The sequence below is a fragment of the Phocoena sinus genome, chromosome 6, assembly GCF_008692025.1.
Source record: "Phocoena sinus isolate mPhoSin1 chromosome 6, mPhoSin1.pri, whole genome shotgun sequence".
Lineage (NCBI taxonomy): Eukaryota > Metazoa > Chordata > Mammalia > Artiodactyla > Phocoenidae > Phocoena > Phocoena sinus.
In genome coordinates, this window is record NC_045768.1 from 37,090,113 (window position 1) to 37,334,857 (window position 244,745).

At 44.1% G+C, this 244,745-nt stretch overlaps 10 protein-coding genes and 2 long non-coding RNA genes across 42 annotated transcripts; 7 read left to right on the top strand and 5 right to left on the bottom strand.

Annotated features, from left to right (window-relative positions):
- The first annotated feature begins 1,765 nt into the window (after window positions 1-1,765).
- TPM2 (tropomyosin 2) lies at window positions 1,766-9,485 on the top strand. 13 transcript variants are annotated; one of them, XR_004350433.1, is made up of 10 exons: window positions 1,766-2,114; window positions 2,564-2,689; window positions 5,739-5,872; window positions 5,971-6,088; window positions 6,186-6,256; window positions 6,396-6,471; window positions 6,972-7,034; window positions 7,193-7,262; window positions 8,232-8,988; window positions 9,341-9,485. XR_004350433.1 is itself a non-coding variant. In XM_032635553.1 (9 exons), exons 1-9 carry the CDS (start codon window positions 2,001-2,003, stop codon window positions 9,421-9,423), a joined length of 855 nt encoding a protein of 284 aa, XP_032491444.1. In that variant the 5' UTR covers window positions 1,766-2,000; the 3' UTR covers window positions 9,424-9,484. The 13 variants fall into 13 exon arrangements, 8 of the variants coding, with proteins under 8 accessions (XP_032491444.1, XP_032491445.1, XP_032491447.1 ...); XR_004350434.1 differs by having other exon boundaries at window positions 8,232-8,894; window positions 9,341-9,483; XR_004350435.1 differs by lacking the exon at window positions 6,396-6,471 and adding an exon at window positions 6,716-6,791 and having other exon boundaries at window positions 1,875-2,114; window positions 9,341-9,483.
- A 942-nt stretch (window positions 9,486-10,427) lies between these two features.
- CA9 (carbonic anhydrase 9) lies at window positions 10,428-25,216 on the bottom strand. 5 transcript variants are annotated; one of them, XM_032635234.1, is made up of 11 exons: window positions 25,153-25,216; window positions 15,698-15,968; window positions 14,827-14,856; window positions 14,406-14,576; window positions 13,956-14,272; window positions 12,827-12,893; window positions 11,813-11,970; window positions 11,461-11,605; window positions 11,304-11,330; window positions 10,775-10,856; window positions 10,428-10,643 (listed from the first exon to the last, which is right to left on the bottom strand). In XM_032635234.1, exons 2-11 carry the CDS (start codon window positions 15,954-15,956, stop codon window positions 10,577-10,579), a joined length of 1,323 nt encoding a protein of 440 aa, XP_032491125.1. In that variant the 5' UTR covers window positions 15,957-15,968; window positions 25,153-25,216; the 3' UTR covers window positions 10,428-10,576. The 5 variants fall into 5 exon arrangements, 4 of the variants coding, with proteins under 4 accessions (XP_032491125.1, XP_032491123.1, XP_032491122.1 ...); XM_032635232.1 differs by lacking the exon at window positions 25,153-25,216 and having other exon boundaries at window positions 13,956-14,048; window positions 14,130-14,272; window positions 15,698-18,125; XM_032635231.1 differs by lacking the exon at window positions 25,153-25,216 and having other exon boundaries at window positions 15,698-18,125.
- Window positions 22,790-28,347, top strand: ARHGEF39 (Rho guanine nucleotide exchange factor 39). 9 transcript variants are annotated; one of them, XM_032635239.1, is made up of 9 exons: window positions 22,790-25,015; window positions 25,227-25,321; window positions 25,589-25,709; window positions 25,971-26,089; window positions 26,687-26,757; window positions 27,009-27,140; window positions 27,299-27,528; window positions 27,782-27,870; window positions 28,055-28,347. In XM_032635239.1, exons 1-9 carry the CDS (start codon window positions 24,878-24,880, stop codon window positions 28,068-28,070), a joined length of 1,011 nt encoding a protein of 336 aa, XP_032491130.1. In that variant the 5' UTR covers window positions 22,790-24,877; the 3' UTR covers window positions 28,071-28,347. The 9 variants fall into 9 exon arrangements, 8 of the variants coding, with proteins under 8 accessions (XP_032491130.1, XP_032491133.1, XP_032491132.1 ...); XM_032635242.1 differs by having other exon boundaries at window positions 28,058-28,347; XM_032635241.1 differs by having other exon boundaries at window positions 27,009-27,137.
- A 125-nt stretch (window positions 28,348-28,472) lies between these two features.
- CCDC107 (coiled-coil domain containing 107) lies at window positions 28,473-31,570 on the bottom strand. Of its 2 annotated transcripts, none has more exons than XM_032635245.1 (6): window positions 31,377-31,570; window positions 31,128-31,288; window positions 29,339-29,399; window positions 29,158-29,248; window positions 28,949-29,061; window positions 28,473-28,865 (listed from the first exon to the last, which is right to left on the bottom strand). In XM_032635245.1, the coding sequence occupies exons 1-6, from the start codon at window positions 31,480-31,482 to the stop codon at window positions 28,618-28,620; spliced, it is 780 nt and encodes a 259-aa protein (XP_032491136.1). In that variant the 5' UTR covers window positions 31,483-31,570; the 3' UTR covers window positions 28,473-28,617. The 2 variants fall into 2 exon arrangements, with proteins under 2 accessions (XP_032491136.1, XP_032491135.1); XM_032635244.1 differs by having other exon boundaries at window positions 29,339-29,402; window positions 31,377-31,569.
- Window positions 31,571-35,863: 4,293 nt separating this feature from the next.
- Window positions 35,864-37,480, top strand: SIT1 (signaling threshold regulating transmembrane adaptor 1). Its single transcript, XM_032635423.1, has 5 exons — window positions 35,864-36,027; window positions 36,154-36,289; window positions 36,376-36,434; window positions 36,522-36,583; window positions 36,675-37,480. Exons 1-5 carry the CDS (start codon window positions 35,955-35,957, stop codon window positions 36,906-36,908), a joined length of 564 nt encoding a protein of 187 aa, XP_032491314.1. The 5' UTR covers window positions 35,864-35,954; the 3' UTR covers window positions 36,909-37,480.
- A 16,082-nt stretch (window positions 37,481-53,562) lies between these two features.
- Window positions 53,563-60,871, top strand: CD72 (CD72 molecule). 2 transcript variants are annotated; one of them, XM_032635962.1, is made up of 9 exons: window positions 53,563-53,866; window positions 53,976-54,083; window positions 54,670-54,741; window positions 55,348-55,437; window positions 55,776-56,111; window positions 58,628-58,776; window positions 59,431-59,543; window positions 60,239-60,388; window positions 60,775-60,871. In XM_032635962.1, the coding sequence occupies exons 1-8, from the start codon at window positions 53,785-53,787 to the stop codon at window positions 60,381-60,383; spliced, it is 1,095 nt and encodes a 364-aa protein (XP_032491853.1). In that variant the 5' UTR covers window positions 53,563-53,784; the 3' UTR covers window positions 60,384-60,388; window positions 60,775-60,871. The 2 variants fall into 2 exon arrangements, with proteins under 2 accessions (XP_032491853.1, XP_032491852.1); XM_032635961.1 differs by having other exon boundaries at window positions 53,574-53,866; window positions 60,651-60,791.
- Window positions 60,399-65,615, bottom strand: TESK1 (testis associated actin remodelling kinase 1). Of its 2 annotated transcripts, XM_032635959.1 has the most exons (10): window positions 65,037-65,615; window positions 64,791-64,912; window positions 64,612-64,660; window positions 63,931-64,077; window positions 63,512-63,594; window positions 63,255-63,345; window positions 62,925-63,008; window positions 62,684-62,773; window positions 62,436-62,550; window positions 60,933-62,097 (listed from the first exon to the last, which is right to left on the bottom strand). In XM_032635959.1, exons 1-10 carry the CDS (start codon window positions 65,253-65,255, stop codon window positions 61,211-61,213), a joined length of 1,887 nt encoding a protein of 628 aa, XP_032491850.1. In that variant the 5' UTR covers window positions 65,256-65,615; the 3' UTR covers window positions 60,933-61,210. The 2 variants fall into 2 exon arrangements, with proteins under 2 accessions (XP_032491851.1, XP_032491850.1); XM_032635960.1 differs by lacking the exons at window positions 63,512-63,594; window positions 64,612-64,660; window positions 64,791-64,912; window positions 65,037-65,615 and having other exon boundaries at window positions 60,399-62,097; window positions 63,931-64,070.
- A 13,273-nt stretch (window positions 65,616-78,888) lies between these two features.
- Window positions 78,889-84,849, top strand: FAM166B (family with sequence similarity 166 member B). The gene is given in 7 exon segments (XM_032634513.1): window positions 78,889-82,976; window positions 83,381-83,604; window positions 83,693-83,786; window positions 83,788-83,908; window positions 84,115-84,169; window positions 84,246-84,443; window positions 84,747-84,849. Coding segments are annotated over 7 exon segments (1,170 nt in total). The 5' UTR covers window positions 78,889-82,587; the 3' UTR covers window positions 84,836-84,849.
- A 93-nt stretch (window positions 84,850-84,942) lies between these two features.
- RUSC2 (RUN and SH3 domain containing 2) lies at window positions 84,943-144,703 on the bottom strand. 4 transcript variants are annotated; one of them, XM_032634508.1, is made up of 13 exons: window positions 106,471-106,946; window positions 99,607-99,739; window positions 95,734-97,830; window positions 90,487-91,116; window positions 90,086-90,271; window positions 89,775-89,915; window positions 88,526-88,602; window positions 88,140-88,314; window positions 87,944-88,049; window positions 87,223-87,269; window positions 85,960-86,770; window positions 85,729-85,866; window positions 84,943-85,644 (listed from the first exon to the last, which is right to left on the bottom strand). In XM_032634508.1, exons 3-13 carry the CDS (start codon window positions 97,760-97,762, stop codon window positions 85,443-85,445), a joined length of 4,542 nt encoding a protein of 1,513 aa, XP_032490399.1. In that variant the 5' UTR covers window positions 97,763-97,830; window positions 99,607-99,739; window positions 106,471-106,946; the 3' UTR covers window positions 84,943-85,442. The 4 variants fall into 4 exon arrangements, with proteins under 4 accessions (XP_032490399.1, XP_032490398.1, XP_032490400.1 ...); XM_032634507.1 differs by lacking the exons at window positions 99,607-99,739; window positions 106,471-106,946 and adding an exon at window positions 144,436-144,703; XM_032634509.1 differs by lacking the exon at window positions 99,607-99,739.
- Window positions 144,704-147,444: 2,741 nt separating this feature from the next.
- On the top strand, window positions 147,445-164,065 carry LOC116755290. Its single transcript, XR_004350313.1, has 3 exons — window positions 147,445-147,517; window positions 163,072-163,166; window positions 164,025-164,065. It is a non-coding gene; the product is annotated as an uncharacterized LOC116755290 (long non-coding RNA).
- On the bottom strand, window positions 149,849-221,600 carry LOC116755287 (phospholipid-transporting ATPase FetA-like). Its single transcript, XM_032634512.1, has 27 exons — window positions 221,298-221,600; window positions 208,571-208,629; window positions 204,473-204,586; window positions 203,539-203,637; window positions 201,862-201,923; window positions 198,983-199,055; window positions 198,547-198,617; window positions 197,470-197,552; window positions 196,578-196,736; window positions 194,924-195,012; window positions 182,960-183,156; window positions 180,630-180,838; window positions 178,721-178,764; window positions 171,443-171,608; window positions 169,438-169,626; window positions 168,607-168,722; window positions 163,044-163,208; window positions 160,801-160,912; window positions 159,413-159,518; window positions 158,915-159,062; window positions 158,193-158,376; window positions 156,506-156,729; window positions 155,110-155,193; window positions 153,534-153,779; window positions 153,224-153,362; window positions 152,270-152,400; window positions 149,849-152,173 (listed from the first exon to the last, which is right to left on the bottom strand). The coding sequence occupies exons 1-27, from the start codon at window positions 221,338-221,340 to the stop codon at window positions 151,982-151,984; spliced, it is 3,504 nt and encodes a 1,167-aa protein (XP_032490403.1). The 5' UTR covers window positions 221,341-221,600; the 3' UTR covers window positions 149,849-151,981.
- LOC116755289 lies at window positions 220,259-230,451 on the top strand. Its single transcript, XR_004350312.1, has 3 exons — window positions 220,259-220,370; window positions 227,106-227,108; window positions 230,404-230,451. It is a non-coding gene; the product is annotated as an uncharacterized LOC116755289 (long non-coding RNA).
- Window positions 230,452-244,745: the final 14,294 nt, after the last annotated feature.

Sequence of the window (244,745 nt, forward strand, 5' to 3'; positions counted from 1 at the left end):
CTATATACCATATTAAGAGATGTGGATTTTTCCCATCAAAAGAGGGAGGGTGAAGGGAGGGGTTTGGGAGGATTTTAGGGTCCTATTTGCACCAACTTTAAAAAAAGACTTCTGTGTAACAATGTGGAGGAGAGCTGGGGAACCAGGAGTAAGACCACAACAGACACAGGCAGGAGGTAATATAAGGAGCTGCCCAAGGCAACCCCAGAGACTTCAGAGGAGGAACCTCATTTGTAGGAAGTAGAACCTACAGGATTAAGTGGATGTGGGAAGTGAGGGACGGGAGCTCTTGATTACCAGCCAGGGGTCTGGCACTGGCTACAGGGTGGATGGAAGCGACTCTCAAGAGTTTGGGGAAACAAGGAGACGGAGTGAACACCGCGAGATCAGTTTTGTTCCATGTGTAGCAGCAGTCGCCTAAGCAGATCTAAATACATTTCAGAGCCCCCTCCCTCCCCGCCCCCATCTCACCCGGGGCCCGGGACCCATGGTTCCCACGGTTCCCGACCCGCCAGCAAAAGCCAGGCCTCCCGCCCCTCTGCCCCTGGGGAGCAAGGCTTCCTCCGCCTGGTCTCCCCGTTCCCCCCTTCCAAGGCAGCTCTCCGCTTCCTCTCCCCCCACCCCACCCCGAGAAAAACGAAAACAGCCTGGCGCCCGTGCCTCTGATTTCCCGACCCTAGGCCCCAGCTCCCGGAGCTCTTTCTGGTGGCCTCGGCCCGAGGGGACACCGCACCCCCAGCTCCTGACGCCCAGCAGCTCAGTAACTCTTACCCTCGCCCCTGCCTTCTTCGCCCCAGCCCGGCTCCGCCTCCCCACGGGAAACATCCCAAAAAAGGGCAGAAAAGAAATTTCAGCGTAAAGCTGGCTCACAAGGGAAGAGAGGAGAGTCCGCCGGGAGAAGGGGAGGAGAAGGGAGGGCGCACGGGGAGGTTAGGCGAGAGCGGGGGTGGGTGGGGGTGAGTGGAGGAGTGGTGGGGCCGGTGGAGCCCGGAGCAGGGCAAGGAAGGGACGCAGAGGGACGCGTCCCGGGAGGGGATGGAGACGGGGGAGGGGAGCGCGCCGCGTCCTGCCCGGCAGAAGCCGCGTGGAAAATATGCGGGGCACGTGGGGGTGGGGCAGGCGGGGCACGGAGCTGGGTTCCGAGGCCCGGCGACCATGGAGGAGGGGCCCTGGCTCCAGAGGCAGGGGCTGGAAGGGGCTGGAAGGGGGCAGAGAGGTCAGGCCCGCCCTCGGGGACAGCCAGCCGGGCCTCGCCCCGCACTGCGACTGGGGCTCTGGGCTCCCCTCCTGACTCAGTTTCCCCAAGTCCCTGGAGAGACGCTCCGCTATCACTGCCACGTCGGTAACGCAAACCCAGAGTCTGGGACTCAGGGTAAACTGAGGCACTCGAAAGGCGGAGGAGCCCCGCCTTCCAAGAGACATTTAATCCGAGGGGATTTACAGGAAACTTCTAAATTAAGTGCAGCGGCTGCTGCAGCTGATGGGGGGGACACTCCGGTCCTTGCGCCCGGGCAGCTGCCGTGAGCTCAAACCCCGAAATAGCCCCAGGGCCCCCAGCCGCAGCTGCCACTGGGCCGGGCTGTCACTCAGAAGAAGCGCGGAGCCCCCAGCCCCAGGGTCCCCTCCCCTCTGCAACGCTATGGCGTTTTCTTTCGACAGACTCTCCATCTACTTTCCCTTCAGACGGCCGTGGGGGGGGGGGGTTTGGGGGGGAAGGGAGGGGGGAGAGGCGGAGCCCCGAGGGGGTGGGCGCAGGGGGTGGCCGCGCCCCCCGACCCTGCAGCGCTTCTGCCCCTACAAGGTTTGGGCTGCGGTGGGGGAGGGTCCTGGCCCCCGGCTCCGCCCGGTCCCTCCCCGCCTTTTAGGCGCCCGCGCGGCTGGGACATCCCAGTCCCGGTTGGTCCTCCTTGCCTGCCACCCGTGCAACCACTTCGCGCAGCCAGCCCAGTCAGCCAGGTCCACCCCACAGCCCGCCGGCCGGCCGGTCTCCCACCGCAACCATGGACGCCATCAAGAAGAAGATGCAGATGCTAAAGCTGGACAAGGAGAATGCCATCGACCGCGCTGAGCAGGCTGAGGCCGACAAGAAGCAAGCTGAGGACCGCTGCAAGCAGGTGGGGGCCCCAGGCCCGGTGCATCCCCTGCCACCACCCCACAATGCAGGTGGGGTAGGCCCTGCCCGGTGCCCCCCAGCCTCTGGCCTGCTGTCCAAGGCTCTCTACTGTCCAGTGTGAGGGCCAGTGTGAGGGCTGCTGGGCCTTCACGGTGCCCCCCAGGGCCCTAGCCAGAGCCACGCTTCATCTCACCCATCATAGCCTGGGGAGCCCCGGTGCCCCCCTTTCCACTCCTGCCCTTGCAGAGCCATGATGGCCCTTGCTCCTTGGGGTCGGAAGCTCTCTCTCCCCTCCCGCCAGGTCCCTACAACACCCCTGGCTGCACTGTCCCTCCTCTGCTATCCCTCTTCCTCCCTGACAGCCTCTACATATCTCTTAGTACCCCCTCGCACGCACCACTGCCTCCTGCCTGGGCCTGGGCCTGGCTGACTGAGGCTTTTCTCTCCCAGCTGGAGGAGGAGCAGCAGGCCCTCCAGAAGAAGCTGAAAGGGACGGAGGACGAGGTGGAAAAGTATTCCGAATCAGTGAAGGATGCCCAGGAGAAACTGGAGCAGGCTGAGAAGAAAGCCACCGATGTGAGTGTGGACCTGGGGGATGGTGGGAGAGTTAGTGCACTGGGAGGGGTCCCAGACATGGGGATGGAGGGGACCTTCAGCACCAGGACAGAAACCGTTTCCTCGCAGGAACCCAGGCTAGGGCAAAAGGTGGCACAAATAATCCAAGACAGTGGGTAAATCAAAACCACTTCCCACTTCCCCCAGAGGACACAGTGTTGTAATTTCGTTTGGTTCCAGCTCTTAGTGTGTACAGTGACCAAGCAATGAGTCACCGCGGGGGTGGGTGGTACAAGAATTTACCATCCATCTCAACTAATCCCCCAGCCGAACATGGAAAGGAGCCTGCAGCTACCTTTTCGGGGTGTGGGGCAGGGGGAGGGGAGAGGAGTTCAAAGAGGGGCCCTGACTTGAGCTACACCCCCGGGGGGGCCATTAGAAATTCCCTGGCCTTGACTTCTGGCTCCAGCGGCCCTGCTGTGCACTGGGGCGCCAGCTCAGGTTCTGTCGGTCCCTCACTTACCCTCATTAAGCTCTTGGCCTTGAGACCATGCCAGGCCACAGGGCAGAGGGACAGAGCCACAAACGCCACGGCAGCCAACTTGGCAAGTTCTGCTCACTCGGAGATTCCTCTGCCCACCGCCCGCTAACCAGACTTCTCCACCTTCTGCCATTCCCACCCCCCCCCCCCACGAGGTAGGAGAACGGCCATCAGACTTTGGACATGGTACTTTCTCTGCCTCATGCTCCCCGTTTGCCTTCCACCCAGGCTTAAGTTTAAGATGAGCCTGCGGTTGGGTGGATGGGGGGATTCGCATACGCACGGTCTGAACATCCAAGATCAGAGATGACATTACTGTTCATACTGACCATTATCCTTGTTCCCCATCCCCCCCTAGCCCCAAGGTTGGTTTCTCTGACCTCCAGCCTTCGGTTTTGGTTCTTCACCAGCCCTGGCACTTGGGAGGGAACTGACCTGCAGCTGCTAGTGAAGACGACCCTGGGCATCTGACACTCTATAAATAACTGAGGCCCAGTGCAGCTGGAGTAAGGACTGGAAACCCAAGGAGCTAGGTGGGGGCTGGAGGGAGGAGGGGAAGACAGGGACAGAGCTGGGGAAGCAGGGCAGCAGCACCAGTAGAAGATAGGAAACGGTGCCCAAACTTATTGTGTGACCTTGAACACAGCACTTAACTTACACGGTGCCTCAGTTTCTCCTTTCTCTCTTGCTTCTTATTTGTGCAGAGGGGACAGCACTGCCTGTCCTGCAGTTAGAGGGCAGCATCCGTAACTGGGAAGAACTTGAGAAGCAGAAAATGGCAAAAGTCATTCCTGTGATGCGGGCCCCAGGACTTCCCAGATTCGCCAGTCATTTCTCACCCCACTACCATGAAGAGTTTCCCTTTTGCAGAGTCTCATCTCTCTCTAGAATAGACCTCCAGTGTCCCCCAGAGTCATTCTTACCAACCCCAGTGCTGTCCCAGAATCCTTCCACACTGAGTCATATGGCCCTGTGCCCAGGATGGGCTCTTGTCACTCTAGGTGGCCTTCAGCACCTGGAGGATAAGCTGCAACTACTTTCTATATATGGTGTTGTTTCCCCTGCCCTACACTATCACTCAGGACCTGCTTTCTACTCCCTCTACCCCCAGTGCTGCCACCCATCTCTTCCCTGTCACTCTCTTCTTCTCCTACACTGGTCCTTTCTCCTTTCCAATCCTAAATCCCGCGGTTTCTGTGTTTTGTCCTTGAGGGAGAGACAAGGGATAACCTAACGTTTATGGGGTGTGGACTCTGCAGGCACATATTCAAGTGCTTTCTGCATATTATTTTACTATTTCCCAAGATTGCTTATCATCAGAATCCCTTGGAAGCTTTTTAAAAAAAAAAAAAAAAGGGGCTTCCCTGGTGGCACAGTGGTTGAGAGTCCGCCTGCTGATGCAGGGGACACAGGTTCGTGCCCCAGTCCCGGAAGATCTCACATGCCATGGAGCGGCTGGGCCCGTGAGCCATGGCCGCTGAGCCTGCGTGTCCGGAGCCTGTGCTCCGCAATGGGAGAGGCCACGGCAGTGAGAGGCCCACGTACCGCAAAAAAAAAAAAGATGGAAAGATTTCCAAGCCCCTGCCCTGGAGATCTCAGTTCAGTGGCTCCAGCATGGAGCTAGAGAACCTGGTATTTTTTATACACCTCCCAGATGATCCTGTTATTAATCCAGTATTAGAAGCACTGCATTATCTCAGAACAGCCTACAAAGTAGGAACTGCTATTGTCAACTCCAATTTAAAAAGGAGGAAACTGAGGCTTAGACTAAATAAGTTACCCAAGGTCACACAAGTAGCTCAAAGACAACAGTGTCACTCAGAGCTGACGCTCTTAACACCAAGTTGCACTACTTCTCTCATTTTCCTTTATTGGGGCCCTTCTTGCTCTGTCCTCTCTTTCTCAAGGTATCGTCTGTTTCTGTGCACGTTCTCCAAAACCACCATGATTTTGCCTCTGTACTGCAGGATCAGTGGCTGATCTGCCACTCACACTGCCCTCGCACCGACCTCACTTGCCTCGGGCATTGGCAGGGAGTACCCTTGGTACGGCCTAGGGTGTCCTAAATAGGCCTGGCTTGCTTCCGGAGCCTCCCGCTAGGGGTCTGCCTGGCAGCGAGTGACATCACGTAGCTTGATTCTGTGATTGGCGGTTTTTAGCAGCACTGCAGTCTGGTTGGCCTGATTCTTCCCCACCCCTTGCCTGAGCCAGGCTCTGCTGAGGAGTCGTCAGGGGCTGCCTCAGACCTGGTCCCAGCAGTTGGAGGGCTCTCAGGAGGGATGGAGGGATCTGTGTGCAGATAACCATTGGAGATTATGCACCGTGCTAGAAGAGGCCCTGTAGCAGGGGAGTGGAGCTTGTACAGGAGGGCATGTTTTGGGCTGGAGCACAGAGTCTGCACAGAAGATGGTTGGTTTGGGGGAAAAAAAAATAGGTTGAAATTCTGGAGGTCAGGAAACCTAGGTTCGTTCTGACAAGAATCTTAACCATCCTCTGAAGCCTCTCTGACCTCTGACCTCTGACTCACAGGCCGAGGCAGATGTGGCCTCCCTGAACCGCCGCATTCAGCTGGTAGAGGAGGAGTTGGACCGGGCGCAGGAGCGCCTGGCTACAGCCCTGCAAAAGCTGGAGGAGGCTGAGAAGGCAGCTGATGAGAGTGAGAGGTGGGCAGGGGCGTCCTCAGAGGGTGGGCCGGGGAGGGGGCTGGGAGCCTGTCTCTGCTGGTCCTAACCCGACCCCTACCCCTCTCCCTGACTCTCAGAGGAATGAAGGTCATCGAAAACCGAGCTATGAAGGATGAGGAAAAGATGGAGCTGCAGGAGATGCAGCTGAAGGAGGCCAAGCACATCGCTGAGGATTCAGACCGCAAATATGAGGAGGTGAGAGCCCTGCCCCACTTTCTTCTCACTCCCAAGTCCCAGACACCCCCAGTCATTCACCATGGATCTCCTCCTCCTCTCTTCCCCATCCCCACAGGTGGCCAGGAAGCTAGTGATCCTGGAAGGAGAGCTGGAGCGCTCAGAAGAGAGAGCTGAGGTGGCTGAGAGGTGAGGACACCACAGGGCGGCAAGTGAAACTCGGCTTGAGCCCATGGCTCTGGGGTACTCTGCACAGTGGGGAGGCAGTTTCCCAGGCGTGGGACCACAGGGACAGGTCCTGCCTCTGACCCCTACCTGCTGCCCCCAGCCGAGCCAGGCAGCTGGAGGAGGAACTGCGAACCATGGACCAGGCCCTCAAGTCCCTGACGGCCTCAGAGGAGGAGGTAGTCACCTCTCTGGACCTTTCTGGGCAATGGCACCTTCTCTAGGCTCACCTTCCCCTCCATCTCAGGCTGCTCTCTCTCACCTGCTGGGGGCCGGGAAGGGCCTGGGGCTCCTAAACTCTGCCTGCTGTCACTCTCACAACTTTGCTCTTCTCTTCTCTCCTCCACCCCTCCCCCACTGTGCCATCTCCACTGTCTCCCCCACTGTGCCCTCACACCCCACCCTGCCACACACCCCCTGCAGTAAATGTGGGGACCTAGAGGAGGAGCTGAAAATTGTTACCAACAACTTGAAATCCCTGGAAGCCCAAGCGGACAAGGTAGAGGGGGGTAGAGGGGCAGTGAGGATGGGGTCCTTCAGGGGAGGGAGGCGATGGGCCCAGGCAGGGCAGGGCCGGATGTTTGATGGAGACAAAATCAGGAGTAGCCTGTGGGGCTCCGTGGAGAAATGAAGGACTTGTGGAGGCGATGAACTGATGGCATGTGTCTGTCCCTAAAAGTATTCCACCAAAGAAGATAAATATGAAGAGGAGATCAAACTGCTGGAGGAGAAGCTAAAGGAGGTGAGAATCCTTCCAGTCCAAATCCCCCTCAAGCCCCCCAGTACCCGCCAGAGACCTCCTGTGGCAGGGAATTTGGGGACAGGGACGGAAGAGAAAGTTGATAGCGTCTGGGAGGGCCTAAGCTCCTGTCATTTTCCCCATCTTGCCTTTATGCCCAGGCTGAGACCCGAGCAGAGTTTGCCGAAAGGTCGGTGGCAAAGTTGGAGAAAACCATTGATGACCTGGAAGGTAAAAGGGATATTCCTCTGTACCCCTGAACCTTTTAAAATAGGTCCATATTCCCCATGACTTATCTTCCCATCCCATGATACCTGCCAGTGGTAAATTAGGGTTGGACCACCTAGGACTCCACAGACTCTGGCGGTCTGTGCCTCCCATCCAAGCAGATGTAGCCCCGTCAACTCCAGTGCTTCTCGAACTTGAGCGAGCATGAAAATCCCCTCAGAGTTTTTAAAACACAGATTCCTGGGTGCTGCTCTGAAGCGACTGCTGACTTTGGGCTGAATCTGTGTCTAACGAGCTCCCGGGTAATGCAGATGCTGCTGGTCCTCACATCACACTCTGAGTAGCACTGATCTAGACAATTCTGTGTCCAAGTGCAGCACCTTCTTCATTAAATAGAGAGGTATTTGGTTTAATATCTAGGTTTTCATGATAACATTAATGGAAAATACTTTTTGAAGCTAGATTTGGTGAAAACAAGTATCCAGGGATTTGCTAGTCTGTAGCTACTTCTCACTGTTACCGACAACGTTGTGCCTAAAGCTGTCTTTCCTTTTTACTTCACTTTCACAACTCGCTCTTCTCTTGCTTCCAGCCTTCTCAGGCAAGCCTCAGTTTTCTCTCCAACTTTAGGACTTTAGAACTTTCTGGCTTGAGCGCCCTCCCCTTGAAGCAAGCACTCCTGCTTATGCAAAGCACTGTGTCCCCAGGCCCCTGGGGGAGGCAGGAGCTCCTGGGGGGAAGCACCAGTTTGGGGTACAGAGAAGAGCAAAAGACATAGGGGTACAGAGAGGGGAGGAGGGGGCCCTGACAGCTGTCCAGCCTGTTCTCTGGCCTGTCTCTCTCACTCCATCTTCGTCCACCTCTCTCTGATTCTTGTTCTCTCTTTCCATTACCCTCTCTCCTTCCATTCCTCTTTCCCTCCATTCCCTCTCCCCACACTCCCACCTGGCCCCCCTCCCCTGGGCCCCCCAGACGAAGTCTATGCACAGAAGATGAAGTACAAGGCCATCAGCGAGGAGCTGGACAACGCACTCAACGACATCACCTCCCTCTGAGCCTCTCACCAGTGTGGCCCACGGCCCCTTCTCTCTTCTCCTTTCCATTCTCTGTATGGGGAGGGGGGCAAGCAGGAGGAGCGGAAATTGCCAACATTGCACAGCCAGGCTGGACGCAGCCTAGGAGAGCCCCCGTCACAGCTGCTGCCCACCCTGGCATTTGCTTCATCCTTCTATATCCATCCACTCCTCCCTCTACCCGCCAGCCTCTCCCACTCTCTGCTGCTTAATAAACTCAACTTGGTCTCCACGCTGTTTTCCTGCCCTCCAGAGAGCACTTCCATCACCCCCACAGAGCACTGCTTCACTGCTGAGACCCTGGCTCCTACGGGCACCCCTGATCTTGTGACCCCCCCTCCTCTACTGATCTCACCCACAAAACACTGTGGCCCACACCGGAACCCCCTCTGCATGACTCTTACTGCTGCATGTGGGCACGTATGACCACGTCAGTCAACCACGGGCCCTCTGGTGCCTCTGAGACACACGCCCTTCTACAGACCCAGGCATGTCACTGCCCTTGGAGCATTCAAGCTGTGATTCCAGGATCTAAAAGAATGACTGGAAGGGAAGTGGAATGGTGAGGTGCAGGGGAGGGGCGAGAAGGTTGTGAATGGTCTGGGATGAAGTTTGGAGAGACACTGGATGGCAGCACCATGGGGCTTTCCCTGCAGGTCTGTTTTCTGCCTCAAGTCTGTCTGTCTGTCTGTCTGACATTCCCTTTCCTGGCTCAGTCTTTGTCTTTCCTCCTGCTTCCAACTCTCTTCAACCTTTTAAAGAAGGAGGGTAAATTAGTTTATGACTCAGGCCTTCCCATCCCACCTCCACGGCCCCAAAGCCTTGAGTGAGGCATCCCTGTCTGCCTTGTTCAGTCCATCCATTTGTCCCACCCACAGGGTCCTCAGATCCCTGAATGTTTGGGTCTTCCTGTGCCTCCAACCCACTCCGTGTCTATTTGTCACATCCCCTGTCCATGACTCCCCATGTTTCTCCCCCACAAACCTCACGGGTTGCTTCCCCTCACAGAGACCTTGGCCAGTGCCAAGGAGGAGAACGTGGAGATCCACCAGACCCTCGACCAGACCCTGCTGGAGCTCAACAACCTGTGAGGGCTGGCCCTGCCCCCAGCCAGGCTGTAGTTGCCACCAAATAAAACTGATGTTACCAGTATCATGGGGCCCTTTAAGCCTTTCTTGGGTGTTGGGGATGGTGGTGGTGGTTTTCCAAAATGGAGAAGGTAGAAAGGATGCCCCAGGGGAAGAGTGGAGTTGGAAGGACCCCTGCGTGAGCCAGAGGGGTGGGGCACTGGGCTCACTGAGGAGGGGTTGTGAACAGGCTGTGTGAAGCAGAGAAGCCTGGCAGGGCTGGGGGAACATCTGGCCCTTACTCCCCACAGAGCAAAGGAGCTGCTATCAGCAGCACTGCCCCATTCCAGCAAGCAGCTGGGCCGGACAGCACAACTGGAAGGCAAAACTGTAAAGCTACATAGCTTTTACTTGAGCAGGGTGAAAACCCAAAAGCCTCAGTGTGATTTTAAGCCTAGAGACCAAGCCTGCCCACACACACACACACACAGTCATTCCAACAATACCGGTCGTTTCTCCCTGCTTCCTGATAACATCTACATGAGGCAGAATCATGTCCCCCCACCAAAGATGTCCATACCCTAATCCTGTGAAATATTACCTTACATGGGAAGGGGACTTTAGTTAAGCTAATGATTTTGAGATGGGGAGGTTATCCTAGGTTAACTGGGTAGGCCCAACATAATCACAAGGGTCCTTATAAGAGGGTGGCAAGAAGGTTAAAAGCAGTTGTAGGAGATGTGACAATGGAAGCTAGAGATTGGAGTGATGCAAGGAAGGGGCCACAAGCCAAGGAATGCTTGGCTTCTAGAAGCTGAAAAAGGCAAGAAAATGTCCTCTCCTCAGGAGTGTCTAGAAGGAACCAGCCCTGCCAACACCTTGACTTTAGCCCAGAAGATTCATTTTGAACATCTGACCTCTAGAACTCTTAAGAGGATAAATTTCCGTTACCACTGTTTGTGGTAATTTGTTACAGCAGCAATAGGAAATGAACACACCATCCTGTTGATTTGGGGAACAAGTATACGCCTTCCACAGATTTTATTAGAAATATTTATTTTAAAAAAATATCTTTGGAGGCTTAAAAGGAAGTAGTGTAATGGGCAGGACAAAGTCTCCAGCTCCCCCTCAGATTCCTCTGGCCAGCTTCTCTGCACATTCTCCAAGTTGCAGGCCTCTAGGCAACAGTCTCCGTGACCTCTGCCGGGTGGTACCTGACACTTCCTTTGGTCCCACTTGGGTGTCTACACAACAGGGAACCCTAATCAGAAATCTCACCAAGGATGAGCTCATTTGCATGCAATTTGCATGAAGCTGTTCTGGACTCCACTTGGGGAGCAGGGGCTGGGCCTAAGGGAGAGGGTTAGTAAAATACCTTTGCTGCCTTCTCATTTGCACAAGGAAGGCGATGCTGGTAACAGCAAAGAGAAGGCCAAAAACCAGGGCCAGGATGTCTCCTGGAGGGAGGAGGAGAGAGACTGCCTAAGGGAGTGAAGAGGAGTCTGTAGGGTTCCCTCAGAGCCTCTTCCACCTGAACCCCACCCCTGCCCCAAGTTCTCCAGCTGCCCCCAGCGTCTCCGAATCCAGCAGAGGCCAGCAAAGGGATGGGGGTGGATAAACAAGAAGGGGTAAGATAAGCACTTTTTTCCTCTCTAAAAACAAAACGAAAGAGGTTGTTTGGGAAGGAGGATGCAAGGAGATTTCTGGAGCTTCATTCTGACCAACTCTTGCACTGGGGACAACAGGGGAACCCCCCTGCCTTGATCTGACGCTATCCTATTGGGGTTGGTGTGTGCTCTGCAGAAATAGAGAGGCAGCAGTGGTGGTCCTGACTAGCCCCTGAGGCTGATCGGTGCCAAGGGATGCCCCCAGCCTCAGGAACCAGAGGAGGGGCACAGACTCACCAGCAGCGAGACAGGAATTCAGGTGGACTGAGGAGAAAAAGGAGACGTTAGAGCCAGGGGTTGTGATCACCAGTGACAGACAAATGAGGACACATGGGGAGGATGAGGGACCTGTGGCTGGGGGTAGGGGGCATGGCATCAGTAGACAAAGCTGCACCTGGCCCAACGGTCCCAGGGCTGCTATCCACTCCAGCAGGGAAGGAGGCCTCAATTATTCGCCCATTCAAAGGCTGTGTAGCTCGGAAGTTCAGCTGTAGCCGAGTGTCATCAGGTCCCCACAGGGAGTCAGAGAGGGCGTGGAGCTAGGGAGGTCAGCAGACAGTGGGGGTGGGCTCATGACACAGAAGCAAAAGGGTCACAGGCTTACAGCCAGCACCTCAGGGACCCACTGTCCACGTCCCCCTCATCCCCAACACGGCCACTTCATCTCTTTATGCCTCCTCTTTCTCACCTCCACCTACAACCCTTTCCCCCTCATCCCCTATGTCACCACCACACCCCAGCCCCACCTGCTTAGCACTCAGCTTTACTGTCTGGTTGAACACAATCCAGATGACTCCCTGGGCACAGGGGGGTGTGGTGAGAGACCCCTCATATCGGAAGTAGCGGCTGAGGTCAGAGGGCAGCAGTGCAGATACATCCAGTCCTGGGACCCAAGTCTCAGAGTCTGTGGAGAGGACCTGTGCTGGAGTCCCACATAGATTGACCCCCCCCCCCGCCATACACACAACAAAGCTTTGGGGTACAGGAATACATTTTTATCTCCCAGAAGCCAAGCTGACTCAACTCCCTGAAACCACTTCTTCACTGAGTGTGTCCCTTCCCATAACTCAGCACAACAAGACATGACTCAGGAGGAAGTAAAAGGCTTTGGGGCGCACAGAGTGAGAGAATTGCTCCCCTGGCCCTCCCTCTGAGTCTTCACTCTTAGTTTGCACACTGTGATAACACACTGGAATGCAGATTTAAGCCCAGAGTAAATCAAAAGAGAAAATGAGTTGAATAACTTGTAAATAAATACCTATAACTTTAAAAACAGACACAAAACTCAAAAAAACACAGTTCTCTCTAGTTTAGCAAAACTTAAGGTCCAGTTGGGCAAGTGAGGTTTAAAATGACCTAGAGTGACTGAGAAGGAAAGAAAGATTTCCAACAAAAGCATTTACAAATTTAAAATATTTGATGCTTATGAAGGAGTAATAGACATCTCTCAGAAAAATTTTAGACTCAACCAGACTCAACCCCTGAAAGTTCCAAACACTATTTTTTTGGTCTTGTTTGGTTTTTGTCTTATCTTAGTTTCTGTTTGGTTTTTAAAAATAAAGCCTGTAGCCAGCAGTTTGCCTTTGCCTGTTTGCCTGTGTTCGGCTTCATAGTTATTATCAAGTTCACAGTAGGCCAGTTCACATTTCAACCCCTCTGTGTGGGAGGGAGCCCTTCTCCATCCTCAGACCTGAGGCTCCCCAAGCGCGGTTCTTTACGAACAAGGGTATCAAGGATAGTGGCCAAACCAACAAACTGACCTTCCTCGGCGATTTCTCCCAAATGTGACAGCAACTGCTCGTAGGCGCTGTTTTCTTCGGGGCCTTCCTAGGAGATGATAATGCAAGATAGATTCATACATGTATTTAGGGTCATGGCTGGAGGCCTGAAGGTGAGGTGGGTTCCCATAGTCCTCCCCCAGTTCCCAGCTCTGAGAACGCTGGGGAAACACAATATCTCATGTATTATTACTCAAGGTCGATATACTCCTACTTTGCAAACTGATGTAACTAGGCAGACTAGTTTTCAATGGCAAATTGGAGGAAGAGGAGGATGGTGGGTCACTTTACTAGGATACAAGGTTCTCAATGATGGGCTCTACTTACTTTTCCAATCTCACTCATCATTAACTCCACACACATTCTATGTCTCCACCACAGGAAACCCCAATAACCTTTGTATTCATGTTAGCTCTGCATTCACCTTAATAATTCATGTGTTTGAGTTTTGGAGCCAGGGCATGCTATTTCCAAGGTGCTTCTCTGAACTTTGCGCTGTGAGGCTGGCGTTCATGAGTCAGGGAGGGAGTGAGCCTAACAGGTGTTTCACCATCCACAGGTGTCTCACAATCCCTCCAACCTACTAGCCTCCTCTAATCATTGTGTATGTACTCCTGATCAGTATAGGTCCAAAGAGGTCACTAAATACTTCTCTAGACAATATTGCATTTTGCAAAGGGGAAATTATGGGTTATAAGAGTATTAGAGAAATGACTCTTCCTTATGTCCATTCTACTACATCTGCCATTCCCCGAATGGGCCATATTCTGAGTCTTTACATGTACCGTTCGCTCTGCATGGAATATCTCCTTTTCTTTCCCACTAGTGAAGGCTTCAAGTTTCACCTCCTCTGTGAGGCCTTCCCTGACTACCTTGTTGACTCTGCGTCCTGTGTATATGTCTATCCTGTCAGCCTCCCTCACTGGCTGTGGGGAGACAAGGATCCACAGTTTCGGAATCTTTTGTTGGAGCCCAGCTCACAGTGGGTGTTAATGAAAGAACTAATGAGTAAATGAAGATGATAGCCAGGTGCGGGGTGGGGTCTCTGGGGCAAGATACTCTGAGCCCGAGGGCTGGGGAAGCAGGGGTGGGGGGTGTCCAGGGCTGGTACCTGCAGAAAGGCAGCCAGCACGGCCAAGCCCCCCGGGCGCCCCAAGGCCTCGTCAGCTTTGGCAAATGCAGTGCTGAGGTGAACCACGTGGATCTGGAGAGGACACGGTAGGAGTGGGCGAGATCCCCTACCCCGCGCCCCACTTCGACCCTCCGCGGACAGCTGCGCGCTCACCTCGGCAGGGAAACGGTGACCGCCAACAGTGTGCTCCGAGCCCGGGCGACCCGCAGCCCCCCAGTGCAGATGCAACTGCAGGGCCCGGTACTCCTGCCCGGGACCTAGGGCCATCTCCAGCCCGGGAGGCAGACTCAGCTGCACTGCGCGGTGAGAGGCAGGTGAGCCGGGCCCGCCCCTCTCTCCGCAGAGCGCTAGCCTAACTCCCAGGGACAGTCCCTCATCCCCAGCTAGCGTCCGCCCCTTCCCCGAGGCTCCGCCCCGAGACCGCCTCACCGGTGTGGCCATTGTTGCGCAGGCGCAGTTCTGGTTGTGGCGGGAGCTCAAAGCCAAGGAGTTCCAGGGGTCGCAGGGCTGGGCAAAACGCGGTGAGCTCTGGACGGATATCTACCGGGGACTGAAAACGGCCAGCGCAGGCGGGGGACACCTGGGGCCATGGCGGAGCGCCTGGAGTGGGAGAGTATGTACAGGAAGTTTGATGACAAGATCAGGAACTTTTAGGGAAGCTGAGTAGAAAAAGTGATGGGGTCGAGTCAGGAGGCATCCAGACAGATAGAAATAAGGGATGTGGAGGGAGAGAGGCAGCGGGTGGTGTCAGGGACTGGCAGACGTGGATGCGGGGGAAGAGGGCGGGGGGTGCAGGCACTAGCAGAGCTGGGTGCCCACATTGGGTCTGTACAGGGGGTGGGTGTCTCACCTCCATAACGCCAATGACTGTGGTCATCCCCTGCATAAATGAGAAGAATGAAGCTGATCTTTGAGCCCAGTCCCTCCCCAGCGGCCAAAAGGAGGTGGGTCTCCTTCACTAGCAGAGGTTCGCAAATTCAGATGTCTTACAGAAGCATAGCAGGTAACAGAAATGCCTGAAGCATGCCAGGTGTAAAGCACTATAGATGGCAGCCAAGTAAAACGCCACAGCTTGACGGGCCACACAAAGATCCTGCTGGCCCCGGAGATACCAGTTTGCGACCACTGTCTCAGGGTCTCTAAAATGGGTGGAGGCCTCAGTTCCCAGGCCTAAATCTGTAGACCTTTTTCTCTCTTATTCATCCCTCCTCCCCACTCATCCTGTTCCCTTTCTGGTCTCCAGCTCATTTTCCAAAGTTCCTGGCTTGAGAGTCAAGATACCAGGTTCTCCTACCTGCTGTTTCCTTAGTCCTAGGTCTCAGTTTCCTCATCTGTAGGCTGAAGATGAAGTAATTTCTACAAGCCCTTCCTGCTCTTCCTCTGGTACACCCCCGTCCTTCCTCTTCTCTCCCCTCATACTCTTACTTCTCTCCACCTTTGTTTTCTCTCCACATTCCTATCTTTCTCCTCTCCAGGATCCCCCTTTCTTCTTTCCCATCTCTTCCTGCTTACCTCTCTCCATCTGTGCCCCTTTTTGTCTCCCCATCTAGCTCTGAAAGGGGGTAAAGGGCTAGTGGCATGGGAGCCCCTGGGGTTGGGAAAAACTACATCAGAGTACAGGCTCCTCTCCTTCCCTGAATAATCCCTACCTGGGTTGGGGTTTAATGAGGGGAAGCATCAACCTCCTGGAGCCTAGATTCGCAGAGCTGATGACCACTTACCTTTTTTGTCTCTGTGGGCATTATTCTGGGGGCCTTGAGTATCCCTGGGAGTCTCAAGAGTAGGTAGATCCTCTATCTTCAGAGAATCCTCCTCTCCTGCTTCAGTCTTCATTCCAGGTGGATCCAGCTTTCCAGGTGGGTCCTCTTCTCCAGGTGGGTCCTCCTCTCCAGGTATATCCTCTTCACTGGGCAGGTCCTCCTCACGCAGTGGATCGTCTTCCCCAGATGAATCTCCTCCTGTGGTGGGAGCCCCCTGCATCCAGAGCAGGCTCTGGGGATGGGCAGGCACCAGGAGGAGCAGTAACAACAGCAACTGCACAGCGGGGCCTGGGGCAGGGGCCGGGATCCACAGAGGGAGCCAGGGGCTGGGACACAGGGGAGCCATGCGGCTGACTGTGGGATGTCCTGGGACACGGTGTGTAAGGTCTGTACGTGCATCAGAAACAGGAGCTGGATGGGGGAGGAGCAAGCCTGGAGGGGAGCAGACTGGCTCACAGAAGGTCCTTTTGTAGAGATGGAGCCAAAGCCCTGCAGGTCTGTCTGGCCCTGTGCCCCCTCCCTGATAGCAAAGTTGGGCATGGGGTGGAGTGAGCGGCAGGTATGTGCGCAGGCAGAAGGTTATCAGGGTCATGGGCTCAGCTTGGAACCCAAGGCACCACCTGGCACTATACAGGTTCTCCCTGGCACCGCCTGGCTGCTCGCCAGCCAACCTCAGCTAACCCTGGCCTGCTTCCCAGTCCCAGGCAGCTGGGGACCCCACATCCTCTGGCTGAGAGGGGAAGCAGCCCATATATACATCCCTGGCCCAGCCAGGGAGCAGGTGAAGGGGTAGGGCAAGCTGCGGGGGGAGTCTGGGGGTGGGAGGGTGGTTGGATGGGTAGGTGGGAGGCGAATTTGAGTATGAATGGAAAACTGTATATATTTATTAGAGAGTCTGACAGGTTTAAACTAAATGTATTATTCATCATATTACACCTTTGCTCAAAAACCTCCATTGGCTTTCCACACTCTACCAAAGTATCTTCTATCTGCCCATCTTCTCCCTCTAGTTGACTTCCAAGTCCCCTCAAAATACTACCAAAGAGACTTTTCCATCTTTTCTCCTACTACTCTCCCTCATACCCTAGCCAAATTAAACTATTCATTTTTTACCCAAACCTTTGACCGCCTTTGTTCATTTAGTTCTCACTGCTGGGAATGCCTTTCACTCTTCTATTTATTTAGCATCTACCATATGTCAGGCATTGGGCTAATAGACTAGATGTATGGAAATGAATAAGACGCAGTCCCTGTCCCAAGGAGCTTGCTGTCTTGTGAGTGAGGGCAAAAATTATCATAATATTTGGGGAAGACAGATGAATTCTGCCTCAGAAAGTAATACAGAAGTAGGCAAAATTTGATCCGGGCTTAAAGAAGTAGCAGTTCAATTGGTTTAAAAAAGAATGGGGGAGGGGCTTCCCTGGTGGCACAGTGGTTGAGAGTCCGCCTGCCGATGCAGGGGACACGGGTTCGTGCCCCGATCCGGCTGGGCCCGTGAGCCATGGCCGCTGAGCCTGCGCGTCCGGAGCCTGTGCCACGACAGTGAGAGGCCCGCGTACCACCAAAAAAAAAAAAAAAAAAAATGGGGAAAATGGCATTCTGGGCAAAAGGGAGGCACCAAATACTTTGAGCAGAAGAATGACAGAATCCAAATCTCATTCTAGGTTATGTTGAAGGGTAGTGTGGAGTACGAATTGGAGGGGGAAAGTGGGTGCAAGAAGATGAATAGTGAGAGGACCCCAACAATGGGCTGGGATTCCCAGTCTGCCTATTCACTTAACATTTGGTAACCTTCCTCTAGTCCTCCAGGCACTGTTCTAGACCCTAGGGATGCAGCATTGAACTGGAGAACAGCCTCTGCTGTTCTACAGCTCACATTCTAATAAGGCCCCTATGGCTTCAACAAACCAGAAGAGAGTAAGGCCATCTCAGGAGATCCATATCTGGGGCTAACATTCAGTAGGTACACACACCAGTATGGTTGTATAGGTAATTAAATATATTGAAATATTTATAATCTGGTTTGTAACTAGTCCCTAACTCCAGGGTGCTCCTGCTACCCCACTCCTCCCTAGGGACTGTCCTGACCTTATGAACTCACTAAAGAAGTAATGCTTGACACAGCAGGGGCTCCAGGACCCCACTTGAATGCCCCAACCAGTTTCCACTCTGGTAGGTCAGTAGTTGTGCACAAATGCACCCACTAACATGTTAAACAGCTTTACTATCTCCTCTGTCTAAATCCCTTCTATTATTCAAGACTCAGTTCATACAACCACTATGGAAAACAGTATGGAGGTTCCTTAGAAAACTAAAAGTAGAACTACTATATGATCCAGCAATCCCACTCCTGGGCATATATCTGGAGAAAAACATAATTTGAAAAGACACATGCACCCCAATGTTCATTGCAGCACTATTTACAATAGCCAAGACATGGAAGCAACCTAAATGTCCATCGACAGAGGAATGGCTAAAGAAGATGTGGTCCATATATACAGTGGAATGTTACTCAGCCATTAAAAAAGAATGAAATAATGCCATTTGCAGCAACATGGATAGACCTAGAGATTATCATAGTAAGTGAAGTAAGTCAGACAGAGAAAGACAAATATCATATGATATCACTTATATGTGGAATCTAAAAAAACATGATACAAATGAACTTATTTACAAAACAGAAACAGACTCACAGACTAGAAAACAAATTTATGGTTACAAAGGGGAAGGTGGAGGGGAGGGGTAAATTAGGAGTTTGGGATTAACCTATATACACTACTATATATAAAATAGATAACCAACAAGGACCTACTATATAGCACAGGAAACTCTACTCAATATTCTGTAATACCCTATATGGGAAAAGAATCTGAAAAAGAATGGATATATGTATATGTATAACTGAGTCACTTTGCTGTACACCTGAAACTAACACAACACTGTAACTCAACTATACTCCAATATAAAATAAAAATTAAATAATAAAAAAAAAGACTCAGCTCAAAGGCCATCTCTTCTAGGAGGTCTTGCTTGACCAACTTTACACCACAGGAAGAGATTTCTGGTGCCTCTGAACCACCACAGTTCTTTGCCCTCACTAACAACCTTGTCTAGCATCCAATTCATATTAAGGTGATTTATGACATTATATCTGCTCTGATAGCCTCGAGGGCCATAAGGGCAGGGTCCAGTATTTGACCGATTGAGTCTGTCTTTTGTTCAGTATTACTTTACTATTGATCATTTTTCTCTGCAGATCACCGAGACAGGGCTTGAGAAAAACCAAACTAAATGCCTTCCCTGCCCTCAGGGAGCCCATTGTCAATGGCCTGTGTGTGTCAAACCGCAATTATTCCAGGAGCAGGACATCACATTTCTACAGCATCCCAAACTGTCTGCCTTGTCAGAGTGACTGTCATACTGTATGCCAAAACTTGTATGGCTGAACAAGCAGTCTTCTTAGGAGGTAGTCAGCCTAACGATCTAGGTTGCCATTTCTGGAGCTAAATTAAGAGCCATCCATGGCAATCTGATCCAGTGTGAACTCCTGATGGTCAGCTCATTGTCTTGGTCAGCTGTGTTGTCAGAACCTTGGTTGGACCCAGACACGTGGAAAGTACCTGGTAATATCTAAATTGGATGGGCCCGGACAAGACAGAATGTGGTAACAACTAATCTAGTTGAGGTGGAGGAGGTCATGGGAAGCATGGAGGACAGAAACACCATGCTAACTGAAGTCTGGAGTCTGTATGTCTAGAATTTTCTCCAATACCAATCTTAGTTTTATTTCATTTTCCCTCTTTCCAAATGTTTTGAATGTTTCCACCTTTTTCCTTTTTAGATCTCCGTCAGGGTCTCCTTGTACAATTCTCCTTGGCACTTCTATGTGTCCACGTGTCTCCCCTCCATCTCTGCTGCTTTTTCTCAGTATTTCAGAGTCCAGATTGCATCTAGGTACAGCTCTCTCTGTGTTACAGCTCCCTAATTTCCCAAGTGCCATTCTCCATGGTGCTGTCTCTTCCTTGAGCTCTCTGTCTCTGTGTGTGACTATGTCTCTGGTCTGGGTGGGGAATGTGGACTCTGACCCAAGATTGTGCTTTTGCAACTGGGAGTCTGCCAAACCCTAAAACAGGTTTGAGCTCCCAGAGTCTTGTTTCCTGAGTCTCCCCAGGGACAGAGTGCACTCAGGACTGATTGACTAAGGACACCCCCCTCCCCCCACCCCGGCCTGACACACGACCTCTCTGTGGTTGTTTAAGGCCAAGTTTTTGGTCATTAGGGTCTGTGTCTTAAGACATCGAGGGCCATGTCTCTGCTTATCCCAGGGCTGCAGAGGAGGGAGCTATTTGCTGGTGAAGTAGGAGGAAAAAGAGCCCCCTATTCCCCAGATACGGATTGGAAGCAAAGACAAATCACAGCCCTTCTGGGGCGCTGGGGACTTGTCTGTAGGCTATAGTCTGTACAGGAACTACAGGGACTTACCTGTAGTTCTGGCCCAGCTCACCATCAGTATTATTTTCCTAGGGCTGCTGTAACAAATTAACACAAACTGGGTGGCATAAAACAACACAGATTTATTCTTTCACAGTTCTGGAGGCTAGAAGTCTGAAATTAAGGTGTTGGCAGGGCCCTGTTCCTTCTGAAGGCTCTAAGGCCTCTTCTAGCTTCTGGTGGCTCCAGGCATTCCTTGGCTTGTGGCTGCATAACTTCAGTCTCTGCTTCTGACTTCACATGGCCTTCTTCTCTTGTCCTTATGTCTTCTACTGGATGTCTCTTATAGGAACACTTAGCATTGGATTTAGGGCCCACCAGGATAATCCAGGATGATCTTAAGATTCTTAATTTAACTACATCTGCAAAGACCCTTTTTCCAAATAAGGTTACATTCACAGGTTCTAGGGGTCAGGACATGGACACATCTTTATGGGGGCCACCATTTAGCCCACTACACCATCAGCCATTTTGGAACTGAAGTGGGTGCACGGGATGAGAAGGAATGAGCTTGTGCTGGGGACCCTCATGTCTTCTGCCCATATCCCTCTTCATGTCCTTTGTAGGCAGTTTAATTTACTCCCATGGCTTCTATACTAGATGACAGCCAAGTATCTCCAGGTTGGACTACCCCATGTCAGATCTATAACCACCTGCCAAATGGATATCCCCACTTGGATGTCCCACAAGTATCTCAAATTCAACAGGCATCTAGCCAAATTCATTTGTCCCCAAAACCTCTTCTTCCATACTCCACCAAGTGGTCTAAGCCAGGAACCTGGTGCCATCTTTCATCTTTTCCTTCACGTCTGAAGGAAAGTCAAGTCATCAAGCACTATGGATTCTACCTTCTAAACTTTTCATCCTCATTTTTCATCCTAGTCCACACTTCCATCACCTCTTACCTGGGTAACTGCACCAGCCTCCTAATGGGTCTTGCTGAGTCCAGCTAGCCAGGGTGATCTCTCTAAAATGCACATATAATCTCACTCCCTATTTAAGACCTTTGAATGTTTCCCATTGCCCTCAGGATAAAGTCCATAGTACTACTTGACATGGCCTTCAGAGGGCAACTTAGGTGGGTCCAGTCAGAGTGAAGCTCTCTGTCTCAAGTATTTGATAACTGAGGGAATTCACTTTCACTTTGTCCAGACATGGATGAGGAAACACACAGCCTCTGGAACTGTGGGCAGCCACCTTGTAACCCCAATGGAAGCCAGCCTTAAGATGATAAAACCATGGAAGGCAAAGTAGAATGGTAGAAAGCAGTCCCTGGTGATTTGACTGAGCTGCTGGATTAAGCTAACCCAAGTCCCCCCCCCCCGCCGCCACCGCCCCGTGTCTGGACTTTTCAGTTGCATGAGCCGATAAATTATCTTATTGTTTAGCTACTTTGATTTATGATTACTTGTGACACAGTCTTACTGATATAAATTCCCTCTATGGTTTGGCCTGTGTCTACCTCTCCAGTCTCCTTTCTCATCACACTTTCCTTTGCAATCTGTGCTCTAGTCTTATTAAACTTATAGCAGTTCCTTGAATGCATTGCATGCGTGTGCATGTGTGTTTTATCTCCGAGCCTTTGTCCATGCTATTTGTCTCTCTGTCCACCGCACCCACATTGCCGGCCCTGCCTAGCCAGGCTTTGTTTTGTTTATCCTCCTGGCATCCTTCAGTTCACATGTCACTTCCTCCAAGAAGCCTCCCTGACTCCTAGGCTAGGGCCAGTCCCTTCACTCCTGCATGCATAGAAGCCTATATTTCCTTTGTTACGTGTATCTCACTTTATGGTGACTCCTTACCATGTGTGTCATGCTGGATTAAAAGCATTCATAAGGGCAGGGGTCACATTTCTCTTGTCCCCCATTTCATCTCCATGCCTAGCATAAGACCTGGTGCGTGAGAGGCATTTAATTTTTGTAGAATGACTGGTAATTATTATTCAAAGCATCCCTAGGGCTTCTTCAGTGAGTTGAAAGCAGAGGTTGAGGGTAATTAAAGGACAGAGGAAAAAAAAAATTTTTTTTTGGCCAAGCTACGTGGATTGCGGGATCTTAGTTCCCTGACCAGGGATTGAACCTGGGCCCCCAGCAGTGAAAGCGCCGAGTCCTAACCACTGGACTGCCAGGGAATTCCACCCCCCCCCAATTATTTTTATTTTTAAAATTTATTTATTTGCGGTACGCGGGCCTCTTACTGTTGTGGCCTCTCCCGTTGCGGAGCACAGGCTCCGGACGCGCAGGCTCAGCGGCCATGGCTCACGGGCCTAGCCGCTCTGCGGCATGTGGGATCTTCCCGGACTGGGGCACGAACCCGTGTCCCCTGAATCAGCAGGCGGACTCTCAACCACTGCGCCACCAGGGAAGCCCTAAATTTATTTTTTTTAATAAATTAATTAATTTATGGCTGCGTTGGGTCTTTGCTGCTGCGCGCAGGCTTTCTCTAATTGTATTGAGTGGGGGGCTACTCTTCACTGCGATACGAGGGCTTCTTATTGCGGTGGCTTCTCTTATTGTGGAGCACGGGCTCTAGGCGCGTGGGCTTCAGTAGTTGTGGCTCAGGGGCTCTACAGCACAGGCTCAGTAGTTGTGGCACATGGGCTTAGTTGCTCCACAGCATGTGGGATCTTCCCAGACCAGGGCTCGAACCCGTGTCCCCTGCATTGGCAGGCGGATTCTTAACCGTCTTCCCTGGCCCCTCTTTCCTTTGGCTTTAGGGGGGAGCTGCGGGCAGAATATGGTGTGCCTGACTTGCTCTGTGGGACACTTGGTCCCCAGGGAATCAGTTGTCTCCAAGTGTCCTCACTGTGTCTTGCTCAGCTTTGCCGTCTTCTTCCTCAAAAGTTGAGTGATTTCCCAACCTGAGCTCACAGCAGGCTCTATTCCCCTGTCCTCTTCCATCCACCTAAAGCACATTCGCACACTGGCAGGATACCCAAACACACCCATCACTGACTGCGCCCTCGGAGTGTGCTCTGTTCCCATTACCTGGGCTCATGGTGATACCAATTGTCATGAGATTATCTGCGCCCTTCCACCCTTGAGCTCTTAGTGTGGACTGTCCCACATTCACCTGAGACAGTGTAGCCAGTCCTCCACCTATGTGGCTTCACCAGTTCCCCTGTGACCCGTCCAAGGTACAGTCTGACCCAAACTCTCTCTTGCCTCCATCGAGCCCTTCAAGTTTTTCCCTGATCTAAGTCCAGCATTTCTCCTTCCTCAGCATACTTAGAATGTCAGAGAGCTAGAGGCGACCTCAGAATCCTGACAATACCCTGGTTCTTGGCTTCGGGCCCAGATTCTTAGGAGTCCTCAGTGGTAGGAATAGGGTCTAAAGTTTCTAACATTTTGCTTTTTAATAGCTTTTTTCTTTCTAATTACAAAGTAATGCAAGCATGCTCAAGCAGAAAACTTGGAAAAAGCAGAAAAGTATAAGGGAATTTTAAAAGTCACCCTATTTATCCCATTCACCCCCTCAGTGGGCCAGTGCCTGGAACAGATTTGGTGTGTAATAAATATTTGTTGAATGAATTATCTTTGATCCCATCACCCAGAGATAAAAGCCACAATCACCTTTTGATTGTTTATCCTTCCAGTCATAGATATGTTATACTTCCTAAATAAGATCATATTGTACACAGTTTTACGGCCTGCTTTTTTTCTCTCAGCAATATACTATGTGTTTTCCCATATTGATAGCTTTTTTACATCATTAATGCTTTCATATTATTCTTCAAATGGCTCTACCATAATTTTCCCAGCCAATTCTCTACCATTGGGCATTTAAGTGATTTCCAGTTTTCTGTTGTTACAACATCTTGCCACCCATCCTAGTACATATGTTTTTGTCCACATATCTATTTTTTAGGATGCATTCCTAGAAGTGGAATTGCTGGGTTAGAAGAGTAGGCACATTTTAAGATATCTCATGCATACTGACAAAATGGCACTGCTAATTTACCCTCCAAGGCTATTGCCAGTTTTCAAAAAGACCTAACTAAGTAAAGAAAACCGGGTACATTTTATCCCTGGACTAGATAACACAGACTCATCAACTCTAAGCTTTTGGCCAGAATTACAGCAATTCCGACCCACCATGTTAGTTATTGACACTTGCTGACCGGAAGCTAACTGGCTATCAGGTTTTGGATCAGTATGGAAAGAGAAAGCAAGTTAGTGACTTAAAGCCTATCAACTTTTCCGGGGGCCAAAATATTCAAAACCTGGTGACCCGTGAGGATTCCTAGTAATAAAAGCATTGGGGACAACTGGACCCCAGTGTCTGGCATGGGCCCAGGACAGAATCTTAATTCTACAGGTGGGGCACTGCGACCCTGCCCGTGTCTAAACCCCCAACTCTCCTGACTCAAAGTCCATGCTGCTGCCCCAACTTAGCGCTGCTCAAAGGAGGGCCACCCACTTGCCCCAACCTGCCCTGCCCCGAAAGGTGCCGCACACCGGCAGCGCCGCCCTGGCGGTGACCTGATGCGGTTCAGCTGGCAGCTGCGCATGCTCCGTCCTGCGCGCAGCCTCTAGGCGCCAGAGGGCGCGCTCCCCTCCAAGGCCACGCCCCCACTGCCCCGCCCTCTGAGCCGTTGGGATTTGAATCTCCCGCGGGCTGCGGCTGGAAGTGCCGACCCTTCAGTCCGGCATGGGGAGCCCGGGCCCCAGCGTACGGTGCCCGGTGCAAGAGCAGCGTGCCCGTTGGGAGCGGAAACGCGCCTGCACTGCCCGGGAGCTGCTGGAGACCGAGCGGCGCTACCAGGAACAGCTGGGGCTGGTGGCCACGGTGCGGGGCCCGCACACCCTCCCGTAGGGGCGGGGACCCCAGGGTGTGAGAGGGCCCCTACGAGGTCGGTGACCCTGACTGGGGTACCGTGGGTCCTGACCTGGACGCCTGCACGTAGGGACCTCAGGCCGACTTACACAGTTTCTAGCGGCGCCTTGGCACTGGCTTCATGTTTCTGCGGACTGCATACCGGTATTCTCTCCTTCCGCAGTACTTCGTGGGGATTCTGAGAGCCAAGGGCACCCTGCGACCACCAGAGCGCCAGGCCCTGTTTGGGCCCTGGGAGCTCATTTACGGCGCCAGCCAGTGAGTAGAAGGGGCGTGGGAAGAGAGAAGGAGGGAGAGCTCTGGCCTCTGGCAGTGCACGGAGCTCAGAGTCGGAGCGACCCCGGTTCCCATTCGGAGTCTGCCAGTTACCTCACTTGTGGTCTTGGCCCAGTGCCTTAATCTGCCCCAATTCTCCACCCGTAAAATGGGGTAATAGCACTACCTCCGGGGCAGGGGTAGGAGAATTAAAAGAGGTGGTGCTTGAGTAATTCTTGGGCTGCTCTTTTATTGTCCTGACCTACGCAGAGAGCTGCTTCCCTACCTCGAAGGAGGGCGCTGGGGACAGGGGCTGGAGGGCTTCTGCCCCCACCTGGAGCTCTACACCCAATTTGCTGCCAACGCTGAGAGGTCCCGGACCACCCTGCAGGTAACCTGAAGATGACCTCAAGTCCTCCTTCCCCTCTTCCTCCATACATTGCCTCTTCATCTGCAGACCCAAACTTCATTTATACTGTTCCTGCATTTATAGAGCCCTGTGGGTGTCCAGCTCTGTACTAAGTTCCCTGTAGGGAGACGGGGTTCTCTCAGGAGCACACAGCTTCCTGAGGGCTGGGGATGTGTACCCCGAAGAATACAATAGTAGGAGAGGCTTCTCTCCTTGCTGCCAACTCTTTCCCTGTCACTCTAGGAGCAATTAAAGAAGAACAAACGTTTCCGGAGGTTTGTGCGACTTCAGGAAGGTCGCCCTGAGTTTGCGGGCCTTCAGCTCCAGGACCTGCTCCCTCTGCCTCTGCAGAGGCTCCAGCAGTGAGTGAACTCACCCTGACTCAGCCAACTTCTCTTAGAATTCTGAGTCTGTATGATTGCTGCTCTCAGCTTTGTGGGATTCCATGGGATTTGTCCCACTGTGTCTCTCCTGGGACAAATTGCTCCCAAAAACTTTGCAAGAGTAAATGTGAACCCACTGGAGTACCTGGGCTGTGCAGCCTCAGGCCCTTAGCTGGGATCGTGGAACTTACACTGAAGTGAGGGGCCTGTAATAAGGCTAGCAACAGGGTTTCTGGAGATGAAAGGCTCGCCTAGCTTAGAATTTGTCCCTGCGGATGAGTCAAGAACTTAGTTGTCTGTAGCATCCTCCTTAAGTTGATTAACTTTCACCTTGGGATCTGGCCTCCTGAACCTTGGTCATTCTGCCCCTCTGACTCTTCAGTGTGGAATGGAAGAGGGCCATGTGGTGTGAGCCCAGCTTCTGAGTCTCAGATGAAAGAGGGGGATAAAATAGCCACAAGCAGGTCTTTCCTGGCTTTGCAACTGAAGTTTGTACAGGGGGTGATCTGTGTGTCAGGCAGAGGAAATTTTGCCCAGCTCTACTTCCCCTCATAACTTCCAACTGTCTAATTCCAGGTATGAGAATCTTGCCATTGCTTTGGCTGAAAACACGGGTCCCAACAGCCCTGACCATGAACAGCTCACAAGTATGTTCTTGCTCCTCCACAGCAGTCCTTGGAGACTGCTCCTCTTGTATCCATTTCTGGTTCTGACCTCCAACAATGTCTGATATGCCCCTATCTTCCAATGACTTGTATACAATGTTCCTATTGCCCTACATACTCTTCAAGAAGTTAGACTCTGACCCTGGTCCTCTCTGGAATAGCCTGTCTTTCACCACCACCATTCACCCAAAGTCAAAGTTGTGTTGGGAGTGGGGCATGGAATATTATTCCAGGGGCTGCCCGGCGGATAAGTGATACTGCCCAGAGAGTCCACACCATCAGTCAGAAACAGAAGAATGACCAGCACCTCCAGCGTGTCCAGGCTCTGCTCAGTGGACGGCAGGCAAAGGGGCTTATCTCAGGTAGTCTGTGTGCTTCCCCTCAATCCTCAAGCTGCCCTTTTCCTACCCCCATCCTCTCTTTTGCCAGCACATACCCCCCATTTCCTCAGCCTCCCTTTCCTTCTATTCCTTGCATCACGGTCCTGAAGCTGCACCAGAATAACAGCTCTCCCATCCCCCAGGTCGCTGGTTCCTACGCCAGGGTTGGCTGCTGGTGGTGCCTCCCCGAGGGGAGCCTCGGCCCCGAATGTTCTTTCTCTTCTCTGATGCACTCCTCATGGCCAAGCCTCGACCTCCATTGCATCTGCTGCAGAGTGGCACCTTTGCTTGCCAGGCCCTCTACCCCATGGCTGAGTGTCAACTCCACAGGGTCTTTGGCCACTCAGGAGGCCCCTGTGGTGGACTGCTCAGCGTAAGTAACAGGCGAGAGCCCTAGGTGAGGTAGGAGAGGCCCAAAATATACCTCAAGTGCCTGTGCACCATTCATCTCCTAGGCCTGGACCCCCCTCACAGGAACTGAGCCACCTACATTGAGAGCATAGTAGGGCTTGGGGTTCATACCTGGTTCTCACTTCAGCCCTAAATTACCTCAATGGAAACAGCAGGGCCTTTAGCTTAAGGCTGGACATTTCTGAGCCATGTGCTAAGAGGTGGTCTCTCCCTAGCTGTCCTTTCCCCACGAGAAGCTACTGCTTATGTCCACAGACCAGGAGGAGCTGTCGCACTGGTACCGCAGTCTGACTTTGGCCAGCAGGTAAGTTATTTTCCTTCAGAAGAGCGCTGTGGTGAGGCCCACGAGCTGGAGGCAGCAGTTTGGGGCCTCTCTCACATGTGGAACTCACTCGCACCCCTCACCCCACTCCTCCATCCAACACCCTTGGTGGTTTTGTCAGAATAAGAGTGCTCGTGCCAGTGCCTGAACTATCTTCTCTCCACAGCAGCCAGAAGAACTAGAGGAATCTTACAAATTCGAGTCCAGGATACCTCAGAGTCGGGAGTACAAAGGAATCTTCTTCAGTACTAACAAAACACAGACTCTTCACGGTTTGAGAAGGGTCATTCTGTGTTTGCGTGAGACCAAGACACGCCATGTCATTTGACCAGCTCTTGAGAATCCGGACACCAAACCTGACCCAACTGAACCTCAGCTGAACCAGCTATTTTTATGTTGTATGTAGTTTCTATAATTTATTTTCCCACAGGATTTTAGTAAAGTTTTTTCTTTTTTGGAGAAGGCTTTTTATCTCAGCTATGCAATATGAGAAAAGGGGTTTCTGTGCCCTGAAGGCTGGCATGACGGTGGCCTCAGGAATACAAAGAGAAGGACTGGAGCTCCCTCTGTCTTCTCAGCTCCTGCACTGGAAGACAGCCTCTTTATGTCCTAATAAGGGAAGCTTTTCAAGAAGGCCCAGTTGTTTTTAGGCACCTAGTATGGGTGTGTGTGTGTGTGTGTGTGTGTGTGTGACCAGCTGGAATGGAAAAAGCACACAGGATCATCCAGTCACAAGAACAGACTCTGTTTTACTAAACTGTCAGCTGTTGTCCCTCCTTCCCGGTGGGGGCTGTGACTGGGGCCCTTTGCTGCAGCCTTCCGGCATCTTCTCCTTAGTCCCTGCTCCATTTCCCTGGGAGTAGCTAGGTTCCTCGTCCCTGTGCTCCAGTTTAGGGGCTCCTCCCAGGCCTGACTGTCACCAGCCTCTTCCTCGTCCTCCTCTATAGATAAGTCCTCAGGAAAGGGTGTGCTGGCCTCTGTGAAGAGGAAGATCAGGCATGTTCCAGTCTGAGAGGCTTTGTCTCTACCTCCACCAGACTCTCACCTCCCAACCCTGTACCTGGTTCTGGAACCTCCACACCCTTGTTTGGTTTGCTCTCTCGTAGCAGCTGGTGGATGGCCTGTAGCTTCATGTGCAAAAGCTCCTGCTGGGCTCCAGCCAGGGTAGTCACACTGCAGATATGTCCACTCAGAGGCTGCCCAATCTCTGTGCCCACCTCTCCCACCTACCACAAGTTCCCCTGGCCACAGGGTCATTGCTCTGCTTACCGCTCAAAAAGGGGCTCCAGCTGGGCCATCAGACTGTTCAGGTGTTGTTCTGTCTGGGCCAGCTGTTGTGTCAGCTGGGCCAGCTGTTGCTCTGGGGGTAAGGGAGAAAAGGAGAGCAATGGTTACCAACCTTCTGCTGTCCCTTAATCCCCCCCCAAGTACAGATTTCTGCAAAACCCACCTGACTGCAGTGAATCCTTCTTGCCTGCCTCCTCTTGGAGAAAAGTAGCCTCATCTTTCCCCTGCTGTGGAAAAAGGCAAGGGCAATGAGGTTCTCAATAACCTCAGTCTTGGGGCTTCCCTGTGTGGTGCAGTGGTTAGGAATCCGCCTGCCAGTGCAGGGGACACGGGTTCGAGCCCTGGTCCGGGAAGGTCCCACATGCCACGGAGCAACTGGGCCTGTGCGCCACAACTACTGAGCCTGCGCTCTAGAGCCCGTGAGCCACAACTACTGAGCCCACGTGCCACAACTACTGAAACTTGCACACCTAGAGCCTGTGCTCTTCAACAAGAGAAGCCACTGCAGTGAGAAGCCCGCACACCTCAGCAAAGAGCAGCCCCCGCTTGTTGCAACCAGAGAAAGCCCACGTACAGTAACGAAGACCCAATGCAGCCAAAATAAAATAAATAAATTTACAAAAATTAAGTAAATAAATAACCTCAGTCTCCAAAGCCAGAAGGAGGAGGAGGACAATTTCAGGTAGACAAAACTAGTGGGTTTTTACCTCAGAGAATCACAATCACAACTCGTCCAGCTCCTCACCCAGGACAGGAAGCAACATGTCAGTATGCCCCGCACGTGGTTGTTTAGTCTACTGAAACACTTCCAGGAAGGAGCAGCTGTCATCAGTTTGATAAAGTTCTGGTTGTTAGTTTATACACAAAGCCAGAAACTGTCCTGTGTGCATCTTCTTTTCATGGTACTGATCAGAGCCTTCCAAAATCATATCTTTTCAACGTGATAGCCCCTCAGGAATTTGAAGAAATTGGTCATACGCCCTGTCTTCTCTGGTTTCATAGTGCCAATCTTTTGCAGTCAGTGCTCATTTGACACGGTTTTCTCTGGTTGCTTTACTCTGGTTTGTTTTAAGAGCAAGTACTGCTCTTAAAACAGTGCCCTCAAGATAGTAAAATTCTCCAGGAGTGTTCTGATCTGAAGATAAAGCACAATACCTCCTTCCTAGCATTGATTTGGGAAGTGGGTTATCACATCACACAACTGAACTCTGTCAAATAATAAACTGTGGCCAAATTACGTTTCTTTCGTACTATACTTGGGTCCAAGAAGAGAATTTATTATCTATCCTTGTCAAATTTCATCATTATATTCAGTCCCTCATTCTAGCCTGTCAAGTCTATTCTGGATCACGATTAGCCATCCCTTCTAGTTTTCATATCATCTCCAAATTGGCTCAGCCCTCTATATTCCAATGCAAGTAAGTGATAGGGCCAGGGCTAAAGGGAGAGAGCCCTGGGAGGTACTACTTTCCATTTCAACAGTTTCAATCCACCACAATATACTGTCAGTTCACATTGCAGGGCCTCCTTCCCAAGAACTTGAGACTGCTTGTTACCTCGAACTCTAAAAGCACTTTGGCTACAGTAATCAACTGCTCGTGCCAAGGTTGGAATCTCACCGGGAACTGCACTTACTGTAGTATGGACATTTGCTGGGTTCAAATCCCAGCTCCACCAGTTACTAGCTCTGGGTGGTCTTGAGCAAGTGACTAAACCTCTTCACTGGATTGTTGGGAGGATTAAATGTGATGATCATTATTTATTTACAATTTACCAAGGGCCCTTCATATCCACTACCACGCTGGATGCTCAAAATAACCCCATAATTTTAGAAAGCCAGGGAACTCTTGTCATTTTACAGACTGAAGGGAAAATGTGTCTTCTTCTTGGTACCATAGCGTCCCCCTGGGAGATTCAGGCTCGGGGCATCCCCACCCCTGGTCGTCCCGCACCTGTAAACACTTGTATAGCACAAAAGCCACGGCGGCTGCGGTGTACAGCGCCCCCAAGGGCAGCGCCCCGGCCCAGGCCCGCTCGCGCTGGTTCTTGGGCGGTGGCGGCGGCGGCCGCCGCCGGGTTTCCGTGGCCCCAGGGCCGACCTGGGCGGCGTCCCCTGAAGAGGAGGGCAGAAGCGGTCAGTACAGCTGGGGTTTGGGGCCTGTGGGCAGTCCCAGCCTCCCTCCAGCTGCCCTCGCTGGTACCTGGGTGTGCCCGGCGGTCGGGGCTGGTGCGGTCTCCGAGCACCTCGGGCAGCGCTGACACAAGTAGCAGCCCCAGCGAACCCGCGAGCGACACCACGCTCGCCATTGCAGGCAGACACCGCGAGAACCGAGGCGGCGCCGGCGTAGGTCGGACGCACCCGAGCGCTCCCGAGCCCGTTCAGCTCCGGGCTTCCCAGGAAGGTCACGCCCACCTAGTGTGTGGGCGGGGCCAGGCCTATTTGCATAGCACTGTGGGTCCAGCTTAGTTCATTTAAGAAATTAGCTCATTTCTTACCTCTATATAGGTGTTCTGTTAGCCAGGATGTCTCCAGAAGCGTACAGTCTTAGAAGATTATAACTGGAAGTGGTTTTTATTTGCCACGCCACCAATTTCCTCACCCTAACCGTAAAATAAATTTCCCCGTGGAGCTATAAAAGGTTACAGCGCGCCACTTACGACGTAGCTCGTGCTGAAGGCCTGTTTCCTAGGCTACGAACTGGGGACTAGTTCCTTACTTGCGCCTAGGGGAAAGTCCCCGGACTTCTGGCAGAGAGTGCCGCGTGCGCATGTACGTTAGACCTTCCCTGCTTCTCACGGTTAAGTCCGCCAAGAAGCGATCCCGCAGCTGGTGGGGGAGCCGAGCGGCGTGTTGCTGGGGGTGTCATCCGTCTACTTCTATAGTTACGCAGGCAGTGCACCATCGTGCGCACCAACCACACGGGGCTCATTCTCAGTACGGCGGCTACTTTTGTACCCTTATAGAAAGTAGCAAGTTACCCCTGAGCTACTCCTTATTCCTCCCCTTAACTACTTGTTCCTCCTGTGGCCTAATACATCACTGTATCATTTTTATGCAATTCCCATTTCGTGCAACGGCTTCCTCTTCCCCACCCTTTCCATCTGGCAAGTGCCTGTAATATCCACCATTTATCGTGTAGCATGGTAACACGATAAAATTTGATCTCTGCCTGGGCTAGAATCCTGCCTCTCCTATTTGACTAGCCGACCACCCAGAGGCAGCCTGGGCTGCAGAGCAGAGTAGTCCAAACCTCGACTCTAAGCCAGTTGACATAATCAATGTAAATAAGTGGTTCAGGCCAGGTGTAATAGGATAAATGGGCCCCAGCTGATTGTTGCCTTTAGGGAATTTGGGTCCACTATTGCCAGGTCTTCTGATTTTTTTCCAATAGATCAACAAATCGGGATTTCAAAATTTGGAAATCTCCAGTTTTTAAATGTTGACGAGGAATCAGTGGCAGACTAAGCATATTTGACACCTGAGAGATTTTTAAAGTCTCCTCTTCTATATAACAAAATTATTTTCAGTAATAATCAGGAAATGAAACAATAGGGTCCAGAAAAGAAACTAATAAGGGCCAGAAATTCAAACAGTGAATTATTTCTTTTATTGAACTCTGTAGATACAATCTTGACAATATAAAAAAATAGTTAAAATTAAATATACATTACAGAACAAGAAAGGGTAATGGGTTAATATTTCTTAGTTACATTATTGTTATTTTTTGAGAAAGGGGCAAAAAACTTATACTTACATTTAACCTATCTGAGTAATGGATAACTCTAATTTCTTTTTTAAAGTTAACTTCTGCAAATTCGTCAAAAGTAATTTTTGCATATTCCTATTTAATAGAGAATATAGCTAGATTTGTCAATCTCCACGCATAGTTGATTAAAGAATGCTTTTTACTAATTTTCATATCAAAAAAGTTTCTTTCACATGAAGCAACAGACATACAAATAGGAAAAGAAAGTCTTAAACATAAAGATGTTTGGCAAAGATTCATTAAAATTCCATTTGTCAGTAAATTCCAGAAATTTTCAATACAAATAAAAACTAAGTGGTCACCTAGAATGACAGAATTAAAGTAACTCAACGTCATTTTATTTGACTTTTTAATCACTGTGCTACCATTGTTCATTGTAAATCTACTGGTTAAATGCAGGACTGTGTAATATCATAGGAGACAGAAATTGTGCCCAAACCAAAGAATAACTCCAAATGGTTAAGAACTAATTCTGGCTATAAACACATGTAAGATGAACCTGTTTGTGTCAGGAGCCAGTTGTATAACTGGGCGTTCTACAGATTAACTTCCATGTAGATTATAATAGTTTTTTTTTTTTTTTCTGGCCGCGCCACACCGCAGGCAGGATCTTAATTCCCCTGACCAGGGATGGAACCCTCATCCCCTGCAGTGGAAGCATGGAGTCTTAACCACTGGACTGCCAGGGAAGTCGTGAATTAGAAAACTTCTAAAGGATAAGTAATATAAATGTGCTAATTTGAAGCTTATATAGTAGTATTAAAACTCATCAGTAACTACAACAATTTAGAATGTAGATCTACAAAATATTTTTGAGAAAGGAATATGTTATCACTGACATTTTTTAGAATTGCTGAAACTTGGTGATAATAAAAAAGGACACTGATTTTTAGTCAGTTTTGTTTTTAAATTCTCTACAGACAATACCCTCTTACTGCCTGGAGGGGCAGGATCTCTCCTGCCAACCCCATCCTTGGCACATTACTGCAATGATTTTAAATTTTTAAAAAACATTGTATGGGCCAGACAAAACAGATCTCTGACCTCTGGGTCTAAGGTTTATATTTGGAACTTAAATCCCTCTTCCCACATCAACAGCCTCCCATGTGGTTGGGCTGTTTCTGGGCAGGGCAGGTACTCTGCTGCTCCCTGAAGCAAACAAGTGCAAACACAGGGCTGTTTCCCAGGACAGATCTGGGGCAGAGGTTGCTCTAATTCAGCTAACTTTTTTTTTTTTTTAAAGCCATCTTTAAATTTATTTTCCAAATATAAATCTCAATTAATGTTCATACACTGTCATTTAGCTTCAGGCTTTTTTAACCTAGAAAAAAATTCTCTTTTAAAAAGTACATCTATTGAGGTATAACTGACAAACAATAAAGTACAAACAAAGGTGCACAATTTCATGATTGCTGACATATGTATAATGCATGAAAGCACAAGCATCACCAAGGCAATGAAAACATCCATCAGCCCCCACTCATCTTCAATCTAGAACACTGCTCCTGTCCCTCCCCATCTCTGTCTTTCATGATATTGACTTTCAGGAAAGCTTAAGGTCACTTGTCTGGTGGAGTGTCCCCCATTCTAGATTTGCCTAATTGTTTCTTCATAATTTGATTCCCATTGAACATTTTTGTCCAGGACATCACATGGGCAATGTAGAGTTCCTCCCACTGCATCCCATTAGGGATACAGAACATCACTTTGGGCACTTGGTTCAAGAGGCGTCTGCGAATGTCACGATAAAGGTCCCTTTCCCTGTCATCATCACAAGTGGTCTGTCTCTGGTATCCTGTTCCTTAACAAAGGCTTTGACCACCCGTGAGGATTCTTGCTGGCTCAGTGATGGCATTGTGGGTAGCAGATGGTGGTTCTCTAATTCTGCACAACTACACTTCACAGCTGGCATCTTCTCTAAAGAAGACCTTTCCTTCCCCGCCTCCCGCTCCTGTGTTTTTAAAGGCACCCTTGGGTTCATGAATTCTTTTCCTCCATCCAATGTGTGTAACCCAATATCTTCCTTTTTGAGGTCCTTTTTGAGTGTGCTGCAATGTGCCAGTAGAGCCCTTCACCCTGCCTCTGCATCCTTCTGGGTCCTAATTAGTTTTCAAGTACATCACTGCTGTCAGATATGAGCTTTCATTCTACTTCTTTCCTGAGAGTGGACCCAGAGCCAAGCATTTCTCCATGACACCCTGACTGCCTTTATTGGTGAAGGACATTGAAAAATCAAGATCTGGGGAAGTAAACCCTTTTCAGTGTTTGATGTAAAACATTTGAGGGTGTACATGTTAAGAACTATGAAGGATCTGAATCAGCTAACTTTTGAGCTTGACAGCTCCTAGGGACAGTTTGGATGAAGTGGACCAGGGGGAGGGAATCAAGCTTCCTCTAGCCCCCAAACTATTATACCAATAATAATAACAACGACAAAGGTCATCTTAACACATGCCCCTCGGGTCAGCCTTAGGGTGTAGTGGGACTGTAAGTACCAGGGGGCCCCCTCATCACATTTCACTTCAAAACATGCTCACTGAGGAATACGTTCTCTGTTCTCTGTCATGGGACTCAGAGTTGGAGAGAAAAGGCATACACCCTGTGGCAGAAAGGAATCTCTGTCCTAAGGCCTGGCTTCCTTGTCTTGTCGCTCCCACCTCATGCCACTTCTGCCCGCCTTGGGGTCTTCATGAGCTCACCTGCCCAGTGGCTCAGTAAACTCAGGCCTGCCTCTTCTCTGGCCGAAGTTGCTACAGGGTACAGGGGAGAGATGGGGGTGGGGGCGGAAGCCCAGGATCTGCTGGGTAGTGCAGGTGCAGGCACAGGGTGGTGTCTTTGTTCTTTCACTCATCCCTCCCCGCCCCCTTCCTCCCCGGAAACCAGTAACTTTGCCACCACCCGTATTGGAGGTGCTGAGCTGTGGGGGCCAGGCCCAGGGAGGGGTGGGAGTAAAGGGGGCTGCCGCAGCTGTGTTGGGCCATAAATCAGGCTGACCCCTTGGCTCAGGGCAGGATGCCTGCAAATCTGGCTTCTGTAACAGCAGGTCTGAGCAGAAGTGACAACTACACGGATCTGCTAGTGCCTGGTGAGATGGGCGGGGCAGGGGCAGGGGGAGGGGTCACGTGGCTCCATGTCCCACCTGCTGGGACCTGGAGGGTTAGGCTGGGCAGTAACACACACCCCCCCCACCCCCATCCTCTCACATCTACAGGAATCCCCTCCGTGACCAAGGCCTGGGGACTATGGGCCCTCTTAGGGGCTGTGACGCTGTTGCTTCTCATCTCACTGGCTGTGCACTTATTCCAATGGACTAGTGGCTGGAGCAGGAACCATCCGGGACAGGGACGGTGAGTGGGGGGCAATAGAGATGGGTTGATCGAGAGTTCCCCCTTACCAACAAGCACCCTCTCATCCCCTAAACTCTGTGTTGCAGGCCTCGAGAGTCTGCGGAAGAGGTCCCTCTGTACGGGAACCTGCATTATCTACAGACAGGTAGGAAGCTTTCAGAGGGTAGTAGCACAGTGGCCAGGGTGCAGGGGGAGGAACAAGAAGTGACCAGATTCCTGTTCCCTGTCCTAGGACGACTGTCTCAAGAACCGGGGCCAGACCAACAGAATCCAACACCTGGAGGCCCTGCCAGGGTGAGTCAGTTGTGGCTGAAGAAGAGGGGAGGAAAGGTAGTGGGGGATTTTTCAAGGGTCCAGTGAACTTCTAACAGCCTTGCATCTCCAGGCTGCAGAGGAGGTGATGTGCTATACCAGCCTGCAGCTGCGGCCTCCTCAGGGCCGGATCCCCAGCCCTGGAAGCCCCATCAAGTACTCGGAGGTAGTGCTGGACTCTGAGCCAAAGCCCCAGGCCTCGAGCCCCGAGCCGGAGCTCTACGCCTCAGTGTGTGCCCAGACCCGCAGAGCCCGTGCTTCCTTTCCAGACCAGGCCTACGCCAACAGCCAGCCTGCACCCAGCTGAGACAGAGGGCCTGGCACAGTGGGGCATACAACTCCCCTGCCTCCTCTGTTGCCAGGGTTACCCTGTCTGGGGCATGACTGTTTCCCAACCACCCCCTAAAGACAGGCAGCCATTGCTCAGTCACAGGAGTTATGCTCCCCGAACTTCCTATCTGAGCTGTGAGGGAGACATCAGAGGAATGGCAGGCCCCCCGTTTCTTGAGGGTGGAGGAAGCAAAGGCAGTGGCCCCCTCTCCACCGGTTTTTTCCCTCTATCTATTCCTCTCAACCCCCAAACTCCCAGGTTCTCACTCCTCCTTCCAGGGCTTAACCAGATCCTCCCCACTCTGGCTGCCTCTTAGTCTATCCCTGACACCACAGTGTCTCCTCAGACACAAGAAGTGGGGGGGGGGGGGGGAGGGGGTAAGAGTCTGAGAGGACACAGATGGGCATCCTCCTCAGGAGGGGTCCTGGGGCTCAGTGACCTGAGAAACCCAAGCCTGGTCTCTGACTTGAGAACCCTGGCAGAATACCAGTCTCCATCCTGCCATCTCTGTTATGTGCACAAGTTTCTAAATAAAACTTCTGAAAAAGTGTTTAGATTTCACCTAGAAAGCCACACACCTGCAACAGGCCCCACATGGTGGGGCGGTGACCTCTGCTCTCTGCACAGAACACTTCTGGGAGCGTCTACCTGGGAAAGAGGGGCCAAGAAGGGCCGCAGCATCAGTGATGCAGGGGTGGGTGCTACGGGTGGAGGCCGGAGCCCAGCTGCTGCGGGAACGTCCCCAGGATTTGCACACAGAGCCTCCCCACTCCCATCACCTGCGGTCTGCAAGTTTCCCACCCTCTGACCTACTTTCCCCAGGGCCATCACCCACAGCCTGAGGTCTGGGCCATTTCCCCCTCCAGCCTCTGTAGCTCTCTTGACAGACCCTACTGAGGTTTGAGCAGAAAAAAAGGGGAAGCTGAGGCTTTTACTTCCAAACTTCTCTCCTTCCTACTTAGAGTCCCAGAGAAAATCACAGAGAAGGGAACCTTGAGCCTGAGACCAGCCTGGTGGTCCCAATGAGAAGGGTGACACGCCTCTCCACGCACACACAATAACCCAAATGCCCCAGGGTTCCTGGACCTCTGAGGACCCCCAACCTGGGCCTCCCCAGAAGAGGCCCCGGTCGCGGTTAACGGCAGGCAGCTGGGACCGTGTGGGAGGGAAGATGGCTTTGGGGGCGGGCACCGGATGCAGGGAACCGCGGGCAGCGGTATGTGGGGTTCTGAGGGCTGCTGCGCTAAAGACGGCTCAACGTGTCCGCGGCCTGGGAGACGTGACGCCCTGACCTTGGAAGAAGCAAGGGTTGGGGTCCCGCCAACCTCCTGGGACGAGCCGGGAGCCGCAGCCGAGGTCTTAAACGCCGCCAAGCTAGGAAGCTGACCTCCGCTCCGCGATCTCCCTCTCCCCGCGGGGTTCCGCGGCGCCCGAACCAAGGCCTGAGCGCCCCCGCCTGGTGCGACGCGGCCTCGCCACCACCTCTGCGCAGACGTAATGCTGCCCTGCCCACAGCATGCTGGGAGTTGTAGTCCAGACCGTGCGGGGCTGACCCCGAATGTCTCTCGGGACTTCTCGAAGCACTGGCCGTGTAGCTCTCAGAGCTGCCGCCTCCCCCGTTCGCGGAACCTACCGGACTCACTCTGTCTGAAGCTGGGTGCTATTTGAACTTTGTTCTCCTTCCAGTTCCCGAACGGTTTTTCTTACCGTCTTATCTCGCCTATCACCGAGGCTCGTGCCCTAGCCTAGGCCCCCAGGACTGAACGCCAGGACTGTGGCAACTTACTAATTGATCCCTGAGTCTAGGAAATAAGTCGGGGTAGCCAGATCCGCCTCAGACACCCTTGCCACATCTCGCTAGCTGATCAACTCGCCTCACGAAATACCTGGTAGTTCTCGCCCCTTCCACAGCTCCAGGTGCTTTCCCTAGCAGCCTACCTTCCCTCACTGGTGTCTGTTTCCAGCCAGAAGGAGAGCCCTGTCCTCGGCAAATTCCCAGGGGCGAATCCTTAGGGGAAGCCACCAGGGCCCGCGGGGGTGGGGGTGTGGCCCCGCGTTCCCCCTCTTCCTGAGATTCCGGCTGGGAGAACAGGGTTACGCTCAAGGCTCCAGAAGCAAAGAGGCAGGGTCTTTGGGTCGTCAAAGGCTTAATGATAGGAAGTTCTTAAGGAATTACTTATAGGTGGGGGAGGGCCTCGAAGGCCCTTCAGGCAAGGCCCCTCCAACGTTGACCTTGCTCTGCACTGTCAAGATAACTCTAAACTTACAAGCTGGTTTTGTCTACAAAGGAGGGAAACAAAGCTGGGACACGGAGAGAGACCAAATCTTAATGACTTCATCTGAAACCTTGAATCCAGCCATGCCCAGAGCTAGACCCGCCTACTGAAGTTTTTTGGTTATGTAAGCTAATACAGTCCCTTCTTTGCTTAAGTCAGACTAAGTTAGATTTTCTAACTCTTCCAACTACGAGTTCTGACTAATTCTGTGGGGAAAGACCAGCTGACCAAGGCCAGCTGAAGATGCTAAACCTCATTGCTCAACTCCTCCACCAGCCACCCTCCTCTGATTTAATACTTGAATGTGCTATCATGCCATTTGACCCTAAGAGATTTCTGCATACTCTGTGAGTTAACCTAGCCTCTTGCCAAGCTTTTACATTTCTATAGCATTGTATAGCTGGAAGGAGGCTGACAGATCTGACCCAAACTTATACCCACTGCAGGAACCACACTGTGAGCTTCTTCTTAAACACTCCCAGAGATTCGGAGCTCACTACCTTACCAAATGCTGCTTTCCTATCTTTCTTATTGAGACTTTTTTTTTTGGCGGGGGGAGCAAAATCTGCTTGCATGTTACTTTTCACCAATTCTGCCTCCTAAGCTACAGGCATACAATCAGTCTTCTTCCTCCTGTACATGACAGCCCTGAAGGAATTGGAAGCCAGCCTTGCTGGATGGCCTAAGCCTTTTTTCCCCCCTTCTTCCCAGGAAGAGCTTTCTAAAGTTCCTTTTACAGTTCTTTTATAGACCATATTTGCAGCCTACTCATCCTTCCCATTGTTTCACTTGACCAGAATCTCTCTTAAAGTGTGGTGCTAAGAAGGGAATATAATACTGGCAGCAACAGTGGGGAGCCATCTCTTTATTGGGCACTAAATCTACAGGGACTTTGCTGATAATCAATACACTCATTTAGCCTAGCTTAAGTAAAGGGGTATTTATTGTAAGGAAACCTGGGGTAATTAAGAGACTGGATGGAATGGGAATCCCAGAACAGTGGCTGTGATCTGACTGGGCCTGTGTAGACTGTTATTGGATCTCAGATCTTGGCATCACTGGGGACCTTGGGACAGGAGGATGTGGGTCTTCACACTCCTGCTCCTCCAGTCCTGTGACTCAGATTCTCCATCTCTGCCTCTTTTATTTATTTCCCAATTTCTTCCCACTTTGCTAATTTGCATCAGCGTCCCTTAATGTATATTCTCTACTTCATGCTTCTGTTTCCTCACAACAGCTTTGTATTTCCTCCTCTGTCTCATAACCTCAGTTAAATGTTTAATTATAGGAATAGTGTGAGCACATGATAAAAAAATCAAATAAATCTGAAGGGTATACAATAGTGGTTCTCAACCAGAAGTGACTGTACCCTCCAAGGTTTATTTGGCAATATCCGGAGACATTTTTGGCTGTCACAGTTGGAGAGGGAGTGCTATTGGTCTATAGTGGGTAGAGGCCAGGGATGCCGCTAAACACACAGATCAGCCAATCTCAACAAAGAATTTCTGGCCACAAAAGTTAAAAGTGCCAAAGTTGAGAAATCCTAGAAGAGGGGGAAAAAGCAAAGTAAAAGGTTGTAGTTCCCAGAGGCACCTACTATTAATGGCTTCTGTTTTTAAGTCTTTTGGTGAATATCACTATATCTGTCAATAATACCTAGACTACCCAGAGCAAGGGGATTCTGGGCATGTGGCCACCCTATAGAAGCTTCCACACACCCCCAAAAGCTCCCAGCTATAGGTGATGAACTTTTTTAAAAAAACTTATTTATTTATTTTTGGCTGCGTTGGGTCTTCATTGCTGCACGCGGGCTTTCTCTAGTTGAGGAAGTGAGGACCACTCTTCGTTGCGGTGCGTGGACTTTTCCTTGCAGTGGCTTCTCTTGTTGGGGAGCACGGGCTCTAGAGCACAGGCTCAGTAGTTGTGGCGCTCGGGCATAGTTGCCCCACGGCATGTGGGATCTTCCCTGACCAGGGCTTGAACCCGTGTCCCCTGCATTAGCAGGCGGATTCTTAACCACTACACCACCAGGGAAATCCCTAGGTGATGAGCTTTACATGGGCTCTGCTGAACTCCTGGCTGAGAGAATTCCCTGCAGACAAGTTTCTGGAGAACAGTCTCAGAGCCAAGAGCAAAGACCTTCAGGAAGGCAGCAAGTAACAGAAACAGCCTGCTTCTCAAGAACAATGAATGGCTTTACTGAGTTTCCCTGACTCTCCAAAAAATTCATGGTGGATTGACTTTCTCAGCCCTTGAGGCTGGGAGAATGCAAACAAACCAGAGGGCAGAGAGACCTGCTGGAGGAAACAGATGAACCTCTGACTGAAAAAACGAGAGCCTGGAGGAGATATGTGTGAAGCTCAAACACAAAGGATTTTCCTGAACGTGAAAATGTGATATCAGAACTAAAAATGTCCATAGATAAATCAAAGGAGAGGATAGTCACTGATAAAACTCAAAAACAGGTCTAGAAAATCAAATAGATGAAATATCTCAAAGCATGGAACAAAAATATGCAGATGCAAATCATGTGGTGAAAGATGGAAATTGGAACAGACCCAGGAGACTTAACTGCAAATTCTATGAGTTCCTGGAGAAAAAGGAACAGGAGAGGAGTGGTCATAGTTAAATAATAGATGAAATTTCCCTGAGCTGAAGAAAGACTCAAGTTACAGACTGGATTGGTAGGAAAACACACACACTTATGAAGGCAGTCGAAAGGCACAAACTTCCAGTTATACGATAAATACTAGGGATGTCATGTAGAGCATGATAACTATAACTAACACTGCTGCACGTTATATATGAAAGTTGTGAAGAGAGTAATCCTGAGTTCCTATTACAGGAAAAACATGTTTTTCTATTTCTTTAATTTTATATCCATATGAGATGATGAATGTTCACTAAACTTATTGTAATAATCATTTCATGATGTATGTAAATCAAATCTTGATGCTGTACACCTTAAACTTATGAGTGCTGTATGTCAATTATATCTCAATAAAGCTAGAAGAAAAAACCCACACACTTAGCCACATACAGGTTAAAATTCCTAAGCTCTAAGGATATGAGAAATCTTACACATATCCAGGGAGAATGAAAGTTCTTTCTTCTTATCTGCTACCGTGGAAGTTAAAAGACAGCAGAACTGAATTTGAGTTAATGAGAGAAAAGGCCTGCAACCCAGAACGAGCCAAGAAAGAAAGAAAGATCTTTGAAGATTTGCAATAATCACTCAGTAGCTCATCTGAGAAATACTTTTAAGAGAAGACTCTAATGAAACAACAAATGAATCAGAACAGAGACTTCAAGATAGGGGAAGATGAAGAGAAGAGGAAAGAAAGCAGTGGGGAGCAACGAACCATGATCTATGTATTTATATCTATATCTCTATGTATTTATAACGTGTAATAAAAATGCTAAATAAGGATGCTTGGAACAGATGGAACACACCGTGAGGGAAATTCTAATAATGACTAAATTATCTCAATAAAACTCTGGAATCAGGTAGTGGAGATAAGGGGAAGGTAAGTGTTCTAGCACTTAAGCGGCAAGGGGTTGGGAGGATGAAAGAGAGAGGGAGGGGTAGTGAAAATCAACTAAAGACCATATCTTATTCGGGTGTAGAGGAAGTAGAAGATAAATCGAGTAGGATGGAAATAGCTGTTCTGGGTTCACACACTAGGAGAGTCATGTGTGCCTATATAGAGAGCAGGGCAAAGGATAGTAACTATTAGTAGAATGATGAACTCCAAATAACAAGGGGGGAAATGGGACGAACGGCCATTCATTCAATCCAGCAAAGGCAAAGAAAAGAAGAATTCACAACAATGTTAAATTTAAAAACAAGTAAGATGGAAATAAATCAAATACATCACTCATTACAGTAAACACAATCCGGCAAAGGTAAAGAAAAGAAGAGTTCACAACAATGTTAAGAAATTTAAAAACAAGTAAGATGGAAATAACAAATCAAATACATCACTCATTACAGTAAACATGAGTGGACTGAATTCTTCCATTAAAAGTCTGTCAGACTCGGTTATAAATCAAATTCTGGTCCATATTATTTAAAAGAAACACACTTAAAGTGATGAAGAAACTTTCAAAATAAAGATGTGGGAAAGGGATACTAGGCAGATAAACAGAAAACAGTGGTAATGCTGATATCCAACAAACGGAATTTAAGTTTCAGGCTGAAACTGGTGTGAGGACTGCTTAGAAAGCAGTAGGAGAGAACTTTTGGGGTGCTGGGAATCTTCTGTATCTTGACTGTGGTGGTGGTTACATGACCAAATACATTTAGCAAAACTCATAGGATTGTAATTTAAAATTGATAAAATTTAATGTATGTAAAAAAACTTAATATATATATAAATTGCAATACAGTAAAGCTGGTTTTAAAAAATGACAAAATTACTGTGTTCGCAAAATTTAAATGCTGAATGAAAAAATAGTGTAATACCAGAAACCATCTCAATTACCCTGTATCATATAATATATTATATCCCTGAAATACCATAAAGATAGCAAGCTTTTAAAAAGAGAGGTAAAATAAAGGGGATAGTTATTTCAAAAAATTAGAAAAATAGCAAGGAAAGAAACCAAAAGTAATCAGGAAATAACAAAAGCTGACATGAATGAATGGAAACAAACAAAAATACTAAGAAGCACAAATTTTTAAAAAGTTCTTTAAAAGTGCTAATAAAATAGAAAAACTTCTTGCAAGCCCAAGCGAGGAGAAAAAAAGAGAGAGTAAAAATAGAAAACATTAGTTATGAGAAAAAAAACATTATTACAGTTAGAAGAGAGAATTAAAGAATTATTAAAAAGTGCAACTTAAAATTACTCAGCAAACAGTTTGAAAATTTAGAGGAAATGGATACATTTCGGGAAAAATATAAATTACCAAAATTGACCCAAAAGAAAGAGGAAAGGTTGAATGGTTCAACTGATCTTAGAAAAAACTAGAATAGAAAGGTAATTAGGGATCTATTTTTGGAAAAGACTGCGTTCAGTTGGTGCCACAGCTGAGCTTTATCTAACATTCAATAAGGGTAATTTCCATGCCATTTAAACTTGTCATAGAAAAAGAAGAAAAGCTCCCATATTTAATACATAGAGCCAGCATAACTTAATACTGTTCCTAATAAAAACTCTAAGTAAAAAAGGATACTGCTTAAATATATCAGACTTTTTACTAAATAGCAAGTACTGTTCTTAATAGTGAAACACTAAAATCACTTTATTAAAATAAAAATGTAGACAGAAATGTAGCCTGTTATTACCCTCATTGTTTAACATATCTTGAAAGTTTTATCAAATGCAGTAAGACAAAAGAATGAATTGTTATGATTATCTGAGAAATTATAAAGCTTTTTTTTTGCTGATATGATTATATTATCAAAAAATTCCAGACTAGTAAAAAAAAAAACTAGTAAAAAGGCAATACAGTTTGGAAAGTTGACTGGATACAAGATAAATATAATGAAAACAAATTGCTTTTTTCCTATTCTAGCAATAAGCATCTTTTCAAATTGAAAATGGGGAAATATTCAATTCAGTTATAAAATTATAAAATTCTTGGATAATAACAATTATAGTCACCATAATGCCATGCACTCTTCTAAGCAATCCTCACAACACCCTCTTGAGATCAATTACTATTATCATTCTTATTTTACAGAAAAGAACACTGAGAAACAGAGAGATTAATTGATTTACCCCAGATCACTGGCTGGTAACATGTTAAGTGTTCAGATTTGAATCCTGGCAGCTGGCACTGAGACTACCCTTGTAACCACTATGGTATAATATGTAAAGTTTTTAAAAATTGAGATATAATTGACATATAACATCATATTAGTTTCAGGTGTACAATATGACTCGATATTTGTATATATTGAGAAATGATTACCACAGTACCTCTAGTTAACATCCATCACTGCACATAGTTACATTTTTTTTTTCTTGTGATGAGAACCTTTAAGATCTACTCTGTTAATAAGAACCTCTGTATAACACAGGGACCTCTACTCAATACTATGTAATGACCTATATGGGACTAGAATCTAAAAAAGAGTGTATATATGTATATGCATAACTGATTCACTTTGCTGTACAGCAGAAACTATTGTAAATCAACTGTACTCCAATAAAAATTAATTTTAAAAAACTACTCTCTTAGTAACTTGTTTTTTAATAAATTTATTTATTTATTTTTGGCTGCATTGGGTCTTCGTTGCACGGGCTTTCGCTAGTTGTGGTGAGAGGGGGCTACTCTTCGTTGCAGTGCACGGGCTTCTCATTGTGGTGGCTTTTCTTGTTGCGGAGCATGGGCTCTAGGCGCGTGGGCTTCAGTAGTTGTGGCATGAGGGCTCAGTAGTTGTGGCGCACAGGCTTAGTTGCTCCGTGGCATGTGGGATCTTACCCGACCAGGGCTTGAACCCCTGTCCTTTGCATTGGCAGGCGGATTATTAAGCACTGTGCCATCAGGGAAGTCTGTAACTTTTAAATATACAATACAATATTATTAACTGTAGTCACCATGCTGTACATTACATTCCCAGGACATTTTTTTTTTATGACTGGAAGTTTTATAGTATGTAAATTTAGTCAAGAATTGACTTCATATGTACTCATATGAAGAAAGTTATACAATATAATTAAAAGATACAAAGCAAAAGTAGGACAAACAAGAGAGCTTCCCAGGTGGCGCAGTGGTTGAGAGTCCGCCTGCCGATGCAGGGGACACGGGTTCGTGCCCCAGTCCGGGAAGATCCCACATGCCGCGGAGCGGCTGTGCCCGTGAGCCATGGCCGCTGAGCCTGCGCGTCCGGAGCCTGTGCTCCGCAACGGGAGAGGCCACAACAGTGAGAGGCCCACGTACAGCAAAAAAAAAAAAAAAAAAAAAAAAAATGACTTCATATGTACTCATGTGAAGAAAGTTATACAATATAATTAAAAGATACAAAGCAAAAGTGGGACAAACAGAAAATGCAACCATCTCTTTGGCGGTGAAAGTGCTGAATCCTAACCACCAGATCACTGGGGAACTCCCTCAACCCTCCCTCTTCCCTTCCCTTGGAAGGGAACATAAAATATCAGAAAAAAATGTCAATTCTTCCAAAATTAAAGTATACCATTAAGATAGTTCCAATTTGTATCTCAAAGAAGAGTCAAGGACAAATATTTTAAAAGAAAAAGAGAAATTTGCCTTACCAAACATCAGAACGTGCTCTAAGACCACTTAAATCAATAAGTAAAAGGGAATCAATAGGTAAACAGGAATCCCAAACTAGGTGTTTGTGTATAAGGGAACATGGCAATTCAATTCATTGGAGAAAGGATGATATAATAAGAAATGGTCCTGGAACAGGAGGCCGTCCTTACTGAGAGTGGAAGCTGGGCTGGGACTGTGTACCAGCTGGGCTTTTGTTCCAGAGCAGTGGCACCTGGTGGGGGAGGGCACAGCTTCTCTTGTAGAACACTCACAGCATCACAGCTGGAGGTAGTAAGAGACTGACTGGGCTTCCAAGCTGTCTTCATGGGTCTGGCTTATCCCTGCCCTCCCACTTTCCATTCGCCTTGCCTCCCCAGCTGCCTGCCCTGCAGACTCCAAACTCCAGCATCAGAAGCAAAGATAATGACCTTTCAGAGACCGTTTAACTAGTTCTTATAAGTGCATTAATTGGGTAAGGGCAATTTCCTGTAACAAATCTCTGAATTGAAAAAAAATTATGTGCGTGTATGTATATGTGTACACATACCCTAATGGTCTACTTCTCTGCCCCATTTTTTATTGAGATATAATAACATTGTGTAAGTGTAAGGTGTACAATGTGTTGATGTGATACATTTATATGCTGCATTATGCTTACCACCATGGTTAGCTAACACCTCTATCATGTCACATAATTGTCATTTCTTTTATGTGGTGAGAACAGTTTGAGTCTTGACTGGCATACTAGATGAAGGACATATAAGTATTCATTGTATTATTCTTCCAAGTTTCCTCTAGGCTTCGAATTTTCAAAATAAAATTCTGGGGGGAGAAAAAGAATACAAAGGATCTAACATCAATAGAAGAGCAAATCCAACTGGTTAACAAACATGAAAGTATGTTCAAATTCACTAGGAGTCAGGGACATGCAATTTAAAGTAATAAGGAGGTACCACTTTACATCCATGGTGGAAAACTGGGGCTCAAAGCCATTGGGAAACGCTGAGAGCCAGTGTAGACCATGTGCCCTCAGTTAGCCCCCCAGGGTGAGGTTGCTAGGGGGTACACCAGTTCCCACCAGTCATCGGTTGAGCTGCTCTGGTGCGAGGTACTGATTTCCAGCACTTTCTCACTGCCTGCCAAAGAAAAGCTGCAAAGATGCTGGCAGTTGGAAGCCAGGCTGAAGCACACCAAGTGGAAAGACCAGGGGGACAGGGATGGCTGAGGCTCTGCGTGCTTCTGCCTGCATCACTCAGATCCACTCATGCCCCTCCTTAGGTCACGCTGTCACTGCTTCTCCAAGGTCACAATTTCTTAAAAGTGGAGGAGGAAAGAGAGGAAGAAAACCTTACACTAAGAGGGTTAGTGGGATAAGCTACACTACTGTAGCTGGTGCTAAGGCTGCAGCAGAGATTCTTCCTTCTCTCCATCCATTCTAGACTCCCCCTCGCTCTCAAGCAGCACTTGATGCTGGTCTAGATGGCTTGTCTGGTCGGTAACCCAGACCTTCATTTCCAAGGGGTCGGAGCTCCGACAACTGTGTCCTTTTCAGGCTGGGGTGGTCACCCTTGCCCATTTGTGGATAACGTATCACTGGGCACGAAGCACCAAGGGGTGCCCACAACTCTCCTGCGTGCAGGCCCGCTCCCCCTGCTCGCGATAGGTAGCAGCAACCCCATCTCCCTGTGATGGTCAGGCTGGCTTACCTGCCGGGATAATCCCCCTGCCCCAAGTGTGTGAGAGGGTTGGAGCCAGGCACAACTGCTAAGCGTGGGAGGCTCTGGGCACCACATGGACTCTCTCTCTGCATCCTTTCGCTTCTGCTCCCACTGCTACCTAAGTGCTCATCTCCATGTTCTCCCACTGAAATTCCTGAGAACGAAAATTTGATAAGCTCACATCCTCTCTGATTTCCAGGCCAGGCCACCCCAGAGGCCACTGGCTGGTCTCTGAACAGGCCAGCCTTGAGTTTGCTGTCCACTTGGTTATCTCAGTCAGCTGAGGTCAGAGGGGTTGGAGGTCACATAACACAATTCTGGGGGTCTAGGGCTACCTCATCAGCAGGGGTTTGGCCCCCCTTAGAAGGGGCTGTAGGTGTGGCTGGCACAGTGTTTGGCATATTTGGTAAAGAAGCTGTAGTCCTATGGGACAGCCTTGTGTCACCAATCCTCCTAGTCATACGGTTAATTCATAATGAACTTATAGCCCACTGAGTGTAGTTTCCTAATTTGTAAAATAAGTGGGTCAAACTAAGATCCTTCTAGCTCCAGAACAACTGACAACTGTCTCTCCCCTCAGACATGTATACATAAACTATTTTTAAGCCAGGACTGCCTCCAACCTATGCTTATGTAATTTATTTTTTGAGCCCCAAGTTTCATTTTTCAACAGATTCTAGCTGTTTTATTTATCTTTATTATATTTCAGTCTGTGGTTGGAGCCATCATTTTGCTCTGCTGCAATGTTTGAATCATGAGTTTGCCTTTTGGTGTATTTGCTTTTCTTTCTTTCTTTTTTTTTTTTTTTTTGTGGTACGCGGGCCTCTCACTGCTGTGGCTTCTCCCGTTGCAGAGCACAGGCTCCGGACGCGCAGGCTCAGCGGCCATGGCTCACGGGCCCAGCCGCTCCGCGGCATGTGGGATCCTCCCGGACCGGGGCATGAACCCGTGTCCCCTGCATCGGCAGGCGGACTCTCAACCACTGCGCCACCAGGGAAGCCCTATTTGCTTTTCTTTAGAGCTCTGTGCCATCAGCATATATGAATGTGCTTTCTGTGTCACCATTCAAGACAGGGCCAAGCAGAGGCCTAGGGCACTCACTGGAGACCTATTGGCACTCTGCCTTCAGTGATCAAAGAGCTGCACGAATCCCCTTGATAGTGCTGTCAGATGGCCCACAGTCCTCCCTCCTGACTCTGAAGCTATTTCAACAGACTTTTAGCGATGCTTTTGCTAAAATTAACACCTACTATATCTCCAGCCATGAACCCCTTGAGTGATGTCAGATATCATCTAGAAAATTCCATATTTTACAGATAGGAAATTGTGACTTGCCCTAAGTCACACACTGTGGCAGGGCTGGCTTCTTTATCTATGCCATGTTCTTTCCATTACATCATGCTTCCTCCACAGTTCAGGAAACTTATCTCTTGCTGCCATCACAAATTACCACAAATTTAGCGGCTTACAAAATACAAGTTTCTTATCTTACAGTTCTGTTGGTAAGAGGTCTGACACATATTTCACTGGATTAAAGTCAAGATGTCAGCAGGGCTGGTTCCTTTCTGGGGGCTCTAGCTGAGGATGTGTTCCTTCGCCTCTCCCAGCTTCTAGAGGCTGCCTGAGTTCATCAGGTCGTGGTTCCCTCCCTCTAGCTCCAGAGCCAGCATCTGCAGGTGGAGTTCTTCTCATGTCATATCTCTCTGCCCCTCCTTCCATGGTTGAATCTCTTTCTTCCCATGGCCCTGAAAGCTTCATCCTTCCAAAGACTTGTGATTAGATTGGTCTCCCGGGATAAAACAGGATGATTTCCCCATCTAAAGGTCCTTAACTTAATCACGTTAACAATTTTATCAGGTAAAGTAACCTATCCTGTCCACCGGTTCTGAGGATTAGATTGTGAACATTTGGGGGAGGCCATTTTTCTGCCTGTCGCATGCTATCTGTAGATTAGGACCTCCTGGAGTCAGTCAGTGGGTTAAGGTAATGATGATGGACAGAACCTGACTTTCAGAGTCTCAGGAGACTTCCTTGACTTCCTGATGTTGGCTGGACTTCACGAAAGTTTATACAGATGAGCCCCTTTTTTTAAAAAAAAAAAAAAAAATTTACTTCGCTGCACCAGGTATTAGTTGCGGCATGAGGGATCTAGTTCCGTGAGCAGGGATCGAACCCGGGTCTCCTGCATCAGGAGTGCAGAGTCTTAGCCACTGGATCACCACGGAAGTCCCTAGATGAGCCCCTTTCCATACAGCACATTCTTTCCCGAAGCCCTCATAGCTGGGCTCCCTCCTCTTGTTTACTGTAGAACCACTCCCTGAAATAATCATGGAGGGGTCAGGAGAGGGCAAGAAATGGGCTTTGGTGTTTGTCCTCTAGGATCTCAGATGAAATTATGATTCTGGAAAAGCTGAAATGTACAGCACCGGCCCCTCAGCTCTGAGAAGCCCCCAGGCATTCCTGACATTTGGGTAGGTGAGGTGCAGCTCAGAGTTACAGCTGTCCTTTCTGATGTCCAGCCTCGAAAGGAAATGTACATGTCAATATTGCAAAGACCCCATGTGGCACACATGGGGAAGGAGACGTACTCTGCTCTCATATCTTCTTCACAAAAGAAGGTCACACGATGGTCTAGGACTGAGGGAATGCAGAGTGTCATAAGGAGATGTGTATCCATCACCAAAAGAGCTAAAGAGGACAGAAACACAGACCGGCTGGCCTAAGACATCCAAGGCATTGTGGGCGTGCAGTTTAGCTCATCCAGTACCATTTGGGCACCCTCCCTCCTAAAGCCTCCCCAAGGGTCGAGTTAGGCAGCATGCCCATTGATTCCTTTTTTGAGCACATACTCATTTGAAGATTGGTTTTGGCATTTTACCTGGCATCCAGGCCCTGTTGCACATGGGTTCTGAAAACTGGGACATTATCTCCAGTTTACAGAATTCCTGCAAGTGTTCCTGCAATTGATTTACACACACGCTGTCCCTACACCCCATGCCCTGTGCACCACAGGTACCAGTACCCTGACCACGCCCCCTCACTCCCGCCACCAGCTGCTCTATGCACTCCCACTCACTCTCACAGGACCCTGAGGCCCCCAGGGAGTCACCAGCACACACCACTCTCACTGTCTGGGAGAGGGGGCTGGGGTGTTGGAAACTTTAATCAAGCAGGGACGGTTAACAGCTGCAGGGACACCCTAGAAAAGAGTGAGCCTTCAAAAGGATATACTTATGGACTCTGTCCCCATGACCTTTTAAGACTTATGAAAATGACCTGTCATTTCCCGTCATGGAAAAAAACCACAGCCATCACATGCACCCTTCAGGCCACAGAATCCTCCATGCTTAACCCTCCAGGCAGGCTTGGGCAGAGATGCTCGCTTCTCACAGATGCCCCAACAGACTGCAGAGACCTGGGGATGCGGGTGCATGCTTGCACACTCACACCCATGTGGATGTCTGCCTCTCCCCCCGACACGTTTCTCAGGTGACAAATGTGTTCTTCTGTGTCAGTGGGCACTTTTTCTGGGCAGGCTGGGTGACACTGTTGGGCAGAGCTCTCATCAGACCCATAGGCCTATCACCCCTCCACACACCACTAACCGTACACTACGAGCTGCTAGCATGGGGGGAGGACCTCTTTCTCCTTCCTTTTTCCTCCCTGCAGCTGCGGGTTGGGGGAAGGGTTCTGAGGGGGAGGATGTCACCGACTCAGGGTGGGTTTTTCCCACCTCCATACCTTGTCTTGCCCCAGCCTCTTCTCACCCGCAGTGAGCCCTTGGGGGATCACATTCTGATAAAAAGAACTTTAGGGAGCACTCTGCACCTCTGCTCAGCACGCACACCCTCCCCCCGTTTCCTCTCCTCCATCAGCCAGGCCTCTCAGTCCCTGGTCTTCCTCCACAAATGCCCCCTTTTTCACTGGGGCTGGGAGTAAAGGGACAGTTAGTTTCTGCTGTATAACAAAGTGAATCAGCTATACCTATACATATGTCCCCATATCTCCTCCCTCTTGCGCCTCCCTCCCACCCTCCCTATCCCACCCCTCTAGGTGGTCACAAAGCACCAAACTGATCTCCCTGTGCTATGCGGCTGCTTCCCACTAGCTGTCTATTTTATGTTTGGTAGTGTATATATGTCCATGCCACTCTCTCACTTTGTCCCAGCTTACCATTCCTCCTCCCCGTGTCCTCAAGTCCATTCTCTACGTCTGCGTCTTTATTCCTGTCCTGCCCCTAGGTTCTTCAGAACCATTTTTTTTTTTAGATTCCATATATATGTGTTAGCATATGGTATTGGTTTTTCCCTTTCTGACTTACTTCACTCTGCATGACAGACTCTAGGTCCACCTGAGGGACTTGTTAACGAAAGAATTTTACTAGGAAAGTACAAGAGAAGCCAAAACCGAACCAAGAAGAAAGCAAAACCTTGGCTGGTCCAGAGTCTGCCCGCTCAGAACCCAGCCCTGCTCTTTGCCTCCCCTCTGAGAAGCTGCAGTCCATCTTCATCCCCATGCAAGTCCTTTGCTCATCTGCTCCCTGACCCCCAACAAGGTGCATGAATAGTCAGTGCTGAAGGTTTTTCCAGAGGCACACAAACTGTGGTGTCCCTCACCCTCACCCTCAGCCCGGGCTTTCCCAGAGCTTCTGCCTCTTGGACTCAGCTTGCTGGGTTTGGCTCAGATACTGGAACACAGGGGTCACGTCAGTCTGCCAGAAGGCAGGATGGGACAAGGAAGAGGCTGACTGGCCACAGGTGTGATCATTAGGGCAACAAAGGTGGAGGAGGCCAGGGAAAGGCTGTGAAGCAAGAGTCTGGGGGCGTTTACACAGGACAGTCAGTTTGGTCCCAGATGCTCTGCATCCTCCAAAGTGTTGCCTCATTCCCAGGAAAGGCTTTGGACTGAGAACTTCTCTGTGTGAGGGATTCTCAGCAGCTCTGTAGCACTACAGTAGAAGGGGAGCCGGGCCCACCCTGAAAGCCCCCAAACTGATGGAGAGAAAAGTCCCACCAAGTCAGGGACCCCCCTTCTGGGAACTCATATCTACTGGGAACCTCAGGATGAGGAGGAGGTAGGGCTCCACACTAGGACCCCTCAATCTGATGGGGAGGATGAAGCCCCACCCTGGAGCAACGATTAGGGAGATCCTCTTTGGTCAGTTGAGCACAAAAGAGCTCCGACTGCACACAGAAAGCCCGTGGACTGGGCAGCCAGGAAAGAAGCGTGGAGCAAATCAGGGTAGTTGATGAGGGTGGGCGTTCGGAGCCCAGCACTGTCAAGGTGGGTCTGGGATGCATGAAGGAGGAGCACAGGCAAGACACAGGGACAGGCCTGAGTATTGGTTCTGTGACACCCCCCAACCCTGAACCCCATGCTCTGGACCTCAGGTTCCCCTCCCCTGCCCCTCTGGCCGGGGCTCAGGGATGCCGTCTGCATCACTGAACCCATCTGTCTGAGACTGGGTCACATCTTCCTCTTTTGTGACTGGAAGTTACAGGGCAAAGCGCTAAGCTGTGCAGTCACGGAGGAAACACAGAGCCTAAGAGTGTGAAGGGACAGAGGGGAGAGTGGCAAGAAAGCCTGGAGCCGGTGGAAGAGGAGGGAGGCGAGTGGGAGCAGAGGTGCTCAGGACCATGGCTGAGGCCATCACCTATGCAGACCTGCGATTTGTGAAGGCTCCCCTGAAGAAGAGCATCTCCAGCCGCCTAGGACAAGGTAAGGGTGGATAAGGTGTCTCCTTGATTCTGCATCTCCATCCTCCTTGAAGACCCCACTCCCACCCCAGAGACCCCAATCCTGACGCCACCTTTTCTCTCCTCTCCAGACCCAGAGGCTGATGAAGACGGAGAACTCACCTATGAGAATGTTCAAGTGCCCCCAGGCCCGGGAGGACCCTCAAGCTTGGCTTCCGCTGGATTAGGGGACAAAGCAGGTCTGGAGAGCGCAGGGGATGTGTGTTTATGGGGAACTGTGTCTTGCGCTGGGGAGTCCACAGCTTTCTTGGGAGGACAATACCCTTGGAGAAAGGCTGGGGATTCTCAGGAAGAGAATGAGCACCAATTATGGGAGCTAAGGAAGAATAAAGCTCCCAGGGGGTAAGGTGGAGATCCCGGTGGGGAGCTAGGGCTCCACGGAGGGATCAGGGCAGCCCTGTTGGGGAGCTGAGCGCGCGTGGGAAATGGGGAGTCCCGGGAGAGAGAAGAGAGGGGAGGGGGGAGAGCATTCCCGGGGAGAGGGTTTTGGCAGACAGATGGGGGCCCCCAGAGTAAAAGATAAAGGGAGACCCAGGAGGGCGATAGAGGGTCCCCAGGGAAAGGATAAGGTAAGACCCAGGAGGGACACGAGAGTCCCAGGGGAGATACGGAACTCCGGAGAGCGCTAAGGGTGTCCCAGAGCAGTGGCAGAAGGCACCTTAGGACAGACTGGGGTCTCGGCGCGGTGGAGGGGGTGAGTAGGCTGGGGAGAAAGGGTATTTCCTGGCTTTCCCACCTTCAAACTGGAGTCGATCCCTTCCGCAGGGGTCCAGTCGGAGCAGCCAACTGCCGCCTGGAGCCGCGTGACGTCACCAGCTGCCGGGCGGATTCTCGCCTGTAAGTACCCGGTCCTCCCCGACCCGCGCGCGCCACCCGCTGCCCTGCTCGTCTCGGGCCAGCGAGTGGGGGCGGGGCGCGGCCTCGGGCTGGGCAGCCCTCCCCCACTAGGCCCCCCGGGGTGGTCGCGGAGTCAGGTGCTGGCACCGGTCCCCGCGGGAGGTGGTGCTGGGCCACGCGGTGTGCAGGTCTGGCCCACGGATTGAACCTGGGGCGCAGCCCTCCGGTCAGCCCGGGCAGCCCCGTGACACCCTCCCCTGCCGCTTTCACCCTCATCCTTAGAGAGATCTTTCCGACGCATCGACCCAGACCCCTTCCCCCTTACTATGGTCCCCATTCACGTACCCGCTTCTCCGGTCTCCGTCTGAGATTTAGTTCCCCGTCCTACCAGGTAGTGCCCCTCAGTCGTTACCGGTAACAATCCCCAGCCCTTATTCGGGAACACCTTACCTCCTCCACCTGCGGAAACTCTGCCAGACAGAAACCACCACGCGTGCTCCAAGTCCTCTGCGGGATGCTCTTTCCCGTGAATCTCCTCCACCCACACCCCCTCAGTCTATCAACTTTCGTGGGGCTCACTGCCCCCCAACCCACTGTCTCCCTAAGGCCAAGCATCCTACATGCAGTACCTCCTCCTGGGCCTGCTCCTCACCTGCCTGCTGTTAGGGGTGGCTGCCATCTGCCTGGGAGTGCACTGTGAGTATGGCTGCCCCCCATTTCCCATTTCCCCCAGACAACGTTCTCCCCCACTCTCCCCAACAGCTGCCCTGCCCCAGCAGGGCCCGGAATCACTACCACCACATCCTCAGCTTTCGTCTGGCTTCCAGCCGGGTCTGTTTCAGTGTGCCGTGACTTCCTAAATTGTCCTCACCTAATCCAGTACCTCCTTAAGCTTCAGGCAGTCAGATCTTATATTCCATTCCAGCCTGTTATGCAGAAAGTTGCAAGAAGCAGCAAAAGGACTGATACTGAAGCCTCAGGGCACCAGAGCATGGCTGAAGATGTCCTCCAAATCTCTCTTTATGGCCAAACAGATTTCCAGGTGTCTCAGCAGCTCCAGCAGATGAACAGGGTTCTGGAAGCCACTAACAGCACCCTGAGGCAGCAGCTGCGCCAAAAGATAACCAAGCTGGGGCAGAGGGAAGAGGATTTGCAGGGGTCCAGGATGGAGCTGGCCCAGAGTCAGGAAAGACTACAGGTGGAACAGAAGGTTGGCCAGGCTACCAAAGAGCAGTTGCAGGCCTGCCAGTCAGATGGGGAGAAGACAAAAGAGGCCTTGAGAAATAAGGAGACACAAAGGATGAACTTGGAGCAGAGGCTGAGCAGCGTGCAGGACACACTAAAGCCCTTCTTCACATGCCCCTCACCAGGTATCTGCTCTGGGAAAGGGGAGATGGTAGGACCTGCCATGAAGGATGGATTGAAGTGAGGGGTCTATCTATCTACTAAGCCTGAACTGAGTTGTTCAGGAAAGGGGTAATGAGCCAGAGTGCTGGCTGACATGACCTGTGCAGCCTGGGCCAACAGGGCAAAGGATCTAGCTGCATACTGGTTTTAGGGAGGGCTCACCCAGCTCTAAGGCTGACCCTGTAGGGGAGAAGAGGGTGGTAGCCAGCAGTGCAAATGACACTGTCCAGAGCAGCAAACTCAGGGCTCACCTGGCTTGACGTCAGTGTCAAGGATCTGGGAACCCCCTGAATTTGGATGTGAAATTGATTGTTCGCATGTTTTTCTAAAAAGGGGACCTGTAGCTTTAATTAATTCTCTCTACATCTGAGATTCCCCAAAAGATTAAGAATTACTGATGGATGAGGTACAGTCTGGGGCTGGGGCAAGGCAGCTGAAGCTCTCGTAATGAGGTGGGCAGGGATGTTGTAGGACAGGGAATTAGGGTGGAATGCTCATCCCTTTTGAAAGGAGGAGTCCAGCCCGTGTGTGGGGATGAGGGAGGGGGACACATAGAAGGTCTGCCAAAGTTGGCTGAGGTTGAGGCAGGGTCCCCAGCCCAAGGGGACTGGAATGTCCATGGACTGGTTGTCTAGAGGTTAGGCTCTGTCTAGCTCAGGGGCATCTGGCTACTCCCCCAAGGCTTAAAACAGAGAGGTTATGTACAGACACCCCCAGCCCTCATTTCTTTAACCTTCTCATTCTCTACAAGCCTCAGTTCCATGACAGTGCTGCCCCCTCCTTCCCCACAGCTGAACCCTAGACCTCAGCATCCCAAACTGCTCTTCCGCTGAAAGGATGGCTTTGGGTCTTCGCTCTGACCACAACTGGCCCTCTATAGGCTTTCCACACACTTCTTCTTCAACCTCACGGAGGCCTCCAACCTGCTGGCTCCCCTGTTTCCTCCCTTCCCATCAGCCATCACCTGTCTTCACTTCTCTCTCTACCCATCTTGGATTTGGGGGCCCGCCACCCCACTCACTCCTTGACTCCATTGTCCTGGATGAATGCACATGCCTGCACCCAGGGGTGACAAGCTGTGCAGTCATTCTGCTTGGTGCCACAAATCTCTAGTCTCAACTTCAGCTGGGGCCCCAGCACTGCCTGCCTTGGCAAATCTGCAGTGGTCGGCTGGCTCTCTGTACCCTACTACCCTCTGTCTCACTCTCAGCAGATGCCCTCCTCTGTCAGAGAGGAACACCCTCTATTTTTGATCAACAAGTCTATATATCCATTTGCATTTTTCCCCATCTTCATGTCTTGCAAGGATAACTGCAACAGCTTACTGAATGTTTTTCCTAAACATCCCCCCTCCAAATCCACTTTTCATGTTGCAGCCAGAGTAATTCTTTAAAAACAAAAATCTGACCATGTCTTCCCAGTTAAGATCATGTCATTTCACTTAATTAATTACATCAAAAGTTATGGAATACATACTATATGTCTAGCACTGTACCCAGGCACTTGGGATGCAACCAGAGTACAAAATGCTTCAGTGTAAAACCCTACATTGACTTTCTCTTGCTCATAATATAAAAATTAAAAAATCCTCAACCTGGCCTCCAAGGCCCCTGCCTACCTTTCAGCATGCTGCTTGTCCCCTCGCCCTCGTCCATTTGGCCACACTGACTTCTTTTTATTGCTTTAAGTTGCTGTTAGACAGTAACCTAAGGTGGTAGCTGGGTGGGGATGAGAAAACGTAGACAGAAGAGAGGGAGCTGGAGGAGAAGGAATGGCTTTTGAGTGATGGAGGTAGGACAGATGGGACGAAGCAACGGAGGGAGGTGGGTTGGGATCAGGAGCATAGACTGGGGTGCGGGATGTTAAAGAAAGAGGAGGTTTATTTCTGACAGATAGTCAGGAAAAGAGGAACAGAGAAGAGACAAATTTTGAGGTGGAGAGGAGGAAAATGGAGAGAATTCACACGTCAAGTGTCTGAATTTCAGCAAAGCAGGCAGCAAGGTTGTCTACTTGTGGAAGAGTGGAGGGGAAGATGGTGGCTAGCCGCTTGAGGAGTGTGGGAAAGTTTGAATATGCAGTGAGAAATGCTTTAGGGAGCCAATGAGATGGATGGGAGGCCTATTGAACACTTGTTTTTCGGGGGCCCAGGTGAAGTTAGCCAAAATGGGGGAGTAAACGGCAATTGTTCAGAAATTGGGGATAGTACCACCAGTCCTTTTCAAATAAGCCTCCTATATTTTAAGGAGTAAAGTTGTTGAATGTTAAAGGATTTTACTAAGTATGCACAGATATGGCATTTCCAGGGGAGGCAAGAAAGAAAGATTGCAAAGATTAAGGACCAGAAGTCAGTGAAGGCACTGAGGTTCGACCCCAGGGAACATTGTTAGCAACCAGATTGCTGAGTATTTGCTTTCATCCCAAGTGTTGAGATCTCCCTCTTGGGTCTGGGCAGTGCTGTCACACTCTTTCTGCTTTTTAGATTCCTGCTGTCCCTTGGGATGGATACCGAATGAGAGGAGTTGCTTTTACATCTCAATTACTAAGAGAACTTGGGAGGACAGCCAAAGCCATTGTAAATCTCTGTCCTCTGAACTGGCCAAAATCAGCGAGCCTTCTTATTTATATGGAGTAAGAAAACCCCTATTCAAAGACGGTATGGGTATTGTTGGGTAAAGGGACACGTCATCAATCAGGGATGGCAGTGCACACAGGGCGTGCGTCCCTTTTCCATGCAGCGTCTCAGCACAGTGCTCCAGATGGCCCTATTAACTGATTAGTGTTGGCGTGAGAGTTGAAACTTAACGAGCCATCTTTACGTTAACCTGTTTCTCATCTCAGCTTTCTGGTCAGCTCTGGGCTGCTGAACAGGTTCTTTGACTCTCATGGCCTCTCAGGCAGACAGGTTCCATACCTGGTGGGCTGGATTGTAGGGGTTGGTTCCTTGTGACCAGAACAGCCCACAGAATGACTCTTCTTCGAAGGCTGGCAGAAATTCTTACCCAGCGTGTGTGTGTGCGTGCGCGTGCGCGCATGCACGCATGTGAACTGAAGGGTCAGCCTGCATCTGCAGGGTGGTACTTGAAGGATGCGGGGATGGTCACCGATGAGCCGATGTCACGCACCAAGGTCGGGCACGGTCCTCTTGCCAAGGCTCATAGCCTCTCTAGTGTTCATTTTCTTCCATCAGCCAGGTGCCCTCCTCCCGACACCCCCTCCCTCCTCCTATTCCAATATTTCCCATCACTCCTCACACACCTCTGGTCTCTCCGAATCTCCCTTCAGACTTATTATGCCAGAAGCTTACGTAAGGTGTTGGAACAAGGTGGTTCAGCTGAATCATACTGGATTGACTTCAGAAATTTCTGGCGGGGGAGTGATGGTACAAGATACAATTGGTAAGTTTGTTAGGACTTTTGGGCAACAAAAATCCTCTATAATCCCTTCATAAAGGCACAGTAATGAGATCTCCCTCCAGGTCCTACTCTCAAAACTTTTTCACAAATCAATGTTATAATTGCCCATTTGTCCACTTCTTCTATTTGATTAATAACAGGCAGGCTTGCTTTCTATTCTATCCCCAGTACCTAGCCATCCCCGGCACGTGATTAAAAAAAAAAAAATTACCAGTTTGGGACCTATGTCATCTTTCTCTCAGGGAGATAACTTGAAGATTTAGCTAGGGCTTCACAGCTGATAAAGAACCCCGGCCTTCTAACTTCTCAGCCCAGACAAGGCTACCCAAACTGAGGTTGTACTTTTTTAGTCAAGGCCACTTGGTATACCAGAGTTGCCCCAGGGAAGTGAGAAAGGAAGCAATGGGGTAACTTTGAGAATCAACCCCAGGGACCCTGAAACAGGGTAGTTACCTAACTGGAGTTTCCATCTTTAGGACCTTGGGTGACTTTTTTCCCTCCCTGGTCCTCTAGCCTCTTCGGGTTGGGGTCCAGACACCTGTACCTGAACCATCCCACACACGGCTTTAGGTAGGCAGGGTGTTAGGACTTGGGTTAGGTTTGTGCAGGGCAAGAGAAGGGAGGATGGGATAGGAGGGGGCCAGAACTTATCCCAGTGCTACATCACCACCCTTTAGGTTTTATAGTCAAAGGCAAAGATGTACCAAGGTAGATGGCGAGAGGCAGCCAATTCTGAAGGCAGAGGACTGTGATTCTTCTCTTCCCTCCATCTGTGAGCTGGAAGCTTTCAGGTATCCAGATGCGGACCCCTCTTTCCACTGAGCTGGGTAAGTGTCGGGGATGGGACTGAGGCGTGGGAGTCTGGGGGCAGAGGGTCTCAGGGCAGGGGCCCAGAGGCCAGGGGGAAAACTTGTTCCTGTAAGTGACAGCCATGTCCACAGCCTCCAGGCTGTGCTTATGTAAGAGGGTGCTGGGCAGGGGAGGCTGGCTATGTGGCTGTCCAGGGAGCTGGGGAGGAGATGGGGTGAGCTGGATGAGGGTTCTTAGGGACAGTCAACTGTGGAGCTCCCTGATGCTTTAATCCTCCAGATACTCACGCCAACAAGAGCCTAAGCTGTAGCCTGCAGGTCCTAAGATCCACCACCCTCCAGCGTGTCCTCACTCTGCCTGGACAGTGCCTGGCCAAGGGCTGATCCATGCCCAACATTTCTAGGCAAGCCTGCTGCCAATAGAGATCCTGTCCCAGAAGCTGGACTGTTCCCAGGGAAAGTGTGAAGCAGCTTCTAGAAGAGATTTTGGCCTCCCCCAAAACCTCCCATAGTGGAATGGGTGGGGAGGGCGCACGGGCTGAGCGGATAGGGGCAGCCCGGAGCCAGCCAGGCAGTTTTATTGAAATATTTTTAAATAATTTGCACGTGTTAGTCTCGTGTGTCGGCAACGCTTTGTCTGGTTCAGTGATCCCCACGGGAGAGCAAGCTCAGGGGATGCAAAGGAAACGTTCTGTTCCTCACGTCCATGCCGGGGTTCCCCTCTACAGGGAGAAGAGCTGCTCAGCCCATCCGGGGCTGGCACAGTCCAGCATGTGCGCTCTGTCCTCACAGGGCATCCTGAAGGCCAAGGGTGGAGGCCGGAGACCACAGGCCCCACTGCTAAGAGCGTGCCCCAGGCAGCTGCAGGCTGGTTGTGGGTGGCTTGGCATGGTGCCCCCGGTGGCAGAGGAGACTGCCCGCCTCGCAGTTCAGGTTGCGGTAGCGGGCCACAGCTGGTGTGGGGCGGGGGCACATGGACAGGAAGCCAAAGCTGAAGGGGCTGAGGCAGCAGCCAGGGCAGGGCAGCCCCTCCTCGGACTCCCGGGGGGCTGACGGGGGCGGCGAGGGTTCTGTCCGCTCCAGGGCTGCTGCACGGGGCAGGCTATGCTGGGCCCGGTTCCAGGGCTCCCCAGCCCAGCCTTGTGGGGAGTTCACCACCACGGCTGGGGGGTTGTTGTTAAGGGGGGCTCCTGATCTAGGGGACCAGGGCTGGGAGGCTGAGGAACAAGTGCTGATGAAATTGTCTGTGGCCACGGCCAGGGGCAGCTGGGGAGCTGGTCCCGGGGCTTCTGGCTCAGGGCTACTGCCCTCACACTCCATCTTCTCTTCAGCCGAGGGGCCCACAGCAGGAGGGCCAGGACCTGGCAGTGCTGTTTCCATACGTCGGGGAAGTTCAGGGGATGATGGTAGTGAGCGGCAGCGGCGGGCAGATGTCCCAGGCTGGGCCAAGGTCTCTGGAGTGGTCACCAAGGGCAGCTGGGTGGAGGGCACTGGTGATGGTGGTACAAGGGGTAAGGGGGCAACTGGCTTGCTGGGTGTGTCCAGGAGCTTGATCTTGCCACCTCTGAGGTCTTCCCGTAGTGAAAAGGGGTTGACTCGAGTCAGATTGTCCCCCCAGTTGGGGAGCGATTCTGGCGATGGGGGCAGGAAGAGGTCTGACCGGCTTCGGGAGAGCCGAGGGTCTGGCCTGGGAAGTGTGGCAGAGGGGCCCCCTCTTGGAACAGACCCTGTAGACAGAGAAGTCTGTGGTCACTGTTCTCAGCATTGATCATAGTTCCCTGAGGGTCTCATTATTCACCAGGAGGCTGGTGGGACTAGAGCTGAGAAAAGGGCATCCCACAGGGTGCTTTGGAAAGGGGGAGATGTCCCCTCCAGCCCCCTTTACCTCTTCTTTCCTTGTTCCCCTCCCTCAGGCTCTAGAATTAGAAAACTATCTTCTCTGAGATGGCCTCTCACCCCACTCCCGCCCCCAGGCTCCTCAACTAATAAAAACACTTGGTCTCCCCGGATGATTCTGAGTTCTAAGGAAGAGAGAGGCAAAAGGACCCCAGTTGTGCTCACTTACCCTGACTGTGTGCCAGGGGAGCCCTGAGGAGGGGGGCTGGCTCAGGCAGCTGCTCCAGGATCCATTCCAGGTGCTGGGTGATTTCAGTGAAGGGAGCACGAGTGCTAGGTTCCATCTGATGGGGAGAGACGGGCAGCTTCACTCAGTGCTCCAGAAGAGGGTCCCTGAGTTTCCTCCTGTCATCTGGGCCGGCTGGCCTTGTCAGATGGTGGGTGGGGGTGGGGGCAGGGAGGGAGTGAGGCTCTTACACTGCAGCAGTGGATGGCCAGGAGCAGGAAGGGCAGTGGGCAGTCATCCCCTACCAGGGTTCGGAAAGCAGGCACATCCAGGCCGAAGTCCTGTGGGGACAGAGAGGAGGAGCCTCCAAGTCAGCCTTCCTCAAGTTCTCCTCCTGTCCCCCAGTCAGGACCTCAACCTCCAGGGAACCCTCCCTGGTTATGATGTGCCTAGTCTGGAGTTCCTCCTTTTAAACCTGGACGCATCATTCACCTCAGTACGGGGTAGGTAGTCAGGGTCCGCAGGTACTCGTGCGATGAGCTCACAGAGGACAATCCCAAAGGCAAAGACGTCGGCCTAGGGGTAGGAGCGAGTGTCAGGGGGAGGCATTGACAGTTTCATGTAAGAATTTTGTCAGAATACGTCAGAATTTGGGGGAGTCTTGACAGTTTTCATGTGTTGGAAGGGGTGTGAGGGGTAAAGGGGATCTTGGGGGTCTTCTGAATATCTGGTAGGGTTGCTGAGGAACTTGGGATGGAGCCTTATAAGAGTATCTCAAGGGTCTCTGGAAGGCCTTGGGGATCTGAAGGGTTGATATCTTACCTTCTCATCATACAGCTCACCCCGCAACACCTCTGGAGCCATCCAGTATGGGGAACCCACCACAGCCAACGGCTCTTTCCTTGCCCCTTCCCTGCAGGGGCAGGGGCAGAGTGGTCAGGAACATCCTACTCAGACACCCTCCCCAAACAAAAGGGGATGAGGTCAGCCCCCTCGCTACCCCAAGGGAAATGTCCCTGTGGGCTTCACTTAGATAAGGGGCATCTGGGAGATTTAGGGGGATGGGGCATTCACCTCACCTATACACAGGAATCTTTTCAGCCAGCCCAAAGTCGCCCACAACAGCTGTGAAGCCTCGGTCTTCCCGCCGGATCAGACAGTTCTGACATATACATATAGCATCCCCACATACCCATTACCTTCTGTTCTCTGATCTCCCAAAATGCACCCCAAGGACCTGTCACTCCAGAATAACCCCAACCCTCGCTGATATCCCAGTTTTCCAACGCACACCAATCTTGCAACACCATCCGTCACTCCAAACACAGCATGGTACCCAGTCCCTCAGAGCACTCCCCTCACCCCAGTCCCCCATTCTCCAGTGTCTTGCTGCCCCAACATCCTAATGCTGTCTATTATCCGCATTCCAATACCCACAGGCTAGTTACAATCTAATCTCAAATCCCCTTTCATGCCTCCACCCACCTGGCCAGCCTACCTTGGATGTGAGGTCTCGGTGGAATACACCTTTGGCATGCAGGTACCGCAGGCCACGGGCGATGTCCAAAGCCAGGCGGAGCCTGACAGGCCAGGATAGGGGTTCGGGGGAGCTGAGCAGCTGTTCCAGGGTCCCCCCATTCATATACTGGGACATAGGGGTAGGAGAAGGGGAATGGATATCAAAGTTTCAGTCTGTCCTCTAGGTCTCCCACTTATAAGCCTGGGGACACTCAGGAGGATCACAAAAGTCAAGAGGGTGAGTCTGTGCCCTAGGGTCCCCCATTCATATCCTAAGGCTAGCATGTCCCACACAGGTGCACCTATTTAAATTTAAATTATTAAGTTTAAATAAAATTAAACATTCCGTTCCTGTCACACTAGCCACATTTCCAGTGCTCCTTAGCCACATGTGGCTAGTGGCTATGGTTTTGGACAGCACAGCTACAGAACATTTTTATCACTGCAGAAAGATCTGTTGGACAGCACCCTTCTAAAGGATAAAAAGGACTGGCACCAGCTGAGGCCTTTTATATGTGGTTTGCCTGAAGGGAAGTTCAGGGAAGCCTCCCCCGGGTCCTGTTGCCTCTCATTACTCCTCTGTAGATGCACCAGGCCGCTGACTCTCTCTCCCCTTGGTGGTGGTTGTGGTGGAGTCCCCCCCTTCCTGGCCCATCCTCACCTCTGTAAGAGCGTGCAGCTGCCCTTGGTGCACACAGACCCCCATGAACCTGGAAGAGGATGGGAAAGATAGCAGTGTAGGCTGTAAGCGCCCCGGTCGCTCCACAGTTCCCACTTTTCCCGCGGGATCTTTCCCCTATCCCCCAGCAAGCTTCCCAGCAAGCGGCTGGGGCCGCTCACCTTAGAATGTTGGGGTGCCGGAGCCGGTTCATCAGCTGCACCTCCCGCAGCGTGTTTCCCCGGTTACTGGGGAGCCTGTTCATTTTCAGCACCATGACTTGCCCTGACTGTCGGTGCCGAACCTGGGGGCAGCAGGGGATGGCGAGTCCCGCGCAGGTCGGGCGGGTCGCCAGGGTCCGGGCCCCCTAGTTTCAGCCTGGCGTCGAAGTCTCGGTCCCGCCCCTCTGCCCTCTCTGCTGGTCTTACCTTGTAGACCTCAGAGAAGAAGCCGGCCCCGATCTTCTCGGCGCAGTGGAAATCGTCCACGCGCGCCAGGCTGGACACGGCGCTGCGGAGAGCCCGGTAGGAGGAGGGGCGGCCCCGGCCCGGGCCTCCGCCCGCGCCCCCGGGCCCCGGAGGACCCTCCCCCGGCGCCTCTCCGGGCCCGGGCCCTGGGCCCCGTAGTGGGGGCCGTTCCCCGGCCATGGCCGGGCCCCCAGCCCGGGGCCTGCCTCACATGGCAGGGTCCCCGGGGCCCGGGCAGGCCGCGCTCGCCATGGGAGCGGGCCCAGCCCGATCAGGGGCGCAGGGGCTCCCGCTCCCTCTCCCGCTCCCGCCCAGGAGAATGGAAGATACGCCGAAAACCCTGGGCCCGCCCCCGCCGCGCCGGCTTGCTGGGCCCGGGTGGACGCCGCTCCGCTCCGCTCCTTGCAGGGCCTGGGACAGGGCCTGGGCCTGGGCCGGGCGGTGGCGGTGGCGCTCCCGGGTGCCGGCGGGCAGGCGGGCGGGCTCCCCACAGGCGGAGGCGGGCGGGCGGGCGAGCGGGCGGGCGGGCGTCGGCTGCTCAGCTTCGCCGCTGGGGCTCAGGCTCCGCGGCCTGCCGGGGCGGGGCTGAGCCGGGCCTCTGCTTAACTCCTTCGAGCCCGGCCTCCGGGCAGCGGCCACGCCCCCTCAGGTGCGCACCCCGCTACCCGAAGCCGGGACGCCCTAGGCGAGTGGGTCTGCGACGTCGGGGTCAAATAAGTTCAGGCCTGAGCTGAATAACTGAAGGGAATTCAGGGCTGATTATGCGTACGCGCAGCTCAAATGTCTTTTAGCTGCCCTGGGAATCCTTTCTCCCCTCCCTCCCTCAGGTCACTGTCGGTTGAGGGTCTGGCTCCGGAAGCCGCCAGATTCCTGGGCTCCAAGGACCGGCAGGGCAGAAAAGTAGACCACTCTGGCCCAGCTACAGTCGGAGGTAGCCCAGCAACCTACCCGCCTTCTCAGCCTCTGCCCTGGCCCAGCCTGTCCATTTCCCAGTTCTCGACCTTTACACCTTAAACCTCTGGACTCCCTGACACCTTCTACCTTCTCGGGCGGTTGTGATGCCCCGGAGCTGTAGTGAGCCCTTGGTCAGCCCATTCCGGGTGTGGCCCCGACTCCTTCTCACTCCATCCCGCCTCCCTTGAAAAAAGTTCAGATTCCAGAGCCTCTGTCAAGCGACCACCCAGCCTGTACCTTACTCTTACTATTTCGTCCAAATGCCCCCTCTCTCAAAAGAGAAGCCTCCACCTGTAGGGAAGCCCCTCTTTGCGCAAGATCCCACCCCTTGGCAAAACCCCGCCCCTCAAGGAGCCGTTCCCCTCGGAGACCCCTCTCTTTTTCAGTGAGACCTCTCCTCAGTATGGCACTGCCACCATCAGTGTGTACCAGAATCCCTCAGGGCGACACCACTCCTTTGTGTGTTCCTCCTACCCAGTGAGACCCCACCTCTCAGAGTGACTCCACCAGTAACTGTGACCCCTCCTCTCGACGTGAGCCCGCCCCTCAGTGGGACCCCTCTAGGCAGGTACCGCCCGCATCACGTAGGAATCGGGTCTGCCCCCTCAGGCGGGAGGAGGACCTGCAACCAGCCTCTAAAGCGGTGCGGGCTCCTGAGTGCGCACGCAACGTTTCAGGACCCTGTGCGCTCGCCGTACCCAACGCTTTGGGTTCTCCGCTGGCTCCTCCCCCCCGGTCATCGGTGGAATAGCCAATCATCGTCGGGGATGGGTGACGTCACTCGATCCCGGCGACTGGGCTGGGTCTAGCGGTGGTGGGCGTCGGTGAGCCGCTTGCCACCTAGCGGCGGCGTGGAGGGAGGCAGGTGGGCCTCGGGAGTCAAACGGGCTGCCACAGAGCTTGAGGGAGCGAGGCTGAGTTCTTTTCAAGTATTCTAAAGTACGATATTTCTATTTCTGTGGTAAGCTAAAAGGAAAATTAATTGCACAGTCCGCGTCTGTGTGGGTGACCGCCTTCTGACAGAGTCCTGTCCCATGTTTGTAGAGAGTTAGAGTCTCAGCAAAACAAGCTCATTCGTCACATTAAGTGTTAGCATCTACAACTATGTAATTTGTAAGTTTGTTTTCTATAGTCGTATAAGATCTGTAAACACTAGGAATTTATGCCTCCTTTTGCTTAAGTAATAGAATAATTTAATCGACTCGTGTCTGACCCTTTACCCAAGTTTGAGAATATCTATAGCTGGTAATAGTAATTCTAAGCAGAGGAGCCAGGTTCCTGTTTTAGACAGATTATTGTGGTTGTATGGAGGCAGGGAGACTAATTAGGAAAGAGGTGCTGACAATGCTTCTGGTGAGGAGAGGATGAGGACTGAACTAGGATAGGGATAATGGGGAAGGGGAGGAGGAAACAATCACCTAGAATGGGAAGACTTGATTAAGCAGTATCCAAAGTCAGTCAGTCCTGTAGAGAGAAAGAGCATCAGCCAGGATAATTTTAAAGTTTCTAGCTTAGATGACTGAGTATCAACTGAGATAAAGAATCCAGGAGGAGGAAAGATTGGGGGTGGGGGAGGTAGGTGATTGCCATGAACTAAGGGGTGATGTGATGATAAAGGAAACTGAAGGTGGTTGCCATTATCCAAGTAGGGAAGGAGAGATAGGCTGACAATGGACTTCTAGGGAACACCAACAGTATTAAAGTGTGGGTGGATGAAGTCCATGAAGGAGACACAAGAAACATGCTGAAATATAGGAGGAGAATTTTTTTTTTGAGAGTGTGTAAAATTCTTTATTTAGAACAATAAAGCATAAGTGTTTATAATGTAATTTCAAATTCAAACCTGTGTATGAAAGGGTCAGGATTTTACCTGTTTTAAGAAGTACACATACGGTACACACATACACATCACATTTTACAACCTTTTTTATTTAACTAAAGTCATAATAAAACTGTTTAGAATAGAGTTGACATATATTTACATTACAATATGCAAACTCCAGTCTATGACTGAACTAGCAATATATCTGTGCATCCATCTGAATGTCTGAATACTTTTCAAGTCCACTGATTTAAAAAATAGTGGCGGGACTTCCCCGGTGGTCCAGTGGTAAAGAATGCGCCTTGCAATGCAGGGGACGCAGGTTCCATCCCTGGTCAGGGAACTAAGATCCCACATCTACAAGTACTGAGCCCATGTGCCCTGGAGCCCGTGTGCCACAACTAGAGAGAGAAAAACCTGCACGCCACAAGTAGAGAGAAGCCCATGCATCTCAGCGAAGAGCCCGCACTGCAATGAAAGATCCCGCACGCCTCAATGAAGACCCTGCGTGCCTCAACGAAGACCTGACACAGCCAAAACAAAAAACAAAACAAAAAAACACTGGTGGCAAGTGGAATCTAAGGAATGGAGAGTTTAGGAAAAGTGGAATAATGAACAGTATTAAATAGTGCAGAGGGGCGTGCTAAGATGAGTTTTAAATGTTCCTTGAGTAAGGCTACTTGAAGATCCTTTTGTTTTTTCAAATTTTTTATGATGGAAAATGTCAAACGCGAAAAAAAGAAGAACACATAGAACAATGAACCCTTATTTACCTTGGGTAAGACCATTTTGTTGGAGACCCATTGTTCAAAATCACCCATGCCTCAGTTATACTGTTGCCATAAGTGACCAGGCCGAGGTGAAAGTATCTGCTTTTATGTACCTTCTATGCCAGTGATCCTCCAATAATCAATTCGTGGGCAATCTTGTTTCATCTATACTCCTGCTCTTTCCCCCCACCCAGTTATTTGGTGCATATTTCTGACATTATATCATTTCATCAATAAATATTTCAGTGTGTTACCTCTAAAAGATAAGGTTTCTTCTTTAAAACAAAATCACAGTACCATGTCACACCTAAAAAAATAATCCCTTAATATCATCCAGTATCTAGTTGTTCATATTTCCCCTGTTGAATTATACTTGTTAGTTTTAAAAAATTGTTAAGTTGAATCAAAATCTAAATAAGGTCCATGCTTTGAAGCTGATATGTTTGTTACATCTTTAACTCCATCCACTATCTTTTTTGCCTTTTTTTTTTTTTTTAAAGAAACCAGGGCATTTGTCCTGTAGAGTTTCTCTGAGTCTGAATTTTGCTGAGCTTCTAGTGTGATTTAGCATTTCTTCAGTCCCCTGTATTTCCAGTAAATTGGTAGTTAGGGACAATTAGGTTTATATTTGATTATTTTGGCAAAACTAATTTGTAGGTGGTTTAACACTTTTATCATGAGGTATACAGTGGTGGTCTTTTTGTGATGTTAGTAACTGATGATGATCATTGTCTAGACCAGAGTTTGTCAAATGTGGCACTATTGACATTTTGGACTGGATAAATTCTTTATAGTAGGGGGCTGTCCTGTGCATTGTAGGGATGTTTAGCAGCATCTCTGGCCTCTAGCCACTGGATGTCAGTAGCAACTCTCGCATTTGCGATGACCAAAAATGTCTCTAGACATTGTCCGTTGTCCCCCTGGGGGCAAAATTGTCCCTGATTGAGAACCACTGGTCTAGGTTCATTAATATAGGAATTCAAAAATAACATTCTCATTCTGTCCTTCCTTCTTTATTAGGTAGAATACCTCTACAAAGAGAAACTTATCCATGTTAAACATTTGTTACTCAGAGATATATTTTATGTGGGAAAGGCAAGAAAAATGCTTAATTGTTTCCCTTTTATATTACCAGCTTCTCAAGTAGTGAGTTGGTTCTGTAGCATCCTCCAACAGTGACCAATGAGGTTTGCTTTTTTTTTTTTTTTTTTTTTGCGGTACGCGGGCCTCTCACTGTTGTGGCCTCTCCCGCTGCAGAGCACAGCCTCCGAACGCGCAGGCTCAGTGGCCATGGCTCATGAGCCCAGCCGCTCCACGGCATGTGGGATCTTCCCGGACCAGGGCACGAACCCGTGTCCCCTGCATCGGCAGGCAGACTCTCAACCACTGCGCCACCAGGGAAGCCCGAGGTTTGCTTTTTTTAGTACCATCATGAACTCATAATTTAACACATATATGATGTGCCTCAATCATTGGCAATTAAAAAATTCATTTTTGATTCTTAAATTGTCCTTTTTTGGCCACTGGACACTTATTCAAGTTGGCTCCTGAGTCCTTTTGACATGACCTTTAAGAAACCCTCCCTTAAGGTTTCTTGGATTTGATATAATAAAATGTTCCAGGCTCATTTTGTGCATTCCTAGACCGGAGCTGGTATCAGCTATTTTTTCCAATGATTCATGGTCCTTTCAGTTGGAAATGGTATTTAGAGACCACAATATGGGTACTAGGGATATAAAGTTATTTAACCTTAGGAAGAGCAGTTAAATGAATATATTGATAACGTATTCTTTTCAAAACAGTCCCCTTCACCATATCTTTTTTTTTTTTAATTTATTTATGTTATTTATTTATTTATTTTTGGCTGCATTGGGTCTTCATTGCTGCGCATGGGCTTTCTCTAGCTGCGGTGAGCGGGGGCTACTTTTTGTTGCAGTGCGCAGGCTTCTCATTGTGGTGGCTTCTCTTGTTGCGGAGCACGGGCTCTAGGCACACGGGCTTCAGTAGTTGTGGCATGTGGGCTCAGTAGTTGTGGCACATGGGCTTAGTTGCTCCGCGGCATGTGGGATCTTCCCAGACTCGAACCCTTGTCCCCTGCATTGGCAGGAGGATTCTCAACCACTGCGCCACCAGGGAAGTCCTAACTTCAAGGCTTTAAATTCTATTTATACCCTAATGACTCCCATTTTTCTCCACCTCAACCTCTCTTCTGAACTCTAGACTCCTGTATTCAATTGCTTATTCATGGATATCTAGTTGGCTTTTCAAATTCAATGGTACAAAACAGAGCTCTTGAATCCTCCCCCTCTTCCCCAGCTTTTCTCTAAGGTTTCCCCATCTCAATAAATGCAGCCTATTAGGTACCCAGGCAAGACAATTTAGAGTTATCCTTGATTCCTCTCATTCTCTCTATCCTATGTCCAGCCCATCAGTAATTTGTGTATGTTCTACGTTTGAAATCTATCCGTAACCTGACCACTTCTGACATTTCCACTGCCTCTAACCCAATCTAAGCCACCACTGTCTCTTGCCTGGGTTGTTGCAATAGCCTCCTTTATAGTCTCTCTGCTATGCCTTTGTCTCCTTGCAGCCTATTCTCTACACAGTAGCCCGAATACCCTTTTAAAGGGTAAGTTGAATCATTTTGTCATTCTGCTCAAAACCTGTCACCTCACTGAGAATCAAATCCAAAATCATTCCTATAGTTTTCTAATATTTATACCTTTGCTTTCTATTCCTTTGCTTAAGACCGTCAATACAATGTTGAGTGAAGTAGTGGTAGTAGACACTCGTGCTTGTTCCTGATCTTTAAAAGAATGCTTTTAATGTTTCACTATTCAGTTTTATGTTAACTGTAGGGATTTTTTTGTAGCTACCAATACCAATTAGCTATTATCACAGAAGTGCCATGTAACTAGCCATGTCAAAACTCAGTGGCATACGCTTGCAGCTGCATGGATGGACCTAGAGATTATCATACTAAGTGAAGTAAGTCAGAAAGAGAAAGACATATGATATCACTTATATGTGGAATCTAAAAAATGACACAAATGAACTTATCTACGAAACAGAAACAGACTCACAGATATAGAGAACAGACTTGTGGTTGCCAAGGGGAGTCGGGGGAAGGAAGGATTGGGAGTTTGGGGTTAGCAGATGCAAACTATTATATATAGAATGGATAAACAAAAAGGTCCTACTGTATAGCACAGGGAACTATATTCAATATCTTGTGATAAGCCATAATGGAAAGGAGTATGAAAAAGAATATATATATATATATGTATAACTAAGTCACTTTGCTATAGAGCAGAAATTAACACAACATTGTAAATCAACTACAGTAAAATTAAAAAAAAAACTCAGTGGCATAAAACAGTTATTTATTCTCAGAAATCTGTGGTTTGGCCGGGGTCAGCATTCTGAACTAGGATTGGCCACATGGTTTAGCTGTGCTCCATCTGTCTCTCACTCCTCCTGGGACCAGCAGGATAGCCTAGGCATGTTCTTGCCGTGGTGATGGAAGAAGAGCAAGACAGGAGCAGTTTTGCAACTGCTCTTCATGTCTTTGGGTCACATCATGTCTATCAACATTCCAATGGCCAAAGCAAGCCATATGGCCAAGCCCAAAGTATACCATCTATAGAGGTGGTGGTAGGAAGGGGAAAAAGATTTCTAAGCAATGGTACATTATATTCACTGTCTAATGTTAAACCAACTTTGCATTTATAGAATAAACCCAACTTGATCTATCCTTCCTTCCCCCTTCCATCCTTCCTCCCTCTCTCCTAACATCCCTCCCTCCCTGCCTTCCTTTCTTTCTCTCTTTTTTTTTACATTATTAGATTTGGGTTGCTTTTCTTTGCATTTTGCAATTTTATTTAAAAAATTTTTATATAAATTTATTTACTTATTTTTTGGCTGCGTTGGGTCTTTGTTGCTGCACGTGGGCTTTCTCTAGTTGCGGCGAGCAGGGGCTACTCTTTGTTGTGGTGCGCAGGCTTCTCATTGTGGTGGCTTCTCTTGTTGCAGAACACAGGCTCTAGGTGTGAGGGCTGCAGTAGTTATGGCACGCGGGCTCTAGAGCACAGGCTCAGTAGTTGTGGCACACGGGCTTAGTTACTTCGCGGCTTGTGGGATCTCCCTACACCAGGGCTCAAACCCATGTCCCCTGCATTGGCAGGCAGATTCTTAACCGCTGCGCCACCAGGCAAGGCCCTATAATTTTATTTTTTAAGCAGCTTTATATTGAGATATAATTCACCCATTTAAAGTTTATAATTCAGTGGTTTTCATTATATTCAGAGTTGTGCAAATATCACCACAATCAATTCTAGAATATTTTCATCACCAAGGAGAAACCTCATGTCCATTAGCAGTCAATCTCTGTATCCACACCCACCACCACCCAAAACTCCCTTACCTCCAGCCCTAGGTGCCATGAATTCACTTTCTGATTTTATAGATTTGCCTCTTCTGGACATTTCATGTATGGAGTCATACAATATATGGTCTCTTTTATCTTGCTTTTACTTAGTGTAATGTTTTCAAGGTTCATGCATGTTATAGCATGTAGCAGTACTTCATTCTTTTTTCATTTCTGAATAATATTCCACTGTATGAATATACCATGTTTATTTATCTACTCATCAGTTGATGGTCATTTGGGTTGTTTCTACTTTTTGGCTATTATTAATGACGCTCCTATGAACAATCATGTACACGTTTTTTGTGTGGACCTATGTTTTCATTGTCTCATGTCTTTTTTGTTTTGTTTTGTTCCTCTGTTCCTTCTTTACTGCCTTCTTTTGGTTTAAATAAATATATTTTTTAGCATACCATTCTAGTTTTCCTGTTTTTTAAACATATATTTTAATTACATTCTTAGTAGTTGCTCTAGGGATTACAATTTAGTCAAATTATTGAAAGACAAACGCACAATGACCTATACCATATATAGTTGATTTGCTTTAGATAATCTTCTGAAGAACACCTATTCTGCCATAATGCTGGAAGCGCAAGTCCTCCAATGTGTCATCTAACCAGTAATGCTGGCTAATATGAAAGCTATTAATATTTGAATGTATTTTTCATTTAATAAGCCATCTGATAATACTCTTATTAGTTCTTGCTGTTTTTCGGTTACTTCTCTGGGTTTTGTAGTTAAGCAAGTAAACTTTTTCTTCCTTTCCAACATTTATGTCTTATTACAATGAGACTTTGGTATCTGAGGGGGGAAGGGGGAGGGGGTTGGGGGGTTAGGGGGTTGGTTCCAGGACCTGCCAGAGATATCAAAATTCGAGGATGCTTAAGTCCCATAGTCCACCCTCCATATCCGCAGTTCTGCATCATTAATTCAACCAACCACTTATCTGTAGTACTGTAATATTTATTGAAATAAAAAAGGTCCATGTGTAAGTGGACCTGTGCAGTTCAAACTTACATTGTTCAAGGGTAACTGTACTTATTTTTGTTTCATGCGCTGTATAGACCATATGTAGAACAATGTTGAATAATAAAGGTGATAGTGCAGTCTTGTCTTGGTTCTGACGTTTTTAAGATTGCCTAAAGTGAAGGATTATCAACTCTACACGCTAGCATCCATCTTATGCCCAGGGCAAACATAGCTAATCCTTAGCACTTTTTCCTGCTAAGCCATGACCCTATTTCAGAAACCTCACAGTAACATTCCCATAAGTGACTACAGTTAATTGGGTTTAGTACAACGCATAAGACCCGTTTGCCAATCCTGGCTCTGGCTTCTCTCTTTGATGTAGTTTGATATTGGTTGTTCATTTCAAGTATTCTTTATCATGTTTATATTCCTGGTTTACTAAAAATCCTTTAAAAAATAACAAATGGATATTTAATTTTATGAAAGATTTTTTCAGCATCTGTCAGGGTGATCAAATGGCTTTTATTTCCTTTGGTTTATTCATGTTAATTACATTAATAGAAACAGAGTTTCTATTTTAATCACTGTTGCAGTCCTGAAATACATCCTACTAGTTTTAATGAATGTTATTCCTTTACAATATTGCTAGATTTGTTTAGCTTATATTATGCGCCAGACACCTGTGCTTGATGCTGGGGCTACAACTGTGAACAAGATAGACAAGGTATCTGCCCTTATTGAGCTGTCAACTCAGGGGTGACAAAGAGCAGGACATTTGCCAGCATTCCCCTCATTCTGAACCTCTGGCAGAAATCACTAAAGATATGCTGTCTTGCAGAGCCTTGGGAGGTCTCAGAAAGTGGGCTGTGATCATTTAGTGGTAACTATTACTGGAGTCAAGGAAAGAAGACCATGATGGCAAGCATCTTGCTACGTGCTATTCCTGGCTTGATGTTTCATTTAGATTTTTCATCTGTTGTAAGACTTGTATGAGGTTTGTTAGGTCTTGAATTAAATTCATACTAATTTTGTAAATTAAGTGTAGTGTGGGTCTTCTGGTAGGTGGCAACTATTTGACTGCTTTTTCAATTTCTTCTATGGTTGTTATTTTATTTTCAGATATTCTGTATCACTTGGGTTGATTTTGATTTATATTTTCCTACACAATTTTAATCTCAGTGAGATTTTCTGGTTTAGTTATATAGAGTTTCAGCTAGTATTCTTTTTTTTTTTTTTGCAGTACGCGGGCCTCTCACTGTTGTGGCCTCTCCCGTTGCGGAGCACAGGCTCCGGACGCGCAGTCTCAGCGGCCATGGCTCACGGGCCCAGCCGCTCCGCGGCATGTGGGATCTTCCCGGACCGGGGCACGAACCCGTGTCCCCTGCATCAGCAGGCGGACTCTCAACTACTGCGGCACCAGGGAAGCCCCAGCTAGTATTCTTTTATAATTAAACAAATTCCTGTGTGTCTGTGGTTTTAGCCACTTCCTCAAGGCATTAGGGGGTTTGTGTAGTGTTTTTTCTTTTGGCTATCTGTGCCAGTAGTTTGCTTATTTTGTTGTCTTTTTTAAAAAATCAGTTCTTGGGCTTCCCTGGTGGCGCAGTGGTTGAGAGTCTGCCTGACAATGCAGGGGACACGAGTTCATGCCCGGGTCCGGGAAGATCCCACATGCCGCAGAGCTGCTGGGTCCGTGAACCATGGCTGCTGAGCCTGCGCATCCTGCGTGTCCGGAGCCTGTGCTCCGCAACGGGAGAGGCCACAACGGTGAGAGGCCCGCGTACCGCAAAACAAAACAAAACAAAAAACAGTTTTTATAGTAATAATTTCAATGGTTCTCCTATTTTCTGATGTATTGGTTTCTACTGTCAGCTTCATAAATTTTTCCTGTTTTCCTTAGCTTATGAGCTTCCTCTTCTTCTAGCTTCTTGAGTTGACTGCTTAGTTATTAGCTAGTTCAGTTAGTTGGTTTTAGACCTGTTTACCAGGCTAGTTTGTGTGCAGCCTGTTCTACTGAAGCCATCATGGTCAGCACCACATGACCTTCTGCCCTCTCTGGCACAGCTAGTTGTTAAGTGTAGCCTATTCATCTGCTGTGAGGCCAGGCTTGAGAGAGATGAGCGTGGTATAAATATTAGTGCTCATCCTGCTTCTCCTTCCTTCCTGGGCACATGGAAGCTTCTCTGAGCTGCAAAATAATGGTAAATTGGTGAATCCATGTAAAGGTCATATTTTTATTGCAATTTATCTATAGGTTGATATTTTTTTCAAATAAAAAAGTTTAAAAAAAGTATACCAGGGCACTAATTTCCAGAATAACCTGGATAGGGCCTGGAATAAATATTTTATAAAATCACTGTAGGTAATTCTGAAGCACATCCCTGCTTAAGAATCAGTTGTAGAGATGTTGGGGAAGAGGAGTTTGTTTCCTGATGGGCCACATGCACACCGGAGTTATGATGTGGCAGACACATCCATTTGGGAAGGGGAGAGAATGGGGAGGGGGCAGAAGAGAGGAGACGTGAGGAGAGGGAGAGGGAAAGAAGGGAGAGAAGGAGGGAGGGAGGGAGAAGAAGAGAGAGAATGAGAGCATAAGAAAGAGAGAGAGGGCTTCCCTGGTGAAGCAGTGGTTGAGAGTCCGCCTGCCGATGTAGGGGACACGGGTTCGTGCCCCGGTCCGGGAAGATCCCACATGCCGCGGAGCTGCTAGGTCCGTGAGCCATGGCCGCTGAGCCTGCGCGTCCAGAGCCTGTGCTCCGCAACGGGAGAGGCCACAACAGTGAGAGGCCCGCGTACGGCAAAAAAAAAAAAAAAAAAAAAAAAAAAAGAGAGAGAGATTGAGCAGATGTGCAGAGGAAAGCACATGGCCTCAAGGAGAAAAGAGTGAAAATAACTGCCTTAGCTCCTGTTAGCTTTCAAGTTCTCAATTTCAGTTTCCATGAGGCCTGGCTATAAAGCAGGCTATACAGTCCTTTCCTTGGACACTGATGAAATCTAATTCATCCTTAAGATAACCTCTCTTCCTCTGTACTTGCTATACTTGGGCCAGCAGAAGTAGACATTTGTTTCTTGTAACAAAAATAGCTCCTACTGGAACACTTGTTTAATGATAATTTTGACAGTTTATTAGGTACCAATAACTATTCTGTGTTACATATACCATTTAAATTAATCCTTACAGTATTACCATTCTCATTTCATAGATGAGGGAAAAAGAGATTCAGAGAGGTTTACTAATTTACCTAAGATTGTACAGTTAGTTAAGTGATGGATCTAGGATTAAGTCTATGTCCTTAGTCGTGATGCCAGTATACACTTGAGACTAAAATTTGCCCAACATTTAGACAATTTTTAAAAGCCCTCTTGGGGCAAAGAAAAGAAGAGTGATTATACACCATTTTTTAGAAATAAATGAGAATTCAATCAAAGTTGAATTTAGAGGCAATTGGGGTTTTTTGTTTGCTTGGTTAACCTAATTTTTGTTTTTTATTTACAGGTTTGTTGTGTTTGTGTGAGAAAATGTGGTTTATTTGTGCTTGTTGGGATTTTTGAGATTTTTCTTTGTGGCCTATTGTAAAGTCAGTTGTTTTTGTTTAAATCTACATTGTGGTGTTTATACTGATTTTCTCTGTAGCTCTCACTCCTCTTTAAAATTGTAAAATCACTGAGGTCAAGAATTATATCTTATTCATCTATTCATCTCTGTAGTGACCAGAAGGTAATTACCTAGCTGAGATGGTTAATGAAAGTTAGTGGAGGGACTTGGCTGGTGGCGCAGTGGTTAAGAATCTGCCTGGCAATGCAGGGGACACGGGTTTGAGCCCTGGTCTGAGAAGATCCCAAATGCTGTGAGCAACTAAGCCCGTGCACCACAACTACTGAGCCTGTGCTCTAGAGTCCGTGAGCCTAGAGCCCCTGCTCCGCAACAAGAGAAGCCACTGCAATGAGAAGCCCGCGCACAGCAACGAAGAATAGCCCCCGCTCGCCGCAACTAGAGAAAGCCCGCAGCACAGCAATGAAGACCCAATGAAGCCAAAAATAAATAAGTAATAAATTTATTTAAAAAACCCCAAAAAACTGGTGCTGTGGATTTGAAGAATGTTATACGTGTAAAAACGCCAGAAAGAGATTCTGCCATTTCCTTTGCTTTGATCCATCCTCTATGCTCAGAGCAGTGATATCCAGATAGTGGCCTGTTTTCAGGAAAATTTATAAGTTGAATAAGGCTCATTTGGAGCTGCATCCTAGGAGGCACATGCACATTTTTTTTTTTTTTTTTTTTTTGCGGTACGCGGGCCTCTCACTGTTGTGGCCTCTCCCGTTGCGGAGCACAGGCTCTGGACGCGCAGGCTCAGCGGCCATGGCTCACGGGCCTAGCCGCTCAGCGGCATGTGGGATCTTCCCGGACCAGGGCACGAACCCGTGTCCCCTGCATCGGCAGGTGGACTCTCAACCACCGAGCCACCAGGGAAGCCCTACACATGCACATTTTAAAGTATGAAACTTTAAAAATCTAGTTGCGTTTAGAAATGACTCTAATTAGCAGATGCAAACTGGTATATATAGAATGGATAAACAAGGTCCTACTGTCTAGCACAGGGAACTATATTTAATATCCTGTGATAAACCATGATGGAAAAGAATATGAAAAATAATGTATAATATAACTGAGTCACTTTGCTGTACAGCAGTAATTAACACATTATAAATCAACTATACTTCAATAAAAAAATGACTAAAAGCACATCAAAGATTCTGCTATTTAAAAAATCATATATGTATATATTTTATAATACATAAATATGAATATAAAATGTAAGATAAATAGGTATACATAAAAATGTAAAATAATATGTATATATGTTTAAAGCCCATATAATATTTGCATTGGCAAATAGAGAAGGGAGTAGGAACTAGAAGGAATCTTAATAACAATCCAGTGCATCTCTTTCATTTTACAGATGTGGAAACTGAGGCTCAAAGACTAAGCAATTTGCCCAAGCCTGCTCTGTTAGGCAGGACTAGACTATGGCCAGTTTTTAAAGTTCCCTGTGTGTAGCTAATAAATCATCCTTGTTCAGATTCTGTTCTTCTTTAATATTTTGATTTCTTGAGCACTAAAACCAGAAAGTATATTCAAGTCTTATCAATACCACTGTTTCTGATCATTTCTATTTGGATTCTCCCCAACCCCACCCCATTCCACCTCTTTGGATGTCAACTGCACAGATTTGGGTTTTCATAATCCTTGGTTTATGATACACTTTAATCATTGGCCCATGGTTTAATTCATTCATTCATTCTAATGTGTAATAATAAGCATTTATGAAATCACCATCCCAAACGAAAACTGGGACCTTGACAATAACGTACATCTACACGTATGGTCTCCTCCCCCTCCACTGTCTCACTTCCAGGCGAGGTAAGCAACTGAACTCATGTTCATCATTACCTTGCTTTCCTGTTTATGTAGTTTTATTGCATCTATATATTTTAATTTTAAAGGGTGTTATGTTGTATGTAATCTTTTGGAGTTCATTCTTTTCACTTTTTGTTTCAATTTTGGTTGTCTCTTGATCTGAGGAATTTTTCCCAAAGGTCTCATGATTTTCTTTTAATTCATCCTCATAGAGGGGATTTATGCTTGCCCAGTACTGACATACAATCAAGTGATTGATCTGGGATCTATGTGAAAATTTTTTGGCTGATAAGTATTCTGATTTTTAAAAATTGAGATATAGTTAACACATACCATTATATTAGTTTCAGGTGTACGACATGATTCGATATTTGTATTTATTTACATGAAATTTTACAGCAATTCCCGGTCAGATCAAAGGCAGAGCACAAGAGAGTTGTAGACTGCCATTTGGGAGACCCAGCAGGCTGTGTGGAGTGAGCAGGGCACTGTCGTGACTTTCCTAACTGGACCTTCATCTTGTAGATGGGTGTAATCCCAGCGAAACATTTCTCTGCTGCCACATCCAACACTGGCCGCTGGGTGTGGCAGCTGTCGTCAGGAACAAGTTGTGGGTAGGTTACCATGACTATCCCTCGGAAGGAGGCACCAAGGCAATGAGCATTCCTACAGGCCCCTCAGCTAGCTCTTCCACTCCTTTCCCAGGTTAGAATGTCCTTCCAATCTTCAGGGATTTAGAAATACTCTTTACACAGATGGAAACAATAATAGTAACAAGCCATTTCACCAAGAACAGTGAGCTGTTTCTTCACAAACCATGAATCTAAGACTAATTATAATTTGTTTCCTAACTTATATTAACTCTTACCCAGATTCTAGCTGCCATGGTCTTTTCTGCAGAATTTGTTCCAGTCCCTGCATCCTAATCTACATCCCAATTTGAAATTCTAACCTTTCCATTTCTCAACTTCACAGACTCTTTCCCCTGAACTCCCAGTCTTACTACTTTTTTCTTTTCTCCCATCCTACCAAATTCTAACTAAACACAATGAATTGCTATTTACTTATTAGCAAGTTAGACACTGGGCCAGCTGCTCTTTTTGCATCATCTCATCTACGATATCCTGCTCAATGAGGTAGTAACATTAGTTTACCCATTTTATAGATGAGAAAACTGAGGGCTGATGAGATGAATTTGGCCAGGGTCTGTATCTCTAGTGATTAGGATTAGAACTAGTGTTTTTTTTGTTTTTTTTTTTAGAACTAGTGTTTTTGTTTTGTTTTGTTTTACTCTTATATTATGACGCCTTTGGCTCTAAGTAAAAGAAAACTTAAAGTGGCCTTAACAATAATGAAATTATTTCATAAGAAGGTTGGTTAAGTCAGAGGCTCAACATTACTATCAAGGACCCAGGCCTTTCTATTCTGCCATCCACCCTGGATGGATTCAGGCTTTGGCCCCAGGTTAGCTTAGCTTTCCACAGGTTTCATGATGCCTGCCAAGGTTCCAGCATCACATCCACAGAATTTCTAGAGGCAGGAAAAGACATCATTCCTTCTTGTCCATCTCTCTTTCTCTAATTTGTTGTGCATCTTTTTAAGAGCAAAGAAACTCTTCCCAGGACACTCCTTCACCCCAGCAGACTTGCCCTCATACTGTCCAGGTTGCCACAAGCCCATGCCTAACCAGTCACTGGCAAGGGGAATGGGACTACTATGATGGGCTTAGACTAATCCAGACTCATTCCTGTGGCTGGCTCCAGCTTCCCTGAAGTTCCTGACTGCTTGGCAGAACGAAATTAAAGTTCTGTTAGGAAGAAGGGAGACGGGGGTAGGGAATAGGTATGAAGTGTGCAACCAACAGTGTCTGTTACAGAATCCAGAAGTGCAGGTTGTTAGCCTTGACATATTCCTGCTCTTCTGGGCTCTCCCCTCAGCTCCCACCCTCACTCTAGCATATTTCCTGGGAGCCAAGTCCTCTCTAACTCTAGCTCTAAGTGACACATACCAAGTGTCCACATACCAAGTGTCCTTGGCAGAACACTGAGGAACATGAAATGTATTCTTTGGGGCCCTCTTGTGCAATTCCCAAGAAGTCAGTGACACATGCTTGGTTAGCCCAGGCACTGGCACAGTCAGGCGTGGGGAGGAGAGCAGAGGCTCTGCGTCCTGGAAAGGTGGACCAGCCTGGCCCTGAACCAGCCGCAAAGTTCTAATCATGCTCCCCTCCCCCCATTCTTTTTCCTGGTCTGTACTGCTCTTAGGATCTGAATTGTTTTCTTAACAAATTCTAACTTGCCCCCTCATTAAACCTCAACATGACCTTCATATCTCCTTCCCTTGAACTCCCACAGTGAGAAAACCTGTAACCCCTGAATTTACTAACCATTCATTGATCTCCCATTTGTGTTAGACACTTAGAGACAATACTAAACAATAGGAAAGGAAATTAAGTTTTAGCAGCTGCGTGCCAGGTGCTGGGGTAAGTTCTTTCACACACACTATCTGACTTTATTTTTAACACCAGCTTGGTAGGTTAGGCTATTTTAACCTTCATGTTAAGAGTTTAGGGATTTCAGGTTCAGAAGAAGCCACCTGCTCAGAGAACGTAAGGTCGGCTCAAGGTCACAAGCTGTTAGGAGCCCATGGCTGCCTGACTTCACGCCTGTGCCCTTTCCCCTACCCCACCATTCTGGCTTCAAGGTGTTTGTTACAAAGCACATCTGCATACATTAATCTGAGCCTCACAACAGTAGCAGGGTGAATAGTAGCACCTGCATTTTATAAATGAGGATAGTAGGGTTCAGAGGTACTAACTGACTTGCCCATAGGCACGTGGAGCACAGCCACGCTGTCTCCTACTCCTCTGCACTTTCTGCCACTGTAGAGCGTGCCTGGCAGAGCAGGGCATATTTGTTGAATGGATGATGATCCGGATTATGGTAGTAATTCTTGTCCTTACGTTACTGAAAATAAACAATGTCACCGCCTAGAGGTCTTTAGGTTCCTTTTCTCCCTATCACCTCCCCGCTGGGCTTTCCTAGGAATTCCATCACCTTCAACCAAGACTCACAGAGAGTAGAATCCACATCTCCTCAGGCAGGTGCTCAGAGAGGGGCTTAAGAAGGAAGGGCCCTCTTTCGAGACAGAGCTCAATGGGCCTGTCAGTTTTTGCTCCCCAACCTGCCACTTCAGGGCTTCCTTTGGTTCTGCAGTGGCGAGGCTGTACGCGGCCTTCTCCCTGCCCCCAGGTGGCAGGGCTGCCCTTGATCCGGAGTGGACGGACCAGTGAGCCTCTACTCCCCTGCGGCCCGGGCCCTGACAGCCATCACACTAGTGCCCCAACCCCTCTCTCCTCCCCGAGCCCCACCTCCTGCCTCTGGCTCGGCCTCCCAGCCCTTGACACAGTCAGCACACACAGCCCAGGAGCTCAGCTCAGAGAAACGGCTCAGAGAAACGAAGGGAACTTTGCCTGGGTTCCCACGGCTATGGCTAGCACCTTCATACCAGGGCTGAACCCTCAGAACCCTCATTATATCCCAGGGTAAGACTTCTACCCAGAGCACACGTGTTTGCTTCTGGGAAACAGGGGTGTAAAAGGCTGTAAAAGGTGGCAGAGTTGTGCCACCTCGGCCTTGGGGGCCAGGTGGACATTCTGGTATGGGAGGCTTATGGCCGGGATGTCTATGATGTTGGATGGAAAAGGAAAAGCAAGAGAACAGTAGTAGCCGGGCCTGCTATGAAGCTTTGTGTTGTGCTCTCCATGGTAACAGGGTAGCAGCAGAGGGGAAGGGTTGAAAACCCAGACAGAGAACTAAGAAACGCCTGCTCCAAATATATACACAGCTGAGTCCAGAAGAGATCAGGGCTTCAGAGGTCTCTGCTTCTGCCTCTGGGGATGGTGAGGCCGGGGATTCTGGAGGTGAGTGGGTGAGACTTGTGCTACAGGTACACTGGACACTGCCCACTACTTCGGTTCAGCATGGGCCAGACCTATGGGCAGATGACTGGGCAGCTACTTCGCGGCTCTCCTGGCCTAGCCCGGCCCCCTTCCCACCGCACACTTCTGCCTCCCATCCGGCCTCCAAGATCTCCCGAGGGTCCCAGGAAAAGCCTGCCTGTCAGGCGTGGACACGAAAGGCTCAGCTCCAGCATGATCCCTGGGTACACAGGTATGTACACAGGTATGAACAGGTACCCCCCATCCCAGAACATGGGTCCCACACACTAACAAATCGTCCTTGCCCCCTGCCTACCTAGGTTTTGTACCCCAGGCACAGTTCATCTTTGCCAAGAACAGCAGCCAGGTCTGGGCTGAGGCTCTGAATGATTTCACTCAGTGGTATGGGCGACAGGAGTCAGGAGCTGCCAAAGGAGGCCACGGGAGAGAAAGACGTGGAGAGAGACCAAGAGCCAAAGCTGGAGGCAGAGCTAGAGACGGAAAAGGAGCCAGAGCTGGGGCAGGAGGCGGAAGAAGTGAGACCGAGAAGGCTGATGGGGAGTACGAGGCGGGAGTGGGGAGCCTTACCTCTGTGTGGCCAGGTCTGGGGTGGCCATGTGTAGCATGGCTGTGGGACAGGGGATGTGGGCTAGACCGCCAGCCTCACCTCCCTGGGAGCTTGTGTTACAGCTCAGGGGCTGAACTTGATAGCCCTGTTTTTCTTCTATCAACTTCTCCTCAGAAGGCTTCCCCTTATTCCATGGATGACAGAGATCCTCGCAAGTTCTTCATGTCAGGTGAGAGGAAGTGGGTAATGACCAAAGGCCTGGGGAGGTGCCCAGGAGGTACTGACTTAGTATCCCCCTCCCCTAGGCTTCACTGGTTATGTGCCCCGTGCTCGCTTCCTCTTCGGTTCCAGCTTTCCTGTGCTCAGCAACCAGGCACTGCAGGAATTTGGACAGATGAAGTCAGGGGGCAGATCCCAGAAGGATCCTAAACATCTCCCCTCACTTTCCAGGACCTACCCTCAGAACCTGGGCCTTGTACCTAAATATGGGGGCTATGTGCCAGGTGAGGACAGCCCCCAGAGGGAGGTTTTGGGGACTGGAATATTTGTGTGTGTGTGTGTGTGTGTGTGTGTGTGAGAGAGAGAGAGAGAGAGAGATAGGTGGAGGTGGTTTAGGGCTTGGAACTAGTAGATATGGGGGGACCTTGGGTCAGCTTTATCACTGGGCAGAAAAGGAAACTGATGTAGCTCCTAGGGAGTAGTTAGGGCCAGATTTTGAAGGATAACTTGGAGGTTCTAGGCAACTGGCTGAGAAATAACTCTTCTATGCCTCTGGCTACAAATGACAGAACCTTTTGGCCACACAGGGTATAAGTTCCAGTTTGGCCGCACATATGGGCATCTCACCCATGATGCTCTGGGCCTCAGCACCATCCAGAAGCAGCTCCTGGCGTAGGTACCTAGACTTCAAGTTCTCTCTTTCCTTTTCATCCTATCCCAGCCATCCTTTTGCAAAGAAGAAAGATGGTCTGGAGGGTGGGAGAAGGCACAAAGAGAGAATGGTTTGGAGGCCGAGCACCTTTTTTATTAATAGGTGTAATAAATAAATAAATAAATACATAAACAGAGCCTGGGCTCCTCCTCCCTCCTCTGACCACCAGGCACTGGCCACAGCCTACTTACAGCTGGGGGCTCAGGGAACTGGCCCCAATACTGTCACCCATCCTTCTCACCAGCTGGCCTAGGGACCCCCACAAAACGGGCCTTCTGGTCACCTCCCTCCACAGGGACATGCCTGTCTGTACCCATGGGAGGGCTGGCCAAGATGGGCGGGGGAAATTCTGGCAGCCCAGTGCTGCGTCCCTTCCCTCCTTTCCTGGGGGGAGATCTGGACAAGGTCACTGGGACAGTTAAGGGGGAGTAATTGATACTGAGCACGGGGGTATGCGGCCCCCAGCTCTCGGTCTACTCTCTGTAACCAGGCCAGAGGGCTTGGGAAGGGCTCTCAGGCTATGAGTCTAGGGGTTGTGAGGGTCCCTGAGGCCACCAGCATGCACAGGGCCTCAGTTTTGGCTGCTTCCAGGGGTTGGACTTGGAGTTGGGGTCAAAGTCACATAGGCCAGAGGCACCAGGCCAGTGTCAGGGCCACGGCTGCAGTGCAGCCAGTCTCCTCCGGCTGGCCCCAGCACCCGCAGGATGTCTCCCTTGTGGAAGCTCAGCTGTCCAGGGCCTGTGGCCAGATGGTGGCACAGTGCCTTCACCTCGCTGGGGAAACAACAAATGGAGGTCAGAGAAACCCCACCCAGAGCCAAACCCAGCCCCCAAATCCCTCTGTCTCCCAGGGCTCACCATGGAGTGCTGGAAGGCAGGGCTGGAGACTGTGGCTCCTGCAGGCTCTCCTTGGGCTCTGGCTCCCGGCGGGCACCCACTGTTTGCGCCACTAGCTGGAACATGGACTTGTCCAGGCTGAGCCAGTCCGAGGGTAGCCTAGGGGATAGCGGCCGGGCTCTGGCTCTGTCTGTGCCCTGGCTTAGAGCAGGCACCCCCGCCCATCTGTCTACACCAGGGGCTGTCTCTTACCTGTTTGTGGGGCGGGCCTCCCGCTGAGCCTTTCGGGACCCGAAGAGGTGTCCCCACTTGATGACCCCGGGTGAAGGCTCTAAGGCTCCTTCCTCATTTTCTGCTGGGGGGGCAGTGGGCCCCTCCCTCTCCCGGCTGCGCCTCAGCTCAGCCAGTACAGAATCAGGGGGGCTCCCCATCCAGAAGGGCCAGCCCCTCTCCCGGCCAAGGGTCTCCTCAGGGGCAGGGCAGGCCTCAGCTCCCTCCACGACTCCCTCTCGGGGGGGTGGCCCCCCACCTCCTGTCCCTTTCTTTTTCTCACTGCTGCTGCCACTGCTGCTATTGCTGCCACCCCGGGGGAACCTAGAGCCCTCAGTGGAGCCATCGATGTAGACCTGGGAGCTCTGCATGAGCTGGTACCACCAGCCAGCCTGCCCACTTCGGGCCCACCTGCCACGCCCTGAGCTCTCAGCTGCCTCTGTCTCCTTCTCTTCTTCCTCATCTTCTCCACCTTCTGGGGCACCCACACCCTTCACCCGCTCCCCACGGGCTGCCCCGTCCATGTCTCCAGGGCCCTCCTGGCCCCGGGAGCGGGCCAGCTGCAGTGTCGAGTGGGCAGACAGCAGCAAGTCCTGGGACACCCGCAGCAGCTCCTTGTGCTGCCGCTGCCGCTGGCCACTCTGCAACAGCCGGTGCTGGAACAGCAGGTCGAGGCTGAAGGGCAGGAGGGCCAGGGGCTGGAGCAGCAGCAGCAGTTCCTCCAAGAGGCCAGGGCACACCGTATGCGCCGCGTTCAGGAAACCCCACGGCTGGTAGTGGGTCTGGATGATATCTAGGGGAGAAAGAGAGAGGGACTGAGCCACACAGAGAAGCAGAGCCCGGCCTGGGGTGGGCCTGTGAAAGGCAACGTGGGTGGAGTCACTGTGTACTGCTGCACAGGCTGTGTGCCCTGCCACTTAGATGCCCTGCAGTGTAAACGATGCCTTCTGAGGTTGTGCAGTGCAGAAGCTCCACAGTCTTAAGTGGCAGCCGTGAGTTCAGAGAAGAGAGGTTCCTGCCACCCTGACTCCCAGATTGCCTGAGTATCCCGCTGACTCCAAGGCTCTAACACAAGCAGAGGCTGGGAGAGGACTTGGGTAGAAGGCCAAGCCTTGAGGATGAAAGCTTGTGTGGTTCTCCTCCCCACTTCTAGCATCTGAAAAGACAGCTGTGCCTCCCTCTTTTGATCCTCCGAGGTCTGGCCTCTGTTGAGTTTGCAAGACAGAGCAGGGTTCTGAGCATTACCTTCATGGTTATAGAGGTGATTAAACCAGAACTCCAGGGACCGGATGCTGTAGGGAGATAGGTGAAGAGAGTTGAGTCTTGTGTGGATATAGCCAGATGATAAGATACAAAGAAGACAGATATGGGGGGGGGGGTCACGCACAGGGCAGAGGTATAGGTGAACATCTCCCTGCTATGGCAGTGATGCTACCTGGTTAATAGGGAGGGGGTGAACATGTGATTCACAAGCCAATCACTTCCTCTTAGAATGGAGTTGGCTTGCCCGTGACCCAGGAAGTCAGGGCAGCTGCTGAGTGAGAGGACAGGATAGCTCAGGACCAAAGGGGATGACCTCGGCCCATACTTGAGAAAAGAAGGATACTGTGATGTGGGTGCCAAGGTGAACTGGGTCAAGCAGGATTTGGAAGCAGTGCTGGAATGGACAGGATCAGGGTTACAATATCCAAAGAAACTGAGAACCAGGTTAATTTCCAAATGAGCCAGATTATGGATTTGTAAAAGCAGAAGACCATGTTGGTGATCAGTGCCAGAGACTGATGGGTCAGGTGGGAGACCAGTGACCTACTGAGAGAGACTAGCTAGGTGGGGAGAAAGTGAGCCTGGGCCCTGGCCAAAGATCCTGCAGATCCACCCTTTCTGACCCAGTCTAGGGAGCTGGTTCTTCGGAGGTGCCAGAGCCCAGGGGAGGGGACCGGTGGTTTGTAGATTTCCACACACTCACTTGAGCAGGCCGAGGATGAAGGCGTTGAAGCGCATGGTATGACTGGTGAGCTCTGGGAATTGGCTGACTTTGTTGTACAGGCCGTGCAAAACCTTGGTGGATGGGCCTGGGAGGAAGCCAGAGTTGGAGGTCACGTGCCCAATCCTGGAACCCTAAAATTCAGCCTGGGGTCCCTATCTTGCCAGCCAGCACTTACCTAGCTGTGTGGAAGCCTCAACCACACTCCACGGGGTGTTTTTCCGTTGCCCGATGATGACATCCAGCACAAAGGCCTTGAGCCCGTCCTCCAACACCGCCCGGACCGCAGGGCACAAGTACTTCAGAACCAGGTGGCCTACATTGGGGCTCACAGAACTATTCCCCAGCTTTGCCTGTGGATGCAGTAGGGAAGTACAGGGAATCATCTGGAGCCTGACCTTGGTCCTCTCTGACTCTCTTAGTCCTTACGGTGCTTCTCTTGCGATCCCCATCTCTAAGTACCCAACTCTGAGTTCTAGAGGCAAGAGAGCAAGGGCAGGTGGTAGCAGAGAATAGGTGAGGGTCAGCAGGGTAGAGCTCAGCTCTCCACAGTTTCTTGCTTACCTTTACCCCAGGATCCCGGCTTGTGCCAAAATGGGCCACAATGAGGTCTACAGCCGTGTTAATAGCTTTCACCAGCCCTGCAAGTGAGAATTTGATGTGATGGGTCCCTAATCAAGTCCCTGGGCAACTCAGCTGGCACTGAGCCCTCAGTGGGAAGAGGGAAGGGCTTCCACACACACACACACACACACACACACACACACACACACACACACACACTCACTCACTCTCTCTGTCCCTGCACATACAGCAGGCCCTGGCCTCTTCCTGTTTTTGCCCAGTTCTCAAGCCCCTCCTGTTTTCACCTCCCTGCCCAGACCCACCTCAATGATTCCATTGTCAAGACACTCAACATCCTCACTTCCTTGCCCTCTTGAGACCTAGATCACTCTAACCATCTGTCCTCTCCACTCTGAGAAACCAGGCTATCGGCTGTTGTTGGAGAAAGTCCAGTGCTACTCACACCAGTGCCTGGGAGAGGCACTTCTTTGATGTGTGCCTTGTAGCACTCTTTGCTATGCTCTCAAGTTGCCTTGCCAAATCTTGACCCCTCTCTCAAGCCCTTGGCTCTACTTCACACAGAGAACAGAGGCCACTGGTGATGAATTCAACTTCCCTGTCCATCCAAAAGACAGAACTACATTACAACTATCTTCCTTCCCACCTGCCCTCTCTTAATCCCTTTCCAACTTGGAGGAAGGTGGCTATTCCCCTTCTTGCCTAAGGTTCCTCCCTCTCCCTAAACTCTGAGTCCCCCACTCTGCCTCTGCGAGGGACTTTAGCTTCATCTTTCTCCCTTTCACAGGCTGCTTCTCTAAGGCCCGCAGTTATGCTCAATCCTCTCCCCATCATCTCACTTAAACAGGTCTGCTAGATAGACTGGTTCCTTGTCAGTCCTTACCTTATTAGATGTTACCATCATGTTTACCCAAACCGCTAGAGCTTGTAGCACTTGAGCTCCCCGAGTATAGCACATGAGAGTCTCCCTCACTATACTTAGCTCCCTGAGGGAGGAAACTAAAACCTGATTCTTAAGCATCTGATAAAGGATCCTTGCTCACTTGCAAATACTCACGATCCACAGTACAAAGACTTCTGCCTCTTGCCCCAGTACCTGTGCTCTCTAATTCCCTCCCAGCACTTGGAGTTCTAAAACAGGGAAATATTCCGAAGGGCTAGATAGTAGGGCAACAGGCACAAATAGGTAGTGATAGCAGATTTCCCATCCGGAGCTAGGAGTAATATTCACCTTTTTTCTGAAGAAGGTCAATGGAAACGGCCTCTGAGTTGCCATCTGGGGACAGACAGAACTCAGCTGGAGGCTTCTCAGTCAAGGAAAAGGGGTCTTGGAAGTCAGGGCAGGTCAGTGGTAACGGCTTCACTACTTGACCTGAAAAGAAGAGAAAAAATCAATCCCAAGCAATTCTCTTTCTGAGTTGCACCTCAGTTCAGTGCCTCATACCCTCTGAGCCATGTGATTTTTGGGACTGACCCCTTCTCTAGCCCCTCCCAGCTATGGCAGAGCCTGCCCTGGGTTTACTGGGGATCTGGCCCACACACCATTCAGCCGGCAGTTCAGATGGCCAGCAGCACTGAGGGAGCCAGGGAACTCAAAGATGGGGTTCCTTCGGGCCAGTCGACCATCCTGTGGCCTTCGGTCTAGGCTCCCTGACAAACCAGGTGGCCCTAGAGGGTTCTTCCTCCTGTATTCCCTCCACTTGAGTGCTTGAGGGGATAGATGGTTGGCTGAAAGCAGAACAGATTAGCAAAAGAGACAGGAAATAGTTAGAAGACAGCATTTCATACCCACCCAGTGGGCCCATATAAAACATGAGGGTTGGGAATGTTAGCCACAGATGCAAACACTGTAACCTCTGACCCCAAGCTGGAGTATAAGAAACCATTCAGTGGGGAGGTAGCTTGCTTGGGGTGGGGTGGGGGGCAGGCACTGAACCTCATACCATTATTGGGCCTGGAAGCCATGCTGCCTTCACCACCTCCCCGGGCCAGGCTCTCTGCCCGGCTGAGGCTAGATCTCCAGGAGCCCAGAGGAGGCAAGCTTCCTGTTCCATGGAGTCGGTACTCAGCCAAGGTCAGTATCTTCTGATGCTCCTTTTGTGGCTGCTGGGAGGTGGCAGGCCGGACGGCAGGAGGACAGGAGCGGCCCCATGGAGGTGGGCTTTCTGTGGCTGTGGTCTGCTCTGGGGGAGGGGAGCACGAAGTGGAGGCAGAAGAGTCAGTGCTGGGCCCAAAGGGGCCGGCACTCCGGATGGGGGAGTAGCTGCCCAGGGGTGACGGCCGTGAGGTTTGTGGCTCAGGCCCAGCTTTCCTGGCACCTCCGCTGCTGGCTGCCTGAGACTCCCCTGAAGGAGCGTGCGCTGGGACCTGAGCAGTGGGGGCAGCCAGGGGGGCACGCTGCGGTGCACGGGTGCAGCCCGAGAGGCTGTAGAGCTGGGAGAGGCTGTGGAGCGCCCGGGACTTGGCCAGCTGCTTGGGGAAGTGGTGCTGGAACACGAAGGGCTGGATGGGCAGCGTGGTTGGCCTCTGCTCCTTGCTGTAGCGAAGGACTGGTCGGCTCTCAGCACCACCCCCTGCGGCAACAGGGATGGAGAAGGAATCAGATGAACACTGAACTCACGTGAGGGGAAGACAAGAAGCAGGAGATGACGCTCCCTGGGGAAAGGGGATGAGAGGGGTAGGACCTGGGCTGAAGGAATTGAATGGGGTAGGGGTAATTCAAGTTTGTGGAATGTGCTCCTCCCGTCTTTTGTAAAACTTTTCCTAGTGTTTTTATGACATTGACCTGTCTTGTACCTCTTGACTGTTCAGCCCTTCTTCATTTTCTTGACTTCAAAGATGGGCATATCTTAAGGCTCAATTCTTATATTTCACTCTACACTTTCTTCCCTGCCTTGTTCACGTTCAGACAGTCGTACAGGCAACTCCTGAACCCATGGCTTTAGCCCCAACCTTCTTCTTGATCTCTAGATCATTCTGCTTTAGGGTTCTGCTTTCATTTAAAATTTGCCATTTTAAAACACCTCATTCATTCTCCTGATGATTTCCATTTCTGCCAATGGCAGAACCATCATTTTCTCTGTTTCTAAGGCCTAAAGACTTGGAGTTAGTAATATATTTTCAGGGTCAAGATGTTAATTTACTTCAAGCTTTCGCCCATCATCCCCTGTCTCCACTAGAGCCGACACATTTCATTTTTGAGCAAATCTAACCACAATAAAATATTTCTTTACTTGCAGCTAGAATCAGCCCCCCTGTCACCCTATCCACCCTACTCCCACTCTTTCATGATCCTGGTATTGGAGCCCCAGAGTCCACATCTGCTCCCTCTACATAGAGGTGTGTTCCCCAGGAGTGGTCCTCTCCTGTTCTTTCAGCCAATCTTCTAGTCAGTGTCCCTCAAAACATGGGTCTCACTCCAAAACACGGGACTCACTCACACAACAGGACACTGCACAGAGGGAAAGTCTTTGTGTATGGGCTGTGCAGCTAATGAAACACTGCACACACTGTAAACATGTAAAAGAACACAAGGTGGCGCTATAAGCATCCATACCACCTGAAACCCTGGGTGTGGTTCATTGGCACCCCTGGCTCCACAGTTCTGAGCAAGGAATTAGTATCCATACTTGAAAGATCTGGGTATTGGAAATTTAGAGATTAAGTCATTCGCCCAAGGTCACACAACTAGAAAGCTGCAGAGCTAGAATTCTGCCTAAGTCAGAGTTTGACTTCGGGGCTAATGTTCTCTTTACCACATTGCACTACACCTGAAATGATATCAGGCTGGATTTTCCTATTCCTCATCTTTCCCCATTTATTTACTTCAGCGAGTCTTAAGGGGATGGTGAACACACCCTGTAAGGGAGATGTTTCAGAACCACTCTCAGTGGACATTTTCAGACTATACCCTCCTGCTATTCCCAGTCAGTGATCAGAGAACAACCCTTGTCATTCTCCCTGGCTCACTATGCTCCAGCAATACCTTCTTCTGTCCTTCAACATGCCAAGTTCATTAACATCTCGGGGCCTTTTGTTCTCGCTGAAATTGTCTCATCATTCAGGCATCAGCTCAAGCATCACTTCATTAAGCCCTTCTCTGACCACCCCACTCCCTCTGGCAAGTCATGCTCTCATCACCCTGTTTTATTTTCTTTTTAGCCATTTTTCACTATCAGAAATTATCTTATTTGTTTATTGTCCATTACTCCTTATAAGGGCTCCAGAAAAGCAGGGATTTTTAAATTGTTTACTGCTGTATCCCCAGTGCCTAGAACAGACCCTGGTGCATGGTGGGTACTGAATAAAGATTCGTTAAATGAATGAAGCCTCACTGTCACCCTCGGTTCACTATAGGCTCACTGCATCCAAATCTTCTCACATATACCAGCTTTAGGAAGTATTTTATTTCCTGTGGCGCTACTGCCCACAGAACAAAGTCTAATCTTCTCAGTCAGGTAGGTGTCCACACCTGCCACAAATTAGGTGCTCTCCCCTCAAACGTCCACACCTGCCATGCTCATTGACACCACTCTTCCCCCCCCATTCCCATCTTTAAGCACACTGCTTTTCCTACTGGGAATGTCTTCATCCTCTCCACTTACTTAAATACCAAATTTCAAGACTGAGCTGACGCTGGCTATCAGAGTAGGCCCTCCCAATCCCAGCTTTACTGTACATGCTATGTAGAGTATGTCTGAATTAGACTATCTACTCCTACTCTTTTAAAAATCCTCCCTGCTAAGTTCTCAGGCAGTAAGATCAGGGAAGGGGGAGGGGTGTCTACTGTGGGGAGTGGGTATCAGTTCTACCCTCAGGGAATACAGGGAATAAGTTTTCTCATTTTCTATGTGACAGCCCTTGAGAAAATTGGAGATAGAGACCACATTCACCCAAGTCTGTTCTTCTGTGGGCGACACAGCCCCAGCCCCTCCGTTCCCTCTTAAAATGGAGTGTCCAGAACTTCCAGGAGGGCTCTAAGTGGTTCAAAAGGGTGAGGGGGACTATCAACTCCTCCCTTCTCGAGTCTCTAAATGAATCCAACCATTTTAACTTTTTGGAAGCCCTTCCAAACTGCTGACTCATTCCTGAGTTTGCAATCAATTAAATATCCCAAATCAACTCAAGTACAGCTTACATTATCAAAGTTCATATTGGTCCCTGAAAGAACAAAACGTTCTTTCCCGACTTGGTAAAACCCTTTTGAATCTTGATTCTGCTGCTCAGAATCTCAAAGAGATCTCACTTCTTTTGTCATCATTTTTTGATATAAAAAAAAAGTCGTACAGAATCAAGAAAAAAGCCCTGTGGTAAGTCACTGGAGACTTATGGAACAAAACAGCATCTCAATATGAAAATTCTTACCCGATAGCAAAAACACTTTTAAGGCCTCTCCTCCCATCTCTGACCAGGGCTGCTCTTGCCTTCAGACTGCAAGCCCTGTGCCTAGATATCACCCACCAGACACTGCAATCTCAGAAGAGCGTGGGTTCCAAAGCACTCTGACCAATCCCTGCTGTTTCTGACCCCCCTCTTCCCTAGAGACCCTCCTGCATCCCTTCCCCAAGGGCACCTCCTCTGTGTATGTTTAGGAGTGTGAAGTCTTCTGATAGACTGTGATCTCCCTAACAGCAGAGATAACACCATTTATGATTTTTTTTAACCCTTTTCCTTTGAGAAGCCAACAGACCAACCTAAGGCTACAGACAGCCAATTCCCCTTTATCGACCTTTCCCCTTGCTTTATCTCCCCTTTCCTTCCAAACCTTCTGAGATCTGGCTTCTACGCTGGCCACTCCCAAATGCTGCTCTTGGGATTCTTCAGCCTTAATCCTAGTGATTTCTTTTCAGAGCTCATTTGTTGAACTAACTCTTTTTGAAACGTTCTCCTCCTTTGGCTCCTGTGACTTCACCCTCTCCTGGTTTTCCCTCTATTTTCTTGGCTAATTTTTCTCAGCCTCCTTTGAGGGTTGCTCTGCTCAACCTTAAATCACTGTATCCCCAGGGCTCCGTCCATCATTCCCTTTATAACTCTACACATTCTCCCTGGATGTTCTCATCCACTCATAGCTTCAACCACTATTTTTATTCCAATGACTCTCTGATCACAGGGGTCTCCTGACCTCCAGGGAGACATCCTTTCTAATCTACCTTCCACCCAAACAATCAGAAATCTTTCTAAAATGCAAATCAAAACATGCCACTATGCTGTAACAAACCAAAAAATGCCACTTCCCTGATTAAAATCCTTTAATGGTTCCATCCACATTCCACTATGGCTATATTAAATTATCTGCAGTTTCTGGAAAGCATCAAGATATTCTGTGCCTTTGTGATTTTGTATAGACTACTGTATGAGCCTAGAATGTTCTTTTTATGAGTCTCCACAAAGCCTATTCCTAATCATTTTTCTAGACTGTGCTTAAATGTAAACCGTATTAGCACTCCTCTGACACTTTGGTCTGTTTAGCTATCCCTCTCATAGACTAGTACCACACACCGCCATCTCTACATTTTAATTTTGTACCACACACTGCCATCTCTACATTTTAATTTTGTTTCCTTTTCTGTTTCCACCCTTCATCAGAATTCCTTAAGGACAGAGATTGTTCCTCTCATCTATCACCAGCACCCACTTAACACAGAGCTTTTAAAAAATAATTACTTAAGTGTAATAAAGTAAATAGGGAGAGAGCTGGCCTGGGAGGCTTAAAGGTTAAGTGTCAGGTCTCAGGTTCTTTGAAGAGTGGCTACAATCACTGATCAAAGAATGAACTTACTGATACCCAGGGTGGTTTGCCCGTTGGACATTTCCCTTAAACACTGCAAATTCCTTAATGTCCAAAATGGAACTCATGCCTTATTCCTTTTCCAGTAAATCTACTTCTGTGTTTACAGTCCCTAACCATGTATCAACATATTTCCAGTCATCCGGGCTTAGAATCACAATCTTTTGAGTACTTCCTTTCCCGATACATCAATCTTAAGTTGTGCTAATTTTATCTCCTTGGTGTATTTTTTATTCTCCATCCTCCTTCCCCCTATTACAACCATAGGACATGCTCTGGACTGGAAAGATGATTGATCTAGGCTGAGGAACCTCTAATGGTATGCGTGGGGTGGTGGGCAGGGCCCTACTACTGAGGAGGCCATGCACACACCCTGGTATACTCCAGCCTTTAGGTTCCTTACCGTCAGCTCTAGCTCTTGCATCCCTCTGGGTATGGCTGCTGGCTGGGCTCCCTGGGAGAGCAGGCCCTGGATCCATCAGCTGGGCCAGGGGGCCTTGCCCAGCAGCTCTGAGGCCAGCAGGTGGCATCTCACTGGACTGGAGGCCCTGACAGACCTGGGTGGACCAGGGCTCTGGGCCAACTAGGTCCAGGCCTGGCCCCAAGGGCATGGGTGGTAGGCTATGGCTACAGTAAGTGCCCTCATCTAGTGGGCCCACCCTATCTCGCTGGGCTTCCTGAATGGGTGAGAACTCCTGGGAGGAGTCCCCAGCGCTCACTCGCAGTGGGGGGGAGCCAGAGCCTGCAGCTTTCTTCCGGCCCTTGGCGAGTTCAGCAAAGGAGGTGACACGCCGAGGTGGGGAACTAGGCTCAGTCAGGGCTGCAGGGCCCTCACTTAGGCGTACTGGACAACTCAACATGCGTTCCAGTGAGCCCAGGCGGATAGGAGGGCTGCGCTCTAGGCCGCGGTCGTAGCTTCGAGAGCGCTGACGTCCAGTGCTAAGGTTGGGGGGTGAAGTATTAGTGTACACCTGCCCCTCGATCACAGTGGGGCCCACGGGCGCAGGTGCTTCCACTTCGGAGCCCACTGCTTCTTGTTCCTCTGGCTGGACTTCTGGCTTCTGGAACAGGTAATACTCAGAGGGCTGGCTAGGGCCAGGGTCTGGGCCAGGGCCTGGCGCAGGACTTATCTTGGTGTGTTCCTCTGAGCAGCTGGTGATGGAAGAGCCAGCTGGGCTTGGGGATGATTGGGAGGACAGGTCACAGGTGACAAGTTTATAGTAATTCTGTGTGGCCACAACAAGACGGGCCTGGCTCTGGAAGCAGGCTGTGAGGTCAGCCACAGCTGGGCAGGGCTCACAGTGCGAGCGGTAGGAGTTGCAGTTGGCATCAAGCTCAGGAGACGAGGCATGAGGACAACCATAGCCACCTTCCCTCCCTCCACTGTCAGGGTGGTGGGACTCACAAGACATCTTAGACTCTGCTGGGGAGGGCTGCAGGTCCAGGTAGAAGGCGCTGGGGTCTGAGTGGCTGCAGAAGGAAGAGTCGCTGCAAGATTGCGGGGCAGAGTTGAGATTGGCGTGGGAGTTGCCGTGCATCTTGTTGTAGAGGGTGCTGAAGGTGACCAGCACTCCGTCTGAGCTGTTGCAGGAGGAGTCGCTCACACAGCCCATGGACTGGTCAGCCGCCTCGGACTGACTGGATGTGCTACTGCAGCGGCAGTGCTGGGGGCCTGAGACTGAGCATCTGGGGTTCCTTGGGGATTCATCTGAACTGAGCTTCCACTCCTGGTCAAAGGAAAAGCCAGAGGTATCACTGGCTCCACCCCCACTGCCACTCCCACCAGGGCCCCCGTACTCATCCAGCTCCATGGTCTCTGCTTCCGGCTCTGGCCGGCAGCTGTGGCTACTGCTGCACTGCTGGGCATCCAAGGTGGTCACTGGCTCCTGTTCCTGCCCCTCCACCACTCCAGCCCGACTATGTGTTGCCTCCCATGGCCTGCCCACTCTGGGGCCAGGTGGTGGCAGCTGGAAAGAGGAGGGATGGAAGGTGGGCTGGCCAGCCCCGTGCAGGTGGAAGGACTGCTGGGTGGCACTATCACCAATGCTGTCATCATACAGGTCACCAAGTCCTGGCTCAGCAATACCCTCTTGCAGCAAAAAGGGATTGTGTCGTTTAGGGGCCCCGGGGCCTCTTCCATCCCGACCTCTGTTCTTGGTGCTGTCTGCAGATCGCGCAGATCCCCCGGGAGCAGAATGCAGACTGTTGTATAGCAGGGAGTCGGCTTGTCCCAAGTCTTGATCAGGCTGGGTGATGCCCAGCTCAGGTGGGCAGAAGGGATTGGGTCTTGTGCTCCCGCTACCTGCACTTGCCCCTCCGCAGCATTGCCTGTCTGGGACTTGACAGTGTACCAGGGGGATGTGGTGGACGATGAGGGTCTCTCCAGTCAGCTTTGGGGGACTATCCATTCTGGAAAGTTCGAACAAGGGCATCAACAGCACCAGACACTGCCCCCGGAGCCCAGTGGGGCAGAACACATTTCATCAGGAGAGCTTGGTACCTGGAGAGAGAGGGAAAGAAAGGGAACCTAATGTCACCTTCCCGAAGTCAGGGACATGCCCTTACCCATATCATTTTCAGATGGAGAAGAGCCCAAGAGGAAAAAAGATTCAGAGTCAAGATGCAGCTGGATAATACAGCTCGTCAGGGCACATTTTCTGCATTGCACTGGTCCAGCTCTTGAGTTCCCCTTCATTTTAAGTTCGTCATGCATCCACTTGCAACAAAATGCCACATCTGAAGGTCTGGGGAATCTCAGGGACAGCATTTTCTCCTTCTCTTTCTTAGCAGTAAATAACGACTAGTCCTGAGTACAAAAAATGTATGAATAATGACATAACTAAGAAAAAACCGTCTAAGATGCCTGAAAGGGTACTAGGCACTGAGGAGATACAGAGATGTCTTAGACACAGCTACAGCACGTTTACAGATGAGGGGGGAAATCACAAATAACGTATCACGTATGCATAGCAATAAGCTATAATTTTGCAAGAAAAATAAATTTTAATGTATTATATCATTTGACGCCTATGTCATCTTGGACACCTTTTCTCTTCCTCTGAGCCCCAGAATACCTCTGTCCCTCTCTGACGGCTGTGGGCTAAAGATCCTCACTCTCTCCACTACTGTACTGGAGCTTCTTGAATAGAGAACGAGTTAGGCATCAGACTACTAGTATGGCTGATGCCAGCCTCTTCCTTCTCAAGGTGGGTAGAGGTCTGTTTTTATCTTTTTTGTATCATTCTAGCACAACATCAGATAAGGCTTGGCAAACATGAGGCATAATATATCCTTTTTTAAAAAAATTAATTAATTTATTTTTGGCTGCATTGGGTCTTCGCTGCTGCACACGAGCTTTCTCTAGTTGTGGAGAGCGGGGGCTACTCTTCCTTGCAGTGCGCGGGCTTCTCATTGCGGTGGCTTCTCTTGTTGAGGAGCAGGGGCTCTAGGCGCACAGGCTTCAGTAGTTGTGGCACGCAGGCTCAGTAGTTGTAGCTCGCGGGTTCTAGAGTGCAGGGTGAGTAGTTGCGGCACATGGGCTTAGTTGCTCCGCAGCATGTGGGATCTTCCCGGACCAGGGCTTGAACCCACATTCCCTGCATTGGCAGGCGGATTCTCAACCACTGCGCCACCAGGGAAGTCCCCAGGCAAAAAAATATTCTTAATATTTATCTAGCTCAGGGTACAGATCTGAAGTGCTCAGATTCTGCCCAGTTTTAGCCAAAACTTTAACTATGAGGGTCCCCTAAAAAGTCTTCTCTTCCCAGTTTTACTTCTGATAGGTTAAGGTCAAGTTCTCTACACAGAGCCCATTCTAAGCTTCTCTGGTCTCTTGGCTGGACCATGGCAGAATGGCCTCCTCAAGTTCTAGTCTGCTGTGCTACCAAGTTCAGGTCCCAAAAGACTTCACTTGCTCAGACTTCTCCTACCTAATTTCTCCTAATTCATTCATTTCTCTTCTTTTCCTTATCATTCCTGTCATTTTCCTTACCTACCATGAGTCTAAACCCCTCACTGCCTATAAGTTCTGCATCATTTAGTTGAACCCATATACCACCAATTTTTAAAAGTGTAACTCATTTAGATCACAGGATCAGAGCTCTTCACGTGGAGTACAGTAAAGGGCCAGGCAAGTCACACATGCTTAAGGACATGAACAGGCAACACACAAAAGAAAAAATTCAAGTGTCTAATAAATACATGTGCAAGGGACACTATTAAATATATTCTTTTGTGTTAAGTTAAATTACATTAAAATTAAAAAGCAAGTATTTACCTTCTTTCTTCCTCCTTTCCTTTCTGAGAGGAAGGCTCCTCTGTTGGACTTCCCAAGCCTTTGTGTGTTGATTGAGGTAAGGAGTAGATATGCAGAAAGGCAGAAATCAGAGAGGCTAAACTGAGCCACAAGGCTAAGAGTTACAGAAGAAAACACGGGAGTAAATGCATTATCTTAGATTAAGATTAAGATGGGATGCTTTCGTAGATAAGATACCAAAAACACAAGTGATAACAGAGAAAACCTTTGTGCCTCAAGGGAGACCATCAAGAAAGTGAAAAGACAACTCACAGAATGAGAGAAAATATTTGCAAATTGTGTATCTGATAAGAGTCTTCTGATTAGAATATACAAGGAACTCTTACAACTCAACAATAAAAAGTACATAACCCAATTAAAAACTGGGCAAAGAACTTGAATAGACATTTCTCCAAAGAAGACATACAAATGATTAATAAGCACATGAAAAGATATTCAACATCATTAGTCATTAGAGAAATAAAAACCACAATGAGATACCACTTCATTCCCACTAAGATAAAAGGCAATAACAAATGCTGGTGGATGGATGTGGAGAAAGTGCAACCCTCAAACAGTGCTGGAGCCATTGTAAAATGGTGCAGTCACTTTGGAAAAACAGTCTCGCAGTTCCTCAAAATGTTAAACATAGAGTTACCATATGACTTAGAAATTCGACTCCTAGGTATATACCCAAGAGAAATGAAGACATATGTTCACACAAAAGCTTGTATACAAATACAGCAGCATTATTCACAGTAGCCAGAAAAGTGGGAACAATTCAAATGTTCATCAACTGATGAACAGATAAACATAATATGGTATACATAATGGAATATTATTTAGCGATAAAAGGAATGAAGTACTGACACATGCTACATACAGCATGACGGAATCTCGAAAAGGTAAGTGAAAGAAGCCAGTCATAAAAGGCTTCTTTGTATGATGTTATATGATTCCATTTACATGAAATGTCCAGAATAGGCAAATACACAGAAACAAAAAGTAGAATAGTGGTTGCCAGGGACTGAGGGACTGGAAGATGGGGAGTGACTACTAATGGGGATGGAGGTTCTTTTCGGGGGTGATGAAAATGTTCTGAAATCAGACAGCGGTGATGGTTACACAAGTCTGTGAATAAAATAAAAACTCCAGAGTTTTATGGAATGTGAATTATGTCTCAGTTTTATAAAAGAGTGGATTTTATGGTATGTGAATTATACCTTAACAAAGCTGTTAAGATATAATTTTTAAGTAGGAAAAAAGATTAAGGTTTATGGGAAGAGGGAAGGGAACCAATGTTTAGCAGTGGAGGGGAGTGGGTATTTGCAGAGACAAGATGAGAAAAAGAAAAGAGAGGAGCAGCTGCCTTAAAGTATGGGATTTTGTAGAGAGGGATAAAGATAATTTTTAGGAAGTTTTGCTATGAGGTACGTGAGATAATTTCCCCTTCACTCCTTCCCATCTCTTCTCTTCCTTTGCCAAGAAAACTTTGAACTCAAATATATATGCCACAAGGATAACAGAAAGTTGGGAACACACTAAAATTCCAACAATAATCAGTTTTAAAATTACAGAACAGGGACTTCCCTGGTGGCACAGTGGTTAAGAATCCGCCTGCCAATGCAGGGGACATGGTTCGAGCCCTGGTCCGGGAAGATCCCACATGCCGCGGAGCAACTAAGCCCATGTGCCATAACTACTGAGCTTGTGCTCTAAAGCCCACAAGCCACAACCGCTGGGCCTGGGTGCCACAACTACTGAAGCCTGTGCACCTAGAGCCTGTGCTCTGCAACAAGAGAAGCCACTGCAATGAGAAGCCCTGAGAAGCCCACACACCGCAACGAAGAGTAGCCCCTGCTCACCACAACTAGAGAAAGCCCACGAGCAGCAATGAAGACCCAACGCAGCCAAAAAAAACCACCAAAAACGTACAGAACAGAGTATCATTAAAACAATGTTGGTTAATTTGATTATTATTGACTTGAGAAACTATTCACAAACTATTAAGTGAAAATAGCAGATTACAAACAGAATTTACAGTATGACACCATTGTTGTAAATAAATATCTCTCTATATCTGTCAGTCCATTTAGGCTGCTATAACAAAATACCTCAGACTGGGTGGCTTTATAAACAGCAGAAATGTATTTCTTACAGTTCTGGAGGCTGGGAAGTCCGAGATTAGGATGAAGGTTCCAGCATGGCTGAGTTCTGGTGAAAGCCCACTTTCTGGTTCATAGTTAGCACCTTCTACCTGTGTCTTCACATAGTGTAACGGACAAGGGATCTTTCTGTTTTATAAAAGCGCTAATCTCATTCAGGAGGGCTCTGCTCTCAAGACCTAATCACTTCCCAAAGGCCCTACCTCTTACTACCATTACCTTTGGGACTTAGAATTCAACACATGGATGGCAGGGAGGGGACACACAGACATTCAAACCATAGCAATATACATGGAAGAAAACTTGAAAGCATAAACAGTACCAAAATCCAAGGGTGCTCAGGTCCCTTATATAAAATGTCATAGTATTTGCATATAACCTACACACATCCTCCCGTTTACTTTAAATCATCTTCAGATTACTTGTAATACCTGATACAATGTAAATGCTATGTAAATAGTTGTCAGAGCATGGCAAATTCAAGTTTAGCTTTTTGGAACTTTCTGGAACTTTTTTTCCTGAATATTTTTAATCCTTGGTTGGTTGAATCTATGCATACACAACCCGCAGATATGGAGGGCTGACTTTACAACAAAATGTTAACAGTGATTATTGCTGTTGAGTGATTTTCGATTAATTTTATTCTTTTTGTTTCATCTAACTTTCTAATAAATATCTGTTATGTACATATATATATATATTTATTATTTATTTATTTATTTATTTTTGGCTGTGTTGGGTCTTTGTTGCTGTGTGCGGGCTTTCTCTAGTTGCGATGAGTGGGGGCTACTCTTCGTTGCGGTGCGTGGCTTCTCATTGCGGTGGCTTCTCTTGTTGCGGAGCACAGGCTCTAGGTGCATGGGCTCCAGTAGCTGTGGCTCATGGGCTCTAGAGCACAGACTCAGTAGTTGTAGCACACGGGCTTAGGTGCTCCACGGCATGTGGGATCTTCCCGGACCAGGGCTCAAACCCGTGTCCTCTGCATTGGCAGGCGGATTCCTAACCCCTGCGCCACCAGGGAAGCCCCTATGTACATAATTTAAACAGTTTTTTTTCTTTAAGTGCTACAGATACTGTGGGTTTGGGGCTTGGGAAGGGGGCTTCCCCTTACGTATAGTACTATGCTTCCCCAGGGTCCAGGCCACAATCTGAGGCCTGGACTAAATGGAACATAAAGAACTTTCTTGCACACATGGAAGTAATTTTAGGAGTACCTATGGGCTACAGCCATCACTTGATCTTCAATGAATACCCCTCCACCCCCTTTTATAGCACGATTTTCAAAAGGCATTCACAAGTAATACGCGCATAAGAGTTTCTGATTTTGACCCACAAAACCACTGACTGGGTCATATACACATTCAAATGGAGAAACGGAGCAACACATAGAGTCTGGAAAGCTGACTTTCTGAATCAGGGATAAAGCACAAATGAATGTGGAGGGTGATGGAGTACCTTTGGCTGGAGGGCGCTGAAGGTTTATTATGTTACGTTTACGTATCTGTCCCCAGACTAGAGTGCAGTTCCTTGAGGAACAGGGTAGGGACTGTATCTAGGGATAGAGTCAACCCTGTGTCCCTAGAACCCAGGCATTGTGCTTGGAACATGGTAGGCACAGTAGGTTAGTTATCGACTCCTGTTCTACCCATTTTAAAACCTGACTTGTCTTTTTATTGTTGAGTTGTAGGAGTTTTAAAATTTATTCTGGATACAAGCCCTTTGTCAGATGTATGTCTTGAGAATATTTTCTCAAGTGGCCTTTTCTCAAATGTGGCTTGCCCATTTGTTTTCTTAATGGTGTTTTTTAATTAATAGAAGTTTTTAATTTTATGAAGTCCCATTTATCTGTTTTTTTTTTCTTTATGGTTAAATCTTTCTGTATGCTAAGAAAGCTTTGCCTGTCCCAAGATCATAAAGAAATTTTCCTCTTTTATTCCCTAAATGCTGTATAGCTTTAGCTTTTATATTTAGGTTGTGTTGAATCCTATTTTAAGTGTAAAGCTCTTTCACTGGTTGATTCCATTTTACTTTATATTTTTGTATCTCAGAGAAAGTCTTATTCCTTCCTGATCTGCCAGTAGTTTCTCCACAGACAACTCCAGTTCAGCCAACTAAGGTAAAGTTCTACAGACACCTCATTAGACTTTGTACTCATGCCTTTTGCCCCGACACATTCACATATTTTACAAAGCACTTCTTTATGTATGTCATCTCATTGATCCTCACAACAATGCACCAGAATAGGCAGAGCCACCTCTTTGTTTAAAAAAATAAGGAAATCAACACCTAGAAAAAACAAATGACTTGCCCAAGATCTCTCAATGGATAAATGACAGAATTAAGTCAAGAGTCAGGAATCCTAATGTTTGACCTTTTTTCTTGATCAGTTAGTAATGTAATGAGAGTATACGGTACACGTGACTTGATTTCAAACACCACAGAACACATTTACTGAGAGCATATCTATTAGACTTCTCCCCCGGGAGAGGCATGTTCTATAACAAGACAAGTTTAATATTGTGGCCCATGAGCGCTAATAAAGGTGAAGAGTAAACAGTGAGATGGAAGAGCTCATTCCAGATGCTTTTTGTACCCTGATTAAATGGAGAGACATGGGAGATGACGATGGGGAAGGAATAGAGAACCCAGAATAGGAAGAAAGTGGAAGAAAGTGCTCAGCTCTGCCTACCAGGTGGACAAAGAAGTGGTGGGCTTAGTCAGCATAAAGTTACGAGGTCTAGATCTCTAGAATCAGGGAAAGCTCTCCACGAGAGCCCTCTTCCTGGCCCTCATCACAAATGGGTGTCTCCTGGCCTATTATAATAATACTATTTGGGCTTCCCTGGTGGCGCAGTGGTTGAGAGTCCGCCTGCCGATGCGGGGGACGCGGGTTCGTGCCCCGGTCCGGGAGGATCCCACATGCCGCGGAGCGGCTGGGCCCGTGGGCCATGGCCGCTGGGCCTGCGCGTCCGGAGCCTGTGCTCTGCAACGGGAGAGGCCACAACAGTGAGAGGCCCGCGTACCGCAAAAAAAAAAAAAAAAAAAAAAAAAAAAATAATACTATTTATTAGTGATCATTTACTGAGAACTTACATGTAAGGTGTTTTACATATATCATCTCTAATTTCACTATAATCACTTAAAGTAGACATAATCATCCCCATTTTACAGATGAGAAAACTGAAGCTTAGCAAGTGTGAGAAGTTAGCCCATAATTATACAGCTGAGATGGACGCAAACCCAGGTCTGCCCAATTCTTAATTCTTTCCACTACAACTGCCTCTCAGAGAAAAGATCAGGGCCACACCCTCTTCCTAAAGCCCCTACATTTACTCTGCTACCAAAGCAGATGCTTCCTACCTTTCCTGGATAGGCTCACACTCTAGTTTCCATTTACACAGTTTATACTTACCCACTTTACTATTCTCTGAACCCACAGTCCCTTTCATATTACTGCCCCATGCTCTAATAAACACTCTTCAATCCCACCTCCTGCCCCACTTCCCAGCTCACATCTCCCTGCCCCATTCACAGTCCTCAACGCCCCTTTCCCCTGCTCTGCAGGTCACATTCCTAGGTGCTTCCTGGGAACTAACACCTCCCACAACTTCCCAATGTATTATCCGACCACATTTTGCACAACATGGAACTACTGACTCCTATTAGCATATGTTTTTGAATCCTCCACCAAGGTGATCAATGGAGATGGGAATTTAAAGAACTCTTCCTATCTGCTCAGCAACAGGGTAACTCTGGGCAGGAAGATGTTCTAAACTTCAGAAGAAAGGTTTCCCTTGTCTTTGGTCTTCAGCATCTTTCTGCCAGTCATAGAATCCCTTCCCTCTTTTTTTAGCCTCCTGAAGGAGGATGGGGAAGATGGTGATACTTGGCTGTTACTCTCTAGCAATCTGACCTTGACCTGAGGTCTGATGGGGAGCCTCAGTAGCACTGATAACCCTTTTCCTGTCTGGGTTCTCTCTTGGACAGGATTGGAGGGAAGAGAGCAGGAGGGTGGATTTGGGAGTATCAACTTATGCTCAGGTCTCTTCCTGTTAGGAATCTAAGCCTGTATAAGAAGACCAATTATAATAGGTCAGGTGCCCTAGGCACTACTTATCCCCACCAACCAATAATGTGGAGCCTCTTGGTCAACATTCTTTCTTATTCCATCCTTATCTGTAGCCTCTTGGCTCCCACAGCTCCAGAAGATATGGTATGTGTGTCTAGTGCATGTACATATGTGCATGGAGGTAAAGGATGGACTCAATGCTTCCCAGTACCTCCTGTGTGGATCCCTGCATGTCTCCATCATAAACTTACAGTAGCTGTAGGGGTATCTCCTCCCTATTAAGCCTTTGTTTCTAGATCCGACCCCCTCTACGCTGACCCGCACTATAACAGCCTCATTAGAGATGCTCAGAAAGGAGGAAGGGGGTTTTCTGCTTCTTGACAAAATAGCATTAGCCCAAGCCTGTTTTTCCCCATCTCTGCACCACAGCCCAAATGTATGCATGGATGAGCTTGTCTAATGTTTGTGCTCATGCTCGGTCTCTCTCTCTCTCTCTCTCCTCTCCCTCTTTCGGGAAGACAAAGCCAACCCTCAAAACCAGGGCCCAAATGTGCTGATCAGTTATTCTAGCATCTCTGCCCTGCCCCTCCCCCCAGCTCCGCTGAGCCATACCTCTGTAAGGAGCCTTAGCTGTATCTGGAGGCTTCTGTTCCTTTTGCACTCCGACCAAGCTCTATCTTGACAGTTCAAGCTGAGGCACTGTTCCACAGGACCACACAGGGGGAACTGGGCTGATTTCCTGAGATCTGATTTCTGCTAATACAATGGCATCGTTGCTAATGCAGGGAGGCTGCGCAATCCCAGCCCCAGTATCCTTGCCGCTGCTGCTGCCTCTGGTGCTGCGGTGACGTTGCTGCTAAGGGAAGGGGGAAGGGAAAGGAATAGGCATGCCCACAGTACAGCCGCTCAGCCTTCCTCCCTGCCAGTCCCTGTGGGCCCTTTAGCCTGGGGAAGGGGGAAGGTAGAGAAAGGAGTCAGCCACAGAGGGCAGTCAGTGCTGGAAGATGAGAACTCTCAAAGCGGCAAAGAAAAATAGCGAGAGAGCTGGGCCTCGCTCCTCTCTCATCCCTAGGAGTCTCAGGGAAAAGGTCTGGGAGGAGGCTTAGAGCTTCCTTCCTTCCTTAGGCCCCTCCTTTTAGATCTCAGCCAGAAACCTCTCCCTCCTCTTTTCACCCACTCTGAATGACTCCTTGTTTTCCAGCTTTTTCCCTTCACTAGGATTCTAGACTAGCCTCAGGGTGGAGCAGCCAGCCTGGGAGGGGGTTCCTGAAGCCCTGCAGGGAGGCTGTGGGGACCAGTCATCATTCCACCAGCAGTAACACCAAGTTCCTAGACTTGGCAATAGGCTTTCTAGGGAGTGCCTCTTCAGAGAAACGGGGTCTGTCTCAGAAATAAAGAGAGACTGGGCCATAGAGGCTTCTATATACAGGGTGGTAGTGAGCCTTAGGATCAAATTGGCTACAGGCCCCCTTCCTACCACAGGGTCCACTTCAGTTCCCTGGATCTTCAGCGGGTCTGCTGGTGGGGCTGTAGCAGAAGCAGAACCTTCCGCCCTCTCACCTACATCAGTTTTTGGTCAGTACTGAGTGGGGTCCAGCTGGGCCTGTGGGAAGGCAGAGTCCCTTTAGCCAGGCCAGGGGGCAGAAAGCCTACTTTCCTAGGGAAAGGAAGGCTAAGGAAAAGGAGTGGTCTTCCCCAGCCCAGAGAAAATTCTCAGTTCTGTCTGAAGAACTACAGAGCCCTCCACCCCTTCCCCTGCTCCACCCCCGTCAGGTTCTGGGCCAGTTCTGTGGGAATCAGTAGACAGTGGAGAAGCCAGAGGCAGAGCCAGCTGTACAGTATGTAGCAGCACGTCTCTGTCCAGTTCATGCCACTGCCGCCTGCTGCCATCCTTGAACACAGAGATGGTGGTGTCAAGATGGTCTTGGCCCTCAAGCACTAGCCCTGAATAGAGCTCCTTCCAGTACTGACTACCATCTGGACGCTACAGGCAAGCCCTTGGATTTCAGGTCCCTAAAAAGAAGGCTTAGGTCTACTGGCCAGGACCACATCAGCTACCACTCAGGATCCAGAAGATACGTCGTTTCTTTCCCCTTATTGTTGCTTCTATTCCCTATGAGACTCAAATGCTCAGTGACAGCATCCTAAGATGAACTGAGTTGTAGAAGAACAAAAGTTGCTGAAGACCCAAAAACCTATCTCCAACCTTGAAATAAATGTTTGAGGGGCCATGCCTTCTTGATTCTACAAAGCAGGAAACAATGAGGAAGGGAAGGAGAGAGGAAGGCAGCTGTTCATAAAACTAGCCATGAACGATCCCCTCAAGGACAGTGAAAGGTGTCACTGTACTTCCCTCTCCCCTAGCTGGGCTGTAGGCTGGGGCAAAGTCAATCTCCATGACCAGTGCTTAGAATTCCAGTAAGAGCTCTGGGCCCAGGGTCTTTGTCCCTGAAATTTCTGTGAGACTAAGCCATGCATTGTACTAGAGAGCTACTACTTAGGAAGTGTTTCCAGCTGCCTACAGAAGGTGGCAGCTATCATACTTTCAGTGCTTAACTTACTTCACTATATCACAGACCACATCATCACCTACTGTCCACCAACTGTGGCCAAAGATCTATAGGGCTTTGATGAGAAGATCAAATTTTTTTCTGGCTAGAAACAAAATATAAAAACCATCACAGTATAAACCACAATTGCCTCCTAACTAGTCTTCTCACCTGCAGTTTACCTTCTATCTAGTACTGCCAGATTCATCTTCCTGAAGCCCCATCTTTATTCAACATGTCACTCCTGCCCCTTTTAATGGTTTCCCATTACCCAGAGAATCAAGTTCAAACCCATTTTGGCTTTCAAGGTCCTCCATCTTGGCTGTCTACTCCCTCTCTACCCAACCTTACTTCCCATCCCCGGTCATGTAGTCCTTCAAACCTGTTTCATAAGCTCTTTCCACTCTTTGTTCAGATTCTCCTGCCTGTTACACTTGGCTAAACCTATGAGGAATTATCTAAAACCTGCAAGGCCCAGATCAACTCCTCCATCAAGTCTTCACTGATCACCTTGGAGCCAGAAATGATCTCTGTCTTCTGAACTGTGGCTGGAGGTTGTTGATTTTACAGACAAGAAAAAAATCCCACAAAAGCCAGGGGATCAATACGGGATTGCCAATATCTTATATCGCCAAGTAAGATCATTAAACAACAACAACAAAAAACACCCTACATCAACTATCACCATCATTTCATTAAAAAAGCACACTGTCATTATTTTTCTTATTTCATTGTATACTGACGGAAGCTTCATCAGAAACTAACATCAGTTCATGAGAGGTGTTTTTCTAAAATTTATTTTATTTATTTATTTTTGGCTGTGTTGGGTCTTCGTTTCTGTGCGAGGGCTTTCTCTAGTTGCGGTGAGCAGGGGCCACTCTTCATCACGATGCGCGGGCCTCTCACTGTCGCGGCCTCTCTTGTTGCAGAGCACAAGCTCCAGACATGCAGGCTCAGTAGTTGTGGCTCACGGGCCTAGTTGCTCCGCGGCATGTGGGATCTTCCCAGACCAGGGCTCGAACACGTGTCCCCTGCATTGGCAGGCAGATTCTCAACCACTGTGCCACCAGGGAAGCCCCATGAGAGGTTCTGATTAAGTATATCATTTGTCACTTGACATGGTTATGTTCTTTTTTGCATATCTGCCTTAATGGCTCTTCTAGACTGCAAAGTCCAAGTTATAGTCATCTCTGTATCCCCAGTACCCAGAGCTTAAGACAGTATCATTTTTATTTTGTGCTTCCTATAATACTAGCACAGTGTTTGGCTTATAGAAGGTGGTTAGTCGAAGTCTTGTTGAATAAGAGCAATAAAAAAGAGTGAGAGAGTAAATGAAAGTAAGTGGTGGGCAGATCTGACTCAAAAGGCTGACAGAGAAGCCCCCTGCTGTTCATGAGAAAAAAAAAAAAAAGGTCTGTTAAAAGAAAGCTTAGCAAAAAAAGGAATAATCCTTCATAACCTTGAGTTAGGTAATGCATTCTTAGACAAGATACCACAAATACAAGTGACAAAAGAAAAAAATAGGTAAGTTGGGGCTTCCCTGGTGGCACAGTGGTTAAGAATCCGCCTGCCAATGCAGGGGACATGGGTTCAATCCCAGGTCCAGGAAGATCCCACATGCCGTGGAGCAACTAAGCCCGTGTGCCACAACTACTGAGCCTGTGCTCTACAGCCCACGAGCCACAACTACTGAGCCCACGTGCCACAACTACTGAAGCCTACGCACCTAGAGCCTGTGCTCCACAGCAAGAGAAGCCACCACAATGAGAAGCCCGTGCACCGCAACAAAGAGTAGCCCCCGCTCGCTGCAACCAGAGAAAGCCCACACGCAGCAATGAAGACCCAACGCAGCCAAAAATAAAAACTAAAGTAAAAATAAAATAATAAAATAAATAAATTTATTAAAAAAATAGGTAAGTTGGATTTCATAAAACTTTTGTGCTTTAAAGAACACAATCAAGACAGTGAGAAGACAACCCACAGAATGGGAGAAAACATTTGCAAATCATATATCTGATAAGGAACTTCTATCCAGAACACATAAAGGACTTTTACAGCTCAGCAATAAAAAGACACATAACCCAATTTAAAAATGGGCAAAGGACCTGAATAGACATTTCTCTAAAGAAGACATACAAATGGTCAATAAGCACATGAAAAGATGCTCAACATCATTAGTTATTAGGGAAGTGCAAATCAAAACTTAAATGAGATACTACTCCCTACTAGAATGGCTAAATAAAAAAGAGAGACAATAACAAGTGTTGATGACAATGTGGAGAAATTAGAACCCTCATATATTGCTGGGAGGATTGTAAGATGGTTCAGGCACTTTAGAAAATAGTCTGGTAGTTCCTCAAAATGTAAAACACAGAGTTACCGTATGACCTAGAAATTCTACTCCTAGATATCTACCCCAAAGAAATGAAAACATATCTTACACAAAAGCTTGCATATGAATGTTCATAGCAGCATTATTTATAATAGCCAAAAAGTGGGAATAACTCAATATCCATTAACAGACGAATGGATAGATAAAATGTGGTATATTCATAAAACGGAATATTATTTGGTAATAAAAAGAAACACGCTACAATATGGATGAACCTTGAAAACATTATGCTAAGTGAAAGATGCTGAACACAAAAGGCCACATATTGTTTGACTGTATTTATATGAAATGCCCAGACTAGGCAAATCTATGGAGACAAAAAGTAGATTAGTGGGACTTCCCTGGTGGTGCAGTGGTTAAGAATCTGCCTGCCAATGCAGGGGACATGGGTTCGAACCCTGGTCCGGGAAGATCCCACATGCCGCAGAGCAACTAAGCCTGTGCGCCACAACTGCTGAGCCTGCGCTCTAGAACCCGCAAGCCACAACTACTGAGCCCATGTGACACAAGTACTGAAGCCCACGTGCCTAGAGCCTGTGCTCCGCAACAAGAGAAGCCACCGCAATGACAAGCCCGTGCACCACAACGAAGAGCAGCCCCTGCACGCCGCAACTAGAGAAAGCCCAGGCACAGCAATGAAGACCCAACGCAGCCAAAATAAATAAATAAATTAATTAATTAATTAAAAAAAAAAGTAGGTTAGTGGCTGCCAGGGACTTGGGGGAAGGGAAAATGGGGAGGGATTGTTACTGGGTTTGGGATTTCTCTTAGGGATGATGCAAATGTTCTAAAATTAGATTACGGTGATGGTTGCACAGCTCTGTTAATATACTAGTAACAATTGAATAGTATACTTAAAAAAAATTTTTATTGGATTATAGTTGCTTTACAATGTTGTATTAGTTTCTACTGTACAGCAAAGTGAATCAGCTATACATATACATATATCCCCTCTTTTTTGAATAGTATACTTTAAATGATGAAACAGATGTCAATTATATCTCAATAAAGCTGTTAAAAGAAAAAAAGAAGCTGCAGCAGTGAATGGTGTTGCTCAGCTCCACAGAGGCAGGAGTCTTTAAAGGCTCTGTGACTGGGTGGGCATGGGGTGGCAGAAACTCAGGTGTACTAGAAAGCAGAGGGTATCACTGCCATGTCAACGTAAGGACCTTAGACAATTCCCCCTTCCTTCTGTTTTTTTCAATACCAAAATTCTTAGAACAATGAACTATGTTAATTCTACTTTCTCCTTAACTATTTCTTAAACATCGGAAGTCTGACTTCTTTTAATTAATACGTGAACTGTCTGAAACAGTTCTAATTTTTAAGCCCATAATATTTAAACTGCCTGACACTTAGCCATCCCCTCCTACTGAAACCCTCTTTTGCCTTTGGCTTCCATAACAACAACCCTCCTAGTTCTACTTCTTAGATCATTCTTTCTTAGTTGTTTAATACAATACCTGACCTATATTTAAAGGTAGATTTACAGCAGGGCTCAGACCTGAAGTCTTTTTCAACCTGAGAAGTGTTTAGCCCTTCCCATTATACTGTTGATTTCCAAATCTTACATTCTTCCTGCGTTTCCAGAATCAAATCTCCAATACCGTATTAGGTACTTCTTATTATTACCTCAAATTCAACACGTTTAAAACCAAATTGAGGGACTTCCCTGGTAGTCCGGTGGTTGAGAATCTATCTTGCAATACAGAGGATGCCAGTTCGATCCCTGGTCGGGGAACTAAGATGCCACATGCCGCAGGGCAACTGAGCCCACGTGCCACAACTACTGAGCCCACACGCTCTGGAGCGCGGGTGCCACAACTGGAGAGCCCATGTGCTGCAACTACTGAGCTCGCGTGCTCTGGAGCCCGCACACCATGACTAGAGAGAAGCCTGTGCACCGCAGTGAGGAGCCCGTGCGCTGCAATGGAAGATCCCACATGCGGCAACTAAGACCCGTTGCAGCCAATAAATAAACAAACAAACAAATAAATATTAAGGAGACGGTCCTTAAAAATAAAAAATAAAGCCAAATTGATTTTTCTATTTCAAATCAGCTTTATTTGGACTACCAGTAACACAAAATTGAAAATACAAGAATCATCTGGAATCTCTCCTCACATTCAGACAATCACCAAGTCATGCTGAGTCTAACTTCCAATGTTTTAGGCATTGATCTAATAATTTGCTGTGCTCTTACCACATTCCAACTACTATGCTAAGCACTTACATTATCTCATTTAATCCATATAACCACTCTCTAAGCTAAGTATTAGTATCTGTGTTTCATGGATGAGAAATCTGAGGCTCAGAGCTATTAAATAACCTTCCTAAGGTAACTCAGTCAGTAATGTCTGATCTGGGATTCAGACACAGAACTGTCTGATTCCAAAGTCAGTGTTCTTAACTACTTGTTACATTGCCTTTCAAGTTCCCATCCCTACTCCTATCATCCTAGTTCAGACCTGCAGCAGCTCTCCTCTGAATTATTATATAGTCTTCTAACTAGCTTTCTTGCTTTCATTTTGGCTCTTTCCTCCCAGCTATCCTATATACTGACACAAGACTAATCTCCCCAAGTATACTGCCTTCAATACATCACCTTACTACTAAAAAGCCTTCAGTGGCTCCCAACTGCCTACAGGATCATCCAAATTCCTCAATGTGGTATTCAAAGTTCCTTCCTACTTATCCAACCATGTTCCATCACATGCCAAATTTATTCTGAATTTTGAGTTTTGGCTCACTCCACTGGGAAGATATCTGGAATGCTCTCTCTCCCTATTTCTCTTGCCTTTTTTTAAAAAAAAGGATCTAGCTCAAATTCTACCATTTCTGGAAGCTTTTCTTTATCATGAAAGTCTTTTTTTCTGAACTTTTTCAATACCAATTATCTGTACAACTCATTTGGTACCAAGTCCTGGCCATTTTATTTTGTTATTTATCTCTTGATGACAGCAGACTTTTGGAAGGTGGGACTGTGTCTTATATCTTGATAAGTAATTCTGAGCCCAGAGCCTTGGCACTTAGTAGGTCACCACCAATGTTTGGTAAAGCTACTGAATGGCAAGCCCAGTGGGCTAGCTGGACTCAAGTCTGCTTTCAGAAGGTTAGCTTAGTCTGAGAATAGCATATTTGATAAGAGGTGAGGAAGGAAGGAAGGAAGGTGAAAACCAAAAAGCTGAGCCTTAGTAAATAAATCTTCAAGGCCAAGATCTTAAACTCTTAACTCCTCATTTCTCTCTATTTCGTACTGAGAATGGAAAGTTGACTGAACAGCCATGTCTTCAGTCAGTACTTCCCCACCATTTATTCCCACAGTCATGATCCTAGAGCAAAGGTTGCAAAGTGACAGCCTGATGGTCACATCTTGTGTGTCGACAGATTTTATGTGGTTTGCACAGTAAAAATGCCACCATAAAATTTTTTTTTTTTTTAGATTTTCAGTTTGTGTTGCTTGAAAAATCAGAAGAACTGACCATACCAGTCCCTCATTCCTAGATGGTAACAATCAGCTAGAGATATGGCTGCCCTTATTTATAAGATGGGCATGTGCCCTTCAGTTTCACATGTTCCCACCATTCCCTTTGGTCTTTTGTACTAGTCAGCTTCATTGCTTCACTATACTCATTTGCTTTATTTGCCTGGATCCTACAAAGCATTTGAGTTTACAACCCCTCCCCAGCTATGCTTTTCCTTTATATCCTCAACCCCCGATTTACCTCACATTACCACAGTGATGTTCAATGCAGTATTATTTACAACAGCAAAAACCTGAAAACATTCTAAATATCTAATAGAAAAATGCCTAATTAAATGGTGGTCTAGCCATGCAATGGAATATAATGAAACCATAGGAATTACGTTTATAATGAATGTTTACTGGTATAGAAAAAGGCTTAAAAGCTAATAAAAAAAAGTAGGATATCAAATTGTACAGAGAGACTTCTGCTTCCTGCATTACAGTGAACAAGATATCAAGGGAGCCCCTTCTACTACAAAAAACGATATCCTGTATAACATATACTTTTTAAAGCATTTCAGGGCTTATAGTAAATAGGAAAAATCTCCAAGGCTACTTGCTCCACCCCCCAAATCATGAGCTGTGGAATAAGCAAGGGGTCAAACAACAGTTTCTTGAGGGCTAATTCCCAAAGCATTCCTATTACGGTCAGAATGACAAGCCCTGGACCACTAGCAAGGTGAGGGAGCCAAACCCAAGACCCCCATAGTAGGCTGAGACCCTTGAAGCAAGCTCAAGTGATCCAGGGTTGGTGGTTCCTCCCAACTTTTGGAGGAAACTATCTCCAACTTTAAGTTGACAGCATTCTCAAAATTAAAGAGTAAGTAAAAATTAGTTTGTATCAAAGATCACAAATATACATGGAAACAAGAAACCATGAACGAATAACAGAAAACAACAAATAATAGATTTAAACTGCAAGAATTTCAAATATTAAGAATGCCATGGGCTTCCCTGGTGGCGCAGTGGTTGAGAGTCCGCCTGTTGATACAGGGGACACGGGTTCGTGCCCCAGTCCGGGAAGATCCCACATGCTGCGGAGTGGCTGGGCCCGTGAGCCATGGCCGCTGAGCCTGCACGTCCGGAGCCTGTGCTCTGCAACAGGAGAGGCCACGGCAGTGAGAGGCCCGCGTACCGCAAAAAAAAAAAAAAAGAATGCCAGATACAGAACGTGAATCCGCTATGTGTGAAATGTTTTAAATAAAGGATAAAATCTCAAAGATACGCAATTAGCAAGAGACTTATTAGAGAGATCCAGGGTGGTGAAAATATATCTGAATATAACCATTGGCTACTGAGCATTCTTAGGCCTGGATTAGGCTATTCTATAGGGAATCACTAGGCGAAAAAAAGGATGTGGAGGCTAAGGGGAGATATTATACCTCATGCTACGGATCTGAACAGTGTCTACTCAAAACAGTGTGTCAAAGTGCTCTATAAATGTTTTATAGAAATGTAATGCATTGTTATTACTCTTTAAAAATGCCAGCATCCACTGAAGATTTTTACCTGAATTAGTTACTTACTGTGATGGTTGAAAAATGATGATTTTCTCTCTACTATTCCTCCTACATTTATTAGCTGGCATTCCAATATGAGAAAGATTTCCCTTTTCCTTCCTATTTATTTTTTTGGTATTGGTATAGATTCTCAGCTTTTTTTTTTTAAATTCAATGGGTCATAATCTATTGCTGGTATTATTGATTTTGTTGGTCATTATCTCAGATTTGGCACTACTTGGCATTTTTCTTTTTCATTGTGAAGATCTTCATTATTGTGTACAAATTTTTAAAAATTATTTATTTTGGAATAATTTTTGGAAAAGTTGCAAAGATAGTTAAGAGTGTTCCCGTATGTCCTTCAACCAGTACCCCTAATGTTACCATCTTACATAATCATGGTGCATTTGTTAAAACAAGGAAATCATCATTGAATATATTACTATTACCTAAACTTGCAGACTATATGGATTTTGCCAGTTTTCCCACTAATGTCCTTTTTCTATTATTTGGCTTTTTTAAAACTAAACATATATATCACTTTTATAAAACATAAATTGATTAAAAACAAAATAAAGCCACCCACCCCCCCCTTCAAAAGATATGTAGATGTATACTGGAGGCTACAGATAAACAGCCTGGACGGTGTTTTAAGGCAGCTTAGCGAAGAAAAAGATTTGTACTTTCCATAATCAAGACACTGAGTAGTTTTGGAAACTATCACGCAGGTAATTTTTAGCGAAAGCAAGTAATATTGAAAAGTAGATAAGGCTATGTTATCTTAGTATATTTCTGTCCCTAGTGTTTCCCAATAATCACTCTGCTTACCTTTTACCTCAGGACACACTTCTTTGGAAGTACTTTTGCTTGTGTTGACCTAGTCAGGTATCCTCTACACCAGCAATAACCTATGTTAAGTATTAAGTAACTCCTTTAGGCCATGTTTTGACCTCAGACTGCATGACTGATTGCAGTAGGAAAGGTCAGAAGTGCCCAAATCATAACAAATAAACTATGATTTACTATATACTCTCTTTTCTGGTGTAGAAGCATCCCAAGGCCATTAATTAATATCATCTCAGGAGTCAATCAATCAAACAAGCAATCAAGCCACAAGTATTCACTGCACACACTTCTACTGTGTATAAAGCACTGTGCTGGATGTTTAGGGGTAAGAAAGCTCAACTTGCGAGGCTCATAATTTTGTTAAAATCATTGCCAACATGTCTCTGGGGAGGGCTAGGGCAGCAAGAAAGATGTTTTAGGATGTAAGACAAGGGTTAGAGCAGCGGTTTCAAACTTTTTAGCCCCAACACATAAAACAGAGCTATTCTGGTTGAAGCAGGGAAGGCCTAAGGCCCCATACACTCCAACTCCCTCTCTCCACTGCAGGGCCCCCAAAGGCACTTCCAGGGGACCCTAGGGCTCAGAGGAAGAAATTCTGAAAACCTCTGGGGAAAGACAAAGGCAAGACTGAACATGGTTGGTTGGGGTCGAGGAAATGGGGAGTGAAACAAATTATTAACGGAGAGAAATCATCTTTCTTTTTTCATGGCTCTCAAATCAAATATGTTTGGAAAATGATGTCAATTAACTGCACTAACAGCAGACTTACTTACTTCTGAGTACAGAAAGTAACTTTCTATGTGAATTCAGAAAAATCAGTTTGAATAATTACCCTTCATGCCTGCTAAGGTTCTATGTCTTTATAGGCCATGAGATTTGATGGAGACTCTGAATTACCTATAAAACAAATACTTCTGAAACGTGTGAGAAGTGCTGAAAGAATTTGGAGATTTAAGAATTGGTGCTAATAATGATTCCGGTGGTGTCTGGGCTGAGTTGCAAGGAGAGAATAAACAGGCTGTTAGATGCCTGAGAGCACCTGGCTATGGCATCAGGAGTCTGATTCACAAATGGAATAGCAGCCAATGCCCAGGAGCGCATCTATCTTTCCTCCAGATTGTGTGTAGCTGCTCCTAGCTGAGGAGGCCACTGTTCCGAACTGGTATTATGTTATTTTGGACTCCAAGTGAGGCCAGCCAGCATGCTAGGAGTGTGTTAGAAGAGGCCTAGCCTGCTTCCTTATCAGGCCTCCCTAATGCAGAGTCTTCTTTCAAAGCACAGAGCTTGCTTTGCTTTTGGGTTCTCAAATACGTTACAGAGGGACTTCCCTGGTGGCATAGTGGTTAAGAATCCACCTGCCAATGCAGGGGACACGGGTTCGAGCACTGGTCTGGGAAGATCCCACATGCCGCGGAGCAACTAAGCCCGCACGCCACAACTACTGAGCCTGCGCTCTAGAGCCCGTGAGCCACAACTACTGAGCCCACGTGCCACAACTACTGAGCCCCATGAGCCTAGAACCCGTGCTCCACAACAAGAGAAGTCATGGCAATGAGAAGCCCGCGCACCGCAATGAAGAGTAGTCCCCACTCGCCGCAACTAGAGAAAGCCCGCGCACAGCAGCGAGGACCCAATGCGGCAAAAAATTAAAAACAAAAAAAAAATATGTTACAGAAAGGTTCAGCTAAAAGTCCACTCCCAAAAGTCAAACACACTCTAGAAGAGGTTTGGTTCTGAAGTAGAATGGGCTCTTTCCTAGGACCACCTGGTGTGGATTTATCGTCTTTTCCCCAAGTCTATCACCTCCCTTATGAACTGGAAATATGCAGGCACCTTTAATGTAACCAAAATCACAGACAGAACATCTAGGGGTAGAACCCCAAACAAGCTCCAAGCCTTTTACCTCTCAGGCTCAGCTGAGAGGAGACTGCAGCACTAGGAATTATACCCAGGAAAAGAATAAGCTAGAAGCCATTGACCTCACTGAGCTGTAAAGGGTTGCTTTCCTTTATTCCATAAAAATAAAATAATAATAAACTCAGCTTTGTTCCAGGTTCTCCTTCTGCTCAAAAGGGATTACACCTAGATAAATATTCTCTTCCACCAATCCAGCCAGCAAGTGTATGCCTTCCTCCATTAGATCAATCATTTGATTTCCTCCTTAATTCAACTCATAGCACCTGTTTGTGGAGGCAAAAGGCTAAATCAGATGACTTCTTAAGGTCCCTTTCAGCTCTAATTACAAACTAAGCCAAATTAAAACCTTGGGCCCAAGGGAAGGTTCCTATGAAGGGTGCTAATAAATGTCCTCCCTCTCACCCTCCTCCCTTTCAACATAAATACACAGATACACACACACACACACACACACACACACATCCCTATACTTCCAAGTGCCTTGCTTCTAACTGCTACAATTAGAAGTCTCTAAAGATTGAGAATTTGCTGTAAATCCTACCTCTTTTGAGGATGTAGGTTAGGGATAGAGAGGAGGACTATAGGGAATTAGGCAAGATTTAGTTCCTACCTTGAGACACTGATTTCTTCAGATGGAGGGGATGGAGGATGCAGCAGTGGATAGAGGTAAAGCCTCCTAATGCTGCGTATAGGTGAGCAGCAAGGAGCAGGAAACCACGAAGACCAGAGACAGTGTACCACGGGTGGGTCCAACGTGGGCTGCTCTACTTGGAGGATAGCTCTCAAGTGTATATTTGCAAAAGCAAGTTAGCTGGGACAAAAAAGGCCCCTATGCTTCTTGACTGTTCAGCATGGTCAACCCTTTGCTCTTCCTTTGGCTGTTCCTTTTGGCTTCTAGGCTCTAGGAAGCAAAGCCAGAGTGTTTTCTGCTTCCCCTCCCCCAAGGCAGTGGACTGAGTCCTGCAGGCTGGTAAGCTGTTATCCAATCAGACTGTCAAAGGCTGTAAATAAAAGGCCACATATGCACAGTGAAATAGTCTATGAGAAGAATCTAGATTGAATTACCACAAGCCAGTTGTGGAGACAGGGTGGGGGAGGTAGGAGAAAGGATAGAGACACATAACTGCCCTTCAAGGAAATACTTTCATTCAAGCACACTCCTCCCTCAGCATGACTGCTAGAAGCCATCAAAGCCTTGCTCCCCAAGGAACTAGGTTCTAGTCTGACCCTATTCTCAGCAGAGGGGTCATAGTCCCAGAGACCCCTCAGTCAAGTCAAAAGCCTTTTCCCGGATGTGACTTACATTCCAATAGACTTCAGGTAACAGTCTCTGAGTCCAGCTCACGGTGCTTGGTAAGAGCACCGGGACTGCCTCACTAGCGGTCAGCGGCAAAGACCATTTCTTTGTACCAGATACTGTATCTGCTTTGGTTATAAGACTAAAGTAAGAGTAAACTGATATTAAACAAAAAATTTTTAAAGCAGGTGTCTGGAGTCTTGTCTGGGTCTGGAATATTCAGGAGCCTAGGTTCTGTAATGATTCAGGGTATGGATTTTGGTGTTGACAGGTTTGGATTCAAATCTGACATGCTACTTGCCAGCTGTGGACTTCGGGAAGTTATTCAACTTCACTAAACTTTAGCTTCCTCATTTGTAAAACTGTCATGATATTTTCCCTCAAAGGCTTGAGGGAGAATGAAATAAGATATTATATGTAAGTGCCTGACACAAGGTAAGTGCTCAGTTATGGTCACTATTATTATTATATCTTTGTCAATGACCAATGGAGTCCTTACCTCTCTCCTTTCCCAATTTCCCAGAAAACCTAAAGGCTCCAGGTCCAGGGAACTGGCAGGCAAAACCTCTTCAAAAGAGCCGAAGGAACTGGAAAGAGTCATGTTCCTTTTTTCCCCTCCCCTGCACTAGGACTGAATCAGTAATCCGGTGCCCATTACACTCTGGCCTGGCAGGCTGGCCCTAGGAGCCTAAGGCTTTCCCAAACCAAAGACACTAATCCATCTCTAGTACTACCTGTTGTGGGGCATGCTCCCAGACTGCTGGTGCTTCTCCAGGGGCCCCAGATCAGATTCCAGTAGACGGAGGAAAGAAACAGTCTGATCCCAAGCTGGCAGGATAGGTCTGTCCAGGCTGTTGTCTGCCCATCACAGCTGCCTGTGAGGCCTATAGGTTAATAATAGCAACTCTGATGCGAGTGGATTAAGACAGCACTGTAGGAGGTGTTTATTTTTGCAATCTGCCGTCAGTATCAAGTTCTACTGGTTACTGCCCAAATCTAGGGCAGCTTCCTGCTACAGGAGTGGCCTCAGGCTTCTCCAGGATGCTAAGCTGGATTCTGGAGGAAACAAGCCTTGTTGAAACAGTTTAGTATCAACAGGGACAGGGAAGGGTAAAAAGGAACAAACAGAGCTGTCATATGTCCAGCTGTCTGGTCCCAAATCTTCAGAACCAGGTGGACCTCAATTGAGAGCTGTTGTTCACGGCATTTTCCTGAGTCAGGTAGGCCCTGGACAAGAGACTTAATACATTGTTTTGGAAGGGCGGGCCCACACACACACACACACACACACACACACACACACACACACACACACAAGGGTGGGCACACACATACATACACACACATACACACACACAAGGGTGGGCACACACATACATACACACACACACACACACGCACATCGGTTGCACTGAAATGACTTGGATAAAATCAAGGAAAGACTGTTACTTAACTAACCAGAAGCTCAGCCTTGTCAGTCACAAGTTCCAGATTAGTGCTGTGAGTGCTGACCTTGTGAGAAAAAGAAAAAAGCTCACCTGGGAGGGTTTTATAGGATATTTGAAAGAAAGGATGGTTAGGCTGGTCCTTATTTTATTTGCACAGAATTTTTAGCAGGTATATCAAATCCCTTGAAAATTTATTTGGCCAGAGCTTCTTTCCTAGAAATGACACAATAGGATTGAAATACCAAGAAACCAGCTTTCATCTGGCGAGGAGTCAGTGCCCAGAAAAATCTTTCCTGAAAGCCTCTTTCTCCCCCAAGGGGTCCCAGGGACCTTACACTTTGACCACAGTATCTGGAACTCCGTGGGTATCCCACTCGCATCCCTGAAAGGCAGTTCCTAACACAGTTTCATCTTGTCCCATCAGGCAGACAGGGATGCGAGGAGGCTGGCAGCTGGATAGCTGATGTAAATAGATGGGGACTGGCCTACTGAGAGGTCATGTGCACAGCAGGCCGCTGTGGAATGACAAAAATGTACCACATACCAGGTAGGAATGCTGAAGTGCAAAGAAAGCAGCCAAGCAGCCAAGCACACAATAACAGTGACTCCACCATCTTCCTGCCTAAGGCTGACTCATAACCGTCATCAGAGACACAACATAGCAACATCTCGTGAAGCAGGAAGGTAGGCTGGTGAACCATTCGTTCAGTACTTTTTCTTCTGTCATTCAAGGCTTATCTACCTGGTCATCATAACAATAACGCAGCCTCAGAAACAATCAGATATGATGACTAGAGATATAGGGTTTGATCTTAGCTTCATTTGGAAGCTACTCATGCCTAGGATAGTGGCAGGATGCCCAAGGATAGGAACACTGCTTTCATTCTTGGCTTTTTCTCTGACTTGCTGGGTCATCTTGGGGCAGGGTACCTGTCCTCTCAAAGTTCTAGGTCTACCATTTGGAAAAGGGGCTAATTGTATCTACCTTCTGGTGTTATGGCCAGAAAAAAATATTCGAACAATTAGAATAATAAATAGCAAAAATGCAGCTAGAGATGATCCTACTAAGTGAAGTCAGAAAGAGAGACAAATATCATATGATATCACTTATATGTGGAATCTAAAATATGACACAAGTGAACCTATCTATGAAACAGAAACAGAATTACGGATGTAGAGAACAGACTGGTGGTTGCCAAGGGTGAGAGGATTGGGGGAGGGGTGGAGTGGGAGGTTGGGGTTAGCAGATGTGAGCTATTATATGTGGAATGGATAAACTACAAGGTTCTACTTTGTAGCACAGGGAACTATATTCAATATCCTATGATAAGCCATAATGGAAAAGAATATTTAAAAAATATATATCATAAATATATTAAAAATATATCATAAATATATAGAACTGAATATATATATAAAAAACTGAATCACTTTGCTATATAGCAGAAATTGACACATTGTAAATGAACTATACTTCAATAAAAAATAAGTAGCAAAAAATTTAAATGCTATAAATTCTTTGGATAAAGTATTTTAGAAATATAACTGTCATTCATGCATATAGGTAGAGAGCCCGGGCCTTATGTATTTTCCTTCTTCTAGGTCACGGTGGCCATGTTGGGAAGTGAACCTGGTCTGTGCTTGGAGGTACAGTTCCTTTCTTTCAGGCCTATAATCCCCACCACTGGTTTGAGGAATGGTTGAAACAGTTAGGAATCTGTTTATCTAGATACAAGGTATTAACTTCCACTAATGTGTAATAGAGAAAGTAGAAAAATGCAAGCAAAAAGAAATGCCTCTACTCACCCACTTGCTCCATCTACAAACCTAATTCTCCCTTACACCTGGGCCCAGGACACTGATCTGAGACTTGTATCCCTTTGATACAGCACTGAACAGTAGTATTTCAAACTAGATTTAGCCGAAAGCCCTGATAAAGCAGCATTAATGAAAGGATGTATTCCACTGCTCAGTTAGAACAAAGGCAACACTGTATTCTAAACCCAGCACAAGGCTTCACTCTTTCTGGCCCGGCAATCAGTTAGTTTGCCAGGTCTCCAGAGCTTTTGGAGAGGAGAAATAGAAATCTATTCTTCATTGATGCTGATACCTCTTTTTCTGCAAGTGCCTACCCTAGGGTTCAGAACAGACTCTGCAACATCCTGCAGCTTCTGGTGAGCTTTCAGTAAACCCTCCTTTCAGCAAACTCTGTCTGTAAAGGGCCAGAGAGTAAATACTTAGGCTTTGTGGGCAATAAAGTTCTGCTACATATTCCAACCTCCGCCCCCCACCCCTGCCTTTTTTAAACAATTCTTTAAAAATGTAAAAACCATTCTCAGCTTGTGTGAATGTAAAAACCATATAAAGTTACTCTGGCATGGGCCATAATTTGCTGACGTCTGCTCTAGACCTTAAAGCCCTCTCTATTCAAAGTATATTTCTCAAAATTCTGACTCTGCTGAGCCTGCCTAGGGATCCTCTTTCCTCTTCCCACAGGGCTGATGCATATATTTCAGAGGCAGCTCCCCCCTAAGAACCCACTGAGGAATGTGAAGGAAGAATTCTGAGGTTATTTGTATTGAAGCTGACAGACTGGCTAATTCCCTTCATATAAAGTGCTTCAGAAACATCTGCGGAATTTAGCTTATTGCATTATCATTCTGGAGTGCAGACTGAGCCATAAACAGTCTTTATCCTTCTATTTTTGCTTAATAATACTATCCCATGCCTCTACCAGGCCTTTTTTTCTTTCTTTCTTTTTTTTTTTTTTTCCCTTTTCTCCTGCTCCCAGGTTCCAAACCCACACTTGAATTGACTTAGGTCTCAAGTCTTTCTCTCTTCCCTATCTTGCCCACTTCTATATGTGGTATAGTTGTGGAGAGCGAGCAAACTATCAACAGTTAGATGAGTTTGGACATAGTAAGTATGGATGAAAGGCCTGAGGGTAGGGGTGAGCTTATTTTGAGCAAAGACTTAAGGCTGTAAATCTAGGCTCTATCACAAATAGTTAAAGGCTTTGTAAACAGTGATCAAACTACTATAGAAGCAGCCTAAGAACAATGTGCAAAGGGTCAGTAATCACTGGAGTTATACCTCACCACACACCACAGGCTAGAAGGAAGCGAATGACTTATAGATAAAGACTAATACTTATAATAATATTAGTCCGCTGTGCTAGATGTTTGCCTAATACTTTATTTCAGGGAAGAAGCAAAAGCTACAGGCATGTCTAAGGCAAATCATAATTCACTGAGAAAGCTATTTGTTATTTTGAAAGATTCAAGTTACATGCAAAGTTCTAAAATGCCACATATTAGCTTGAGAAAATTATGGAAATAAAAACAATATAAGAATATTCTTGAAAGTTATGCCCGCCCATTTCATGAATAATTTAGTAAAATAACTGCTCATATCTAAAAAGGGGAGATTTTCTTGTATTTTTAAAAATCATAAATTAGGAAGCCCATAAGTTCACACGTGGATATAAACCTGACGGTTACCTGTATAAGAGAGTTGAGAGTAAAAGAATTACATAAAGCACACAGGACTATAAAGCAAGGAAGTGTATTATAATTGTTTATATACATTTTCTCTTTCCTCCTTGGTTGCACATTAAGGATAGAGACTGTTTTATTCATCTCTGTAGTCATTTAACCTAGCCTAGAGCCTGGCACATGGCTTAAAATGTTCACTGAATTGAACTAAGGAGGAACTGAATCTTCACCAAAGTAAATTGGGAAAATTTCCTTTTCTAGAGAAGAATTTGGTTCATTACAGCTGTGGACATATTTACACACACTTAGTTCTAGTCCTCCCTCTTGGGGTATGGGGTGCTAAGAAGATAAAGGGGGTACAGTGGTTGGCTTCTGGAATGTGCAGGGCAAATATCCCCAGGTACAGCTCCTCTCCCTTCACCTCAACACTGAACTCCCTTTACTGCTAGTGCGAGCTGCAGCATGAGAACCAGAACAGCATGCTCCAGCCAGAATGACAGACATCCTCTATCCCTCTTTCGTTATCTCTCCCTGCTGAACCTCATCAGTCTTCAACTCCAGCCTGTTGGCTGCTTCCAATGGGGCTGCTGAGCATCTAGGAAAGAATGCAGGATGTGTCTCAAAAAATCCAGCACTAGCTGAGGAACAGTTTGTTTTTTCCTAAAAAAGGGCAGTCTGTAAAGTTACATAAGACTTGGCTCTCCTGGCTAGGAGCTTTTCCAATTCCAGCTGGAGAGATTCCTCAAGCTGTTTAGAGTTCAGGAAAAGGGTTTGGAATTCCCTGATTGGCTAACGTATATTGGAGCCATCTCTGGGTAGCAATGGGGAGGTTCCAGCAGAGTACACAGTAACTCTGTGTTCTCACTGCCCCTCAGTTGTGGCCCCACTGAGTTCTCCTGAGAACAGGAAATAGCATGATCCATTTACAGTTAATATCTCAGAACAAAGACAAGCCCCACTGCCAAAACCAGAGCCCCAGTGGCATCAAGCCTCTGGGGCCCCACCCAAAGGAGGCAGGACCTAGGGAATCTAATAGCCCAACCTAGAAGCACAACAAGGGTCTGGGAGGGCTTCCTTCCCTGCTTTGGGCAGATGTATAGAAGAATTTGTTTGTGGCCCTGAGAACCTCAGATGCCAGTCTTGCCCAAGGACTAGATGAATCAGTCAATAAACATTAACTGAGCACCTATGAAGTGCAAGGCACTGCACTATGTGAACAAAGCAGACCTGGGGCTGGCCTTCATGGAGCTTATAGTTCACCTGGGGAGACTAACAAATAATTAAATAACTATGACCATACAAACTATAAAGTAGGCTTCGGAATGTGCTATATTCAAAGGAAAGACAGCTAATCCAAAAAGCCATCTCTGTCCAGGGACGTCAGTTAGCATACTTATTAAATCAGGGACAAATTTATACTGAATTGACAACCCAAATTACTTGTGTTTTGGTTGAAAATTCTGACCCTTGAAGGAGTCACTAGAATCTCAATAACTTGCTCTCAGTTGAGCCCCATTTTTATTCCTATTCATTCTGCAGGAGTTCAGTCCCTATTTACATCACACACTTTTGTTTAAGGCATAGGAGCTCACTTCAACTAACAAATTACTGTCCATTTACAATGAAGAAATTGAACACTGATTTGCTCTTTCCAGCTTCAGGCCATGCACTTTTATTTCTTTCTGGCCAACAAAGGGAGCTAGGGACTTCCCTGATGGTCCAGTGGTTAAGACTTCAAGGTTCCAGTGCAGGGGATGTGGGTTTGATCCCTGTTCTGGGAACCAAAGTCCTGCATGCTGTGAGGTGTGGTCAAAAAAAAAAAAAGGGAGCTAAGAAAAAGATGGTATATTAACTCTGCTCTTATGGACTAATTCTGTAGCACTGGGCAAGTTATTTGAGTCCCCTCAGCTTGGGTTTCTTCACCTGTACAATGGGGATAATATAGTATCTCCTCTCACAGGGTGCTGGTGGAAGTTAAAAGATATAGAGACATCTAGAACAGTGATTGGTATTTAGTGAGTGCTCAGTAAACGGCAACTATAATGAACATGAATCAGGAATCTCTTCTTTCTTTGAACCTAAATCCCTCCTATTGCCTTTTTGAGGGTGCACTACTGTTGAACTTACCAACTCACACCAGGGAATCTTGTCACGGTCATACCCAGAGCTTTTCTTTTCAACAGGCCCACAACCTCAAATTTTTTAACCCTCATGGCTCTGTTCTTTGTCCTCCTGAAAGTTGTAAAGTGGCTCTGTCCAGAAAACATCCTGAGGGTGGGACTTCATGGGTGGTGCACTGGTTAAGAATCCACCTGCCAATGCAGGGGACACAGGTTCGAGCCCTGGTCCGGGAAGATCCCACATGTCGCGGAACAATGAAGCCTGTGTGCCACAACTACTGAGCCTGCGCTCTAGAGCCCACGAGCCACAACTACTGAGCCTGTGTGCCACAACTACTGAAGCCCATGCGCCTAGAGCCCCTGCTCTGCAAGAAGAGAAGCCACCACAATAAGCCCGCGCACCGCAACGAAAAGTAGCCCCCGCTCGCCGCAACTAGAGAAAGCCCGCACCCAGCAACGAAGACCCAACACAGCCAAAAATAAATAAATAAATAAATTTATTACCAAAAAAAAAAAAAAAAAAATCCCGAGGGAATACATAGAAAGGTTAGAGTACATATGCAAATTATCTGTGAATCAAGAATTTCCCACCCAGTGAATACAGCGAATTCAGTTACATGACTACCTGAATTGCTCACCTGTCAGCAGAAGACAGTGAAAGCGAGTCCTCTACATAAACTCATGGGCTGACAAGATTCTCCTTAAAGGGTCTAATTATTTCCAGACATGTATCCCAGGAGACCCTATCCAAGTCCCATAGCTTCTGCTGTAGAAAAGCCTCTCAAGTCTATCCTCTCTTCTAATTCCTACAATCAGTGCTCTAATTCTAGGCCCTCCTTCAACACCTCTTTTGAGGATTATTAATTCAGTCTTTGGGCAGATTCCTACAGGCCAGGAAGTGGTAAACAAAATAGATACTATCCCTGCCCTCATGAAGTTTACAATCTAGTGGAGGAAGGCGGACAAACAATCACATAAATAAAAATATAATTACAAAGTGTGATAAATGCCATGAAAATAAAGTACAGAGTATTAAGAGGATCTGATTAAGACTGACTAAGGGCTTGATTAAGAGATCAGGGAAGGCCTCTCTGGGAAACTGATGTTCAAGTTCAGCCTTGAAAGGTGAGTTGAAGGGAATTTAAACAGGTGAAAAGTTGGGGACAACATTACAAGCAGAGGAAATGACATGTGTGAAAGGGCCTGAGACAGGAAAGTGGTTGGTGTCTTAGAAAAACTGAAAGAAAACGAGCGTCTTTGAAAGTGTCCATTTTATTTGGCAACGGGGAGTTCACTGGTGATCTTGACATAAACAATTTCAGGTGCGTGGTTAGTGGAAATGAAGCTAGACAGCAGAGGGTGCAAAAGTGAATGGAAAATTGAGCAGACAGTCTGGGTGGTCAAAAAAGGTTGGCTGTTAAATGAGACAGTCAATACCCAGAGGGTGATGTGGTGTCAGGGGATTTTTAAATTAATATTGATTTTATCAAATTAATATATGCACATGGTTACAAAGATAAATTGTAGTATAAAGTTTATGATGGAAAATAGCAGTCCCCAGCTCCACCCCTTTCTACCTCTGTGTCCTTCTCCAGAGACCACTACTTTCAAATCTTTTAGCTGTCTCATCCGGCATTTATGTTCATGTTTATAAATCATATGTGTATTTAATTATTTCTTGATTTTAAACATTCTCTTGACTTCCTACATCCACCACCTTCCTCACAATTTCTTTTTTTTTTTTAATTTTAATATTTATTTATTTGGCTGCACCAGGTCTTAGTTGCAGCATGCAGGATCTTTTTGTTGCAGCACGTGGGATCTAGTTCCCTGACCAGAGATCGAACCTGGGCCCCCAGCATTGGGAACACAGAGTCTTAACCACTGGACCACCAGGGAAGTCCCCACAATTTCTGATTTAATTAATATCCAGTGTTTGCTATGACTTGGTAGTCTGTGGACCCTTATTATTACTGTATAATTTATAATTTAATTTTACTATTTGACTCTCTTTTATTTTTCTATATATTTGTCCCTAAATCTTCACAAATTCTCTAGTGGAATGGTAAAAATTGCTCTCAATCTAAATCTAACTTTCCATATGGTCAAACACAGTTCCTTTTTGTTTCCCCCCAGAACATAATCCTTCTGGAACTTTCTTTTCTGATACATTCTGAATTGACTCTCCTCTCTGGCTTACAACACCACTTCATGCTGGACTTGTCTCTCTCATCAGCTAGGAATTGCCTTTGCCTCTCTTCTGTTAGTTGCCCTGTGTTCTAGATCCCATGATTTCTTCTTTCTTGTTGGGAAGTCCCTGTATGTAAACTTTTAAAAAAAAGGACAGATTAAAAATTTCTCTATATCCCTAATTTTCTAGATTTTTATGATGAGGTACCCTGGGGTAGGCTATTTTTATTTGTTGTGCTGGGCACTCAGTGGGCCCTTTCAATTTGGAGACTTGTGTCTGGGAAATACACTTGGTACTCTTTCTTTTATTTTTTTATAACTTTGCCTCCACTGATGTTGAAGGTTTAGAAAGGAGGAATTAAATGATGAAGCAACATCCCTGAGAAGCAGTAGTGGCTCAAGAATTTCTATATAGGGCTTCCCTGGTGGCGCAGTGGTTAAGAATTCGCCTGCCAATGTAGGGGACACAGGTTCGAGCCCTGGTCCGTGAAGATCCCACATGCCGCGGAGGAACTAAGCCCGTGCGCCACAACTACTGAGCCTGTGCTCTAAGAGCCCATGAGTCACAACTACTGAGCCCATGCGCCGCATCTACTGAAGCCCGCGTGCTCTGGAACCCGTGCTCCACAACAAGAGAAGCCACCGCAATGAGAAGCCTGCGCACCGCAACGAAGACCCAACGCAGCCAAAAATAAATTAATTGATTAATTAATTAATTTAAAAAGTTTACATACAAATAGAAATCAGAATGGCATTCGGCTTAACAATGATGGAATCTAATTAGTAAGCAGATTTCAGATTTCTGAGAGAAATTGATTTCTAGCCTAAGGTTTCATGCACAGCCAAATTATCAACTGTGAGAGTTCAAATATATATACTTTGAGACATTCATTTCAAAAATGTTCCTACCATGTATCCTGCTGAATATGCTTCAGCATATTCATACGGAATATGCTTCAGCAAAATGAGCCAAAAATAATAAATAAAAAAAATAAATTAAAAAAAAAAAAGGATTTCTATATAGGTTGAACTTAGGATCAGCAAACAAATCAAAAGAGGTGCGTGGAAGTGGGGTGGCATCAGGGAATTGTCTTGAAGTTCCATTTGTATAGCAATCAGTGTTTTTACTCAGAGTATAGGTTTGTTTGGGGTAGTTTACAAAGTATATCATTTAGGTTTAATACTCTCTGCTGTATAAAAACATCTCAAAACAGCTAAACAATAGACGGTATGCAATCCAGTTCACCAGGGAGAGATTAGCTTTTGTTAAGAGGTGAGGTACTCCTCCATGCAACTAGTGAAGAGAGGATGGCTATAGACAGATTTGCAGATTGGTGGTAGGAAGTAAGAAAGTTCATGTTTGATGGCTTCCTTTTTCTTTGAGGTATATGAGTCAAGGTCATCATAGAGTATATGGAAGGAAGATGGGAGGGTCAGAGGTTGAGGAGGATAGTGAAGGTATAAAATATTTGTTATAAAGAGTAGAGGAATAACCTTGTAACAGAAATATAGTAAGACCGCTGGCCAGCATAAGTTTGGTGATGATGAAAGTGATACTAAATCTACTGGACTGTACAATTTTCTCTAGCTGTTTAAGTACAGACAAAGAAAAGGTAAGGGGTTATTATTCAGAGTTAGGTTCATTACTAGGTGAGTACATTTTTAAAAGAATGATTGTAATATCAATGAAGTTTTAAAGATGTTAAAGGACTACCAGTGAGGATATTTCAACAACTGAATAGAATACACTAAGCCATAAACCATAAAGCCTAAGCAGCAACATGGATAAATGCTTATGAAACAAGGTTAATTAAAAGAAAGCAGAATACAAAATAATTTTAATGCTAACAGTTATATTCCTGCAAAATTATATATGCATGTAAACAGAAAGGATAGGCAGATAGGATTACAGGTGAATTAAATTTCTTTTATTTTGTTATTGTTTTTTTTTTAATTGTTTTTGTATATTTATCTTAATTTTAAAAACTCTTACTTATGTTCATGTTCAGCTCAGTTCATAGATCTTTTTTTGGAAAGAGCTTTATCTAGTCTACCAGTCATAACTGACCATTCTGTCTTCTTTAAAAGTTGCTCTATAGGGCTAAAACCAAACTCATCATAGGGCCAGTCTATAATTTCTGTGACTGTCACTAAATTCATGGATCCTTGGTGATAGAGAAAAAAACCTCAGAAATGTAGCTGATTTGCTGAACTAGGCTTAAAGTCAGTTCAGCTGTCATAATTTATTCATTTATTCTACAAATATTTATTGAACTTATACTATTTGTCTGGCATTGTGCTGGGCACCAGTGAGACAGGCTGGGACCTGGGACCCTTTGCTGCAGTGCTGCAGTGCTTGTACCTGGACACACCTCTCCTTCAGCAACAAAATACAAAGACACTGTCTGGGACTAAAAATAATTGCATGCCTGCAGTTAGGGTAAATTCTGGACCCAAAAGATACAAAGAGACCAAAAAACCCAACTGCCACTTTTGAAGAGCCTGGAGCAAAAGCAGGGTCCTGCGGATGCCCCCTGCCCACACCACCACCTAAGGGGTGGGCAAAACACCTAAGCCACCCCTCTGGCCGGAGCTCTGGACACACCCCTACCCTCACCCCATGTAAGAAACAAGCTTGCCCCCCCTCAGGGAGCCAACAAGCAAGGGAACCTGTTGTTTGTTCTCACTGCCCACTGCTGCAGCAGGGGCCCCAATAAAGCCTTGCCTGAATTTCTTGTCTGGACTCTGATCAACTTCTACTGATTAAGGAGGCCAAGAACCCTGGCTGGTAACACCAGGAATACAGAGCAGAAAATAGAGTCTTTCACAAGTTGGGGAAAAAAAGGACAGGAAAATCTTTGGCCCAAGACTGACAATCACAAAGGGCTTCAAATTAGCCTTTTATCCTTATTTACACATGAAGTTATAAATGTAGTCATTAAAAAAAAAAAAAACCAACTCTTTTGACATATAATTCACATACTATAAAATTCACTTTTTTAAAGTGTTCAAGTCAGTGGTTTTTAGTGTATTCACAGAGTTGGGCAACCATCACCACAGTCTAATTTCAGAATATTTTATCACTCCTAAAAGAAACCCTATATCCATTGATCTTGCATCCTACAATCTTCAACTCATTTATTAGTTATAATAGTTTTTTTTGTGACTACCTTAGCATTTTCTATATACAAGATCATGTTATCTGCAAATAGTTCTACTTCCTTTTCAATCTGAATATCTTTTATTTCTTTTTCTTGTCTATTTGCTCTGGCTAGAACTTCTAGTACAATGGTGAACAGAAGTGTTGAGAATGACCAACTTTCTCTTATTCTTGATATTAGAGGGAAAGCTTTCAGTTGTTTTTCACCATTAAGTATAATGTTAGCTACGGGGATTTTTATAGATGCCCTTTACCAGGCTGAGGAAGTTCTACTTCTAGTTTGTTGAGTGTTTTTATGATGGACTTGTCAAATTTTTTTTCTGCATCTACTGAGATGATCGTGTGGCTTGTCCTAAATACAGTCATTTTCATATTACAAAATGAATTTGTTAAGGTAAATATTTTAAATATACCAAAATTATTAGAATTCTGCTTTGGATTTCAATCATTTTTAATACATGAAGAACTTAAAAAATGGAAGAGATAAAGCTCTCTCTCTGGATCTTTCAGAGACCCTGGATTCAAAGACTATTCCTGCCCTCACAGAGTTTACAGCTATGTAAATAAAGCGTTATCCGCTGTAATGGAGCCCCAGACAAGGCCAATGATAGCACAGTGGAAATTATACCCAAATTTGCAGGGGGTCATCAGGAAAGGTTTCGGAAAGGAGTCATATGAGCAGATTCTTAAAGGAGGAGTAGAAATATGCATGCAGGTCAGGGGAAGGATTTCAATCAGAGAGAACCATATGTATAGAGTTCTTTATATTATTCAGCCATAAGAAAGAAAGAAATCTTACCATTGTGACAATAATGGATGGACCTTGAGGGCATTACGCTAAGTTAAATAAGTCAGAAAGAGAAAGACAAATACTGTATGATATCACTTATATGTAGAATCTTAAAAGGCCAAATTCATAGAAACAAAGAGTAGAATGGTTGCCAGGCGCTGGGGTGTGCGGGAAATGTTGGTCAAAGGGTAAACATTTCCAATTATAAAATGAATAAATTCTGGGGATCTAATGTATAGCATGGTGATTATAGTTAACAATACTGTATTATATATTTGAAAGTTGCTAAGAGAGTAGATCTTAAATGTTCTCACCACAAAAAAGAAATGGTAATTACGTAAAGCGATGGAGATTTAACTACCCTATTGTAGTAATCATTTTCCAATATATGAGTGTATCAAATCAACACACTGTACATCTTAAACTTACACAATATTATATGTCAATTGTATCTCAATAAAATTGGAAGAAAAATAAAGAGAGAGACAGTTTGTCACAGAAATCTGTACCCAATAGCCTCAGACTCAGGACATAGATTCCCAGAGTATTTATTGAAAGAAGGTGTACCGAAGTCACAACAGAAAACTAAAGATTTGACCATCTAGACACTGTAAAATTCTAGATGTCAAGTCATAAACAAAATTAAAAGACAAATATTTGACACAAATATAACAAAATGCCAATATCCTTATATGTAAAGAATTTATGTGAATTGATTGCTAAAACCTAAGATCTTTTTTAAAAATTGAGGTAAGAACATACAGCATGAGATCTATTCTCTTAACAAATTTTTAAGTATATAGTGCATTATTGCTAACTATAAGCATAATGTACAGCAGATCTCCTGAACTTATGCATCTTGCGTAATTCAAACTTTTACAGGTTGAACAGCATCTCCCCATTTCCCTCTCCTCCAGCTCCTGGCCACCACCATTCTACTTCCTGCATCTCTGATTCTGACTATTTTAGATTCCTCATGTAAGTGGGATCATGCAGTATTCGTTCTTTTGTGACTGCCTTATTTACTTGAAATAATAGGAAAACGGGCAAGATATGAGCAAACAATAAGATTTAAAATACTATCTTTTGTTTACCAATTTTCAAACAAAATAATAGTTAAGGGAAGGAAAGTAAAATAGGCATTTTCACACTTTGCCAATATAAGCATATTTTGATACAACCTTCATATTGAGGTTGGGGATAAAAAAAAAAAAAAATATATATATATATATATATATATATATATATATATATCTCCAGTCTTAAAAACGTTCAAATCCTCTAACTCTACCTCTAGAATTCCATACTAAGGAAACTATCAGAGATTTTTTTCATAAAGTTATTAATCTGAACATTTTTTAGAAAAGAGAAAGCTATTTTTAAAACCTTCAAATGTCTAACATTTGGATTAAGTAAATTATGGCACATTCAAACAATGGATTTGTTACCTAACTATTCAAAATTTGACTTCCAAAAGCTGTTCAATGATGTGTCTTCATTTTATACTTGTCTGTATTTTTCTAGATTCTCAACAGTGAGACTATATTTCACCTATAATTAAAGAAAGAGACAAACCACTTTCTCAGAAAATATTTTTAAACAAAATAGACACGATTTATTTGTTTCAAAGGAAAAATATCATAGTATCCTTCATTTCATCTTTCCCCATAAAAAGACAGTTAAGTTTAAACATTTTCTAGGTTAAAATCTGAGCGGCTAATACCATTTCCTTAGGACTATTCTCCACAATCTCTTAATCTTGAATGAGTGATAGATTTATAAACCTAATCTCTAAAGGAAGAAAACCCAGTGTGGAAATGATATGCTTCAAATCACACTCTTAGTGGCACTATTTGGCCTTTGATTCTTGGGTCTTGTGCACTAGGGCTTTTTATTTTTCTTTTCTTTTCTTTCAAAACAAAAACAAAAAAAAAACAAAAAACCAACAAACAAAAACCTTTATGTTGATTAAATCTGAGAACCATTGATGAAGAGGCTGAGATTATAGTTTGGGTCTAAGAGTAGTTCTACTCAAAGTGTGGTCTATGGACCAGTAGAATCAGCTTCTCCTGGGAATTTATTAGACTGGAATATGCTTGGGCCCAGTGCCAGACTTACTGAATCAGAATTTCAGGGGTGAGCCAGGTGATTTTTCTGCAGCCTCAGGTTTAAGAAACACTTGTCTAGAGGAAATTAAGCAAAGAAGCTAACAGTATGCAAAGAGAAAGAGGTGCACAGCCCACCTACTGTTCAATGTATATTTTTTAAAGCATATACATTATTATATAATATTCTAAAAACAAACCTTTTTTTTCTTGTTATGAACTAGAAAGTATGGCTAGAAAAAATTTTCTTGGCTTTGGACTAAAAAAGGTTGACAGGGCTTAGGATTAAAGGGCAAAAGGAATCTGTAATTAATTCCTGGTTCCATGCAGCTCACTAAATTAAGGCTAAGGGTTTCACATAGGAATTTGGGAACTGTATGTATGCAGTAAATATTTTGGTTATATTTCTCTCAAGCCATGATTGCTTACTGGTGGGTGGTCATTTGAAGATGATGGGATCTCAAACCCAACCATTTCTTTCAACCTCTTTCCACTTTGGAGTCATGACTCAGTAGGCAAAATTCAGTAGTCATGCTTCCCTGGTGGTCCAGTGGGTAAGACTCCACTCTCCCAATGCAGGGGGTCTGCATTTGATCCCTGGTCGGGGAACTAGATCCCACGTGCATGCCACAACTAAGAGTTCACATGCCGCAACTAAGAAGTCCGCATGCCGCAACTAAGAAGTCCGCATGCCGCAACTAATAAGTCCACATACTGCAACTAAGAAGTCCACATGATGCAACTAAGAAGTCTTCATGCTGCAACTAAGAAGTCCACATACTGCAACTAATAAGTCCGCATGCTGCAACTAAGAGTCCACATGAGACCTGGTGCAGCCAAAATAAATTAATTTTTAAAAATTAATTAATTTAAAAAAAAGAGAAAATTCAGTAGTCATGTATCATCTTTGGTGACTGGTTTAAAGTGTGCTTTATGGAGCCCCCTCATTGACAATGAAAGGTAAGCGAAGGGGATGGAGAGGAAAGGAGGGAGAGACAGATGAAAAGGTTAGACTCTACTTCTTCGAACCCCTTGCCTTTAACCAAAACAGCTCAGCTTTTACCTTTTTGTGTCCACTTTCCTGTGGAATATACTTGAACAAAGAGCTCCCCTCAAAAAAAAAAAAGAGCTCCCCTCTAAAAAACATTTTGAAATTTTCTATTCTCTACTACATATTCTCACAATCCAGTAAAAAGCCATAACTGTCTTTTCCCCCCATGAGATCAATGCTCCTTGTTAACTATCTATCACCACAACCTGGCTGTCAAAAAGGACTCACAAATGCATAATAGGCAGGTGGTCCTGCTTCCAGGCCTCCCTTCTCCAACCACTATCATTAGGGATGAATAAACTAATAATGTTGCAAGTTGCTGTGTTGGATGTGAGGCAAAGCATATTATATAAATCAGCCTATAAACTGAAATAGACAGTACCCTACCTAAGAAGTTAACTATAGCTATAAGTATAAAGTAAAGAGAATAATATTTTCAAGAAGTAGAATAGCTCTGTAACACCAAGTAAGAGAAGTCCTTCAAAGTAGTCACCTTGGGAGACAATTCACTCCAGTAATGCTCCTATTTAAAACATTTCCAGAACCCATCTTTTGGAACTGCAAAAACCACCTAGCCAACTCACAAAACTGTGAGACATAATCAGTCATTGTTTTAAGCCACTAAGCTTTGGGGTATTTGTTATACAGTAATATATAAGCAAGACAGAAATCTTTAAATCACTATGATTTGGAGGATATTTAAAAGGAAATGATTAGGGACTTCCCTGGTGGCGCCGTGGTTGAGAATCCGCCTGCCAATACAGGGGACACGGGTTCAATCCTTGGTCCGGGAAGATCCCACATGCCGCAGAACAACGAAGCCCATGTGCCTTAACTACTGAGCCTGAGCTCTAGAGCCCGCAAGCTGCAACTACTGAGCCCGCGTGTTGCAACCACTGAAGCCCGCGCACCTAGAGCCCGTGCTCCGCAACAAGAGAAACCACCGCAATGAGAAGCCTGTGTACCGCAATGAAGAGCAGCCCCCGCTTACCGCAACTAGAGAAAGCCTGTGTGCAGCAACGAAGACCCAACACAACCAAAATAAAAAAAAAATAAAAAAAAGATACTATCAAAAATAAAAAAATAAAAGGAAATGATTAGCCTTACAGAAAAACTCTAGCTATCTACAACGTACAGGGAATAGGCTGGTCTGATAACAAAGTTTGGCTGTATCTTTAAATAAACAGAATACAACATCCTTCAGATAATAAGAAAATAACATTTTGTAAGAGAAACAACTCTTGAATGAATGGGATCAGCACTAGGTCCCCAACTCTCCCATCTTGAGTTTTTGCTTTTTTCCTTGGGGTCTTCTAAATTCTATCTATACTGACTTTAGGAATATGCTTATCTCCTTTTTTTTCCTTTACCTGAACATGGATAAAAAATAATTTTCCATTTTTCCCTAAGTACACTAAATATAAGGCTGCATTTTCTTTCTTAGAATAATTATACAAAAAAAGAAAGGAAGCACAAAAGTATAAAAACAGGTAAATGAGTTAAATATAGATTTTAGGATTCTAAGATAAACTTAAGTATAAACTTTGGATCCTAAAATAACTAAATCTAGCCAGAAGTTGGCTGGCCCTTTTTTTCCCTCTCCACCCAGTTATCAATTTGTTGTCCTTGACCACAGGACCACACAAGAAGCCAAAACCACAGAAGACATTTCAGAGCTGTCTCATTTCTTAAAGAAGATAAAAGACTAACTTATTAAACCAAGAATTCCAGAGAACAGAATTTTTCTTCTTTAAGTATCAAAATTAATTTTTTTTAAATTTTAGGTATTTTGATAAAACTCTTTTAAAATATACACTTTCACTTACACACTTTTTTTTTTTTTTTTGCGGTACGCGCGCCTCTCACTGCAGCGGCCTCTCCTGTTGCGGAGCACAGGATCCGGAGGCGCAGGCTCCGGACGTGCAGGCTCAGTGGCCATGGCTCACAGACCCAGCCTCTCCGCAGCATGTGGGATCCTCCCGGACCGGGGCACGAACCCACGTCCCCTACATCGGCAGGCAGACTCCCAACCACTGTGCCACCAGGGAAGCCCCCACACTTTTGTTTTAATCACAGTGTATAGGCCATAACTTAACTTTTTCTTGATGACTCACTGTTAACACTAATATACTATGCTAAAATATAGTTTTGTTCTCAGCATCTATTATGGACTTACATCCTTAAGCATCAAACCAAACCAATCATCAAATTCCTAAGACTGTGTGTTAAGAGTAAATATGGTTCACTTTTGCCACTTCTATTCAACATAGTATTGGAAGTCCTAGCCAGAGCAATTAGGCAAGAAAAAGAAATAAAAGGCATCTGCACTACTGTTGGCAGATGACATGATCTTATATGTAGAAAACCCTAAAGATCTACCCCCCCAACTGTTAGAATTAATAAATGAATACAGCAAAGTTTCAGGACACGAAGTCAACATATAAAACATATAAAATCAGTTGTGTCTCTAGACAATAATAATGAACAATCTGAAAAGGAAATTAAGAAAATAATTCCATTTACAACACATCAAAAAGAATAAAATATGTGGGAATAAACGTAACCACTGAAAACTATAAAATGTTACTGGAAGAAATTAAAGAAGATACAAATAAATGGAAAGATATCCTGTGTTCATGGATGGTAAGACTTAATATTGTTAAGATGTCAATACTTGCAATATTCGACAACATGGTTGGATATCATGCTAAGTGAAATAGGCTAATCACAGAATGACAAATACTGCCTGATTCCACTTGTCTGAGGAATATAAAATAGTTTAGTTCATGAATCAAAGAGTGGAATGATGGTTGACTGGGGAGAGGGAAATGAGGAGTTGTTGTTCAATGGGTATAAAGTTCAGTCAAGCAAGATGAATAAGCTCTAAAGATCTGCTGTAAAACAATGCACCTACAGTCAATAATATATTGTAAACTTAAAAATTTGTTAAGAGGGTAGCTCTTTCCACAACAACACAAAGGATGTCAACTGCCCAAAGCAATCCACAGATTTAATGCAATCCCTTTCAAAATCCTAATGATATTTTTTGCAGAAATAGAAAAATCTATCCTAAAATTTGTATGAAATTGCAAAGGATCCTGAATAGTCAAAAAAAAATCTTGAAAAAGCAGAACACAGTTGTAGGACTCAAGCTTCCTTACTACACAGCTTACAGTCATCAAAAGAGTATGGCACTGCCTCATGCTGGTCAGAATGGCCATCATTAAAAAGCCTACAAATAACAAATGCTGGAGAGGGTGTGGAGAAAAGGGAACCCTCCTACACTGTTAATGGGAATGCAAGTTGGTGCGGCCACTGTGGAAAACGGTATGGAGGCTCCTCAGAAAACTAAAAATAGAATTACCATATGATCCAGCAATCCCACTACCAGGCATACATCTGGACAAAACTATAATTCAGAAAGATACATGCACCTCTATGTTCATAGCAGCACTACTCACAATAGCCAAGACATGGAAACAACCTAAATGTCCACCAACAGATGAATGGATAAATAAGATGTGGTATATATATACAATAGAATACTACTCAGCCATAAAAAAGAACAAAATAATGCCTTTTGCAGCAACATGGATGCAACTAGAGATTATCATACTAAATGAAGTAAGTCAGAAAGAGAAAGACAAATACCATATGATATCACTTATATGTGGAATCTAAAATATGACACAAATGAAACTATCTATGAAACAGAAACAGAATCAGGAGCATAGAGCATAGACTGGTGGTTGCCAAGGGGGAGGGGGTGGGAGAGGGATGGACTGGGAGTTTGGGATTAGCAGATACAAAGTGGTATATACAGAATGGATAAACAACAAGGTCCTACTGTATAGCACAGGGAACTATATTCAATATCCTGTGATAAACCATAATGGAAAAGAATATCAAGAAGAATGTATATATATATGTATAAATGAGTCACTTTGCTGTACAGCAGTAATTAACACAACTTTGTAATTCAACTATACTTCAATAAAAGATAAATTTTAAAAAAAAGAGTGTGGTACTGGCATAAAGACAGACACACAGACCAATGAAAGAGAACAGAGAGCCTAGAAATAAACCTGGCATATCTGGTCAAATGATACTCGACAAGAATGCCAACACTATTCAAAGGGGAAAGGACAGTCTTCAACAAATGGTGTTAGGAAAACTGGATATCCACATGCAAAAGAATTAGATTGGGCCCTTATCTTACACATCATACAAAAATTAACTCAAAATGTATCAAAACCTAACCATAAAAGATAAACCTATTTAAAAAAGCTTAGAAGAAAACACAGGGGAAAAGTTTCATGACACTGAATTCGGCAATGATTTCTTGGCTGTGACACCAAAAGCACAGGCAACAAAAGAAAAAAATAGGTAAACTGGATCTCATTAAAATTTAAAACCTTTTGTGCATCAAATGATACTATCAACAGAGTGAAAAGGCAACGCATGAAATGGGAGAATATATTTTCAAATTATAATATCTAATAAGGGACTTCTATTCTGAATATATAAAATACTCTTACAATTCAACAACAGAAAGACATATAACCCAATTAAAAAATGGGCAAAGGATTTCAATAGACTTTTCTCCAAAGATATAAAAACGGCCAATAAGTACATGAAAAGATACTAAACATCACTAGCCATTAGAGAAATGCAAATCAAAACCACAAGATACCATTTCACACCCATTAGGATGACTATTATTTAAAAAACAAAACAGAAAATAAGTGTTGGCAAGTTTATGGAAAAACTGGAATGCTTTACATTGCTGGTGGAAATGTAAAACGGTACAGCCACTGTGGAAAATGGTATGGCAATTCCTCAAAAAATTAAACACAGAATTACCATATGATTCAGCAATTCCATTTCTGGGTATATATCCAAAGGAATTGAAAACAGGGACTCATATTTGTACACCAATGTTCATAGCAGTTTTATTCACAACAACCAAAAGGTGGAAACAACCCAAGTGTCCATCGATGAATGTGGATAAAAATAATGTGATATATACATACAATGAATTTTATTCAGCCTTAAAAGGGAAGGAAATTCAGATGCAAGCTATCACATGGATGAACCTTGAAGACATTATGTTAAGTGAAAATAAACCTGTCACAAAGAGACAAATATTGTATGATTTGACTTATATGAAGTACCTAGAGCAGTCAAATTCATGGAGAAAGAAAGTAGAATGGTGGTTGCCAGGCGCTGGGGGAAGAGGAAATGAAGAGTTAACCGTTTAATGATTATGCAGTTTCAGTTTGAGAAGATGAACAAGTTCTGGAGATGGATGGTGGTGATGGCTGGGCAACAATGTGAATGTGCTTAATGACACTGAACTATATATTTAAGAATGGTAAATTTTATATTATATATATTTACCACAACTTAAAAAAAAACAGTAAACATGGTACAAGAGAAGTTCTACTGTGAGTTGTTAACTTTTCGTTAGAACGCACTCCACACCCCACCCTCATCCCTTGAAGTTAATCCAGAGCAATGTTTATATCTGGCCACTCAAAATAATATGCTCATTTTGCAAGACAGACTCATTTGACAGGAATTACAATATCATATGTCAATATTTGATGGGTGTTTTCTGGGTAACCTAAACACTGACCAATGGCACTATCTCTACAGAGCCTGCCCTTACCCTAACATGCAGTCAGTGAGCCATCTCAGTCAAGTGACATTTAATAGGGTGCTCAGTCATTGTGTATGAGCAACAGAAGAAAAGGATGAGTTATTGTCCTAAAGTTGCAGAGAGAAAAACAGAACACATAAGCCTTCCCATGAACTAGGGTTGCCAGATTTAGCAAATAAAAATACAGGACAGCCTGCTGTTTATCTGAAATTCAAATTTAACTTGGCATCCTGTATTTTATCTGGCAACACTCTGAAATATTGGAAGTGAAGAAAAAATAAATCAAACAATCCAGAGTGTTTTGGGGCTACTGAGGTCTTAACAGGGATCCTAGACAGGGAAAAGTAGAAAAGCCCATTAAAAACATATTGGTTAACAAAAAAAAAAGTACTGGTTTCCAGATACCATGCCCCTGCTTAATTCAGCTCAGGAGCTCTTTCCTGCTTTCAGTATGTGTGATCCAAGACTTACTTTGTAAAGTTACAAAGATAAGTCAGAGAATGGTAGAAAGAAAAAGTAAAGAAGGATAAATCAAAGCTAGAAATGGGTGAGAAAATACCCAGCTTCCAGTTAGGCAGGCCTTGCCTCAAAAAGGAACCTTAAACATTTAACAAAAAGGAACCTTAAACACTTAACATAAAAATCAGAGGAAATCAGATTTTGACCTGGCTCAAAGCAGAAAAGAAACAATGATGGTGAGTGTGCTATAGCCATACAGTAGGAGGGACACGGATAGCAGAACACCAGAGACAGTGGTGGGATCTCCCCACTCCCCTAAACCGTATCACTGCTTAATTTCCATGGAGCCTGCTAAGAAACTCCAGTCCCTATTTTACCTACTAATACGCTGAGCCCCAGTGACAATAATGCCACTATTAGTCAGGCAACTACTTCTTAGCTCATAAACTCCCGCAGCTTGCCAGCCATTGTTTCATCACTCAGCAATATCATCCACTTCCCCACGGAACCGGGGCCAACACTGAGGTCGCCGAACCCTGTCTTAGCTTCAGGAAACTGAATCTGTTCAGGTCATCCTCTTAGGAATCAACAAAAACAGGTTTCAGGCTTTCTGTTCTTTGAGAATCCCATCTTTAAAAGGCCCGTGTTCTTGTTTATTACTGACACTGTTCACATAGCAGTAACCCCTGCCTGATTCTGGTCTACTGAGATATAAATGGCCCATATGGCCTGATCATCCTTCAGTAGTATTTAGGAATCTTTGATAGTTCTCACACTAGGCCAGCCTGGAATGTCTACCCCTCCAGTGGAGGAAAGGGGAGGGGAGGTATCCAGGAGCTAAAAGGGTAAAATAACTGAGGTCATTCCTCCAACCTGTCCTGAAGCACTAGCTGACCAGCTACATTGGGTAAGGTTTAAAGACTGTGGCTAGCCTCCACAGTTCTTCTCTAGAGGGAGCAGTTAGTCGCTAGGGCAAGAGGAGGGGTGTCACCTGGGTAAAGCTCTTTCAAGATTATCTGGGCAGCCTCTGAGGCACACTGACCAGTAAAAATTTCTGCAGCCTTGGCCCTGACTTTTTTTTTTTTTAAACAGAACATAAAGGGAAATCAGCTGATAAATAGAAGTTTCTATGTAAATGACATTAGATGCATGAATTGAGAGACTGAATATGTTCAGTTCTATGCTCCCAACGTAAGCACCACAAGTAATCCCCTAGATGCCCTTCCTTTTTTCCCACTTCATGTAACTAGTGACATTTTTCTCACTAAAGCACTCTGCCTCACAGCCTCTGCATTGGTCTCATTCATTCACCCACCCATTAAATATTTACTGAGTGCTACCATGTGCCAAGCACTGTGCTGGGCGCTGGAGATACAACTTAATAATGTACGGTCCTTGCCTCCAGGGCAGTCCCATGGCGTCCTCAGGGCCAGCCTGGTAATCCCAAGCCAGCCCTGGGCAACGGGAACACGGTGCCCTTTGCAACAGGTAAGAGCGGTAGCAGGGGACTGGCAAACTGCCAGGCCAAAGGTTTTCCCAAGGTAAAACGGGATGTGAGAGCAATCCCAGCCCGGCTCAGGCAGACACCAAGTTGGGAAGCAGGGGCCAAAGGGGCGGAGGGCGCAAAGGACCCGGTTGTGCGGAGGACCCCGCCGCAGTCGCCGGGCTGAGTGCTGAGCGGCCGCGCTACCCCAGAGCCGTCACTGGAGATGTGGGTACAACGATGACTACTGGGCGCGAGTCAGCTGAGGGGGTGTCTCCGAAGGGACACTTTGAGGAGACAGTTGGAGTGGATCTGGGGTGACGCCCAAAAGGATGGTTAGTCCTGGGTGTTTGAGGGTTCGGTGGATGGCAGAGCTGAAGGGTCAGGACAGGACTGAAGACGAGGTCGGTCCAGAGGGTCGAGGAAGACCGGAGGGTGAGGTTGCGGCGACGAGGGGGAAGGGCGGAAGGGAAGGGGCGCTAAGGGTTGGATAGGTGGGCAAACTGAGGGCTTTTCTCCTAAGGGATCATTTGGAACGCGAGGGCAGTGGGTCTCCGGGACTTCTTCCGATCCCGAAGAGACGTCCTACCTGGTTTCTCGCCTCAGTTTAGTCCTACGGCGTAGGCGGCGGCGTAGTCTCGCGCCCTGCAGGGGTCGTGTTGCAGCCTGGACCAGCAGGAGCCCCCCTTCTCTCAGACAGCTTGGTAACGTCCGGTCCCCCCTGCAGCTGTGGCGCCGATGGTCCGATCTGAATTGCCTTCATGCCGCCCCTCAGGACGGCCAGTGGTTCGGTCCGCTGTGGGCCTGCGAGTGCTCGCCCACCTCCCCGCTCCTGCGGCTATGCGCGCAGCGAGTCACGCGCAGTGCTTTCCCGCGAGGGGAGCGAGCGGCGAGGCTTCAGCCGTGGCCCCGCCTTCTGCGGCGGCGCCCCGCCCCTTCGGGGGTGGTGCCGGGCAAGCGGGCTGGGGTGTACTGGAACCCGGAGAACCCTCGCCCGCAGCCTAATTGGCCTGTGGAAGGCAGGTACATTTGCGCACCCACCTTAGCCTAATGCCGCGATTCTCTGCCTGACACCGCAGTAGAACCTCTTGGGAAAAACAGAAAAACAAAACTAAAGCCTGACCTCAGCCGAGACCAGTTGAACTGGAAGCACGGGTAGGGTGGAGTAGGGGTGGGATGGTGTCCAGCCTTGATATTTTTAAAAGCACCCCATGCGTAGCCAGGGTTAAAAAGCCCGGTAAAACCTAGAACGGACAAAGACTGTCTCCTTTGGCTAAAAATTTAGTCAGGCTTTTCTGGGTCTGCCCTGGACTTAGGTTGACTTTGGGCTTTCCTCTTTGTCCTTGTAGAATCCAGTTTGAGCAAGGATCTCACTAAATCAGTTTATTGGAAGTTCTCCGCCCTTGGTATCTGACCATCCTTGGTGTCTTATCACCTTGGCCTGCCTTCAGCACGAATTCTGTTGAGTTGGTCTACCAAGAATCCCCCTTACCCCTGATGTTTCTTCTTAGTAACTGCTATGATCATGTCCCTCCAAAATTCAGATGTTGAAATCCTAACCCCCAAAGATTAGTAGGTGGGGCCTTCGGGAGGTGATTAGGTTATGAGGAGCTCGCATGATTAGGATTAATAGTTTTATAGAAGAGATCTCACAGAACTCCCTAGCCCAATCCTCCAGGTGAGGAAGTCTGTGACAAGAGAGCACTTAGCAACCATGCTGGCACCTTGATCTCAGACTTACAGCCTCCAGAACTGTGAGAAATTTGTTTATATGCTACTCAGTCTGTGGTGTTTTTTGTTTGTTTGTTTGCTTGTTTTGTTTTGTTTGGCCGCATCGTGGGGCATGCAGGATCTCCATCCCCAACCAGGGACTGAACCCGTGACCCCTGCATTTGGAGCACAGAATCTTAACCACTGGACCACCAGTGAAGTCCCTGTGGTGTTTTATTATAGCAGCCAGAGCAGATTAAGGCTGTAATTTTCCACCCACTGACCCCTACCCTGCTCCTTGGCTAATAAATTACCACTTGTCTTTGTTGGGGTCTGAGTTGAACTCAATCTCTCCCCCACTGCAGCACCCATTGCAGTGGTTCCTATAGCTACTCCATGGTCCCTGTCCCCCTCAGCTCCCGTAAATAATATCTGCCTTACCATCTTTAACAAGTGTCACGAATAATTTTTACTTTAACGGAACTCATGCACTTCCTGCTCCTAGGCAGGGTGTATGTGGGACATTGAGGATTGTGTTGTCGTCTTCTTCTATCCAAAGAGGGCTAGGACCAGCCAGGGAGACCAATGGAAAACTGGATGTTTGTGCAGTTAAATGGTGCAGGGTGGGGACTTGCCTAAACTAGGCCAATTGGAATTCCTTCCCTGAAAATTTGGATTTGGGAGAGAGAGAATTACACCCTTACTCATTGTTAGACTTATAATGGAAATTTGAGAGTGCCGAGTGACCACCTTTTACTTGTCAAATGACCTGAGTAGCAGAGAAAACCAGTTTGCTGAGAAGTATCAATTTGTTGCCTAGAGAGGAGTCAAGTCTAGACCCAAAGAGACTACTCCCCAGCTTCCTGGGGCCCCCAGCAGCTGGTTCTACTTCTTACTGAGGCGAGCTTGATTGTTGCCCTAGGTTGATGACATATCCTTCTATCCATTCATATAGTCTCATTTTTGGCTTCAGCAAGTGGGGGTTACTTCCTGTTATTTGTGTTAAGGGATACTTTTTCAAAAAGGTAAAATCATGAGTCTTATACAAATATAAAATAAATCTATATTAAACTCACTAATTAATGAGAGAACCAGTAAGACACTAAGACTGGTTCACATGAGTATTTGACTTTTAGAAATGTAAATACCAGACAAAATTAATTTGCATCACTGGGAATAGGAATTATTTGCATTGTTATGGGCAAAAATATTTTGCATTATTATCAGTATTTGAACAGATTTGAACTTAAGAAATCTCACTCTAGTTGGAATGTAGATATTGAATTAGAGGAAAGTAAAGAGACCAGTTAGGAGACTGTGGTAATTATGATGAGAAATGGGAGGGTCTGAATTAGGACAGTGGCTGAGGGGTTAGATAAGAGGAGATAGATCTAAGAGAGATTAAGTGTATAGAATCTATAGCAGTGGTCCCCAACCTTTTTGGCAACAGGGACCAGTTTCATGGAAGACAGTTTTTCCACGGATGGGGGTGAAGACGGTTCAGGCGGTAATATGAGCGATGGGGAGCGGCAGATGAAGCTTTGCTCGCTTGCCCACCACTTACCTCCTGCTGTGCGGCCTGGTTCCTAACAGGCCGCAGACTGATATTGGTCTGCAGGCTGGGGGTTGGGGACTCCTGATCTATAGGACTTAATGATTAATGTGTCATTGGGGGTTGGGGGTAAAGTAGAGTGAATAGTCTAGCATGACTCTCAGGATCCTCCAAACGCTGAGTTTTCTCCAAAACTCTTTGTACATATCTTGGAAGATTTGGAGCTAGAATTACAGGGAAATGTTGGGGCTAGGACAGTGCTCCCTTGTTTCTCTGTTTCTGGCAGTGGTAAATATGGTTATTTCCCCCACAGTTTCTTATAGAAAAAGATGTTAAGGATGAGCCAAATGGTCCCGTGACCTCTCCCTGTTCCTGAGAAGCTGTAGATGAGGAACAAGTATAAGCCTATGTAAGTTGGAATCACCTCTCTGTTTTTGCTATTGGCAGCTGTTCCATCTAGCTCAAGTGAAAAGATCTCATCACCAACCCAACTTCAGAAAACCCCTCTCGGGGTGCTCTCCTGGAATGAAACAGTGTCTTGTCTGTTTCCCTTTGGACATCTGCTTTATTCTTCTCTCTATAGACTAGACACATTGGCGTACTTATCTTCATACTTATAGCAAGTCATGGCCACTTTAAAACGGAGGCCTCTCTTCCTGAAACTATATGACCTTTTAGTAACTATTCTCATCACTGACTTAGTTTCTTGGAATTCTAATTCCCAGAGAGAGCAGGTATATTGGGATTATATATCCACTCTTCATCAGTTGTGGCTGGGAGTAGTGGAGTCAACTGGCACAAATATGGGACGACCTAGACCCACCCCATCATCAGGAGCTGTGTGGGAAGAGTCAGTAATCTATGGATTTAGCACCATTGAGTAAGTCAATGGGCTCATTTGATAAACCAGTACCTGCATCTTCTGTAGCCCACCCACAAAGTCCTTTGGTTTTATCTTCAAAATATATCCTCTATTCATCCACTTATTTTTTCACTGCTTCCACCCTAGTCTAAGCCACCACCATTCCATGCCTAGACAACTGTAACTGCCTCCTAAATAGTCTCCCTGATGTCACTTTTGCACTCCTATTGCCCATAGAATAGCCTGACCAATCTTTTCAAACTGGCTTTAAAGCCCTCCACTGCTTCTCATCAGGCCTATCTAACCACACTCCCCTTTGCTCACCATGTTTTGTCCACATTAGGCTTCTGTTTCTTATATACAAAGCTTGCTCCTGTCTTCAGGACTTTACACTACTTACTCTGCCTGGAATGTCTTTCCATTAGATTTTTGCAAAGCTAGATCCTTCTAGTCACTTAAGTCTCATGTCACATGTTATTTCCTCAGAAAGTCCTTTTCTGACTACCAAATATAAAATTAGCTACCCCTCCCCCCCACAGCCTCTCACTGTTAAAGCAGCTGTTGCAGTATCTTCATAGCACTTATTATCTGAATGATCTTGTTTACTTTGACATTGGCTCTTCTACTAGAACATAAGCTTCATGGTAGCAGAAACCTTTTTTGTTGTCTTTCACTGTATTGGCAGCATCTAGAATAGTGCCCAGACATGGTAGATGCTCAATAAATATTTGTTGTATATGGATGAATGTGATGAAAGGGAGTGTGTGTGTGTGTGTGTGTGTGTGTGTGTGTGTGTGTAATTGGAACCTTGAAAGAATGGAATGTGTGGGGTCAGTTTAACTATAAAATCATTTTATTTTGTTTTCTACTCTTTTAACCTATTTATGAGACTTTTACTTCATGAATTTTCTGGTCAATTTTAGGTAGCAATCAGTACTTGTTATTTTAAGTTTCACTTGAATGATTAAGATGTCCACACTAATGAAATTATTTTTTAAACTTCATACATTAAAATTAAAGCATTTCCCATCTCTCAGCTTGGCTCTATTGCAGATGGCCGTGTTCAGTGGGGCTTAGTAGATGTCTATCATTTCCCACTATCTCTTTCCCATGCCCCAGTTTGCTAATCTTCTTTCTCCAGGGTTTGAGCAGGGTGCAGGGAGAAGAAGGTTCTTACTTGACTAATACTGTCATAAACTAGTTTTAGTGTTTGGCAGGTATCTAAACCTGACAGGAAATTGGGTGTCAGTGAAGGCTCCCAGAGGAAGTGACCAAAGCCGCTGAAATTGAAGATCAGATACACATTAGCTAGATAAAGGAAAGAATATATTCTAAGAGGAGAGAACAGAAAGGGCCAAGGCACAGTGGTTTCTGAAGATAATGGAACCTTTGGGGAATTGCAAATAATTTAGTATGTGCAGCAGAAAGTGGCGATGAAGCTGGGGAGGTAGGCAGCACCAAGGCAGGAAAGCTATGATGATTCACTAAAGGACTTTAAACTGGCAAATGACATGATCTGATTTGTATTTTTGAAAAATCACTCTCTGTGGTGTGGATCATGGATTGGAAAGAAGCACAATCAAAGGCAGGGAGACCTGAGAGGAGGATGTTGGCATAATCTAGGCAAGAAACAATGAAATCAATGGGATTGGGAACAAATAGGAAGAGAAAGACTTGAAGACATTTCTAAGACAGAGTATATGGAACTTGGTAACAGAATGGATTGGATTAGAGCAATGGAAGGGAGCTGTCCAGAAAGACTTCCAGTTTTTTGGTTTGAGCTATTGGGTGGTAGTGCTATTCAGGGAAACAAGAAAAATAGTCAAAGAAGCAGATTTAAATATTCTTTCATTATATTTGTTCATTTATTCAGTAGACATTTATTAAAGGCCCATTATATGTTATGAATAGACAAGTAAATCAATGATTACAATGCCCTGTGATAAGTGTCACTGACAGAGGTATACACAGGGGAGCAATTGAATAAACAGGACAGATATATAAAAGTCACACTGAGAAATTAGGGTAAGCTCTTGCAGGAGACAATGCCTAATTTGAGTTTTTAAAAAATTGAGGTAAAATTCTCAGAACATAAAACATTCTCATAACCCTTTTTAAGTATACGATTCACGGGCACTTAGTACATTCACAATGTTGTTCAACCATCACCTCTACTTAGTTCCAAATATTCCGAGTTTTGAAGGGTGACTAGGAATTTGCTTGATGACAAAGTGGGTGAGGGAAAGCATTTTAGGATATGAGAAGAGCATGCTTGACCACATGAAGACCAGAAATAGCATGACTGGAGTGAATGCAGATGGGGGAGAAGTAGAAGACAAGACTAGAGAGGGCCTAATAATAATATGTTCAAATTTTACCTTGATCCTGAAGGCGTGCAAAATTCTTAAAGGGTGCTAAGCTGGGGCTTGACATGATCAAGTTTGCAGTTCAGAAAGATAACTCTGGAAATGGTACTGGTGATGCTTTAGATAGGGGAAAGCCAGGAAGATGAGAGGGGAGATTTTATGCAGTAATCCAGGTCAGAGATGATCAAAGTCTAAACGAGGACAATGGTAGTAATGGAGGGAACTGAAAACAGGACATGACGAAGATGCTGAATTTACATTACTTGATGACTTACTTATTAGACATCAGACTATATAGGAAGAGTATTGTATGATTCCCATCATTCTGCTTTGGGTGAATGGGATGATGGTAGTGACATCCTGGGGTGAAATTTTGGGGGAAATTGTTTAATACAGGTTGGTGAGTTTCCTGAGATTTAAGTAAGTGAAGGGTCTTAGGGTCAGTTTAATAAATGGATCTGGATCTCAGAAGAGAGATCTAGGAAAGAGAGAGAGTTGAGAATCTTCTTTCTATTGGTAAGTAAAGTCATGAGATTAGAAGTCGTCACTCAGGAAAACTATACAAAGAAAAATGAGCAGAGAACCTAGGGCTGAGCTTTGGGAACTAACATTTAAGGTGTGCAAAGAGGATAGAGCTATATGGTTAAAAGATGTGGTCATACTGAGGCCAAGATAGAGTTTAGGAGCAGGGGGAAAAACTGGAATGGAAGTGAAAACGTAGTTGGGGGGGGGGAGGGAAATATTGGTCTCGTTCAAAAGGGGTCTATAGACCAATGATATCGCTTGGCCTAAGTTATTATCACTGGGGCCCTAACAGACAATACAAATCTCTCTACTCGAAAATCAGCAATTTATTACTTATCTATAAACTTGTTAGAAGCAATTTCCCAAGTACATACAATTTCTTCTCAAAATAATTTTATGGAATGAAGACAAATGTTCACCAATTATGGCTATGTCCCTCAAGAAAAGATTTTTTAAAATCCCCTGCAGTCTCCCCCTCCCAGTTCTGAGGCCTGAAAAGGTATCAGTTCTTGGGTCAAAGGGGTCAAAGAGAAGAGAAGGTGGCAAAATCTTGAGCTGTCCTATCAAGGCAGGAACCACCTCCATTCTTTCTTTGGTCCAGAAACTCTCCTTTAGCTTCTTATGACCAACTTTTCATAGCTGCCTCTTCCTTTTGCTAACCAGGCCCTGAATCCCTCAGATAAACCTGAGAAGGGTACCTGGGTGAATATGTTTGTGGGGAGCCCTGGCAAAATTTATGGTTGCTCTGGGTATGGGAAATAGGGCCCAAACTAAGATTCTTAGGTCCTATTTTCTTTTCCCTTCCCCACCTTCCCCCTCTTCACCCATTATTTCCACATTTGCTTGTATGGATTAAAACTTGGAAGGGTTGGTAGAGGGAGGCCTGACATCGCTTTTTCTTGAAATGCTGTAACTCTGACAGATGTCTGGGGGCCCTTTACCTTTCCTTGCCTTACCTGGGCATAGCCTTCTAGGGAATGAAGAGGCTGAGCCCCTGGAGTGAGAGTGGAAGAACAGGTTTATGCTGGTTTCCAGGGACTCTAATCTCTCCTTATTAAGTTGTGTGAATACAAGGGAGGAAGAACAATGACTGACTCCTTTAGGGCTTCCGTAAAGGCCTCTATTTTTTAAAAGGAAAGCTGTTTTTCTTGGACATTTTGGCCCTCATTGTCTTGCCGGAAGTGATGAGGGCCCCAAAGCCCTGTTTGTGGGAGAACGCATAGGCAGAACGTTGAGAGCTTGCATGTTTCCGTTTGGCCCGGCTTGGGTGTGGCAGTGGATGTCTCATGCAATGATGAATTCTGTCAATAATCTAAAGCCAAAGCATGGGGGACAGGGTTTTTATCCACAGAGGCAAAGGCAAAGAGGGTCATGAATTATATCTGGGTAGATTCCCTGTTCCACTCACCTTGTCCACACTGACGGGCCAGAATAGTGGTTTGAGAAATTGGTACCCAATCACAGGCAACATACAGAGGACCACACTGAGGACAATACTCAGCCACATTTGCGGCAGGTTCAGAGTGTTCCTGGCCACACCTGTAAACAATGAGCCAGAAGGGAAAGGCAGAACCAGAGCCTAGAGGAAGGGGGCTGTCAGCCAGAACTTAGGTCTATCTCTTCAGTCCAAAGAAAGAAGTTATTGATTTGGAGACAGTTAGTCTCCTGAGAAATAATATAAATGTGAAAGGATTGCACTGAGGTTAGGTCCTTGGTGCAGCCAAAGTCACTGTGAATTCACATGCCTTTGTCTCCCTCTAAAGGCCGGGCAGGGCAGGAGAGGTGGGGGTAGGTTATAGGAATCCTAGAGCATTGGCCTGGACACAAAAATGCGATAGAGGGTTTTGGAAGGGAAAAATGAGTGGCTTGACAAGAGGTAGAAGCCAGCTACATCTACACATCTACTCTGTATTTTGTCCTCATCACAGTGGAGATGAGAGAGAGGGAAATTAATGTGGGAGATAAGAAGGCAGTATGCCACAGTAGAAAGGACATTGGACTGGGAACCAGGAGACCTAGATTTGAGTCATTTTTAAAAAACCTCCAGTCTCTAAAATGGTGTAATAATCCTTGCCCTGTCTATCTCACAGGATGCTTGTAGAGACCAAATTAGGTAAGAAGCTTAAAAATATCTTAGAGACTCTAATGAGGTAAAATATTTCACCTAGCTAGATTTTGAGTCCTTTTAGGGCTGAGACCATGTCATAATCATATATATATATCATATATATATATGATATATATATGACAGAGCCTAACACATAGTAATAGCTGCTCAGTAAACATTTATTAAACAAATGTACTTGGTTCACACTACCACCCCCAGCCCCAGCCCCTTGCCACAGACTGGGCAGAATCTTACCTAGGAACTGGAAGATGTTGGGGAACATTAGGCACAAGCCATCACTGTACAGGAAGAATAAGATGCAAAAGTAGAAACCCAGGCTACCCCAGGTGAAGATGTGGCTTATCATTGTCCAGTAGGTTGTCTCCAGGGCAATCTGAAAAGCACCCTCTTATGTTCATTAGTCTACAACCTGGGACCTGTCAGCCACCTCCCTTCTCCAATTTTGTAAAGGAAGATGCTCCCTTCCCACCTTCCCTCCCTCCTTCCCTTCCTCTCTTCCAGACAGGCTCCCCACCCAATCCCCTTACCCCACCACTGGCCACACCTGCACTGTGACCACGCAGAGCAAGGAGGTCTGCACTATCATGGAGAAGGACTGGTAGTCGGAGATTTCCTTCCCGTCACTGCGCACTGAATTGTAAACGGTCCCCATAGGGATAAAGAACAGCACTAAGGAACTGTAGATCCCATGCATCAAACACTTCACAAATTCCTTCTTGTTGAAATAGAGGTTGTGCTGGCCTGGCTCATACAGCTCTGGGAAACGTAGGCTCCATGTTTCATTCACATCCTGGAAGCACCAGAGGGTAAGAAGGAAGGCTCAGGGTCTCTCCGTAGAAGATCCCATTTCTAACAGACTAGAGGCTTCTCCCCTTACTGAGTCTGCTGTTAGGCTGCCTAGGAGTTTCCTCATGGATTACTTGAGAAGTGGAACCAGAGAACAGAGCAGTGACCACAGACCCTTCCTAAAGTCCTACTCTTCAGGCAAGGATATATGTGGTGGAAGAAAACTAGAAGGGAAAGATGCGGAGTTAAGAAAGGGGGCAATTAGGATTGGGAATAGCTGAAGGGAGGACTGGAGCTTGGGATGGGGAAGGCAATTGGGACATGAGTCCCCAGTTTTAAGTGTTCCTTTAGTTGAATATCCTTTGTGTCAAAAGCCAGTTGGAAGAAAGTGGGAAGCCAATGGAGACAAGTTAGTCCCTTAGAGGTATCTGTGTTCTGTGATGCTGCTCCCATTCCCATAGCTACTGGGAATTCAGGTGAGGGAATTCTCTGCGTGGATGACATTGGATCATCTTTATCTGCTAAATCCGAAACTTTGGATAACAAAGCTGGAGGCTTGTTTTGAGATGTTGTGGATCCCTAGAGTTAGACCATTGAAGCTGGATAGGACTGTTGAATGACATAATTCACCCCCCTTGTTGCTCTGAGGCTGTCAGCTACTTTACGGAGAATTTCCCTTCCTACCCCGACGGAGACCAGGAACCATGATCCCATGATGTCTTCTTTCAGCTACCTTATTCCTCTTTGGAGGTCCCTTTTCTATTCCATGTACCCAGGACTGGAGATTGGGTAGAAGAGGAGGGAGAGGTAGGGCACCAGGACCCTCAATGCCCAGGGAATTTCTGAGAGGGCTAAATGGTATCCCCTAGGCTGACTCCCTATGACTCAAGGCATCATACCCCTACTCCCATGTTTGGCCTTCAGGATTCCCACCTAGGCCTCCCTGAATTGGCTTATCTCATTATCTCTCTATGGGTCGCTCCTTTCTTGAAGCCCCTTGCTTTACCTAGTCCTGCACCAATAACTCTATTTCCTTTCACTTTTGTACACACTCGATTTACTGTGCAGCACAATTTCTGTGTTTCTCTCTACAAAGATAAAATTCACACAGGAAAACCTGGATTTCTACAACTGATGTTTATTCTCTGTGGCAGAGGATTCTTTACTTTATCCAATGATACCTCTGTAGGTGATCAGCTCCCTCCCTTGCTCTATAAACTATTCCATTTACATTTGACTTTGTAGAGCTTGGCTATTGCTGTCCTCCTCACTCCTGGGAATACTCTTCAAGGGCCCAGGGGCTTCAGCCCTAAGAGGCTTGCTGCTGGTCTTACCTGGTCAAACAGACTCAAGCCCAGGACAGGGAGGGAGGTGTAGAGCAGGTTGTAGAAAGTGATAAACCAGGTATCATAAACTGTCTGGAAGAATACCAAGGAGATTTCTTAGACTCTTCTCTTCTCCAGAGTCTCAGTTCCACCTCCCAGGTCCAAGAGAAGCCCTTCTGCCCTCCACCTACCCATCACCATACTAACCTAGAGCAGGATTTGGATTTCCGAAATCTGACTGAGAAGGCTGACCCCAGACTCTGTTTGGTCCCTGGGTCCCAGGCTGGGGTAAGCCCACATCAAACTTGTTTGTGGCAAACCTGACAAGGCTGATTTAGACCAACCCCGCCATGACCTATACTGCTCCTCCCTACACAGAAAGGACCCAGAGTGGCTGCTAGGGAATGCTAGGTGTAGCCCTGCACTCCCAGGCATGTAAGCCTCTGGGTTCTTTATCTGCTTTATGGCATTCAGTAGTTTCTATAACCCTGGACATTTTCTAACACTGGTAAGCAGAATAGACCCGATGACCCTTCCCCAGCTGGGTGCTTCATTCTGGGCCTAAGAGAGGGCTCCTTTCTTTACTAACCACAAGAGGTCAGCAGTAACACATATATACACATACCCCTCCCACAAACCGGACTGGCTTTGTTAGACACTAGGGGTAGACGAGCCTACTATTGTCTGCTGACTGGTCTGTTTCCCCTGGAGCCCAAGGTAACAAAGGTAGTAGAGATCTCCCAAGATAATCATTCCTGAGGTTGTTTCTCTTTGGGAATCCTTGAGAGACTCCTGAAAAACTTCTCATAGGAAAAGGGACCTCTCATAGAGTATCAACATCCAAGTGTCACCTCTCCCCACTTTTGTGGGGGAGGCTTCATATTCATTAGAGCAAAGATAGGGTGTGTTTGGCAGTGTGATATGTCTGGGTGAGGAAGGAGAAGTAAAGGGAAGCTGTGTTTCCAAGTATGGCTACAGGTAAATGCCAGAACCAGTCTGTCTGGCAAGACCCAAAGGCCCCTTGAGACTTAGCCTGTTCCATAAAGATTACTCTGGACCCTAAAAACCCTCCCAGATCCAGGAATCTCACCCCCACCCCCATTACATATGTTTGAAAATTCTAGGTCTCTGTGTCATGGAAAAGATGAAAATATCTCATGGGAGAGTTCTGTTGGTAGGAGTCAAGGCCAAGTCAGAGCCAGGAGAGAAAAGTTAGTGTTTCGAAATCTAAGGTTAAGTGTAGGGTTAGGAGATGGGATCATCATGGGTGAGGAGTTTAATGGATAGATGACAGCACGTCATACACACGTCTCTAGAGGAGAAAAGGGGTCTGAACTGGTTGAAGTGGGGGGTGATTAGAAAAGACCCAGTTGACGAGAGTGGGGAATGCCACTTGACTTCCTACCTGTGCAGAGAACCCGCTGTAGAAGGCATACCAGAAGTGCACCAGAGTGAAGGCAAAGTTTTTGTAAAAGAAGTAGCTGAGAAACTTGCACATGCGATTATAGGACCAGCGGCCATGGACCAAGAGTAGACGCTGAAGATAGCGGAACTGAGAGAAGGCGTAGTCGCTGTTGAGCATGGCCTGCATTCCCTCCTGGCCGTTGATGCCGACTCCAATGTGGGCAGCTGCAAAGAAACCCCAGGAACTTCTCAGCCACAGAGCTTGTCTTCTGGGCTCCCGGCCTGGGAAGTGTAAAAGGAAGGCTGAGATCATGTTGCATAAGCCCCTTATTTTACATTTGAAAAACACTGGTAGGCCCAGCTCAAGGTGGCACTTACTTACGGAGTCTTTTCTCCTTAGTGGACTGCCCCTCCCCCACAAGTCAGACAACAACTCCTTCATCTGCCCTTTGTTTCGGATGCTGCCACTCAAGAATGCCACGTACAGCTAGTACTAGAAAACTGTCCTTGATGGTTTTGCACCTACTATAGCCATCTGGGCTCTTCCCTACCGCCCAGATGCTGAGGTAAAAATTCCTTGTTATCTCTCGAAGCCACTTAAATCAATTAAAGATGCAGGATGAATGTCAACCTAACATAGTTTTTAATTACCTAAGTTTATCTAAGGAGCCAAAATCCAACTGTTGGGAGGAATACGTGATGCACATACTTTGTTAGTAAGAAACGAGTTCTTCAGGAAGCTTAAGGTGACTTTTTCTGGATAAAGCAAGGATTATGCTTGATGGAAGGTAAGACTTAAGTTTCTAAAAGTTTTAATCAGTCTGTTGTAATATAGGCCAAATTCTTTGATCTTCTGGTATATACCTATTACATTGCTTAACACAATAACTGAAACCTCTAAGGCTCTAAAAGCCAATGAAGTTCTAGAAAGTGGGGAAAAGAGCAAGAACACTTCCTAGTATTGAAACCGAGGCTGGAATATCTGCTAGTGTTTCCAGTACGGGGAGAGAGCTTGGACTAGAGGACCCCTAGATGTTATCCATATCTCACAGAACCACAAGTTGCTGGAGGCTAACAACATTCAGCTGAAATTAGCACCAGTTTCAGCCATTTGCTTCTGTTGGTCCGAAGCATCAGTAAGTTTGCTATTCTTCTCCAGCCAGGGGAGTCAGGGCAAGCTCTTGGGAATATTGCCTCAGAGAGGAAAAGATCCCTGCATCAGGCCGCACAGCTAATTCCCTGGTTGGGCAGCCCTGTAGTCTGTCTAACACTGCTCAGCTCTACAGCCTTCAAAAAGGAACAGACCACGACTCCTGCCCAGGGGTCCTTTCTGTGGGCTTCGATGCCATCTCAGAAAGATGGCGTTGTAGTTGCACAGCCTGTTGTTCTGTGAATATGCACGTGTTCTTATTGGAGCCATGGGTATCTGAGTGTGTGTGAGTGTTAACGTACATGAATCTGAATGTGTGTGCATGACTGTGGATGTGGGCTGGCGTAATGATGTGTAAACAAGTGGGAACTGAGGTGTAGAGGAACACGAATGAAGCAGAACACTATAAATGTACAATACATATGATATGCAGGAGAGTGAGCCAGCAGCACAGTGCCACCCAGATCAGTTTTGCCCATGGAAGAAGGGAAGAGCAAGCGCGTGGCTAGGCACTACGGCCCCCCCACCCCTCACATGCCTTTGATCATGCTGACGTCATTGGCCCCATCCCCGATGGCCAGTGTCACCGCCTTCTTGTACCTCTTCACCAGCTCTACCACCTGGGCCTTCTGAAGGGGTGTCACCCGGCAGCAGATCACTCCCTTGCACATGCACGCCGTTCGCAGCAGTTCCAACTCCAGGTTCCCTTCTAGAGCGTGGGCCTGCAGCACCAGGACACACCCACATTCCAGGCTGCCCCAAAAGACTCTTGGGACAGAACCTTCCTAGGCCCTCTCCTTCCCCTCCATACTCCCCTGTCAGGCAGAGCTTCTCCCCAGGTGCTCCACTCCCAAGGGCAGCCAAGCCCCCAAGTCAGTTCTAGGCATCCTGACCCAGCCTCCAGTGGAAAACCAGTGAGGGTCTCTCACTGGGTCAAATCAATTGACTGGGTTATAAGGCCAAGTGATTTTTTGGAGGACCTGGTTCTGCTCACTTCCCCCCTTCCCCTATGTGATGGGCCACATCAGTAGTGAAGAATTTGGATAAGAAAGGACTATCCCCTTGGCTTCTCTTTCCTCATTATTCCTGCCTAGAGAAGGCTGGGGAAAGGTGTCTGACAGGCAAGGGCACCTGAAGGAAGGGGGAATAGGGTAACTCATGGAATAGCAAAAGGATCTTGAAATTTCCCTGAAGTGGGTTGGACCTAGGAAAAAAGTTCCTTGGAAGAAGAGAACAGAGTTGTAGGTCTGTGTTGCCCACCAGACTGTAGCCATTGATGATCAAGCCGTAGTTGCCATTGGGCATCTCCTCAGGTATTTTGAAGGGCATTCGGGGATTTGTGGTGAGGTAACTGTTTACCGGGTCTGATTCCAGTAGAGACTCAGGTTTCATCTTTTCCCTTGCTGACCTGAAAGCCAAGAGTAATGGTTAGTGTCTGACCTGAAGCCCCAGAGCATAGGAAGGAAAATGTGTCCTCTGCAGAGCACCTCCCAGGGCCTCATACTCAACTGCTTTCTGAGACCTGCCACTGCCTTAGGTCCCAGACCATCTACATACAACACTTCTCCACCTCCACACTCCAACTCCTTGAGCCCTAATGCTTCTTCACAAAATTCTCTCGAATATTTTAGGTTTTTTTGTTTTTCCCTCCCCCATTTCTTCTCTGTTCCTTCTGGTAATGTAGGAGCCATACTGGGTGAAGTGATGCGTGGGAAATCTTGGTTCCAGGGACAGGCTGTGGCAGCTCTCCCATCGTACCTGAGTTCTTGCCGAACAGTCTCATCATCCTTGCCTTCCACGATAAACATCCCATCCATTTCATCCTCAAATATGTTACAGGCATAGGCAACGTTCACAGCAGTCTCTGCAGGGCAAGGGGGAACACGGGTCGCATTTTGGCTGGAACAGGGTCTTTACAGTGTACAGGTACAAAGGCACTAAACAGTGGCCTGCAGAGCCCATATGTCCATATTTGCCATGGATGCAGTCAAAGTGTGTTTTTCGTGAGCCAGTGGAGACTATATTCAAACATCCAGAGGAAAATGTCTACCTGGTACAGACTTGCAAGTTATTTATCAATAACTAGGATCATTCTGGCTTAGCTTTCTCCACAAAGCCTTCCCTTATTTCTTAAAGCAATTCCTGTCTGTATTCACTCCCGGCAATCTGGGTATATTTCCTTGAACAGCACTGCGCCTGTTTCTATGCTAGATTTTATGGGGGACTGAGATATGTTTAGGTTGTAGTCTTTCTTTTGCATCAAGAAATCTTGAATTTGGAATAAAGTCATACTAAGGAAAACAATTTTTTTTAATTAAGTCCTGAACCTTGGCTACAAGTAGTATCAAAATTCAGAGGAGAGATTGCAATTGTCCTAGAAAGTTTCTTATAGCAAGGCCTTAAAGGATGAGTAAGATTTGTTTAGGGGGAAAAAGAATTTCAAATGGGGAAACAATCCAAACAGAGGGCATAGAATAGGAATTGGTTCGGGACATAATGAAGATATGGTCACATTATAATGGAGATAAGGATGTGTAGGTAGCAACAGATTATCAAGGTCTTGAAGTCCAGACAGTGGAGTCCAACTTTACCATGTGAAGTTGCTGTAGGTACCTGAGTAGAGGAGTAACGTCACAAAAGCAGTATTTTAGGAAGGTTAAACTGATGGTTTAATGTAGGCTATATTGAAATTAATAAGGTCAAGAGACAGATCAGTTCAGAAGTTTTTGCAGAAGTACAGCCAACAGGGGACAAAGGCTAAACTAGGGTGGTGGCATAGTTAAGAGGATTTTCAGAAGAATTAGTGGAACATGGTAAGACAGTAAATCTTTGGGACAACAGAGAGGGTATAGTCAAAGACAACCCTAAAAGTTTTTAGCTTGTGAGTTCCTGGATGACAGAGGCCATGTCTGACTGATTCATCTCTGTGTTCTCCATGCCTAATACAGTATCTGGCATAAAGTACTATATATGCTTAGCAAATTATATGCAAGACTTGGAGTGAAGGTGTCCTCTAAGGACTTGACCTGGGTTATAAGGTATTTGTCAAATAAATGGCTAAGAAAAAAAGGAAATGAAAAAGAAAAAGAAGAAATGGCTAAGGTGGACAGGGAAGAGGATTGGTCAGGCAAGGAGCTCCCCTTTACCTTGCTTGTCTCCAGTTAAAACCCAGATTTTAATTTTGGCTTTGTTCAGGGTGATGATGGTCTCAGGTACTCCATCCTGCAGCTTGTCGTCTATGGCTGTGGCCCCTAACAGCTTTGAACAGAAATATCAGTGAGTGAGGCAAAGGAAGAGGCTCATTGCCTTTAGTGGTACCCAACAACTCGACTGGCACCTCAGCATCCTCCTTAGTAAGCTGGCTGTGTCCTGGCACGAGGACCCCAATGGTATAAAACTCACTACACTCTGCCCCTCAACAGACAGCTTTACAACCACACACTGAAATCAAATTTAGAAACACAGAATATAAGGAACCAAAGAGGGAAAAGACTTGCCCAAGTCGTACATGAAGCTTTGTGCCACTTCTAAATCCTCTGTTTCTCAACACACTCTCACTTCTCCCTTGCTTCATAGCATGTTTCCTGGCTTTGGTCTCCAAAAGCAGTGGGTCCCAGACAAGGGGTCCCCAAATCCAACTCCAGTTTTTCTTTCAACTCTAAAAGGGCTGGGATGAACTTCATTTGTTTGTACCTACTGAGGGCCTCTAAGGTTTTCAAGGCCTTTCCCACACTACATTGAAAGTATGTTGGTCCAACACCATGCTGTCTCTCAGTGATACCCTAATAGTACCAACTGACCACAGGGACAGTCACCGGCACTGGGTCTGAGGAACTAACAGCCGGACAAACTACTGACTGATTTCTGCTAGGCCTCTAAAAGGACAGACTAGAAATATTAACCACAGAACTGACTATGGAAGGAGATTTGTGACCTTTGGGCTCTCTAAATTTTCCCATTTGGTATCAGCAATTTCTCTTTTTATAGCAGAGCCTGTATCAATCTGGTCAAAAATCTTGGGGTCATCTTTAACTTCTTTTATCATATTCTATAATCTAAACCATCAGCAAATTCTGTTTGTGCTACTTTTAAAAGTGTACAGAATTTGACCATTTCTCACCACTTCCACTACTTCTATCTGGTCCAAGCCATTATCATTTCTCACCTGTACTATTACAACTACTTTCTTTCTTTCTTCTTTTATTGGGGTATAGTTGTTTTACAATGTTGTGCTAGTTTCTACTGTACAGCGAAGTGGAGTTCCCTGTGCTATACAGCAGATTCTCATTAGTTATCAATTTTATTCATATTAGTGTAAATAGGTCAATCCCAATCTCCCAGTTCATTCCACGGCCCCCTTCCCCCCCTCGGTGTCCATATGTTTGTTCTCTACGTCTGTGTCTCTATTTCTGCCTTGCAAACCGGAAAAGCAACTACTTTCTAACTGGCCTCCCTGGGTCTGCATTTGCTCCCCTACAGTATAATCTCAACATGGCAGCCAGACTGATCATTTTAAAAGCTATCACATCACTTCTCTGGCTGGACTCTTCACCTGTTTTCCATGGCTCACTATAAGTCTTTATACGGGCCTGTCAAGACCCCTTACTGCTTCTCTGTTTCACGTCCTTTTATTGTCTCCTCCTCACTTACACTGTACCAGCCACATGAGCTGCCTTACTGTTCTACTAACAAATTAGGTCTGCTCCTATTTCAGGGTCCTTGTTCTTGCTGTTCCTTCTTTCTGGAAAACTGATTCCCCAGAGATCTGCTTGGTTTGCTACCTTCTTCAGGTCTCTGCTCAGATGTCTCCTTCATAGTGAAGACTAAGCACCCTGTTTAAAATAGCAATTATACTCTACCCTCTACAACACACACACATATGCTGATACTCCCTACCTTTCTTCCTGGCTTTATTTTCTTCCATAGAACTGTCATCACCTAACATACTGTATATATATAACTTTTTTTTGTCTGTTTTGCCTACTACTACATGCTCAGGGCTTAAAACAGTACCTGGCACATAGGAGGCACTTAATAAATATGTTGAATGAATGAGTGAACATTATTGTCTTGATTATTGCATCAATTAGTTCTGGATCATCTAATTTGTACATTATTCAGACCCTGATTTCTTAGCTTCTGTGGACAGCTTTGGGATAAGAAACACTACCAGAAAGATGAAATTTACAACAAGTACATTTTTTCCTTATTTATGGATTTCAAAGATCCAAGATATCCTGAATCAGCTTGGATTCCAGTATCTAGTATCCAGAGAGAGCCTGAACCTATGATTTGCTGGAAGCCATTCTCAGAGCCCTTGCTTAGTCTCCTGACTGCTCCTCTGCCCCCAATCCTGCCTCCAATCTGTCCCTGGCTTCCTCACACTAACCATCAGGTCTTTTTCGATCTCTTCACAGACCATTGATATTTTATCTTCCCGATTCTCCAAAGACAGATAGGCTTCACTGTGCTTCCTGCTCCAGTCCTGGAAGAACGCATTGTCCAGTTCTCGGTAGGCCACCATGAGGGTGCGAAGGCCATCACTGGCAAAATCCTGGAAGACATGTGTGCACTTGGGCTGGATTAGGGCTGAGTTAAGGAATGACAGAGTAACCCCACAGGCTCCATCTGCCTGCAAGATAGTGTTTATTGGTTAATATCACAGGGCTAGTACCTAGCCTAACCAGAAAGCACTTGTTCAGTTTTCTCAGTCAGACGTCCTAAGGATGGTGCCAGCATAGCTGGGGATAAAGGCTGAGAGTACTTCTGAGAGACAGAAGATTCTAACTTCCACTTGTGGTTAGGTAATTTGCTGTGTGACCCTCGTAAAGAATGACGCCTTCTAGATTTATTTCTTGTAAAATTGGTCTAATGATTCACCCTCTAAAGAGAAGATAATGATGTCTATGATATGAGAAAGAAGAGAGTAATAAAGTACAAAGGAATTCTTATAACAAATAATCAAGGGTGTTACTGTTTTTTACAGGCTTACATTTATTTATTTTCATCTCTCCCTGCCTTCGTTCATCAAGTATTCAATGGGCATCTCAAATAGCAAATTTGCGTATTTGTCTACAGCTGGGTGGCTCAGTTAATTAGTCATTGCCAGTAGTGTTAATGAGGCCACTGCTGAAATGCTCTCTGGGTGAGTCAGCATCTTTTGCTCTTTGGCCACCAATATATCCTAACCACGCATAGCTAACTATCTTACGGAAGTATGCTCTTGGTTATAAGGAAAGCTAGGTGAGAGTGTGGGTAGTTTAGGGCACAATTCATATTTAACTGAAGGAGGGTTAGAAGCAGATTTTGTGTGTTGAGAATTGCACATGAATAACAATTCTACATAATCACTGTTTTTTTTTTTTTTTAGATGCTGCACTGTGCACGGCACGTGGGATCTTAGCTCCCCGGCCAGGGATCAAACACGTGCCCTCTGCAGTGAAGGTGAAGTCTTAACCACTGGACTACCAGGGAAGTCCCCATAATAACTTAATAGTGAGCTTCAAAATAATTCACTTTGGCATTATAAGAGCAAAGAGAAACAGAATTTATCATCTTGATATTTTGTTCTTAGTTCTCTGTGTAACTCCTGAGTACTTCATGTTAGCTGTCAGGTAAAATTAATATAAGGCAGTATCTGCAGAGAATGCTATCTCTTAAACCTCTGTATTCTTGGCAGATGAAGCTATAAAAAAGAAGGCTGAGAGAAGATCTCAAGAGACTTCTTAAGAAGGAAATATCTCCATACTGTTTTCCATAGTGGTTGTACCAGTTTATATTCCCACTAACAGTGTATGAGGGTTCCCTTTTCTCCACATCCTCTCCAACCGTTGTTATTTGTCTTTTTGATAATTAAAAATAGAATCACCATATGATCCAGATCCAGCTATTCCACTTCTGGGTATTTATCCAAAGAATATGAAATCACTAATTCAAAAAGATACATGCATCCCTGTGTTCACTACAGCATTATTTACAATAGCCAAGATATGGAAACAACCTAAATGTCCATTGATGAATGGAATACTACACAGCCACAAAAAGTAGAAATCTTGCCATTTGTGACGAGATGGATGGACCTTGAGGGTATTACGCTATGTGAAATAAATCAGATGAAGAAAGACCAAACACCAAACGATTTCACTTGTATGTGGAATCTAAAAAACAAACAAACAAACAAAACTCATAGATACAGAGAACAGATTGGTGGTTACTAGAGGGGAAAGGGGTTGGGGGGGTGGGTGAAATAGGTGAAGGCAGTCAATTGTATGGTGATGGGTGATAATTAGACAAAGTGGTGATCACTTTGAAGTGTATACAAAAATCAAATTATAATGGTGTACCCCTGAAACTTATATAATGTCATCTACCAATTTTACCTCAATAAATAAATAAATATATATATATATATTCAGCAATTTAAAATTACATGCTCCGGATGCGCAGGCTCAGCGGCCGTGGCTCACGGACCCAGCTGCTCCGCAGCATGTGGGATCTTCCCCGGACCGGGGCACGAACCCGTGTCCCCTGCATCGGCAGGCGGACTCTCAACCACTGCGCCACCAGGGAAGCCCTACATCAGCCATTTTATAAATTTATTTATTTTATTTTTGCCTGTGTTGGGTCTTCGTTTCTGTGCAAGGGCTTTCTCTAATTGCAGCGAGCAGGGGCCACTCTTCATCACGGTGCACAGGCCTCTCACTATCGCGGCCTCTTGTTGCGGAGCACAGGCTCCAGGTGCGCAGGCTCAGTAGCTATGGTTCACAGGCCCAGCTGCTCCGCAGCATGTGGGATCTTCCCAGACCAGGGCTTGAACCCGTGTCCCCTGCATTGGCAGGCAGATTCTCAACCACTGTGCCACCAGGGAAGCCCCAACATCAGCCATTTAAAAAAAAAGAAGGAGGGCTTCCCTGGTGGCGCAGTGGTTGAGAGTCTGCCTGCCAATGCAGGGGACATGGGTTCGTGCCCTGGTCCGGGAAGATCCCACATGCCGCAGAGCAGCTGGGCCTGTGAGCCATGGCCGCTGAGTCTGCGCGTCCGGATCCTGTGCTCCAAAGTGGGAGAGGCCACAACAGTGAGAGGACCATGTACTACAAAAAAAAAAAAAAGGAAGAGATATGGCAGAAACTGATTTTGCATGATACTGATAAGAGGACTTGGCAAGCTTAACAATATACTGACAGATTCTTAATCCATTCAACAAATACTTTAGCAGCCTGTGTTAACATTACTTTTTACTTATCCCTTACTAGTATGTTTTTTTTTTTCTCTTGTGGTGGGAAAACTGGGGCCCTGGGGCCAAATTATGACTGCTGCTTGTTTTTGTGTGACCTGTTTGCTGGATTCCTGTCTTAGAGGGCTTGGAGCTGTGCTTCTGCATGAGTGGGTTTCTGGAACTTGACTATTATAGGTGTATCCTCAGTGGTTAATAGATTGTAGTGTTTTAGGCTCCACTATGAGTATCTGTTAAGGTTGGAAGCAGGTCAAAAGATCTGAAATAGTTTTATGACCCCTCTTTGAAGCCAGTCTGTGGAAATGCTCATTGAGAAGATACCCTAATTCATGAGTTCTAGAAGGTTAAAAGACAAGTTTTCAGAGTAGCCCATAAAACACACACACACACACACACACACACACACACACACACCAAAAAAGCAAAACTGTGGCCTCAGGAAACCAGTATAAGACATAAGAGTTGTCCAATGTGGGACGCTTCAATGACTTTTTCAAAAACTTGAGATACAATGTATCTACCATAAAATCCACCCTTTTAAAGTATACAATTAATTGGTTTTTAAATATATATATTCATAAAGTTGTGCAACCATCACTATGACCTTATTCCTTATTTTCATCACCTCCGAAAGAAACCCTGTACCCGTCAGCAGTCATTTCCATTCCATTTTCTTCTAGCCCCTGGTAACCACTAATCTACTTTCTGTTCTACGGATTTGCCTATTCTGGACATGTCATATAAATGAAATCGCAAAATATTGGCCTTTTGTGACTGGCTTCTTTTTCTTAGCATAATGTTTTCAAGGTTTATCCACATTGTAGCATTTATAAGTATGTCATTCCCTTTTGTGACTGAATAATATTCACTGTACAGATTTATCATATTTTATTTACCCATTCATCCATCGATGGGGATCTGGGTTGTTTCTACTTTTGTGCTATTATGACTAATGCTGCTATAAATATTAGTGTACACGTTTTTGTGTGAATATAAATGTTCATTTCTCTTGGGAATATACCTAGGAGTGGAATTGCTGGGTCATATGACAACTCTATGCTTAACTTTTTCAGGAAATGCCAGACTGTTTTACAAAATGGCTGCATCATTTTACATTCCTGTCAGCAGTGTACGAAAGTTACAATTTCTCTATATCCTTGGCAGTGCTCATTGTTGTCTGGTCATCTTTTCGATTTTAACTACCCTACTGGTGTGAAGTAGTGTCTTGTGATTTTTGATTTGCTTTTCCCTGATGGCTGACACTGAACATCTTTACATGTGCCTTCTGGCCATTTGCTCTCTGACTTCTATGAGTTAATGTGGGGCCAAGCCAAAATGGCCCTAATAAAATAGCATTTCCTCCAACCTATTTCTTCTTTAAAATATTTTTCTGATCTGCCCTTTCCCCATCACATCCCCTGTCCTGTTCTCCCAACCCTTTATATGTCCAGGTTTAAGGGTAGAAACCCCAACAAGCATGAATCTGGTTTTCCCTTCTAATGTCAGCAGACTGAAGCCAATCTTTCTTTCTGATATATCTCAGGTCCCAGAGGGTGGAAGTGGGGTGGGGTAGGTAGGTACCCATGGGGATTCTAATCCTGTAAATAACATAGGACAGTGTCAAACAGTCCTCTACACAGCCCAGGCCTGGTGCCTTCTGCTCCGTACCCTAAAAGCAGTCTTTTCCCATCATGGCTGGTGGGGTGGAGCCTCCCATACCAACAGGCCCTATTCTTTCAATTAATTAATTAGTTAATTTTTGACTGCGTTGGGTCTTCATTGCTGCATGCGGGCTTTCTCTAGTAGCGGCGAGTGGGGGCTACTCGTCGTTGTGGTGTGCGGGCTTCTCATTGCGGTAGCTTCTCTTGTTGCGGAGCACGGGCTCTAGGGTGTGCAGGCTTCAGAAGTTGTGGCACACGTGATCTGTAGTTGTGGCTCGTGGGCTCTAGAGCGCAGGCTCAGTAGTTGTGGCGCACAGGCTTAGTTGGTCCACGGCATGTGGGATCCTCCTGGACCAGGGCTTGAACCCGTGTTCTGTGCATTGGCAGGTGGATTCTTTTTTTTTTTTTTAAGAAGATGTTGGGGATAGGAGTTTATTAATTAATTACTTTATTTTTGCTGTGTTGGGTCTTCGTTTCTATGAGAGGGCTTTCTCCAGTTGTGGCAAGCGGGGGCCACTCTTCATTGCGGTGCGTGGACCTCTCACTATCGCGGCCTCTCTTGTTGCAGAGCACAGGCTCCAGATGCACAGGCTCAGTAGTTGTGGCTCACGGGCCCAGTTGCTCCGCGGCGTGTGGGATCCTCCCAGACCAGGGCTTGAACCGATGTCCCCTGCATTAGCAGGCGGATTCTTAACCACTGTGCCACCAGGGAAGTCTAGCAGGCCCTATTCTGAAGCAAATTCTAGATGTGACCACAGGACCTCCCGAGCCAGGAATCATAGAATGAACTGTTCTGACTGTGGTAAGTGCTCCCAAAACACAATCCTCTTCATGCCCCTGGGATCCTGGGCCACCCAACTCCTTCACACAGAAGGTGGCAATGTGGTCAGTGAGAATCCCACAGAATGAGGTAGTTTTTATTCTTCTATCAATTAAAGAGACACAGACACCTATGTACCCCATACTGAAACACACTGACATGGGGACATATATATGGACACACATCCAGATACACAGAGCCACCCACAGCTTCCCTCCCCTGCAACCTAAACACTTACATCTAAATGTTCCATGGTCACGTCTCTGAGGGATCTACAGGATGGATGAAGTAGCTGACAGAGGATCGTGTCTGCACCCTTGCAGAATAACATTACGCGATCTTCAGGCGTCCTCACTAAGGATAAGCAAATTAAGCAAAGTAACCATATAGGTCCATTGTTACAAGAACTTGTCTGGGCCACTGAGAGATGGCAGGAGGCTGTTCCCATGACATTTGTTTCTGACACCTTTGGGGGCTAAGCACTCAGTGAGTGGTCACACAGGATGAGTGATGTGGTGAGGGCTGGTGAGAATGAGAGAGGACCTTTTGGAACCAGTTTTTCCATGGGTTCAGTATCACCTATGGAAGACTCTGATACAGAATCACATTTAGCTTCTCAAGTCCAAGTTCCAGACCAAGGCCCACACCTAATAAGGACCAAGGATGAAAAATGACTTCCTCTTCAGCCTGAGGCCCAAACTAACTGAGAGCAAGATAGTATTAATTTCCTCTATATCTTCTGCCCCCATTTCTTATTCCAAGTTCAGGCTTTATGGGTTTATTCTCTGTTCTTATCTTGGCTTTGAAGGTTCTGACAAGCTACTATCCAGGATCACTAAATAAGGGCCCTAGCACGTGGCAGTAAGCTCACATATGTGTATATGAGAAAATATAAAGGATTATGAGAGGGAAAGTGGGAATGGCTATGTATTTGTATTTGAGGCAGAGTGCCTGTGAAATGGCACGTGGGCAGGAGAAAACATTTGTGTGTAGATAGAGGAGAAAGTCAACGTGTGAATGTATATGAAAGACAAATAAGGGGAGAGGGCCAACTAGGAGGGGCACCCACCAATAACAGACATCCTCTTGCGCACACTGTTGAAGTCCAAAATAGCCAGTAGTTGGTAGATTCTGGTTTCCCCCATTTCGACTACCATGATTGTCTCAGACGTGCGGGAACGGAACACAAAGCCAAAGTTCCTGGCAGCAGTGACCAGGGCACCTTCATCTGGGGACTGAGCCTGGTAAGTCAGCTCACCTGGCAGGAGAGAAGAGAGCAGCCAGAGCCCCTAGAGATGTGCAGATGAAGTCCACCCAGAAGTGAGATTGTCTTCCAAGTGGCTTACATAAAGATGGAGCCCAGGAGGGGACATCTTTCTTCAAAATTTCCACCCAAGCCTGGCCCTAAAAGGCCAGGTTGCATAGAACAGGTCAGTTTTTTCATTCTTTCCAATATTCTCAACTCATTTCACAGACCTGAGTTAGTATTACAGAAGTACACGGAACATGTGTACAAACAAACGAAACATAGGCAGTTGCCTTCCAACTTTAGCGGGTAAAGATGGCTCGGGAGATTGTTAAAAATGAAGGTTCCTGGGCCCCACCCAAACTTACTGAATCCAGAATCACAAAATCTGGGAGGATGGCCCAGGAAATTGAATTTTAACAAATCTCCTGAGTGAGTCTCATGCATATGGTCCTACATAAAGTGCTCCTGCATAGGACTGGCCGCACTTTGATGAACACTGCTATAAGGTAATAAGATTGATAGTTTAGTAAACAATTAAAAAAAAAATATATGAATGAGTATTGTCACCTTTGAAACTCTCACCCTGGGAAGGTAAATGACTTACTCTGTTGAATCAATCTTTCAATCTGATATTACTCAAGACATTTCTGGAACTCCTCTTTTAGAATAATCCCCATAACCTGAGATATATTTTAGATTATTTCTCTTTTGAAGGTTAATTTGATTTTTAAAAACAGTTATACATCATCAGAATCTTATACTTGTGAATAAGGTAGGTGGGGGAGTATAATTTTAAGTCAGACATAAGATGTGTCTATGGGATAATAAGATTTACTTTCTTGTGTGTTTCCTACCTTGTCACTCAAGGCAGTAAACATAGACAAGTCCAAATATGCTTCAAGTAATACCAACTTGTTGGAATGTCATACCCGGAGAGGCTTGTGGAAGGGTGGGAGCTCATGGGGCCAGAAGACATGAGATTTGGGTTCTTATCCCATTTATACCTTTCTTAGCTATAGGATTTTAGTCGTCACAATGTCTTTTTTTAAAAATTAGGGTATAGTTGCTTTACAATGCTGTGTTAGTTTCTGCTGTACAGCACTTAATTTCTTTTAGCTTCAGTTTCCTTTGCTATAAAACTAGGATCATTTTTCTTGTTCTGCAGAGGGCTGTTGTGAAGATTGTGGAAGGTAATATAAATGAAAGCAACTTGTAAAATTATAAAGTGATGTACAAATATAAGGTGTTACTCATGGTGGTATTATATTAAGACTACATTGACTTTGAAGGATGTGATTTACTTGGCTGCCTAAATTCTTGTTTGTTAAGGAAAAAAGTCTTCTTAATTTAAAATCAGTAATTTCTGAAAAATATTTTGATAAATTCATGGATGACATAGTCATATTTGGTTACTAAAGAAATTAGGGCATATGGGGATACCTTTAAATTGTGAAGCAACAAGAGGATGACTCAACTCATCCTTCAGGAAGTCTTATCAGAGGTAGTGGGGTTGATCTTGGCAATAAATCAGATAAACTCTGTGACAGAATATTACAGAGTCTCAAGATCCGAAGCTCGCTAGATAGCACCAAGTTTGACCCCTATCCGATGAATGAATCTTCTTTATGACAAAGACGTAAAGATATATTCAGTGACTAGGAGCCCACTACTTATCTTGACTATCCGTTCCATTGCTGGACAGCTCTTCCTATTAGAAAGTTCTTTAGATTAAGCCATTACAAACGATATCAAACCATCCCCCCCTCCAATCAGCCTAGACTCTATGACATATTCTCAGTCCATGAGGTCTCAAGCCCCTTCTCACCTTCTACTTTCTCTTCTGGTATCACGGTATGACACAATGAGAGTGACAGGAAAAACAAGTGTACCCAGCGATCTCCCCTTTTCACTGCTTCCACCAAAGTCTTGTCATAAAATGAAAACTTAGGATCAGCCAGTCTGTTGTAGGAGAAGTCAACCTTTTCTGTTTTCTGGAACACATAAGCCAGAACAAACAGCAGCTTGACACTTTATAGAAGGTCGACCTGGGGGCAATTTCTGGAATGTGATGAGAACTCTTAGGAGGATGGGAAAAGAAAAGCAAGATAAGTGAAGGAGACCCTGTGCTGGTTTCTAAGCCTCTGTAGCTCTGACCTGGTCCATCCACTCACTTGGAGAAGATCCATCACACAGGAGACAAGCTAGCACTGCTTGGCAGACCCTTCTTGCCCTCTTTCTACTCCAGCTATCCTGAATGATTAGTGGCCATCTTCAGGCTCTATTCTTCCAAGTCCCAAATCCATGATAAATCAAACCTGAGGACATGAGAGAGTAACTGTTCCCTATTAGTAAATGGTTTCTGGAAAAAGTCTTGTCTCTGGCTGTCCTCTGCCTGATTTTGGGAACTGGGAAGGGAGCTAGGTACAATGACATCGCTGTGTTGCACTATCCCTATTTTACCCCACAAGGGGGCTAGAGAGGAATACTGCAAGACAGAGGCAAGGCTGTATAACAAGGAAGCTTCAGTACAGACTTCTTGTTCACAGACTTAATTTTATACCATTTTGCATACCTGATTCAGCATACCTGATTCCTTCCTGCCTCTAGTCCTCAAGGTTATTGACCCTGCCTCAATCTGTGGACCTAATATTAATATTCACTACCATTTTCCTGGCTATGAGCTTGGCTCCTTTAGATGTTGACTCACGTTCTTCATGTCAGGTAGGCTGCTGGTAGGCACCTGGGGTAAACATTCTTTTCTGGCTCAATTTGGTCCTGAGACTCTCTTATGCCCACCCTGGAGTGCAGTGTTATTAACAGATTTCTCCATCCCGTATCAGAACTCTCAAGGATATTTCACCAGTTCATTGTAGTTGTGGTGCTACCTGGGCTGGGCCCCAATGTGTCAAGTACAGACACAATTGCACTGCTTGGTGCTATGTTGGGGAAACGGAAGTTTGTAGTGGGCTATACTGGCTCTTTTCTATAACCCATCTAGAGGGAGTTTTGTCATGATAGTGAGGAAGTATGGTCAGGTCCAGAGCCAAGTCCTAGACCTGGCCAACCACAGACTTGTGAGCTCTGGGAAGTTTGTGGGTTTAGTAATTTAAGATAACTCATTATATAGCATCCTCTGAGGCTCTTCTATAACTGGGCTCTTGTACTGGTATATTCTTTGAAACTTAGAAGCTGGTGAGTGATGTGAGAGAAGTTGGAGAGGTAGATATGAAGCAGATCCTGCATTACCATCTTGTATGCAATAGGGAACCGTAACAATTTTCTGCTGAAAGTCATATGATCATATAGTCCTCTGGTAGCAGCATGGAGAATATATTGGAAGTAGCAAGACGAAAAGCAAGGAGACCAGTTAGAAAGCCATTCAGTAATTCACAAGAGAAATGATAAAGTAGTGACAATAAATATTAAATTAAGGGTATGATTTGAAAATATAGAATTTGATGACATGGATATGACAAGTGAAAGAGAGAAACAGTTAAGAATAATTTTATGTATCCTAATTGGGATAGATGGTAAGACCATTCACTGAGATAGGATACCCAGCAGGAGGAGATTTTTGAAAGACTGACCTGGCGATACCTGAAGGACATAAAGGTAATAATGAAAGCAGGCATATATAGTTTTGAAGCTCAGGTAAGAGATCTGAGCTAGTTTCTAATCTCCCCTTCCAGACAAGTAATGTTTGAGAACACTGGACCAGGCTGGGTACAGGACTGAGGCAGGGCTGGCTTGGAGCTGCAGTACAGCATGATCTGAGGAGCAGTATTCATGAATTACTCTGCAACTGAAAGTTAAACACCCAGTTGAATAAGACTGAATGGCAAATCCAGGTACTAGACAAAAGGATGGAAACCGGGGGTATCAGATGAGAAGAAACGAATTCAGAATGGAGGGTAGAGGAGGCAATTGAGGATACTCTTTGAGATTCTGTGACATAGCTATAGATAGTTTTTATAGGATATCTTTAGCTTTGGTCATGGATAGGGAGGGAGCTAAAAATGTTCTTGGATATATGGATTTGGAGGTCATTAGTAAGTAGTCAGTAGTTAAAGTTAGTAAAAACACGAGACTATAAAGATGGAAAAGAGGTACAATAATAGAGCTCTGGGGGAACATCAGTACCTATGGCCAAGAAGATGAGAAAAACAATCATACAGGAAGAAAACACAAGAAGAGAGTTACTTAACAGAAGCCAAGGGACAAGAGAGCTTTAATAAAAAGTGGAGTTTTAAGTGTTAAAATCTGCAGAGAAATTGGGTAAGGACTTAACAACAAGGTAGTCATTAGTGACCTTGGCTAGTTTCAGTGGACATGATAGGACAGAGTCTAATTATATAGGGTAGAATGAGGAATGAATGAAAGGTGAGGAGTTAGAAAGACTGCTGTAATTGTCTATTTCCTTATACACTTTTCCTCTAGTCTGCCAACTCTGAAGGTAGGGAACAAATTTCCTTTGTTTTCCTTGAACCTTTAACATTTATTCAGAGTCTGACATATGGTTGATACATATGGTTGAACATTTTGGACTGACTGATGAAGTCAGAGCGTAATGCAGGATGAAGGAAAAGTTCTAACTGCTTTAAAAAATGAATAAAATAAGATAGAAACATTTATTAGTAGTGGTTACCTCTGGTTAATGGGCTAAGGGTTACTTTAACACATTTATTTTATTTTATCTTAATTCTATATTTTTTAGAGCAGTCTTACATTCATAAAAAAAAATTGAGCAGAAAGTACAGAGAGTTCCTATATATTTCCTTTCTTCTTTCCACTCCACATTTCCCCCTATTTTCACCTTACATTAGTATGGTACATCTGTTACAATTGATGAACCAATATTGATACATTATTATTAACTGAAGTCCATAGTTTACACTAGAGTTCACTCTGCTTTGTACAATCCTGTGGTTTTTGACAAATGTATAATGTAATGAATCCACCATTACAGTATCACACAGAATAGATTCACTGCCCTAAAAATCTCCTGTGCTTCATCCTTCTCTCCACCCCTCCCCAAACCCCTGGCAACTACTACCTTTTCCAGAATATCATACAGTTAGAATCATACAGTACACAGCCTTTTCATATTGGCTTCTTTCACTTAGCAATATGCATTTAAAGTTCTTCCCTTTTCTGTGTATATGTGTGTGCGTGGCTTAATAGCTCATTTCTTTTTATTGCTGAATAATATTCCATTGTATGTATGTAGTAAGTGGTGTTTTTTTTTGTCTTTTTAAAGAAGGGATAGATTTGAGCTGAGGGGAAAGAATCATATAATGGGATAAGTTTCAGATATTAAGAAACAGAGAATACAGGATTGATTGAGGTTCCTGAAGAAGTAGAAAGGCATGGAATCAGAATATATGAAGAGATTAGTATTGAAAGAAAAAGTTATACCTTTTGTTGAGACTTAAGGAAAGGGGGTAAAGGTGGGTTCTGATATTTGTACAGAAAAGGGTACTTAGCTGATAGTTTGGATTTTTCTCAGCAAAGTAGAAAACAATATCATGTACTGCACACTGGGGAGAAGGGAGTGGGATGTGGTAGAAGGCCCAAGAGTGGTGAATTTTGGAATAGCTAATATGGAAAATTAAGAATTAAGCTCACCATAAATAGATTAAAAAATTATCCAAGTGGCACTGGAAGCCCAGAAGAGTTTGGAGTCTCTGAATTTGTAATGGCATGTGATCCCCAAAAAGTGCTTGGCATTCTGAGATTAGAAACAGAGAATGGTAGATGGCTTGGTTAATTCAAGGTTGAGATTTGTTGGGCGATCAGAGAGGGGGAAAAAAGAGGGAGAACTAGTAAGGTATTGAAGATGCTTATGATCTTGGGTACAGATTGGGGGGCAAGATAGGACAGGAAGTAAAGTCACAAGGGATTGACAGAGAAAAAGGAGAACAGAGAGTTTGTAAATCTTCCTTTGATAAGAAAGCAGGTATACTAGGAATCAAGTATCAAGAGAACTGGAAAAATAAGGTTTGTGATCAGAGATCATGACAAAGGAGTTTACAGTTTCAGAGTAGTACACTTCTGGGTGGTGACATGATAACATAGAAATGAATGGTATAGATTTTTTTGAGTCCAAAAAGTCATTTGAAAGATATATTCTTTTAGACATCTGAAAGCATCTATGTTGCTAGATTATCCGTAAATAAGCCAATACCACCCAAGATGATAGCAGGGATTGGGTAGAGAGGGGAAATATGAGCTAAGGTTTCAAGGTCCTCAGTGAATGAAGTGGAGAAGCCAGAAGATTTGTAAATGTCAACGACAAGAAGAAAGAGGAATATAGCTAGAAGTCATAAGCATCACAGGAAGGAAGATTATATGAGGGAGAAAAAGTAATAGTTTAAAAGTGACACAGGATGGGCTTCCCTGGTGGCACAGTGGTTAAGAATCCGCCTGCCAATGCAGGGGACACGGGTTCAAGCCCTGGTCCGGGAAGATCCCACATGCCGCAGAGCAACTAAGCCCGTGCACCACAACTACTGACCCTGTGCTCTAGAGCCCGTGAGCCACAACTACTGAGCCCACGTGCCACAACTACTGAAGCCCATGTGCCTAGAGCCTGTGCTCTGCAACAAGAGAAGCCACCGCAATGAGAAGCCCACGCACTGCAACAAAGAGTAGCCCCTGCTCACCTCAATTAGAGAAAGCCCATGCGCAGCAATGAAGACCCAAGGCAGCCAAAAAAAAAAGAAAAGTAGCACAGGATAATGAAGACAATACCTTTGGACTTTTGGTATGCGGAGTATGAGAGATGGAGGAAAAGGGATATCCTCCGGGAAAGTCATCTTTCAATCAAGGTAGAGAGAAGAAAGCATTTTTATGAAAAGATAAGGCTGTGGGTGTTTGCTTACAAGAGGACAAAGATTCCAGGGATCCAGAGGAAAATGTGTTATGGTCGAACAGTAGCAAAAGGAGGAGGAAGAGAAAGGTAACTCCAGGGTAACAATTTACTCCCTAGAAGCTATAACTTTGTTTATATTGCCAAGGTCATTAGCAAAGTCCCTGGAAGAGGATTTAAGGCAAATACCGATTTTATTCCCCATTTCCAATCTCTCTGGATAGATAAGGGTGAGCCAGTAGTTGGGAGCTGGAGTTACCTGTTTAGTACGTAAGTCAAGTGGCTAAAGGTTTGGAATTGGTTCTAGTAGGAAAGCAATAGGGTGAGTAGTATCCTGAATGTAATGGAAGAAGCCCTATGAAGGGATGCTTAAAATCAAACCCATAAACAAAAGTTGAGATCCAATACTGGAAAAAACAGTAAAATTGAACCAGCCAGAGACAGGAAGAATGAAAAGGAAAATATTCTTACAATTCTGTGGGTTAGGACTATTGAGTATGTCATAAATCCTGAAGCTATAAAGGAAAAAGACTGATAGAATTAATTACATAAATTAAAAACTTCTAAACAAAAAACTTTAAACAAAAGCCAAAAGACAAAAATGGAAAAAAATAATTGTAACATATGTGCCAGACGAAGGAAAAGTTGGTATTTTTACTATATAAGGAGCCTCTTGAAATAAGAAATAAAGGACGAAGAATATGAACAGGCAATTCACAAAAGAAGTATAAATGGGCAATAAAGTGATTGGGAAGAGGAAGGAAAATAAGCACATAAAATGATTCAATCTGATTAGTAATCAAAGAAAGGTAAATTAAATGAGATATGATTTTCACAATTAAATTTCTAAAGATTGAAATATTAATACCCAGTACTGACAAGGATACAGCATGGGAAAAGAGGAATTCTCATATTTTTTGGTGGGATTATAAATTGATGCAGTCTATCCAGAGAGCAGTATGGCACAATTAAGTGCATTAAAAATCTAGCCACCCTTTGACCAACTAATTTTACTTCCAGGACTTTATTCTAAGGAAATAATTTTCAGAAGAGGAGACAAAAATGTATGTACCTGAATGCTTATCATAATGCTGTTTATAATAGCAAAAGACAACAGAATAAAAATAGGGGATTGGCTAAATCAATTAAGATACATCAATGTAATTGGCTACGACGGCCATTCAAAATGATGATGTAGACCTAAATATACGGACACGGAAGGAGGGCCACAATATAGTGGCAGGTGAATAAAAGGAGGCTGAAAATAGCATGCATGCTACGATCCACCCATCCATCCTTCCTTCCTACATACCTACCTACCTACTAGACCTAGGTGTATATGTGTGTATATATACATATGAAAAACATCTGAAAGGGTAAATATTCCCAGATTATGTACTGGTTATCTAAATGGAACTGAATGATTTTAATTTTCTTCTTCATACATTTCTATATTGTTTGAATTTTTTTTTATCATGAGCACAGATAATTTTTTAAATAGAAAAAGCCAATAAAGCTGTTTTCATTTTTAATTAATTAATTTATTTGTGTTTAAAAGAAATTTTAATAGCACTATTGAGAAAACAAATAATATTCATATGTAGAATTAGAGTTTATTCTCAAGTAATGTAATGTCTTCCGAAAAAGTATCTTAAACCACTATTCATTTGCTCTCCTAGATCATTTTTATGAGCTCAAGGATTCATCCCTTTGCTGGTTTCTTCAGACATTCCTTACTTTAAAAAACTTTTTTATATTATTTATATATAATCACCTTCTTATAATAAGCTATCTTCATTTAAAAACACAAACCCAAATACCCTCAGATAAACAGAGTTCATTCATATGATACTGTCTGATATTATGGGGCCAATAACAGCTGTAATATTTCAGGGGCTAAGGGAATCCCAATCTGTGTTAAAGATGCTGCTGTGGGGCTTCCCTGGTGGCGCAGTGGTTGAGAGTCTGCCTGCCGATGCAGGGGACACGGGTTCGTGCCCCGGTTCGGGAAGATCCCACATGCCGCGGAGCGGCTGGGCCCGTGAGTCATGGCCGCTGAGCCTGCGCGTCCGGAGCCTGTGCTCCACAATGGGAGAGGCCACAACAGTGAGAGGCCCGCATACCGCAAAAAAAATAAAAATTAAAAAAAAAAAAAAAATTTATTAAAGATGCTGCTGTGCAGTGCAGCCTCACTCAGGTCCCACACGCATTTCACAGGGCGCTGTAATCACTCACCTCCGGGACTTCTACCCTCTGTCCGTTCTTGTCATAGACAACACCTGTTGGTAAGTAAATAGAATACACATTTGGCAAGCGTTTTAAAGAAGGGTTTACATTTTTTTATTGTGGTAAAATATGTATAACATAAAATTTCTCATTTTAACCATTTTTAGTGAACAATTCAGTGGCATTAACATCATTCACAATGTTGTACAACCATCACCATTATATATTTCCTAAACTTTTTCAGCATCCTAAACAAAAACTCCTTACTCTTCCCTATTCCCAGCCCCTGGTAACCTCTAATCTGCTTTCTGTCTCTATGAATTTGCCTATTCTAGATATTTCATATAAGTAGAATGATACAATATTTCCTATTGTGTCTGGTGTATTTCACTTAGCATAATGTTTTCAAGAATCATCCATGTTGTAGCATGTGTCAGAACTTCATTATTTTTTATGTCTGAGTATTCCATTACATGGATATACCACCGTTAGTTTACCCATTCATCTGTTGATGGACACATGGGTTGTTTCTACCTTTGGTCTATGGTGAATAATGCTGCAATGAACACTGGCATACATCTATCTGTTTGAATCTCTGTTTTCTTTTTCTTTTCTTTTCTTTTTTTTGGTATATACCTTGGAATGGAATTACTGGGTCATATGGTAATTTAAAGGAGGATTTTTAAAAGCTTATTCCTTCTGATTCTATCATCCTAGACTTGCAGCTAAGCTCCTCGAATCCCCTCAGGCCACCTAGCTCTCAGTGCCCTATGAGCTCCTTTCCTCAAGCCAATGGTAAGAATAATGCTGCTTGGGGTGCAATTCTTCTCCTTAAGTGTGAGTGAGTTGAGGCTGGAGGCTAGTCATTTATGAGAGACTTCGCCTTTCAATCAGAAAAGTTACCCAGAGGATATGTGAAAGTAGTGCTGGAATGTTTAGGATTCTTGGCCAGTAGACAGCATAGACAGAATGGGGATGGAAGACAGTCTGATGCCAAGCGTAGAAACACCCATGACCCTTTTCAACCTTATCCTTACCCATACAATGAGTAAGAAAATTAAGATCCTCACCCAAATCAACCATCCAAAAATAAGCTTTCAGAGTTTATACGTGTGAAAACTTGTTTGGCAGGGGTAATAGAAAATATTAGAGTGCTCTAGCTTTTTTTTAAATTTTAACTTTAATTTTTTTATTTTTAAAATTTAACTTAAAATTTTTTTGAGGTGAAATTCGTATAACATACAAGTAACCATGTTAAAGTGTACAATTCAGGGGCATTTAGTGCATTCACAAGGTTTTGCAACTATCACATCTTCCTAGTTTCAAAGCTTTTTCATAATCCCAGAGAAACACCCCAGGTGGTCTATCTTTTTAGATGTGATTGCCTTCCTTAGCTAGTTAGTGCAGTGGGCATGAATGTTCACACATATAAGGACTTAACACTATCACAAAAACAAGCTTATGCCTAAGGCAGGAAATAAATGAATAACTGGGCATGGGAGACACATCAAACTCTGAATACCCTTTGATGGCTTCTTTCTAGAGTGTTTATTGGTCTGAGGGGGAATCAGGAGAATAGCAGCTTCAGAAATATGCTGGTTGCACCATCTGATTTAATGTAAGAGTAACTAACATTGCCCAGACATTGGGAATTCCTTGAGGATGGAGATTAATTCTTATACATCTTCATATTTTCAACATCCAACACAATGGATTGCATCTAAAAGGTGCTAAATAAATGCTTTTGGTTAGAACTGAATGGGCTAGGTGAGCTTTGCTTAGTGAACAGGGCAGGTTGTGAGACTAAGAAGTAAATGTGAATTTAGAGGCATATAGATTTAGAGATAGATCATTCTTGAGAACAATCTGCAAAGTAATATTTCCCCAAGACTCAGGGAAAGCAGAAAAATATGCATACCATAGAATTTCCCATTAATAGAACACTTGTTGAAAATCATGGTGTTCTGAGTCAGGGTCCCTGTCTTGTCGGAGAACACGTATTTGACCTGGCCGAGCTCCTCATTAAGGGTGGTGGTACAAGCCCGTGCTGGTGTGTTCTTTAGTTCATAAAACATCCTCCGATCCCAGTTGATATAGAAACTGTTGCCCAATCTTATTATCTCAACACTAAGGAGAAAGCAAGAAAAGAAGGGTCCTGGGTCAAAGCAGGGCAAGCAAATTCATCATCCTGGTTTCCTTCCTACCAGTCCGGTGGTAGAAACGAAAATCAGAATATCTTCCTTGGGAACCTACAATCTTGAAGGACCCTTCGTACTAGCCAACTCATTGTAATTCTGACTTTGACCATTATCACTCAAGGCTTTACTTGATTATCAGACATGCTGATTAACTTTGCTGAGGCATACTCCCTTTACAGCCTTTCTTCCAAAATTTTTGAAATTCGGCAATAATGCAAGGCCTGCCAGAGTTAAGAGCTAATTTATAAAACGTAGCCTAGGCTTAATCAGAGAGTTATTGCTGCTGTCATGTAAACTCATTGGTGGGGAAGAGAGAGAATCTTCAGACTTGAAATAGCACTTTGTTTCAGAAGGGAAAGATCTGTGAGACTCAGAAACAACTTACAGGAGCTGACGACCCTCTGATAAATTTCTAGGCAGATCCAGCCTGCCTGTGGGGTAGCTTTTCCCTAGAATAGCCTCCTCTTCATTTTATCCGAGTTTTCCCAATTGTGTTTGTCACATTCCACTTCTGTTCCAAATAACATGCATATAGATTCTTTATGGTTAACAAGCATCTTCATTTTAAAACAGTGGAGACTTTTAAGTGGCTTCCTTCCTATCATCATTCATATTTAGTTTGTGGTAGTTTAGACTGCTTCATTAGTAATCCCTGTCTGAGACAACTGCATTGGGCAACATGGATTTTTTGTTTGAGGTGAGGGAAGAGGTGCTCAGGCCCACATTATTGACTTTATTAGTCCTCATGTGTTGAGTTTTGACCTCTCCCTTCCTTCACCATACCAGTCACCATAGCAATCTCTCTAAACCCAGACATTTAATGATATTATTTCTTTCCTTAGAAAGATCTCTGCTGCTTTTAGGATAAAACCCAAACTCCTTGGCCTGGCATTCAAGGCTCTCCTGAATCTAATCCTAAATTACCATCCAACACCTTAGTCTAGGCTACTCACTGTTCTATGACCAGATCAAGCTTTTAAAAACCTCCAAACCTTTGTACATACTGGTCTTTCTGCTTGTAATATTCTTTTCCTATTTTCTGCTTGGTAAATTCTACTCTTTTCTCAAATATCAGTTTGATTATTACTTTTTTCTATAAATCCTAAGCCTCTACAGGCAGAACCAACCTATTCCTTTTCTAGGTTCCCATAGCATTCACATATACATTTCTATTACATCATTCTTCATATTGTACCTTAATTATTTACTTAAGTATCTGTTTCCATGTCTATGTTGTAAGTTTATCTAGAGGAAGGGTTGTCTTATTATTCATGTTTCTTTCTCTGGCACCTAATATAGTGCTTGGCACATAGTAGGTGTTCAATAAATATTTATTAAATTAGTAAGATAATTTAGTTATATTGGGTGCTTTTAGGGTTGGGATGCCACAGTGCAGGGTTTAGGAAACCTGAAAAGAAGGATGCAAAAAATATGTTTGTGTGTGTGTATGTGAAAGGGAATGTTGAAAATAGAAAAAGCAGATCGGAGTACAGTAAAGACTTATTTTACCTATATTTCAATTTTTTGTTCAAGGTGCTCATGAAAAGGGGAAGGAAACATCGTTCATCTTCTCCAACTTTTGGGAACCAGAACTTAAGTCACAATTATACCTATCTACCATTTGCCACATTGTTTCTGTGGGAAAACTCATTCTGAGTTCTGAATTAACTGATTTACAAATGAATGGAATCTGTCTCACTGATAAACTAGGGGCTGCCTAGATTGTGCTTTAGCATCACCAAATTTGTGTGCATTTTTTTCTAATTATTTCATGTGTTTGTCTTATTTAGTCATGTACATTATAAACTATTTGAGGGTTGGGATAATTTTCTTTTGTATAACCCACATAGTATCTAGGGTGGTATTCTGGATATAGAAAACATTTATGCAGTCTCTAGATATGTCTCAGAGTGTTTTGTGCACCAGGCACTGTGCAAAGTAAAGGGTTAAAGAGCACAGAATCTATGCTTTCTGAAAGTTCACAGTCTAGTTGGGGAATTAAGTAGGAAGTATGAAGTCAGCTTGTCCCCCAGTGGTCAAAGAAGCCTACCTGACGTAGAGGGAAATAGGCACCACGGTGTTGAGAATAATGAAGTAGGACCAGAATATAAGGACGGCAGAGACAGCTGATGAAGAGACATATTCTTTCCATGGCAGAAAATCCTGGAAGTAGTAGCCTTTCTTGCTTTCCCAAATGCAATGACCAACTGCTAGGACAAAACACATGCTGCCTAAAAACAGAAAAATCTAGAAATCAAAAAAAGAATTAAATTAACATTTCATCCAAGGCGTGCTGCTTCAGTTCTACCGTTTGGAGCCTACCTCTCAAAAAAGCCTCTCTCTTTTCTTGGAGGGCAGGGGTGCCCTGACGCTCACAGTCTCTAGGCAGTAGTACACAGGACAGAAAAGAAAGCCCAGCAGGAGCCATCCTTGAGATTTTGACAGGAGATAATAGTAACTAAAATATAGTAAATATTAATTAAGTGCCAATAATTGTGCTAAGTATTCTACCTGTATTATTTAATTTAATATTTATAATACCCGTCTTTTAATAACAGACAAGAAACTTGATATTAAGAATGGGAAAGTATTTTGCCTAAAGTCATTTAGCTACTAACTAGTATGGACAGGTCTTGAACTAGTTCCGGAAGCCAATCTCTTAATTACTCCATTACTGAAGTGAGGTTCTGCTTTAAAAAAAAATCTAAAATGTGTGGCATTGGCTTAGCAGCTGGGGGTGGGTGGGTGGTAAGGAAATGGATATAAAAGGCTGACAATATGGCAATCATGTTTACAGTAAAGAATATGGTAAAACTGGAAGACAGACCATGTGCCTACTGAGGCTAGAGCTCTAAGGGAAGTGGTTAGAATTAGAATATTAGTGTGTGTTGGCTGACTTTAACAAAAGAAAGAGTTGAAATAGGGGAATAACTGGCCAATTTTAAGCAGAAATGAAAAGGAACTGGCCAATTTTAAGCAGAAATGAAAAGGAATAGCATGAAATCTGGGTCATCAAAGGACTGGAAAAGCCTATTACTTTTAGACACCAAAGAGGAAAAAAGAGACAAGATTGAGATCTTAAGCAAACAAGGCCCAATAATTCTTTTCAGCTGAATAAAATGAATCAGCCTGGAGGCAATGTTCAGATTAAAGATGGCACCTTTTTACCGAACCAAGATTATTGTTCTAGATAACCTCAACTTTCTTGTCATTAGGTTGAGAGAAAAGGGCATGGAGGGGAAAGGATGCAAAGAAAGAAGACAGATTTGAGAAAATCTGTTTAGAAAAGAACTTTGGGGAGGAGGGGATAATAATCCTGAACTCATTTTACAAAGCCAGCATTACTCTGGTACCAAAGCCAGAGAAGGACACTATAAGAAAAGAAAACTACAGGCCAATACCCCTGATGAATACAAAATTTCTCAATAGCAAACCAAATTCAACAGCATATTAAAAGGATCATACACCAAAATCAAGTGGGATTTAGACATTAATGAAAGAAACTGAAGAAGACAAGTAAATGGAAAGATATCTTATATTCACAGATTGGAAGAGTTAAGCAATGTTAAAATGTCTATACTACCCATGCTATCTATAGAGTCAATGCAATCCCTATCAAGATTTCAATGGCATTTTTTATAGAAATAGAAAAAAAATCCTAAAACTTGTATGGAACCATGAAAGACCTCAAAGAGCCAAAGCAGTCTTGAGAAAGAAGCAAGGTGGGTGCATCTCATTTCCTGATTTCAAACTATATTACAAAGCTATAGTAATCAAAACAATATGGTACTGGTATAAAAACAGACATATAGACCAATGCAACAGAAATGTGAGCCCAGAAATAAACCCATGCATATATGGTCAACTAATATTTGACAAGGGAGGCAAATGGTTTTGGGAAAACTTGATATTGACATGCAAAATAATGAAACTGGACCCCTATCTTATACCACTCACAAAAATTAACTTGATATGGGGCTTCCCTGGTGGCGCAGTGGTTGAGAGTCTGCCTGCCAATGCAGGGGACACGGGTTCGTGCCCTGGTCCAGGAAGATCCCACATACCGCAAAGTGGCTGGGCCCATGAACCATGGCCACTGAGCCTGCACGTCCAGAGCCTATGCTCCACAATGGGAGAGGCCACAACAGTGAGAGGCCCGCGTACCGCAAAAAAAAAAAAAAAAAACTTGATATGAATTAAAGACTTAAGTGTAAAACCTGAGATCATAAAACTCCTAGAAGAAAACATAGAAACATAGAGAAAAGGTTCCTTGACAGCCATCTTGGCAATGACTTTATACATATGACACCCAAAGCACAAGCAACAAAAGCACAAATAAACAAGTGGGATTACATCAAACTAAAAAGCTTTTGTACAGCAGAAGAAACAATCAACGAGATAGAAAGGCAATCAGTGGAACGGGAGAAGATATTTGCAAACCACATATCTGATAAGGAGTTAATATCCAAAATATATAAGGAAATAACTCAATAGCAAAAAAAAAAATCAATTAAAAAATGGGAAAAGGTCTTGAACAGACATTTTTCCAAGGAAGATATTCAAATGGCCGGTAAGTACACGAAAAGATACTCAACAACACTAATCATCATGTGATGCTCTTGGTGGGAATGTAAATTGGTACAGCTACTTTGGAAAACAACATGGAGGTTCCTCAGAAAATTAAAAATAGAACTACTATATAATCCACTTCTGGGTATATGTCCAAAGGAAATTAAATGACTCTCTTAAAGAGATATCTCCACCCCATGTTCACTGCAGCATTATTTACAATAGCCAAGACAGGGAAATAACCTAAGTGTCTATCAACAGATGAATGGATAAAGAAAATGTGACACACACACACACACACACACACACACACACACACACACACACTACAATGGAACATTATTCAGCCATGAAAAGAAGGAAATCCTGTCATTTGAGACAAATGCCCAACTCTCCAAAAAACTGCCAAATGCTTTCCAAAGTGGCTGTACAATTTTACATTCCACCAGCGTCACACGCCCACATACCTGCAGAGAAAACACATATGATGTTATTGTGAACCACTTCTAAGTCTACTCAGGGGTCTTCAAACCTGTGCCCTTTATCACAAGGTGTGAATTGCTCAAAGCAACCCATCCCCACTGCTAGAAAATTTTAGGTCTCATCTTTGAGTTACTGATAGAAAGTCTTTGGAGACAAGAGTATGAAGGTAGGAGGAGAAGATCTAACTGGGACCATTCTCAGAAAATGAGATTTAAAAATCCTTATTATGAAAAATTTCAAACACATATTAATGTATATAAATACTATAATGAACCCCTATGTGCCCATCACCCAGCTTCACCAATTATCAATTCGTGGCCAGTTTTATTTTATCCCAAACCTCCTCTTCCCCTGTCCTCCCTTTTATTTTAAGCAAATTTCTCACATTATATAATTTTTTTTGCAAACAGTTTAATATAGCTCTTTAAAGGATCTTATTTAAACACATAATCACAATACCTTTATCACTTAAAAAGTTAGTAATAAATCCTTAATATCATTCAATATTTGAGATTTGAGAGTTGAATAAGGGATGGAGGAGAACAAAACAAGAGGATCAAGATAAAAAAGAATAAAATCTGCTTTCATTCCTAGCCTGATGCAGATTCATACTGAGTAGTTCCGCTCTTTGTGATGAAGGTTTCTTCGGGGCCATAAAACCCTTCTTAATCTTACTCCTCCTTCCTTATGCTTCTTTTTAATGGGTCATGTGAAAGCATGGCTTATCCTCATGGTTCAGATTAAACTTCAGTGATGAGTTCTACTGGCTTTGCTTCCCCTTTGGACAGTCTATGTGGCCAATATTAAACCTGAGACCATATTCCTCTACCTGCCACTTCTCCAGGCCCGACTCCATCAGCTCCAGTGGGAAAAAGTGGGGAAGGTAAAATGATTATAATAAACTATTATTATTTATTTATAAATATAAATTTATTTATAATCTATTTGTTTATTATAAATTATTAGAATAAATAATTTGATACCTTCTGAAGCTGTGGGAGGAAATTACTGAGTGAACTTCAACACCCTTTCTGCTCCATACCTGTTGCCTGGATAATTGAGTATTACCCATCAATCATTTCCGGTGCTGTGCCATCCCTCCATTTTTAGACTATGAGTCCTCCAGAACCAGATCCTTCTGTTCAGATTTTTTTTTTAATTTAATTAATTTTTGGCTGCGTTGGGTCTTTGTTGCTGCCTGCAGGCTTTCTCTAGTTGCGGTGAGCTGGGGCTACTCTTTGTTGCGGTGTGTGGGCTTCTCATTGTGGTGGCTTCTCTCGTTGTGGAGCACGGGCTCTAGGTGCACAGGCTTCAGTAGTTGTGGTGCACGGGCTTAGTTGCTCCGCGGCATGTGGGATCCTCCCGGACCAGGGCTTGAACCCATGTCCCCTGCATTGGCTGGTGGATTCTTAACAACTGCACCACCAGAGAAGTCCCTTTCTGTTCAGACTGAGCCAGCAGAAAGGAAGTCGGCTTTATCGGACCAAGATCCTGAGAGCAGGGCCTCTCCCCCTTCAAAGAGGCCTTCCGGGGCAGTACACAGTCTGCTCTTTCCTCATTCCTAGAGCTTTTCCTGCCATCCTGAGGCTTTCTAAACCCTTGCAGATGTTCTCTTTCTTAAGAAATATTCATGTTGTGATGGAGTTTATTGGTACTTAGCCTAAAGCTTCACTTTGCTTCCTTTCTATAGGAAGAAAGAAACAAGAAATTGGTTTTTGCTACAAACCCCAGATGTTACTTGGTTATTACAAGAGCCAGTCAGACCCAAGAAGACCTGTGTGTAAAGAGTGGTTCCAGTAAAGGCTGAAAGAGATACTCAGTTTTGTCAAGAACTAAGGCCATTGCTGGTCACAGTGGAGCTCCCAGGCATCACAGGCAGTCTGTAAAAAGAGAGTACTCCTTGGTCCTTTGGCCCTTCACCTCTGTGCTTTTCATTGTGCCTTACCCAAGAAGTATATCCTGGATTTCTGGCATCATTCAAATTTCAAGCACTGTGCCCCACAAATACATCCTACTTAAGAGACTAGGGTTCACAAAGCATTGTCATTGTGAGCTCTGGGGAGATCTGGGGAGGGGGAAAGGACGAAACTCCAGCTCCCCTGTGGGCTTATCAGGAAGGAGTTTTACTAAACATGCTTCCTGTGTCTGTCAGATTTTCCCCTAAGAATCATTTCCAAAAATGGGAAAAAATGAAGTGTTTAAATCAGGAAGGATTTCTGCTTCAGCTTTGAGAAATGACAATGCATTATATCTAACTACACTGACAATGTCTTGGCAAAAATACCACATAAACAAAACTGCTGAGCTGTTAAGAACATAGCTAATTCAAGAACATTTCTTTATTTAATAACCATTCAAAAGCTATTTCCTGAGAACCGTTTTGTGCAAGGTACTCCCAAGAATATAGAGATGAATATGGCATAATTTCTACCTTACAGGCTCATAATTTGGTAGCTCAGGTATTCATTCATTTTTTTCACTAACTCAACACATAATAATAACACATTTTTTTCACTAACTCAACACACATAACTCAACAACATAATAATGATGCTCCCATTATGTGTCAAACATAATTCTAGGGGCTGGGATACAGTGGTGATAAAAGACAATGCCTTAACTCTCAGAGAGTTTGTAATCCTGTGGAGATATGAGGAAAACAGATATGTTAAGAAAAGAAAAAATACAAATTAACTAGTGCTAAATGCTGTGAGGAAAATAAAACAAGTTAATACAATAAAAAATGTCTTAATGGAGGTGGCCACTTTAGATAGGGTGGCAGAGAAGGCTTCTCTGAAAAGGTGACATTGAATACTGAAAAAGAAGCAAGCCATGCAAAGGCCTAGACAGACATTGCCAGCAAGGGTAAAGGTCCCATGATAGGAACAAGTTTGCTCTCTCACTTGATTTGTAGTTTACCTGGGTATAGATTTCTAGGTCAAAGTAATTTTCACTAAGAACTTTGAAGGTATGACCCTATTGGTTTCTAGGGCCCAGTAGTGTTAGTGAGAAATCTGATGCCAATCTAATTTGCATTTTTTGTTGGTATCTTATTCTTATCCCTATGAAAAAGTTAAGGGACTTCTATACACCATTGGCGTTCTAGAATTTCATGATGTTTAATGGATGCTTTAAATCTGAAATTCACATCCTTCTTCAATTCTAGGAAATATTCTTCTATTATTTCTTTGACAATATTGCCCCCTCCATTTTCTCTTTCTGATACTCCTGGGAGATCATGTGGGGGCTCTTGGTTTGGTCCTCCATTAAAAAAATGTATTTATCTCTTTGACTTTTGGTTTTATGGTCTAGTATTATTCTTTGACTCTTTATTTCAGCCCTTCTATTGGCTTTTTAATTTCAGTAATTTTTACTTTCCAAAATTCTTTTTGTTATTCTTAGATTGCCTTTTTTATTCTTTCGTTTAAAAAAAAAAGTTTAGGGAATTCCCTGGCGGTCCAGTGGTTAAGACTGCGCTTTTACTGCTGAGGGCCTAGAGTGGATCCCTGGTTGGGGAACTAAGATCCCACAAGCTATGGCGTGGCCCCCCCACAAAAAATTTTAGCCTATTCTTATTTTATTTGTGCAATTGCTTCTTCTAAGAATACTAGTAAAATTCTTTTGAAAGTTTTCTTTTCTCTTCCCTGAATTATAATCTGTTTTTTCCAGAGTCAGTTATTCTATTTGTTCATCCTCATCCTCCTCTTTTGTGCTCCTGGTTTCCTTCCAGTTCACTTAAAAACAGGAGTAAAAGAGTAGTTTCATCATTATAGGTTGGTTTTATTTCCTTGGGTTCATTTTGTTTCTCGAGCAGACCACTCTCCTATGGGAAGATGGAACCATGAGTTCTGTGTAGGTAGGCAGAATGTGTTCTTTCACTGGTTTTACCCTAGAGTACACGAGGAGCTTGCTGGTGAACTTGAGTCCCCCAAATTTAAAATAAAGTGGGTTTTACTCTGAAGTGATGACACCCACATTAGAAGCCCTACCCCTCTGCAGATAGATTGTTAAATTTCTTCGGAAAGCAGTTCTCTTGTTTGAGACTAGAGGTCAGATAAATTTTTACTGCTATATGTATGCCTATAGGAGTGGTAGGATGGTACAGAGGGCCAGGTGTTGTCCATGTTGTTTCATGGGCAGTTTTAAAATTAATTATCCTGATTATTACCCCCACATCTTACTCCTGCTCTCAATTCCTGCTGAATCTAGCTTGGAACTACTCTTGAGGAATGCATTTCCGTGGAAGCTTTCACTACTCTGGTTTATTTATGGGTATAATCTATCTACTTTCTGCCTTCCAAAAGCTCATCAGCATCTTGGGTCTGCTGACAGTTCTTCACACTCTGTCAGGGGATTTATTTTCTATTTGTACTTCCTCACAGTCATTTCATTAGGCTCAAATAGGAAGTCTCAACGTCCTTCTTAAAACTAGATGCCCCAAAGTGAACATGGGACCCAAGATAATATTCCCTACTTTCTGAAGGAATGATTGCATGAATGACCTCATAAATGTAGAAATTCATAGCAGCTACTCTGCTAGTTTAGCTGCTCTGGGTATTTACACTACTTCTCTGCTGCAGCCATCTTGTGAGAACTTGAGCAGAGAACTGCATTCTCTTTGGAGACTCCCATTGCAGATCCCTCTATACCTCTGCTTTAATCTGCTCTGGTGTTCTCTAGGCCTGCTATTCAGCTACCATCCTAGGACTTCCTTTCACTGTTCTCATGTTTCCTGGCTTCCATATCTTTCTTGGTTTATTCTCTTGTTTTGCTTGAGTATATACTAGAAGCTTCCTAAGAGAGGATACATGATAAGTAAATTTTTTGAGTCTTTGCACATATGGATATTTCTTTATACTTGCATTTTATTGATAGTTTCAATGGATTTAGAATTATAGGATGCAAATAATTTTCTGGCAGACGTTTGAAGCGTTGATGTTTACCTTCTGCTGTGGCTGTTGAGAAGGCCAATGCTATTTTATTTATTTATTTTTTTTGTGGTACGCGGGCCTCTCACTGTTGTGGCCTCTCCCGTTGCAGAGCACAGGCTCCGGACGCGCAGGCTCAGCGGCCATGGCTCACGGGCCCAGCCGCTCCGCGGCATGTGGGATCCTCCCGGACCGGGGCACGAACCCGTGTCCCCTGCATCGGCAGGCGGACTCTCAACCACTGCGCCACCAGGGAAGCCCAGCCAATGCTATTTTGATTCTTGAATATGACATTTTATTTCTCTCCGGAAGCTCTTAGGATCTTTTAAAAAAAAATTATAATTTCTTCACATGTGGTCAATCTGCCATGTTAAACAGATTTGTCATGTGTTTTAATTTTGTCTCCCCAGGGAAATAGCAAGTATAGCAGAAAGAGCATTAACTCTGAAAAGTTATGCCTAGATGGATAGATGTGATTATTAATAAAATTATGTATGTAAAGCATCTGGCACATATTGATGCCCCATCTCCCAAAAGTGAATGTATATACTTGAGAGCTGGACCCAGGACTTATAAAACCTTATGATCCTCACAACACCTGGCACATACTAGGCACATACTAGATTCTCAATAAATATGACTTGATCTCACCATACACAAAAATAAACTCAAAATGGCTTAAAGACTTAAGTATAAGACATGACATCATAAAACTCCTAGAAGAGGAAATAGGCAAAACATTCTCTGACATAAATCATACCAATGTTTTCTTAGGTCAGTCTCCCAAGGCAGTTGAAATAAAAACAAAAATAAACAAATGGGACCTAATCAAACTTACAAGCTTTTGTACAGCAAAGGAAACCATAAACAAAATGAAAAGACAACCTACTGAATGGGAGAAAATATTTGCAAATGATATGACTGACAAGGGCTTAATCTCCAAAATATACAAACAGCTCATACAAGTCAACAACAAAAAAACAAACAACCCTATCCAAAAATGGGCAGAAGACCTAAATAGACATTTCTCCAAAGAAGACATACAGATGGCCAAGAGGCACATGAAAAGATGCTCAACATTGCTAATTATTAGAGAAATGCAAATCAAAACTACAATAGGGTACCACCTCGCACTGGTCAGAATGGCCATTATCAAAAAGTCTACAAATAACAAATGCTGGAAAGGGTGTGGAGCAAAGGGAACCCTCCTGCACTGTTGGTGGGAATGTAAGTTGGTGCAGCCACTGTGGAAAACAGTACGGAAGTTCCTCAGAAAACTAAAAATAGAATTACCATATGATCCAACAATCCCACTCCTGGGCATATATCCAGACAAAACTGTAATTCAAAAAGATACATGCCTATGTTCATAGCAGCACTATTCATAATAGCCAAGACATGGAAACAACTTAAATGTCCATCAACAGATGAATGGATAAAGAAGATGCGGTACATATATACAATGGAATACTACTCAGCCATAAAAAGAACGAAATAATGCCATTTGCAGCAACATAGATGCAACTAGAGATTATCATACTAAGTGAAGTAAGTCAAAGAGAAAGACAGATATCATAAGATATCACTTATTTGTGGAATCTAAAATATGGCACAAATGAACCTATCTATGAAACAGAAACAGAATCACAGACATAGAGAACAGACTGGTGGTTGCCAAGGGGGAGGGATGGAGTGGGAGGTTGGGGTTAGCAGATGTAAGCTTTTCTATATAGAATGGATAAACAACAAGGTCCTACTGTATAGCACAGGGAACTATATTCAATATCCTGTGATAAACCATAATGGAAAAGAATACCAAAAAAGAATGTATATATATACATAACTGAATCACTTTGCTGTACAGCAGTAATTAACACATCATTGTAAAGCAACTATACTTCAATAAAAAATATGATTTGATGACAATGAGTCTTTGCCATTATTTTTCTGTGGGACTTTATTTATGATATTTACCTTCACTGTGTCTCAATTTGCATATTTGTCAATGGGGAAGATACTTCTTGACTTGCTTATTGTTCATGTGTTGTGAAGCTTCAGTTAGTGAATGTGAAAATTTTCAAAAAAGTTAAAATCCCTCTACAGATGTCAAGTACAGTTTCTGGTCTCAAAGCTGAATGAATTTTTTTTTTTAACATCTTTATTAGAGTATAATTGCTTTACAATGGTGTGTCACTTTCTGCTTTATAACAAAGTGAATCAGTTATACATAAACATATGTCCCCATATCTCTTCCCTCTTGCATCTCCCTCCCTCCCACCCTCCCTATCCCACCCCTCTAGGTGGTCACAAAGCACCGAGCTGATCTCCCCCTGCTATGTGGTTGCTTCCCACTAGCTACCTATTTTACGTTTGGTAGTGTATATATGTCCATGCCACTCTCTCGCTTTGTCCTAGCTTACCCTTCCCCCTCCCGGTATCCTCAAGTCCATTCTATAGTAGGTCTGCATCTTTATTCCCGTCTTGCCCCTAGGTTCTTCTGACCATTTTTTTTCTTTTTTTTTTAGATTCCATATATATGTGTTAGCATATGGTATTTGTTTTTCTCTTTCTGACTTACTTCACTCTGTATGACAGTCTCTAGGTCCATCCACCTCACTACAAATAACTCAGTTTCGTTCCTTTTTATGGCTGAGTAATATTCCATTGTGTATATGTGCCACATCTTCTTTATCCATTCATCTGTTGATGGACACATAGGTTGCTTCCATGTCCTGGCTATTGTTGAATGAATCTTCCTAATTTTCTAAAATCCCATTTATTAAATCCAAAGGATACAGAAAAAGAACTGTAACATTTACCATAATAAATAACAGAGAACACACAATTTGTAATTCAGAGATTAATGAGAAATGTACAGAAAAAGGGCACTTTTATTTTCTAAGCAATAGAGTAAAAATAAAATATAAAAAGTAATGGAATCAAGTATAGGCAGCATTGGAACCACTCAGTCATGCAGAGAAGCTGTGTAAGTAAAGAAATTAATCTGTCTATATCTAACAAGAATAAAGGCAACCCGTACATAATAGCATGGAAATAAATTAATTAGTCTTCAATTTAAACTTCTATTCTCAAAGCTGATTATTATCTATTGAGTGCTTATAAAAATTTTTTATTGGAATATAGTTGATTTACAATGCTGTGTTAGTTTCAGGATACAGCAAAGTGAATCAGTTATACATATACATATATCCACTTTTCTTTAGATTCTTTTCCCATATAGGCCATTACAGAGTACTGAGTAGAGTTCCCTGTGCTATACAGTAGGTCCTTATTAGTTATCTATTTTATATATAGGAGCATGTATATGTCAATCCCAATCTCCCAATTTATCCCTCCTCCCCTTGCCCCCGGTAACCCTAAGTTTGTTTTCTACACCTGTGACTCTGTTTTGTAAATAAGTTCATTTGTACTCTTTTTTTAAGATTCCGCGTATAACCTATATCATATATATTGAGTGCTTTTCAAATTTCATTTCTTAGCAGCAGAATCCTTTATTTTCCAACTGAGATCTTACAGAACAGATAAATGTGAAGCTGCTCTTTTTAAAGCAGAAACTTCAGAATGAAGAGGCCAAACAAAACTCTTGATCTTCTCTATTCCCCCTGCAGCAGACCTTAGACTCCTCTAAGGAAATAGAGTTTGAAAATCATTGGTTTAAGTAAGGTGATCTATTAGTCCAAGTAAGGTTTTATTAAAGTGGTCATGAGTAAAAGTGGCTATGAGAAAAAAGTGTCTTAATTTCTAAAGCAGGGTCCATAATCTATTCTGGTACCACTAATCAAAGTATCAAAGCTTCAACAAGTTATGACTGTCCTCCACAACAGAGGTATAAACTTGAGACTCCCTTGTCAATGAGTTCTGTTCTTTTCTGCTTCAGACATTAGTATGTGGGGTCCTAAAACTGCTTGAGGTTTTCAAACAACTAAATTCTGACTTGAAAATACCACCTACTGCTGTGGAAGGAAGGGAGGTATGCCTATTTGTAAAGAAACAGAAAAAAGTCTTTAACTTACCCAGAGCACAAGGACATTCATGAGATGGTCTATGTGTGTCCGTTTAAAAGTGGACTTTCCACTGTTCTGCATTAATTTGGTGTCTGGTCCTAAGTGAAACAGGGAGACATCACCTCTTAGAATCACTGAATATTCTCAAGAGGATTGAAATTGGGTTAAAATGTACCTTTATGACCATTTTATCAAACCTCTTTCCAATGCTAGGGGATAAAGTCCTGGAGAAAGGCTCATGCTTGGTGCCAATAACTCAAAGAATGGAAAAGTTGTTTCTACGGATAATCCCAACTACTTCTGCAAAGTGCATCAATGCTTGACACCTCCCTCTCTTTGCTGCACCTTAGTTTAGTTTTTCATTGATAAGTCAGAATAGGAGCCACAAGCTTCTCTCTCATCACCATCTGGTTTATTTAGCTTAGAAAAGGGATTTTCTGATAAGGAGAACTTCACCTTCTTTTGAGGAAACCCATTGCTGGACCAGGCTCTATTTAAAGTTTCTAATTAAGAAATGGAGAAAGGAAAAGGCAATGGCAGTGATTTCTCTTGAGGTGGAAGCTTGGGAGCTGAGATTTCTCTGGAGCTGAGAGACAGAGACTCTGCATTTCTTCATGACAAGGCAGATAGTAAGTAGAAATAAAGAGTTTTTTTTTTTTATAAGAGCTCCTATAGGAACCAACATTTTTGTTTTTAAATTTTATTTATTTATTTATTTTTGGCTGCATTGGGTCTCCATTGCTGTGCGCGGGCTTTCTCTAGTTGCGGTGAGCGGGGGCTTCTCTTGTTGCGGAGCACGGGCTCTAGGCACACGGGCTCAGTAGTTGTGCCTCGTGGGCTCTAGAGTGCAGGCTCAGTAGTTGTGGCGCACGGGCCCAGTTGCTCCATGGCATGTGGGATCTTCCTGGACCAGGGCTCAAACCCGTGTCCCCTGCACTGGCAGACGGATTCTCAACCACTGCACCACCAGAGAAGCCTTAAAGAGCTTTTAATGGCCACTGGGACTAGAGTTGGAAATTATTATCTTACTGTGGTTGTTGTCATCAATGCCTACTGTCACCGAGGGCACAGGGTGGCACAGAATCTTCCTCCATTTTCCAGCACTACCTTATAACTTAAGAAAATCCCTCAATAAGTATAAGGGATTATGGTTCTAAATGCCATCTCAAGATGGGCCACTGCTAATAAGCCACATGTGCCTTTTCTCTGGCATGAACACTTCATATTGTATTTTATATTCTACATAATGACCGCCGTGTTTATTTTTTCCTCATGGGAGCAATCCACATGTATACTCTCCCCTTTCACATGTTCCCCTTTCATATGCTAATACTATGTGTACTTCTATGTGTATACCTTCTCTTGTGTCTAGATATGTTTAGAAAGACTTATGAATGCTCTGTGGTCTTGGAACACAAAGCCTTCCTCTAACAAAGGCAGGGCTGATATGCTGGCAGCTCACTGCTTGGAAAAGAAGTCATTTTTTTCTTAAATTATCCATCCATCTATCCATCTACCTGCCTCCCTTTCTATCTGTCTCAAAGCCACAGTGTTCTGGTACATATCTGAGCACCATATCTGCATCCTGAAAACTAAGTACCCACAGCATGGCTACTAATGGAATCCAGCAGGCTGGGGGTCTGTGGTCCCCACCAAGACGTACCAGTAAAAATTACCAAGCCATAGCACCAGTCTGTATTCCTGATGATGCAGCCTCGGAGAATCAGCCTGTCATGATCCAGGACATAATTTTTTCCTTTATAAATCAGTATTCCTGTGAATCTGTCCAACCTGTTATTGGGAGACTCACACCTCACTTCTCCTGAAAAAAAAAAAAAAAAGAAGGAATAAGAGTCCTGACTCTGTAATCTTAATTCTTTCCTCACAGGACAGAGGAGGCTTAACAGAAAAGAGGAAAGAACATCCCCTTTTCAAAATATACACACATCTTTTGCCTATCCTTTCTCAGCCGCTGCCCATTTCTCACCAGGCAAAGGGTTCTGGGCATCAAAGAAGAGTAATTCTGTGACATGGGTCATCCAGAGAGAGAACAACCCACACGATAACCTATCACCATCAGTACTTCTAGATCAAATGAGCTGAATCTGAAGAAATTTTAAAATACTTAAAGCAAACCTAGTATTTGTTTCAAAATGGAAATAATTTGACTTTTTCATGATTAGTAAAGTAAAATACATTGTAAATACATATACAACATTGTAAATACATATACAACATTAAAAGGAGAAAGTAAAATTCACCCACTGCCTCGAAATAAGCACAATTAAACTTCTGTAGTACATCCTTCCAAGTTTTTTTCTATACATGTACTCATAAACATACATATGTTTCCAAAAACAGGTTTATGTTACATATACTATGCATAGTGTATTGCAATCTTTTTCATTTATTAATATGTTGTGATATTTTTCCATGTGAATAAATATCAACTTGCACATCATTTTTAATATAGAATTCACTGTATGGATGTACCACACTTTAACCAGACATCTACTAATAAAAATTTGGGTTGGCAAACCTATTTCCTAACTCACCATCAAAGGCAGATAGTAGCTTCAGGTTATCTTCCATCTCACTGGTAACTGAGATGGCTTGCTTCACTTTCAAGTTAGTTTCACTAGAGTAAAAAATGCACATACATAACAGCATCACAGGTCCAATTTCTCCAATTTTAGAAAACAGTTGTTACCAATAGAGCTTGGGCTATAGGCTTGAGCCGTGAGAGTCACTCCCACTGTTATCCTCTCTTAAGAAAAGTATTGAGGTGGGATGGTTCTACAGGGAAGCTGAGTATTAGCCCACTTGTTCCCCTCTCTCCCTGAAACACACATCAACTACTTTAACCAACCTATGAGATCTTGTGGGTCAGATGCTCTAGAAAAGCTGAAGAAACATCACAAGACAACCTGGAGGGGGTACCTGCTCCCTTCAAGAATAAGGAGCAGGTCCTGGTAAGAATGTGCATATACCTCCAAGTAAACATACTCCTCATCTCATAAATATTTACAGGATCCATGAAGGGATCCCACTTAACCATTTGCTGATACAAGAATGCACAGAGACAGAAGTAAAAAAGAAGCCACATTTCAAAAAGTTTGTGGGCACCAAGAGGAATAGTTGTAAGGACGCAGATCGATACAAAACTCCACAGGACAAGCTCTCTGAAGATGGCCTCTATACTCCAAACGTCTTAGCTTTTGCACGTTAATGAATTTCTACCTTAAGTCCTTTCTAGAACATGGTTTATCAGTACATAATTACTTCCATATTCATTCCCCCCCCCGGAAACTTTGGAACTATATTCTGAAATTTTACAGTTCTGTTAACGTCTTTCCTACCACTCAGCATTACTGAATATAGATAGAATGTCTCCAGTTTAGAGATGGAGAATACGGAGTTTATTTGCCCAGATTCTGCACCAGTGGATGCTAAATTATTGCTGTCAAGAGCTCAGCCTTAGACTTGAGGTCCCAAGAGTCTGGCCTCCTATCTTATCTAGATATTTCTAGCCTCTTTTAGCACTTCATTCTCTGCATCATGTTCTCCCTCAGTGAGAAATCACTCTAAGCTGGCTCAACCGTCTTAATGGATTATCAGGAGGGAACACTTACCCGTCCAGTTCTGCTGTTTCTATATATGTCAGACTGTAGGGCTCACTGCTAGAGAGCAATAGTATATCAGCCTGTGGTCAGAAAAGTCAGAGAAGATAAGGAAGGCAGGAAGGCAGACTTGTAACATTACAGTGTAACAAAAGCAATTACCTCAGGAACAGATGTTCATCTTAAGAATATTATAGACATTTGGTTTACTTTCTTTGTCTAGGACCCATCACTGCTACCACACACCCCCTCTCCAAAATCTAGTCATGTTTTACCTGTAGCTATGGTGAGAAATGGACAAGAACAAACTTCTTACCACAGGAGATGTTGATCTCTGGATGCAAAGTGAGGAAGGTGAAGGTCACCAAAAGGAGTGGTCACAGAAGTTGCTAAAAGGGTCCCTATTCAAGCCAAAAGAGAAAAAGCCACAGCCCAAAGAGGTACTCACCGTGACAACCTGATTATTTTCTAGTTTTATTATATCTCCCACTTGGACATTCATCCATTTGTCTGTCACTATCCTGCAAGAAAGTGAGCCTTGAATGCCTGCATGCCTGCTCTGAGAATTTCCCCACAGCCCTGTTTTGACAATCAAGAAGAAAAAAAAAAAGCTGAGATGAACTCAAGGCTCAAAGGAGGACCAAACTGGGTTTGTGATACTCCTTGCTACAATCAAGAATGGGGCCCATTTCTCTTGACTTAAGACTATAAGAGTTTTCTAAAACTCTATAAAGGTATATGTAGACATACATGCACATAATTTTTCTTTAAATAAAAGCAATATATGCATATGGTAAAAAAAAAACATTTCAAATAATTAAGAAGTATGTAAGGACTTCCCTGCTGGCGCAGTGGTTAAGAATCCGCCTGCCAATGCAGGGGACACAGGTTCGAGCCCTGGTCCGGGAAGATCCCACATGCTGCGGAGCAACTAAGCCCGTGCGCCACAACTACTGAGCCTGCGCTCTAGAGCCCGTAAGCCACAACTACTGAAGCCCACGTGCCTAGAGCTCGTGCTCCACAACAAGAGAAGCCACCGCAATTAGAAGCCCACACACCACAACGAAGAGTAGCCCCCGCTCACCGCAACTAGAGAAAGCCCGTGCACAGCAACAAAGACCCAATGCAGCCAAGAGTAAATTAAAAAAAAAAAAAAAAGAAGTATGTAAAAGGAAAAAGTAAAGTCTCTTCTCTCCCCAAATTTTAGTTTTCCTTCCCCCAAGGTAGCCACTGTGAGTAATTTTTTGCATTTCTTTAGAGAAAATATCAATCCATATAATCCCATACAAGATAAACATTTAAAAATTACATAATAGACACATATTTTCTGCACTTTGCATTTTTTATTTAATAATATATCTGGGAGAACACTTATAGAAGATGTGGCTCATTCCTCTTGATAGCTAAAAAATGTGGCTTTTAACTAAAGATGTGCATGTAGCCAGAATTACTGAGAAATTAAGATGACAGAAATCACAACTTGAAAAACAAATTTTTTTCAATAGTAGCTTTGCTCAAACTCATGTGCTCTAGAAAAAGAAAGCCACTTTTTGGAATATAGACAACTCACCTCAAGTGTTACATCAGTCAAACATTCACTGGCTTACAAAGTCTAACCACTAGGGACCTGCTTGTGAACTCCTACTCTAAAACCACTCTATGACAAATTCTTCTCTAATAATCTTATAAAATCCAAGTGCTCAAGCTCCTTGGGAAGTTCATTTGACTAAATTCATTTGGTAACTCCCTAGCCTTGCAAATTTCTTATATACTCAGTTTTATCTTTTCTTTCTATTTCTATTACCTCCTTTCTTTTTTAATTTTCTTTTTAATCACAACTGACTTTTTTGGTGGTATCTTATGGGAGGCTTCAACAGACCAAAACACTTAGGGAAATAATCCACCATGAGTAAGAATCAGCAGACACAATAAATAACAGAATTAGATGCCCAAGCATGTCACATAATAGAATCATATGATTACAACTACAGCTGCTGGTATATATACAATGAAATACTATTCAGCCATAAAAAAGAATTAAATTTTGTCATTTGCAACAAGGATGGACTTGGAGGGTATTATGCTAAGTGAAATAAGTCAGACAGAGAAAGACAAGTACTGTATGATATCACTTATATGTGGAATCTAAAAAATACAACAAACTAGTGAATATAAAGAAAAAGAAACAAACACACAGATAAAGAACAAACTAGTGGTTACCAGTGGGGAGAGGCAATATAGGGGTAGGGGATTAAGAGGTACAAACTATTACGTATAAAATAAGCTACAAGGATATATTGTACAACATGGGGAATATAGACAATATTTTATAATAACTATAAATGGAGTATAACCTTTAAAAACTGTGAATCACTATATTGTACACCTGTAACTTGTATAATGTTGAACATCAACTATACTGCAATTAAAAAATATGTTTTTAAAATATAGCTCCTGGGTATTCTGTAAGGTCACCATGAAAAAAGACTGGACCTCAATCTTGAATTCTTTCAGATTTGTACTTCTTTGCAATCATGATTCTGCAAACACTGGTCACTTTTCCTTTCATACAATCTCTATTTGTTGAGTTCTTTCCCATCCCTTAAGGCCCAGCACAAATATCACCTCTTCCAGAAAGTCTTCCTTGATTCCTTTAGCCAGCTATGATTGCTCATTTTTATTAATTCCTATGATAATTTTTTGTACCTCTTATGATAATCTTCACATTTTGCCTTATATAGAAATCATGCCTGTCTCCCTCTATTCCTGCCAAAGGTAAATTGCTCAAATTTTGCAGGAACCCACAAAAAATACAAACATTGACCCAATACTTTAGATAGGTATGACCAAACACTACAGCAATGGAGTCAACACCAATATTTTCTTTATATTGCTAACAAAAAGATGTCCTAACCAAAGGCTACAGTAGAATGGTCAATAAGCCATGTAGAGTCGATTGATGTTCTAAAGACAGGTGTCTCCATGCTGACCACTGTACTAGTAATAACCACTTGCACATTAATACCATGTCATAATTTATTAATTGCTTTAATATATATTATTTTGTTTTCATTTTCATAAGCATCCTCTAAGGTAGAGAATATTATCTTCACTTTATAGATAAGAAATATGAGGCCCAGAGAGGTCTGAGGTCACATAGGAAGTTCAGGGCATACTAGATCTAGAAACAAGTTCTTCTTATGTCCAACCTGAGGCTCTTTTCACTGTCCTGAATCACTTTTGCAAAGCACCCAGCGCATCAAGTTTTAGCAAGGCCAATCCTCTCCCAGAGTTGGTCCAACCTAAACTGGCTTCCCTAGGACTTACCTGCCATCCATCAGCAGCAGAACAGAACGACTGTTGACTTGATTGTCGTTTTGGTGCCTTTTCTAAAATTATATAAGAAAAAGTTCAGGAAATAGACATAAAGCAAACTGCATGTAGAAGGTTAATATTTTGAAGTATTATTCAATGTAGTTCCCCTTTTTTGTGATTCTCCCTCAGCCCCCTCCTTCACCCTCCCAACCCCAAGTCCTTCTACCATGAAAACCAGGCCAAGAAGCTGATTGTCTCTGAGAAGCTGGGGATGGAGGTCAGAAAAAGAACCAAGAGAGAAGAAAGAGACAAAATCTTGGCTTTAATATCAAGAGCCAAAGCCTGGGGTAATGAGAACAAACAACTTACGTCAAAAGCCACAGAGGAGAGAATGCAAAATGAGGGGTAGGACTAGAACCTTATACACCTTGGTAGGTGCAGGGAAGTTAAGTATTCACAAGCATGCAGCTACCTTCACCCCCAACCACATTCAGCATAAGAAGCCTCTACCATGGACGCAGTGAGGAAAGAAGAATAGAGGTCCATTCAAAGACCAAATAAGAAGGTGACAAATAAGGGTATGTCCTGATGCTACGACTCACACAAATCCCCTCCTTCCAGTTGAGGTTACTCCCTGCGAAAAGGGTAGGACTGGGAAGAGGGCAGAAAGAATCCTGAATTTGTCGGTTTATCCTAAAGAGACTGAGTTCTAAACCAGAAGTAACTAGGTGGGTTATCCTGAATTGGCAAGTTTACTTTTCAGCTTTCATTAAAAAGGGTTGAGATGGTGAAGTGCTGGTTATGAGCTAGATTGAGTTTAGTTACAGAAAATTAAGTTATATTTTTGCACACCTGAGTTGTGACTGAAATTTCAACCACTATATGTGCTAATTCTGGTTTTAAAGAGTTACAGAGTTAGAGCAGGAGAAACACCCTGCTCTCAAACTTTGGTATAATAATCTATCCTGTCAAAATCAGAAGCACTCTCTTAGGGAAGCTTCAAGCAGGTCAACAGGATGGACTTCCCAAATCCCACTAGTAGGCGTAGTGCTGGTTCCTCACCCTCACCCTTCCTTGCTGGGCCTGCTGTAAAGAAGCAAAGAGGAAGCCATGCAGCACTCACTGAAAGCCAGTTTCTCCCTCCAAGGCCAGGAAAGGAGTCAGCCTCCGTTATGTCATGATCTTTCTAAAACCAGAGGGTTGCTAGCTATGTGTACCTGATAGAACTGAAAGTTGGAAAGGGAAATTAGGGAGAGTTGGAGAGGAGAAGAGCAATGTGGAAAGGGGAGATAAGAGCAGGAGAAAGCAGGGGGGACAGAGGCAGGAGGGAAGAGGAATATAAAAATGGGAGAAGGGTGAATGGAGAAAGGATGAGAGCAAACCCAGAGAGAGCTAACTGAAGGAAGAGGTGGGTTATTAAAAAGGAGATGGAAGGAAACCTGGAAAAAGGTGGCAGTAGGAAGAAAGAGAAAGGCCTTGCATTACCCCTTTCTGGCCATGTATGGCTCACCAATCTTGGGCTTAAGGGAATTTCATATTCCTCTGGGATGGATAAGGACATAGGGAAAGGAAACACCTCTTTCCTTTCAGTGCTTCTTCCTAGCAAAAGGTAGTCCTGGGGAGTCCTTCTTGCCCCCCACAGCCTGACTAGGTACAGTGAGAGACTAGAGGCCCAGGAAGCCACTTCACCACGTCGTCGATGGCATCTTTCACTGCTGTTATGGACAGCACCACCATCAGGGGTACCACAGTCGTGTACCATGCCAAGGAGGAGATCTGGGGAATCAACTGAAAGAGGGACGGGGAGAGAAACTTGGGTCAAAAAACTTAAAGGACAGTGTATTCCCTCCCAATCCCCACCCCACCACCATTTCCCCCTCCCTAGATTTATAATAAATTCAACTATCCTAGTTGCTTTCCATTGTTGTAGCCTCCAGACAACCACCCAAAAATCAGGAAACACCTCTTAAGAAAGGATTAAAGAAGAGGAGATGGTAAATTGCTCTGTATCTGTCCTGAACTCTAATACCTTTGTCTTGATGGCAAAGAGCCATTTCTCCTCTGATAATGAAAGTGCTGGGGGTAGGGCTGTAAGAGTGGACACAGGAAAACCACATAACCTCCCATGCCCCTCCAGCACAAGGGGAAATGAGATGATCCGTCTCTCTCTCCCAACTTGTGCCTACCCTGTGCTCTGCTTCCTTGCCCTGTGCTTGTGTTCTAAACCATTCTCCTCCCTCAGCACTCCCGTGTGTTAACTTTCTGTCAGGGAGGCTGGGACAAGAAGGAGGAATGGGATGGCAGCTGAGGTTGGGGTGAAGAGTCAAGTCTGTGGCCTTTTATGGTTAAGCTGAACTGTGGCCGTGCAGCCATGATGAGGGAGCACCCCTTTACTCGGGACTTGGCGACCTTGTCCCCTTCCTCTTGTAGAGGCTTGTTTCACCCTGGCTAATCCTGACCACAGCTACTCTAGGAGACTGGCCTGAGACTCCAGCCATCCATTTGCCTGTTATCTAAAGAGAGAAGACACCTCTCAGTTTAAGGAGGAGAAGGACTGATTATATAACCTGACCCCAGAGAGGCTGATAAAATACTTTGTGGAAAAGGCCCTAAAAGGCAATACCTGTAGGAAAAGCAAAAAGAGGAAATATGCATTTGCAAGTCTCTGGAACTGTTCAAACAGGTTCATAGGCAAGAAGTTAAAGGCATTATATTTTGAGGTCTTGATGCTATTGTTCTGTGAGTAAAAGAACACAAGCACAATTAGACGAATGAAAGACCCCACCTCCCAGTCTTAACAAAAAGGACCAAGACCACTTCATAAAACAGGAAAAAGCCACAGCTCCCCAACATAGTGGGAGAAGGAGGGAAGAAGTGTTTTTCTCCCAACCCCCTTTTCTTTGAGGCCTAGAGAGGCCTAGAGTATGCAAAGTTGGCAGAGCTGATCAATATGGGACATTTTTAGGAGGGGCAGGATTTATTTATGCCCTGAATAGAATTCTTTGTTTATTGATGCCATTGATAATAATGATGATAATAAAGTCAACAATAAAAACGTACACTTATTGAATAGTTACTATGTGTAAGGCACTACTCTAAGCATTTTATATGGAGCAACTTATTTAATTCTCACAACCACCATATGAAGGGAGTAATATACTACCAACTTTTGAGGATGCAGAAATTGAGGCACTGAGGTTAATTTATTTGCCCAAGACCACACAGTTACTTGCAGAGTTGAGATTGTGCTGTCCCTTGAGCCCCAGTTCACTTGTACAGCCATCCAAATGCTTTTTTTTCTTAGAATCAGAAATCTTTCAGTTTCATCTTACCCTATGACCCAAGGTCCTTCTCAGCCCTAAACAGCAGGCAAGTTTGCCATTTGTGTTAGCTCTACTCAGAGCTCTCTAATGAAGCTTTTCTTAGCCTGGCAAACCCACTTTGTTGTGCCTTTACATGTTGCTTTCAATGCTGAAGGATATCAGATGCCAAAAGCAAATTACTGTCTTTCAACCTTAGCCCACTGAAGGTTCCTACACTGGTTGCTGTCAGCATTGGAGACTCACTTGCCCCTTAAGTGTCCTGACAGAGGTCTGAATAGTTTTGGCCTACATCTAAGCTATTATTTTGCTGAGTGAAAATGGGAACTTGCTACCTCTTCAATCCTGATCTCAAGATGTTGACAAGACCATCTTACTTTCTACTTTGGGGTCTTCAGTCGTTTGACCTAAGATGTGAGAGTTTGAATCTAAGAGCTCAAGAAAAGTGGAAGAATGAGACTAAATAATCCCCTAAGGACAGGGCTTCTCCCCCACCGTCTCCATCTATAGGGCTTGATGAAAGAATAAACCCACCTGCAGTCCTGAAATACAGATACTGCTCAAGTATGAAGAATCTCTTGCTGGGTCCTACCTTGGGAAGACATCTGAACTCTTCTGTCAGGGAACCAACATCATTCTGTACTAAGGCTAAAACTTGCCTTGGAAGGCTAGATAGGCTACTCAGCCAAGCCTTGCCTAAGGTCTATTTCCCTAGGGAAGGGGAGCTGGTCAAACATTTTAGCACTTAGGAGTTTAAAGATCCAAGTTAAACCTAGGATTTCCTTCGTGTTTCTCCATGATTTTCCAATCAAACACTATACATTTCTCAAGGTTTGCTCTGTTCACAGCTCTATTATGGGCTATACTAGTAGAGGCTGAAAAAGAGTTAAACAAGATCTATCCTGGAGAGCTCACAGGTATGTCTTGAAAGGAGTTCTAACTAAATGACCTCTAAGGTCCTTTCTAGCTCTGAGAGTAGGTTATTCTAACATAGAAATGGTTTTCTTTGATCATAAGATACTCTGAATTTCTTGGTGTCTAAGTCCAGACGACTCTGATACTTGGATCCAAAGTTCTTTTGATCTTTTGCCTTACTGAAGCAGCTGGCTTTCATTACTGATTTTCCATTTGATTTTATAGTTAATGTATTTCAGGTTTCTATTCATTTGGGTAGCATTTGTTTAGAAAACAAAGACAAAAGCTATCCCGATTCTGTCTCAAGATAAACATAGCAGTACTTCTTTACTAACCTGGCAACTAGAGTGTTTTGTTCTACTCTTAAATGTCAAACCAGAAGCAATATCTCAAGAATGTAGAACATCTGCTTAACTATGAAATTCCTCAGTGTTTGGTTCTTTTGGCATGATAGAGGTGGCAGATTTTGGTTCGGGCTATTTATTTATTTGGGCAGGGGTACCTGTTTGACTGCTAAAGCAGGGTATAGAGAACAGAAGGCCAAGTATATAATGAGAATCAGTAGTTAGGGGATTGAGAAGAGGAAAAGGAATAGGAATGGAAGTAATTAGAGAAATAGGATGAAAATGAGCAATGGATAGGCAGGGAAATGAAATGGTTGTTAAGTACATAATAGTCAAACCTGTTTATTTATTCATCAGCTATCCAGCAAATGTTTGTTGAATGCCATTTATGTGCCAAATATTGTGATGGGAACAGTAGTTACAGAGATGAGTGAAACTTGTACCCTTTTGTCAAGGGGTAATAGTTTCTTGATGAAAGAAAACTAACATTTTTTTCCCACAACCATATTTAACTCTAACAATCACCATGTATGGTGAACATTATTATGCTCTTCATATAGATGAGGGAACTGAAGAAAAGAAGGTAAATAATGTGCCTAAGGATACAAGGTTAATAAAGACTAGAGCTGTGTTCAAACTCAGGTCTGTCTGATGCCAAAACCTAGTTTTACTGCACCATAGAGCTTCTTATGTAGCTCTAGAAGGTAGAGAGGGGGAAACCTGTTCCCATGGCCATATCCTAAATATTGTTATTATCCAGAGCCTCTCTAACTCAGAAATCATAAATATCCTACAGAGACTACAAATATGTATATCTATGTATATATATTATATACTTATAGCACTATATATATATCTACATGTGCACAAAGTAACATATATGTAAAAATTGCTTGTAATTATAAAAGATTGGAAACAATCCAATGTCAATTTAAAAGGAAATGGTTACATAAACTATGCTTAATCTGCCTAGGAAATACTATGCAGTTGAAAAAAGAAGGAAAAAGCTCTCATGAAATTATAATTATGAAAACATATCCAGGACATACTGATAAGGTTCAGAATAGTTTAAGAAAGTGGGAAAATGAGAATATATATTTGTATTTGCTTTATTTGCACAAAGAAGCACTGCTGAATACACAAGAAACTCATAAAAGTGGTTCCCTATAGGGAGCAGAGATGAGGGCAAGAATAGGGTGTTGGAGCATGACTTTTAAACATATATCTTTTTATGAGTTACTTATTTATAAATAAATTAAAAAGTGAAAAAAGAATCCAATAGAAAATGGGCAAAGATCATTAACAGTAGTTTCCATAAAAAGAAATACAAAAGGCTAATTAACAAGAAGAGATTATTGCTCTCACTCAAAATTAAGGAAAGATAGATAACAAAATGTCATTTTTCATCTAAGAGTCTGGCAAAGATAAAAAAGATTGATAATATCAAGTTTGGCAGGAATATGGAGAAGTGAGCAGTCTTTACTATAGGTAGAAATATAAATGGATATAATCTTTTTAGAGGGCAATCTGGCAATATGTATCAAAAATTTTAATGTGTTTTCCTTTTGACCCAGCCAATTCACTTCAAGGAAACTCTCATAATGTATATTCACACAAATGTGCTGAAGTATATGTAGTATAATGGTGTTCACTTAGGACCATTTATCATAGCAAAACACTGGGGAAATTTTTTTGGAGGGGACACCTGCATATAAATAGAGACATTTAAAATGATAATAAGAAACTGGTTGAATAAATTAAGGTATATTGATACTATGGAAAACTATGCTGCTATTAAATGAATTAGGAAGGTCTACACATATTGTCATAGAGAGATGTCTAAGTGAAAAAAGAAAGTTGTAGAACCATGCTTTCATTTGTGCAAGCTACAATATTTCTTTTCTAGAAGATATATATAAAACCCAAAATTTGAGACACATTCTCCCCTGAGTCTAGGTCACCGTATTAATTTGGTTTCTGGGCCCTCACTGTACCAGCCCTCATTGTATAGGAGCTTGAAAGAAAGTAGAACCTATGTTGTAGAATCTACATCTACAGAGAATTTCCTTCCTCACTGACAACGGGGATTATTAGAGGAAAATACCAGCCCTCTCCTGAAATAGCTAGAGACCTGATACTCACCGGATATCCGAACAGACAGTTAAATTCTCTGTTGTTGGCTTGTAGATACCTCTCTTGTTCTGAAAAAGAAGAGAGAAATGATCAGAAGGATGCCCCTCTGTAGATCAGCCTGGGATGCTGGCTGCTAATGAAGACTTCACTAGCTTCTCACACTTTCTCACTGAGGATATCTGCCCACAAATAGGATTTTGTCTCTCTATTCAGAGAATCAAGAAATACAATAAAAATAGAAACCCTAAAGTGTTTGTTGAAGCTTTCTAGAGGCAAGAGGACAAGTAACTTCTGAGGAGTTCTCCACCATTAATGCTTCTAGTAATCCTAGATTATGTTTCCACAGACAACAAGCTGGTGTGCACCAACATTACTGCCAAACACAGAAACCCAGTTCTCCTTCATAAGTTAATTACAGAGCCATAGTTTAAGATATCTGAGGTTCATTCCAAGGCAGCCTTTCCTAAACTTGCTTGACTAAATTTGAATTAATAAATAATTACTGAGCATCTACTGCACAGAAACCAGTGTGCTGGATGCTGTGGGGAGATAAAAAGATGAGTAAGGCAGAGTCCTGACTTCAAGGGACTTGCAATTTAGTGGAGTCAGCCTGATAACAACAACACATACAAAATCATCACATCAAAACACATAGGTGTTACAAACTATTACAAGTAGCCCATTATCATGTTATGAAAAGTATTAAAAATGTATATTATCAATAGATCTTTCTGTCCTGAATAAAACATTCCTATAGCCTCTTCGATTCTTCATTGGTTCAACAAGCATTTACTGAGTTCTTAGCAGGTGTCAGGCCCTGTGTTATGAACACTCACATACGAGTTTTTATGTGAACATGTTTTCATTTCTCTTGGGTATAAACATAGGAGTAGAATTGCTGGGTCATATGGTAACTCTAGTTTTAACATTTTGAGGAACTGCTGAAAAGGTTTTCACAGCAGTTGCACTATTTTACATTCTCACTGACAATGTATGAGAATTCCAATTTCTCCATATCCTTGCCAACACTTGTTATTGACTGTGTTTTTCATTTTAACCATCTTAGTGGATATGAAGTAATATCTCATTGTGATTTTGATTTGCATGTTCATAATGACTAATGGTGACATTGAGTAACTTTTCATGTGTTTTATTGAACATTTATATACCTTCTTTTTTGATTTTTTTTTTTTTGCGGTACGCGGGCCTCTCACTGTTGTGGCCTCTCCCGTTGCGGAGCACAGGCTCCGGACATGCAGGCTCAGCGGCCATGGCCCACGGGCCCAGCCGCTCCACGGCATGTGGGATCTTCCCGGACCGGGGCGCGAACCCATGTCCCCTGCATCGGCAGGCGGACCCTCAACCACTGCGCCACCAGGGAAGCCCTGTTTTTTTTTTTTAATGAGAAAGGAATTTTTAAATTAAGTAATTTTGGCTGTGTTCGGTCTTTGTTGCTGCCTGAGGTCTTTAGTTGCAGCAAGTGGGGTCTACTCTTTGTTGCAGTGCATGGGCTTCTCATTGCAGTAGCTTCTCCTGTTGTGGAGCACAGCCTCTATGTTCGCAGGCTTCAGTAGTTGCAGCACGTGGGTTCAGTAGTTGCGGCGCATGGGCTCTACGGTGTGCAGGCTTCAGTAGTTGTGGCGTGTGGGCTCAGTAGTTGTGGCTCGTGGGCTCTAGAGTGAAGGCTCAGTAGTTGTGGCACACAGACTCAGTTGCTCCGCGGCATGTGGGATCCTCCTGGACCAGGGCACGAACCCGTGTCCCCTGCATTGGCAGGAGGATTCTTAACCACCGCACCACCGGGGAAGCCCCAAGATTAGAGTTTTGACTAGAGATGAACACAAATAAAATTTTATTCACTAAAATTCTGTGGATGGAGTGAAAGTGGGTTATTAGAAAAGGCAGAGCTACCTCCCATGGGAAGAACAGTCAGGTCTGGAAAATCACACTTCTTTCCTCAGGGGGCTAAGATGGTAGACTTCTGAAAGCTGAGGAAAGAGCCGATGATAAGACAGGGACTTTTATAGTTCTTCATGTAATTTCCTTTATTCCTCCTCTGGTTGTCAGCAAAAATGACTAAATATCATGAAATCAGCACAAGACTAAATTTCTTACAGAAAATATAAGGGGCCAAAGTCTGCACAATGGGCAGTGCTTGAAGTTCAGAGATTTGCACAAATTGTAGGAAAGGTGAAACTGGGATGTTTACCTCCTTTTACTCAAGGATTTGAGTACACAGATTTGGAAATTACACTGATTAATCTGGAGAGAGTTGACCTTTTTGCACTATTAGTCCCCCATCCAGTAGCATACTACATCCCTGGAGGGAGACTGGGGTGACCCCAGGAAGCCATTTCTTTGTGCGTGATGATCATGTCTGTACAATCAGCTTGCTAGCAATACATAAACAAGTGGCTATAAGTCTTCCCTGGGCTAGTTTACCACCCAGTTATGCAGCTTATAGTTTGTTCTCCTGGACTAGTGTATTTCTTTCTTCTTTCATTCTTGTGATTACTAGGATTAGCTGAATAAAGAGAGGGGAAGTTGAGATGGGACTGATAGGATGTTTTGTTTTGTACTCTGTTTTGACTAGTTAGTGGCTTATTTACAATCTGGTGATACAACAGCTTCTGCTAACCATTATAATTTAGGTTATCCAAAGCAGTGGAACATGTATGGCTCAGATAATTTAGCTGTGTCTAGGATGTAGAGCTGCTGCATGGCCGATACTCTTTCTGCAGGGACTTTCTCAGGGGCCCAGATGGCTGCCTGATTAGGACAGAGTACCAGGATAGTACTGGTGTTTCGACTGACGTTGAGATTTCCAATCCACGAGCAGGCTACTTTTCTACTATGTTCATACTCAATTTGCTCAGGCATTGGTGAATAAAATCAGTCTCTCTCATGCCATTTGCCCCTCCAACCATACCCAACAGACCAGCACAGCCCCTCAGTTTATTCAAAAATATTATTTTATGCCTCTTGATAAAGTTCTAATATTTTCTTATTGAATTTCACATTTCTTATTAAATTTAATCCTAGATCTCACTAACTATTTTTTTAACTTAATAAAGGTCTAGCAGGTTTTCCCAGCAATTTATCTGGGTGCAACAGGCTATTCTCTCTCAGCCCAGCAACCCCAAGGGATACATGGAGTTGAGGCTCTGCAAAACAACTAAATGCATACGTCCCTCTTTGAGTTTAGGAGTAAAGTAAAGCAGGTAGATCCCAAAGTTCAGAGCCTGAGCTGGTGGAGACAGATTGAGACTTCTAAGTGGGGGACGGCATTAACCAACACCTAGTTCTGGCTCTTTGATCCCCGACCTACTATGAAAGAAAAGGGAAGAAGAAGGAAAGTAGGATTTTCACCAGGGAGGGAAGAGCAACTGAAGGCTAGAAAGTTGGTTTTCATAAGATGCCTCTAAAAAACGGAAAAGCAGGAACAATGAGAAAAGTGGTTAAAACTTCAGTTTGCACAAGCATCTAGGAGAAGAAACTAAAAGTCTGAGAGAAAAAGAAGACAAGCTTAAGGAAAGAAGGTAGCAAGTCATGTTTGAGATAATAAAGGCAGAAAAAATTTTTGGATGAGATAATGAAAGATTAATTCAAGATTCCCTAGGGCTTGTGAATATTGTTGAGAAAAGACTGTGATGACCAAGTGTTTTCCCCATCACTTGTTAATTCAAAGTTTATTTCTGTTTGGCTGAAACAAGAGAGACAAAATGTGAATTATGGATGAGAGGTTAGAACTACAGAAGATTGAAAATTAGCTTAGACAAGGAGAGTCTAGGAGATGGTCTAGTTGAAGTAGTCATGGCTATGGAATTCAAGGGGACAAACACCTAGCTCTAACCTATGGTGACTGTGGAAAATGCATCCTTCATTGGGAACTAAGGGTTGAGTCTACAGCCTGTTCAGCGAAGACCTGGTTTCACAAGGACCTGTGCTGAGAGCTAGCCTGAGGGTGGTAAAAATCACTGAAATGAAAGGGTCAGACATCTTGGTGAAGCAAGGCAACTTGGTATTATAAAATGTGCAGTTGACTTAGAGTTAAAAACATGGCAGGCTTCCACAGTGGTTAAGAACATAGGAACTCGGGACTTCCCTGGTGGCACAGTGGCTAAGAATCTGCCCGCCAATGCAGGGGACACGGGTTAGAGCCCTGGACCGGGAGGATCCCACATGCCGCAGAGCAACTAAGCTCGTGCACCACAACTACTGAGCCTGTGCTCTGGAGCCTGCGAGCCACAACTACTGAAGCCTGCACGCCTAGAGCCCGTGCTCTGCAACAAGGGAAGCCACTACAATGAGGAGCCTGCGCACCACAACGAAGAGTAGCCCCCGCTCACTGCCACTAGAAAAAGCCTGCGGGCAGCAACGAAGGCCCAACGCAGCCAAAAATCAATCAATAAATAAATTTATATTTAAAAAAAAAAGAACATAGGAACCATATTCAATATCTTGTAATAACCTATAATGGAAAAATAATCTGAAAAAATATATATAACTGAATCACTTTGCTGTATACCTGAAACTAACACAATATTGTAAATAAACTATATTTCAATTAAAAAAAAAAAGAACATGGACAATTGAGTCAGACTTCCAGAGTTCAAATCTCAACCTTTCACTCACCAGCTACATAGCCTTGAGGAAGTTACTTAACCTTTCTGAGACTCATTTTCTTCATCTGTAAAATGAATGATAATAATACCTACTCATAAAGTTATTGTGAGGATTAATAAATTGAGGCATGCAAAGCACTTAAGAACAATTCCCAATACATCAAAAAATGCTCAGAAAATTTTAGCAGTTCTAGACTGGGCTTTGTGACTAAACTGTTAAGTGACTTAGGGCAAGTCATTTTCCATCTCTGGGCTTTAGTTTCCTCATGTGTAAAACGGGATAGTAAAATCTACCTTATATGCTAATATGAGGGTTAAATGAGATGGCACTCATTAACTGTCTACATAATACCTGACACATCAAAAGTACTATTAAATGATATTTTTTTGTCCTTTATCTTATGCTATGTCAAGGAGATTCCACAAGGATCACTGATACAGTTGTCTGTGCTCAAAGTAGATTTTGAACTTTCAGCTATCTCCTGTGGATATACTAAGCTGACTCAGCCAGTGAAGAAGAAAGGGTACAAAAGCCACAGTCTAGTGATGGAAAATCCCTTGGTGGGATGTTAGTAGAAGAGAAGTGTCAAAGTAGGAGAAGCCTCTAAGTATGTACTTAAGAGTTTTGAATCAAATGCTAGAGTGAAAAACATAGCTCTTATGCAATCTTGATGTAATCCAATCTCAAGTTTTAGGAGTTAAAGCTACAGAAAATTGGAGATGCACCCAGAGAAGGAAATGGCAGAAACTAAAAAGGAAAATGGGCTCTGTAAGAGGGAACTGGAAGAAGTGGCACACAGAAAGAAAAGGAAGCAGGAGGAAGAAGGAGGGAGGGAGAAAAAGGAAGTCAGGCTAGGTGGTCAGGAGGCAATCAGTCTTAGGAGGTTCTGAGCAAAGACCTCCTTGCTCACAGTGGGAAAGCAATCACAAATAGGATTTTCCAACTAAAGACAGAAGAGCAGTGAGATGACCTTTAGGAGTACAAGTCTCTAACCAGTAGATTAGTCAAGGTCCCCTCTCCTTACACCACCAGACTCCCAGATCAAGGAAGCCCAGGTGCTGGTGAGAGAAACTCAGCAATAACCCCCTGCTGTCATTCTAGATCAACAGGCCTAGGTGATTTCACCCAAGTCACTTAATGCATATGACTGAAACTCACCCATCTCTAAAAATCAGTGAAGAGAGTGCCAGGGGAAGGATAACTGACCAAGTTCTGGAATTTCTGCTCAGATTAGTTGGAATCAATTTACAGTAGGAATTCTGGAATTTCTTAGATTCCAAATGATCATGATTTATCCTAGTAGTCAAAAAGCATAATGGGAACATTATAGCTATCAGTTGATTTAGCTGCCCATATGGCTTCCAGTCTTGGGTACACAAGAACATTTATATTTCATCTCTCCAGACTGCATCTCTAAGATATCTTGAGTGCAGTCACCAGATGATATTTCTATCTAAAGAATGGTATGAAGAATAGCTAAATGACATAGCTGAGAGTCATCATGGGAAAGTCCAGGGTCAGCGGTCCTGCGGAAGAGGCAGTAACTAATTTGCTGTCTCATCACCATTTCATTACGTGTTTCTGGTTCAGTCTACCCATTGCTATGTCTCATGGTTTACATTCAGCTCATTTATAATACTTCTAATACCATCTTCTCCCACTAAACAAAGACCTCCTTAAAGATAGAGACCATGTCTTTTTTACTTTTTTCTTTTCTTTAAATCTCTGTATCCCACTGGTTAGCTCAGCATTAGGCCCTGGATTTAACACATATTTGTTGAATGAACAAGCACACAAGTGAATAGATGCTTAGAAACACATTCTGTTGAATCATGGTCAGATTTCTGTCCAAACCCCTCCAAAGGAGAATAATCACCTCCTCCTCCTTGTGGGAGTATCTATATAATCACAGAACAGCTGGACTGAAAGAGAAACCCCAGCTAAGACTAATTCTTTGTTGATCTTTCTAAGGTCAGCAAACAGGAGGATAATCAGCATGACTGAAGAGGGTGGGTAGAGTGCAGTGTCAAAAACAACCTGGAGAGGAAGCTCTCTAAAACCTTGAAGGTCATGAAAAGTCTAGTTCTTGAACTACTGTAGCTCTCCTGTTACCATGCCTCTGATCATCCTCTGTAGCTTCACTAATTCTTCTGTCCAAGTTTAGCAGAACAAGACTAGAATTGCTCAAAGGACAAGACACTAAAGAAAAGAAAGATAGTAAAAAGCAAAATGCAAACCCTCATTTATTAACAGGATGTCATACAAGATTGATTTGGCTGACACAATTCAGAATGTGCTCAAAACCAAAGTCCCCTCCCCCTACTCCTCTTGGAGACCTTTGTTTTTTTCCCCTTTCCTCTCCAAGGGAGAAGCTGACAGAAACATCAACTGGGAGATGGGAGTTGAGAGTGGTGCTTTACCATTCTGACCTCATTTGAAATGTAGAACTAATGATTTCTCATCAATGTGGCAAAGGTAAAAACCATCATGTTTGACTGAACTACTAGACATCACTTTCAGTGCTTCTCAATCATAAAACTTTCCTTGGGATAGGAGATGAGAGGTTGGGAAAGTTATGATAAAGGCCATCAGAAACAAAATGCCATTCACACAAAGCTGGACCTAAGAGCAAAGCTTGGTGATGCCAAAGAAACAATTTAACTATAAAAGATTCAAAATTTAATTCCCTTTGTTTAGCATTGCCAGATTTAGCAAATAAAAATACAAAAACAAAATATGTCCCAAATATTACATGGGGTATACTTACACTAAAAAACTATTCATTGTTTACTAAAATTCAAATTTAACTGGGAATCATGTATTTTATCTGGCTACCCTGACTTTTACTGAGGTCAAGAAAGGTTCCTACAAATTAATTCAATTGTTGCTTTAAATTTTCTAAACAAACAGAATTCTAGAAACTAGCTCTAAAAATTTTAGATGTCTGTTTTATTTTAAGTAACTTTATTGAGATATAATGTACATTCTATACCATGCATCTGTTTAAAATAAAATGTACAATTGAATGGTGTTTGTTATGTTCACAGAGTTGTGCAACATTGATGTCTATTTTTTTGTGTTTATTTAGATGTGGTGTTGCATAGGATTCTATTACTAAGGCTCTGATTAATTTTCTGCCCTACTGCCCTGCAATATCTATGCCCTCTTCCTTCGTACTATTTCTTCTTCTGTCCTTTCTTTCTAGTTTCTCCAACTTAGTTTTTTTTCCTTTGTGATTACACTTTTTTCTTTAATTGTTTTTCAAATCACCAAAGTAAAGCAAACATATTTTACCTGTAAAAGATCCAAACTCAAAAATATATAGAGAAAAAATGTAAAGTTTCCTTTCCCACGCCTTCTCCCTTTCCTAAGGAAACCACTGTTAACAGATTGGCGTATATCCTTTGGGGGTCCCTTCCTTAGAGTATTTACTTACAAACATATACATATACACAAACACCTATATGTGTTTTTTAAACAAATGAGATGCTACTATATGTATTGCTCTGCTAGTTGCTTTTTTCTTTTCATAATATGTATTGTAGATCTTTCCATGTCAATACATACAAGTGTATCTCACCCTTTTGAATTTACTACCTAGTATTATTTAACTACCTATCAATACTTATTAATAATTTTTACTGTTGTGTTGTGGTAGTGGTGATGATAACAAGGATGATATTTGTATCAATATATGTGTATGGGTGGTAAAGCTGAGGGAAAGGAGAAGTATAATAAATGGGACAAGCTTGTAAACTCTCCAGGACAGAGGGAACTCTGTAGGCACTGGGCTAGGTAGATAACTTAGTAGATAAACTCAACATATATGCAAAACAGTAAAGTAAAAGTTCAAGGCAGGATATTAATAAGATTTACAGTGAATTGTAGAAACCCAAGAGAATTGAAGTCCACACAAAAACTTGTACATAAATGTTTATAGCAGCATTGTTTATAATAGCCAAAAAGTGGAAACAATGCAAATATCTATCAACTGATGAACAGATAAACAAATAGTCGTGTGCCCATACAATGAAATGATATTTAGCCATAAAAAGGAATGAGGTACTAATATATGCTAAAATATGCATGAACCTTGAAAACATTAAGTGAAAGAAGCCAGTCACAAAAGGCTACATATTACTTGATTCTATATATATGTGTATATGTTATGCATATATCATGTGTAGAATAGACAAGTCCATACAGATAGAAAATAGATTAGTGGTTGCCAGTGGCTGGAGGTGGGGGGAATTGGGAGTGATTCCTACTGGGTACGGGGTTTCTTTTGGGGGTGATGAAAATTTTCTAAAATTGAATTATGGTCATGGTTCACAATTTTGTGAATGTACTGAAAATCACTGAGTTGTATGCTTTAAAATGGTGAATTTTATGACAAGTGAATTATATCTTAATAAGGCTATTATTTTTAAAAATTATAGAAATCAAGCACTATAGGAATTCAAGAAGGAAAGATAATGCCAGGGGCGTGGGGGGCACTGGTGGCTAGAGTTGCTGGAGAAGGCTTCATAGAGGACTTGCACTAAACCTAAAAGATGAATATAGATTCAATATATTGATAGATGTAGGGAACATGTATCTAGGCAGAAAAAAAGAACTTAATGAAATTTTCAGCACTGAGACTAGACAAGTTGTATGATAGTACAGTAGGTAGGAAGAGTCTGAAGGAGGGAGGAAACAAGACTATAAAGTCAGGCTTTTAATGCAGGCTAATGACCTTAAATTTTATCTAGTAGCTGACAAGGAATCCCAGAAAGATTCTGAGCAGGGAAAAATGTGATAAAACCGGAATTTCAGAAAGATTAATATGACGTATTTACAGAGGAACAGATTGCAGAATAAAGACTTAAAAGATTGCTGCAATAATCAATGCTTGAAACAGTGAGAGCTTGAACTAAGAAACTAGTGAAAAATAGAAAGGAGAGAGTAGGTAAGAAAATGCTGGAACCAGTCAACATCCACTCTATGTACTATGTGTTTTCCAACCAGAACAGGCTGATAGCCTGGAAAAGGGCAGAGTTACCAGCCAAATACTGGTTTTGCCACTGTTATTTTGTTGACTCAGGCCAACAGGATGGACCAGGATTAACTGCTCACTGCTCCAAACAGCACAAGCAATAACTCTACTGCAGTAGGTAGACTTAGCCTATCTGAAGGAATTCAGACCAAGAAAACTGGTTCCAATTACTTTTCATTAGTAAAAATTTTGACTTTTTGAAATGATCCACATTTATAAACATTCAAGTTCTTAATTATCTTCCTGAATGGGAGCACCAAGCTCTTATAAATTACTTTTGACATAAACGTTTACCTAGTATTTACCATGTGCCAGTGCTTTACAAATATTACCTCATTTAATCCTCACAACATCCTTATGAGGTAGCACTATTATTAGCCCCATTTTATGGATGAGAAGCTGTAGCATAAAGAAATTAAGAGATTTTCCCAAAAATAACAGTAAGTGGTGGAGCTAGGATTCAAACCTAGACAGTATGGCTCCAGAATCCACGGTCTTAACCACTGTGCCCCCCATATGACCTTGACTTCCTAGCACTTACCGTCGATATAATTTGACATTTCTCTGTGCTATTATTTAATGTCTTATTACTTAATTAAAGGCTGTCCCTCAGTAAACCATAATCTCCATTTGGTCTGGGATTCTGTCTAGTTTTGTGGCTATTGTATTGCCAGCATGTAGCACAGTGGCATTTGGTGATCAATAAATATTTGTTGAATAAATTAATCAGCCTTTATTGACTATCACATTCTTCATTAACCTTGAACTTACTGCCCCCTAAAGTATTTTGTCCTCTATATTTTCTTTTCTTAAAAAGTTATTTATTTGTTGAAGTATAGTTGATCTACAATGTTGTGTTAGTTTCTGGTGTATAGCAAAATGATTCAGCTATATGTATATATATATTCTTTTTTGGATTCTTTTCCACTATAGTTTATTACAAGATATTGAATATAGTTCCCTGTGCTATACAGTAGGACCTTGTCATTTACCTATTTTGTATATAGTAGTGTGTATCTGCTAATCGCTAATCCCAAACTCCTAATTTATCCCTCCCCCTCCTTCTGCCTTTGGTTACCATAAATTTGTTTTCTATGTTTGTGTTTGGTTCTGTTTTGTAAATAAGTTCATTTCTATCATTTTTTTAGATCCCACATATAAATGATATCATATGATGTTTGTCTTTCTGTCTGACTTACTTAGTATGATAATGTCTAGGTCCATCCGTGTTGCTGCAAATGGCATTATTTCATTCTTTTTTATGGCTGAGTAATACTCCATTGTGTGTGTATATATATCTATATCTTCTTTATCCATTCATCTGTCAATGGATGTTTAGGTTGCTTCCATGTCTTGGCTATTGTAAATAGTGCTGCTATGAACATAGGGGTCCATGTATCTTTTTGAATTATAGATTTGTCTGGATATATGCCCAGGAGTGGGATTGTTAGATCATATGGTAGCTCAATTTTTAATGATTTGAGGAACCTCCATACTGGTTTTCCACAGTGGCTGCACCAATTTACATTTCCACCAGTGTTGGAGGGTTCCCTTTTCTTCACACCCTCTCCAGCATTTGTTATCTGTATATTTTTTGATAATGGCCATTCTGACCGGTGTGAGGTGGTACCTCACTGTAGTTTTTGATTTGCATTTCTCTAATAATTAGCAATGCTGAGCATCTTTTTCATGTGCCTACTGGCCATCTGCACGTCTTCTTTGGAGAAATGTCTATTTAGACCTTCTGCCCACTTTCTGATTGGGTTGTTTGGGGGTTTTTTTTGTTGTTGTTATTGAATTGTATAAGCTGTTTGTATATGTTAGAAATTAAGCCCTTGTTGGTCACATCGTTTGCAAATATTTTCTCCCAGTCTGTAGGTTGTCTTTTCATTTTGTTTATGGTTTCCTTTGCTGTGCAAAAGCTTATAAGTTTGATTAGTACCATTTGTTTATTTTTGCTTTTATTTCTGTTGCCTTGGGAGACTGACCTAAGAAAACATTGTTACGATTTATGTCAGAGAAATGTTTTGCATATGTTCTCTTCTAGGAATTTTATGGTGTCATGTCTTATATTTAAGTCTTTAAGCCATTTTGAGTTTATTGTTGTGTATGGTGTGAGGGTGTGTTCTCGCTTCACTGATTTACACTGTCTTCCATATTCTCTGTTCATAAGAAGATGCAGGAGAAATTGGTCAGTTAGCCTGTTTTCCTCAACCCTCTCTCTTTCAGCAGTTCTGAGAGTAGGAGAGGACTTCTTGCTTTTTCCTTCTGTTGGGAGCTCCCTGACTTCCTCTTCCTAGAACCAGGGCCTGTGCCCTTGGAATGGGCTCCTTCCAGGAATCAGACAACTGCATAATGACAGAAAGTAAAGAAGGTATAGTGTGGCATTAAATCAGTGACCTAATTTCATTCTCTGCACCTTCTCCACTCCTCAAAAGGAAGCCTAAATATAGAACTACAGTCTGGCTTGCTTTCTCAAAATTTTATGTTAGAAGAAGATTTCTTTTTTCATGTCAGGCAGCTTCATTCTTAAAGGTGGCTTGGGTGTGATTACCCCAGCTCCTTTTAGTACTTTGAAACACCACAGGAAAGCATGGAAGTGGTACAGAAATCCTCTCTAACACCATAGCCAGATCCACTTGCTCTGTCTGCAAAAAGTCTGCAAAAGATGACTTAATTAGCCTCAGCAACTGCTTTTCACATTAACCACTTCTTTTTTAGCAGGAGGCGGTTGTGAAGGATGGGGAGAGGAAAAGGAACACATGCTTTCCTGATGAACTTCCAAATAAAAGTACAAAATAAAATAAGAGTACAGATAAAAGAACAAAAGATGAGCAAGTATAACTACTCAAATTAGAATTCTCAAATGACAGAACAAGGGAGCTTGAAATTGTAAGTACAAAGTATTTACTTCTGCAAAGTGTATTTCCTTTCCTGGTAAGTTCGCTAAAATGGTAGTTTGGTAGGTTGGCCAGTCTATTTATCTGTCATATGTGCAAGTGTACACACATGTGCGTGCATGTGTGCACTTTTTAGAGGCAACAATAATGACATACAGACTTAGAGTTCACCTACCTCCATTTTGTTTGTCCTCACTTTCCTTTTCAAATACAGACATTGCAGAGTAGTTCCAGTTAAAATTCCCTGGGATTTCTGTAAAGGAAATAAAAAAATTTAGAAGGGGAATTTCTCATTGCCAATACCATTTTACTTAAATGAATGTTTAAGAAACTTGGAACTTGATCTCTGAAATCCAAAATAAATCTACCTCTAAAATACATATGCTAAATTTTAGAATTCATTTCATACAGCCTTATCATAAAGTTATATTTCAAAAACTTGGGAAACAGATTCCACTTCCTGGCAACCAAATCTAAGCTGATAACTATAATCTGCCAGAAAAATTAGCTGAAACTTGGAAACAGGAAAAATAAATCATTGGGTGATCTTTTAGTGAAGTTCTGGGCTTACACCTTTGATTAGTTTTCTGTTGGACTATTCTATAACCCCATAGGGCGGCAGTTAACTTGTAGATTTTCATCTAATATAGATATAAATATTTTCTCTCTGGTAGAAAAGATAACTCCAAAGGTTTTGATTAATGTACTTTAGGACTTTAAATAGTTTTGTATATAATTGAGAAATCTTAACTTTTTTTTAATGAAATTGCCTATATATACACAGCTCCTAAATTTTTATTTGAACTGGTCTTAACATCTTACTGGTTCCCTCGTTAATTAATGAGTTAAATAAAATCTGTGACACCTGTCCATTTTATATTTACATGAGAGTCATGTTTTTTAACCTTTTGAAAATTATGCTTTATCAAACCCCATGACTATGCTACACAGAAAACCCTTCTATCTCTCCATTCTTAACCCAATTCAAAAAAGGCCAAAAAAGTATGTTTATTTTAATTAATTAATTTCTTTCAGCTCTCCTAAGTCACTAAGTATGCATAAGCCAAGACTAGAAAATATTACATGTATTTTCATCTTAATTATCCCAAACAAGATTAGATGGGACAAAAATCCATAATTTGCGGGGGAGTGTTAAGTCTAAGTAAAAGAGTATTTACAGCCAAGGGATGTTTGGCTGTCAGAAAAAAAAATTACCTGGGCAACTGTGATCACTTTGGAATGAGAATGCATCTTCCAGTTCTGCCCTCAGTGAGTCCCAAGTGACCTCATTAAGGATACAATTCATATTTCAATAATCTAGGCAGAGTTGCATCAAATAACTTTAGGAGCCAGGGAGTTAATAGCAGTTAGGTGTAAAACAACAAGAAATGAAGTGCTGGGCATCGTGACCAATTGCTGAGTGCATGCTTCCTATAAAAGCATCCAAAGTTTTTAAAAAGTAAAATTAAATATTGTGTAGGCCGAAAAAATTTACTTGTGCTGCAAATTTTGTACCCCAACCTAAGGTCTGTTTCTTCTGTCAACAGAATCTGTGTGTTCCTAACAAACGTGAGCAGTTCTAATAGCATCACTCTCTAGGCACCCAGTCCTACCTTCAGTTGCCTGAGAATTCTCAGGGACCCCCACAGTAGGCTTGGGGTTCCTACTGTTGAGAAAGGAGAGCCAAGGATGGGAGGTCCTGAAGTTCTGGATTCTCTCCAACCCCTGCAGGGCCATCGACAGCTTTGAGAGGGTAGCCTGGCCAAATGCACACAAGCAGCACAGCTTGGAATTTGAAATGGTTGTGACACTTAACAGCCAGCCAGGGACCTGAGTAATGACTATTTAGCTGGAACCAGGCACTCACCCAGTCTTGTGACGCTCTCTACACGCACATCACATTACATAGCTGCCAACTGGAAAATACATTTAAGCTGTTAAACTCAGAGGAGGAGGAGGAGAAAGTGAGGGTAGGGAAGAAGAAATGCGATGTGGGAGGGAAAAGGGAAGAGATGGAGTAAAAAAAAAGGATTAGGAGCTAGAGAACTGGGTTTCATTTCAAAGTTTGCTACTAATTAACGACAATGTGACTTGGGGCAAGTTATTAACCACTTCATGCCTTAAATTTCTTCTAAAGTGAGAATAATTTTTTTTTTAAGAAACAGAAAATAAATTTAGCAGATACAAGATGGAGAAAAATCTGATAAGGAATAAATTTGCCAGAGAGAGGTTTAGAGGTAATTATGTATTACAAACTAAGTACAACGTTAGTTTCCATTAGGGAGCTAAGAAGAACTGTGAGAGGATTAAATTAAATAATGTATGAAAACGTCTGCCACAGTACTTGACACAAAGTAGTCAATCAACAAATGGCAATGTTTTAAAATTTTAATATACACACCCACCAGCTTAGTAAAAAAAAATTTAAGTCTAATAATATTGTGCTAGAGAGAAAGTGGAACAACTGGAACACTTACATACTGTTGGTGGTATTAAAAATTGGACAAACCACTCTGGAAAACAATTTGGCCTTATCTAATAAAGTTGATGGAGAATTTACCCTATAACCCAGCTAGTCCATCTTATTTATATACCCTAGGGAAACTGTCATAATATGTCACATACGAAGATGTGTGCAATAGTACTGCTCATAACAGCAAAACTGGGAAACCAACCAAATGGCTATTAATGATAGAATAGAGAAGTAACTTGTGGTATGTTCATAAAATGGAAAGCTACATAGTAGTGAAAATGAGTGAGCTAAGTTATACATATTAACATTGCTAAATCTCTGGAATATAATATTTAGGGAAAAAACAAATTGCAAAAGCATACATAAAATATTATTCCAGGGGCTTCCCTGGTGGCGCAGTGGTTCAGAGTCCACCTGCCGATGCAGGGGACACAGGTTCGTGCCCCGGTCTGGGAAGATCCCACATGCCGCGGAGCGGCTGGGCGCATGAGCCATGGCCACTGAGCCTGCGCGTTCAGAGCCTGTGCTCCGCAACGGGAGAGGCCACAACAGTGAGAGGCCCGCGTAATGCAAAAAAAAAAAAAAAAAAAAATATTATTCCACTTATGTAAAGTTAAATATCATGTAAAACTATATCATCAGGGATAAATACTTTCAAGGTAAACCTATAAAGAGAAACAAGGGAATGAAAAATACCAAATTCAGGATAGAGGTTAGGGAGAGGGAAGGGGATGGGATGGAAAAAGCATACGGAGTGTTTCAAGCTACATTTGTGCTCATGGTGTTACTCTTTACAACTTACACATTTGTGATAAACTTTATATCTATTCAATATATGATATGATTCAATATATGGTAATAAAAGAACTAAAGAACAAAAGAATTTCCAGATAGGAAATACTCTTCTTATGAGGAAGAATAATTACTCTGGAGAGTAATTTTTTTTATAATTTTATTTTAGTTTTTTCAGCTGCGTTGGGTCTTTGTTGCTGTGCACGGGCTTTCTCTAGTTTCATTGAGCGGGGGCTACTCTTCTTTGCGGTGCGCGGGCTTCTCATTGTGGTGGCTTCTCTTGTTGCGGAGCACGGGCTCTAGGCATGCGGGCTTCAGTAGTTGTGGCACACGGGCTTAGTTGCTCTGCGGCATGTGTGATCCTCCCGGACCAGGGATCTAACCCGTGTCCCCTGCATTGGCAGGTGGATTCTTAACCACTGCGCCACCAGGGAACTCCTCAGAGAGTAATTTTTAATTAACACTTACTGAAAGAGTTGGCCCAATTCAGGTTACTACATAAAAAAATTTTTTTATTTTGAGATAATTTTAAACTTACAGAAGAGTTGCAAAAATAGTATAGAGAATTTCCATACACTCTCCACCCACCTTCTTATGTTAATATCTTACATAACAATTAAACCATTAACAAACTAAGAAATTAACCTTGGTATAATACTATTAACTAAAGTACAGAAAATATTTATTTTTTACCAATTCTTTCCACTAATGTCCTTTTTTGTTGTTGTTGTTCCAGGATCTAATCCAGGATCCCACATTACATTTAGTTGTACGTCTCCTTCCATATGTGACTGTTCCTCATTCTTTCCTTGTTTTTCATAATCTTGAGAGCTTTGAAGGGTATTGGCCAGTTGTTTTATAGAAGGTGCCTCAGCTTGAGTGTGATGTGCCCTTCTCATTGCATCATATCAGGGGATACATGCTGTCATATGGACTCCTAGTGATGTGAACCTAGAACGCTTGGTTAAGATGGTGTCTGCCAGAACTCTCCACCGTAAACTTACTATTTTTCCCTCTGTAATGACATGGTTATAGAAACTAAAGCTCTTTCACTTAGACATGAGAATCTAAAGGTAGAAATAAGAGGTTCCACCTTGAGCTGATAATCTCCAAGCTGCCTAGACCTTGAACTGAGTCACATAAAATAGAAACAAGAATGACCTTACTAAAACTTGGGGTTGAGGGTGGAGTACTGGTCTACTGATATTTTTAGCCTATAGAGTTCCGATTGGTATCACATTGCAAACCAACCTCAAGTTCCCCCAAGCCACAGTTGTGATTCTGTGCTGCCAACATCCTATACCCTCCCCACACTTATTATATACAAAAACTGGCAAATTTACTAAGTACAAAGTATTAGAGAAAGTCTTTATATATTTAGCTCAGTCTGAAAACTACATAAACTAAAACACAATGCAGTCTAGCAATGGCATATTTGTGATATAAGAATAGCCAATAACTCTTAGTACTAGAATATCATAGACTGCATGCACGTAAGTCATTATTGGCTTTCAATGAACAAATCTGTCTTCCAGAGAGTAGAGTTCTTTACCAACAAAGGAACAAATCCCTGGTTGACTTGAAGGCTTTTGGGAATCTGAGGAAAGGACTCTCACATAGAAGCAGATGTGCCTATCATCCCCTGACTAAAATAAGAACTGTGTTTTCCCCAAAACAGTTGTGTAAAATCATGGAAGCTTCCAGTCTACTCCATTAAGGTTTCTCTGCGTTAGCTATTATAACCGATGCACAAATCTCCAGAGTTACTCCAGAAATCAATATTCCCCCAACCAATTCCCACCCCATGAATCTAGCAAAGGTAACAAAAGTTTTCTTTTTAATTTTTTCCTTTTTAAAAAAAAATGCAACAGAAGCACATATACTAAATAAATAAATAAAAAGCAAGCCTTACCCTGAAATGCTTTTAAACGGCACAGCCTGAAAACTGCCAGGACTCTACACTACACCTCTCTTCTCAGTTACAGTTCCTGCCTTATCCCCTCCTTATTTCAACCATAAATTCTTTCTGACTGGAAAACGCTCTAGGAAAACAGAGATCTTCTAAACTTAGTAACTTTAAAACTCTGGGAGGGGTAGGAAGACGTTGAAACATCTACTAGTCTATGAAGCCATTTAGATGACTAGATCTCCTTCAGCTTCCTACATCTGATTCCCGGCTTCTGGGAACTTGCCAAATTCTTTTTTTGTGGATTTTGAAATTCTGTTTCCTCTAGATAGGGAAAATGAAGAGAGTTTCAAAACCCTTGTTTGCAAACTGCTTCTTCCAAAGGTGGTTCATGGACCCCTCATAACCTTTCAATTAACTTGGATTTGGTTTCAAGTGGTTTAAAGCAAATAGGTGAAGATGAATATAAAACTAACTTCAAACACAAAATGGAGTAGAAAAAAACCTGCAAAACACTATAGTTTCTTAGCCACTGCTTTCATTTTCAAACTCATGGTCTTCCCCAGGAGTTACCTGCTCAGCCTATGAGGCAGGCTTTGTAAAGCTACTGGGAGCTACAAAACCCCTCTTTTCTGCCTAGAGCTTTAAATTGGGTCTGAACAAATATTGGAGTCCACACAATCTCCTTCTGGCGCTTGTAATTTTGCAGTCTCACAGAGAAAGCTCCTTACTCGGTAATATAATACTGATACTTTGGGATAGTTTATTTTCCCTTTCTTTTAGTCTATAAAAATGAGTCAGTGTTTATTAAGCGGGTCTTAACTGTTTTGCACGTATATGTAGTTAACAAATATCTACTGAATGGAATCTTAGAAATCAAGTGCTATGTTCTTTTTTAAACAAATTTTATTTGTTTTAAAACTGGGGACAAGAGTGAGATAATAGAGTGCTGACTGTTGGGGAGTTTGAAAACTCCTGTTCTGTTCTCAGCTGGATTCCTAAATTATTTGTACCTAAAGCAAATGACTCTTTCCTTCAGTTCTCTAGCTTTTCTCATCTATAATAAAGGGCAATACCTGTCACTTCCCTTTGTCACCACCCCCCCCAATTTAATGCAAAGCAGGGGTTTTTCAAATACTATTATGTACAGCAAGGAGGTTTCAGAACCCTTTTCTGAAGTGGATTAAGGGTAGAGGGGAGCAAGGAGGAGGAAAAGGGTACTCCCTCTCCTTCAACTTGAATAACTCTGATTTTATCTGGGATTTTCCTATACCCTAAATTGAAAAAGTAGTCTCTCCTGCTAAAAACAAAGTTGGAAGATCAGCTGGTGCTTTGGGGGTAAGTGCTTATTTGAGCAAGTTAAAATGTACATTTGTAGATGGAACTCAACCTCCAGCCAGGCCAGGTGCAGTTCAAAGTCCTTAAACAGCCTCTCTCAATGTACCTAAGATTGGCATCTATGTGGTCTTGGCACAAATTCCCAACAAAAGCTGGAACTTCTGGGAACCACTGAAGATATTTCACTTCCTCACCTCCATCTTTTCTATTCCCACAGTCACCCCATAGTTCATTAAGACACTTTGTCTTCTCCCTTGTTTTCATGACAATTAATTCTCCTGGTTTTCCTCCTCCTGCCTCTTTGACAGCTCTGCAGTGTGATGTAGTAAATTTCCGCTGACCTAACTCTAAACCCTGGAGCCACCCAACACTGTCAAATGTATGACCTTGGTCTAATGAGATAATCACTCTGAACTTCTCCTTATCTCTCACATGAAGATAATCACTTCACCTTGGTTGCAAGGATTATATAAAATAAAGTATATCAAGCTTTTTTTTTTTTACAATGCCTTGCACATAATAGGTGCTCTTCCCCCAAGGCATTGTTCTTATCCCTGTTTGCTGTGTGTGCTTTCCCTGAGTTATGATATATCCTCTCACTGCAACTCTAGCCCTGGCTCCTAAAACTATCTCTAGTCCCAAACTTAAACTGTTGGACATTTCCTCTTAGATGCTCACTCTTGTCTCAAGATAAACATGTTCCAAAATGACATTTCTTACCTTCCCTGATTTTAAGCATATCTGATCCTCTGCCTTATTATTCTGTAACTCTTTCATAAAATTTAAGAGTTACCATCTATTCCTTCTCTGATCACCTCTCAGGTTCTATATATTACATTTGAGGGTCTCTTGAAGCTACTACCCCCTTTCTAATCCCACTAATATCATCAGATTCTTTATACCTTCCTCCTGGATTCAATATCCTGATATTTGCTTCCAACTTTTATAAAGTACCCACTGCTGCCCGAGAGCAGAACACTGATCATGACTTCTTAGCAGCTCAGAAACCTTCGATGCCTTCCCATGGGTTACTGAATGAAGTTCAGATATATTATCAGCGACACTTTCAAGATGCTCTAATTTGAACTGTTCTCTCATCTTTCTATTCCACTATTTACCTTTATTCAAACTGGCCTATGTACATTTCCCTCTATATGGCCCATGCTTTCCTGCATCTATGCCATTGCTCACACTGTTCCTTCCAAGGGTAATGCCCTGCTCTATATCAGTCAAAATCTTTCAAAGGTTATTTTACAAAGGCCTGCTCAAATCCCATGAACTTCTCAATGAAGTTTCTCTGCTCCCCCAATCCAGAAATAATCTTTCCCCCATCCTAACTCCCATACCATTTGGTTGATATTATTTTCCTAAAACTAATAGTTTTCCTTGTGCTATAATCATCTTTTTTTTAAACATCTTTATTGGAGTATAACTGCTTTACAATGGTGTGTTAGTTTCTGCTTTATAACAAAGTGAATCAGCTGTACATATACATATACCCCTATATCTCCTCCCTCTTGAGTCTCCCTCCCATCCTTCCTATTCCACCCCTCTAGGTGGTCACAAAGCACCGAGCTGATCTCCCTGTGCTATGTGGCTGCTTTCCACTAGCTATCTATTCTACATTTGGTAGTATTTATAAGTCCATGCCACTCTCTCACTTTGTCCCAGCTTACCCTTCCCCCTCCCTGTGTCCTCAAGTCCATTCTCTACATCTGCATCTTTATTCCTGTCCTGCCCCTGGGTTCTTCATATCCATTTTTTAATTAAAAAATTTTTTTAGATTCCATATAAATGTGTTAGCATATGGTATTTGTTTTTCTCTTTCTGACTTACTTCACTCTGTATGACAGACTCTAGGTCCATCCACCTCACTACAAAAAACTCAATTTCGTTTCTTTTTATGGCTGAGTAATATTCCATTGTATATATGTGCCACAACTTCTTTATCCATTCATCCGTCAATGGACACTTAGGTTGTTTCCATTTCCTGGCTATTGTAAATAGTGCTGCAATGAACATTGTGGTACATGACTATTGTTGAATTATGGTTTTCTCAGGGTATATGCCCAGTAGTGGGATTGCTGGGTGGTATGGTAGTTCTATTTTTAGTCTTTTAAGGAACCTCCATACTGTTCTCCATAGTGGCTGTATCAATTTACATTCCCACCAACAGTGCAAGAGGGTTCCCTTTTCTCCACACCCTCTCCAGCATTTATTGTTTGTAGATATTTTGATGATGGCCATTCTGACTGGTGTGAGGTGATACCTCATTGTAGTTTTAATTTGCATTTCTCTAATTATTAGTGATGTTGAGAATCCTTTCATGTGTTTTTTGGCAATCTGTATATTTTCTTTTGAGAACTATTTAGGTCTTCACCCATTTTTGGATTGGGTTGTTTGTTTTTCTGATACTGAGTTGCATGAGCTGCTTGTAAGTTTTGGAGGTTAATACTTTGTCAGTTGCTTCATTTGCAAATATTTTCTCCCATTCTGAGGATTGTCTTTTCGTCTTGTTTATGGTTTCCTTTGCTGTGCAAAAGCTTTGAAGTTTCATTAGGTCCCATTTGTTTATTTTTGTTTTTATTTCCATTTCTCTAGGAGGTGGGTCAAAAAGGATCTCGCTGTGATGTATGTAATAGAGTGTTCTGCCTATGTTTTCCTCTAAGAGTTTTATAGTGTCTGGCCTTACATTTAGGTCTTTAATCCATTTAGAGTTTATTTTTGTGTATGGTGTTAGGGAGTGTTCTAATTTCATTCTTTTACATGTAGCTGTCCAGTTTTCCCAGCACCACTTATTGAAGAGGCTATTTTTTCTCCATTGTATATAATTATCTTTTTGAATTTCATCTCCTCTATCAGATTGGTAAGTGTGAAATGCCTGATTAATTTCTGTATCCTCTAAAGCCCTAGCACAGGGCCTGGCTTCTAAGTAGGAGATCAGTTAAAAAAATTTTTTTTGAACTTAAAAAAAGAATAAAGACCAGCAACAGGTGAGTTCATTAACAATATCAGACCATGGAAAATCTTTCTGAAAAAATACATGTTACAAGATGTCTCCTGCTAATAACTTCATCAAGACAATTGCCATAAAGAATACAAACACTTTATCTGGTGGTGTTTAAAGTCAGTTCTAGGATCTGTACATCTCGCAGTTAAAACCAATCCAAAGACACACTCCCCTTAGCTGCCCTACTTCGTTAGATACAAATATGGCAGCCAAAAAGTGGGGAGCGTCTGTGACTAACATAACGCCAAATCTAAACCATGAGGGATTTTCGGGCCCCACATGTCACTTCTCTGCTTGTGGTCTGTGCTCCATTATTCTACTTCACAGCAGAAGGCAGAACATTTCTAATGCTACCAGGTCAACAAACTGTGGTAATTTAAGTCACTCCAGTATGAGGTTCCCAGTCCCCATATGTCCCCAGGAAACCCTGGCTTTGAGACTAAACTGGGAACATCCCTGGATCAGTGCCAACTACAGTTGTCAAGTGGTTTTCTCACATCATATGGGGTTTTATTGGGTCTAAGGAGAGCCACAGAGGGATCAGAGTCAACTCAATTAAACTAAACCCAAGTGAAAAGAATCACATTGCCTTCCACTCCCACCAGGAATGTCTGGGCTGGGAGCCATCCTGGATCTTGCATGGCCTCTCAGGGTCACTCTGATTCTGAAAATTACAGAATTTCACAATTGGAAAAGCACTGGGAGATATCTGGTCCATCCTCCCACCCAGAGCAGTCATTCCTTGTGTTCAGCAACCCTGGCCACCTTGCTTAAATACTTCCAGTGAAGAAGAAATCACTGTCTCTCAAGACAGCCTCTACATTTTCAGACAGCTCTATTTATGAACTCCTTTATTCATTAAATTTCTCCTGACTTCTATAAGCCCTGAAGGCAAGCAAGCACCAACAGTAGGGCCTGCCTAAATTCTACCGTTATCTTTTCCCATTTGGTGAGCACTGACATGAACAAGCATCCAGCCCTTGAGTGTGCTACCTTATATATTACTCTTCACTCATCATCACCTTCCATCATGTGGTAATGTGGTCAAGTGTACTGGGTGCTGTGCCCCAGGGTCCTGAGCCCTGAAATCTGGCTGATCCACCTACTACCTGAGCAGCAACCAATACAACGAATCATGAGCACCTTACTTGTTTTTCAGCACAGATCTCGGACGTCCTAGCTTTGCTGCTTGCCCTGATTCTTTTTCTTTTTCTTTTTTTAACATCTTTATTGGAGTATAATTGCTTTACAATGGTGTGTTAGTTTCTGCTGTATAACAAAGTGAATCAGCTATACATATACATATGTCCCCATATCTCCTCCCTCTTGCGTCTCCCTCCCACCCTCTGTATCCCACCCCTCTAGGTGGAGACAAAGCACTGAGCTGACCTCCCTGTCTTGCCCTGATTCTTAAATGCACCCCACTGCAATCTTATTCAACCTCAAACCCTTTTACGGATTTCAATTCTCTATTTTATCTCTCAGAGATTTACAATAACCTTACTCTACATATTTCAATTCCAGTCCAACAAATCCAAATCATGTGCTAGCCGAACTGGTTGGGCCTACCCAGACAAATGCTGTCTAAAGCAAGAGTAACAGTTCTGCTCATTGCAGTTCTAACAACGGATTGAGCAGGTGGGCACAGTTATTTATTCTTACAGGTTTTCTCAACAACTCTAATTAACAGAGAATCCTGACAACCCTGAATTTCAGTAACTTCTGATGGACTTCTGGGTTATGCTTAGTGGTCAGTTGTACCATTGATCTCAGGGAGCTGTGTGGTGCTTGATAAGGAAGCTACAGGATCCAAAAAGACATATATAGTAGAATTTGCGAGCCAGATTTTAAACATGCTCACCCATGCCCTTGAAAGAAAGTTAACAAGAATTCAACATTCATGAATGTTTAACCATCTATGGAAATATTCTCTGAAGTAATCTGCTTAAGAGATGATTTTAAAATGTGCTGATAAGATTAAAGTACAGCCTAAATAAATCTCAGCATGGGGCTTAGGTCCCTTTCTAGAAAGGGAGGCATGAAGTTAAAATAGAACTAATCTAAGAGAAGCTCTACTTATTAAAACCAACATGCTGGTCATGACAGAGTGAAGAAGTGACAGTTTTTAGAACAGAAAAGACTGAAACATTTATTACTATTTCAACCACTGCCTGGGGAAAAGTTTCTATGATTATAATGCCTATCAGAGTTACTTGGAAAGAAATATCACTAGAACAGAACAGACTATCACACTATCAGAATACCGTATCTTAATGTAAATACCACACAGCTACATCCAGTTTTCTTTGTTGTAATTCTGGGATCTCGAATTTGGTTTCCTGGGTAGAGGTGACCACTAGAAGGCAATGCCCTGAACGTTACAAGATTTCCCATAGTAAAACTTCTAAATTAGCTGTTTTGTTGATAAATTGTTCTTTCCAGAAAGCAAAGAGTGAACTAACTGATCCCCTGGGACCTGTTCACTCCCAGGACAAGCTGTAAATTGAACCAAATTTGTAAACCCTTGGATTGGTGATGACTACATCAGGATATAGATTTGAGAGGCTTGACCTTGGCAGTTTGTTGTCTCAGTCTCACACTCTCTCACCTCTTCACAACAATATGGTATTTTGTAAAACACAACGATTAGAGACTCAGGAGATCTAAGATTTTAATTCAACCCTGTTAAGACTACTCTGAGTCTCAGTCTTCTCATCTATAAATGAGAAGTTTGGACAAGATAATTTCTACTGCCCCTTCCAGTCTTGGAATCATTCTTGTTATTAGAAATAACAAGATTTCAGTAAGGTGCCTAGTTACAAAATAAATTTACAACTAAACAGCCTTTCTAGATACTTATAAAAAGCAGTTGGGAAAAAAATGGGAAAAATGCCATTTAAATAGCAACAAGATTTAAAACATCTAGAAATATGCCTAACAATAAATGTATAGATCTATACAAAAAGCCACAAAGTTTTACAGATGGCCACAGAAGAAGACCTGAATTAACAGAGAAATATCATGTTCCTGAATAGGGAGACTCAACATTGCAAAAATAAACTGTCCACCAGATTAAGCCATAGATTCAATGTAATCACAACCAATGGAACTTTTCTGAACTTGAATAAATAATTTAAAAATGTATCTGTAAAGAGAGCACTCATTCACTACCTTTTCCAATCAGGGTTTCCTAGAGAAGGTATAATTTCATGAGTTTTTTGAATAAAAGGAAACACTTGTATACTTTCTGAGGGCAAAAAACCCCAATTTATATTTGCTTTAATACATCATCAAGCCTAGCATATAAAAGTAGTTCTGTAAACCTGGTATTCTCAGGTTTAATAGTTGTGGAAAGTCAGCTTTCGTGAGCAACCTTGAAAGCTCACACTGTAGAGTGATTTTATGGAAGCATAAATCTGAATTGGGTGCTCTGTGAAGTTAGTGTGCAGTACTCAGTAAGATAGTAGGTGAGCCTAGCTGACTGCCTAGAATTTGCATCTCAAAGAGGCTGCTCTTTTTATGTGTGTCTATTAGCTATCATTTATGTAGTAATTTTCATTTAAGACCCAGAGGTTACTTACCTTTTCAGTTATATTTTATTTTATATTGATTTATTTTTATTCAATTATATTTTATTCTATGGGAAGAATTACACACTACAATGATATTCACAAAGTTAGTGACACCTGACAATCTCATTCATGAATGGATGCACGCACATACATACACACACATGATGGTTGGCTGGCCATAAGGCTCTGAAGAAGCAGAGGAAGAGCATGAAAAGTTCAGAGTGGGAACAAAAGTGGCTAGGGATGAATGGTCAAAGATCAAAAAGAAAATACAGATTGGGGGAAATGAAAGGAGACCGCAGAAACTTGTTGAAGTTTAAATGAAGTGAATAAGGTTACAGAGAGGTTCACTAATTCTTTTATCAAATGTGTCAAGTATTACACTAGGGCTAGGGAATGCAGAAAAGGATCAGACACTATCCCTATTACTGCCTTGAAGTGATAGTAGGGGAGACATACAAGAAAAAATTGCTATATAGTGTGGTGGGTAGTATGACAGAGGTAAGGACAGTGTGTTGTGGATGTGCGGAACATCTAAAACAGATTGTACGGATCTGGTAATGTTTCTTGGAGCACTTCCTGAGCTGAGTTTTCAAGCATAAATATAAGTTAGCTTAGTGAACATGGTAGACAGAGTTTTCCAGGCAGGGGTGAAGAACAACATATGAAATGGTATGGAGTGAAGTACACTGCAGAATGCCACTGAATACTTTAAAAGGTGAGTTAACATGATCAGACTTGTGATTCAGAAAGATAAAGCATCAGAATGGAGTCTAGCTTGACTGATGGCCAAGAAATGAGATAAGACGCTACTATTTGTAATCCAGAGGAAAAATAATGAATAGGTGAGTTAAGGCATTTGTAATGGGGATGGGGAGAAGGTGTTATGTTTGACAGTTTTTATATATGAGGTAAAAATCAACAAAGTGGAATTTATCTTGGTGAATTTACTAAAGTCCAGGATCTGGACTTCAGTTTTTAGACTCAGGAATTTGGTTTTGGCTGCTCATTGAGACTGAATCCATAATTCACATTAACATCAATAAGGTTTTAGAGGCTAATGTAAAACCAGAATGGTAGATGATTATTTGCAATGAAATAGGTTAACTGCCCCAGTGACTATAATATTTACTTTGGCACATTCAGACATTTTCTCCTTGGAAAAACACATATATGAGAAAACAATCATAATCAGAAGGTTGCTTGATCAACACGGAATTAGAGGTAGGGAAATTAAATTGTGTGTTTTAAACATTTAATAACATCAGGCCACAATGCAGAGAGAGGAATGTTCAAGTTTGTGGGCTACAATCTCTCCCTTGGACAGTACTTGCATAGGCACAACCAAAGTAGGCTTCTCACTCTCCTGTTTCTATTTTGTCTTTGTTAACTAATAGCACTTCTATGAATATTCTTTAGACAAATATATTTAGTCAACTCTTAATCTGTCCAGCTGGACTTTTATGGGTGATTGTTGGGTAGCTTTGCCTTGATTTGTGTTGATGTTACCATTTAATTCTTAGTCGTAAATCTAATTTCCCTTATTTCCAAGATCTTAGAGATGAAGGTGGAGGGACAACTGACCTCTCAGTCACCATTTACTTCCTACAAACTTCAGGTGAAAGATGAAAAAGACAATGGAACAGAGAGGGAAATGGGTAGGATCCAAACAAAATGTAGTTTACAAAGAGAAGGCTCTTAAAGGCAATTAACCATAGGCTGAATACATAAAATTTCATAATTCAAATGAATCAAATTTATATGCAATTTACATATGTATATCAAATAATCACACTGTACACCTTAAACTTATACAGTGTTAAACATCAATTATATCTCAGTAAAGCTAGGGACAAAAAAAGAACCAATCATGTACATGTTATAGTGAAATACATAAATGATCAAGAGTGTGAATGGGGAAGATAATTAGATCTAATGATACAAACAGATATAATGCAAAAATGATAAAAATGGGGGAGGGGATAGTAAACAAAATGCCAAAATGGTTCTGAGGGAGGAGTTATTGTAAGTAGAGAAGTCAAGAAAAGCTTAATGGGGAAAGTGGCATTTGTCTTACAGTAGCAGTGAAAGTCTTGGTAAAAAAGATTCAAATCATTTTTTCCCTTGATAATCACATAACCTTTTAAATCAAAGATATGTCATATCAATTAAGGATTTATTACTTATGAATAATTGTATCTAGTTATGAAAAACTTTACGGATATAATTTGAAACATTTTTTAAAATGATAGATACAAAGGGAAAAGATAAGCAGAAAAGTAAATAAGGTGTCAAAGCTTAGTAATTGTGCATAGACCTCTGTGGTCCCAGGATTTTATTGTTACTCAAGATTTCCTTGTTTGAATGGCTCATACAACTCAATAACAAACAAACAACCCAATCAAAAAATGGGCAGAAAACCTAAATAGACATTTCTCCAAAGAAGACATACAGATGGCCAAGAGGCACATGAAAAGATGCTCAACATTGCTAATTACTAGAGAAATGCAAATCAAAACTACAATGAGGTATCACCTCACACCAGTCAGAATAACTATCATCAAAAAGTCTACAAATAACAAATGCTGGAGAGGGTGTGGAGAAAAGGGAACCTGGTGGGAAAGTAAATTGGTGCAGTCACTATGGAAAACCGTATGGAGGCTCCTCAAGAAACTAAAAATAGAGTTGTCATATGATCCAGCAACCCCACTCCTGGGCATATATCCGGACAACACTATAATTCAAAAAGATACATGCACCCCTATGTTCATAGCAGCACTATTTACAATAGCCAAGACATGGAAGCAACCTAAATGTCCATCGACAGATGAATGGATAAAGAAGATGTGGTATATATATACAATCGAATATTACTCAGCCCTAAAAAAGAATGAAATAATGCCATTTGCAGCAACATGGATGGACCTAGAGATTATCATACTAAGTCAGACAGAGAAAGACAAATACCACATGATATCACTTATATGTGGACTCTAAAATGTGACACAAATGAATATATCTACAAAACAGAAACAGACTCACAGACATAGAGAACAGACTTGTAGTTTCCAATGGCGAGGGGGTGTGGGGAGGGATGGGTTGGGAGTTTGGGATTAACAGATGCAAACTATTAAATATATGTATAACTGAATCACTTTGCTGTATACCAGAAACTAACACAACATTATAAATCAACTATACTTCAATAAAATAAATTTTCAAAAAAAGATTTCCTTGCTTAGATCTTTTGGAGGTCAAGCAGTTTTCTTAGTAGTTGGCTCTCTCAAAGGGATGACCAAGAAATTGAAAAAAAAAATTTCTTAAAAGATATATTTGGTCTTACCAACCCATGGATGTCAGAATTTTATAATTATACAATTCATTAAACTTCATTTTATTGCTTTAAACCTGCTGGATCTTTTATTTTAGTAGGAAAAGATTTAATTCACTACAGCAGTAACTAAGGGAGTAAAAACCTCTCAACTGTTATACTTTTCTCCCCCACCTGTTCCATCTCTCTTCATTTCATACTCTCACAAACCCTCCTCATTCTTTATACAGAACATTAAGTAATGCTCTTTGCATCTGATCATCAGAGCTAGATTAATCAGTGCTCTTTAAGAAACTCCTTTAAATCTGTGAACCATGAATAAACCACAGATCACAAACCTTTTGAAGACTTTGTTTTTCCTTAGCACAAAAACTATAACAAGAAATAACAGAGAATCTCATCATTTGCATTTGTTTAGGTTTCATAGTTTATAAAAATCATCTCATTAAGCTTGAGATATAGGGAAAGATAATTACCCATTTACAGTTGAGAAAACTAAGGATCTGAGAAATAGTAAGTGGAGAAAAACAGACCTGGGAATCATGCCTTTTGATTCTAACCCCTGCAGTCAGAAGGCCCATTCCCATCCTTTGACTGAACATTTCTCCACTTTTAACCAGAGATTCTTTTTTCTCTGTACAGTGTCTCCCATTTGTTCAAGAAAACGAAGGTCTAATTTCCTCGGCTATCTTGCCTGAGCCACCACATGTGGCCACCCAGGTTGTACACTGCATATCTTTACTGGTCACTATTCACAGACCACAATGGAAACTGTGTCCCTGGAGTTGTACAGTGTCATGATACTGGTATTCACTTTCCTAAATACCTGCTTACAAGGCCTGTACTAGTACTTCTATCTTTAGTACTTGGTCGGTCTCATAGTAACAGCGTGGCAAACCCTCAAGCAGTCGTGCTCAGAGAGAAGACAGTGGTATGGGAAATGAAATATTATACATAAGTAGCTTTGGATCTGTGACTTTTTTAGTAGCAGATTTAGTTTCCTAATTATGTTGGGTTTAGTTCATGCCAAAAGTGTTTAAATTGGAAACTCCTTAAGGACTTGAGAATGAAAGCAAACATATTAAAGGCATGTTGACCCCTGGGCAGCCAAAACTAATGACAAGTGTCTGTGAACTAAAAGCTTAGGCATTTTACTTATGTAGGCAACAGGAGAACTCTATTATTAAATTTAAGAATCAAAGAGGTAACATTAATTCACAGCTCACTGTGTTGTCAGCACTTACATATCTTTTTTCATTTAACCCTTAAAATAACCTTATGATTTGTATACCATTGTATTGTTATTTCCATATTACAGATGATGAAACTAAGGCACAGAAAGGCTAAGTAACTTGCCCAACATCACTCGCTAATAACTGGCAAAGCCAGTATGGAACACAGGTAGTCTGATTTCAGAGCCTGTGCTTTTAATCACCGTATTATGATTAATATCAAAATGTATACCAACGACTAGGGGATAACCAGGAGTAACAGGAAAAATGTGGGAGAAAAGCTGTGAGCAATAAGATATAAAGAGAGAGGAAGCCCTCTTCTATTCTGTGTTCCCTAATGTGCAGTCACTCTGTATTATAACAACCCCTCACCCATAAAGTTCATATTTGGTAGAGAGCCAGCAGTAAGCAACAAGTAACCAATGAAAAGCCAAGGTAGCAACGTGAAATCTATGCACTAAAGTTAAGTATTTCACTTACAGAATAGTTTCTTAGGCCCTTAGAATCTATTTTTTACTTATTTTACACACAATTGTAATAAGGAGAATGACTGGTTTATAGCTCCAAAGAAGACCAGACACAACAAATTAGAAGAATTCAAGGGATAATACAGGCATAACAAGAGCAAGAAGTAAAAAGAAAGAAAATTACACAAAATAAAATGCAAGAATTCAAATATCACCAGTACTTTGGTTTTAAAATACATCCACAAATTCTTTGGTACTCCTCTCTTCAAGAAGTGGAGCTTCAGCATGGGCTAGACCCAGTGACTCTTCTAACAAAGAGAATATGGTGGCAAGTGACTTTGAGACTAGGTCATACAAAGCACTGCTGCTTCCTCCTTGTTCTCTCTCTTTTATTACTGGCTCTGGGAGAAGGGAGCTTCCATGTCATGAGGATGTTCAAGCAGCCTGTGGAAAGGCCCATGTGGTGAGGAACTGAGGCCACCTGCTAACAGCCAGCTGAGTGAGCCGTGTTGGAAGGGGGTCTTCCAGCTCTAGCCTTCACATGAATACAACCCCTACCTAAAACCTCATGAGAGACTGTGAGCCAGAACCACTCAGCTCAGCTGCTTCTGGATTACTAACTCTCAGAAACTGTGAGGTAATAAATGCTTGTTATTTTAAGCTGCTAAGGTTAGAAAGTGTTTCAGCTAAAATGGTTAAAATAGAAATATTGCTGATTAGAAATACATTTTGTTATCTGAAAAAAATAATTTATTTCCCCATGATGTTTATGTAGTTTTTCCCTTTTGCCATTCCACTCACTGGGAATCTTAACTCTTTGTTAGTCTATAACCTTGAAGGATGGGAATCATATTTTCTTTCCCTTTGCATACCTTCCAAAAAGCCTAGGGACTGAGGCTCTACACACAGTGAGAATTAGATTACCCTGTCTTTATGTAGAAGTAAGGGGCCATGAGATATTTCAGGTTATTTTCTTCTCTTTAAAAAAGTTCTTTTCCACAAATAATACATTAGTACATTCTCGTTTTAAAAAATTCACACAAGACAGAGGTGTATAAAGTAAAACATTAAAGTCCCTTTTCACAATATCCACCACTGCAACCCACTCCCCCTTCCAGAGGCAATCACTGTTAATGGTTTGGTATTCATCTTTCTACAACTTTTTCTTTGCATTTACACACATTTATACAAATACAGTACATAGTTTCAGAAATTTTTTTCGCAAATGGGATCATATATTATTATTCTGTAATTTACTTCTTTCACTCAGCAGTAAGCCTTAGAAACCTTTCCATGAAAATAAATATGTATCTACTTAATTCTAAAGTAGATATAATTTATTTAACCATTTCCTTACTGCCTGACTTTCTTGTGGCTATAAAGATTGCTGCAATGAATATCCATCTACATGGTGTTTTGTTTGTTTTGTTTTGCTCAACATCACTAATTATTAGAGAAATGCAAATCAAAACTACAATGAGGTATCACCTCACACCAGTCAGAATGGCCATCATCAAAAAATCTACAAACAATAAATGCTGGAGAGGGTGTGGAGAAAAGGGAACACTCTTGCACTGTTGGTGGGAATGTAAATTGATATAGCTACTATGGAGAACAGTATGGAGGTTCCTTAACAATAAGAATTTTTTCTTATTTTTTAAGAAAAATAAAATAAAAAACAGAATAAATATAAATAAATAAATATAAATAAATAAATAAATAAAAAATAGAATAAATAAAAAATAGAATTACCATATGACCCAGCAATCCCACTACTGGGTATATACCTGGAGAAAACCATAACTCAAAAAGACACATGCACCCCAGTGTTCACTGCAGCACTATTTACAATAGCCAGGCCATGGAAGCATCCTAAAGGCCCATAGAGGACTTCCCTGGTGGCACAGTGGTTAGGAATCCGCCTGCCAATGCAGGGTACATGGGTTCGATCCCTGGTCCGGGAAGATCCCATATGCCACGGAGCAACTAAGCCCGTGCACCACAACTACTGAGCCCACGTGCCACAACTACTGAAGCCCGCACGCCTAGAGCCCGAGCTCCATAGCAAGAGAAGCCATGACAATGAGAAGCCCGCGCACCGCAACAAAGAGTAGCCCCTGCTTGCTGCAATTAGAGAAAGCCTGCGTGCAGCAAAGACCCAACACAGACAAAAATTAATTAATTTAAAAAACATAAAAAAGAAAACTATTGGCAAAGATGTGGAGAAATTAGAATCATTGTGCACTGTTGGTAAGAATGTAAAATGGTACAGCTGCTTATGGAAAACAGTATGGTGGTTCCTCATAAAATTAAAAATAGAATTAGCATACTATCCAGCAATTCTACTTCTGGGTATATACCCAAAAGAATTGAAAGCAGGGAGTTGAAGAGATATTTGTATACTCATGTTCATGGCAGCATTATTCACAATAGCTAAGGAGCGGAAGCAACCCAAGTGTCCAACGACAGATAGCTAAATAAAATTTGATATATATATAGAGAGAGATAGAGATATATACAACAAAACATTATTCATCCTTAAAAAGGAAGGAAATTATGACATGCTACAACACAGATGAACCTTAGGAACATTATGTTAAGTGAAATAAGTCAGTTATAGAAAGATAAATACTGTATGATTCTACTTTTATGAGGTACCTAGTCAAATTCATAGAGACAGAAAGAAGAATGGTGGTTGCCATCCCAGGGGCTGGGAGTTGGGAGAAAGGGGAGCTACTGTTCAATGGATACAGAGTTTCAGCTTTTTGGGTTTTTAAAAAAAAATATTTATTTATTTTTGGCTGCGTTGGGTCTTTGTTGCTGCGTGTGGGCTTTCTCTAGTTGTGGCGAGCAGGAGCTACTCTTTGTTGCGGTGCGCAGGCTTCTCATTGCGGTGGCTTCTCTTGTGGAGCACAGGCTCTAGGTGAGTGGGCTTCCGTAGTTGTGGCACGCGGGCTCAGTAGTTGTGGCGCACGAGCTTAGTTGCTCCAGGGCATGTGGGATCTTCCTAGACCAGGGCTCGAACCCACGTCCCCTGCATTGGCAGGCGGATTCTTAACAACTGCGCCACCAGGAAGTCCTAGAGTTTCAGTTTTAAAGATGAAAAGCGTTCTGGAGCTGGTTGGTGGTGATTGTTACCTAACAGTGTGAATGTACTTAATGCCACTGAACTGAACTGTACACTTAAAAATGGTTAAGATGGTAATGTTGTGTGTATTTTGCCATAATTAAAATATTTCTTTAAAAAATTCTGTTTCCTGTTTCCTGTTGCTAGTCTTTTTTTTTTTTTGCGGTACATGGGCCTCTCACTGTTGTGGCCTCTCCCATTGCGGAGCACAGGCTCCGGACGCGCAGGCTCAGTGGCCAAGGCTCATGGGCCCAGCCGCTCCGCGGCATGTGGGATCTTCCCGGACCGGGGCACGAACCCGCATCCCCTGCATTGGCAGGCGGACTCTCAACCACTGCCCCACCAGGGAAGCCCCATGTTGCTAGTCTTTTAATTCTATGAGGTCCACTTTGATCCCCGGCCTAGTGCTTTGAACTCAACCTTCCTGACTGAACTTTGTCTGGGCCTGGAACTCCTTGAGTCCCTCAATATTCACCTTTACCCAGACTAAGGTTCCCCTTTTCTTGGAGCTCTCTTGTCAGTCCACTTATTTTTAATCCAATACTGTTTCTAAGACTCCCAGTTTGGGTCCTGTTTTTGGATCCCCCTGAAGAAAGATCTGAGAAATAAAGCACACAATTCTAGAATACAGACTATCTTTACTGCAGGCATAACTCTAAACTTAATGATGTTCAATATATATTAAAAGCTTGGGAAACAATATTTATGGAGAATTGCTTGAAGGATATACAGCTTATCTACTTCTTGGGATGAGTTAGCTTGTTTGCTTGTTTTTTTGTTTTCTAAGCCAAGGCTCAACAGATGAGCTCTAGAAACTTTGTGAATCTTCTAAAATTGTCTATACCTGTGCATTTTTTCTGGGGAGGGGTCCTAAGCTTTTAAAAGATTCTTAATATGCTTTGTTATTTAAAAAAGAGAAGAGCTGAGAATCTTTCTCTATGTACTCTAAAACTTGTTCCTTGGATTGAGACAGATCATCAAAGCCTTACCTCAATCAAATTGTTCTGCCCCAAGCTCAGAATGGCTTTTACTGAACAATGCTTTGGCACTATGCCAACAGCCTACATTAAAGGACATTAAAGGAAAACAGCTTCGGCCCTAAAAATGTGTTTAGGTAAATACTACAGATTCCAATAAAGACAAAGAGAGCAAGACAAAGATGGGCATAGATCTGCCTGGATATCTCAAGATCTTAACCAGACAGGATGTCTGTAAAGGCACAAATGTGCTGATGTCACCATGAGACAAGAACAGATTATGAATAGGCCAAGAAGGGTAAAATTCCCTATGGAAGAATTACGGTCAAATCGAACACCAGTACTAAAAGGTCCTTCCTTCATAAACTCAAGCATGGGATTTGGAGAGCCACCAGTGCAGACATTAATGGCAATATGTGGGTAAATGTATATAACATCTTGCATATACACTGAGTATACATAAGTTTAAAAAGAGTTTAAACTACATAAGGTTTCATGTGAAATTTTTAACAACTCTCCCTTCTCAATCTCAGGTTAATTCTCTTTTATATAACCCTCATATTCCTCTATTTTGCTAAAATCCATCCAACCATCCATCCTTCAAAGCTCAGCTTTTAAAATTATAACAACAAATGTAGTTCAAGTGGAACTGATTTTATTTTACTAAACCAAAAGCAACCTCGTCTCCTCCTCAAACACACACGCTCTTTGGAAATCCCATCACTCTTTCACTGTTTTTCAAATTCTTTAAAAGCATGTATGTGCACAACGAACTACGAGAGGTTCTCCTTCTGTTGGCGAGAACCCTCCCACACAACAATCAATAGTTATTTGGTTGGAATTATGTGAAGAGTTTAGTTCCAGAGCTTGGTAGAAAGTCCAAGCTTTCTCCAAAATAGCCATAGCAGAAACTAATATTAATATGATAAATTATCATACTAAGGATGCAAAGTATGTGGCCTGGGGTTGAAGAAATTAGTTATTAAGTTGGACCTCTATAAGAGAAACAAGTTCAACAAGACCCTTTTGATCATCTTACCTTAAGCTCACATGGAAAAATGAAGAATGTTAGGAGCAATATTCAAATCATGATTCATCTTATATAATATCAATAATCCCAATTAATTCCGTTAGCCCAGTGAAAGTCTCTGTTGGACTATTCCTATTTCCCCTTGAAAGTTCACGGATGAGAAACACTCTCTCACCTTTAGCTTTTCCTAAAGACACTTCCACCATGGTTATCATAGCAGACCTTTCGCTTTCTCTCTTAAATACCTTCAAAATTAAAGCACTTACCTGTCTGCCTCAAGTCTTTAGGTAGAACATCCCTCTCATTGCCCTCTAAAAAGAACACTGAAACATTACTCTCAAATGTGAATTAACACCATCAGTGGTTAT

What these genes read in the sequence shown, in the direction of transcription:
- TPM2 (XM_032635551.1), top strand. Translation starts at nt 2,001, where the DNA reads ATGGACGCCATCAAGAAGAAGATGCAGATGCTAAAGCTGGACAAGGAG. An exon ending in CTGAGGACCGCTGCAAGCAG is followed by an intron (nt 2,115 to 2,563) that starts GTGGGGGCCCCA and finishes TTTCTCTCCCAG; the next exon opens with CTGGAGGAGGAGCAGCAGGC. An exon ending in TGACGGCCTCAGAGGAGGAG is followed by an intron (nt 6,472 to 6,971) that starts GTAGTCACCTCT and finishes TGTCCCTAAAAG; the next exon opens with TATTCCACCAAAGAAGATAA.
- CA9 (XM_032635231.1), bottom strand. Translation starts at nt 16,328, where the DNA reads ATGACCCTGATAACCTTCTGCCTGCGCACATACCTGCCGCTCACTCCA. An exon ending in GCGCAACAATGGCCACACCG is followed by an intron (nt 14,273 to 14,405) that starts GTGAGGCGGTCT and finishes CTCACCGCGCAG; the next exon opens with TGCAGCTGAGTCTGCCTCCC. An exon ending in GGGAGAAATCGCCGAGGAAG is followed by an intron (nt 11,971 to 12,826) that starts GTCAGTTTGTTG and finishes TCCTCTCCACAG; the next exon opens with ACTCTGAGACTTGGGTCCCA.
- ARHGEF39 (XM_032635235.1), top strand. Translation starts at nt 24,878, where the DNA reads ATGGGGAGCCCGGGCCCCAGCGTACGGTGCCCGGTGCAAGAGCAGCGT. An exon ending in CTCATTTACGGCGCCAGCCA is followed by an intron (nt 25,322 to 25,588) that starts GTGAGTAGAAGG and finishes TGACCTACGCAG; the next exon opens with AGAGCTGCTTCCCTACCTCG. An exon ending in TGACCATGAACAGCTCACAA is followed by an intron (nt 26,758 to 27,008) that starts GTATGTTCTTGC and finishes ATATTATTCCAG; the next exon opens with GGGCTGCCCGGCGGATAAGT.
- CCDC107 (XM_032635244.1), bottom strand. Translation starts at nt 31,482, where the DNA reads ATGGCGAGCGTGGTGTCGCTCGCGGGTTCGCTGGGGCTGCTACTTGTG. An exon ending in TGCTATACAAGTGTTTACAG is followed by an intron (nt 29,403 to 31,127) that starts GTGCGGGACGAC and finishes CTTTTTCCACAG; the next exon opens with CAGGGGAAAGATGAGGCTAC. An exon ending in CTGGAGCCCCTTTTTGAGCG is followed by an intron (nt 29,062 to 29,157) that starts GTAAGCAGAGCA and finishes ACATATCTGCAG; the next exon opens with TGTGACTACCCTGGCTGGAG.
- SIT1 (XM_032635423.1), top strand. Translation starts at nt 35,955, where the DNA reads ATGCCTGCAAATCTGGCTTCTGTAACAGCAGGTCTGAGCAGAAGTGAC. An exon ending in CACGGATCTGCTAGTGCCTG is followed by an intron (nt 36,028 to 36,153) that starts GTGAGATGGGCG and finishes TCACATCTACAG; the next exon opens with GAATCCCCTCCGTGACCAAG. An exon ending in AACCATCCGGGACAGGGACG is followed by an intron (nt 36,290 to 36,375) that starts GTGAGTGGGGGG and finishes TCTGTGTTGCAG; the next exon opens with GCCTCGAGAGTCTGCGGAAG.
- CD72 (XM_032635962.1), top strand. Translation starts at nt 53,785, where the DNA reads ATGGCTGAGGCCATCACCTATGCAGACCTGCGATTTGTGAAGGCTCCC. An exon ending in CATCTGCCTGGGAGTGCACT is followed by an intron (nt 55,438 to 55,775) that starts GTGAGTATGGCT and finishes ATGGCCAAACAG; the next exon opens with ATTTCCAGGTGTCTCAGCAG. An exon ending in AGCCTTCTTATTTATATGGA is followed by an intron (nt 58,777 to 59,430) that starts GTAAGAAAACCC and finishes ATCTCCCTTCAG; the next exon opens with ACTTATTATGCCAGAAGCTT.
- TESK1 (XM_032635959.1), bottom strand. Translation starts at nt 65,255, where the DNA reads ATGGCCGGGGAACGGCCCCCACTACGGGGCCCAGGGCCCGGGCCCGGA. An exon ending in CGGCACCCCAACATTCTAAG is followed by an intron (nt 64,661 to 64,790) that starts GTGAGCGGCCCC and finishes ATCCTCTTCCAG; the next exon opens with GTTCATGGGGGTCTGTGTGC. An exon ending in AGCTGCACGCTCTTACAGAG is followed by an intron (nt 64,078 to 64,611) that starts GTGAGGATGGGC and finishes CCTATGTCCCAG; the next exon opens with TATATGAATGGGGGGACCCT.
- RUSC2 (XM_032634507.1), bottom strand. Translation starts at nt 97,762, where the DNA reads ATGCCCTTGTTCGAACTTTCCAGAATGGATAGTCCCCCAAAGCTGACT. An exon ending in GCCGGGATCCTGGGGTAAAG is followed by an intron (nt 88,315 to 88,525) that starts GTAAGCAAGAAA and finishes CTGCATCCACAG; the next exon opens with GCAAAGCTGGGGAATAGTTC. An exon ending in TTCATCCTCGGCCTGCTCAA is followed by an intron (nt 87,270 to 87,943) that starts GTGAGTGTGTGG and finishes ATCTCCCTACAG; the next exon opens with CATCCGGTCCCTGGAGTTCT.
- LOC116755287 (XM_032634512.1), bottom strand. Translation starts at nt 221,340, where the DNA reads ATGTCTGTATTTGAAAAGGAAAGTGAGGACAAACAAAATGGAG. An exon ending in TGAATGTCCTTGTGCTCTGG is followed by an intron (nt 183,157 to 194,923) that starts GTAAGTTAAAGA and finishes TTTGATTTCTAG; the next exon opens with ATTTTTCTGTTTTTAGGCAG. An exon ending in TATTAATGGGAAATTCTATG is followed by an intron (nt 178,765 to 180,629) that starts GTATGCATATTT and finishes ACTTACCAACAG; the next exon opens with GTGTTGTCTATGACAAGAAC.